The following is a 254,071-nucleotide window of genomic DNA, read 5'->3' as shown; positions in this document are numbered from 1 at the left end:
GCAGACTCTCCACAAGGCGCGACAAGGCGTGAGGCTGCAGAGTAGAGGGAGAAGGGCCTGTGCTGTTCCCCCCTCCCCTTCCCTTCTTGGCTTCCTCCTAATGAAGGGGTAGCTTCTAGGGGTACCTACTGGCCAGCCTCAGTGCCAGTCACCATGGGCATCTGCCTTCTTGACCTTGGCATGGGCATCAAAAGCTCTCATTGGGTTTACCCACCAAGAATGTCATTCAAACTCCAGGGTCCTGGCTAATGGGGGTGGGGAGGAGGAAAGGAGGGAGGAGGGAGGCCCTGCACACTTTTCACAAGGGCCCCTCCAAAGCAATTTTCATCAGAGCTGCTACCAATGTCCCACAAGGTCCTCTGCCCTGCACCAGAGCCAGCTCTCCTTTCCCAGCTCTTTTTCTCCTTGTTTAGGAAAAAGAAAGAAAGGAAGAAAGGGGGGAGAGAGAGAGAGGAAAAAAAAAAAAACCCAACCCAACAACAAAGTCTGTCCCACTCCAGTGAGGTAATTGAAAACAAACTTCTTCCCACCCACCCCCCCACCTCAGTTCTCACAGTGCAGCAAAGGGAAGAGCTGCCCTGGGAACCCAGCACTGGCCATGACCATGATGCCTGCTCTGACCTACAGTCTGGAGGGGCTGTGGCTGGACTGGCAGAGTGCCCTCTTTTCCCAGGAGCACTGAGGCAGGAAGGAGGGACAAAGGCTCCGATGCCACTCCAGGAAGAGGCATCACCTTCCACGTCTGGTCCACCGCTAGGCCTCTCCCCCTCTGGGGAAAAATCATCATTGTCAACAACAAAAGCAACTTAATACCAAATGATTTAATCGGAGGTGTGGTTATAGAGCACCCAAGCCTTGGAGACCGAATGACTGTCCTCCAAGAAAAATCACTATGTGGGGCTGTCTTGCAAGCCCTAGATGAGAGGCAGCCCTTTGGAAAAGGAGGAAGGGGGAGGAATGGAGACCCTGTAGGGAAGATTTAGGCTTATGAGTCCCCTAGGTGTCCCAACCCAGGCCTCAGGGAAGGCAGAGAAGACTCTATAGCGGAACCACTCCTGCCTTACCACCGTAAAAAACCCGACAACTCAAAACCCCAAAGGAAGGAGAATGTCAAATGTCTTTATGGGGAAGCATTTCACAAATGGGGATGCTTGGTCTGTCCATCGCCTTCAATGGGGAGCATTCTCCCTGAGTCACCGCAGAAGCCTCTGGTGTTGAAACTGGTCTGGTGCCTCGTGCTGATTAATGAATTACAAATCCCCCACCCATGTGCATTCTCCCTGGTCACTGAAGAATGATCCGGGCAGTGGGCCTGTGGTGCCCTCTTCCTCCCCCCAGGGGGCATTGTGAGCCGGTTAGTCACCTGCCCCAGCCCCTGGCGCCTCCCTGAGCTCTAGCTTTTGGAAATGGGACAAGCGAAGGGACAATAGGCCAGGGGGGGCGGTCAGCCCAGACAAAGGGCAGCAGGAAAAACACCATCACTTGCTTCCAGGCCAGCTCGCTGGCATTTGGGAGAATGTGTCATTGCATTTATTCAGGGGGAGGTGGGGGGAAGGTTAGAGACAAGGAAGCAGAGGTAGGGTGAGAGCAGGGACCCAGCGCGCAGGGGGCAGGGGGCAGGCGTCCCCAGGCCACGCCGAGGCCGCCTCCCTACGCTGGCTCTCAGGAGTTTGCACGTGGACTGATGCCCTCCCCGCCCCCTCCCCCAGGAGGCCCAGGGTGGTACCACGGCAGCCTCACCTCACCTCACCCCCCCTTGGTGTTGTGGGAGGGAGAGGGAGCCCCAGAAGCCCTCCCTTCCCTCCTCCCCCCTCCTCCCCCCACCCCGGGGAGGGCCGCTACAATTTGTGGTTACAGCTTTACACGTCAGGAAAAAAAAAAAAAAGTTTGCAGAATGTCCCACACCGAAAAAAAAAAAATCCGAAACCGAGCGAAAAAAACCTGCGAGTGGGCCTGGCGGATGGGATTATTAAAGCTTCGCCGGAGCCGTGGCTCGCCCTCCCACTCCGCCAGCCTCCGGGAGAGGAGCCGCCCCGGCCGGCCCGGCCCCCAGCCCCATGGACCTCCGAGCAGGTAGGAGCCCGGCGTCCGGGGCCCGGCCCCCGCCCCCGCCGGACAGCCGCGGAATCCGGTTCCCGTCCTTCCCCGACACCCCGGGGAGCCCTGCGCCGGCTCGAGGCCGGAGGAGGCACGGCCGGGAGCCCTCGAGAGGGGCCGGGCGGGGACGCGGCATTCTTGGAGTCCGCTCGGCGGGGCCAGGAGGTGGCCGGGGGTGCGGCGGGGGAGCCGGGAGACTCGCAGACCTGGGGAGGCGGCAACCTGGAGCCCCAGCGAGGCGGGGTTCCGGGGAACCCGCGGACCGAGAGCCCCACGCAGAGGTCGGGGAAGCGAGTCCGAGGCGGGGAGCCGGGATGCGGGGGGAGGAGGGGGCCGGGGAGAGGAAGCGGGAGGGAGGCGGGGAGCCCGCGGCCGGGCCGGCGGGAGGCGAGGGAGGCCGACACCTCGGGCCGCGCCGCTCTCCCCCCGGCCCGCGGGGAGGGGAAGGCGGGCGGAGAGGAGGGCGGAGGGCAGAGCGAGCCGGGCTGGGCCGGGTCGGACGGGCCGGGGCCGGAGCCCCGCAAGCTGCCCGCGGCCGGGGCGCCGGCGGCAGGTAGGGGCGGCGCAGCGAGACCCCGGCCCGCCGTGGCCTGGGAGTCATTACCGCGGGGGGCGGGGGACCCGGGCGCAGCCCCGGCCGGACCCAGCAGGAAAAAGTCCGTCACCCGCCGGGGAGCGGCGGGAGCCGGCGGCTAGCAGGAGGGAGGGCGGGCTGGGCAGGGAGTGGACGCGCGGGAAAGGGCAGCGCCGAGCCCCGCGCCCGGCGCCCGGGACCCCGCCCCCGCCCCCGCCGCCGGGAAGGGAGCAGAGGGGCGGGAGCGGGCGGGGGCGCCGAGGCCACACAGGGGGAAGGCGCTGCGGCCGGGAGGGGTCCGGGAGCGAGAGGTCGCCGCCGAGGAGGGAGGGCCATCGAGCCGCCGCCGCCGCCGCCACCGCAGCCGCACAGTTCCGAGCTGAGCCCTTCGAGAGGAGCCTCACGTCCCCGGGGTCTCGCCGGAGTCCCTTCGTCACTGCTCTCTCTTCTCCCATTTCCAACGCTACGCTGGGCTCCAGGAGCCCTCCCACAGATCCTCAATCCCAGGGGACCCCAGTGTCCGCCAGGGCCCATCCTGGCCGTGCGGGATGGCCGCAGCAGTCGGACTTGGAGGCAGGCTGGGGATTGGGGGCCGACACGTTCGGTCTGCCTGTCTTTCTCTGACCCCGACCGACGCCCTCTGCGCTTTCACTACCCCGCCAGACCTCCGCCGGCTCCCAGCAGGCTGGCCCTCACGTCGACACAGGTATTTGCTCCCTAACCAGCTAGGACACCCAACACAAAATCAGGGAAGGAAGCAGGCAGGGAGGGGAGCAGCTGTCACCTAGCCGCCCCAGAAGCGACACTCCTGACTGGTGTAATGGCTCCCTCCTCCCTCCCTGCACAGACCCACGCTCCTGTCCCAGTCACACTTCTGCACACCACCTCCTCCACAGCCAGCCACTTGCCTAGGACACTTCACATTCCTCCCCGCAGTCACCGCGGCTCCTGCCCGCTCTCTCCAAGCCCCTCCCTCACCCTCTCCATAACACACTGCCTGCTCACCCACTCACCCCCCACCCCCACCGCGGTCAGCTGGCTGCCCTGTGATGGTCTCCCTTCTCCGGAGCACACCCAGGACCCTCTCAACGCACGATCAGAACCCTTTTCCATAACCAAAGCGCCACTCCTGTCTTGGTTACTGACTTCACAAGGCAGGGGCTGGCCCACCCTCTGCTTCCTTCCCTGGACCTCAGTTTTTCTTCTGTCTTTTAGGCTGGAAGAGAAGGGCAGGGAGGGAGATGCCGGAGAGCACAGCAGAGACAAAGCCTCACAAGTTGGGGGGTGCTTTAGAGTGCATAGTTCAACCTCCTCAGGAAAGCCACAGTCACCAGAGGGGTTGATGGCAAAACTAGCTGTCCTGACATCTAGGCCCAAGTATCCCTACTCACCAAGCCACTTCTCAGTGGTCTGGGAGAAAGGAAACCAAAGAGAGGACAGAAGAGAGAGAATAAGAGAGGGAAGGGCAGCCAGCCCAGAGGATGGAGAAAAGATGGATTTCTGTGTCCTGTCTCTGGGAATGGGGTTGGGAGGCACCCCTAGAGCAGCATCCTCCAGTCACAAAGCCCGGATCTCACATCACAGTGTACAAACCACCCCTTAATCCGGTCCATCCCTTAGTTCCTCTCAACTGATTGCTCCAAGGTTGCCCAGGTATGCAAGGCCTTTCCTTCTGGCTCCCATATTTAGCTCAGTCTGTGGCCACCAGCCACACCTTTGTAATCCTGCAGTGCCTCCCTGGCTCCAACATTTAGGGGTCACAGGCTTCTGCACCAGTCCTAGGTGCAGATTCTCCCTACTGACTCATCCTATCCATTCTAACCATCCTGGCACATCTGTACCAAGAGACCCCCACCTTCCCTAGGAGAGGTCATCGTGGGGGCCACAAGCCAAGGGCTGAGGCAGCTGGCACAAAACATGTCGATACCGGTGTGCCTGCCTGTGCAGCTCTGTCAGGGTGGCCATGTGGGCTAAGAGTATGTGTGTGTGTATGATCATGAGGGGGGTCTTGGTTCCCAGGGCCCAGGGATCTGGATGGAATTAGGTGCTGGCCCGGGCGGGGGCCAGGATGGGGGGGTGGAGGGATGCTGCAGGAAACGTGAGCTGTGCTCATTAGCTCCTCACGTGCTCATCCGGATTTATAAACACAAGAAGACGGGATGTAAACAATCAGCGGGCAGCAGCCAAAGGCAGAGCTGGGGCTGGGGCTGGGCTGGGAGGCCAGGGATGGGGGAGGGGACTAAGGACACCGCCCCCACACTAGGGTCCACCTGCACACCATAAGCCTGGGGCGGAGGTTGGCCAAGGGCTCCGGGAAGCCCACTGCATACTCCTTGCTTGGGAGGCAGGCAAGCTGCGCTACGTTCCAGTGCTCCAGCTAATCCACAGGTGTTCTCTGCTCCAGCAGCTTTCTAACTGAACTCGTTGCCTGAAATAGGGACATGTCTTGCCCGGAGTGGAAGCTGTCACAGCAGAGGGCAGAACCTCATCCCTTTACCTCCCCTCTCTCCTCTCCTAGTCTCTTCTCCCTGTGGATTCTGGACACTGCTTCCCTCTTTCTGGTTCTCTCTGTGGCCCAGCAGCCGGATCCTTCTGCTCTCCCCTGCCCCCGCTGCCCCCCCACCCAGTCTGCAGTGACACAGTTACCTCAGAACTGAAATATTCCTGGAAACACCGGCCTCGTCTGGTTAATTTCATGAGCCGTTTTTCTGCCCAGATGACTTAGCTCTTGTTTATCCAAAGGCTTCTCCCACTGCTGTCCCTGTATAGGGAGCTGGTCCTCCCCCAACCCCCCAGGGGTGTCCCACAGGGCATAGAAGGGGAGGGGAAACAGGCCTCCATCTGGGTCCCTGACCACACTCCCACCCTAGGATAGCCAGAGTCCATATCCCAGAATTCTGGTTAGCAGATCTGTCCAAGGCAGTGTAGGGTAAAGAGATAAGGCCAGTTCCCAATTCCTGCTTCAGCTGGGAGCCTTGGCATTGCCACTAACTTTGAGCAGGCCAGACTCAATCCTGAAAGCCACCTCAAGGCTGGAAGGGCTATTGCCCCCCTCAGCAGGTCTCCAAGTCCCCAAATGCTAGGTTGTACCACTGGGATCCTGGAGGTGACTCAGCTGGATCCCAGACTTTGCACAGAGAAGGGCCTGGAGTTGGCTTGGGATGTGAAGAAGAGAAAGAGGCAAGAGCTAGGAATGGGAAGGAGCATCCAGGAGGGGACCATGGGTTGCAGTGGGGAGCCTATGTCCCTAGAGAGCAGTTAAGTGCCTGACTCTGTTCTCTGTCCTAAAGCACATGTGTGCATGTGGGCACAGCTACACTCACACACTCCCTCAAATGAAGTGCCTTCACCCAAAAGTGCAGGGTCTCCCACTGGCCTCACCTACCACCATGCTCTATAAGTAAAGCCAGACAGACAGACAAGACATCTGTAAGAGTCAAGACTGACCAGTTGGGCCACTACAAAAGTCCTCACCTGACCCGTGTGCTCTATGAGAGACATCTACAACTTGGATCCTGAATCCTTCCTACTTTGTAGCCCTCTCTAACCCCTGCCCCAGCATTATGCCTAACTCTAACCCTAACCTAGTCTTCATTCTTTCTTAAATTCAGACCCAATCATAACTCTAAGTAGAGCCCAATTGTTAAACCTACCCAACTTATTTCTAACTGTCAAAGCAACATGTATCATTATAGAAAAATTTTGAGGCGGCACCTGTGGCTCAGTGAGTAGGGCGCCGGCCCCATATGCCGAGGGTGGCGGGTTCAAACCCAGCCCCGGCCAAACTGTAACCAAAAAATAGCCGGGCGTTGTGGCAGGCGCCTGTAGTCCCAGCTGCTCTGGAGGCTGAGGCAAGAGAATCGCGTAAGCCCAAGAGCTGGAGGTTGCTGTGAGCTGTGTGACGCCACGGCACCCTACCCGAGGGCGGTACAGTGATGTCTGTCTCTACAAAAAAAAAAATAATAATAATAAATAAATAAATAAAAAAGAAAAATTTTGAAAGTAGGAAATATAAGCTAGAGCAGTGATTCTCAACCTGTCTGCCATGGCACATTGATGTGCTGTGAGAGGATCTTAGGTGTGCTGCAAAAATTTTTAAAGATCAGGGGCGATGCCTGTGACTCAAGGGAGTGGGGTATCGGCCCCATGTGCTGGAGGTGGCAGATTCAAACCCAGCCCCGCCAAAAACTGCAAAAAAAAAAAAATTTTTTTTAAAGATCGTTAATTAAATTGTTTTCAAAAGAATTTCAAAACACAGTAAGTATATTCTTTTTTATAGTCTTTTTTTTTAAATCAATGTAATTTAAGTGTGCTGCAGAAGGTTAACTGTAGGTTCAAGTGTGCTGTGAGAAGAAAAGGTTGAGAAACACTGATATAGAGAAAGAAACCACTCATGACCTCCTACCTACCCAAGCTTAAAACCCAAACTAGCCTGGTCCTTTGTGACCTGCCAAACATCATACCATATGACATCTAAATCAACAAATTCACAGGCCTTAGCCCCAGCTAACCCTCTGCCTGCCCAACCCTAACCACATCCCTCTGCTGGACTCAAACCTCAACCACACTAAATCAACCAAATCCCAAATCTAAATGAATCTGAAATTTTAAAAGTAACCCAGTCCTTAAACCTAACCTAGCCCAATGCCAAGTATATTCCTACCCTATCTGCACCTTAATTGCCTCTGCCAATCCCAAATGTCCCCTGAGTCCCAACCTCGGTGCTCATATACACACCTAGAAAAGCATGCTTCCCACAAAATAAAATCCCCCCCCTTTTTTTGACACAGAGTCTCAATTTGGGGGTTCTTTTTGTTTTTATTTTTTTCGAGACAGAGTCTCACTATGTCACCCTGGGTAGAGTGCCGTGGCATCACAGGCTCACAGCAACCTCAAACTCTTGGGCTTAAGCCATTCTCCTGCCTTAGCCTCCCAAGCAGCTAGGACTACAGGCGCTTGCCACAACGCCCGGCTATTTTTTGTTGCAGTTGTCATTGCTGTCCAGCAGGCCAGGCCCAGGTTCAAACGCGCCACCCTATATGGCTGGCGCCGTAAGCACTGTGCTATGGGAGCCAAGCCTAGAGTCTCAATTGGTCACCCCTGGTAGAGTGCCTGTGGTGTCATAGCTCACAGCAACCTCAAGCTCTTGGGCTTAAGCAATTCTCTTGCCTCAGTCTCCCAAGTAGCTGGGACTACAGGCGCCCGCCACACCCCCCAGCCATTTTTAGAGGTGGGGTCTTGCTTTTGCTCAGGCTGGTCTGGAACCTGTAAGCTCAGGCAATCTACCCGCCTTGGCCTCCCAGAGCACAAAATTCCTTATAACACTGGCTCTGGGCACCCTAGTGTGTCCAAACTCTGCTGTGCCAGCAGCCCACAGCCCGACTCATCACATGTGTGTTCCTCTCTGCCCACTCACTCCTTCTGTCCCCTCAACTGGATGCTGAGGAAGGGCCTCACTGAAGTCAAACTTTTCCCCACACAACACCTGAGATGAGAATGGGGTGAATCTTTGAGGGGGGTGCTAAGTCCTTCAATCTCACTCCACCGAGGAACCATATCCTAGAATATGCCCCAGACTGCCTGGTGAGGCAGCCCTGGGTCCTTCAGCCTGCACCTGGCCACAGCCACTCTCCTGCTCCATGCCAGCTGGGGCATGTGATTTCCCACCCCTGGCTCCATTCAAGCTGCAATGGGACTGAGAGACTGGCAGAGAAGACTCGGGTACAACTGGAACCCAGACACACTGATTCCCAGTCCCTAGGCCTGGCCCCATCCCTGTATGTGCACATACATGTTGGCACACATACCGTGGTGCCAAAGACTTTCTCAGCTGACACACAGATATACTCTCAAATAGCTCCTGATAGACACGTGCAAATGCCAAGCCCTCATCCTCAAACACACAGGCCTCTTTTCCCTCTCTCTGGCCAGGAGTGTTCCTCTCCTTCATCCCCCCTGCCTCGCCTCTGGTGTTCCCACCCTCACCCACCCCCTCAACCCAAGGTAGGGACAGACACCTGAGGGGCTGCCAGCTGCTTCCCCGCTTGGGCCTGGGCGCCCCTCATGCTTCTTGCCCATCCTGTCCACAGGAGACTCGTGGGGGATGTTAGCGTGCCTGTGCACAGTGCTCTGGCACCTCCCTGCAGTGCCAGCTCTCAATCGCACAGGGGACCCGGGGCCTGGTCCCTCCATCCAGAAAACCTATGACCTCACCCGCTACCTGGAGCACCAACTCCGCAGCTTGGCTGGGACCTACGTGAGTATCCAGCTTAGGAGTCTTGGAGCTGGCTGCCGAGTGAGGACTTGGGGGAGGACAGACATAATGGGGGAGGGTTCTGGTGAGGGGTGGGGTGATAAAGAGGAGCCCTTTGGCTCCAAGTAGCCTCTCTGTCTGGGCTATCCCTGCCCTTCCCTCTGAGGTGGCCCCTCCTCCCCATCCCTGGCCCCAGGACTAGGCATGTGGGCAGGCCTCGCACCCGCCTTGGCCCACTGCCCCACTGGCTGCCAGCCCAGCCACCCGCCTCCCCCTGGGGGCCGGGAAAGTCTCTGTTTACACCGTGTTGTGGTGTCTCTTGCACGGGTGGGGTTGGGTGGGGATGGAGGGGCCCCACCTCCTATGCCTGTGTTCCAGCTCGTCTCTGCCCCAGACCTGGGGCCCTGCTGCTCTGGACCCATGGACTGCCCTTCTGTCTGCCTCTCCCATTCTAGCTGGGCCTCCTAGGGGAGTCCCGGGGGAAGAGGACTGCAGGGAACCCAAGCCAGTAGTGGCAGGGGTTTGGGGTGGGGATGGAGGTTCCGCTGTAAGGATTTGGGGGCAGTCCAGAGGTGTTCAGAGAGCCCAGGAGAGAAGGAAGGAGGGTCAGAGGAGCTGAGGACCATGGGGAACCGGCCCCTCTTCCCGTGTTCCTCTTCCACATCCCAGACCCTACTCTGGAGCCAGGGAAAGAAGGAGGAGGGTGGTGGGGGAGCTGGCTCCAGCCCCAGGATACACCGAGGAAATTAGTTTGTCTCTGTGCTTGTCAGCGTGTGAACCTCCCCCTGGGCCCTCGCCTATCCCAGGCCTCGCCCCTCTTTTCTCCCTTTCTCTTCCAGTCACACATCTCCCTTGTCCCCCTCCCTGGGCCCCAGCCGCTCCCCCGGGGGTTGGCAAGGGCTTTGCCCTCTTCCCAGTGCTGTTCTGCCTTCCATATCCGTCCTCCTGTCCTGCGCTTCAGACTGCCTCAGTTTCTTCCTTCTGCAGCCCTGCTCCTCCCAGCGGAACCCTTCCTTGGGGATGTGAGTGAGTGGCTTCCCTTCCATCTCCATCCCTTCAGCCGGTGGGATGGGGCACATCACAGAGGCAGAAAGGGCTCTGATGCTATGGGGCCCCTGCCTTTCAGCACCCTACTTTCTCTCATTTTCCTGTGCAGAAAACCTCTGCTTGCCTCTGCCACCCCCTCTAGCTCCTGACCCTTCTTCTCTCCTGGCTCTCCCTGCCAAATTTCTCGAAGGAGTGGTCTACACCCCCTGCCTCCACTTCCTCTCCACCCACTAGCTCCTTAACCCCCTGCGATCTGGCTTCCAGGCCCTAGCGATGGTTCTCTCCAAGGTCGTCCGTCATCTCCTTGCCAGACCCGCCAGGATTTGTGGCTCATTCTCCTGCTCTGTTTTGCAGCCACACTCCTGGCCCTGCTGCCTTCTTGAACTCCTCTTCCTTGGTCTCTGCACTCTCCTGGGTCACCTTCTTCCTCTTCAGCCTGGCCTGCTGGTTCCTCGAGGCTCCTCTTCCTCTCTGCCTTGCTTCCATGGTGGGTGCTCTCCAAGGCCTGCCCACCGCTGCGTGTCTCCTATGAGGGTTTCACTCTTACTGCTTCACCTGTCACCTCCATGCAAATGATATCCTTGTTGAAGAAACTCAGGGGAGGCCTATCATGGTGACAGGGCTGGTATCAGGGGACACAAGATACAGAAGCTCTGGGCCAGGCCTCTCAGCGGTGAGCTGATTGCTCTGTCTGCCTCCTTCCCCATCACCGTCTTTTCACAGCTGAACTACCTAGGACCTCCTTTCAACGAGCCGGACTTCAACCCACCTCGGCTGGGGGCAGAGACTCTGCCCAGGGCCACTGTCAACTTGGAAGTGTGGAGAAGCCTCAATGACAAACTGAGGCTGACCCAGAATTATGAGGCCTACAGCCACCTTCTGTGTTACTTGCGTGGCCTCAACCGGCAGGCTGCCACCGCAGAGCTGCGCCGCAGTCTGGCCCACTTCTGCACCAGCCTCCAGGGCCTACTAGGCAGCATTGCAGGTGTCATGGCAGCTCTGGGCTACCCACTGCCCCAGCCTTTGCCTGGGAATGAGCCCACTTGGACCCCTGACCCTGCCCACAGTGACTTCCTCCAGAAGATGGATGACTTCTGGCTGCTGAAGGAGTTGCAGACCTGGCTGTGGCGCTCAGCCAAGGACTTCAACCGGCTCAAGAAGAAGATGCAGCCTTCGGCAGCCGCAGTCACCCTGCATCTGGAGGCCCACGGTTTCTGATCTCTGACCTTTACCAGCTCCTCTTTCCTCCATTCAAACCCTGTTTCCACTCTAGGAGGAGAACCCTGTATGCCACACTTGTTGAGCCAGGAGACAGAAGCCACGAGCCTCTGACCCTCCCCTGGACTTGGATGGGGGTGTGATGCAATAAGCCCTGTTTCCTCCCCACCTCCCAAAGGCCAACAGATCTGGGGAAGAGCTGTGACAGGCCCCACCCTATTTCCACAGAGAACGATGCTCAAGGGAGTCCAAAGTGGCTCAAGTTGGTGCAAAGGCTATCACAGCCTCCTGCCTGCTGCCTACCACTGGGCCAGTACCCACCCAGTCACACCTGGAGGACAGGGAGGGGGACCCCCATAGCATGTGCCTTTCTGAGTTGAAGCCCTTTGGCTACACCACTCTTCTTGGATGGGGGTTGCTGCTCCGCCCACAAATAACTACACATCCAATTCAGGAAACCAACATGGTGGCAAGTCTAAACAAAGAGAAGGAATTAAAAATAGGAGGGGTGGGGCCTGCATTGGAAGTGGCCTATAGATTGGAAGAGGTAATACGGAAAGCAGAGGGCAGGGACAGACCAGATCCAGGAGTCACCAAATCAGTCAGTGGCATAGAGTGGCAAACAAAAGCCACGTGGAGCACTAGGACCTTGCCTTAGATTCTCTTGCCAGCATCATGGTGCCTCCACTCTGCCCCCTTTCCCAGGGTATCTGTGGGTTGCCCAGGCTGGGGAGGGCAACCATAGCCACAGCCACAGGATTTCCTAAAAGTTTACATTGCAGTAGCATTTTTGGGGTGTGGGATGGCAGCTCCCCCAGGCCCTGCCCCCAACCCCACTCACTCATGACTCTAAGTGTGTTGTATTAATATTTATTTATTTGGAGATGTTATTTATTAGATGATATTTATTGCAGAATTTCTATTCTTGTATTAACAAATAAAATGCTTGCCCCGGAACTCAGTCTCCTTGCCTAGCCTTGCCCCACTCCTGGTGCTCAGGGCTGCTCTCCGGGCCCCGGCTACACCCATCCTAGCTCCCACTCAGTCCCCGCCTCTGGTAGAGGTGCACAGGGCTCACTCAGGAAGAGGCGCTCCTCCCTCTGCCCACCAGGGCCAAGACGTGTGCACCTCAGACTTGTCTGATCCCCACCACCCTGCCGATCCCTCAGTCCTCTCAAGACTCTTCCCTCTGTCTCTGGTTTTCCTTTGTCCCGCCTTTGCTCACTCTTCTGGATTGCTTTAATGGTCTCATAGGTTTGTCTCCCTGCCTTGCATTTCTCCCCTCCAGCCCCCTTCCCTATGGTGAACAAAGCTATCCACCTGGCTATCTGTCCCCCCAGTGGTCAGCAGCTGGGCTTTCAGTCCCCAGCTTCCCCAGGACTACTGGCCCCTCCCATGGCTTCCCACTAGGCCTTGGAGCAGGGACCCTCTCCTCAGTGCCCTCTCTTAGAGAAGGTGACAGACTGCAGCTAAGTCACAGTTCTCAGCTCTGACTGTACTCCTTTCTCTCTAATGTATGACAGCATATTTAGGGAAAAGAAACTCATTGACGGAGAGAGAACGAGATGACCTAGGCTCCCATCCCAGTTTCATGGCCTACAGCTGAATGACCTTAGATGTACCAAAGCTTACTATTCTCACCATTGGTAACATAGAGATACTAAACACTCTTGTAAGATGGTTGGAAAGGCTAAAGGAAACAATGAAAGTGAGATACTTGGCTGTAGCAGTAGCATCTATAGTGACGACACTCACTGGGGATACACCAACATGTCATGACATTTTAGTTAAGAACCGCAGGATAAGGCTGAGCACGGTGGCTCAGGCCTATAATGCCAGCACTCTGGGAGGCCGAGACGGGTGGATCACTTGAGCTTAGGAGTTTGAGACCAGCCCAAGCAAGAGTGAGACCTCGTCTCTAATAAAAATAGAAAAAAATTAGTCAAGTGTTGTAGCAGGTGCCTATAGTCCAGCTACTCAGGAGGTTGAGGCAAGAAGATCTCTTGAACCCAGGGTTGGAGGTTGCTGTGAGCTATGATGCCATTGCACTCTACTCAGGGTGACAGAGTGAGACTCTGTCTCAAAAAAAATAAAAAAACAGAAAAAGAACCACAGTGTAAATTAATGGATTATTGCTCCCAGGTAATGCATGGATATCTTAAAAGGGCCACCTGGAGACAATGCCTCATGCAAAGGAAGTAAGGAATGACAGTAATGTCAATAAACTGACAAACACAGGGAGCCCTAATTACCTGCCCATCACTCACTGGTACCGGAAAGCCAAAAGAAGCCTAAAACCAAATGTGGCTCCTGCCTTATGGAGCTTGCAATCCACTTGGGAAGAAAAGATTAGTTTACTCCAAATAAAAGAGCCAAAAGCAAACACACAGGATACAGGCCAGGAGGTGCCAGCAAGTGCAAGAGCCCCTGGAGGAGGGAGAGGTCAGAGTGTCTGTGCAGGACTTGCCTGTGGGTGGGGCAAGCCGGGCTCCTGTGAATGTCCCTGAGTCATCTGGCCCAAGTTGAAGGGAACATGCCCCACCCTGAGGGGTCCAGGTTCTCCAAGTGGAGACATCTGCCCAGGCACAGTCAGGGGCACCTCCAGGCCCTGCCCTTGCCTAGCAAGACAGAAAGGAGAAGGCATCTGGGCTGTCTCCACACACAGGCAGAATTGTCATGACCTGTGACAACTTCTGCAGAGCATTAGGCAAGGGGTTGTGAGGAGTGCAGAGGTATGTGGGTGTAGGTCCTGTTTGCACAAAGTGCACACAGTCCCACACTGTGAGCTTCTTGGGGGAAGATTCTGAGTCTTCCTCTTCTCTCTATCCCTGCGCGCAGCTCAGACTCCAGCCTAAGGAAGGTGTTCAGTTACTATGTTAAACAAAATCTAGAACCGGGAATAGGAACCCTTTCCCACAAATGCTATAATACAACACAGAATTCTATAAGTGCAGAGAAAAAAAGATGCAGGCAAAATACTAGGGAAGTCTGGGAAGGAGAAGCAGCATGGAGTAGGGTAATAGCCCTCAAGGCTGTGGGCCTTCTGGGGATGAAATGGTATTTGAAGTCGGGGCTGTATTTTCAGTGTGTAGCACACAGTGAGAACTCCATAGGAGGGAGGGTTGGACACTGTTTTTGAAGGATGGGCAGAATTTGCACAGATGGAGATGGGGCAGCATATGGGTTGGTTAACTGTTTGTTGCCTTCGTAAGCAGGTGGCATCCTGAGGGCAGGCTCCAGATTTATTCATCTTTGCCTTCCTACAACATTTTAGCATAATGGCTGGCACAGTAAAGTCCTCAGTAATTTGATTTAAAGGGAAAGAGTGTCAAGACGATAGTGTTTTAGAGGTTGTGAGAACAGAGCTTGAAGGAGGGGGCTGATCAACAGTCTCAGATGCCTCAAAAAAATGAGAAGGAAGTCACGGGTGACCTCTGAAAGAGCAGGTGAGAAGCAGACACCAAATTGTCAGATTATCTTAAATCAGCTATCTCAGATTAAAGAACATGGGAGGCAGAACATAGAAAAGGTAAATAAAGTCTCTCAGAATTTACTAGTAAAGGAAGTATTTAGAGGGGTTAGCAGGATTAAGAAAGGTTTTTGTTTTGTTGTTATTTTTATTTGTTTATTTTTTGAGACAGGGTCTCACTTTGTTGCCCAGGCATCATAGTGTTGTGGCATCATAGCTCACAGAAACCTCAGAGTCCTGGGGTCAGCTGATCCTCCTGCCTCGGCCTCCTGAGTAGCTGGGACTACAGGCATGGGCCATGATGCCTGGCTAATTTTTCTATTTTTTGTATGGATGGAGTCTCGTTCTTGCTCAGACTGGTCACGAACTCCTGAGCTCAAGGGATCCTCCTGCCTTGGCCTCCCAGAGTGCTAGGATTACAGGTGTGGCCCAGAGTTTGAGTCTTTACTTCTGTCCCCAGTTGCTCCTAATGATGGTGTGCATGTGGGAGGGTGAGTCCCTCCTGTAGGTTTTGGTACTATGTGCCACAGGGTTTCTTGTGAAACACAGGCACCACAGGACAGAGACCCCCTGGTAAATAACAGGGCATTAGTATTTTATTTTCTTTCTTTCTTTTGTTTTTGAGACAGAGGCTCACTATGTTGCCCTTGGTAGAGTGCTGTGGTGTTACAGCTCACAGCAACCTCAAATTCTTGGGCTCAAGTGATTCTCTTACCTCAGCCTCCCAAGCAGCTGGGACCACAGGCGTCCGCCACAACGCCCGGCCATCTTTTGTTGCAGTTGTCATTGTTGTTTAGCTTAAACAACAATGGTTTGAACCCACCAACCTCAGTGTATGTGGCTGACACCGTAACCACTGTGCTACAGGCACCGAGCTGGCATTAGTATTTTCTATGAGTTTGTCATTGAGTCTCCATTCACAGCTGCTTCCTTCAATATTATGTGTTTTGTTGATATCTAGAGTCTGCTCTTAAGTATGGCCAAAGAGACCGGGCTTGGTGCTTCACGCCTATAATCCTAGCACTCTGGGAGGCCAAGGCAAGTGGATCCCTTGAGCTCAGGAGCTCCAAACCAGCCTAAACAAGAATGAGACCCTATCTCTACCAAAAATAGAAAAAGTAGCCAGGCATTGTAGCAGGCACCTATAGTTCTGGCTATTCAGGAGGCTGAGGCAGGAGGAGCACACCAGGAGTTGGAGGTTGCTGTGAGCCAGGCTGGCACCACAGCACTCTAGCGTGGTTGGCAGAGTAAGACTCTGTCCCAAAAAAATCAAGTATGGTGGCAGAGTCAGAGGCTCAAGAATCCAGAGCCCTCAGTGTGTGTGTGGGGGCACATTATCTCTAGAAGTCCTTATGTTCTCACAAGGCTACGGTGGGTGGATGAGAGGAAGGGGGAGAAGGCGCTCCTCCCTATCCTCTCCAGAGAGCACGTGGGGATTAGAAATCTCATTGCCATCTTGGGTGCTTGGAAACATACCTGCGTTGTGAGAATGAGCACAAGATGGAGAACTGTCGAATGGGGCAGGAGGCAACTTCTGAGAGAGCAGAGTAGTATAGAGGGGGCTCTGAAGGGGGCAAGCAAACAGTCAGACCTTGCCAACTTCCCAACATCCAGAACTTAGAGGCCTCCTCAGCATGTGAGGACTCATTCGAGCACTCATCTTACACTCTTACACATACACACACACTCACCCAGAAGACAAGGGCCAGTGATTGCGGGCTGGCTGAGCCTTCTGATGGTGGCTCCCTCAGCTTCCCCCTTCTTCTCTAGCACTACAACTGTCCCAGCCTTTGTTCCTTCAATTCTTGCACTCCCTGACTCAGCCTGGTTCCTAAACTTCCCAGCAGGGCACAAAGCCCTTGTCAATGGGGTGGGGTTGGGAGCAGTGAGGGAGTAACAGTGAGAAAGCTTTAGAGCCAAAGTACCAGTACCCTCCCCCACCCCCTCACCCGTTGCAGTCTCAGCCTTCAGGGTCTCTCAGCCCTGCCAGGTCAGAGGTCACCTCTAAGCTCCTCCCAACTTGCTCTGACAGCTAATGCCTGGCTGATGGGGTGGAAACGGTTAACTAAGCCATCTTCCCAGCTGGACAAAGTCTGACACCTGGTGGCCAAGGTGAGGAATGGGCAAAAGGGCCCCATTTAAATCTCCCTAGAATTTCTCCAGGGCCAGGATGGCCCAGGTGAAGGAGAGGTGTGGAGAGGAGGTGTACAGGGTGGTGGGGGCAGGAAAGAAATGACAGCAGTGGCAGAAAAACCCAGAGGCCTCTTCCCCCCCCATCCCCGAAGGCTCCCGCCCCTTAAGCCACTGGCCCAGGGAGGGGAGGGGTGCTGGCAGGGTAGCAAGGGCTAGGAACAGCTCCTGAAAGAATTCTGGCCCCAGGGAGAGGAAGGGGGCCCAGGGTGTGTGAGTGGGGTGGGGGCTGGGGGCTGTTAGTCGGGGTGCCCACAATCTTCTGAGAGCCAGAGGAAGGGGGGGAGCTAGGGAGAGGGATGGGAGCTAGATACGCCCCACAGCCCACTAGGCCCCAGGCAGCTGCTCCCTTCCCACCACCTGCCTCCACCCTCCCAGTGCTACCTGGCTCTCCCCACAAACCCCATTGTGAGCTGGGGTAGGGGGGAAAGGCTTTCTGGGCGCCTGCGCAGTGCTGAGGCCCCCTGTCCTGCCAATTGTCTGAGCTAAGTCATGCCTAATCCCCCTTCCCCTTAAAGCAGTGAGCAGTGGGCCTCAGCCCTCAGGAGGGTGCTGGGCTCCTGTTCTAATTATTTTTTCTCCTGGGATCTCCAGGATGTTGGCCTTGGCCCTGAAGCAAGGGCCTTGAGTCTACCCAGGCAGAGGTGCAAAGGTCATTCTTACCAGTCACATCACCAGCCTCTGGATATCAAAACTGACACAAGGACATTCCCTCAAGGAGAGAAAATTTAGTCCTGAGCTCAGACCTCTGGCCAGGTCCTCCAAACAGTGGTTCTGGGGATGGGCCCAGGAAGCTGCCTGAGGAGGGGAAGGGGTTCTAGACAAGAAAGTGGCAGGAGGTTGGAGATCAAGGAAGGGAAAGACCTGAGAGTGGACTGGCCAAGGTCTGTCTTAGTTGCCAGTATGTGTTAGAGATCCTGAAGGACAGGGATGGTTTAAAATCCCTGGGTGCCAACTCCTCTTTTGGGGCTCTGTCCTACTGCTGTCTGACCAGGAAAGGAGGGCAATGCTGCCTGTGGTGACTTCCCTCATCTCCAGAAAACCAGGCCTATGGCACCTGAACTGACCACTCTGGGCCTGGGAGGAACTGAAGCCCAAGGAAAACATCTTCCAGGCTGGGCAGGAGAGCCCAACAGGGCCTGAGCCAGGCAGAGCCGGGGGAAGTTGGTGGAGACAGCACAGACTGCATCCAAAGATCAAGGCCTAGGAGGCTGCCTAAGTAGGGGAAGGGGCTCTAGGCAAGAAGGTTCCAGAGGTTGCCAAAGGAGATCAGGGAATAGGCCCAGGCAGCAGTAGGAGCTGCTGTGGCCGCTCAGAGGCACACCCCATTTCACGCTCCCTGGGCGGTGGCAGGGCCCCACGGCTATCAGCTTTCAGGGGTGGGAAGGATCAGGAATGAGGAGGGGTCTGCCCCACCCATGGCTGTCTACTCCCTCAGGGATTTGTGGACTCAGGAGGTAGGTGCCACACACCTTTGGGAACAGCTCCTTTTTGAGACCCTCTGGGGAGGGGGTGGTCAATCCCACACAGCCTGGGCACCATCTTCCAGATTTCTGGGTGTCTGACTGGACTCTCCACCTAACCCCTTCCCAGCCCTGGTGGAGATGGCCTCTCTGCTTCTGTCCCCAACTCAGCAGGGCCCCTATTTCTCTGAATGCAGGCCCCACTTTACCCCATGAGGCAGATGGGGTGGGGTGGGGTTAGGCCAGTCCCAGCCCAAACAGCACAGCAGGGAAGGGCCCTCCAGCTCTTTGCAGTGCCTCACCAGGTACCTCCTCCACTCAGCCCTCAAGGAAGCTGAGGGGAGAGCCAGGCTGAAGGCCACCCCTGAACACATGGCCTGCTCCTCCTCCTCCTCCCATTTGGTGGTCTACTCTCCAGAGCAGTTCTCCTCTCTTGTTCCACATGTACCAGGGGCCTAGGCCTCTTCCCAGTGCACAGCACCCAGACCCCAGAGCAGTGGGGAAGGAGACAGGCAGGGACCTCTGAGCAGGCATCAGCCCTGGTGTCTCTGCCCCACCCTCCTGGTACCCGTGGAAGGAAGAACCGGATGGGATCTCTAGAGGGTGATTAGAGCTGGGCTGGTTCCTCTGCTGGTTCCCAGACTCCCACTGGCCAGCACTTTTGCCTGCTGCCAAGAAGTTGGTGAGGGGGAGGCGGCAGTAGGGGTGAGTCAGCGATGACAGGAGCTCAAGGGACAAAGGTTATGGGTGGAGAATTGAGAGACACTGTTTACAGCAGCCCATCTCCTCCAGGAGGCCTTCCAATGTGAATGATCCCCGTGTTCCTAATTCGTCTCTGACCCATCCTTCCCTCTTTCTTCTGGGTTAGGAATTCCAGCCTCTCTCTGACACTGTGCACTGGAGTTCCCTGTAAGACAGTGAGAGCCTGGGGCCCAATGAAGCCTGTGGTTTGACTGGGGTCCCACAGTGCATTTGAGTATTAGCAGTGATGATAATTGATCTATACTTCCTATTTTCAAAAACCTTACTACATCTATTTAATTGAGTTAATATGCAGAGAAGTGTTTAGAACAGTACTTGGCACATGGTGATTGCAATATGAGTGTTAGGTTTGTTGTTCGTATTTTCTGTTCATATTCACATTATCATGATGGATGGGGCAGATTTTGCCAATGAAGAACTGGGGATCCAAACACACAGTGAGGGGGAACAAGATTCCTGCTCTGGCCTCCTGGTCAGTCTTCCTGGCTAGTAGGCTATACAGGGGCAGGATACAGGACCCCAGGAGAGCCAAAAAGGCAAATTCTTGCCTGGACTAAGAGTGGGCAGTGTCTTTGGTGGCAGACTGTGAGAAAGGCTCTTTCAGAACCCATGTACTTCTCCAGCTCGGTCTCCAGGGGCCAATGGGGGTGGGAGCAGGGAAGGGGACTGAATTCGCCCAAAGCCCAAATTCTTTTCGACCTCCGGACCTGCCCCCACAACGCTGGTTGGGCCAAGGGGCCGACAGAAGGCTCCAGCTGGGCTCTGGGGAGTTATAAACTGGCCATGGGGATTAGTGAAGCTGAAAAGAACATTTGCCTAGGAAGGGAAAACGGGAAGTGAGAGCCTGAGGATAACACTCTGCAAGTCCCCCGGGGCCCACTGCAGACCAGTGGGGGGCAGGAGGAGGTGGTGGCTTTGGGGGCACCGTGACAGGTCCCCCGCCCCAGCTAACCCCACCTCTTGTAGAACACAGCTGCAGCAGCTGCCACGCCCCCTCACCCTGTGCTACCTGCTATTGGCTAGAGCCAGGGCCCCGCCCCACAGAAGCGGCCTGCCATTGGTTTAAGTCTTTGATGTTTGCGTGTTTGCGGGGGTGGGAAAGAGGCGTCATTGCCTGGAACCAAGCGACTTCCTTTCTCTCCTGGTCTGGGTCATCTCATCTGCCCCGCGTCGTTGGCCCTGTCTCTCAGACTCTCTCAGCAGCTGTCTCTGTCGCGCCCGCTGGGCTGCGTCTCTTCCCCGCAGTCGCCTCCTTCTTTGCCTGCCTGGGTGGCCGCCATGGGCCGGAAGCGGCTTATCACTGACTCCTACCCTGTTGTGAAGAGGAGGGAGGGGCCCGCTGGGCACTGCGCAGGGGAGCTGGCACCGGAGCTAGGTCTCTGAGGTGTGGGGGAGGCAGGAGGAGTGGACACGGGTGGAGGGAGCAAATGGATGGGGAAGTGTACTATGTATGTCCTCTGCTTCCGACCCACGGTCTTACTGTGAGAGGGCAGAGGCTAAGGGGTGGTGAGGAGGGCTGGGGAACAGTGGCACAGCTGTGAGGTGAGGGCCAGGGACTGAGACCAGCTCCTCAGGGCGAAGGCCTGGGCAAGATTGAGAAGAAGTATGTCATTGCAGGGGAGGAGCCCCAGGCCCCCAACAAGGAGGAAGCAGAGCTGGAGCTGCTGAGGCAGTTTGACTTGGCCTGGCAGTATGGGCCCTGCACAGGTGAGACACCTACTCAGGCTCCACAGAGCATCCACACATCTCTGAAGCAACCCAAGCGTCTGCCTGACTCTGGGGCACTGTCTCCTGGGACTAGGGACTGTGGAGACGCTAAAGATTACCCCAACAACACACACACACGTTTGTAGCCTGGCTTCATCACCCTCCATGAGGCTCCAGGGTCTTCTTCCCACTCTTGCAGGGATCACTAGACTGCAGCGCTGGCATCGGGCAGAGCAGATGGGCTTGGAGCCTCCCCCAGAAGTGTGTCAGGTGCTGAAGACTCACCCTGGAGATCCCCGCTTCCAGTTCAGGTCAGAGACAGGCCAGAACTGCTTTCAGGAGAGCCAGGGCCTTCTCCAGGCAACACTGTCCCACTGGCCTGGGTGGGGTTGCCCTGACTGGAGGGAGAAATGGATACAGACTTGGGGGTCCTTGGTGAGCAGACAAGAAGGTTATGCAAAGTGCAGATTGCTTTAACAATTGTGATCTCTATGAGCTCATGGTGGGGGGAGGCATGGGGCTGGTGAAATCAGATCACAGGATTCAATTGACTCACCCGTCTCTCCCTCTCCTTCCCTCTCTCTCTCTATTGGGTGTCTCTCCCTTCCATCCCATCTCCCACAGCCTCTGGCATCTCTATCCCCTGTAAGGTACCACCTAGGACCTCCAGCCCTTGGCCCTCCTGCTAGCCACCCAAGGACTTCAGGACAGAAGTGAGAGCCAGTTGCTGCTGCTCAGTGTAGCTCTGCTGAGGAGCCTTTGGCAGGCTGAATCTGGAGGTCTCTGCAGCTTGGCTCCTCCCTGTAACCAGCAGGCTCCTGGAGCCCCACCTGAGAGTCTACATAGCCGAAGCTGTGCACCCTCTAAAGAAGAGTGGTCTTGGAGGACAAGGATCTCTCCATGGGCCTTCCAATGCTACATGCCTCCCTGACCTATGGTGTGGCAAATTAGACATAGACTTGAGCAGAGCCAGACACAGGCAGATGATCTAAGAGGCAAAGATGCACTCCCCACCTCAGACTGAAGACAGGGCTGGCTGAGCTCACAGGGCAAGGGCTTCACTAATGCTTATTAATAAAGAACATTGAGCCTGGAATCCTGACCTTCAGTCCCTTCATGTAGCCCTGCTTTGGCTGGCTGACCCCAGGAAGTTAGTAGGTGGGAGAGAGCCAGCTCTGTACCTCCTCTTCTCCTGCAAGGAAGCACCAGGCCTGAGGAGGAAAGACAGATGCCTTAAGACTGCAGTTGGCCCCAGGTGGACTGGTACGGGTCAGTGGCCTGTTAGGAACTGGCATCATCTGTGTTCATAGCCACTCCTCACTGCCCCCCACCACCACCTGAGCTCTGCTCCTGTCAGACAGGCGTCAGATTGTCACAGCAGCAGGACCTGGCTGTAAACTGCCAGTGGAGTGGCAGGGTCTGGGTTGTAGGCTCCACGGGAGAATCTAACTCCTGACGATCTGAGGTGGAACTGAAATGTGCCTGAATCATCCCCAAATCACCCCACACACCCCCGCCCTGTGTCTTCCATGAAACTGGTAGGTCCCTGGTGCCAAAAACATTGGGGACCACTGCAGACAGACCCAGAGTCTGGACAGGACCTGAGTGGCCTCTGGCGCCCCCTGGTAGTCTGAAGGGGAACTACTCATACCCTTGCCTTCACAGAGGAGTCACCTGCCACCTGCTTGCCTGGTGCTGCTTACCTCACAGACATGGGTGCTGTGCCAGAGAGAAGCCCCTGCGTCCCACGGCTCGTGAAGTTGAGACAGACTTACACATTTCCAGCAAGCACCTCTGCTTCCCATATTGGGGGCTACGTGGGCCCAAATCAGGGCTGGGGGCAGGTGTCAATTTGGAGGTCCTGCTCAGACATGGCCATCCTCTAAGGAACTTTAGTTGAGAACTGGCTGGAGCCATAACCAATGCCTAAGACCCAATATATACTGATAGCATTTGTTATATTCTACATTGTATCTTGTACCTCTTCTAATTGCAGAAGTCAAACATAAGTCAAGTAGTACAATTTTAATATAGTTTTTTTTTCTTTCTTAAATGTGTATATATTGGCTCGGCGCCTGTAGCTCAATGGTTACGGCGCTGGCCACATGCACCAAGGCTGGCAGGTTCAAACCCAGCCTGGGCCAGCTAAACAACAATGACAATTGCAACAACAACAACAAAAATAACTGGATGTTGTGGCAGGCGCCTGTAGTCCCAGCTACTTGGGAGGCTGAGGCAAGAGAATCACTTAAGCCCAAGAGTTTGAGGTTGCTATGATCTGTGACGCCACGGCACTCTACTGAGGGTGACATAGTGAGACACTTATCTCAAAAAAAAAAATGTGTATACATTTTTGGGCAATCCTATGTAGTGTTATTTTCATTTGCTTTATCTACCCTGAGGGCAGATAGAGATGACTAACTCCTTGGAAACAGGCCTAGACAGCAGCTCTGTGCCCCCCGTATGCCCTGTCTTACTGAGTACTGGCCACATTTCAGGTACTTTAAGTGTATTTATCTCTCATTCTCCTAAAAACTTCCAGGTGTATTTTACAGAGAGGGAAAATGAAGCTAAGAAAATCTAAATAAAGTTGCCCAAAGGCACACAGCAGGTGAGTTATAGTGCAGAGACAAAGCTTGTGTACATCAGGCTCTTGCAGTCTGCACCATTATCCCTGCCCATCTGTCGACTACCTAGTATGTGCCTGGCACAAAAGGTCCCCTTGGGTGTTATGAACAGTGAAGAGATAGAAAAAAACCAAACATGTATATTAATTATGTCAGGTAGTGGTCAATGGTAAGCAAAATTAGCACTAGGCTTACAGGGGTCAGAGAATGTCAAGTGTGCTATTTTAGAGAGGTTGGTCAGGGAAGGTGCTCTGCTAAGGTGGCATTTGAGCAGAAACCTAAAGGAAGTAAGAGAGTAGGGCCTGCACCCATGTGAGTGTTCCAGGCAGAAGATTCCCCAAGGCAGGGGTGTTTTCAGCCTGTTCAAGGTACTGTATGGAGGCCAGTGTGGCCAGACAGGGGAAATGAGGCCAGAGAGATAGCAGGCTGGTCCCATAGGGCCTTGCAGGCCATGATAATAAATCCAGGTTTTATTCTGAGTGAGAAGGAAAGACACTAGAAGAAGAGAAAGGTAGTAAAACCAACCATTCAGGAGGCTATTGGAGTTGCCTGGTGAGAAGTGATGGAGATGGGGACCAGGCTGAAGTGACGGAGCTGCTAAGAAGTGGCCAAATGCTATGTATTTTCAAGCAAGAACTGACAGGATTTGTTGATCAATTGACTGTGGGATTTAAGTGAGAGGAGCTAAGCATAACTCCTGAGGTTTTGGCTTAAGCAACTGTATGGATGGAATTCTCATTACTTAGATGGGAAAGACTGCGGGAAGGCGAAGCTGGGCTAGGGAATCCAGAGCTCTGCTTTAGACGTGTTGGCTTTAAGTGTCAGTGACACATACAAGTGCACCTGGGATGTGGGTAGTGGGTATGGAAGTCTGAGATTCTGGGGAGGTCTAGACTTGAGATATAAATTTGGCTATCTTCTAGATGGCCTTGAAAGCCATGAGAGTGGGCCAAGATCAGTCCTCAGGCCTCCTATTCTTAGAGGCCAGGGGAGGAGGCACACAGCAAAGGGGACAGAGGAGTGGCCAATGAGACTGGAGGAAAATCAGGAGAGTGGACGGTCTGGGCGGCTAGGCAGAGGGGTCTCAAGGTCTCAGATGCTCTAGAAAGGCCTGAACTCCCACAGGAATTGGCAATAGGGAGAACATTGAGACTTTTATAACAGCAGTTTTGTAGTCTGAAGGGGATAAGAGCCTTCCTGGAGAGGCAGCAGAAGGGAAACAGGGAGTTCAGTGGAAACAGGGTGTGCCAGTGGTTCAGAGTGTGCCAGTTCTTTCGGGGAGCAGAGAAATGGAGTGGTAGCTAGAAAGGATGAGGGATTAGGTTTTATTTGTCATGTGGCTTTTGTTTTAGATAGAGTGTTACTGCAGTGTGATCGCACAGTGAAGACAGAGATCTGATAGGGAGAGAAACTGGCAGATGAGGCGGCAGCTGTGTGAGTGAGGCCTTCTGATGGCAAGGAGGGCTGGGAGCCAGTACACAGCAGACTGTGGCCTTCAAGGGATCCCCCTCTGTGACAGACAGGGAGGCAGAGCATGTGGGAGTAGCTGCAGGTAGAAGGATAAATTTGGGGATGAGAACATTCAAGAATCAGATGTTTACTGAGAGCCCAGCACTGCTGGGAGGGAGCTGATGTTTACTAAGTGCCCATCTGTGCCACACGTCCATGCCATCTGCAGAGCTAAGCACCGCACACGTGTTGTCTGGTTGCATCCTCAGAACAATGTCATTAGGTAAGTATTACCCATGTTTTACAGATAAGGAAACCAAGGCTGAGAGGAAAAGTGCCTTGCTCAATCAGTAAACACCAGGCCCTAAATTCACAGCCAGGTCTGTCTTCCCACTTAATCACTCCACACCTGCACTCCAGATGTTGTAGGATAAGGGCTGTCACAGAGAGGAAGACTACATATGTGGAAAGTTAAAAAACTGTGTAATGGCTCGGCGCCTGTGGCTCAAGCAGCTAAGGCACCAGCCACATACACCTGAGCTGGTAGGTTCAAATCCAGCCCAGGCCTGCCAAACAACAATGAGGGCTGCAATCAAAAAATAGCCAGGCGTTGTGGCAGGCACCTGTAGTCCCAACTACTTGGGAGACGGAGGCAGGAGAATCGCTTGAGCCTAGGAGTTAGAGGTTGCTGTGACCTGTGATGCCATGGTACTCTACCCAGGGGTACAGCTTGAGGCTCTGTCTCAGAAAACAAAACAAAACAACAACAACAAAACCTGTGTAATACAAGTGGTGCTACCCTGAGGCAGTCTGGGAGTGGTACAGACACTGAGTTATCCCCAGTATCAGGAAGGAGAGAGAACCAAAGGTTATAGGGACTATCACCTCCTGCTGTGCTGGTCTCAGCCCTGCCTTACCTCATCTGCACCTCGCCCTGGTACTCATATGTCCCTGCTTCTCAGACCTTCCACTGCAGAATAAATGGACTCCCATCTGGGGCTGGGGGACAGCCCAAGACAGCTCCACTCTGAATAGTCTTAATAGTTTCTTCTACCAATTTTGCATTCTGCTTCCATGATATGTCTGGAGGAATTGTTTTAACATAAAAATAGACTAAATTATTTATTAAGTAAAATAAAGCCTCCAGGAGGATGTGCCATGTGTGGCTGGCTCCATACACCCCGACACACCCACTGCCCCTGGCTCAGTTTGAGCAGCACCACAGAAATACTAAATAAGCATCTATTAGAAGGAAGTGAGAGGCAAGCAACACTTAAAGGGTAAGAATCAGCAAGCCAAGAAGAGCATTCTAGACCGAAGTTATGGGCTGAGCAAAAGCAATGAGAAGGCTGTGTGTGCCCACGGTATGCAGCACTCCCTCCATGAAACCAGCACAGTAAACAACTAGCAGCGTGAGTGCTTTCTGTGTGTCCAGCACTGGTCTAAGTGGATTATCTTCACAGAAACCCTAAAAGTGATGACAAAACTGTTTGTAAAATGATTTTTAAAAGGAAGCTCTGCACAGAGAAGGTAAATAGTTGCCCAGGGTCACATAGCATGTCTCAGGGATGTCTGATCCCAGAGCCTGACTCCAGAGCTTGCACCCCTAATCATGTGGGATGATGCTAGTGACAGAGGCTGGGGTCTCATACAAAAAAGGCTGTTGAGCCTGAGGCTAAGGAGTTTGGGCTCCAGCTACAGTGATGAGAGCACCTGAAGTTTTCTGAACAGGAGGGAAGACAGGATAAAAGTAATCATCCTGGAAAATCTGGCCAGGTAGGAAATAGGGGAAAGAAATTGCAGGCAAGACCAAGTAGGAAGCTATTAAATATTCAAGACGTGTGTGCTGAGACCCTGGGTTAGCAGAATGGAACAGACAAAGAACTAACTCTTCTGCAAAGGAAGTTGGCAAAACTTAGATTTGAGAAAGGAAGGATGGGGAAGAGGTGACAAATATGACTCAGGTTTTGAGCTTCAGTGGATGAGAGCAGCAGATGCCACAAACAGGAACTGGAATCTGGGAAGGGGGAAGCAGGCTTAGTCTTATACATGTTTAACTTGAGATGATAACAGGACACCCAGACAGGAACACCTGGTTAGCAATGGAAACACAGAGTCCAGCGGAGAGGTCAGGGGAGAGGGTCGCATTTGGAGACAGACAGGAATCACCTGCATAGAACTGATCCTGAGCCCAGGAGCATGGATGAGTTCTGTGAGACAGTAAAGAAAGACAGGAAGAGGGTGGTGCAAAGACATCACCAAGGATGGAATTTGGGAAAATTTTAGAAGAAGGTGGAAGATCCAGTAAACCAGAGGTGAGTGTAATCAGAACCAACATGGAGAAGTCATGAAGTGAACCATGCGAGGCTGCCGGGAGGTCAAAGAAAACGCTGACAGAAGAATGGAAAGAGGGCGGCGGGATGGCTTGCCCTAATTCCATCCCTACAGTCCTGCTTCCTTCCACCCATCTGTAATTCTCTCTGGTATCTCCAGCAGTCATCATGACTACCAAACCATGGCCTTCCGTGTGGGCCACCTGACTCATTCTCTATTGACTTAGGTGTGGCAACATCTATCACTAGTAGCTTCAAGGTTTAAGGAGCTAATTTACCAAGAAACTAAAGTAAACAAGGGAAAGGAGCACTACAGAAGTGCTGGCTGGAGGCAGATTGGGGGACCACCACCTCTAGGACTTGAGGGATTATCAAAGTGATTCTATGCAAGTAGGTCTCTTTTTTGTTCACTTGAGTCCTAAACTAAAAATCAACTTTGTGCTAGACATGGCAGATGTAAGGGATTAGAATCCCAGTTCTTAAGCTCCAAGAGCTTCCTGTGAGAGGGAGAGAGAAAAAAGATGGGCAAGCGAACTTCCAGCATTGCTCCAAGACAGGTGTGAGTTGGCCTCTGGGAACTCAGGGGAACTTCCTAAACACACTTCAGCGGGAGACTTAAGAATGAGTAGGGGTTTCACAAGGCAGACAAGTGATGGTGGACCATGTGTTGCAGCTGGTGTCCTTCTTGAGCCTGACTTTGGTCCTCTGTCTCTCGAAGGAAAAGGCGTTTCCTAGACACCAATGCTGGGGTGGGTGCCTCCTTCGCATCACCAGGGGTGCCTGTCCTTGATGGCATGCTGTTTCTCTCTCAAAATGCAGCTTTCCCCAAGAAGAGTTAAGGATTATCCTCTGCTCCCCATGTAACCTGTTTACACTTATTTTAGTATTATTATTATTTTTTTGAGACAGTCTCAAGCTGTCACCCTGGGTAGCGTGCTGTGGCAGTCACAGCTCATAGCAACTTCGAACTCTTGGACTCAAGTGATTCTTTTGCCTCAGCCTCCCAAGTAGCTGGGACTGCAGCCAGCCACCACAATGCCCTGGCTACTTTTTTTGTTGTTGTTGCAGTTGTCATTGTTGTTTTAGCTGGTCCGGGCTGGGTTTGGACCCGCCAGCCTGGGGGTATGTGGCCGGTGCCCTACCCACTGAGCTACAGGCACCGCCCTGTTTACATTTTATTATAGCATGTCACGCTGCTACATTTCACTGTCTCCACCGCTGGGGAGTATTTTATCTTTGCTGGTGAACACTTAGCACGAGGTCAGCTACATAGAAAGCATTCAGGCTGACAGAACCTTCCCACCTCCCTCACATGCACTTCTTGCCCTGTGAATCCTGTCTAGCTTGTGAGAATCATCTGTATGAGAATTGTGACAGCTGGCCCTATACTTCAGTGAATGCAGTGAAATCTATCTGCATTAATTCTCCATGGGGCTCTCAGGAGTCATTTTTTCCTAGGGCCTTCCCAGCAAGGAGGGCATCACAGATATCATTTCCAGGAGGAGGCTCCTTTTCGTCTCCTGTGCTGAAGCCTGTGCCTTCACTGGACCAGCTCACTGAGTGATTATCTGGGGTCCCTTGTGGAGCAGGGTTGAGACAATCAACCTCCAGCCCTTGTCTCTATGTGCTCTTGGGAGGATGGATGGCCCAAATCCTGTGTGCTACTGCAGCCTTGCAGCGCTGGAGTGTATACTCGTACACCTCCAAGGATGTCAAAGTTACATCACAGTCACCAGGCCCATATCCCTGTCAGTCCCTATCTAGAAATTTATCCTACAGATACTTGTATGTGTGAAATGACATACATAAAGTTATTGTAAAACTTTTTGTTGGCTCGGCACCCGTAGCTCAGTGTTTAGGGCGCTGGCCACATACACCGGGGCTGGTGGGTTCCAGCCAGCCCAGGACAGCTAAACAACAATGACTACAACAACAATAAAAAAAAGGCGCTGAGCGGGCACCTGTAGTCCCAGCTACTTGGGAGGCTGAGGCAAGAGAATTGCTTAAGCCCAAGAGTTTGAGGTTGCTGTGAGCTATGATGCCACAGCACTCTACTGAGGGTGACAAAATGAAATTCTGTCTCAAAAAAAAAAAAAAAGCTTGAACTTTACTTAGGTTTGTTGTTGTAGTAATCCTGAAACTGTTTTGCTATTTTTGTATTGAGGATAGAAAAAAATGAATACACACATAGATTCTGGAGAGCAGAGACTGCACTATGAAAAAATAGAGATAGAATCTGCTATCCGGAAAGGTGAGAAGGAATCCTCAAGTGTTAGGTTTGAATTAGAGATGTCAGTATGCAGATTAAAAAAATAAACTTTATTGAGGTACAATTAATAAATTATACAGCAAAATTATAAATTTTAAGTGTATAGTTTTGATAAATGTATACACCAGTGTAGTAAGATCTTCTAGGACATTTCCATAAGTTCAGAAAGATCCCTCACTCTCCTTTGCACCCAATCTTTCTTCTCCCCATCCTGGCAATTTGATTTCTATAATCAAAGACTTTTTTTGCCTGTTCTAGAACGTCATGTAAATGCCACCGTACAGTATAACCAACTTATTTCCCTCAATAAAACGTCTGTGAAATTCATCCATGTTGCTGTGTATCAGCAGTTCATTCATTTTTGTTGCTGAGTAATGTTCCATTGCATGAATCCGTTATCAGTGGATGAACAGTTGGGTTGTTTCTATTTTTGGACTCTGATGAATCAAGATGTTATGAACATTCACGTACAAGTCCTTGTGTGGGTAGGTTTTTCATTTCTTCCTTCAAATTGGATTGGAAACTTTATTCTAAAGTTAAATATACATGTGCTAGCCAAGGAATTGGATTGCTGGGCTAGCACATGTATATTTAACTTTAGAATAAACTGCTCTGTTTTCCAAAGTGGTTCTACCATTTTTTTTTTTTTTACAGTTTTTGGCCAGGGCTGGGTTTGAACCCACCACCTCCGGTATATGGGGCCGGTGCCCTACTCCTTTGAGCCACAGGTGCCGCCCAGTGGTTCTACCGTTTTATATTCCCATCAGCATAGTATGAAAGTTTAGTAGCCCTGTATCCTCACCAAATTTCAGTCTTGAGTATGAAACAGTATCTCATTATGGCTTTAATTTGCATCTTCCTAACATTGACCATTTTTCATGGGTTTATTTGCTACTCATGTATTTTCTTTGGTGAAGTATCTTTCAGATCTTTTGCCCATTTTTTTTTTTTTTTTTTTTTTTTTTTTAGAGACAGAGTCTCACTTTATGGCCCTCGGTAGAGTGCCGTGGCCTCACACAGCTCACAGCAACCTCCAACTCCTGGGCTTAAGCGATTCTCTTGCCTCAGCCTCCCGAGTAGCTGGGACTACAGGCACCCGCCACAACACCTGGCTATTTTTTGGTTGCAGTTTGGCCAGGGCCGGGTTTGAACCCGCCACCCTCGGTATATGGGGCCGGTGCCTTACCGACTGAGCCATAGGCACCGCCCTGCCCATTTTTTTTTTTTAAGAGACAGGGTCTCACTATGTTGCCCAGGCTGTACTTGAACTCCTGGGCTCAAGCAATTCCCTTGCCTCAGCCCCCCAAATATTTAGACTATAGGCATGTACCACCATGCCCATCTCTGCCCATTTTTTGTTGTTGTTGTTGTTGTTGTTATTGTTGTTGGAGCTGGGTTTGAACCTGCCACCTCTGGCATATAGGACCGGCGCCCTGCTCCTTGAGCCACAGGTGCTGCCCTGCCCATTTTTAACCTTTTTTGTTTGTTTGTTTATTATTGAGTGATGAGTTCTTCACATATTCTGGATACATGATGAATTTTGTCACATACGTGTGCTGTGAATACAGTCTTGCACTCTGTAACAATGGTTCAATCAACAGCTGACCATATATATGGTGGTGGTCCCATAAGAAAACAATATATTTTTACTGTGCCTTTTCTATGTTTAGACACACAAATATTTACCACTGTGGTACAACTCCCTATAGTAGTCAGCACAGTAGCCTAGCTGAAAGACGCCATGTCATAGAGCCCAGGTATGAAGCAGGTTGTACCACCGAGGTCTGTGTAAGTGCACTCTACCATGTTCATATGACAACAATCACCTAATCTTCTTGCTCGGGCTGGTCTTGAACTCCTGGACTTAAGCAATCCTTCCTCAGCTTCCCGGAGTGCTAGGATTAAAGGCATGAGCACATTAAGACTGCACGTGGTCTTAATGGTGTTTTTTGAAGAGCCAAGTTTTAAATTTTGATGAAATCCAGTTTATCAATTTTTTCTTTAGGGTGTTTTTTTTTAATGTTCTAAGTAATACTTACCTACTCCAAAGTAACAAACATTTTCTTCTTTTTTTCTAGATATTTTATTGGTTTAGTTTTTACACTTAGGTCTAAGATATATTTTGAATTTTCACTCTTTCCTAAAAATCTTTTTTTTTTTTTTTTTGAGACAGAGCCTCACTTTCTCAACCTCGGTAGAGTGCCGTGGTGTCATGGCTCCCAGCAACCTCACATTCTTGGGCTCAAGCGGTTCTCTTGTCTCAGCCTCCCAAGTATCTGGGACTACAGGCGCCCGCCACAATGCCTGGCTAAAATCTTGTTGTTTTTGAAAAAAGCTGCTTGGGCTTTTATTGGAATTACAATAAGTTGTATAGATCGATGTGGGGAGAAGTGACATATCTTAGTGATACTGACTCTCCCAGACGTGAACACAGCACACTGCTGCATGACTTCGCCTTATTTCCTCAGAATAATTTTTAGTGTAAGTGTAGACATCTTGCCTATCTTGGTTAAATTTATTCCTAGGGCGGCGCCTGTGGCTCAGTCGGTAAGGCGCCGGCCCCATATACTGAGGGTGGCGGGTTCTAAACCCAGCCCCGGCCAAACAGCAACCAAAAAATAGCTGGGCGTTGTGGCGGGCACCTGTAGTCCCAGCTACCCGGGAGGCTGAGGTAAGAGAATCGCTTAAGCCCAGGAGTTGGAGGTTGCTGTGAGCTGTGTGAGGCCACGGCACTCTACCTAGGGCCATAAAGTGAGACTCTGTCTCTACAAAAAAAAAAAAAAAATTTATTCCTAATAATTTTTTATGCTACTGTAAATGGATTTTTAAAAAAATTTTGTTTTCCTATTGTTTGTTGCTAGTACATAGAAATAAAATTTTTTTGTACATTGACCTTGTATCCTGTTACCTTGATAAATCCACTATTCACTCTAGTAGTCTTTAAAAGATTTTTTGCGGGTGGCGCCTGTGGCTCAAGGAGTAGGCTGCTAGCCCCATATACTGGAGGTGGTGGGTTCAAACCCGGCCCCAGCTAAAAACTGCAAAAAAAAAAAAAAAAAAAAAGATTTTTTGCATTTTCTATGTTAATAATCATTCCACCTGAAAATAAAGAATTTTGCTTCTTCCTTTCCAGTCTGTATGCCTCAAGTGTTGAATAGAAGTGCTAAGAACAGAAAGCTTTTCCTTTTCCCTACCTTAGGGGAAAGGCATTCAACATATCATGATTTAGTATAATATAAGCTGTTGTTTCTTAAGTGTTCCCTTATCACATTAAGAACAGTGTCTTTTATTTGTACTTCCTGATAGTTTTTGTTATACGGGGTGGCCATAAAGTCTGTTAAATATTAAATTGCACACAAACTTTATGGATGCCCTATATCAATGAGGAGTATCATTGAATGGTTTTCCTTCACCTATGAGATAATCAAATGTTTTTCCCTTTTATTCTGTTAAAATCATTTATCACATCTGGTGATTTTGCATTGTAAACTAATTTTGTATTACTAAGTTGGTCACTGTCTTTTTTCTGTTGTTAGATTTTATTTGCTAATATTTTGCTGAGGATTTTGCATTTATGTTCATAAGGTATGTACACTTTTTTTTTTGAGACAGAGTCTCACTATGTTGCCCTTGGTAGAGTGCCATGGTGTCACAGCTCACAGCAACCTCAAACTCTTGGGCTCAAGTGATTCTCTTGCCTCAGCTTCCCTAGTAGCTTGGGCTATAGGCACCCACCACAATGCCTGGCTATTTTTTTTTTTTTTAGCAGGCCCAGGCCATGTTCGAACTCACCAGCCCTAGTCCATGTGGCTGGCACCTTAACTACTGAGTTATGGGTGCTGAGCCAAGGTATGCAAATTTTTATTGAAATGTCTTTTTTTTGGTATAGGGAATCTCACTCTATTGCCCTAGGTAGATGCCATGGCATCGTACCTCACAGCAACCTCAAACTCTTGGGCTTAGAAGCTCCTCTTGCCTCAGGCTTCCAAGTAGCTGGGACTACAGGTGCCTGCCATCATGCTCAGTTAGTTTTTGTATTTTTTTTTTTGTGGTTTTTGGCTGGGGCTAGGTTTGAACCCACCACCTCCAGCATATGGGACCGGCGCCCTACTCCTTGAGCCACAGGCACCACCCTAGTTTTTGTATTTTTAATGGGAGCCAGGCACAGGGACTCACATCTTTTTTTTTTTTTTTTTGTAGTTTTTGGCCAGGGCTGGGTTTGAACCCGCCACCTCCGGCATATGGGGCTGACGCCCTACCTCTTGGAGCCACAGGCACCACCCTCAATTAGTTTTTGTATTTTTTTTTTTTGTAGAGACAGAGTCTCACTGTATCGCCCTTGGTAGAGTGTCGTGACATCACAGCTCACAGCAACCTCCAGCTCCTGGGCTTAGGTGATTCTCTTGCCTCAGCCTCCCCAGTAGCTGGAACTACAGGTGCCCGCCACAACACCCGGCTATTTTTTGTTGCAGTTTGGCTGGGGCTGGGTTTGAACCCGCCACCCTCGGTATATGGGGTTGGCCCACTACTCACTGAGCCACAGGTGCCACCCTAGTTTTTGTATTTTTAGTAGAGATCAGGTCTTGCTTTTGGTTAAGCTGGTCTCAAACTCCTGAGCCAAGCAATCCACCCACCTTGGCCTCCCAGAGTACTAGGATATAGGTGTGAGTCACCACGTCCAACTGCATTTTTTATTAAGAGACAAGGTATTTCACTATGTTACCCAAGCTGGACTTAAACTCCTAGGCTCACCCAATCTTCCCATCTCACCTCAGGACTAGAGGTATATGGCACTGTGAGGGGGACTAGAGGTGCAAGGCACTGTGTCTGGCTGATTTTCTTCTTTTTAATTTTTTTTTTTTTTTTTGCAGTTTTTGGCCGGGGTTGGGTTTGAACCCGCCACCTCTGGCATATGGGGCCGGTGCCCTACTCCTTTGAGCTACAGGTGCCACCCTGATTTTCTTCTTTTTAAAAGATGTAATCCATATAACGTAAAATTCAGAATACAATTCAGTGGTTTTTTAGCATATTCACTATATTATGCATTACCATTATCTAATTCAGGCATCCTCAAACTTTTTAAACAGGGGGCCAATTCACTGTCTCTCAGATTGTTGGAAGGCAGGACTATTGTTTAAAAAAAAAAAACTATGAACAAATTCCTATGCACACTGCACATATCTTATTTTGAAGTAAAAAACAAAACGGGAACAAATACAATTCACACCGCCTCATGTGGCCCGTGAGCTGCAGTTTGAGGACCCCTGATCTAATTCTATAACATTTCCATCACTCCATAAAGAAACCCTGTCTATACCTATTAGCAGTCAACCCCAACTCTCCCCGGCAACCACTAATCTACTTTCTGTCTCCATGGATTTGCCTATTCTGAACATTTTATAAAATCTGAGGCCTTTTGTGTCTGTCTTCTTTGACAGAAAACCATAAGGTTTTCAATCTTTCTTCTTTGAAAACCATAAGGTTTTTAATCTTAATCCATTTTGTAGCATATAACTACTTCATTTCTTTTAATAGTTGAATTAAAAGAAATGAAGTATATCCACACTATTCTATTGTGTGGATATACCACATTTGTTTATCCATTCATCTCTTGATGGGCATTTGGATTGTTTCTACTTTTTGATTAATACTGTTATGAACATTCATGTACAAGTTTTGTATGAACATGTTTTCCATTCTCCTGGGTATATACTTAGGAATAGAATTGCTGGGTCAAATGGTTAATTCAGTTTAATTTTTGGAGAAATTGCCAAACTTTTTCTGGCTTATTTTTTATTTATTTATTTTTAATTAAATCACAACTGTGTACATTGATGCATTTATGGGGTTCAGTGTACGGAGTTGATATATAATGTGAAATGTTTACATTGAACTGATTAACACATCCATCACAATTATACTCTTTTCTTAATAGTTTTGAAATGTACCATTGCATCATGCATATGAGGTGAGGTCCTCCCAAAGTGGTAACATGGAATTACAATTTTAAACTATTCTCTTAAAGTTATAAGATTTCTTTTAAGCACTTCTTCAGCTGCATCACACACATTTTGATATGCTTTGCTTTCATTATCCTTCAGTTTGAAATATTTTCTTTCATGTGTGTTTTCTTCTTGGACTCATTAGTTATATAAAAGTATATTCTTCTTCTTCTTTTTTTGTTTTTTGAGACAGAGTCTCAAGCTGTCACCCTGGGTAGAGTGCCGTGGCATCACAGCTCACAGCAACCTCAACCTCTTGTGCTTACGCGATTCTCCTGCCTCAGCCTCCCAAGTAACTGGGACTATACGCAACTCCCACAAAACCTGGCTATTTTTTTGTTGTTGTTGCAGTTGTCATTGTTGTTTCAGCAGGCCCGGGCCAGATTCAAACCTGCCCCACCTCCGTGTATGTGGCTGGCGCCCTACTCACTGAGCTGCGGGTGCCGCCTGCTGACCCTTTTTAAAATCTCTTTATCTCTGCTAGTTCTCTTTGTCTTAGTTTACTTTATTTGACATTAATATAGCCATATCAGCTTTCTACTGATTTCTATTTGCATAGTGTGATTTTTTTTTCAACCTTTTATTTTCTACCTGTGTCTGCATACTAAAAGTTCAGTTGATCCTCGAATAACACCAGGCTTAGGGATGTCAATTCCCCTGCACGGCCAAAAATCCATGTTTAACTATTGGCTCCCCCCCCAAATTAACTACTAATAGTCTACAGTTGACTGGAAACTTTAATAATGAGATAAAAGTTGATATTATGAAACCAACATATAATCACTTACACATTAAACAAATGATAAAACACAAATATAGTCAGTCCAACAAGAAGGAGGGGAGGGCAAGAGGAAGGAGAAGGGTATTTGGTGGGATCTTGCCTAATGTGCACAATGCAAGGGTACATTTCAAAACAACTAAGTAAATTATAGGGGCAGCACCTATGGCTCAAGGAGTAGGGTACCGGCCCCATATACCCATGGTGGCAGGTTCAAACCTGGCTCTGGCCAAAAAAAAGAGTAAATTATACACATCTTACCACAAAAAATAAGTGAAGTGATGATTATAGTAATCAGTTTGATTTAAGCATTCCACATTGTATATCAAATCATCACAATGTACCTTATAAATGTAGTTATGATTTAATAAAAAATTAAATTAAAAAAGATAAAAGTTGATTAACACATATTTTGTATTTATATGTATTATATACTGTATTCTTTTTTTTTAACACAGAGCCTTGGGCGGCGCCTGTGGCTCAGTGAGTAGGGCGCCGGCCCCATATGCCGAGGGTGGCGGGTTCAAACCCAGCCCCGGCCAAACTGTAACAAAAAAAAATAGCCGGGCGTTGTGGCAGGCGCCTGTAGTCCCAACTGCTCAGGAGGCTGAGGCAAGACAATCGCGTAAGCCCAAGAGTTAGAGGTTGCTGTGAGCTGTGTGACGCCACGGTACTCTACCCGAGGGCAGTACAGTGAGACTCTGTCTCTACAAAAAAAAAAAAAAAGACAGAGCCTCAAGCTGTCACCCTGGGTGGAATGCCATAGCATCACAGCTCACAGCAACCTCCAACTCCTTAAGTGATTCTCTTGCCTCAACTTCCCAAGTAGCTGGGACTATAGGCGCCCGCCACAACATCCAGCTACTTTTTGGTTGTAGTTATCATTGTGGCAGGCCTGGGCTGAATTCGAACCCGCCAGCTCTGGTGTATGTAGCTGGCGCCTTAGCTGCTTGAGCTACAAGCACCAAGCCTATATAATGTATTCTTATAATAAAGATGAAGAAAATGTTATTAAGAACATCATAAGAAAGAAAATTATATTTGGTATTCATTAAATGGAAGTGGATCATCATAAAGGTCTTTACCTTCATCACATTCGTGTGAGGAAGAAGAGGAAGAGGAGTGGATGGTCTTTCTGTCTAGGAGTGGCAGGGGTGAAATAGTGGGGAAGGTAAGAGGAAACAGGAGAGGCAGGGACGCGGGGTGTAACTTTACAGAAATACATTGTAACTTGTCTGACACTTTTGTATTCTCATTTCTCTAAAAATGTTTCTATATGGTACCAGATCCTTCTTCCACTGTTATCTTGGGTTTTAGTCCCATACCATACATAGAAGGGTCCATGTTATTAAAGAAGTTAAAAGCAATCCTGAGCTGGGTATTATGGCTTATCTCTGTATTTCTAGCAACTCGAGAGACTGAGGCGGAAGGATTGCTTTAGCCCAGCAGCTCAAGACTCAAGTGAGCTATGATTGCACCACTGCACTCCATGCACTCAGGTCTGGACAGCCCCCCACACCTGGCTAATTTTTCTACTTTTTGTAGAGCTCTGGTCTCACTATGTTGATCAGGCTGGTTTCAAACTCCTGGCCTTCAGTGATCCTGCCAGCTCAGCCTCCCAAAATGCTAGGATTCAAGTTGTCTTCTGTTAATTCCTCTGGTATGGTCTCTGTTAGGCCATTACTTTATCTAAGATCCACATCTTGAAACATTTCATTCCCAATCATTTTTGCCAAATCCACAATCTCTTTCATGATTTCCTTGACTGGCTCTGTTATAAATCCTATGATGTCATGTATAACATCTGGACATAGTTTTCTCCAGCAAGAATTTATTGTTTGGGGCTTCATGGTTTTCATGGCTTTTTCTATAACAATGATGGTATCTTCAATGGTGTAGTACTTCCAGACTTTTGTAATGTTCTATCAGGGTTTTCTTCCATTCTGTTGACAATCCTTTCCATAGAGTCCTGTGTATCATGAGCCTGAAAGGTCCTTAATAAGACTGAATTAAAGATGCTGTGTTTAGGGGCAAGTAGACCATTTTAAAACCTTCAGCATTAAACTCATAGGGTTCTGGGTGGCAAGGAGCACTGTCCAATATCAAGAAAACTTTAACTTGGGAGGCTGAGGCAAGAGAATCACTTAAGTCCAAGAGTTTGAGGTTGCTGTGAGCTGTGATGCCACAGCACTCTACTGAGGGTGACAGAGTGAGACTCTGTCTCAAAAAAAAAAAAAAAAAGAAAGAAAGAAAAGAAAAGAAAAAGAAAACTTTAAAAGGCAGTCCTTTGGCTCGGCGCCTGTGGCTCAAGCAGCTAAGGTGCCAGCCACATACACCTGAGCTGGTGGGTTTGAATCCAGCCTGGGCCCGCCAAACAACAATGATGGCTGCAAACAAAAAACAGCCAAGCATTGTGGTGGGCGCCTGTAGTCCCAGCTACTTGGGAGGTGGAGGCAGGAGAATCACTTGAGCCCAGGAGTTGGAGGTTGCTGTGAGCTGTGATGCCACAGCACTCTACCCAGGGTGACAACTTGAGGCTCTGTCTCAAAAAAAAAGGCAGTCCTTTGTTGTCAAGATTCTTCTGATTTTAGGGAGAAAATATCAATGGAATCAATACAGAAAGGGTTCTTGTGTCCAGGGCTTCCTGTCATATAACCAAAAGACAGGTAGCCATTGTTTATCTTTTCCCTTCAAGCCTCAGGGGTTAGCAGCCTTATACCTACTAGATAAGGGTAGTCCTGATCATAAACCTAACTGCATTTGCACCAAACAGTAGAGTCAGCCTATCTCTTCCAGCCTTAAATCTTGGTGTTCACTTCTCTTCCTTCTATAAATGTCCTCTGTGACATTGTTTTCCAGAAGGGGGCGTTCTCATCTGCATTAAAAACGTGTTCAGGCAGATATTCTTTCTCCTCAAATGATTTTCTTTTTTTGTAGAGACAGAGTCTCACTTTATGGCCCTCGGTAGAGTGCCGTGGCCTCACATAGCTCACAGCAACCTCCAACTCCTGGGCTTAAGCGATTCTCTTGCTTCAGCCTCCAAAGTAGCTGGAACTATAGGCGCCTGCCACAACATCCGGCTTTTTTTTTTTTGTTGTTGTTGTTGTTGTTGTTGTAGTTGTCGTTGTTTGGCAGGCCCGGGCTGGATTCGAACCTGCCAGCTCTAGAGTATGTGGCTGGTGCCTTAGCCGCTTGAGCTACAGGCACTGAGCCGCAATTCAACTTTTTCTTGTAATGTCATGACTTTTCTCCGCTTCTTGGGAGTGTTTCCAGTGCCATTAGTGCCACTTTATGTGGGCCCCATGGTCTTAACCTTGAAAAACATGGTTTGTGGTATTACACTAAACACAATGAAAAATACTTGAGAACTGTGAAAGAGGCCAGGCTCAGTGGCTCACACCTGTAATCCCAGCCTTCTGGGTGGCCGAGGCAGGTGGATTGCCTGAATTTAGGAGTTTGAGACCAGCCTGATCAAGAGCGAGACCCCATCTCTAAAAATAGCCAGGTGTTGTGGTGGGTACCTTTAGTCTCTGCTACTTGGAAGGCTGAGCCCAAAAGTTAGAGGTTGCTGTGAACTTCTTCCGAGGGTGACAAAATGAGACTCTGCCTCAAAAAACAAAAACAAAAACAAAACGGAACTGTGAAAGATCACTTTTATGGTGATACGCAATTTACTAGAGAGATAAACTGCTCATGTGGAGATAATTAGTGTCACACAAAGCTACTCACAACACTTGAGCTCACTGCAATAGCAACAGAAGTGGCTGCCAAATTATTTAGTACGGTATTCTGCAGTTACTTTTACACAGTTATGATTTAATACTGCATCTCTGTTTACAGTTCTCTCTTAATTATGAATGGCGCCACATATAGTATGTGTGTGTGTGTGTGTGTTTGAGTCTTGATAGTTTTGATAAATTTAAACTTTTTTTCTTTTTTTTTTTTTTTTGCAGTTTTTGGCCGGGGCCAGGTTTGAACCCACCACCTCTGGTATATGGGGCCGGCGCCCTACTCCTTTGAGCCACAGGCGCTGCCCAACTTTTTTTTTTTTTTTTTGAGACAGGGTCTTGCTGTGTCACCTGGGTTAGAGTACAGCGGTATCATCAAAGCTCACTGTAGCCTCAAACTCCTGGACTCCAGCCATCCTGCTGCCTCACCCTTCCAAGTAACTGGGACTAGAGGTGCATGCCACCAGCCCTAGCTAATTTTTTCTATTTTAAGTGAAGACGGGGTCTCATTCTTGCTCAGCCTGGTCTTAAATTCCTGACCTTAAGCCATCTTCCTGCCTTGGCCTCCCAGAGTGCTAGGATTACGGGTATAAGCCACTGTATCTGGTCAAATTAATAATATAATTATTAATATAATACATTTATGTATATTTTATGGTAGTTAATGATAAAATAGGCTAGTATCTATATATATTTTATGTGTCATGACATACCTAATTTTTTAAGTTTTTGATATTTCTAGGTTATGCGATTTATGTACAAGTTTTTTCAAATTGTTGCAAATCTCCAAAAAAATTTCCAATACATTTATTGAAAAGAATCTTCATATGAGTTTATCTGCACAGTTCAAACTAGAGTTATTCAAGGGTCAAATGTATATCTCTTTTAGATATTATATATTTGGGTCTTGATTATTTAATCTTGTCTGACATTCTCTTTTACTTGGAATGTTTATATTTAATCGAATTATTAATACGATTGGGTGTAAGTCTGCATTAATTTGCTGGAGTTTTACTATGGTCTGAATGTGTCCCCATCTCCAAAATTCATGTGTTGGAAGCTTAATCCCCAATGTAACAGTGTTGGAAGGTGGGTTCTTTTGGGAGGCATTTAGGTCCTCATGAAGGGATTAATGGCACTACAAAAGGGCTTGCAGGAGTGGACTCACGCTTGCCCTTCTGCTCTTCTGCCACCTGAAGGTGCAATAGGAAGGCTCACACCAGATGCCAGCACTTTGATCTTGGACTCTCCAGCCTCTGGAATCATGAGAGACTAAATTTCTGGTTTTTATAAATTACCCAGTCTCAGGTATTGTTATGGCAGCACAAAGCAGACATAGACTGCCATAATAAAGAACCTCAGATTGAGCTTGGCACCCATCACACAGTTTATGGCGCCGGCCACATGCACCCAGGTTGGTGGGTTCCAACCCTGCCTGGGTCAGCTAAATAACAATGACAACGGCAACAAAAAAAATAGCTGGGTGGGCGTTATGGTGGGCGCCTGCAGTGGCAGCTACTTGAGAGGCTGAGGCAAGAGAATCATCTAACCCCAAGAGCTTGAGGTTGCTGTGAGCTGTGACGCCAGGGCATTCTACTGAGGGCAATGTAGTGAGACTCTGTCTCCAAAAAAGAAAAAAAAAATCCCACCTCAGATTCGGTGGCTTAAACGACAGGAATTTGTTTTCTCACAGTTCTGGAGACTAGAAGTTTGAGATCAAGGTGTTAACAGAGTTGATTACTTTTGAGGGCCATGAGAAAAGGCTCTGTTCTAGGCCTCTCTCCTTGGCTTGTAGATGGCTATATTCACATTGTCTTTCCTCCATACATGTCTGTGTCCAAATTTTCTCCTATGAGGACACCACTCATGTGTTTCATAGTCCACTTTAATAACTCAATTTAACTTAAAATGTGTGTAAAGGCTCTTCTCTCCAAATATAGTCATATTCTGAGGCCCTTGGGGTTAGGATTTCAATATAAAATTTTTTTTTTTTTTTGCAGTTTTTGGCCAGGTCTGGGTTTGAACCCGCCACCTCCAGCATATAGGGCGGGTGCCCTACTCCTTTGAGCCACAGGTGGTGCCTCCCATTTTTTTTTTTTTTTTGAGACAGTCTTACTTGTTGCCCTTGGTAGAGTGCAATGGCTTCTTAGCTCACAGCAACCTTACATTCTTGGACTCAAGCGATTCTCTTGCCTCAGCCTCCTGAGTAGCTGGGACTACAGGCGCCCACCACAAGGCCCGGCTATTTTTTTGGGGGGGGGGGAATGTAGGAGTTGTTGTAGGTGTTGCAGTTGTCATTGTTATTTAGCAGGCCCAGGCCAGGTTTGAATTCGCCAACCTGTGGGTCGCAACCCACAGGAACTGTGTTAAAGGGTCGCAGCATTAGGAAGGTTGAGAACCACTGGTGTATGTGGCTGGCGCCCTACTCACTGAGCTACGTGCGCTGAGCCTTCCCTTCAATTCTTATCTTGGATTTTTAGTTCAGATCATTTCTCTGGACCTATCTTTTAAGTTCATGGCCATTTCTTCTGCCAAGCTTTATTCAACTTTCTATTAGGTATATCCAGTGGATTTTGCATTTCAGATATTACCCTTTTCAATTCTAGAATTTCTCTTTAGTTCTTTTCTAAAGTTTCATTTCTCTGCTTAGATTCCCCACTAAAACTACCATTTTTTTTTCTTTTGAGACCAAGTCTTACTCTTTTATACTAAGTTGAGTGCGGTAGTGTCATAGCCCACAGCAATTTCAAACTCTTGGGTTCAAGCAATTCTCCTGCTTCAGCCTCCTAAGAAGTTGGAACTACAGGCGCTGGCCAGAATACCCACAACTAATTTTTCTTTTTTTCTATTTTTTCTATTTTTAATAGATTTTTTCTATTTTTTCTTTTTTTCTAGTTTTTCTATTTTTAATAGATTCTAATCTCACTCTTGCTCAGGCTGGTCCTGAACTCCTGAGCTTAAGCAATCTACCTAACTCAGCCTCCCAGAGTGCTAGGATTACAGGTGTGAACCACCACACCTGTAAAGATCACCATATTTTTATGGTGATTTTTTTTTTTTTAGAGACAGAGTCTTACTTTATCACCCTCGGCAGAGTGCTGTGGCGTCACAGCTCATAGCAACCTCCAACTCCTGGGTTTTTAGGCGATTCTCTTGCCTCGGCCTCCCAAGTAGCTGGGACTACAGGCACCTGCCACAATGCCCGGCTATTTTTTTGTTGCAGTTTGGCGGGGGCTGGATTTGAACCCACCACCCTTGGTATATGGGGCTGGCTGAGCTACAGGCACCGCCCGGTGATCTTTTTTTTTTTTTGAGACAGAGTCTCACTATGTTGCCCTTGGTAGAGTGCTATGGTGTCACAGCTCACAGCAACCTCAAACTCTTGGGCTTAAGTGCTTCTCTCTTGCCTCAGCCTCCCAAGCAGCTGGGACTACAGGCACCGGCCACAATGACCAGCTATGTTTTTGTTGTAGTTGTTGTTTAGCAGACCCAGACCGGGTTCGAACCTCCCAGCCACAGTGTATGTGGCTGGCGCCCTAACCACTAAGCTCCAGGTGCCGAGCCATATTTTTAGGATTTTAATCATATCTATAGTAGCTACTTTTTCTTTTTCTTTCTTTCTTTTTTTTTTTTTGTAGAGACAGAGTCTCACTGTACCACCCTCGGGTAGAGTGCCATGATGTCACACGGCTCACAGCAACCTCTAACTCTTGGGCATATGCAATTCTCTTGCCTCAGCCTCCCAAGCAGCTGGGACTACAGGCGCCTGCCACAACGCCTGGCTATCCTTTTTTTTTTTTGAGACAGAGCCTCAAGCTGTTGCCCCGGGTTGAGTGCTATGGCATCACAGCTCACAGCAACCTCCAACTCCTGGACTCAAGCAATTCTCCTGCCTCTGCCTCCCAAGTAGCTGGGACTACAGGCGCCTGACACAACACCCGGCTATTTTTTTTTTTTTTTTTGGTTGCAGTCATCATTGTTGTTTGGCTGACCCAGGCTGGATTCCAACCCGTCAGCTCAAGCGTATGTGGCTGGCGCCTTAGCTGCTTGAGCCACAGCCACTGAGCCATATAGCAGCTACTTTAAACACTTCGCCCACTAATTTCAATATCTAGGTTACCTCAGGATATGTTTCACTGACTGCTTTTTTCCTTGATTATGGGTTTCATTTTCCTCCTCCTTTGAATAACTAGTAAATTTTTATTGTATGCTGAACTTGAGTGGATAATAACATTTTCTTTTTTAAAAAGTTGAGTTTTGGCCAGGCGTGGTGGTTCATGCCTATAATCTTAGCACTCTGGGAGGCTGAGGCAGGTGGATTGCTTGAGCTCAGGAGTTTGAGACCAGCCTGAGCAAGTGCAAGACCCCATCTCTAAAAATAGCCAGGGGTTATGTCGGGCGCCTCTAGTCCCAGCTACTTGGGAGGCTAAGGCAAGAGAATCACTTGAGCCCAAGTGTTTGAGGTTGCTGTGAGCTGTGATGCCACAACACTGAACCCCAGGGTGACTTGAGTGAGACTCTGTCTAAATAAATAAATAAAAATAAAAAACTTGAGCTTTGGGCAGTGCCTGTGGCTCGAAGGAGTAGGGCACTGGCCCCATATACCAGAGGTGGTGGGTTCAAACCTGGCCCCAGCCAAAAACTGCAAAAAAAAAAAAAAAAAAAGATACTTGAGCTTTGTTCTGGAGGGTAATTCATTTCTGGCAGTTCTCCTTGATGTTTCTGAGACTTGGTTTTAGGTTTTCTTAAGGCAGATGTAGAGTAGCCCTTACTCTACGGAAGGGGTTAGCAAAGAGCTGATAGCTGATACGAAAAGCCAGATAGTAAATATTTTTGGCTTTTCAGGACATATGGTCTTTGTCATAACTACTCAGTTCTCCTACTGTAGTGTAAAATCAGCCACAGATGATATATAAACAAATGCATGTGGCTGTATTTGGCTTATGGTTGGCAAGATTTGGGCAGGCTATGGTCTGCCTGCTTCTGTTCTAGGTCATGGTACTTATTCTTAAGGCATGCCCTTCTGGTATATCATCTTGAGGCCAAGGATATTAGTTAAATTAAATATTTCCATTCTGGCTAGATCAGAACTAAAAATTCTCCCCACACTGTGTGGCATTTAGCATCTCCATACAATTCCCAACCCCATAGCACCAGCAACTCTTTCGAGGCCTCACAAAGTCTCACCCTGCATATTTGCAGCCTAGCTCTTGGCTAAGGTCATAGAGAACACACATATGAACCTTTGGGCATCCCCTTCTGCACAGCACACCTTGCCCTGCGCCAGCAGCCCTCAACTATGAGGTCTGCATCACTGACTCAGCAGAATGCTGTGCTTTGCGTGGGCTGCATCTCTATTTTCTGGTCATCAAATTGTCAGGCCACCTCTGGCTTATGGGGCCGAGTGCCCTACTCCTTTGAGCCACAGGTGCTGCCCTTACCTCAGTTTTTCTTATTTTTAGTAGAGACGGAGGTGTTGCTTTTTGCTCAGGCTGGTCTCGAACTCATGAGCTCAAGCAATCCACCTGCCTCAGCCTCCCAGAATGCTAGGATTACAGGTGTGAGCCACTGCGCCTGGCCACCCTGATTTGATCTTGATAGAGTTTTTTGCAATGGAAAAATCTAGGGATGTTTAGAGAAATGTAATTATGGTCTATAGTCTAGATAATAATATGGCATTATTATTTCTTGGTTGTTATGGAAAACAGTTTGGCAGTTCCTCAGAAAGTAAAAGGTAGAATTACCATGTAGTCCAGTAATTCCACTCTATAAACTGTAGCAATAACTAACACAGATATTTGCAAACGAGTGTTCATCACAGCATTATTCACACATCCAAAAGTGAAGACAATCCATATATCCATATTATCAACAGATAAATGGATAAATGTAGCATATCTATAGAAGGGAATACTATACAACCTTAGAAAGAAATTAAATTCTGATACATGAAACAACATGGATGAACCCTGAAAACATTATGCTAAGTGGAGGAAGCCACACATAAAAGGACAAATAATGTATATCTCAACTTATAAGGTAACCAGACGAAGCACATTCACAAAGACTGAAAGTAGAATAAAGGCTATCCGAGGGAATGGGGAGTTATCGTTTAATGGGTATAGAGTTTTTGTTTATGATGATGAAAAAGTTCTGGAAATGGATAGTGGTGATGTTTATACAACACTGTGAATGTATTTAATGCCACAATTTTTCACTTTAAAATTGTTAAAATAATAAATTTTATGTATATTTTATCACTTTTTTTTTAATTTTTTTTTTTTTTTCCGGGTGCCAGGACCAATGATCACCAGCTGCCCAGATACCAAAAAATTATGCTTCCGAAATCTCTTGATGTCGATTCCGCACAAAGAGCAATTGAGTTGCCCCACGTGTGCCACTCACGACAGAAGCCCTTTTTTTTATCACTTTTTTTTTAAAAAAGGATATTGTGGTTAGATAGATTAATGTCCTGTTTCTTAGGATATACACATCAAAACATTTAAGGGTGAAATGTCATAATGCCTGCAACTTACTTTCAATGGGTCCAGAAAAAAAAAAGAGAGAGAGAGAAAAGAAAGAAATGTGGCGATAACAACTGTGGATTTAGATGTACGGTACACAGGTATTAACTGTACTATTGTTTCAACTTCTCTGTAGGTCGGAAATTTTTCAAAGTAAAAAGAAAGTGCTCAATAATTTTTAAATGGAGAGGGGGCCCTCCCAGATAGAAAGAATAGCATGAGCAAAGGCAAAGAGGCCGAAGAAGTGTTTGAAGGGAGTCCGTAGTCTAGTTTGATCAGAGTGAACGGTACTAGGATGTTCTGAGAGACAAAGCCAGAAAGGGAGGTTGGTGTCAGATGGGAAAAGGCCCCGAGCAAAAGAACAGAGAGCCTGTACTGAATCTGGAAGGCAATGGACAGCACTACTGATGGCGCTTCATCCAAATATATGAAGTGACGAGATACTTCAATCAATGTAGTCATGATGCTCTGCACAGACTGAAGGGCATGACTAGCTGGGAGGTGATTACAGAAGCTGAAGCATGGAACCAGCTTGGGCTAGGTGGAGGAAGTGGGAACAAAAGGCAATTGCTTTGTGAAAACTATCAGAATTTAATAAATGAGGCCAAGCGCGGTGGCTCACATCTGTAATCCTAGCACTCTGGGAGGCTGAGGCAGGTGGATTGCTTGAGCTCACGAGTTTAAGACCAGCCTGAGAAAGAACAAGACCCCTTTTCTAAAAATAGCTGGTCAGGGGCAGCACCTGTAGTTCAGTGAATGGGGTGCTGGCCCCATGTACAGAGGGTGGAGGGTTCGCACCGGCTCCGGCCAAACTGCAACAAAAAAATAGGCAGGCGTTGTGCCAGGCACCTGTTGTCCCAGCTGCTTGGGAGGCTGAGGCAAGAGAATCACCTAAGCCCAAGAGCCTTGTGGGCTATGATGCCACAGCACTCTGCTGAGGGCAACCAAGTGAGACTTTGTCTCTAAAATAAATAAATAAATAAATAAAAATAGTAGTAGTAGTAGTAGTAGTCCCAGCTACTCAGGGGGCTGAGGCAAGAGGATCACTTAAACCCAAGAGTTTGAGGTTGCTGTTACTTATGACACCACGGCATTCTACTGAGTGTGACAAAGTGAGACTCTGTCTCCAAAAAAAAATAAAGAAAAAAAAAGAATTTAATAGGCTTGGCGCCTGTAGCTCAGTGAGTGGGGCACTGGCCACATGCACTGGGGCTGGCAGGTTCAAGCCCGGCCCCAGGCCTGCTGAACAATGACAACTACAACCAAAACATAGCCAGGCATTGTGGCAGGCACCTGTAGTCCCAGCTACTTGGGAGGCTGAGGCAAGAGAATCGCTTGAGCCCAAGAATTTGAGGTTGCTGTGAGCCATGATGCCACTGCACTCTACCAAGGGCAACATGGTGAGACTTTGTCTCAAAAAAAAAAAAAAAAAAAAGAAAGAAAAGAATTTAATAAATGGTTAAGTGTGGAAAGTAGAGTTATCACCCTGCAGTTCCGCCTGAGTGTAGAAGAGCAGAGGAAATGGAAAAATCAACAGGAGGAGCTAGTTTGGAGCTCAAGACTCAGAAATGAACTGTGAGAAAAGAGAATGAGTTTAGTTTTATCTCATCCTGTCAAATGGACTCTTCACAGTCCTTCAGATGCAAACAGGGGTCTACCCAGAAACAGAATTCTCCCTGTAAGGTCAGCTTCTCCATTAGACCAGCCTTGCCTGGACCCATGACCCATTCCCAGGGACTGTCAGGCCCTAACAGCTACCTCAGGCTCTTGGTGCCTCCAGTTCTTCTAGAGTAGTGCCCTTCAACCTAGTTCTTTCCCATCAAGCATCCACATGGTTCCAAGTCTTCTTGCCCTAACTTTCTCTCTTATCTGAGTCCTTTTTCCTTTCTAAGAGGAGAGCAATCAGAGGTACCTGCCAAGGAGTACAAGTCCTGCAGCAAACAGGTCAAGATGGGCACTCCTAGGAAGCTTAAGGGTGGATGGGCCAGACAAGGGTATTTATTTGTTCTAATGGTCAGCTGCCATTGCTGGCACTGCCTAGAGGGAAGGGAGGAAGCACAAAGGGAAGAGATAAATGAATAGGGCTGAGGTGGAGGGTGAGGCTGGGAAGGAAAACAGGAAAATGGGCAGAAAATTCTGGCTAAATGGGAAAGAAGGAGAGTCTTGGTTACTAGTAGACCAAAGGCATACATGTGTTAACAGACGCAGAGGAAAATCACTGGTTTCAGTGCCATCATTTAGCTCTTTGACGTATAACCTAAGATCCCTAACATGGAAAAGCGAAAGTTGTAATACAAGGCCTTCCAGCCATTAAGATAAAGTGAGGTCATATGTAAATGACAGTGCTTTGTAAAGCATCATAATAAAGAACCCTGAAGTAGGCTGACATAGGCCTTGATAGTAGGCACTAAGCTGTCATACCCTCCTCTCAAGTACCAGGCCTGGAGTTACTAAAGCTTTATACAGGACACAGCTACAAAGAAACCCTGACCACCTGCAGGCACCCACCTGCAGGCAGTGGAGTGGGAGCCAACTGGGGCAGCAGGACAAAGAAGAAGAGGGGCACTCTGGGGAGGGAGCAGGAGCTGCCTGGTTGCATCTCCAGTAGAAGGAGTGTTTGTGGGCCCAGAAGTCCTATATTATTCCATATCTAGGGACAAAAAAGGCAGTCAGTTGTGCCCTATGCCCCCTCTGATTACACCTCTTAAACCTCTCCCAACTTCTTTGTTATGAGGTTGACTGTACTCTCTGAGCAACAGAGGATCCCAGGAGGAATCTAAGACTTCTGATGAGTTACATGGGACTGGGCAGGATTTTCCCTATCCTCAAGCCATTCTCTTTTCAACCTTCTCTACTTGTGCCCTTCTCAAGAGATACTTCCATTCTAGGTCCTGCGGGAGTTCTCCCCTCCATGGATCATTAGACTCCTGTCTCAGGGGTCTACTTCAGAGATTCCTAGCGGAGATTCAGCATTGGGCCGGATTGGAGAAGGGCAGGGCCCAGAAATCAGCTTGAAGATGGTTTCTAAAGCCAGCTTCATTTCCTTGCCACAGATCCGCAGGGCTTGGCAAACCACTGGCATGACAGACATAGTTTCTTACTCCCATGTGGGTCACAGATGGGAAAAAATGTCCCCAGGGACGAGTGGGCCACAGAAAAAGAGGAGCCAAAAATGTACATAACCACCAAAAGAATATCCATTACTGGTCCTCGAGCCTGTCTCACGATCTTATGCTTCTGTTTCCTCACTCATGGTTCTTCACCTCAGTTCCAGGAAAAGAGATTCACAAACCCTCCTATCCATTTATGAGACCTTGTTCACTGGGGTCTCAGATGCCTGGTACCTCATGGCCCTTGCCTCACAATTATCTGCCCATTCACATTCTTCCCCTAGAAGGGACATGCAAGTCCAACAGAAGGGCCTCCTGGTAATACAGAGACCATAGCTCGGTCCCTCTCTGTGGGAAACTCATAGCCCCTCTTCATTCACTAATATTTACCACACTAACCACTTGCCAAGTAAAGGAGGAAAACACCGACCAAAATCCAGTTCCTGTCTTCTAGGATCTCACCACCTAATCAGGACTACAGATGTTTCTCCATGTATTGCAAGGCTGCAGAAAGGGTGCCCAGCTTCTCGCTGCTTCTTGACATACCCATATTTTTGACATGATTTAGGCAGTTCAAATGCTGTCTTCTTCTTGTTTCTCTCATTATATGGTGACTCATTCGTGGTCTTTCCTGCTTTTGAATCTTCCTGGCACAGTCACCTGGACCTCTCCTATGACAAATCACTTTCTACTTGAATTACACGTGTTTCGTATGCATAATAATATTCTCCACTAGTCTCTATATTTCTTGAGGGCAAAGATTGTCTTACACATTTTCATGTCCCTCACAGAAACCCATACGGTTCCATGTACATAACAGGTGCACAAAAACTGCTCATGGAATACAACTTCCACATAAAGATGATTGCTGAGCGAATAAAGGCTTGTTTGTGAAATTATTGGGAGTTCCTAGATTTTTAAAGAAAATAAGAAATACATTCTTGGGGCGGTGCCTGTGGCTCAGTGAGTAGGGCGCCGGCCCCATATGCCGAGGGTGGTGGGTTCAAACCCAGGCTCTGCCAAACTGCAACAACAAAAAATAGCCGGGCGTTGTGGCGGGCGCCTGTAGTCCCAGCTGCTCTGGAGGCTGAGGCAAGAGAATCACATAAGCCCAAGAGCTGGAGGTTGCTGTGAGCCGTGGGACACCACAGCACTCTACCGAGGGCAGTAAAGTGAGACTCTGTCTCTACAAAAAAAAAAAAAAGAAAGAAAGAAATACATTCTTATCACTAATTTAAAACTCTTTGTTAGGATTTTCCCAGTTAACACAAACACAAACTTGATGCAAGCAGCATGGAACTCTTAGGTATTCCTTATAACCATGTGTTCATCTACTCTATGAAAATACATTATTCAACATTAAGCTGTTTTCGCTTACACCATAATGTATAGGTGCTCACCTCCTCTGTGAATCTTTTTTTTTTGTGGTTTTTGGCAGGGGCTGAGTTGGAACCCACGGCCTCCGGCTTATGGGACCGGCGCCCTACTCCTTTGAGCCACAGGCGCTGCCCTCCTTTGTGAATCTTAAGAAAGGGAAAGTGGGCGGCACCTGTCGCTCAGTGAGTAGGGCGCCGGCCCCATATACCGAGGGTGGTGGGTTCAAACCCAGCCCCGGCCAAACTGCAACAAAAAAAATAGCCGGGCGTTGTGGCGGGCACCTGTAGTCCCAGCTGCTTGGGAGGCTGAGGCAAGAGCTGGAGGTTGCTGTGAGCCGTGTGACGCCACGGCACTCTACCGAAGGCGGTAAAGTAAGACTCTGTCTCTACAAAAAAAAAAAAAAAGAAAGGGAAAGTATCTTCCCTACTATGCAGCGTTGGACCTTGGAGCCTCCCTGGATGCTGTGTGGGTGTGTGGTAATGATACAAACCAGATTACAGCTAAAGGAAGGTGATCCGCTGGCCTTATATATATTACCTTGGATTAAGAAGCCTCAGGCTTCCCCATCAAAATCAGTCTATAAAACCATACTGCCTTGGAGAACGGATTTGCCCAGAAACAAAAGAAGTGACTTCAAGTATTAGGAAAAGGTTTTTTTGTTGTTGTTTTGTTGGTTTTTGAGACAGTCTCACGCTGTCACCAGGGGTTGAGTGCCATAGCCTCATCATAGCCCAGAGCAACCTCCAACTCCTGAGCTCAAGCAATCCCCCGGTCTTGGCCTCCCAGAGTGCTAGAATTACAAGCGCGAGCCACCATGCCGAACCTTAGGAAAAGGTCTTACATTGGCTAAGGAATGTTTTTAAAATCATCAGAAATGATAGCTGGGACTTAGGATGGCACTTACTATATACAGGCCCTGGGCTAAAAACTTACATACATTATCTCACTTAATCCTCTAAAACCTGAGACGGTACCATCATTATCCCTAATTTTGCAAATGCTGAAACCGAGGCCCATGAAATGTAATAACTTCGCCTAAAGTCACAAACTCGTTTCTCTGATCCAAGACCCCAGGCTTAGATTCTTGCTCAAACCATCCCAGTTCCTTCTCTTTCTTCTTTCACCTGGTGTGCAATAGGGGCAATGAACCCAGCTGTGCGTAAAATAACCACAGCGCAAGAAGAGACCTTACGGTATCATCTACTCCTACCTTCTTATTTCACAGACAAGAAACTCGGAGAGATAAAAGAACTTGTCCTTTAGGTTACACAGAGCCGGGGGCTGCTCTGCAATGGAACTGCAAAGCCACTAGAATTCCAGTCCCCGCCTCATTTGAGAGAGCGGAGAGCTGAACTGAACCCCACGGGAACTGCGAGCCGCCCTGGGTGCCGAATCAGAAGCAGAGCCCATCCAGCCCCGGTCGGCTCGTTGTCCTGCCGGACGCTCTACCTGCACGTTCACCTGTGGCACAAACCATCCCCGGGACTGCCAGCGCCTGGTCCGCCCATGTGTACCTGTGGGCGGCGCGCGGGCCCTCGGCAAGGCAAGTGGGGCTGCGGGGGCCCCTTTTGCCCTCAGAACGCCGAGGCCTCAGGAGCTCGCGGCCCCCAGGATGACCCGGAGAATTTGGAAATGCAGGTCCCAACAGGCAAGGATGGCCAGGCGTCCTCCCCTCAAGCCCCCTACTTTGTCCGCTCATCCATTTGCAGACCTTGCTCCAGATAGCGCACCTCAGGAAGAAGAAACACCTCGCTCGGCTGAGCCAAGGGTCTGGGACTCTGGAGAGCGATGTTCCCATGGAAACGAGAGGAAGCTCTTTGCGCCTGCGTAGACGCGCGAGGCACGCTGGGAAATGCGGTTTCCACGTTATTGCTGGAGGCCAGCGGAACCGACGCAAGAGGGCGCCCGAAAGTCGCAATCGGTTTAGACAAGCGAGGTTCACCTGCAGGTTCAGGAAAGCCCGCGGAGGCCTGAAAGGGAGCGTCTCTGGACTACGGCTGCGAAGTATCTGGGATGCAGGGTGAGCGTGCGGAAGCGCAGTCTTCTCAGCGCGTTTGATTTTTCTATTCGAAAAATTGGCGTAACAAGGCGCTGTGTTGAATGGGGTCAGGGCGGCCGTGTCCGAGGCCTGGCCCTACCCTGGGTGGGAGAACGTTCTGACGTGGGGGGGAGCTGGCCTAGGATGACCAGAGACTTGGGCTCTTGGACGCAGCTGAAGTTTCAAGTCCGGCAGGTCGACGGCTCCCGCTGCTAAGAGGCTGCTGTATCGGGTGGTAGTTGAATGGGAACTCCCAGAGCAGGGACCATCCTGATTCTCCCTCTCGGAAGTTCCTAGAGCTCTAGCGCTTCTGGACTCAGAGCTCGCCTTGGGCAGAACTGTGAAATCAATGAGTTGACTGCCCAGGAATCACTTTCTCCACTCCTGAGTTGTTTATGGATTGAGAATCTGGAAACCTTGAGATCTAATTCAGGTTTTTAAATTTTTTTTTGTAGAGACAGAGGCTCCTTTTATCGCCCTCGGTAGAGTGCCGTGGCGTCACACAGCTCACAGCAAGCTCCAACTCCTAGGCTTAGGTGATTCTCTTGCCTCAGCCTCCCGAGTAGCTGGTACTACAGGCGCCCACCAGAAGGCCCGGCTATTTTTTTGTTGCAGTTTGGCTGAGGCCGGGTTTGAACCCGCCACCCTCGGTATAGGGGGCCGGCGCCCTACCCACTGAGCCACAGTGCCGCCCTAATTCAAGTTTTGTTATAGACTTACTAGTTACTTCTCTGAGCCTCAGTTTCCTCATTTCTAAAATGGTGGTTATTATAATGTCTGCCCTTTCTCCCTCTGGGACTGTTGCAAGCTGATGACATAGGCTGGACAGGCCTTGAAGAAGATAGGCATTCCTGGCTCGGTGCCCGTAGCTCAGTGGCTAGGGCGCTGGCCACATACACCGGGGCTGGTGGGCTCCAACCCTGCTTGGGCCTGCTAAAAACAACAATGACAACTACAGCCAAAAAATAGGGGGTCATTGTGGCGGGAACCTGTAGTCCCAGCTACTTGGGAGGCTTTGAGGTTGCTGTGAGATGTGATGCCACAGCACTCTACCGAACATAGCCTTTGCTTCAGCAATTCTGGAAATATGTCAGACAGATTTAGTGGTCATGTATGTAAGAGTACTTAATGAATTGTTACTTGGAATGGGGGGAGAAAACTGTAAACAACTTAAATGTTCATCAATTAATGACCAAGTAAATAAATGGTTTCCATGATATGGAACATACGTGGGTTTTATTTATTTACTTCTTTTCTTTCTTTCTTTTTTTTTGTAGAGACAGAGTCCTACTATGTCACCCTCGGTAGAGTGCTGTGGCATCACAGCTCACAGCAACCTCAAACCCTTGGGCTTAAGCAATTCTCTTGCCTCAGTCTCCCAAGTAGCTGGGACTACTGGCACCCATCACAATGCCCGACTATTTTTGTTGTTGTTGTTGCAGTTGTTAAGCTGGCCTGGGCCAGGTTCGGACCTGCCATTCTTGGTTTATGCAGCTGGCGCCACAACCACTGTGCTATGGGCGCCAAGCCTTATTTACTTCTTTTCTTTTCTTTTTTGCAGTTTTTGGCTGGTGCCGGGTTTGAACCTGCCACCCCCAGCATATGGGGCTGGTGCCCTACTCCTTGAGCCACAGGCGCCGCCGCCTTATTTACTTATTTTCATAACAGCCTATCATTGAAGAATGTGTGGTTTTTTAAATGAGGCACACCTTTACTGTTTTATTTTATTTTATGTAACGTTCTGTTATTTTTGTTAAGAGACAAGGTCTCATTGTTGCCCAGGCTAGACTACAGTGGCATGATCCTAGCTCACAGCAACCTCAAACTCATGGGCTCAAGTGATCCTCCTGCCTCAGCCTCCCAACTGGTTGGTACTACAGATGCATGCTATGACTACCAGGCATGGCTGGCCCACCACCATGCCTGGGTAATTTTTCTATATTATTTTTGTAGAGCCAGGGGTCTCACTATGTTGCTCAGGCTGGCCTCAAACTCCTGGTTTCAAGTGATCCTCCTGAAGTGCTAGGATTATTGACATGAGCCACTATACTTGGACTGTCCATATTTTCTAAGCAAATAGTTTTCTCTCCAGTCTTTGTTTTTCTGCTTGCTGAATTCTGACTTCTCAGAGTCCTCAGGGATTCTAGTCAGCCTTAAAGGTTTTAGTTCATGATTGAACCCTGCCTTCTCAGCTGCATGGCCTGCAGGAGTGTAGGGCTTGGCCTTGGCTTCCCTCCTGACACTGTCACCCCCTCCCACTGCAGTCTTAGCCTAGGTCTACTGAAAGGGCAACCTGCGACTCCTAGTTGGCTGTAGAATGAGGTACAGCTTTTAGTGCATGCTCAGCAGGGTGGGTCAGGAATCAGAACTAGATTCCCTGTACCCCACCTTGTGAGCCTAGGCATGCCACTCCAATAGGTGCAAATGATTCCTCTTCTGGAGAATATGAGAGAGACTGAATTCTAGCAATGTAAAGGTGACATATAAAAATATATCAAAGTAGAGAGGAGTACTTAAGGATTTCCTGGTCTAGTGCTTTTTTTTTACAGGAAGATTCAAGATGAAGTAACTTAAAAGTGGTAAAGCCACAGTTAGAACCCAACTCTCCTCCCTTCAGCACCTCATTGTTAGAACAGTGCTGGGAGTCCTTCCAGGGTCTGGCTGAAATTCATTCTTAAAACTGGGTATGAAGGCTGGTGGCCCGTAGCTCAGTGTTAGGGTGCTGGCCACATGCACCAGAGCTGGTGGATTCAAACCTGGCCTGGGCCTGCTAAAATAAACAAACAAAAAAATAGCCAAGTGCTGTAGCAAGTGCCTATAGTCCCAGCTACTTGGGAGGCTGAGGCAAGAGAATTGCTTGAGCCCAAGAGTTTGAGGTTGCTGTGAGCTGTGACACGCTCGGCACTCTACTGAGGGCAACAAAGTGAGACTCTGTTTCAATTAAAAAAAAAAAAACAACTGGATATGAAGTCTCAGTGAGCATGTCTGGTGCCAGCTCCTACCTCTGAGGCCTATTTTGAGGGATGGAGTTGGGTGTCACCCCTTTCCCAAAGCAGTGTGTAATGTGTCCTAGGGTAAAGAGAGGGACTTCAGGAAGAAGGGATCAAAGTGACAACAAAGGAACCACTAACTCTTCTTGAACAATAAAGTTGAGCAGAAGGAAACCCTAGGCAGGAGTGGTCAAAGCACCTTCTTTCTCAGGCAGCAATGGCTGGCTTGGAAAATTGGGCTTTTGGGGGATTTGGATTCTTGGGACACAAAATATGCTCTAGAACAGTGGTTCTCAATCTTCCTAATGCTGCAGCCCTTTAATACAGTTCCTGTGGGTCACGACCCACAGGTTGAGAACTGCTACTCTAGAACTAGCACCAAATGGAATCTGGAACAGGCTTGGTTTTATTCCAGGTGGCAGCAGCTTCCACTTCCTCTTGGGTAACTCCCTTTAGCTGTCCCATCAGAGCCACATGCCTGCTGTCCATTTACCTAGGCCCTGCCCTAGGAGATGAGGGAGATAGCATTGGCTTCTCCTCCTCTTTTCTTATTCTTCCTCCCACCTCGCCCCACCCACAAACAGGTCTGGCAAAGACACCTTGGAATTGTGAAGAAACTGTCAGGAGTGAGGAGAGGCCATACTTCTCATGTAAGCAGAGCAAGATCTGATAAAAAGACAAATGGCTTTTATTGTAAAATTGAAAATAATATGAAAATGTTTATTTCTCAGTACAAAGACAGATCTATTAAGACTATGAAAAGGTGACTGGCCACAGGCCATGAAGGACAGAAAGATGATTCTCTTTGGCCTGGTGCCCTGTGATCCACTGTGGTGCTGTGAGAGGATTGGGGACAGTGGCAGAAGACGAGGGCCAGATGTGAGGTGGGCCAGTGAGGTGGCCTGCAAGCCCCCTCAGGCCTCCCAGGTCTCGGAACTGAGGCTCCTGTCTGCCTCTGGCCTAGCTGGGTCCAGGAATGACATGGGGAGGTGAGAAGAGGCAGGAGCCTTTCCCCACTGTGAAACTGTGTTTATTCCGTGGCTGTGGGTCTTAGGGCAAGAGTTGAGAATGAAACTAGGGCGCTAATAACTCCCAAAGGCACATGCAGTCTCTTTGCCACATCACAGTTATAGAGAAAGCCTGAGCCCTTGGACAGATGGGCATGGGTCTGAGACTTAAGGCTATAGGAGGTGAAGCTGTAGTGGCAGGTCTGGGAACACCTGGGAAGAGCTAAGAGGAGTGGGTACAGGTGTGACAGGGTTCTTTCCAGGAGCTGTGGATCCGCTATTTAGTGTCTAGGGCAGTGGTTCTCAACCTTCCTAACTGCCACGTTGTTACAAATGGAAAAAGGGGTTGCGACCCATAGGTTGAGAACTGCTGGTCTAGGGGAACATGAGCATGTGAGGACTCAGGCCTCACCCTCCTCTCCACTGTCATCCACGCTGGCCTGCCTCACCACCTTTCGGGGCTTGAGCATGCAGGGAATGCCAGCCTCTCCTTGCCTCTGCCCTTGGCCCTGCCCCTGGAAGGCTTGGGCCCGGCTTGCCACCAGCGCGGCACTATGGAGGGCAACCACAGACTGGCGGGACTTCAGGGCAGGCCAAGGCCCCTTGCGGGCCCACTGGCCTCCCTTGGCCCTTGAGAGCTGAGGGAAGGGCCGTGGAGGCTCTTCATCTGAAGACTCATGGGGAGAGAACACCTGCATGGACGAGAGTATCAGGAAGAAGAGCTGTGAAAAGGCTCTCCAGGCAGTGTTGAGCACAGAGCAGGGAAAAGGGCAGGTGCAGCACATTTGCTGAATGCTACAGAAAAACCAGGCCAGGTCCAAGGAGGGAAGGCAACACTTCAGCTCCTCTGCTCCTGGCTCCTTGAGCCCCACCTGCCTGGCTGCCCTCTGGCACCCAGGAGCCCTTCTCAGCCCTCCTGCGCCTCCACTCCTGGCAGGCCTGGGCCTCTCTGGCCCCTTGCTCCTCTTCCCCCCTCTGCCTTTGTGTGGTCCACCGGTGAGCCGCTGAAACACCCTCCGGTGCCAGTCCCTGAGCTGGGCTGTGTAGATGCAGGTGTCCAGTGCTGTGAGGACCCTCTGCCTTTGTCCATACCCACATGCATCCATCAGTGCTCCATGCCCTCCTGACACCCCCCGACCCTCATGTCCTAACCTCTGGCCTGGAGTCTGACTTCCTAAGGCCAGGGCCAGCCCCAGTCTCAACTTTGCACCCTGCAGCACTTAGACAGTGTTCACTTAGCCAGTACTTGGGTGGACTGAATGCTGAGACCCTTCCACCCCTCCATTCCCCACCCTTTGCCTGCCGCCCCTCAGACTGGCTGTGGAGCTTAGCCTGGGTAGGGTGCTGGCTGTGCTGTGGGGAGGCAAGGACAAGCTCCTAGGGGGCCCAACCTCTCAGGAGTCCCTTGCACAGGGGGCCCCTTCCTCAGAGCCTAAAGCCAAGTATTGGTCTGGGTGTTTCCCTCTCCTCTCTCCTTGTGGCCCCCGGCCACTGCAGACTGTGGCCCCCGGCCACTGCAGACTGAATTCTCCCGGCTCAGGCCTCACCTCTGGCAGGTAATTCATCTCTGAAGCACTTTCTAGCTCCAAAGAAGGCTCCAGGAGACTGATGGACCTCATGACCCCGCGGAGGTTGATACGGGGCCGTGGCCCAGACTCTTCTTTTGGGTCTGCCTGGCTCTTCTCCAAGCCCATGGCCTTCACCTCCCCACCGCCCCCCGGTTCTGGCGGAAGAGGTGGGAATGGTGTAGAGACTTCAGGGGTCAGGGGCTCCTCTGGGGAGACCCCACCCACTTTCTGCTCCCAGATGTGGCTCTGACGGCTGTGAGGAGGTAGTCCTGAGTCAGCTTTGAGTGACCCAGCAGTCAACAGCAGCATATACACACCCTCTCCCCACTCTGTACCTGGCAGTCAGGATGCCCTGGTAGGTTTGTAGCTGGCGCAGGAAGCCGGGGTTGGGGCGGGCGATGGGCCGGAGCTCCTGCACGTGCTGCAGTGCCTGCTCCAGGCTCCAGCCGTATTGCTTCATGGCATAGGCCAGCACCGTGGCCGCCGAGCGGCTGACACCCATCTTGCAGTGGACTAGCACCCGGGTGCCCTGCGCCCTGTGGAGGCAGGACATAGTCAGCTGCCTGCCCCCCTCTCTGTGAGGGGCTTATGACTGGGAGCAGAGAATGTAAGGACACTGTGGGCTGGAAGGGTCACAGAGTGGTGGCAGAGTGTGCAGGAGGAAAGTACTGGGGACCAAGTGAAGCTGAGGCACGATTGGGCAGGCAGCAGGAGCTGGGAGGAGCTGACCTTGCAGCCTCAATGAAGCGGTGTGTTTCCTTCCAGTGGGGCAGCAGCTGGGCTGACTCCTCATCCCACAGGCGCACGTTGTAGTAGGTGAAGCGCTCTGGGTAGAAGTTGTCAATCTCCCGGGCCATGTTCAAGATATGGGTGACCCTGTCCCAGAGGGCCCAAGGCTAGGCTGATGTGGGCAGGGGCAGCAGGGCCCATTGGTTGTTGGGCCCAGCAACCCCTGGGTCCCTCTGTTTGGTTCTTAGTTCCCAGGCAGGTAGAGGCAGCAGTTATGGTAGGAAGAGAATTGACCAACTGTCAGATGACTATGATCTTGGGCAAACCGTTTTATCTTGCTAGGCTTGAGTTTCCTCATCTAGCCCAGATAGCTGAAGTTAACTACAACACGACCTTTCTATTACTTTGGGAAAGAGAGAACAGCTTTTGAGCTAAGCTGCAAGTGCGTGGATCTGCAGCAGTGGGAGACGCAGGGGCTACAGCATGCCTCCTAGAGGCCCATGGCAGGCAGATGACACAGCAGACAACCAGGTCCCCACTGAGAGAAAAGGGCCAGGTGGAGAGGAGTCTTTTCCTCCTTGGAAAAGGCAGTCACAGCAAGGGCCCTGCTGCTCCTCCTCTCAGCATGGTTGGGGACTTCTATTTTCACACTTGTGTGGGGAGGGCAGAAGAGTGGGCTGGGGCCTGGCCAGCAGGGCAGCAGGGTTACTGTCCTGGCCTGGCCTGAGAGCCCATGTGAGGGTGACAGAGCTGGTAGCTGCTGAGGGTGGTCTGGGGTTTCTGAAGCTGGCCAAGGTTGCCCTTTGTGAGGTGGCCAAAACGGAAGAGCAGGTGGCAGGCCTGACACTACCTGTTTCTCTGCAGCTCCTCCAGGTTGGCTGCATTCCACTCCGAGCCCTGTGGAGAGGGGAGCAGCACAGTAGTCCTCCCCTAGCCCCTGCCCCTCAGCTCCCCCAATTTCCCCTCAGCTCTCTCCACTTCTCTTCCCTCCCAACCCCCAGCTGTAAGCAGTCCCCTATGCTCCCCTTCTCTCAGCCTGCAGCTCACCAGGTAAAGGTGGGGGAAGATGCGAGAAGCCCGGTCTTGCTGTGCCATGAGCAGCAACATCTGGTTATCAATGAAGTCACGGTACTGCTGCAGGGGACATCCCAGGCGCAGCTCCAGAGCCTGGCGGATCTGTGGGCAGAGCCCAAGGGGAGGAGAGGCTCAGGATACTTTCTGGGTTCCTGACTCCCCACCGTCCCTCTGGGCCTTTGAGGATAGCTCCCTGTCCCATTTAGACAGACTGGGGTGATGCCAAGGCATCCCAGAATGGCTCAAGTCTGGAGAAGGGTCCCTAGTCCTCAGCCTTGTGCCCACCTCTTTGGAAGTGACGCTCTCCAGGTCGCTGGCATCCAGCACTTCCCACAGCTCAGCCCGGATTGCCTGCTCCATCTGCTCCTGTTCTGAAGGCCTGCAGCAGACCCCTTAGTCAGGGCCCCTTCCCTCTCCACCATGGCAACCCTCTGCCTTTCCCTGTCCCCCCACTCCATGCAGGCCCTTCCCTCCCTGCACACTGACCGGCCAGGCTCAGTGGTGGGAGGCCGCAGAGACTCCAAGTCAGCCATTGCCATCCACTCATTGAGGCAGCTCTGGTCCGAGTTCAGTCTCTCCTGGTAGTAGCTGGCCCAGGTGAGGGCACTACCACCGGGCACAAGGCCACTGCCTAGAGCTGCCTCACATGCCTGGTGCAGCACCTGTAGTGTGGCCCTGGGACAGAAGGAGAGGCTGGGTCATGCTGTCCTCCCTGCTGCCCTTACCCAGGCCTTGCAGCCGCCACCTAAGGAGATTCTCAGTCAGCCCTTACCACATGGTCTGGATGGAGATGGGCTTGAAGATTCGGCTCTGACCACCAGATGTTACGCTGAAGCCCCTGCAGGAAACCAGGTCGGGGTGGAATCATACTCAAAGTTCTGGGAGAGAGAGCCTGCCCATTTGCCAGATGTAGGAGGTCCAGGCCCAGAGAAGTTAGGTGACTTACCCAGGCTCACACAGCAGTCTGAGGTGGAGCTGAGAGTAGGCCCCTGGCCTAGAATTGTGTTCCCCAGTGCCCAGCCCCTGCGTCACCTCTGTCACACCTGGTGTTCTACCCTTCTGACCCCTCCTCTGCCCTTCCCTTTTCCAGTTGCCATCTCTTACCCATCTCCATCTAAGTACACCTGGGTGTCACTCCAAAGGGGCAAGACCAGGCCCAGGGTGCAGCTGGGGGAACTGGCAAAGGACAAAGGAAAAGTCATTGTCCCCCAGCACCTCAATTCCTTTCCCCCTCCCCTCCTCTCCCTGCTCCCACCTGCTGTCAGGGAAATCCACCCCCAGGAGGACCGTCTCATCCTTGCTCAGATGCTCTTGTGTGGAAACTACCAGCAGGTAGCGGAGCCGGGGAGGCCGAGCTGCCTCCAGCTGGGCTGCCTGGGGAAGATGTGCCCAGAGTCACAGTGGCCCAAGGACCCTGTGCCCCTGACTCCACCTGGACACCCTCAGGCCAGAACAGCCCTGCCCCCATTTCTCCATTCCCATTCTCCCTCTTTCCAGATCCAGGATCAATGGTTACAATCCCATGGTTCCCAATTTTTGTAATCCAACAAAATATTAAACAAGATCTTTCTTAAGGGGGAAGTCTGTGGCAAAAAGGAGGGAATGGGACTGACACAGGTTGCCTATTTTTTATTTCTGCCTAGGAAGGATGTTTTGTTAAAAACTCTTGTCAATTGGGTGGCGCCTGTGGCTCAAGGAGTAGGGCGCCGGTCCCGTATGCCGGAGGTGGCGGGTTCAAACCCAGCCCCGGCCCAAAAACCATACACACAAAAAAAACTCTTATCAATTACCGTTGCCAGAATTTCACTAGAGTGTTTATCACCAAAGAAATACTAAGAATGTAATCTCACCATAAAGGACAGTGCTTCTGCTGTAAGTTCAGTTTCATGGAGGACTTACTTTATCTTATTTTTCATCTCTGACCGCGGACAGTGAGCTGTCCCCATGGCATTTGGGAACCAGCCCTCCGGTTCCCGCCTGAACTCCCATCCCAGTGGTTGCCGGATTCTTCCTTCCCTTTGAGCCCTGTGGGTGCTCAGCAAGCCCTCCCTGTGCTCTGGTCTAGTCAGGGACAACTCCAGTCAGGAAAGCTTTCAGCTGGTTGAACAGAAACCTGCCTTTGTGTAATTCCCAGCCCTCGGACATAGTTTGGTCCTGCTGGCTCACACAGGACACACCTTCCCAGCCCTTAAGATACCTACAGACATGACCTGGTCCTGTCAAAACTTCTGTACCTGAAACAGCAGGGTCATCAGGGACCCCTACACTCCCCATGGTGCCTGCCCTCACGCCATTCATTGGTCCCCAAACAGGCACACACACTGGCTCCCTTCCCTCCTCTCCTTTACCCGTCAGGGGCTGCTGCCCTCTTAGTGAGCTCTGGATGGTACCCCTTACCAGGAGGATGTCATCCTGCGGCCTCAGCAATTCAACCATGAGATGCAGGTGCTGCCTCTGCTCCTGTTTCCAGGGACTCTGGAGTCCTTGCCCATAGTCTGTCTGGTCTCCATGGGGCTGTTCCTCACCCAAGGGTTCCTCTGCTGGCTCAGGGCTGGCCTCAGCTGCATCACCATTGTCTCCTCCATCTTGCAGTCCCAGGACAGCCCCATGGAGCACTGCAAAGCTCTGCCTGGCAGTGTGGTAGGGAAACCATTATGCCCCTGTGCCCTCAGGGTGGAGAACCTCACACCTCAGTAGCATCAGAGCCGGGAGGTCTAGAGTGGAGGCCTGAGACTGCATTTCTAACCAGTTCTCTGGTGATGGTGCCACCACTCTGGGGAACAGCCTAGGGGCCCCTAAGCCCTGGCCCCTCTGTTCCTGCTCATCTGAGGGGGATGGGACTGCTCCCTATCCCTTCCCACCCCCTAACTCAGGAGATGCTGTAAACTTGGTGAGGACCCAGGAGTCCTCAGGCCCTGTCATCCCATCCTGCCCTTTGGCTCGTGACCACTAACCTGAGCCAGGGTCCAGGGAAGTAGGTGAAAGAGCCCCAAGTGACTGGGGCAGGGGAGGTAAAAGCAAAGGCAGCCAGTCCCGCCTACTAGCTGGCCCCACTGGGAGCGTCTCCCTCTATATTCAGTAGGGCTTCCAGCCCTGAACCTGGGGAGGAAGGGGCTCACCTTCGCTGAAGCCGATTTCTCCGCTTGGCTGCCTGCTCCTGCTGCGAAAGTAGCCCCCAGGGAGAATGAGAGCAGGGTCCCTCCTCTCCTCTGTCAGGGCGCTGGGGTGGGGTGGGGGCGGTGGGTCGCCTTGCCCTTAGTTGGGGTTGGAGGTGGTACAGAAAAGGTGTCAGATGCTAATCCGCTCCCCACCGGGAGGCACTGGAGGATCCCCGGCCCAAGCCCAAGCGTGGCGGGGGGTGGGTGCTGAGGAGGTGCAAGGGTTAGCCTAGATCTGGGTCTCCGCAGAATGGGCTGGCTCCCAGAGCGCCGGATTTTGCCCTAGTCCGAGGTCCTGGGAACCTCCAACCCTTCCCCGAATCCCTCCAGCCAGAGACTTGAGGACCAGGCTTGAAAGGAGCCTGCGGGCGGGCAGGACGCGTTCCCCCAGGCCCAGCTGGCAGCCAACTGCGTGGGCAGGACCACAGCAAAGCCAGACTCACCGTGGGCCCCACAGGCGTGGAGTGGCCGCTGGCCGGGGGTGACCGACTCACTGTGACCAGGGCCATGGGGCCGGACTAGCAGCACCTGGGTGGGCACTAGGCACGGTCCCCCACCACAGCTCCACCAACAGTCCAGCCCCGCAGGACCAGGAAGGAGAGTGGAGCTACCAGGGCCTGGCACCTCCTCGGGGGCGGCCCTTAAAGGGCCAGACACCCGCCCAGCGGGGCCCGTGGAGCCAGCTCACCGAGGCCGGCCCCGCCCCTAGAGGCTCCGCCATTCCGCCCGCCTTGCCCCGCCCCCATGCGCTCAGGGGGAGAGGCCGGGGGCGGGGCGCAGGTGCAGAGCCCACACACCGGAGAGAGGGCGGGGCCGACCGCCGGCAGCGCTTGTTCCTGGGCTGGTCCTTCCTCCTCCCATGAAGCGTCCCAGCCCCTGCCCCTGCCCTCCACACCCCGTTAGACCACCTGAGCTGTTTGCGCTTCAGCAGCAGAGTGGGCCGACAGGAGGCAGGGGCTGGGGACGCAAGTCTTAGGATCATCCACAATGGATATTAAGTCAGGGGTCCCTCATCCCAAGCTTATTTCTCCTTGCTGGTTTGCCATCATGTATTTGCTCTCCGCATGAACCACTGGGAGACATGCAAAGCTTCTGGGAAAATCAGGCTGGGATTCGGAAATAATCCATGAAGTTCACAAGAGATTCTCAGGTCTACTTTGTGGGTGAGCAGGGCAGGGCTGAGCCCGAATCACAGCTGCAGGAGAGGGAAGTGACTTGCTCAAAGTGACTCCGCTAGAACATGCTGGAGTCAGGGCAGGGGCCACAGGGAGTAGGGCTTCTTCCCAGCTGGCTGCGTGTACGGTCCAGAGGCCCAGGCTTTCCCCTTCCCCAACAGGAGCATGGGTCAGGTTCCAGAAAGGCCAGGTGGGGTGGCAGAAAGAACCTGGGTCTCCAGTGGGTGGGACAGGGCTCAGGGGAGAAGCCCTGAAAACACAGATCTGCTCCATGAGGTCGCCTGACTTGAGGCAGCTCCTTCAACCCTCTCAACAGCCCTGCTGGGGCTAAGAGTGGTCTCCTTTTACAGCTGAAGAAATGGAGGCCCAGAGAGGCTCAAGGGGCCACGGGCAGGATTCAAACCCCAGTCTGACGCTGTGTTCCATGGTGTCCCCCTTAGCGCCCACTGGAAAGCGTGCCCCCAGCTCCAGACCATTAAGCACAGCAAGCCTGCTGCCAACTGTGTCTTTATTTCCATCTACACTGTAAACCCACACCGGGCTCCAGGCCCCAGCTCAGCAGCAGCCAGTTTATAAATAAATAAATTACAAAAGCGGAGGAGGACGTGGCCCCGGTCAGCCCTCTTGGGGGCCAGGGGGCTCAGTGCTCTGTGAGTGAGAGCTGCAGTATTCGCTGTAAGTCTTCCTCCTCCTGCTGCCCCCGTCGCGCCTGCTCCTCCTGCTCCCGTGAGGACAACTCCAGGGCCAGGCGAAGCTGCTCCTCAAAGCTTGGGGGGGCCGGGGCTGTCCTTTGAGGGGCTCCCAGGCCCCCGGGCTCTGTGGACAGCTGCAGGCTTTCCTGGAGAGCCCTTGCAGGTAAGGCATGAGAGGGGACAGCAGACCCATTAGCACTAAGGCTGGAGCGAGAAGCCAAGGGACTAGGAATGTGGCTTTGGAGGACAAGGACAGGGTGGAAGAAAAAGAGGCAGAGCCCTGTCTCCCAGTCCCTCATGCCACATTTGGTGGCAGCCAGCACTGCTGATGGAGGTGGCCTGGGATGGGCATGGAGTCCTGGGCCCAGCACCTCCTTGCTACTCATCCCCACCCTCTGGCCAAGGTGAAGTGACAGGGACCCAGTAGGTCCCACGAGGGCCTCACCGCTCTAGCTGAAGCTGCTCCTCGTAAACTGTGGCTTGGGGAGAAGGGTAGGTGCCAGATCGTGTATTGGTCAGAGCTTCCCAGACAGTCACCTACAAAAGCCAGAATGCACAGCTGTCACCTTTGCCCTGCGGCTGCAGAGGTCAGGGCCCAGCCCTGCCTAACTCCCACCTGCTCCGCCTCTGTGCCCGCATCGAGCAGGCTCTGCTGGATGGCGAACTGCAGCAGGTCGTCGTCCTCATCGCGAAGGGGCTCACTGCGCTCTGCACCTAGCACACTGTACCCCTCGGGCACCTCAAACACGGTGGGGTCCACCTCACATGGGAAAGGGCTCCCTAGGCAGATGGCAGAGGGGCTGTGGTCAACCCCAGAGCTCTGCAACCAGATAGCCTGCAGCCTCCCTCTTCCTCCTGTGCGGGTACCTGAAGCTGCCACTGCAGAGCCTGGGCCTGGCGCCCACACCGAGCTCAGGGGCTCGTCGCAGCCACATAGGTTGCTGAAGGTGATGCGGGCATTGAGCACATGGAAAAGGGGAATCTCTGTGAGGAAATAGGAGATAGCCAAGCCTGAACTGCCCTGGTGGGGATGCCTGCCCCTGCCCCTGCATTGTGTCCACCCCTGTCCCTGGGGCCTGTGTCAAGGAGAAGTGACTGTGCTGAAGTCCTCTGCTGCCTGGATCCCACTCTCTCACCAATCTTGACGGGGAAGCCAGGTGGGAGGCGCAGAGTGATGAAGTCACGCAGCTTGGCAAAATGGGCATTGCTGATGGCCATCAGGTCGATAATGGGTGTCACCTGGTCTCCCAGGGAGAGCGGGTGCTCCTCACTCAGCCACAGTGTTGCCTTGAACCTGCCCAGGCGACCACAGGGCATGAGTCAAGGAACTGAGGGTGGCCCTCCTGCTAAGGCCTGTCCTCTCTAGCTCTCTGGTCACCTGCCTTTACTCATCCCTTCCACCCTACCTGGGACACCCTCTTCTGCTCAGCAGCTCCTGCCTGCCTCCCCCAAGAGCCAGTGTCCTCTCCCTACAGCCCAAGGTACCCCCAGACTGGGGATCATTATGTTTTGTGCCAGCTTGTCTGGTCTGGGTAAGGAGGCTAGGGGCCAGGCTGTGGGCATCTTTCTAGGCCCAGTCCACAGACCTGTCCTCCTCCTCAGCCCAGAGCTGAATACCACCTCACATGTAGCTGTGATTTTGTGTCCAGCACAGCCAGAGAAGGACTGGCAGGGTTTGAATCCCAGTCCCATCATTGGGAGGGGTTGCTGGGGAGCACTGGGCCTGTTGAAGGCACTCCATCCACTGTTGCCACTTTCACCAGTTCATCTGGTCCTAATGAGCCAGGTGGGCAGTTTTTTATTTCATAGAGGAGGAAACTAGACTCTCAGAGGGGGAGCCATCTCCTCGGGCCACACAGAAGGGAGGTGGCAGAGCTGTAGGGCTGTGGTATAGGCCCTTTCCACTTTGCCAGGTGCTGGCCCCCAACAGGTGCTCATTAAATTTAATAGAAAACCATATGGGGTGGTGCCACACACTCATTCATTCATTCATTCATCAAAGATTGCGGCTGGTTCTCTGAGCCAAGCCCCTGCTGGGTGCTGAGGACCAGGGATAAGACAGATGTTGCTCCTGCCCTCAAGGAGAACAGTGCAGAGAGCAGACATCTGAGTGAGCAGGACCCTCATATGACGGGCCCGTGTGTGACAGGAATCTACAAGGGTTCAGGCACTGCAGGCAGGGTCCCCATCTCTGAGGAAGACCCCCAGCCAGCCCACTCACCTCTGTACTTTGCTAGACATCTCAATGGGGCGGCCAATGTTCCTCGACTCCAGGCTGAAGTTGGGGTCGAAGTATTCATCAGGGGAGATGGCTGTGGGGTTAGTGGGGCTGGCTGCCTGCTGCACAGGGGCCTGCGTAGGGCCCAGGACCAGACTTAGCACTTGGGACAGACAGACAGTGCCCTACCCCCTCGGGTTCAGCCCTTGCCAGCTCCACCCCACCCCAGCGTTGGCTCACCCCATTGTGGGAGGAGTGCTGCTGGGCCATCCCCAGGAAGGACTGGAACGGAGTCTTCCCCCCTAAGGAGAAGGGGTGGAGCCCATGAGGGGATTTGAGGCCACTGCCCCCAACTGCACCTCTCCCCTGGGAATTTTCCATCAGTTGGGAGAGGGGACAGATAGAAAACCCTGGCCCCTGACCCCAGACCAGGGTGACTGGGCAGCAGGCAGGGAGGCGCACCTGGGTTTACCTTTGCTCCTGGACTTGTCCTGATCAGACAGGTGCTCTGTGCGTGTACGTGTCACTAGCTCCACATTGGTGGCACTGTACACCTGGGGGGTTGGGGAGACAGGCTTAGAGCCTGTTCCCCATGCTCAGTCTCACCAGCACAGGCCCCAAGTCTTCCTGTTCCCAGAAACAGGCGAGATCTTGCTCCCACAGTGGAGGAGGTGGCAAGATCTCCAGTGAGGATATACAGCCCAGGGTGAAGATGAAATTTGGTTCCCTGGGTGGGAACCAAAACTTTAAAGGTGATCCCTATAAACTCAGCAGGGGGTGGGGCACTTGGGTCCCCTTAGTTTCCCTGGCTACTCAGGGTTCTGGGGCCTATGCCATCTCTCCCCTCCATCCTCTGGGGTGGATGTGGAGAAGCAGCTGAGTTAGTGGGCCTCATCTCCTGCCCCCAGCCCCCCGCCACTAGCGTCTCCTGCCTTGGCCTCGTAGCCGCTAACAGTTTCCATCTTCTCAGACCGCCATCCCCAGATACCACATTTGTTCCTGAAACAGACCAAACAGGAGCTCGTGAGGACCTGCGCCCCCACACCCTGGACAAAACCTTCCCTTTCAAAGCTTCCCCCTCCGATTAGCCTGCCCAAGTCCCAGGGTCCCTTCCCACTGTGAAACATGAAGGGGCCTTAAAGAAGGGCATGGATAGAACTGGGGACTAGAAGCTACTGAGGAATTAACTGTTAATTTTGTTAGGTGTGGTAGCAGTGTTGGGGCTGGGTTAAAAAAATCCTTATTTTTTAGAGTTATGTGCAGCAGCAGTTACTGTTGAAACAATATAACATCTGGGATGTGCTTTAAAATACTCTAGGAAAAAAAGGTGAAGAAGGGTAGAGACAATACATTTTTTTTTCTTTTTTTTGAGACAGAATCTTACTTTGCCTCCCTCGGTAGTGCTGTGGTGTCACAGCTCACAGCAACTTCAAACTCTTGGGCTCAAGTGATTCTCTTACCTCTGGAACTATAGGTGCCCATGACAACGCCCAGCTATTTTTTAGAGACAGAGTCTTGCTCTTGCTCAGGCTGGTCACAAACTCCTTAGCTCAGGCGATCCACCTGCCTCAGCCTCCCAGAGTGCTAGGATTACAGGTATGAGCCACTGTGCCTGGTCTTTCAATAAGATTGATATTATAAAATGTTGACAAATGTTAAAGCTGGGTGATGAGTAAGTACATTATCTCTTCTTCCATGTATATTTGAAATTTTCCATCATAAAAAGTTTGAAAGTACATCTGATTCAACAATAACAGCTGGAGACTTCAACAGCCCACTTTCTTTTTTTTTTTTTGAGACAGAGCCTCAAGCTGTCACCTTGGGTAAAGTACCGTGGCATCATAGCTCACAGCAACCACCAGCTCCTGGGCTCAAGTGATTTTCTTGCCTCCGCCTCCCAAGTAGCTGGGACTACAGGCGACAGTCACAACGCCTGGCTATTTTTTGGTGGCTATTTTTTAGTTGCAGCCGTCATTGTTGTTTGGCGGCCTGGGGTGGATTCAAACCCGCCAGCTCAGGTGTATGTGGCTGGCACCTCAGCCGCTTGAGCCACAGGCGCCAAGCCCAATAGCCCACTTTCAATGATAGAAGAAGGACATGCAGATTAACAAAGAAACAGAAGTTGTGAACAACATAATAAGCTAAGTAGATTTATAGGCATTTTTATTCTCAGAGCATTCCCCCCAGTGACAAAAGATAACCTTCTTGGGAATGGGAATATTGGGAATATTCACTTTGACAATATCTTCTGACAAAGGCTAATAACCAGGCTCGGTGCCTGTGGCTCAAGCAGCTAAGGTACCAGCCACATACAGCTGAGCTGGCAGGTTGGTATCCATCCTGGGCCGCCAAACGACGACGGCTGCAACCAAAAAATAGCCCGGCGTTGTGATGGGCACCTGTAGTTCAGCTGCTTGGGAGGTGGAGGCAGGAGAATTGCTTGAGCCCAGGAGTTGGAGGTTGCTGTGAGCTGTGATGCCACGACACTCTACCCAAGGCGAAAGCTTGAGGCTCTGTCTCAAAAAAAAAAAAAAAAGGCCAATAACCAAAATCTAGTGAATTCAAGCAAATCAACAAGAGCAAACAACCCTATTAATAACTGAGCAAGAGACATGAACCTTTTCTCATGAAGACAGACGAATGGCCACCAAACACATGAAAAATTGTTCATTGCCCTAATTATCAGATAAATGCAAATCAAAACCACTTTGAGATATCACCTAACCCCAGTGAGAATGGCCCACATCACAAGGTCCCAAAGCTGCAAATGCTGGCATGGGTGTGGAGAGAAGGGAACACTCACACATTGTTGGTGGGACTGCAAACTAGTATAGCCTCTGGGGAAAGAGGTATGGAGAGTCCTCAAAGAACCAAAAACAGACTTTCCACATTTGACCCAGAAATCCCCTTACTAGATCTCTACCCAAAAGGAAAGAAATCATTTTACCATAAAGACAACTGCACCCACATATTTATTGCAGCTCCATCCACAGTTACAAAGATGTGTAAACAACACAAATTCCCTTCAACTCATGAATGTACTAACTGTGGTATACTTATGCCATAGAATACTATGTAGCCATAAAAAATACAGAGATTTTGCATCTTTTGTAACAACCTGAAAGGACTGGAGCACAATCTACTAAGTATCACAAGGATGGAAAATCAAGCATCCCCTGTACTGAATACTAAATTGAAGTGAGTAGGTTAACAACCACAGGCCCACACAAGAGAAAAACTGAATTAAATTCAAGAAGGGAGAGGGCAGGATTGGGGTTTGGAAGTTCCCACCCAAAGCATAGTGGGAAAGGCACACTTCCCACGTGAAGGACACAAGTACATCTCGGACTTCACCTTATAAACATAAGCAACATAAGCTAATCATATATACCTTCATATTAATCCAAAATAAAACGAAAACAAAAACCCAGAATCTATATTCTTCTCAGGTGTACTTGGAACATTTTTCAAGACAGACCACATGCTAGACCAGAAAAGAAACCTCAATAAAACTGAAATGATAGAAGTCATGAAAAGTATGTTTTCCAGGGCAGTGCCTGTGGCTCAAGGAGTAGGGCGCTGGTCCCATATGCTGGAGGTGGCGGGTTCAAACCCAGCCCCGGCCAAAAACCACCAAAAAAAAAAAAAAAAAAAAAAAAGTATGTTTTCCAACCACAACGGAATAGAATTAGAAAACAATAACAAAAATATTTTTGGAAACTCACAAATAGGTAGAAAGCAAATAACATCCTCCTAAATAACCAATGGCTCAAAGAATATATTAAAAGGGAAATCAGAAAATCCTTTGAGAAGAATAGAAATGAAGACATAACATATCAAAACTTATGAGACACAGCTAAAGAAATGTTTGGAGATGTAAATGTAATACAGGTGTAAATGGCTGTTAAGAAAGAAAAAGAGAGGCTCGGCGCCTGTGGCTCAAGAGGCTAAGGCGCCAGCCACGTACACCTGAGCTGGCGGGTTCGAATCCAGCCCGGGCCCACCAAACAACAATGACGGCTCAACCAAAAAAATAGCCGGGCATTGTGGCGGGTGCCTGTAGTCCCAGCTACTTGGGAGGCAGAGGCAGGAGAATCGCTTGAGCCAGGAGTTGGAGGTTGGAGGTTGCTCTGAGCTGTGATGCCACAGCACTCTACCCAGGGCAAAAGCTTGAGTCTCTGTCTCAAAAAAAAAGATAAAGGGAGTGAAAAACAGGTAAAATGGGTAAATAGGAAAAAAGATCACCAATCAATAACCTAACCTTCCACATTAAAATGCTAGAGAAAGAGCAAACTAAATCCACAATAAGCAGAAAGAAAAAACTAATAAATATCAGAGTGAAAGTTAATAAACTTGGACAACAGAAAAACAATAGGGAAATTACATTCATTAGCCCAATGTAAAAAAAGATAAAAAAAAAAAAAAAAAGAAAAGAAAAAACAATAGAGAAAATTAATGAAATCAAAGCTGGTTCTTTGAAAACCTCAACGAATGTGACAAACATTTAACTAGTTTGACCAAGGGACAAAAAGAAAGAAAAAGACTCAAATTAGTAGAATCATAAATTAAAGGGAGGGACATTACTACTGATCTTTTAGAAATAAAAAATTACTATAAAGGAATATGATAACTGTACCCCAACAAATTTGTTAATTTGGATGAAATGGACAAATTCCTAGTGAGGCACAATCTATCAAAACTAGCTTAAAAAGAAATAGATAATCTGCCTACACCTGGAATTGAAGCAATTGATTGGTAAGTTCCTTGTTTTTTTTTACAGTTTTTGGCTGGGACCAGGTTTGAACCGAAGAGATTGATTGGTAATAAAAATAAGAAGGCCAGGTGTGGTGGTTAATGCCTGTAATCCCAGCACTTTGGAAGGCTGAGGCAGGAGGATCACTTGAGGCCAGGAGTTTGAGACCAGCCTGGGCAACACAGCAACCATCAAAAAACAGAAAAATTAGCTGCACATAGTGGCATATACCTGTCATCCAGTTACTTGGGAGGCTCAGGCAGGAAGGATCATTTGAGGGTGCAGTGAGCTATGACTGTGCCACCGCACTCCAGCCTGGGTGACAGAGTGAGATCCTGTCTTTTAAAAACAAAACAAAACAGCCCTAAAACTACTCACAATAAAAAGCCTAGGTCCAGGCAGCGCCTGTGGCTCAGTGAGTAGGCGCCAGCCCCATATACCAAGGGTGGCGAGTTCAAACCTGACCCCGGCCAAACTGCAACAGAAAATAGCCAGGTGTTGTGGCGGGTGCCTGTAGTTCCAGCTACTCGGAAGGCTGAGGCAGGAGAATCACCTGGGCCCAGGAGTTGGAGGTTGCTGTGAGCTGTGTGACGCCAGGGCACTCTACCCGAGGGCGATAAAGTGAACTCTGTCTCTACAAAAAAAAAAAAAAAAAAAAAAAAAAGCCTAGGTCCAAATGGCTTCACCACTGAGTTCTACCAATCATTTAAATAATGAATACTAATAATTCACAAACTCTTCCAAAAAATAGACCAAGAGATGATACTTTCGAACTTATTCCATGAGGCACCACTCAGATACCAAAACCAGACAAAGCACCAAAAGAAAGCCGAAAACCAATGTTGCTTATGAATAAGGACACAAAGTCTGAATCAAATACTAACCAACTGAATCCATCAACCTATGAAAATACACACGATGACCATGCGGAACTTATCCCAGGAATACAAGGTTGGTTCCATATCCAAAGCTCAACTGATGTAATCATAATAGAATTCTTTAAAAGTCACATGATCATATGAAGAGACACAGAAAAAGCATTTGACAAAACCCAACACCCTTTCCTGATGAAAACGCTCAATAAACTAGGATGAGAAGGGAATTTCTGCAACCTGATAAAGGGTAGCTACAAAACCCCACAACTAACATCATACTTAATGGTAAGACTGTATGCTTTCTCCCCAAGAACAAGATAAAGATATCTGCTCTGACCACTTCTATTCAACATTATACCAAAGTTTCTAGCCAAAGCACTCAGGCGAGAAGACGAAATATGGGACAGGCATGGTTGCTCACACCTGTAATCCTAGCACTCTGGGAGGCCGAGGTGGGTGGATTGCTTGAGCTCATGAGTTTGAGACCAGCCTGAACCAGAGTGAGACATCTCTAAAAATAGCCAGGCGTTATGGCAGTCCCAGCTACTCGGGAGGCTGAGGCAAAGAATCACTTGTGTCTAAGAGTTTGAGGTTGCTGTGAGCTATGATGCCGCAGCACTCTACCAAGGGCAAAAAAATGAGACTCTGTTTCCAGACAAAAAAAAAAAAAAAAACAGAAGAAGAAGAAGAAGACATCTAGATCGGAAAATAAAAGACATCTAGATTGGAAAAGAAGAAGTAAAGTTATACCTATTTACAGGTTTAACAATACTAAGGAATCCACTAAAAATCTATTCAAATGAATAAATGAGTTCAGCAATGTTGTAGGATACATGATCAACATATAAAAATGTATTTTTATACATTTGCAACAAAAAAATCTAAAAAATTAAGAAAATCTGATTCGAGCAGTGCCTGTGGCTCAAGGAGTAGGGCGCCAGCCCCTTATACCAGGGGTGGCGGGTTCAAGCCCAGCCCCGGCCAAAACTGCAAAAAAATAGAATAAAATATTTAGCAATAAACTTAATAAGAGTAGTACAAAACTTGTAATGAAAGTATAAAACATTGTTGAAAGAGATGAAAGAAGATCTAAGTGGAAAAACATCCTGTGTTCATGGAATGGAAGACTTGACATTGTTAAGATGGTGACCAGTTTATAGGTTCAGTGCAATCCCTACCCAGAATCCCATCTGACTTTTTTGTAGGAATGGATAAGTCATATAAAATGCAAGAGACCGAAAATACCTGAACTAATCCTTAAAAAAGAACAAAATAGAAAGACTCAAATTTTCCAATTTCACAACCACTATACAGCAACAATGATCAAGATAGTACGGGCATGGGGCGGTGCCTGTGGCTCAGTGAGTAGGGCACTGGCCCCATTTGCCAAGGGTGGCGAGTTCAAACCCAGCCTCAGCCAAACTGCAACCAAAAAACAGCCAGGCGTTGTGGCGGGCGCCTGTAGTCCCAGCTGCTCGGGAGGCTGAGGCAAGAGAATCGCGTAAGCCCAAGAGTTAGAGGTTGCTGTGAGCAGTGTGACGCCACGGCACTCTACCCGAGGGCGGTACAGTGAGACTCTGTCTCTACAAAATAAAAAAAAAAAAGATAGTACGGGCATGAGGACATATGGACCAACGGACTAGAACTGAGAGCAGCAGTTCTCAACCTGTGGGTCCCGACCCACAGGAACTGTATTAAAGAGCCGTGGCATTAGGAAGGTTGAGAACCACTGCTCTATGGTCAAGTGATTTTTTGACAAGGGTGCCAAGACCATTCATTCAATGGGAAAAGCACATCTTTTCAACAAATGGGGCTGGGACAACTCGATAATCACATGCAAAAGAATGAAGTTGTACCCTTACCTTCCACTATACATAAAAATTAACTCAAAATACCTCAAAGATCTACATGGAAAAGCTAAAACTATAAAATTTTTAGAAGAAAACATAGGGGAAAATCGTTATGACCATATACTTGGTAATATGACACCAAAATAAGGGTCAACAAAAGATAAACAGGTAAACTACGTCATTAAAATTAAAATCTTCTGTGCTTCAAAGGACACGACCAAGGGCTTGTTGACCGTAGCACAGTGGTTACGACGCCAGCCACATATACCAAGACTGGCGGGTTCGAACCCGGCCTAGGCCTGCTAGACAACAATGACAACTGCAACAAAAAATAGCCGGGCTTTGCAGCCGGGGCCTGTAGTCCCAGCTACTTGGGAGGCTGAGGCAAGAAAATTGCGTCAGCCCAGGAGTTTGAGGTTGCTATGAGCTGTGACGCCGCAGCACTCTACTGAGAGTGACATAATGAAACTCTGTCTCAGAAAAAAAAAAAAAAACAAGGACACCATCAAGAAAGTGAATAGACAGCTCACAGAAAAGAAGAAAATATTTGAAAATCATATATATATAATAGGAACTTACATCTCAAATATATAAAGAATTCTTATACCATCAAGAAAGCGAATAGACAGCTCACAGAAAAGAAAAAAATATTTGAAAATCATATATATATAATAGGAACTTACATCTAGAATGTATAAAGAATTCTTATAACTCAATAATAAAAACATAACCCAATTTTAAAAATGTGTAAAGGATCTGAATAGACATTTTTCCCAAAGAAGATATACAAATGACCAATAAAAACACAAAAAGATGCTCAAAATCATTAGGCATTAGGGAAAGGCAGATCAAAGCCACCACGATCCAGGAGGCCAAGGCAGGACGATCACTTGAGGCCAAGAGTTTGAAACTAGCCTAGGCAACAAACACAGCAAGCCTTCCTATGTTTTTCCTCTACAAAAAATTTAAAAATTATCCATGTGTGGTGGCACATGCCTATAGTCCCAGCTAATCAAGAGGCTGAAGCAGGAGGATCACTTGAGCCAGAGTTCAAAGCTGCAGTGAGCTGTGTATGACAGCACCACTGCACTCCAGCCTAGGCAACAGAGCAACACCCTGCCTCTAAAAAAAAAAATTAAACAAGGAAGCATTTATTTTTTATTTTTTATTTTTTGTAGAGACAGAGTCTCACTTTATGGCCCTTGGTAGAGTGCTGTGGCCTCACATGGCTCACAGCAACCTCCAACTCCTGGGCTTAAGTGATTCTCTTGCCTCGGCCTCCCGAGTAGCTGGGACTACAGGCGCCCGCCACAACGCCCGGCTATTTTTTGGTTGCAGTTTGGCCGGGGCCGGGCTTGAACCCGCCACCCTCGGTATATGGGGCAGATGCCCTACCGACTGAGCCACAGGCGCCGCCCAAGGAAGCATTTTTGGATGGCTACAATCCAAAAATGAATGAATGAATAAACAAACAATGACAAGTGTTGATGAGGATGTGGAGAAGCTAGAACTCTCACGCACTGCTAGTGGGAATGTAAAATGGCACAGCCCCTTTGGTAAACAGTCTGGCAGTTCCTCAAGCAATTAAACACTGAGTTACTGGTAACCTAGAAATTCTACTCCTAGATATATACCCAAGAGATTAGGCCATAAAACTGAATGAAGTAGTTATATGCTCAGCACCTGGATGAACCTTGAAAACACTACACTCAGAGAAAGAAACCAGATACAAAAGGCAACATATTATATACGTAAAATTCCATTCATATGAAAGCCCAGAAGAGGGAAATCTATAGAGACAGAAAGTAGACTAGCGGTTACTCAGGGCTTGGGCAGTGAGTGGATGGGGGTTGGGTGGGTGGTAGCTAAAGGATGGAGGTTTTCTTTCCCATGTGATGAAATGTTCTAAAACTGACTGTGGTGATGTACAAATCTGTGTACTAAAAACCATGCAACTCCTAACATAATTAATGCTATTAAAAAATAATAATAATAAAATAAAAACCATGCAATTGTATGATGTACTGGTGATCTACTGGCATATAAAACTATATCGCAACAAAGCTGTTTTTTTAAAAAAGTGTTTCAAACCAGGCACAGTGGCTCACACCTGTAATCTTAACACTCTGGGAGGCTGAGGTGGAGAATCACTTGAGGCCAGGAGTTTGAGACCGGCATGGGCAACATACTGAAACACCATCTCTATAAAAAATTTAAAAATTAGCCAAGTTTGGCGGTACACACTTATACCAGCTTATACTCCTGCTTATTGTACCAGCTTCTCGGGAGACTGAGGCAGGAAGATCACTTGAGCTCAGGTGTTTGAGGCTGTAGGGAGCTATAATCACACCAATGCACTCTAACCTGGGTGACACAGTGAAATCCTCTCTTAAAAAAATTCTTTCCCCCCAAATCTGTTATTGTAACTGAGGGCATATGTTGTCAGAGAAGTAACACTCTTGCCAGAAGGGTCAAGTGCCTAGGTTATCCCCAAAGGCCTCTGACTTAAGACAGCTGTACTAATTAGATGCCAATATTAGTACCAACAGTAGTCCCAAACCACAGCCTAAATCCTTGTCTTTTTTTTTTTTTTTGTCACCCTGGGTAGAGTGCCGTGGCGTCATAGCTCACAGCAAACTCTTAGGCTAAGCAATTCTCTTGCTTCAGCCTCCCAGGTAGCTGGGACTACAGGTGCCCGCCACAATGCCCAGCTATTTTTAGAGATGGGGTCTTACTCTAGCTCAGGCGGGTTTTGAACTTAAGAGCTCAGGCAATCTACCTGTCTTAGCCTCCCAGAGTGCTGGGATTACAGTCATGAGCCAGGCAGCGCCTGTGGCTCAGTGGGTAGGGCACCAGCCCCATATACCGAGGGTGGTGGGTTCAAACCCGGCCCGGCCAAACTGCAACAAAAAATAGCCCTAGCTGCTTGGGAGGCTGAGGCAAGAGAATCACCTAAGCCCAAGAGCTGGAGGTTACTGTGAGCTGTGTGACGCCACGGCACTCTACCAAGGGTAGCAAAGTGAAACTCTGTCTCTAAAAAAACAAAAACAAACAAACAGGGGCGGCGCCTGTGGCTCAGTGAGTAGGGCACCGGCCCCATATGCCGAGGGTGGCGGGTTTGGACCCAGCCCCGGCCAAACTGCAACAGAAAAATAGCCGGGCATTGTGGCGCGCGCCTGTAGTCCCAGCTGCTGGGTAGGCAGAGGCAAGAGAATCGCGTTAGCCCAAGAGTTAGAGGTTGCTGTGAGCCGTGTGACGCCACGGCACTCTACCTGAGGGCGGTATAGTGAGACTCTGTCTCTACAAACAAACAAACAAACAAAAAAACAGGCAGGAGCCACCATGCCTGGCCTTTAAATCCTTGTCTTTATAAAAAAACATGAGATCAGAAGTCAAGAAATTAGGGATACTCTGACCCCCGCCCCGCCCCCTCCCCAGGAAGACAGCTGCTGGTAGAGAGGCAGGCAGTGGCTCAGATGCTGCAGCAGGAGCCTGCCCACCTGCTGGCAGTCTGAGACACTGGATGGTGACATCACACAGTCTGAGCAGCCTCCAGGACAGCCCTGCTCTCACTAACAATGGCTCTTGCCACCTCTCCCTGTCTTACCACTGTGCATCAGGTCCTGACTCACCTCTCAAAGGCCACATTGCGAGTGTCCAGGTGGGTGGAAACAATAGGAGAGGTGAGGCGACTGGCCACGTGTTCCTCGCTGGGCCGCATGGCAGCCAGCAGTGCTTCAGGCTCATGCAGAGTGAGCCCCAGCATCTCCGTGTGCACCACCTGCCGGTCATGGTCCACTTCCATCACCAGGGCTCCTGCCTCTGCCCACCAGTGGGGAATATATCAGGAGGCACAAATTAGTGCCAGGCCTCAGCCAGTGCAGAGAGCATCATCATGCCACTCTCAGCCACCTGCTACTGAGTGGGTCTGCCTCAGTCCCTGGATCCCTCCACCCTAACCTCAGGTTCTACATCTGGAAAGGAGATAAAAAGGACAGGCTTGTCCTTGCAAGCTGCTGGAGAATATGAGGCCTGCAGTGAGCACCCAGAGCTCACCCTGGCCCTTGAAGATGAAGCTCCTCCGGCCACGCTGCCAGGTCATGTGCTCGAAGCCCAGGAGACTGGTGTCAACACGCAAGCTCTCTCCCCGCTTCCACACACGGTACACATCACTTGGGCACATCTTGGACACGAGGGGCACTGCAGCATGCACCCAAGGTCACTGGGAGTCTTCTCCAAAGACCCCACACCAATCCCCTGGAAGCCAAGTGGGTCCCCACTCACCCCAGCTGGTGAACTCCCACTTCATCTCCACGTAGAAATCAGGGGCCTGAGAAAGACCCGAGCTGCCTGTCAGGACCCTCCCTGGTGCTGGGCGGCCAACAGGCGTGGGAGCTCCTTGTCCACAGCCCAGCCACCCTTTAGCAAATCTTAATGCGCTGCCATGGCTCAACTACACCCAGCCACCCCTGCCCTGGAGAGGGTGGGCCAAGCAGGCTCTGAAAACAGTCTGCGTACAAAGAGGCTATAAGCATCTTTAGGCCTGGGGGCCCATCTTAATGCCATTGTGAGCCCACTGCCCCTCAGAGGGAGTGTGGTCAACCAGCCCCACCTCTCTGTGTGCTTACAGAAGGGTGCACAGTCCCTGCCCTTCTAGGGACTCAGGCCACATCTAACAAGTACACCTTAAGTCCTCTCTCTAGGAAATCTGCACTTTCAGGAGGCTCAAAGCCTAAAGCTCTGGTGATTTCTGGCACCAGGGTCCCCAATGCTGGCAAACGCTTCTCTTCCAAAGGGCCCAATCCCATCCCAAACTCATGGGCCTGAACTCCTCTGTCCCCTACATGACCCTGGGCTGGGGTCAAGATAGCCAGTTGATAAAACATTGCACAGACTGGGTACCCCTCCAAGACCAGGACTGGCACAGATGAGGAGGGTAGGACCCTGCTGTGATACTCTGTCCTCCTTACTGGCCACATCTCTGTGCCCTGCTGTACCTGGCGGAGTTTGTTGAGCAATTCTGGAATGCCAGCCAGCCTCTGTGTGGCTCTCTGGTAGTCCCGATACTGAAGCACCAGCTGTACCATCTCAGGGTCTCCAGTGCTGACTGCCTCCTGAAGGACTGGGGGACACCAGGCTGCTGAGGGGTGCCCTCGTGATGGGCTCAGGCCTGGCTGCTGGCTCCCACCCTCTAACCCTGCTGCCAGCCCTGGGGGAGCCTTTCTGCCCTCTGCAGTACCTGCCCAGCCCTGGCGGCTCTCTTTGCCCACATTGGCATTGTGTCGAAGGAGGACTCTCACAGACTCCAGGTTTCCCAGGGACACAGCCAGCTCCAGAGGGGTCCGCCCCCGGGGGTCCTCTTGTTCAATGTCATGCTGAGGGAGATGGTGGGTCACTCAGCAAAGGCCAGGAGGAGAAAGGCCAAGGAGGGAAGCTATGGGGCTGAACAGGGTTGGGAGTCACTGTGAGAAATAAGGGTGGTAGGCAGGGAGATGGCAGAGGGTGGCCTGCATGTCCTGGCGGAGGAAGGGAGGAGGCACGTGGGAGGGGCAGAGGTGCTCCCTGGTCAAGCAGAGGTGCTGGTGCAGGATGTCAAGAGTTTGGATGGGCCTGGGGACCAAGGCCGGGGTTCTTGTCATTCTGGCTCAGGGTGATGCGGCTGTGAGTTTGGGGGCTTGGTGCAGTGCGAGTGGGTAGATGAGTAGGGTAAGGCCAGGGGCTCAGGCGCAAAAGGCAGGTGACCTGGGCTTCGGATCAGCCTGGGGAGGCGGCCGCGATGAGGTTACGGCACTGAGCTGGGAAGGGCAGCCTCCAGGACCGGGAGCACAGCCCCGTGTGTGGGGTTTGGCGGACGGGCCGGGTGCCCCACGGGGCCTCACCTGGCGGCTGTGCAGCGCGGCCTCCAGTTCGCGGTGCCGGTTCGCCCAGACCAGCCGGTGCAGCGGGAAGGTGGGGCCTGAGCCGGCCATGCTGGGCCTCAGAGCCGCATCCCGGCCCCGCCTCGGCTTCGGGCCTGGCGCGGCCCCCTTTCCTCCCCCGAGAGCCGCGCCCCAGCAGTGCCCACCGCAGCTCCCGCGGCCCGGGGCAGGAGCGGCGGCCGCGGCGGCGGGGCGGGGGTCGGGGCGGGGCTCCGCCGTGCCGGGGCGGGGTGTTGGGCCGCGCGCCCCCTCGCCTCCGGCAGCCATGGCAACCGCAGCCGGGCCTGTGCGCGCCGAGGGCAGCTGGGGCACGCGGCCCAGCCGCCGGGGCCGCCACGCGCTCCCGGAGACAAGCCAGACCCAGGCCTCCGTCCCGGGCTTAGCTGGGTAAGGGTCTGCGGGGGGCGGTCTGAAGGGCGGGGCCTGGCTTCTGCTCCGCCGCGGCCTGCAGGGGGAGCCCCAGGCCCTGCGCAGACCCCTGCATGCGGGTCCGGAAGGGGAGGGGGACCCGGGGGCGGGACGGCTCGGCGGGGGGCGGGGACTGGGCCCCGGAGCCGCGAGCGCTCCTGTGCGCGTGCGTGCGCGGCGGGCCGCGGTCGCGCGCCGTTAAGTTCTCTGCGTTTTCCTGACAGAGCCTTGCGCGCATCCCCATGCCCGTCCCCGGTCCCGTGAACACAGGCTGTGCCTGTGAGTGCAGGAAAGGTGCGAGGTGCTGGCTTCCCTTCTGTCACCCTCGAGCGGAGCTCCAAGCGCCTAACGTGGAGATGAACACCCAGCAGGTGCCACTAATGCTCTCAGGCTGAGCACGAAGCGTCTTCTGTGGGGACCCGGGCGGGTGTCTGGGAGGACAGGCGGTCGCCCAGGGCACTGAAGTCAGGGGTGGGAGTACTAGGAGCCAGCGGCACAGGCCAGGGCAACAGCAGAGCTCTCCTGGTGGAGAATCATGCGAGGGGAATGGCTGCCTTTGCCCACAGCATGAGTCCATTTTGCAGAGGCTGCACTTTCCTGCCAGTGTCAGGAGAGGAAGGAGAGTTTCGCAATCAAGACCAGCCTGCCACCCACACCGGAACTAGGGTGCGGGCCTCAGTCAGCTTGGTTCCGGCCTTTGGTTACTGGAGGCGTAGCCTGGGATCTCTCTGATTCCCATTTTTTTGTCCACAGCTGACCCTCTGGCCTGTTTCCCTACTTGTTAAATGACTTGGCATTTAGATCCAGAAGGACCATATAGCTTTAGGGCACCTCCTGCTCAAGGAGTCACTGGGCCAGGAGGGCTGGTTGCCATTTTTACCCCACCTTCTCAGTGTAGTCAGGTGGCTCCTGTGCCATCTGGGATCACTAAAACTCCACCCTGTGGTGTCATCTGGTCGTCTGTGATATCCTGAGGTTGACTGTGGCCCAAAGGCTTCTAATGTCCAGAGCTCTAAGATCGGCTCTGCTGGCAATCACTGTGCACCCCTCTCTGGCCTCAGAGAGGTTTCTCAAACAGGTTGTCCCTTCCCCAAGCCCTCTTCGAGCCTACATCTGACAGGACATTCTGAGACCCAGCCTCTGTTTACTGCAATCTTGAACATGACTCTTCACCATCCTTCAATTCCATAACAGTGCCTTCCAACCCCTTTCCAGGGACCCTTGCTGGCTGAGAGAGGCTGTTTCCACTGTCATCCTAAAGCCTACTCCAGGCCTGCATCTCAGCCTTCTCCAGGGTAGCTCTGTGCCCACGTGCTTCATGCTGTCTGGTGCTGTGTCTGAAGCCAAATCCAGCCACTGTCCTCCCACCAGGCTCAGGGCTTTCCTGGCTCTGTGGATGGCACCAAAGACCTCTGCATGTTCCATCTTGGACTCCCACATCACTCATTCCAGGTCCCCGCTGGGCCAAGTTCTTCCCAACTGACCTGCTTCTTCATCTCTCCCACCAGCACTACCGCCTTTAGTAAAAGGCGAAAGATTTATACAATCTGAAGAGAAGCCAGAGTATAGCACTACTGCCTTTAGGATGCCTCCTCGCCTCCTATTCTTTGCTTCCCTCCATACACCCTGCACACGGGAACCAGCACTCATCACCCCACCTTCACCCTGGGCGAAGTTCAGGCTCCACGTCCACTCATCTTCACCCGGCAGCTGCCAGGCACACACAAGGGTCTGTGCCAGGTTAAGCCTAGCACTCAGGGCCTCTCAGGTCCGGTTCCTTCCTACAGTGTTCTTGCCAACCTGAGCCACCCACAAGTGCCTGGCCCTTCCCTGCATCAGAAATGTCCCCATCCCAATGCTGGAGACCCACTACAAAGGCTACTGCCCCAAGACTCTCTAGTCTCCAGCCTATAGCTTCCTGGTCCAGCAGCCTTCTCTGCCCTGCATGCTGTGGTAGGGCCTCAGCCTACCCAGCTGAGCTCTGCCTGGAGTGGGCAGCTACAAACACCTGCAATCACCTATGAGCCCTGTAGGGAAAGGACATGGGAAAAAGGAAGTTGACCAGAAACCTGTGGGTAGAGGAGAGGCCTGATGTTGGGGAATCCCTTGGACCTCAGGGACCCCTCCTGGGGGACCCCTGGTGAGGCCCAAGGGAGACCAAGGCCAGAGTGGGCCAAGGGTCCAGAGGATGCAGTGTGATGTAGAGGGCAGAGGTGTCTGTTGTGACTGTTGCTGGGCAGGTGGGCCTAGCATGGTGCCTGGCATGTCCCAGTCAGTCCAGACATGACACCAAACATGGAGCTGTTGGTAACTTCTACTGACCTAGGCAGAGGGTAGAAGACTCCTTCTCCTCCACGGAGAAGGGGGCATGGGCACTGTACAGCCACCAAGTGGGGAGGATGAGTAGGGTGGGGGAAGAGGAACCCCCACCCTGCTTGGGGGAGGGCCTGGGCAAGCTGGCCTCAGATGGCTGCCATGGCCAGGGAGGACACCTGCCACAAGACCTTCCCCTCAGGCCCAGCCTAGCTGAGGATGAAGAGGTCAGTAGGCACAAAGAGTCCGAGAAGACCGAGAAGTCAGGCACCATTTTTTATAAAAACGCATAGTCTCATTTTTCACTCTTTAAAATCACATTCAAAAATCGGCAAAGGAACGCCCTGGGGAGGGAGTAGACGGAAGGGGAGGGCGCACCGACCCAGCCCCAGGGGAAAGGGCGCAACACCACACGTGGCAGCGCGACTGGCACAAGGGGGCATGCGGCGGGCGAGGTGGCGCCCTGGGGTGGTGGCACTGACAGGACATGGGCTGTGGGACAGGACAGCCCAGGGGCACACTGACGGGCCTGGGCAGGGAGAGCTGGCCCCCTTGCACTGTGCTGCCCACCCACTTGCTGGCCCCATGTGGTCCCAGGCAGATGAGGTCTCACCCAGCCCAGCAGTGGGGAGACCTTGAGGCCAGGCTAGGCCAGTGTGGCCCAATCCACAGCTGCCTTTCTATGGTCCCTGAGCCCGGGTGCTTGGGGTGGGTGGATAAGGGTGGCATAGGGAGGGCAGCAGCACCCACTGCCGATGCCACCCTCCAGGCTGAGCCCCACAGTGTCCAGGGAAGGTGGGAATGGAGGCAACCAGCAACACAGGGGCTTTCCCTGAACAAGGGCACAGAAGCCCAAGTCACTGTGGCAGGACTTGGTGGCCAGGGAGACGATGGGCCCTCTCCTCTCGCCAATGGCCAGAGGGCAGGACAGTGCAGGGCTCTGTCCCTCTGTTGCAGGAGGGGCAACTGTGGGCAAATTCAAGTAGTATCCCTGTGCTGGGCCCTCCCCTAGAGTGAGAGATGCTGGGCTCCCCAGCAGTGCCTGGGGGCACAGAGCACAGCTCAGAGCCTGAGGTGACACAACCTGATGTGGCACTGACCCCCAGGGGAGGGCGGGAGGGCTGCTGGGGGCTGCTGCTCCCCCCATGGGAAGATACTGGGAGCAGGCGGCCCTGGGTCAGGACAGAGGGTGCTGGACAGTGGCTGGGTTGGTGGCAGCAGGAGCCAAGGCAAGCAGGCCCCTCCCTGGGGGCTGGGCCAGGCTGGGGCCACAGGAAATCACAATAATTACAAAATAAAACCTTTTCCGCTTTGCGGGAAAACAAATAATAAAAATTCGACAAAATAAATTAGAGATTTATAAAAGGCGGGCGGGCAGGTCAGAGGCCATTGGCGCTGCCACGCTGGACCAGCGGCACTTTGCTCAGCTCCACTGCAGGTGAGCGGGGCTTGTTCTTCATCTTGGGCACCCGCTGGACCAGCTGCTGGGCCTCACGGTAGGCATCACGCAGCTCCTTCTTCCACTGCACCAGCTCAGGGTCACTCTGTGCACACCAGGCTCTGTCAGCCAGGGCTCAGCCCCAGCACACCCATCCCACCCCGGCCCCCACTCACATCACACTGCAGGACGAACTGTTTGCCTCCACGGATCTTGAGCAGGAGGCACTTGCGCTCCTTGATTTGCGTCTCCTCCACCGACTGGATCTCCTCCATGGTCAGCAGGCTCTGCTGCAGGGCCGAGGACGGGACAGGTGGGCGGGTGAGGGCCAGGCCCAGCCAGCCTCCTGGACACCCGGTACCCAGCCACAGTTCCCAGTTCTTACCGGGGCCTCACCCTCGCCCCGCCACTCAAGCCGGTTGGGGAACAGGTAGAAGTACCGCCGCTGCCACTGGGTCAGGAAGGGGTTGCCCATCTTGGACATGTAGCCGTGCATGATACAGTCCTTGCCCAGGGCGTAGTCTGATGCGAGAGATGGGAGAGGGGGCTCAGCCTGGCCCAGCCTGGGTTTAAATCCCGGTTTGGCTGCTTTCTGGCTGTGACCTTGGTTGAGTGCCTTAAGCCTGAGCCGGTTCCTCACTTCCATTGTGGGCAGGGGCCCGGTGACCCTCACCTTCCTCATGGCCCAGCTGCTTGTTCTTGGCTTTCTTTCGGGCCTCCAGGCGGTCTGTCTCAGCATTGATGGTGTCGAAGACAGTCTCTGCCACCTCCTGCTGCCACCGCTCCGAGATGGTGAGGGGGAAGTTTCTGTAGAGCTCCTGGTCACTATCCAGTAGCTTCACCAGGTGGACAGGGCAGGGATGCATGGATGGACAGAAGGAGGCAGGACATCCATCAGCCACAGGCCTGCCCAGACAAGGCAGGGGCAGGGATGGTCTGGTCCACCTGCCATCCCCCGGGGATATGTGGGGAGGAGCTGAGGCCCAAAAGCTGGCAGGGCTGGCTTGGGGCTCAAGAGGCCTCGATGAACAAGAGTTCCTCCCAGCCACGATGGGGCTCAAGCCAGCAAGGACCAGTACCTTGATTCCTTTTGTGTCCTCCTCATCAAAGGAGCCAATGTCGAAGGCGTCAGCTGCATTCACCTCTCCTCGAGGGGGGATCAGCGGGGGAGGGTACTGCAGCGGAACGGGAGCCATGGGGCTTTAGCATAGGGGAAGGAATCCGAGGTGTCCCCCCAGCCCCTTGCCACAGGCTATCACCTTCTGCAAGAAGACCATCTGCCAGTCCAGGGAGCGGAAAAAGGGGCTCTCCTTCACCTCCTGAGCCCTATGAGAAGATGCCTGTCATCCAGGTTGCCACCACCGTGAGCCAGGGGCTTGGGCTGGGCCATGTGGTCAGGCTGCCCAGGTTTATTTCCTGGTTTGGTTTTGTGACCTTGGGCAAGTTCCTTAAACCTGAGCCTATTTCCTTCTCTCTAAATGGGAGAACAGTAGTTCCTATATCACAGGGCTGTGGTGAATTTTAACATTGGTAAATTCTACAGTGCTGTGCATGGCTCTTAGTAAAGGTTCAATAAACATAAAATGCTGGTATTTTCACCATCATCTTTGTCACAAGGACCCTTCTGGAAGCAGGATGCTAGTTGGTTCCAGAGCTCCACCCCCAAGCAGCCCCTCTACCCAGTGATCGTAGGACAGGGCAGCTTATGCCCCCTCTTGTGAGCTCTTCAAAGGAGGCTAGGACCCATAGGGGCATCCAAGTGATGGGAAACAGCCTTTGTCCTCACAGGACACAGCAGAGGCTGGGACACACAGCATGCCAAGGGCACTCACCCACGGCCCAGGCAGCCCAGTCTCCGGTTGACGTCTCTCTGCAGCAAGCCCTCCAGCAGGGAGCGGAGTTCAGGGGAGAAGGAGTCGGGCAGCTCCACAGCCTGTAGAGAGGAGGAGGATGTGGGCAGGGGCGGAGGAGAAGCCCTTGGCCCCATCTCAGCTGGGGGCAAGGGTGTCCAGGCCCCTAGCAGAGGGAGAGACAATGGCCCAGCGGCTATGTGTGTTCTGAGGGAGGCCCAGAGCCTGTGGGGAAGGAAGGTCTGTCTCCCTCTGCTGGCTAGTAAGAACCAAGGGTTAAGACTCCGGCACCTACAGGAGACCCCAGCCCTTCCAGGGCCTCACAGAGACCCCACACTCACCATCGTCAATGTCATGCGGTCGATCTCGTGCTTATCTTTGGTCTTGTGCTGCCGGAAGGGGCTATGCCTGGGCAAGAGGGGCCAAAGACCCAGGTCAAAGGACAGGAATGGGGAAACCGAGGCAGGCAGCATAAACAAGCCTTGTCCAGAGCCAGGGATGGCACTACCCCTACCACCAAGGCAGCTGTGGGCTCCCCTCCCCAGCCTCCCACCTGGACTGCAAGACAGCTGCTCTCAGCCCTGTCCCACCTGCCTGCTGGGATGGCCCACTCACCCCCGCAGCAGCTTGAAGAGCATGCAGCCCAGGGAGAACCAGTCAGCACTGCTGTCGTAGGCCACACCCTTCTGCAGGACCTCAGGGGCCATGTACCCATGGGTGCCCCTATGGGAAAAAGAGGGCTGTGAGCTCGAGCAGCTGAGTGGGGGAAAGGGATAGGCAGCGGGGCACTCACACGCTGGCGTGGGGCTTCTTCTTGGAGAAGTCGCAGGCCAGGCCCAGGTCCGAGATCCGCACATGGCCGTGCTCGTCCAGAAGGATGTTGGCCGGCTGTGGGGAAGCACAGTGCGCTGCTACCCCAGAAGAACCGGGGGTCACCGCCTTCACTTGGGACCATTTCGGGTGTCCAGGCAGAGGGCCCAGGTGGGTCTCCTCTCCTTTCCCCAATCACAACTGAACCCAGAGGCCAGCTGGGGTGGGAGGGAAGGGGCCTTGTCCCAGGAGTGGTGCAGCTCCAGGCCTCACCTTCAGGTCTCGGTAGACCACGAAGCGGCTGTGCATGTGCTCCAGGCCCAGGATGATCTCCGCTGCGTAGAAGCGCATGTCAGCCTCGGAGAAGACCCCATGCTGGGACAGGTGGTAGTGCAGGTCCCCACCTGAGGGAGGCAGCCCCGGAGCACGCTCAGCTTCCTGCCAGCCCCAGCCCTGGCCCTTGTCCACCCTGGGCCAGCCTGCACTCACCGTTCATGAGGTCCAGGATGAAGCTTAGCTTGTCTGGCGTGTGGAATGCATACGACATGCAGACGATGAAGGGACAGTCCTAGGAGGGGAGGGGGGGGTCAGCGGAGGGAGGCTGCTGAGCTCCAGGCCGGTGCCACTCTGGGGCAGCCCAGCGCTCACCCCGGTGCTGACGAGGGAGAGCATGATGCGCTCATTCAGGGCCAGCGTCTCCCCCTGCTTCATCTTGATGCGCTTCTTGTCCAAACACTTCATGGCATACCTATGGGGAACGGGGTGGTCAGCACCCCCTGAGGAATGGAACCCAGGGCTACCCTGAGGGATCCGGATGAACATGTGACACAGATCAGGGAGAGAAGGCCACAGGTCAAGGGGCCTGCAGAAGGTGACAGCAGGAACAGGTGGAGGAACAGACCTGCTTGTGAGAGCCCCTTGCTGGGAACACGGATCCCTCAGGTCTCGCTATAAATCGTGAGCCTTCAGGCCACTGGGAGCCCTGCTCCTCCTCCCTCAGGCACCCCCCAAATCCAGCTGAGCAGGTACTCACATCTTGCCCGTGTCGGCTTTCCGGCACCCGTAGACCTCCCCAAAGCCCCCACGCCCAATGATGCGGTGCACACTGAAGTCATTCATGGTCAGCTGTGGGGGTGACAACAGCTGGCGTCACTGCAGGCTGCTTGGGCCTAGCCCTGGGGCAGAGGGGCCAGGCTGCAGAGGCTGGCCCTATGACAGGGTCCCCCACACCTGTGTCCTGGCTGCCCTTGCCTCTGGGGTCCTAGCACTGACCCCCATAACCAACGCCTCAGGGGCTGAAAGACAGATGCCCCGATCTCCCCACCCCAGCCTGACTCCCTGGAGAGGAGCCATAGGGAGCACAGCCCTCCACACCCCACTTGCTCCCACTCACATGGATGTTGAGCTCCACGTTCTTCCACTGGCAAAAGCGTGTGAACTTATCGCTGTGAGAGAAGAGCCCAGGCTCAGAGGTACTCTGAAAGTGATGCTGGCACAGGCTACCCCACCCTGCTGCCATTCCCTGGGGGTCCTATCAGATGTGGAAACACCCTGAGGTGTGGTGTCCTTTTCTGGGATCTTGTGGGAACCATACATGCTGAGCCTGCCCATCCTATGTGCCAGCTGTGTCCAGGTGCCTGGCATGGTGGCAGCCATCTAGTTGTACACTCCCATGAGATCAGATCAGCTAACCCAACTTTCTGCTACCATGTCTCTGATGAAGCGCATGTCAGCCTCAGAGTACCCACCCTGTCCTGCTTGCATATCTCTTGTGACACCGAGCTCACTCCATGGCTGGGCAGTTATGACCCTAAAGAAGCTGCTCTTTATATTTAGCTGAAATCTGCCTATAGCTCTCACCCCCTGGCCAACTCTGGCTGTGAGGGCCACGGGGGTCAGTGCACATAGCTCCCCAAAGAATTGCCTGGGACAGGCTTTGAGCTGCCTGGTGCTGAAAAAGGTGGGGCAGAAGATCAGAAGCCTATGTGACCTCTCCAGAGTCCCTGAATGGAGCTGCTAACAGCCTGTACACACGTCTGCTCAGGGCCTAACATGGGCTGGCTTCTGTCCTCCACATCAAGCACAAACCTTCCCAGGGGAGCCTTTTCCCGCCCTTCCTCTCCCACACCGGCCCCTGCGCTCACCTCTCGATGAATTTCTGGAACACATCCCCTCGAAGGTTCTGACAAATCTCTTCGATGTATGGCTAAGGAAGGAAGCTGGAAGTTGGTGACGGAGCCCCTCAGGCAGGTGTCTGCCAGGCCCTACCCCTAACTGATGAGGCTCCTTGACCTGGGGCTGCCCAGGACTGACCACATCCAGGAGGGGCCAGGAGGCAGCAGAGACATACCTGGAAGAGGTCTGGAGGCACCTGCTTCTTCACCAGGTGGCCTTGGACATGCTCAGTGGCACTCTTGGAGAAGGGCTGGGAAGATGAAGGTGGCTGTGAACTCTCCACAGGGTCCTTTCTTCCCTTCCCAACCCCCTGCTGACTCTGGGCCAGCACATGAGGCCAAGCCTGGGGATGAGTGGCTGGGGACACTCACGTGTGAGCAAGCCAGCAGTTCCTTCATGATGTACGAGTCAAAGATCTCCCGGCTGCAAGCCACACGCTCGTCCTCCGTCTCCAGCTTCTCATATTTTTTGATCTGGAGGACAGAATTCCCACAGGTGACCCTTGGCCCAGAAGGGCCCATGAGCACCAACACCAAGTGTCCTATAGCTTCAACGAAAACTGCCCAGCCTCCTCCCCGCTCTCCTGAGGGCCCCTGCCAGCCCGTCTCACCTCCTCATAGAACTCTACCAAAGGCTTGGCCTCCTCCAGGTGGTTCAGGCAGAAGTCTCGGAAGAGCAAGTACCCTGAAAGTAACCATGGGGGGACGGGGGGGTGTCACATGAGCCACAGCTCCTCTCAGAAGCACTCCTATGATTGTGGGCAGAATGTGATCTCTATCCCAGGCTATTGCCAACCTGGAGATTTCTTAGATTCCTAGTCAGGGCCCCTATGCTTCTACCCACTTCCCGAAATCTCCTTCCTTAGACAGAGGCTAGAAAGTGATGGGCAACATGGATAGCCAGAGAAGGAGGGCTGGCTCTGGCTTTGGGCACCCCCTCAATGCAGCCCAAGGCCTTGCTCCTGCTCCGTGAGGCCCACATCACCCTCAGGTGGGCTGTGCATGTACAACAAGGTCATTTCTGGGAACTCTTTGGATGCCCTAGCTGACTGGGTTAGGTGCAGCTGTAGCATGAGGGAGGAGGGTGGGCCATATCCCTCTCCTGGACCACACCCTGTCCTCCACATCTGGCTTGCCTTCCCAGAGGGTGGGCCCAGATGGGGAAACTGAGGCTCAAGGAGGCCTGGCAGGGTTGTAGTATGGCAGTAGTACTCCTCTGCTCCTCTGCTTGGTGGCTGATCTCAGGAAGGCGGCTGGGGTTGAGCCCTCAGTGCAGGGTCATGGAAGGGGGATGGGCCACAGGAGACCAGGAGAGGTAGGATGGGCAGTGAGAAGGGCTCTTAGGAGACCCTGGATAGGATGTCCTCACCCTTCCCAGGGAGTGGGGGCCTGAGGCCAAATGAGAGCTAAAGCCTGGTCTGTCTTCAGTCCTCCAGTCCGACATAGGTGACCAGGCTCATGTTGTCAGTGACCTGAGGGCTCTGCCTGGGCACTCCATCAGAGTGTATGGCCATCATTTCTGGTAACATTGGCCTGTTTGGTAACTTGTAAACAGGGCTTTGTAGAGGGCAAAATGCTCTTGCTGACACTGCCTCATCCCAACCTGACAGTCCTGGGCAGTGGGGCTCATGAGCCTCATTTCTCAGATGAAGTCACCACCAGGTCCAGAGAGGTGAAGAAACTTGCCCAAGGTCATACAGCACAGGCCTAAGACCACACGGTATGCCTCCTGATATTATCACTCCCCAAGGCTGGCCAACAGTGCCTGATCACACAGGCCAGGCCACTCCTGGCCAGAGCCGAGATCCTGTTTGGAAGGGCACGTCAGAGCCGTGTGCCCTGCTTCCCTGACACCCGTCCCAGCCTGCCCTCTGGGCTGGGCCTGTGGGGCGGATTGCAGGACAACAAGCACCAGATACCAGGAAGAGGCAGAGTGAGGGCCAGCACCAAGCAGCTTGCTCACAGAGGGCCGGGTGGAGTGGGCCAACCACTGTGCAGCAGGCGCCACAGGAAGGGCCCCGCCTCTTCCTGTCAGTCCCACCAACAGCCCAGAGCAGCTGCGGCCTCGCCAAGGGGAAGCTGCAACTCTCAAAAACAAAAACCCCAAAGGAGGAACTTCCCTGGCAGCCCTGGAAGGCTGCTGGGCCCCACCCCCACCACGGGGCTCCCTGGGCTGATGGCTAGGGGCTAGAGGCAGGACAGGTCACACAGCCCAACCTGGAGCAGCCCCTGTGGGCTGCCCTGTCCAGAGTGGATGGGAGGCCAGCCTCCTGGCTGGCAGGGTCTCTGCTGTACTCACCCAGCTTCTGGGAGAAGATCTTCTCAAAGGTCACCTCTCCTCGGTCCTCTAGGTACTTCTGCATGACACTGCGGATGCTGGGTGACAGGGAACATGTGGTGAGCAGGACACACATGTGACCCTCCCCTGGGCCTGCTTCTGAGTTGAGGGCACTGCTGCTGGGGGACACTGCTCCCTCTAGGTAGGAGGCTGTGCCAACTGGCCTACTCCCTTAGCCCCACCATAGCTCAGACCATCAGGGGGCCTCCTGTTCAGACCACTGCTGCAGAAACTTGGTCTGGGTGCTGCTGAATGCTGGCTTTGAGACCTTGGCCAAATCCCAAAAGCCAGGCTTGGTCCATGAGCAAATGAGCAGATAAACAAAATGTGGCCTGTCCACATGGTGGCATGTTATTTGGCCATAAAAAGGAATGAGGCAGAGATACAGCTATAGCATGATGCTGAGCGACAGAGCCAGGCACAGAAGGCCACGTGTCATGTGGTCCTATTTACATGAAATATCCAGAACAGACACAACCACAGAGACAGAAAGCAGATCTGCGGGGCCAGGGCTGCAACTGCTGGTGGCACAGGGCTCCTATATGGGAGATGTTCCGGAATTAGATAGGAGTGAGGGCTGCACAACATAGTGAATGTACTAAAAACCACTGAAGCATACACTTTAAAATCATGGATTTTATGTTCTATAAATTGTATCTCAATGAAAAAAAAAAAAAAAGGCTGGGCAGGGTGCGGTGGCTCACGCCTGTAATCCCAGATCTCTAGGAGGCCGAGGTGGGTAGATAGCCTGAGCTCATGAGTTCAAGACCAGCCTAAGCAAGAGTGAGACCTCATCTCTACTAAAAATACAAAATATTAGCTGGGCATTGTGGTAGGCGCCTGTAGTCCCAGCTACTTGGGAGGCTGAGGCAGGAGGATCGCTTGAGCCCAGGAGTGTGAGGTTGGTATGAGCTAGACTGATGTCACAGCATTCTAGCCTGGGTGACAAAGTAAGACTCTGTCTCAAAAAAAAAAAAAAAATCACCAAGCCTTAGTGTGTCCCTCATACTTAGATAAAAAGCAGAACCTTTGCCTGGGTAGCTTAGTAGAGATACAGGGGAGGGTCTGGCCAATGTGACCACCAACACTCAGCCTGATGCTCCCCACCTGTTTACCCACCCCCATCACTGAGTGCTGTCTGGAAGAGCCATGCCAGGCCACATTCCATGCCTCAGACACCACCTTGCTGTTCCCTAGTCTCCTCTCCTGGGCTACCTCCAGTCCAGCCCTGCCACACCTGAACCCACACCATGCTCACACAGCCCTTAGGTCCCATGTGCCACCAGTGGGCCTGGATGAAGAGATTAGTGAGAATTCAGATCCACACGTCTAGGGTCTCTGGGTTCAGCACAGCCCCAGCCCTATCCCTGGAAGCCCAGTCTGGGCCTGGCTGACCTGGTCACCCAGGCTATAGTGACATTTTCACAGGAGGCCCTGTGTGCATCATGTGAACTCCCCCCGCCATGCCTGCTCCACCCCCAGCACCCTGCCTAGGCTGAGGGTGTAGGATGACATGGCCAGTTAGGAAGCCTCAGTGGGCCCCATGGCCGGTGTGAGGAGACTCAGTAAGGGGAGGGGGCCTCTGGACCATCAGAGACACTATTCAGAGAAGGTGGAACCTCACTAGGCTCAAGTGTGAACAGGATGTTGGCAGGTGGTGAGGCAGGGGCAGGTGGGTGGACGTGGGAACACGCAAAGCAAGAGGCTAGCCAGGCAGGGAGGAGGGCAGAGAGGGGAGGGCAGGGCCTTGCAAGCCAGGAGGCTTCAGAGCTGGCAAGTGGGCAGGAAGCAGGCTTAGTCCCAGGCAGTAGGCAGACCAACTCTGCTGTGAGCACCGAGGGGAGGATGCCCAGGCAGGAAGGAAGGGAAAAGAGTAGGTGGCATGAGAAAGCTCAGGCTGGCCAGTGCAAGGACAGTGCTTACAGGTCACCCTCCAACCTGGGGTCTGGAGTACAGTAGCTCCAGTGAGAAAGGAGATCTGAGAGCCAGCTCCAGGCAGGGCCTGAATGGCCCAGGGACCCTCCCAAGCCTCTGGCCTTAGACTGAAGAGCAAGGGGATTCTTGCCTATTTCTGCTGGGCATTGTCTTTCTAAGGCCTAGGGTGGAACCCCTGGCCCAACCCTGCTTGAGTTTAAGCCTTCTTTATCTTTTATTTTCATTTATTTTTTTGAGACAGAGTCTCACTTTGTTGCCCTGGGTAGAGTGCTGTGACATCATAGCTCACGGCAACATCAAACTCCTGGGCTTTAAGCGATTCCTTTGCCTCACCCTCCCAAGTAGCTGGGACTACAGGTGCCTGCCACAATGCCTGGCTATTTTTAGAGATGAGGTCTCATTCTTGCTCAGGCTGGTCTCAAACCTGTGAGTTCAGGCAATCCACCTGCCTCAGCCTCCCAAGTGCTGAAATTACAGGCGTGAGCCACCTCGTCTGGTGAGTCCAGGCCTTCTTTAGGAAGGGACACACAAGGACAGCATGAGAGCATGTGGGGCTGTCACATGCACAACACCAAAGCCATGATGGCCAGGAGATGTTGTGACTTTCTGAAGCTGCTTCCAACAGGAAGCACAGTGTTGAGGACAAGGATAGACCTTGGTGACCCCATCTTTGCAGCCTGACTCCTTCAGCACAGACCTGCCCAGCTGGGAAAAGGAGCGCCCAGGCCTAGGGACTCCTGTGCGACCACTTCTGAGGCAGTCCTTTCCATCTGGGAAAGTAAGGACACTCTCCTGGAACCAGCAGCGGCTCCAAGGCTGGGACAGGCCCCCTCATCCAGGCCAGCACACCTACCCCTTCTGGACACTACACACTGGCTTACGTCCATCGACCACTGGCAAGGACATGTTTCCTGGCTCATGGCACTCACAGGGGCAAGGGAGACAACAGACAGAAACCAAGTCTCAAGTGCTGCTTCACACATAGCAGGAGCTTGGTAAAAGTCTGTGAAACCAAGGAAGACACAGCTCCTGTGCTCAGGACCAGCAGATCAGAGGCCTGTGCTCCAGGGTGGCCCTCAGGGCATAGTCTGCCCTAAGACCAGGAGAAGGAAACAGGGTGGTGGATCTGGGAACCTGCAAGGTGGCACCTTCACCACCCTGGCTCGGCTCTGAGCACTCTGCCTCTGTACCCAATTCTCATGTTTCAGGACTGGTCCATGGAAGAAATAAGAGGGAAAAAATTTCTAAAATGCCAATCTCCCACGTTATAGGAGGTCAGATGGATGCATCAGGTGCTGGTCAGGTAGAAGTACAGACAGGTAGGTGCAGGTGGCAGCAAAGCAGCTCTGCTGGGCTTGGCACCTGTGGCTCAAGCGGCTAAGGTGCCAGTCACATACACCTGAGTTGGCAGGTTCAAATCCAGCCCCGGCCTGCCAAACAACATGACAGATTGCAACCAAAAAAAATAGCTGGGTGTTGTGGCGGGCGCCTGTAGTCCCAGCTACTTGGGAGGCAGGAGACTCGCTTGAGCCCAGGAGTTGGAGGTTGCTATGAGCTGTGATGCCACGGCACTCTACCCAGGGTGACAGGCTCTGTCTCAAAAAAAAAAAAAAGCAGCTCAGCTGTTTGGAGGACCCCACCAGGAGGGGGGCCTGGCTGTGGGGCCTTACTGGTAAGCCCTCTTGAGCTCTAGACTTGCTTCATGGGAGCAAACTGGCACCAGCTTGGCAGATAGAATGGCCACCTAGCAGCCACTGCCACTTCCTGCCACAGCACTCAGAGCAGCTGATTACCAGACAAGCAAAGATCTCCCCTAGGGAAGTGTGCTCCCTAAGGGACCCTGCCTGCGACAACCAGGGAACCTGCTGTTCACAGGGAACGGCAAGATGCAGGACCCTGGTCTCTGAGCTTGCCCTCCCTGAGAAGCCATACCCGGGCATGGCCACAGCATTCTTCCAGGCCCTCACCACACCACTTCACTTTTTTCCTTAAAAACAAAGAGATTTTCTAAATAAAATAAACACCCCCCCAATACAAGTCAAGCCTGAGCAGAATGCATGAATGGAAGGCCCCCAAAGTAGAAATTTTAGGGTTTCCTGTCTATTCCCATGGGGCCAGTGGCTGAGGGAGCTGGCGGTTAGAAAAACGTGTCAACTGAGAAACTCTGGCCAGGGTGGCAAGCACGGGCGGGCACAGGAGGTGGGGTGGCCTCCTGGGCTGGGTCACCTTCCTCTCCAACTCCCACTCCCTGATACTGGCGGAGTCTAGAGTGGCAACGAGCCCAGAGCAGCGTCCCTGCCCCCACCCAGGCCAATAACCCTGCTATCCAGGGGCAGGTGGCTCCCAAGGCAGTTTGGACTGTCAAGGGAAACAAGTGGCCTGACGGGTCCCAGGCAGAAGGACTCAAGGTTCCCAATCCCTACGGGGAAGAGCCTCCTTTGCTCTGGCAGTTGGAAGGGTGCCTAGGCCTGGGTTCCAAATAGTTTTGCCTACCTACTTCCCTGGAAGGTCAGGACAAATCACAAACTTTAAATGTTTAGTTTCCACATTTGTAAACTGAGGATGTCAACAAAATGCTAAATTGCCACCACCGTGATGGCCATTTATACACCCGAGAGGCCACGGCTTGCTTCCCACACGGTATCCTGGTCTGCTGCACACCCACCATGGCCACCATTTGGCCACTGGAAGGCAGACAGTGCCTGGGGGACAGCAGAGGCTTTGCTGAAGACATGGAAGAACTAGCAGTGGGAACAGCTCTGCAAAAAGTGGGTGCAACGGCCAAACAAGACTGTATCATCTGTGACAACACTGAAAACCTCACCATAAAAACTGAGAGCATTTTGAAAAACAGTTTTTTTGTACAGGAGAGAAGTTTGAAGAAATCACAGCTGATGGCAGAAAAAGACTTGTCGTAGCTTTACAGATAGCACATTGGTTCACATCAGGAATGAGACAAGAAGGAAAGCGCGGTAACTAAATGGGCCCGGCGGTGGCTGGCACTCTGAGAGGACGAGGTGGGAGGGGCATTGACCTCAGGAGTTCGACCAGCCTGAGCAGGAGTGAGACTTGTCTCTACAAAAAATAGAAAAACTGCCAGGTGCTGTGGCTCTCCCACCTGTGATTCCAGCACGTGGGAGTCCTGAGCTGAAGAGTTTGAGACTAGCCTGAGCAAGAGTGAGACCTCATCTCTAAAAACTAGCCGGACGTTGTGGCAGGCACCTGTAGTCCCAGCTACTTGGGAGAATCACTTAAGCCCAAGAGTTTGAGGTTGCTGTGAGCTGTGACGCCATGGCACTCTACCGAGGTTGACATAGTAAGACTCTGTCTCAAAAAAACAAAATAAAACAAACAAAAGAAACTAGCCAGGAGTCATGGTGGTAAGCGCCTATATTCCTAGCTACTCAAGAGGCTAGAACAGGAAGATTGCTTGAGCCCAGGAGTCTGAGGATACAGTGAGCTAGGATCATACCACTGCCTTCATGCCTGGGCAACAAAGCAAGACTCTATCTCCAGAAAAAAAAAAAAAAGAAAATATGTGTATATATATATATATACTGTGCCTGGCCCATTTTGTTACTGTGCTTTCCTTCTTGCCCCATTCCTGATGTTGAACCAATGTGCGTGCTCTTTCTCTCTCTCTGTATATATATCCTGTACACACATATATTGAAAATTGAAAGATGGGAAATTAGTGGTGGACTATGTCATGAACAAGGTAACCTGTACTTAGGTCTATGAAAAAGTAGAATAAAAATTCCATTATTACTTTGGGCAGGAATTAGGAGAATGAACCAGCTCAGTTCAATATGCAAACCTCCATACTGCCTCCCCCCATCACTGTATTATCTTTGTCACAACACTTTATATGTTAACGATTTCAAAGTGTTGGTTAATTAAGTTTGTCTCTTTGATTAATAAATGTGCTTGTGCTAATAGAATAGATAAAGAAAGAAAGAAAATAAATAAGAAGTGGGAGAGGACATGGCAGAAGAGGACTCCCCTAAAACACCAGGTAGCAGCCAGCATACCACCTCCTGGACCTCAGGGGGGAGCTGCTTAGGCCCCATTCCCTGGTACCCTGAAGTTCCTAGAATGGGATCACATGCTAACTGGGCTTGTTCGGGTCTGTGTTCCACACGTGCCATGTCCTTGTAGGATGGGACCTGTGACCAGGTGGCCTCCTGCTGGCTGGGTCCTCAGCTGAGCGAGCTTGTGGCGCTGCCACTCCCCTCTCTCACAGACTAGCCTCAAGCACAGGGTTGCTCCACCTGGGATCCCAGCCGGAAAGTCCAATACCTGCCTGGCTAGACTATCAAGGGGACCTTGGCACAGAGACTCTTAGAGTCCAGCCGTGGGCAGGAGCAGCCTGGCCCTGCTCCCTGGCACCAGCCGCTCTGAGGAGTAAGCCCAGCCTGACACCAGAGGGGAGAGGACACTTCCTCTCCTGGCACAGCGAGCAGCGGTGGCACCAAGAGCTAGGCAGCAGGACAGTCGACGATGAGTGGGTGAGAACTTCCGGTACCTCCTAGTACCTCAAGGTTCAGAAGAAAAGCAAAGTCCCACATCTTGTGGTAAGGCGGTCTGGCCCTTCCCCAGTGGCTCCTGCTCAGAGTCTGAGACAGCAGCTGTATGGCCGGGCAGGGACTGCAGGACTTGGAGGCAAACACACTCATGTTCATGGTGAGGAAACCAGGGCTAGAAGAAGCTGGACAACTTGCCCAGAGACCCACAGTGAGTTAGTTGCAAAGAAAATGTCCAATGGCCTCTCACAGGGCACGCCCCCACAGCCTCTGGGGGAGAGCTAGGTGCAGGGTCCCAGAGAACCCGGTGCCCAGTGTGTGCCCTTGCTACCCTGCTCCCAAGTCCCCACTTCAGGATGTGGGCAGCACCCTCCCAGGAGCCCAGGGTGGGAGGCATCCTTGGATGGCACCTGGCAGGCCAGGAGCTGTGAGCCCTGTGCCCCTCCTGTCACGGTGATGCCAAAGCCTCAACAACCCAGGACACTGCAGGCTGACACAGAGGCTAATGGCCCTGCGGGTCTGGCACAGCCACGTTGGGAACCACCATGTTCTGGAGAGAAGGCCTGTAGCTGCAGCTGAGGCTATCCCTGTGGCATTTCCAGGAAACCTGGCACTGAGGTAGCAGCAGCAGCATGAAGTCCCCTGGGGCTTCTCATTAATATTTCTCAATGACTCTCCCTGAGGCTGACAACATCCTCAGTGCTCAAGGCCAGGGCCACATACCAAATGGGAAACACCAACCTGGACTGCTGAGTCTGGGGTGAGCCCTAAGAAGGGGAAAGGGAAGGATGCAGCCCTGCACGGGAGCCCCCCCAGTTCCACAGCTGCCTAAGAACCCTCGTGGGGATGCTCTGGAATAGGCACTCCAGGGCCCTATTGAATGTCATGGCCTCTTTACAAACATGACGTGAGCACCCACACCCTGCTTCAATCTGCCACTGCAGTAGACGCACCAAGAACTTCCATAACTCCTTCCCCTAGCCCAAGCCTAGACTGGCTTCTGGAGTCAGCGAACAAAGCTGACAACACGTTGATACCAGAAAATTCACATCTGCCTGTGTAAACTCAGTTAAGTGGCAAAGCAGAAAAGGGTGTTATTGTTTTAGAAAAAAAGCTGCAGCCTAGCCCCTAATTTTCAGTGTCTGGTTTGAAGCAGGTTAGAAATAACTAGCGGTAACGTCATCCAGTGGAAGAAACCGACCTGTCCAGGGCCAGCAGGTAAGGGGCCCAGGAAGAAAGGGCAGGTGTGACGGAGGCTGTGTTTGGTCCTCGCAGGACCAGGGTGTCCTAGAGGCAGCAGCCACCTGTGCCCAGCCCCTCTGCCAGCCCACCTGGGCCAGGGAAAAGACCTGATGTTACTAGTAGGGCCTGACTGTGCATTAATAGGACACATCATTTGGGGTGACATATTCCCCCTGCACAGATCCCAATCTGCAGCCCCATAACCCCTTCAGATCCATTTACCCTAGAATGGCTGGCAGTGGCTTAATGCAAATCTGTGAAACCCCATGCTCTGAAAAGGAAAACAGATGGGAAAAGCCATCCAGAGACCCACTACTGGGGAACAGCAGCAGCTTCAAAGGCCCAGAGGGAATGACTGCCGAAAAGATAATCTTGTTTTTAGAGGCAGGACTGGGAGAATGCTGCCACTGGTGCAGAAGGTTCTGGGTTTGGCTGGAAACAGCAGGGCTTCTGCTGGGGCCCCCACAAATCCAAGGCAGGAAGTCCTGGCTTCGAAGAGTTAACAGCAATGGCCAAGCTGCAGCAGAGGAACAGCGGCAGGGTCTGGGGAGCTGGAAACCAGAAAGGGCAGGAAGGAGGAAACTCAAGGTGGGGGGAGGGACCAGGAAATAGTCAAGAAGACGGAAGGCTACAAGAGGCAACTGGCTCCCACAATCTGCTGCCAGGGCTGCCACTGTCACTGGGGATGGCAGGGTCCCTCCTGGGGGACCTCAGTCAGAGCCCCAGACAGGGCTCCTCAGTCAGGAGCCCAGAGATTAATTACGCAAGGCCTCCACGGTCATATTAAGCAAATGACAGTAATTACAAGGCTGCTGCTCCTGCTGCAGGGAAAGGAAGACAGCAGCCCCTTCACGGAGGCTCAGACTGCACACCCCAGAACAAGGGGACAGCCCCCTCATTTGGTGGAAACTGAGGCAGGCCCAGTCCCAGGTGAGCTGGCATTGCAAGGGAAGAGAAGCTAGTTGTCCTGTCTCCCAGCTACAAAACACTCCCTCCTATGAGAAGGTCAGGAAATGGTCTGTTTCCTTGGATTTTATAGGGTGACAGAAGGGGAGGCCCCAGTGCCAACTCATGGTGGCACTGTGCCCGCTGTTCCATTCCCCAGTCCTGGGAAGTCAGAGCTGAGAGGCCAGCCCCAGCTCCCAGCCAGGCTGGACCATCCCAAGGTGGGAACAACTCCCAATAGCACCTTTTCCTGGGGACAAATCATGGCTTCTCTCCCTGACCCTGGCCTGGTGCGTGTGGGCAAGACAGGACCCTGTGTCTGAGGGACCCTAGAGTGGAGCTGCCCCTCTGTGCACTGGGGCTACCCTGCTGTTCTGTAGATGAGGGGCGCCAGCAGTCCATGCCACAAAATGAGGACAGGGCCAGAGCAGAGATGTACAGGGTGGGCACAGATAGAGCACAGCAGGGGAGCACACTGGGGCCAGGAAGCTGAGGTCTGCTTCCAGGTGTGCCTGTGACCCGGCAAGTCTTCTCCCCTCCACGAGCTTTAGCCATTCAATGGGGAGGACATGGCCTCCTGGCCCTCTGCCCACAGTTGGGAAGAGGATAAAATGGAGTAAGAGCACTTTGCAAACTGGGAAGTACCACACAAACATGAAATATGGTCATAGTCACCATCAAGGGCAGGAGGCATCTGACCTGCTGGGAATGCAAAGCATAAAGCAAAGGGTGGCCTGGCACTGAGGTCTGTTTCACAGGCAAGAGCAACTGCGACCCTACACGGAAACCGTGAAGCCTGGCTCTCAGCCTCCTGCTAACACTCACAGCCCGCCAGCTCCTCACGTGGGACCACACGAGCCTTAGCACAGCCCTGAATTTCTTGAGCAACTACTACATGTCTCCCAGCTACAAAGGCATGGCCTTCCCAATTTCAAGCCTGGGTTTTGGTTGAACTGAGATGACCAATGTCAAAGTAAACAATCAGTTATTATAACTTCCATCATTGTTTCTATTACGCACCACAAGTGGTAAGGGGACAGGAAAAGAACAGCTTGTTTCTCAGGGTTTACACCTGCAGAGCCAACCCATCAGAAGCAGTGCATTTGGGGAAGATTACCCAAACGCCACTTCCAGAAAGGCTCCCGCCTCACACTTCACAGGCTCCTGCAGAAGGGCCTCAAGGTTTTGGCCACCAAGGAGAGCTGTTCTGAACCCTACAGGTTGACTCCCCCGTTTCCTCTCTCGTGGCTTTATCATTTATGAACTCATTGTTGCTCTAACTGTCGCTGCTCCCCGTACAGCTCCAGTTGACAGTCAGTCTGGTTCCTGTTTTGAGAAATCTGATTGCAAATGTCTAAGCAAAAAGGGGCCCCTCACAACCTTCTCAAAATGCAGGCCAATTTCCCTGTCCCAGGCCTGGGGTTCAGTCAGTCTGAAACCCAGTAAGCAGGACCAGCAGAGGAGGGGGCCAGTGACACCTCTGCAGCTTCAGCCCACTTGGAAGGCTGAGAACACGGCAGAGTCACAGCTCTTATTTCACAGATGAGAAAACTGAGTCCCAGAAGAGGAAGAGACTTGCCTGAAGTCTCCTGAAAAGACCAGGCCCACTGGGGCATCAGCAGACCTCCTCTCAGGTGTGTGTGAGGAGGTGCTGGGACTTGCTTTGCCACACGACACAAAGAATTGTGCTGGGTACCTCTGCTGTCACAGATGCTGGACATCTCCAGCTCAGCCCCGTAGTGAACAAAATGTAGAAGGTGTTGAGTCTGAAGCCCTGATCTGGTGGCCAGGTGCCGCCTGTGTGACACTCACTTCTGGTGCTTCAGCTTCCCCACCTGTTCCACGGGAACAAAACCACACCTACCCACCCCCATGGGCTGCTAAGAGGCTCAGACAATAGGAAAATACCCTTATCAGCCATAAAGTGTTGGACAGGCCACAGCTAGAATTCACATCCTGCAAACGTCTGCACCTACACGCTGAACAGTTTAAACTTTGATACCAGGTGTGATGACATCAGTTGTCATACACACAGGTGGCAACCGTGGTCCAGCTGCTGCAGGTGTGCTGGGAGAGATGGTGCACCCACACTAGGGTCCTCCTCAGCACCAGCCCCAGAGCACTCTCCAGCCCAACTCAGGACAGTGACCCCACAGGAGTGGGGAAGAGTCCCCTCAAGCCTCACACACGTGTAGACTGGAAGGGGGTGAGGCGGGGGTAGCGGAAACCCCAGGGGGGGTGCTGGGAGCGGGGGCTGCCGAGGGATGGGTGAGATGGTCAGGCAGGGTTAAATGCGGCGCGCAGAGTGGAGGAGCCCCCCGGGGACCAAGGGCTGCTCGGAGGAGAAGGATGAAGGGGCGCGCCGGGCCCCTGTGGGAGACGGCAGCAGCCCGGGACAGTCAGCCGGGGAGCCGGCCGAGCGTGAGGAAGGGAGAGAGGAGGGATCTGGGGGCCGGCAGCGCCCGGGGTCAGGTGCACAGGGCCTGGGACTCGGGGCTCCGGACCCGTGGGCATCAGCGGCGGGCGTCGCGAGGGCCAGCCCCGGGCGCTCAGGGGCTGCGGGGTCGAGTGTGGGGCCAAGGTCTCGGGGCGCGGGCTGCGCGGAGGAGCCGGCGGGGCGCCCGGCCGGGGACCGGGGCCGCGCGGCAGGGCGCGAACCGGCGCCCCCTCACCTGGGCTCCGGCAGCAGGATCTTCTTGCTGGCGCGCGCGGCCGGCGTGGCCTTGCTCTTCTCCATGGCCATCAGGTAGCTCACGTCGGCCAGCACCGCCTCCAGGTCCGCCATCTTGGCGGCGGCGCTGCCTCTTCCCGCCGCGGCCGCTCCCGCTCCCGCTTGCTCGGCGCGCTCGGCCCGGCCCGGCCGCGGCCCGCTCGGCCTGGGGCGCCGCCGCCGCCCGCCTGGCCCCGCTGGGCGCCCGCGGCTCCGCTCCAGCCGCTCACAGGCGGCGCCGCCCCATGGCGCCGGCTTGGGCCCGGCCCCGGCTCGCGCTCCGCTCCCGCCGGGACTGCAGTCGGGGCGCCGCCGCCGCCCGCGCCCGGGAGCCGCCGCCTCCGGCCCCGCCTGCCGCGCACAGCGCCAGCGAGCCCGCGAGGGGCCGAGCCGGGCGGGCGGCGGCGCCCCCTGGAGGCCGTGTGGGCCCGGGGCTGAGACCCCAAAGCAGACCAGAGACCGCGCGACCTCAGCCCCTGGCCGTGACCTCCCTCGATGCTGGACCCGGACCCCGCTCGAAGATGACCCTAGACCCAGACCTTGGCCGCAACCTTGGATCGCATCTCTGGATCCTGCCCTCCACGATCAGACCGTGGCTCTGACCCCAGCTGTGGACAACGGCAAGGATCCCGGACATTAACCATGACACAGATTCAGATTTCAGAGCACGATCCTGGGACTTCTGTGTCAGACCCTTACTGTGATCTCAGATCACGGCCCTGGGTTCCTAACTCCATACCAAGATTGTGACAAACCCCAGACCTGGGTTACAACCTCTAGACCCCCAACAGGAGCCCAGATCCAGATTTGGGACCATGGCCTCCATCCCATCCTGGTTACTAACCACAACCTGGATTCTAGATCACTACCATGATCTACACTTGAACCTCAGCTCCAGACCAGAGCCCTAGGACCAATACCCTGAACTTTGGAACCAGCCTCAAGACCAGGACATCTAACCTGAGTCCCAGACTGAACCCATAATCCTAATAGGTCACCCAGAATCTGGAACAATTGCAGTCGGGCTCCAGCCTTACTCCAGCCTCTAACCTAATCCCTCCTGCTCTAGACCTAATCCTGGCCCCACAACTCAGGATCAAGGACCCTGCACACAACCCCACTCCCACTGACCAGCTTGTAGACCAAGGTCCCTGGGCCAGCACACTAGGCTCAGCCTCCTTCCCTGCACCCCACCTCATCCAGGGGCTCATTTATGATGACTCCACAATGTGGGGTCAGACCTCCCAGTGCAGAGTTCTCAGTGCTTCCTGGCAGGGGAAACCCACTCTGCTGAGGGCCCACCCACAGGGGAATGCAAGTATTACCAGGCAGCACTCCTATCACAACGAGCCCTTCTCTAGGACCCTCCTTCCAGACTGGGCACAAGGAGTTCAATTTTCATGACAGTTTGTGGGCAGCCAGTACCCTTTTGCAAAGCGAGGAACCCTGTCTGTCCATTTCTAGGCTATCTTCTTGAATCAGCCCCAGCAAAGCCTGGTAGCAGAGCTCATCAGAAAAGATTCCCTTCTCAGTGGGTGACTCCCCCCACCCAGATACCCAAGTCAGACCTCAGTTTTATTTTCCTTGATTCCTTCTTCTGTCCCTTCCCTCATCTCATTTATCACCATTCCCTCCTGTCTGGCCTCCCAAGAATGTTCTTGAACCTGCCCACTATCACCCAACCTCCCTGTAGCCATTGCCCTGATGCAGGCTCTGCCCAGAGACACCTTCCCCAAATCCAGATATGATGGAGTTACTGCTACTTAGCACCAAGAGGCAGCTCTGCAGTCTTCTGGGGCTACTAAGATTGAAGGACCTACATGGGGGCTCCAGGCCCTCTGCCCACACCATATTAGGTGAACAAACTCCTTAACCTGCAAGTCAGGTGTTGGACGACTGGGCCCTACTCCCCTCTCCAGTTTGGTTTGCCACCACCCCCTGCACCTGCAGTCCCCCTACCGGCCCACCCATCCAGTCTCACCTCTGTAACTTTGTTGTTCCCTGGGCCTGGAAGCCCTTCTGTGTGCCTTCTTCCCTGGTCAACTCCTGCTTGTGCTTTAAGACTCACCTGCTCCAGGTGGCCTTCCCTGACCCCAACCAACTATGTACATCTCAGATTTTACACTTCCCACCTACTAGGTCCTATTTCCTTGATTTGAACACATCCTCCACTGTCAGATGCATCACTGCAAGTTTTGACAGTGAGGAGTGAAGCTTTGCTGCATGTTTGCATCAGTTGGAAAATGCGTCCTGGTGTTGGACATGCTGATGTATAAGAAGGTGCCTACTGTCTCCCACTGTGACTGAGGCTCCTGTGTCATCTCTTGCTTCCAGTACCCACCACAGGACTGGACTCAGAAAGGCATCAATTTTGGATGAATGAATAAATGAATGGGTGGATGACAAGGTACACAGGGCGTAAGGGCCAGATACTGCAACAGGAGGCCTCCAGGTTCCTCTCCCTAGTGCCCTGCCTGATTCTCTTGGACCGTGAGGCCAGCCACATGCTGGCTTACATTTTCTGGAACAGCCCCTATTGTTAAAATTCTGGTTGGCGAACTTGTCAGACCAGAGTCTATAAGTTTGTTCTGAAATGCCAGCCATCCTGCACACCAAGAGGTGGCCCTCCCACCCATGGCTCAATCTGCAGCCCCCAGCCAGGCCTGAAGCCAGGGGGCCTTGGAGGGAGCTGGTATCCTTGAGCCCCGGAAAGCGGCTCCAGGCAGTCCCGGTTCAGCAGAGGAGGGTAAGTCCCTGGCCTGGGTGAGGCCATTTTTTGAGGTGGTGCTGCCCTCCGGTGGTTGATGCTGGGACGCCCCACTGTAAACCTGCCTTCTCAGGGCCGCTTCTTGTAATAAACATTTGTTGGGTGCCCAGACAGCTCTGGGTCTCGCCACCATGCTAGGAGTGCAAGAAAGTGGAACCCTGTCTCTGCCCAGCTGGCAGATCCATAGACACATCATAAGTTGGCATCTCCACTGGATGACTAATAGATGCTGCAAACTTAGCACGTCCCACACTGAGCTCTTGCTGGCACCACCCAGCCCCTGTCCAACCTGCTCCTTTTCTGCCTCCCCACCTTAGTTGTGGATCCTCCATTTTCCAGAAACCTAGGAGTCATCCTTGATTTCTCTCTCTCCTCACCTGTCCCCTGCCCCTCCTTCCTGAGAGTGAAGGACCTAGATAGAGTGGGGGTTCTTCACCCACCCCTGCCCAAAGCAGATTAGGTGAACGAACTCCCTTAAACTGCCACCAGCCAGCTTGACTTGGTGTATCTGTCTCCAGAGGATACCCTGACCCACTATGCCCTTCTACAGCCCAGGCTGAATTCCAGTCATTTCTGACCTGGATTTTTACCCCTCTCAGGGGTGCCTGCCTCTCCTGCAGCCAGAGCTTTTACAGGCTCAAATCAGAACTCCCTCCAATGACTGACCCTGCACTTAGGAAAAACCTGCCCTCTTCCCATGGCTTAATCTCTGCCCACTTCTCAACAACTTCCACCTTCCCCTTCCTGTGGGTCCTCAGCCTCTCTTGTCTTCCTCTGCCACTAGAACGTGCAGGGTCCACTTCCATCTCTAGGGTTTTTTTTTTTATTTTTAATTTCAGTTTGCTTGTTCATTCTTCTTTATTTGAAGTACTCCTTTTTTGTTGATTTTCTTCTTCCTCTGGCGGTGCCGGCTGTTTTTGATGTTGTTAGTAGAGACGGGGTCTTACTCTGGCTCACTGCTGCTCATACAGGTCTTGAACCTCTGAGCTCAGACAATCCACCCGCCTCGGCCTCCCACAGCGCTGGGACTATAGGTGTGAGCCACCACACCCAGTCTTTTTTTTTATTTTTTTGAGATGGAGTCTCACTATGTTGCCCTTGGTAGAGTGCCATGGCGTCACAGCTCACAGCGACCTCAAACTTTTGGGCTGAAGTGATTGTCTTGCCTCAGCCTCCGGAGTAGCTGGGACTACAAGCGCCCACCACAACGCCTGGCTATTTTTTTGTTGCAGTTGTCATTGCTGATCTAGCAGGCCCAGGCTGAGTTCAAACCTGCCAGCCTGGGTGTATGTGGCCAGTGCCCTACTCACTGAGCTACAGGTGCCGCCCCGTCTCTGGGGTTTTGACTGTACAGTTCCCTTGCCCTTCCCCTGCTCTTCCTGATATCTCATGGTCTGAAAGCTCAAAGAGCTCTCCCTTGGGGTCCCTATTGCACTCCTCTCCCCAGAGTGATGACTGGCACAAAGTTAGGGCTGCAAAAAAGAAACAAGACTCAGTCAGTGTTGGCTCATCTGGAAAGAAAAACTCCTAAAGGCATACCTCTCTGATGTACCTGGCAAAAGCTATAATGGTAGGAGGTGGGGCAAGAGGAGGTCAGTGGACAGGCAGGAGGACTGGGGAAAAATCTCGAACATGGCATGTGTGCATGAACCTGAGTGAGCGCTGCCATGTGCCAAGGCCCAGGAGCGTGAGTTCTCTCCTGCTGAGGCCTCTCCTCTCCACCTCTTGAGTTTTGAAGGGCAGGAGGATGAGCTTGAGGGCTTCCCTGACTTCAGCAAGTGTGTGCCCCATTGACCTGGACCAACTTCTGCCCAGCCTAGACAGTGCCTCTCTGATATCAGGTGCCCAGGCAGTACCAGGCCCTGGCTGGGGCTCTTGGAATTCACATAATTCATTCACTTATCCCTTTGACCATGTTTACTGAGCTCCTGCTACATGACAGGCACTTGTGCTTGGCCTTGGGGATTTAGCACAAGAAGACAGACGTGAGCTTAGGGACAAACTACACACGGTGACAGCCACGAACAGTCACTGACTTATTATGTGCAGGGCCCCATTCCTAGAGCCCAGATGACCTCATGGGATGTTTGAGCCATCACTATGAGACATGAGACAAGTATCAACAGAGCCAGGAGCCTCCTCAGGTGAAGTCAGGGCAAACTCAGGAAGAGGGTTTTTTGCCAGAACCAGGGAATGGGAGAGAAGCCGCTGTGTTAAGGGCAGGGAAAGGGGATTTCTAGGTATATGGAACAGCAAATGGGGAGACCCTGAGGAAAACAGATCCCTGTTCACTAGGTTTCCACGTCACCAGCACTGTGTAAGGACCTTTGGCCATCAGTCCACAGGCACCACCCCACAACCCTTGGAAGGCCCTTGCTGGCTGGCTTCCCAGGAGCAGCGCCTCTCCCAGAAATCCTCCAGAAGGTCACATGGCCTCTGGCTCCAGGCTTCTCTCCCTGCGGTAAGCTTTGCCCAGACGTGGCCCCCGCTGCTGACGGTCCCCGCCCTGCACAGTCTTTACCCCTCTCCATGCCCAGGACGCAGCACCCTCTACTCAGCTTGGCCCCAGAACCTGTGGCTTCACAGCTGGTATCTTTGTCCCTTGTGGCTCCAAACTGACTCACGCTCTCATAGCCCCCACCGGGCCCACACCGTGGCTGCTGATAATTGTTGGGGTTGGGGATCGGGGGAAGACCAAGTGTTGATCCCACTGCCACCTCCACCAACCTGGCTGGGTGCCCTGGGCAAGTTACTTAACCTCTCTGAACCTCACTTTTTCCTTTGGGACACCCATGGCTTCACTGGATTGTTTTGAGAATTAAGTGAGATAAAGTGTGTGAAGTGTTGGCCCTACTGAGTGGCCAGTGTCACTCTGGAGTATCTTGGGACTTGCTGTGTCTCCCCCATATGTGTTCCATGGTCTCTTTTTCTCTCATTTCTCTTCTCTCTCTTTACCTCTTTGTCTTTCCCCTTCTGGGTCTTTCAGGGTATGTTTCTTTCTCTCCACACCCCTGCTCTCTCACTGTTCTCATGGCACCCTCTGGGGAGGTGGAGGCTGGAACTCCCTGCCCCTTGTGCCCTGGAGTGGGGCTGGTGAGAGACAAGGCGGCAGAGGCCGCTGACAGCACTGCCAGAGGGTAAGGCCAGGTGCTCCCTGGCCTCTGCTGCCTGCTCTCGCTGTTTCTTGCCCACATGTGGGTGTCAGTGCTGAGGTTTCCTGTCAGGTCTGCACTCAAGAGCTGGGACCTGGAAACTAAGAACTGGACTCCCCAGCCAGCAGGTGCCAGGTCTGTTCTGCCACTGGCCACCCAAACCACATATGGAACAGAGCCGGCCTGCGGGGGGAGCTGGGATTGACTCTCTTCCCAGGGCCAGATAGCTACATCATTTACAGGACCTGGTGCAAAAAATGCAGAGCCCCTTCAAAAATCGTTAAAAAAGTCTTGTCTCCCATAGTACAGCGGTTACGGTGCTGGCCACATGCACCAAGGCTGGTGGGTTCGAACCCAGCCTGGGCCAGCTAAACAACAATGACAACTGCAAATACCTTCATTGTTTGGACCTGCATATTTAGCTGTTTGGAACGCAGTCAATTCCTTCTTGAGTTTCAAATATAAGACTGCTACAGTCACATCATCACATCACAATATCCAGTGGTGAAATCTTGTTTGTCATTGTCATTCCCATTCCTTTTCGTTTAGAATCAGAATAAAACTGTATTTCAAATTAAAAAAAAAAAATGACATTGCAACAAAAAATAGCAGGGTGTTGTGGCGGACGCCTGTAGTTCCAGCTACTTGGGAGGCTGAGACAAGAAAATTGCTTAAGCCCAAGAGTTTGAGGTTGCTGTGAGCTGTGATGTCATATCACTCTACTGAGGGCAACATAGTGAGACTCTGTCTCAAAAAAAAAAAAATCGTTAAAAAAGTTCAGGTGGGGAACGGTGGCTCACTCCTAGCACTTTGGGAGGATGAGGACAGAGGATCACTTCAGATCAGTTCAAGACCAGCCTATGCAACATACCAATATTCCATCTCTTCCAAAAATTAAAAAATTAGCTGGGTGTAGTGGTACATGCCTGTAGTCCCAGCTACTTGGGATGCTGGGACAGGAGGATTGCCTGTGCCCAGGAGTTTGATGTTGCAGTGAAGTATGATAATGCCATGGCGCTCTAGTCTAGGCAACAGAGGGAGACCCTACCTCAGGAAAAACAAGTTCAGGATGGTGACAATAGAGCATAAAATTAAGCTGGGGCCCTTTGGAGGACAGGTTCCTGTGTTTCCTGTGTTGACTATATGGATTACGTGCCCACAAAGCTGGCCCTGCTCCCACTCCCCATACAGCCACCATTCATTATAAGCAGTAAATTTCCTCATCCCCCACTCCTGGTTAACATGGGAGATAGCACTAGCTAAGGCTAGCCCCAGCTTCCAGAAGTTGGAAATGCCATGGAGGAGGATACTGAGTAGGGCATAGGAAAACTGGGGCAGAGGCTCCAGATCGCAGCTGTCACTGACCCTTGGGACTGGCACTTCACCTCTCTTGACCTTGGCTTTGTTATCCATGTAATGAAGACAGCTGCCTGTTGGGTGGGAGATCGAGTGTGAGGTACGCTCACATGCATACAGGTTGGCCAGCAGGCTGGGCTGGCTGACCCTGGAGCTTGTCTCTGAATTTCACTAGCTATGTCACTTGGGCAAATTTACATAACTCGGTTGCTCCACTTTACAGTGGGGAGAACAGGAAGGTTGTAAGAATACATGAGTTACTACGTGTAAAGTGCTTAAAACAGTGGCCAACACTCAGGGCCATTAGATGTCAGCTGTTAATTATGATGAGATGATGTCACTGCCTGTGAGGGCCACACAGAATATCCAGGTTAACCCTTTCTGATTGGAGGACAAACAGAAAAGCCTTCTGGAAGAGGGCTTTAATGGTTGTGTCGTCAGTGGCATAGCCTTAACAGAGGATATGCTTGGGAACCACAGAAGTATCCAGTTTGAGGCCCCTTAGAAGAACCTACTACATGCCAACTACTATACATAGGGCAGTGGTAGAAAGAGTTTACAGAGTTTATTATTATTTGTTGTTTTCCAGAGATAGAATCTTGCTCTGTTGCCCAGGCTGGGGTACAGGGGTGTGATCATAACTCATCACAACTCCTGGGCTCAAGGGATCCTCCTATCTCAGCCTCCTGAGTAGCTGGGACTGTAGGCACACACCATCACACCCAGCTAACTTTTTTTCAATTTTTTGTAGAGATGGGAGTCTCACTGTCTTGGCCCGGCTGTTCTGAACTTCTAGGCCACCTCAGCCTCCCAAAAGTATTGGGATTACAGACATGAACCACCATGCCCAACCTGTTTAAGAATTTAAATATGACCTCAGAGGATTACTGAAGATTTTTGTCTATGTGACAGATTAAATTCAGAAGTTTAACGAATAGGCAAAAAAAAAAGGCTGGTAGTATTAACGTAAGGGAGGGAAAGATGTATTGAGAAAGGTGAATTTGGAAAATGTGGCAATACTGACTGTTTCAGGAAGAGGCTTCTGGGAATCCAAGCTGCTGGGAACACTCACTTATTTTCCCTGGGCATCTGTTATGTGCCAAGCATGGTGCCAGCTGCTGGGCTTGACATGGTAACACATACTTACTCTCTTCTCGTGAAGTTTCCAGGCTAAGTGGAGAGACTGACTTTAAAGGAGTTATTGTGGGAACATATGCCCCCCAGAAGTAACATGGAAACTGAGGAAGGTGTACAAAGTGGAGGGTACAGCATGAGCAGAGGCCCAGAGATGGCGGAACCGAGCAGCTGGCGACGGGTAGAGTAGTAGGGGAGCAAACGGTGAGTGGTGATGCTTGAGAACTTGGCAGTCTCGTTGGTCACATTACAGGAGACATTCATACTTTATCCTGAGCTGAACACACTGAAGGGTTTTTAGAAAGGGAGAATAGCCATCAAACCTGTATTTTTAACAGGTATGTTCTGGCTACCAACAAGGAGGACTGGAGGCTGGGAGGCCACTCAGGGCTGTTGCTGTGGTTGAGCTTCTAGACAATGGTGGCTTCCACTAGCATGGCAGGGATGAAGGTACTAAGAGACTGATAGGATTCTGAGATATTTAGGACCCAAAATTAAGTCTTTCCTGGTAATACCTAAACATAGTTGCATCCATCCTCAGGAAAGTAGCATTAAATCAGTCCCTAGTCAAAGGCCCTGTTTCTAGGCCATATAGAACAGCAAACGATCTTTATCAGTTCAGGGAGCATGATAGGCAGGGACCTCCCAGCTCCTCTGAAGGGACCTCAGCCCTCTTGAGACATGTGGTTCTCAGCAGACCCTGACACATGCTGAAAGGCTGAAAGCTCATACTCAACGTGCTGTGTGATGAGCAGCAGTGGGAAGAGGGGACAAATGCTCTCAGAGCCCATCTGGCCCAGACCCTTCTTGGTAACTTTTTTGCAGCATTAGTGGGTGAAGGCTGGTTGTGGCAAATGGCCTGGCAGTGGGTGGGGGAGGGAGATGAGAAATCCCCACCTGTCCTCAGAGGCCCACCCTGGGACACCTCTGCAGGGCTACTCCAAGCACTGACTTTATTTGGCAAGGAGGGATCAGGTAATCTCACACCTAAATTTTTCATATCCATTAGAAAATTTATCTTGATGAAACAAATGTTATTTCTAGAAGCAAGTGTTGCTTTTTAATGTTAAAAAAAAAACGTTAAGGAAATCCAAATAATAAGACATCCCACAGTTGTGTTGCTCCTGCTCATAGGGGCAAAGCAGGCAGTCCCTGGTCTAGGCCTTGGCCATGACCTCTGACTCATTTGCGCACCTCGCGCGCGCACACACACAGCAAGGGAGAAAAAGTATCATTTTTTGTGTTAAAGCCTTTTTATTAAAAAAAAAAAAAAAAAAAAGACCCCCCCACCCCTCATAAAAACCAAAACCAAAAAAACCCAAATCAAAATACTTCCCATTAGAGGCTACTTGTTTTTTGTCTTTTCAGAATTTTATTACACAAATATCTCAGATTCCCATGTGTCAGAGGAAAGATGTCCTTGCTCTCTCTAAAACCAATAATGGAGAACTTGTAGAAAAACGAAACAAAGTCCAACAAGCTTCCCTCCTTCCCTGGCCCAAAATAACCCCAATGTGTCAACTGAGATAGCATAAGACTTACCCCCTTAATGCTTACATTTAATTTAAATTTTTTTAGCACAACATTGGAGATTGACTCTAAATCAGCAACAAAAAATATATATTTACAATATTTCTCCGAAAAACAAAAAACACAACCAAACCCTTTAAACATAGTGACTTTAGGAGTTTTATTTATGGAGCAGTTATTTTTTTAATCACCAAGTGATTTTATATTTATATATATATATATATATATACACACACATACATACATATATATATATATATATATAAATTTTCTTCCTTTCCTTTGTGGTTTTTCGCCCCCGGTGCTTGGGAAGATGGAGGCAGGGTCTGGTCCTGCAGTCTGAGGAGGGCGGCTCTCCCGGCAAGGCCGTATCTAAGAGCAGACGTAGGAAATGTGATGGACTCCCCAGGTTACTCTGTTCCCCAACAGAGATACTTCTTTCTTCCACATGGACCAACCCTTACCTCTAAAAATCATTTCCCCCTCATAGTCCCAAAGAAAAGTAAGACCCAGCAAGGGCATCGTCCATCCGCTGCCACTCCTGGGCTCCCTTTTCTGCTGATCAATTTTCGTGCACGGTAAAAATGCTTGTTTTTCCAAACCAAAAAACAAACATACATAAAAACCAAAACCCAAAACAAACCATCAGCTTGGAAATTTCTGTGGATGAAATGTCCCAAAGTCAGAGGCACTCTCCCGGCACAATCCCTGCTCTGAAGGGGTCTCTCCACCTCCCCTTTTATAAAACGGAACTAAGTAATCTTTTCAGTATTTTCCACAGGAGCAACCAAAAAAAGGCAGGAAGCTTCCAATTATAGGTCATTAACAATAATATTAATAAGGTTTTTGCTCATACCCAGGGTTCTTTACAGAGAAGTCCCCTAACTGAGGCACTCTGGAATAAGTCACTGGCATTTCCTCAAAGTTGCAGCCCCAGGTTACTGGGGCCTGGAGACCAATGGAAGGGGCAGAGGGTCATGGGAGCAGACTGCTATTTTTAAGGTACAGCCAAGACAATCAGCAGATTGGAAGAAACAGACAAAATGCCACCCCTTACCAAGACCCAGTTTCCTCTAAGGCGGCCAGTTAATGCCAAGGTCAAAGCTGGGCTGGGTGACAAAGAGGGGACCCCTCTGCTTCTATTGCTCTGGAAGTGGCAGGGTGCAGCTGGCATCTCTCCTCTGGGTGACTCACACTTCAGACCCCTGGTGCCTGGGCTGTCCTCTCACCCCGTAGGGCTGCAGGAGGAAAGCCTACGAATGGGCTACAGGAAAGGGGCCAGGAAGGAATGGAATTAGAGGACAAGAAGGCGGGGGCGAGGCTGTGCTATCAACATCCTTACAGACGGGGAGCAGAGTGCAAATTTGCATCTATCACATATAAGCTCTTGCCACAGGCTGCTGCCATTGAGCATCTCCTCACACACTTAAATATTGACCCAGAAGAAATTCCGACCTTTCTTCCTTTTTCTTTTCTTTTTTTTTTTTTTAAAGTGCAAAAAGCTCTCTGCTGCCCTAGAGAGAGGATCTTTGGACAGGCCGTTCAATGCAAAGTAAAAGGGGGCAGCTGATGGGGCTTAACAAAGGGCGGTGGAGTAGGAGACACCATGCTCCCTCCCAACCTCCCACCTCACACACGCAGAACACACTCAGCCACACATACAGAGGCACGTGCACACCCCCTTCCATGGCTGCAGGCAGAGGGCAGGTGACTGGCTTTTAAGCATGACCCCTTGCCCACCCACCCACCTCCCAAAGGTGCCAGATCAGTGAGCTGCTGGGTCTATTCACAGGCCTGGGCTCTGAGGCCTACTCTAAACCAGAGGCCTGGAGGAACCTGCTGGGAGACAGGTAGAGATTTGCCCAGTCCTCTGCTCCCTCTGAGGACATGCATCCTGGGAAAACCCTATTCAGGCAGGAATGAGGACATATGGAAAAGGGCAGCCAATGGGAAGCAAAAGAGAAGGGGAAAAACAAGGAGGTGGTGCCTGTCTCAGAATCCACCTGGGCAGCCGTGGAATGAGTGTGTCCCTGGGGCAGACAGTTCTAGCTCCTTTGGAGAGCTTCACCCCAATAAGTGCAATAAGGACCTCAAAGAGACTAGAGGGCAGTCTGGGGCAGGGCTGAGTGGGAAACCTTATTATGTGAAGGAACACGAGATGGACAGAAGCAAGCTAAAGGGGGAGGACAGGAGGGAGAGAGTAGACACGGATGCGAGGCTGGGGACACCTCAACAGCACCAGAGTGATCTGCATGGGTCTGGAATTCCTGGGGCTGCCAGCCCCTCCTGCATTAAGCCGGGAGAGTGATGGAGGAGAGACACGCACTGGACACCACAAGGAGAACCTGACCCTGGAGACAGGGCTGCTTTCTTCCCTAGGAGCTGCTCAGAACCAGGCACTGCTAGGGACCATGGGCAGGGAGGATTGGCCTGGGGCCCAGGGCCCAGTGCAGATGAAGGTTGCACAAACACCCCAAACTGAGAGCCCAGCCTCCTAACAGGTGAGCAGGCACCACAACAGCACAGCCTGTGCTTTCCCCTCAGATCAATTTGCAACTCCCTTTCCTTAGAGGGAGAGGAGCAGGCAGGTAAGCCTGGGGTCCACCACCCTCTCTACCCTGCCTGTAGCGGAAGGGCTCAAGGGACAGGAGAGCAGAGAGGGAGTGTGACACTGGCCTCAGAGCCCGTGCAGGGTCGGGGAGAGAGGCTCTCCTTGGTGGGGAGTCAGGGGAAGATCGGTTTCCTTTTCAGTCTGGCTGGGGTATGTCTTAGCTGATCTTCTGTATCAGTTTCTCATCAGACAGGCAGTAGAGGCTGTTGATGGACAAGTCTGAGATGAAGTGCTCGCAGGCTTTCCGAGTGATCTGCTTGCATCCTCGAAGGTCGATCAAGGTGACATTGGCGATGCGCCGTAAGTATATCAGGGTCTGGTCTGTCAACTTATTGCAACCTATAGGGAAAGCAGCCACAAGGATAATGCTCATATACACACAACCACAGAAACTTTTTTTTTTTTGTAGAGACAGAGTCTCACTTTATGGCCCTAGGTAGAGTTCCGTGGCATCACATAGCTCACAGCAGCCTCCAACTCCTGGGCTTAAATGATTCTCTTGCCTCAGCCTCCCGAGTAGCTGGGACTACAGGCGCCCGCCACAATGCCCAGCTATTTTTTGGTTGCAGTTCAGCCGGGGCCGGGTTTGAACCTGCCACCCTCGGTATATGGGGCCAGCGCCCCACCGACTGAGCCACAGGCGCGGCCCCACAGAAGCTTTTATTTCCTATGCCATTCAATTCCCCTAGCTCTCCTCCCCTCCAACTGCTAAACAAAAGCCTTCTTTGTCCCATAACTACCTGGCACAGAGACCAGAAGTGCCATCAGTAATGTGGCCTCTACAGGGCTCCGACTGTCTCATTTCCATCACCATGTAACATCAAGTATAAGGGCTACAAGGCTGACCAGACTGCAGCTGGATGATGGATGTCCACGTAAGCAACTGACTTAACTGAGGCCTCAGTCCCCTAAAAGGGACTGGGGCCAGGCGCAGTGGCTCATGGTTGTAATCTCCACACTTTGGGAAGCCAAGGCAGGAGGACTGCTTGAGTTTAGGAGTTTGAACCCAGCCTGGGCAACACAGCAAGATTCTGTCTCCACAAAAAATTAAAAATAAAATCAGCAAGGCACAGTGGCATATACCTGTAGTCCTAACTACTCAGAAACTGAGGTATGAGGATCACTTGAGCTCAGGATTTTGTGGCTGCAATGAGCTATGATCACAACAGTGTGCTTTAGCCTGAGCAAAGAATAGGACCCTGTCTCTTCAAAAAAGAAAGAGGCCAAGACATGGTGACTCACGCCTGTAATCATAGCACTCTGGGAGGCAGAAGCAGGTAGACTGCTTGACCTTAGGAGTTCGAGACCAACCTAACCAAGAATGAGACCCAGTTGCTACTAAAAATAGAAAAACTAGCTGGACATTGTGGTGGGCACCTGTAGTCCCAGCTACTTGGGAGGCTGAGGCAAGAGGATCGCTTTGATCTAAGAGTTTGAGGTTGCTGTGAGCTATGACACCATAGTACTATCCCAGGGTACTGAGTTAAGACTCTGTCTCAAAAAAAAAAAAAAAGAGGTATGAGGGAAGAGAAATCCCTATCTTTGTCCAGATGTGAAGAAAAAGTTATTATGGTTTGATCAACAGACCCAGGGTCACTCTGGTTTTCTGGTCAAGTTCTAGGAAGGGCTGGAATCTGCAGGAGGCAGGGGCACTGTTCATCACAGAAGGCCACACAGCCTACCTGCCATGTTAAGCTCTGTGAGGGAGTAACGAGTGGAAGACCCAACAGCGGTGAGTAGGTTGGAGGACTGATCTGTAAGGTGGCTGCAGTGACTGAGGTCGAGTCGAGACAGAAGGGGCATGTGGCGAATGATGAGGCGAAGCGTGGCATCTGTGATGTCAAGCCCTGCCAGCCGGAAGTCAGTCATGTTCCGGAGCTTGCTGCGATTGTCCTGACCTGCACAGGTAAGAAAAGAGCCTACATCAAAACTCTTAAGTCTCTAATCCAGCTCCAAAGCCCAAGGGAGCATCAGCTACTTGCTGGCCAGGGCCCCTTGCAGGGGTAAAGCAGAACTGTTCACACCCAACCCTACCGTGAGGAAGCGAGCAGTGTATGAGGGTTAGTTTCTAGGAAACCGGATAAGTTTTCTTTTTTCCCCAGCTGCTAGATCATGCCTCATGTACACAGCAAAGTCTGTGGAAACGGCTCCTCCCCTTCCCACCCTCAACACTCTTCTAGGCCAACAGGTGATTGGCATCTGATGTTCCACCTCAACGATGGAGCCTTCCCTGCCTTCCTCAGGCTTCTATTCTCTGTTCCCTGCTCTACCGACCTACAGATCAACTTGTCTGTAGGGTAGTTACCTCTCTGACATGGTTAACCTGTGACTGCACACAGTCCCCCACTGTCCTCATTTGGTGCTCCTTCAACAGCACCATTTCTGAGACTACCTTAGCTTCTGAAGACAAATGAGGTCTGTCGAAAGACAAAGATGAGCACAGAAAGACCCAAGATGAGCACAGAAATTAGGCCTACAGTATACCCGGTTTATCAGCTGGTGGAGTTAGCAAGTCTCGAATTTGAGGGTCCTTGATTCCTACTGCCCACCGAAGATCAAGGGTCCTGAGAAGGGGGCAGCTGGAGGTGCTGAGGGCAGAGACTGCGGACCAGGAACAGCCTGCCAGGAGGAGGTCTTTCAGTCCTGCAATGGATAGAATGAGACAAGCACTAAAATACTCTGATTACCAGCATATTCTGAACCACAGTTTCTGGCTGATTTGAGCAAGGTGAACAGACTTCCACTCTAATGGGAGACAGGGGCTACGTCCTAACCTAGTAATACAGCTCAAAGATTTCCACAATATCCTGTGCCGCATCTTTTAGCTTTGGTGTTAAAACTGACTGCTTAGCTTCTACCAGGACAATGTAAGAGCAACTTCCTGCCTTCATAAGAGTTCAAAATGCTGAAGGGAACAGGGGCTCACAAGGGTCAAGGCAGTATCTGACTCAAGTTTCCTCCTCAGTGGGTATGCTGAGGAGACCTGCATGGCTGGCAGCAACACTTGACCCCATACTCTTTGTTGTCCAGCACAGTGATTGTTGTACCAGTCCAGACTGACACCTTGGAGACTGGCATTAGGGTGGTCCTGGTATACCTCTTGCTAAGCAGAAGGCAATGACAGCATGCCTTAAAGCAACACCAAGAAGCACGCAGCAGCCTTGTCAGCAGCAGGCTGGCTCACCTACCTGGCAGCCTATTAACAAGCCATGTTAGTTGCTTTTTGGAGATGTTGGTCCAACTGAGGTCAAGGCTAACTGGTTGCCTCTTGATGATACCACTAAGAGCCTGGGGTACAATGGCCTTACACCTACTCAAGTCAATTTTTGTCCAAAGTCTCTTGTCGCAGCACCTGTGATGCAAGAGAAAGAAAGTAGCTGTCACTAACTTGATAGCCTATCAATGAAGCTTCTATCACAGGCTGCTGGAGGCTTTTGGGAAAATCAGAGCACCTACACAGGTTCTTCTACAAGTGTACAAGGATCACACCCTAACATTTTTGCCTCAGAGAATAGGCAAAAAATTGCCTCGATCTCTACAGCAACTAGACTCTTTGCAAACCTATATGCCACATAGTGTATATAACTTGATTAGTGCTCCCAATTTATTTTGGAGGGTTTGAGAAAACAACACAGTTGTTAGGGACACGGCAAACATTATACCATAACTCCTTCATCTGCATTACAATGGCACGCCCCCATGCTGAAGTGTATATAAGGGAGCATTTAAAAATTTCTTGACTTTTTACTGCCTGAAGCTACCAGGCTTGCTCCATTCTTTCCCCTGCCAGTCATTTGCAGCTGCCTGAGATGCACAGTGCTAGTCAGCACATCTACAATTCACCATTAAGTGCATTATTGTATCAGGCTGAAAGAGGCTCCTTATCAGGCCTGGGGAATCCTCTCCCACCCTCAGCTTTCTGCCTCTGCACTATCTTGACATTTTCTAGCTAGTCTAGACCAGAACTGAAAGGCAGAGACCTGCTTTTCCAATGCAGTCTACAAATCTATAGGCCACAAACAGCACTTCACCAAGCAGGCATCTGATTACTATTTTATAGCCTTTGCCCCCTTGCCAGACTCAGAGTCTGCGTGGCAGGGGAAGGGGAAATAGCACATAATGGGATTCTGATGTACCTTGGACTAGAAACCCAGGGGTAGAGCCAGGCAGGCCCACTAACCCTAAAAAAAGAAATATTAAGAGAATTTGGATAGATTACATATGAATTTGGATTTGGGAAATAATTTATGTTTGTAAAGAATAGGGCCTTAATGTCAAGGCTGAAAATAGTCTACTAATGGCACGTGAAACTTCTATGGTGAAGCAAGTTACTGACAATAGAGGTCTCCAAACCTCTCCCAGTGTGCATCAGATCCCCTGGAGGAGGACCTGTTAGAGCAACTGCCAACCCATCTAAAGGGTCTGATTCAGGCAGCCAGGGATAGACCCTGAGAATCTGCTTTCCTTTTCCTTTTTTTTTTCAAGAATCAGTGCCACAGTAAGAGAACCTGTATTTCTAACAAGTTCCCGGGTGATGCCACTGGTCAGTACACCATACTAGGAGAGTGACCCAGATATAAAGCGTACATTTGCAGGGTCCTCAAACTTTTTAAACAGGGGGTCAGTTCACTGTCCCTCAGACCGTTGGAGGGCCGGACTATAGTTTAAAAAAAAAAAAAATTATGAACACATTCCTATGCACACTGCACATATCTTATTTTGAAGTAAAAAAATACAACGGGAACAAATACAATCACACCACCTCATGTGGCCCGTGGGCCGTAGTTTGAGGACCCCTGTTAGTGGCTGGGAAGCTCTTTTTTTCATCATCACTAGGGAATTTTTTCCTAAGTATCTCTTGAGAAAAAATGCCAGGTCTCATTAAGTAAACTTCAAAACTGGACCCTGCTTGCCAGAGAAAGGAATTGTGATCCAGAATTGGGAAATGAGAAAAAGGTAAGTACCTTCAAATTCATTTTGAAAAGCATCCCCACTTCTCTCATTGAATGGAGGGGTAACTGAGACAGGGGCTTAAGTGTAGTCATCTGTGTCATTAGCGTCAGAACAGCAATTGAACATCATAGGCTCTTAACCAATACGTGAAGAGCCCAGATGACTTAGGGGGAAATTTTCAGCCCCTAAGACTCTGAAGTTTTAGTACAAACAGATCTCCCCTAATTAGTCCCCCCCCCAACCAAAGAGAGATGGAACGTATAGAGCAGGGGGAGGAAACAAAAAGCCAAATTTCCATAATGATATCTGTAGGCACAACTGACCACGTTGTTAAACAGGGTCTATAGTCTGGGAAACAGACTGGGTCAATTTACTCATCACAGGACCCCCGCAAGTCTTCAGATGGCAAAGTGCCTGCCATTTCGTTTGGAAAACCTGCCACCTGCTCCCATGCCCCTGGCTCCTGACCCCTGTACCCTGCTCACCATTTATACCACGTCTTGCACACTCGCATACATTCACAAAGTTCTCTGCGGCTGAGGTAGCGGAAGACAGACATCCAGACCTCCCGCTGCATCCAGCTTTCGTCTCCATCCTGAGCCCAACTGCCCCGGCCATTCAGCCTGGCTGCACCCCCCTCCTCTGCACTGTCATCTTCCTCCTCCTCCTCCTCTTCCTCCTCCTCTCCCCCCAGCCCCTCCTCATCCCCACGCTGGGGGGTTCGGGCTGGGCAGTGCTGCACTAGCACACGGGGGGAATGGCGAAGGTTGGCAGAGGAGGCCGTGATGGCCTGCAGCTTGGGCACAATGGATGTCCCGTGGAGCTCTTTGGTGGGCCTCTGTAGCGTGACAGTGAGGTACGATCCCCGGATCTTGGCTTTCTCAACTTCAGACAGCTCCTTTTTGCCGCTGGGATTGTTCTCCTTTTCCCGTACCATGGTGCGCTCTGTGGCCTGCAGCCGCAGCAACTGCCGCCGTTTGAAGCGTTCATCACGGCTGGCACTGTGGTGGTCGCTGGGGCCAGCCCCAGGAGATGACCGAGTCACCATACCCCGGGGGGAAACCGGGTCGTGGATGAGCTGCAGCATGGAGGTGGGCGAGTGAGGTGGGGGTGTGAGGGGCTCATCGCAGCTCCGCAGGGGCCGCAGGACTTTGGCTTGCACAGCTTCATCGTCATTCTCTTCCATTTTCCGCTTCTGCAAAGCAATCCCCAAAAAGCAATGTCAGTGCCTCTTTTCTTCCAAATCCTCCAAGGAGCCTCACTGTTGCTCTCAAGAGAATCTAGAGCAGCGGTTCTCAATCTATGGGTCGCGACCCCTTTTTAACAATGAAAATACATTGCGGCAGTAGGAAGGTTGAGAACCACTGAACTAGAGAAGACAGGTCACTGCTACTAGAGGGGCCATCCCCTCACAGTCTGCAATCCAGACTGCAAAGATCAGCACCTGAGCTCATGCCCATGCCAGAGAACACAGATTACAGAACAAAAACCTCCATACCGGTCACTTGGGATAACTACCTGTGACAAAAGGTTTGTGTTCAAGTACATAGGAATGGAGCCAAATTTGGGCTGCACGAATCCATACCCCATCTTATGCATCTCTTGTCCCAATTTCTGGAATATAATTCCCTGGGTGAAAATATTCTTTAAAGAGGCCACAAGTCTATCCCTATGTAATTTTTAATCCTATTTCTAATATACCTCTTTCACCCAAGAGACGTGTCTCATTTCAGTGGTAGGTGGAAGAAAAAGTCCACATATACCATTTGAACCAGGATGCCAAATTTGACAGCAGTAAACACCACTCACTTCTAGCTCTACCAGTATCTGAGCTTGGCTCTAACAGGCTGCTTCTTCAACTCCATCCCCCACACAAGTAATAGAGCAGAGAATGGGAACCTCCACAAGACAATGGGCTGCTACAGGAAGATATGCTCAGGACTGCAGTGAGGAATCCCACAGGAGCCCACAACCTCATTCTGCAGCACTTTTACTTTCCAGACACTTGTCCTTTCCTGAAATCCACCCTTGGCTATCCTGCGACAAAGCCCAGTCCACATGTTCCACTAGCAACCCTATCAGTAGGGTTTTCCTTAAGGAGACATTTTGTTCCTTTTTCAACTTACATTCTTTGAAAACCATGGTTGGAAGAGAATGACCATTTTGGATGCTTGTTTTTACAATGTATTGTAAGGAAACACTAAAGCAACGCATCTGCTGACCCACCTGCCACAACAGAGACACAAACACTCAACACCACTAATGAAGACAAATGTAAAAGCTACTAGACCAAGAACTTGGGAGAACCTTGGCACTGGTCAACTCTGGAGGTCCTTGCTCTCAAAGACAGACTGCAAAAATTCAACCACCTTAGTGTCTAAGTGGTTGGAAATAAAAAGACGAGAAGAAAATTTTGTTCTGCCCTCTTCCCCACTTCTGTGTAGGTGCCCTGGAGGAGGATCAACACTAGGCCAGCCCCCCACTCCTGAACATGTCCTCAGCAGAGTCTGATACTACTGGCAACCACTGGACCAGGAACCTCAGCTCCTCTGGCCAAGGTCATGGTGCTGGCCCCTTCTAGAGGAGGAGGTGCCTCTGTACAGTGGGCAGGGCTTTCAGCTTTCTGTGAGGCCACAAAGGTGAACATGACAAAAATGTGAACCTGTTTAACCGGAAACTCAAGTACACCACTGTATTTACTGTCTGCCTCAGGCCATTGCCTCCCTCTAGTTACATTCCTCAGGAGATACCCCGCTGGCCTCATTTCCCTCCTGAATGGCCCAGCTGTGGTTCCTGTCCTTCTTGGACCCCAGAGTATAAAAGGACCTCAAGAATTTGTAGATCCCAAGTGGAACAATATTTAGTAAGACAAAACAAACAAACAAACCCATCCACCACTGTCTAAACACCAAAAACTCTAACAAAGAAAATATAATTTACCAAAGGAAAAAGAATAACGAACACACCAAACAAAAATAACTGCCCAGGTCAGAGAGACCTGTGAATGTGTGGCAATCTCCCAAACTCGATGCTTCCTCTTGTCACAGTGCAAGTCTGAAGAGATTTTTTTACCTGGGTTTTCTCTGAGCTGTCCTCTTGGTAGCACTTTGGACATTCCCAGCAATTTGGCAACTCTTCGTTAAGCAGCCCTTCTCCATCCATCTATAGGCAGAGAGAGATGTTGGAAAAAAGGTCTGTCTCTTAAGCTCCTTGATCAAACAATAACACAGCCAGGAAGAGTTACCCATTTCTTTTTTTTTTGAGACAGAGCCTCAAGCTGTCGCCCTGGGTAGAGTGCCGTGCCATCACAGCTCACAGCAACCTCCAACTCCTGGGCTCAAGCGATTCTCTTGCCTCTGCCTCCCAAGTAGCTGGGACTACAGGCGCCCGCCACAACGCCCAGCTAGTTTTTGGTTGTAGTTGTCATAGTTGTTTGGCGGGCCTGGGCTGGATTCAAACCCGCCAGCTCAGGTGTATGTGGCTGGCGCCTTAGCCGCTTGAGCCATAGGCGCCAAGCCGAGTTACCCTAGAAATTTCTAAACACACTGGTCCACAGGGAAGAAAAAAAGGGTTACTTAGCCCCAAATGGCACGAATACCCATTCCCAGCCACTGGGAAGCTGGCTACCCTCACTCTTGGTTACTTGAGTTAGGCTCCATGAGACTTCTGAGAGTCAGGGTCAATTTGCGTCTCTTCTCCTGACACTATGCTCTCCAGGTAGTCTCAGATCAATGGCACCAGACCTAATCTTAACAACGAGGTCTAGTGGGTTTAGAAACTAACGATCTAGTCTCTGTGACTCAGTGTTCTCACTGTCCAGTGGGCATATATACAACTGTCAGGGATACAATAACATCTACCTTATAGGGTTGTGGTGAAGATGAAATTAACTATGCATTATAGGGGCAGTGCCTGTGGTTCAGTGGGTAGGGTGCCGGCCCCATATACCAAGGGTGGCGGGTTCAAACCCGGCCCTGGCCAAACTGCAACAACAAAAGAAATAGCCCAGTTTTGTGGTGGGTGCCTGTTAGCCCCAGCTACTCAGGAGGCTGAGGCAAGAGAATCGCCTAAGCCCAAGAGCTGGAGATTGCTGTGAGCTGTGTGATACCTCTCCTCACCTGGAGGCAGCCAGGATGAACTATCTACCGAGGGCGATAAAGTGAGACTCTGTCTCTACAAAAAGTAAATAAAGAAATAAATAATTAAAAAAAATATGCATTGGGCGGCACCCATGGCTCAAAGGAGTAGGGCACTGGCCCCATTTGTCAGAGGTGGTGGGTTCAAACCCAGCCCCGCCCAAAAACTGCAAAATAAAAAAAGCATTATATAAACTATTTAGTAAAGTATCTGGCATGGAGCTTAAATTAACCAGTAAATTAACCAGTCATCATGTAGTTAATACGGCATTTTGTCAATTCTCAGATGCCTATTTTTCACATTTAATCTTTCTGAAATTGGGTTGTTTCTCACAATTGACAGTGTCACGTAAGTAATCATCATCAGCCAGGTGATAAGTCATGATATAAATGACACTTTCTGGAAAGGCCAAGAAAGTACCAGCACCCATACACACTTTAAGAAATATGAAAAAATAAGGCAGATGAAACTTCACAGGGCTGCCTTAAAGATTAAAGAGAGAATGCAGGGCGCCAGCCCCATATACTGTGGGTGGCGGGTTCAAACCCAGCCCCGGCCAAACTGCAACAACAACAGAAAAAAAAATAAAGAGAGAATGCATGTATAACAGCGTTTCTCCACTGGGCCACACATTAGGGCCACCCGTGGAGCTTTAGGAATGTAAGGCTCATCCTGGGTCAGCTGACTCAATCTCTGAGGCTGAGGTCTGAACTTCCTTACTACTTTTTTTGAGCTCCTGAGCTCTGCACTGAGCATGATGCAGACTGAGCACTCATTAAATGGTAGCTGATAATATTACTCTTACTGCCCCTAGGAGACTGACATGAAGCATCAAGAGATACACTGAGGTAACGTAGCAGAGATGCCTTTAGGCTTAAGGTATCCAAAACACACACTGTCCTTTACGATGGCTCAGGGACTCCAAACACACTGTGCAGAGAGAACAGAACATAAGCTCCAAGGGTAGGAACCAGGTCTCTTTTATGTACTTTTCTATTTCCAGAGTCTAACACAGTGCCTGGGACACGGCAGATATCTGAAATAGGGCTGATGTGAGCCCACTCCACTGCATGACCACAGAGCTGATGACCCCCACCAGGGATGCTGGTAGCCTCCCACAATGAGTGTTCTGCTCTATTACTCCACTCAGTACCTTTAAACACTCTATCAGCTGTGACTTCAGGGACCCCTCAGGCCTCTCCTCACCTGGAGGCAGCCAGGATGAACAATCTCATTGCAGATACAGCATTCCATGAGTTTCTTCTCAAAGTCCTGTGTCTCCTCATTCTGATCCACCTCTCCACAGAGGGAACATGTGACTGAGTGAGGCAGTCTGGGCTACAAGAGGACAAAGATAGAAACCAAGAGGGCAGGCTTATTTCAATTTCCTTAAACTGTAGACAGAGTTTGGTTTATATAAATTCTCTAGTAAACACTTAGAAAACCTCGAGGCAGGGTGGAAAGGAGAGAGGGCTTTGGTGGGGAAAATGACTGGGAAGACGACTGTGGACTTAACTGCCTTACCACCAGAGACCAAAGGAGACTTGTTTTTTCAGTCTGCCTGTCCTTGTTCTCACAGGTCCTTTCTAAACTACTCAAAGAGGGGGCAGAAGGTAGTGATTTGCCCTTCAAATTCTGCTCTATTGTTTGAAAATTAGACAAGTAAGGCCAAAAGACTGTATTAGACCATTTTTAGTACTACTTTCCTTCCTTACCCAGAGAGAAAAGGAATGAAATGAAATGAAGAAAGCTAAAAAAGAAGAGCGTAATTTTTTCTTTCTGAAACCTCTTTAACTCTACCCTATGGGTATTTCAGTCTCTTTGGCACTACAGCTCCTCCCTGAAATGCTTTACCCAGTAGATCACTCACTGCCAAGCACTGTCGGAGCACACAGGACTGCTTCATGCGTCCAGGCCCCCCGAACTTCTTCATGTCCCTGCAGTAGTGGCAGACACCACACTCTCCTTGCACACAGGCTTTGCATTTTCGACATCGCACCCGTCTTCGCCTGGCTCCTGACACAATGGGGGAGGCAGCAGCTGGCCTCACAGGTGTTAACCGTGGAGCTGGTTTCATAGTGTGAGGCTTTGTGATGGGGATGGTAGGAACCCGTACCTTTGGCCTGGTTGGGAATTTAAGCTGGAAAGAGAAAGCAGTGAGGTCAAACATATCAGGTTGTTCGAGGCTGGAGAGGGTAGAAGATTACATGCTAGTGTACCTAGCCCAGGGTACAGCAAACTAAGGCCTGGGCAAATAAATGTGCTCATTCCTTGTTTTTTTTTTTTTTTTGTGGTTTTTGGGCGGGGCTGGGTTTGAACCCGCCACCTCCGGCATATGGGACCCCTACTCCTTGAGCCACAGGCGCCGCCCTCATTCCTTGTTTTTATAAATAAATTTTACTGGCATAAACTTAAAAAAAAAGTACTGTCTATGGCTGTTTTCATGCTGTAATGGTAGAATTGAGAAGCTATGACTGACTGTATGGCATACAAACCTAAAATATTTACTACCTTGACCTTTACAAAAAAGTGTGCCAACCCTTGTGCTAGACCTTTGGCCTATTACTTTAGCTGCATCTCTTTCATTTTCAAGAGCTGTCAGATTCACCCCTCCTTGAAGTTCTCTGTATAACTGCCATGCACTGAAATCACCCCAGTGGCCCTCCAGTATTTTCTTATACGGACTACTCAGAACATACTCTAAACAAGACAGTAAACAATCCAGGGGTGAAAGTGGTCTTGCTCATTTCTTTAGTCCTCCATATCCAAGCATACGACCTGGTGCATAGCAGATACTCCAGTTTCTAAGTATGGAATAAATCTCTCAGTTACATGTTTGTCATTTTAGCATTGGTATTTACCCTGCTGGTGACATTTTCAAGGACAAGGATAATGTCTTCTACTTCGATTTCCCACCATGTCATAGGCACTTTTCTGACACAAAATATTCAACAGCCAGAAATGAATGAATTGTTTTGAGGCCTTCCCCTATCGCCAAGCAGAAGTCAAATGGGACTCCTCTCCCTAGGAAGGAGAAGGTAGTCCTTTAAAGATTTAATTATTCAACTCCATACCTTTACATTCTGCCTAAACACCACTGGAATGTGATGGCTTTGCAAGTTTCAGCTACTGAACAACAAAGACGGGCCTAATTTATTTGCTAAACTCATGGCCAGGATCAAAATGCTATCATTTATTTTAATGCATAGTCTTGCAGAGGATGCATGGGAAAAAATTACATAGAACCTAAATGAAGAAATGAAATAAATATTAAAAACTGACAATTTACTAGCTGACCATAGTAATTCCTATCTTCTCTTTGCAATTCCATATGGAAAAGAGGAATTTTGAGAGCATAATCTCATTATGACCAAGAAAAACTATGATTTTTGGGGTATATGTGTAATTATTTTAACTAGTTTTAAATCATATCTATGAAGATTATTGAGTCACTGGGTTAGAAGGATAGGAGCTGATCCATTCTGGTGAAAAATGGACAATTCGGCAACTGACTCAGTGGAGGGAGGCCTCCCAATTTGATAGTTCTATTAAGAGAGTCACCTCCAAAGATAGCCAATTATCCTGACCTAAGAGTCAAAATAGAACTGAGTAATGATTTTCTGTCAGTTTGTATTAATGCACCAAACGCTGTCTGCCTCTAGTTCTTTTTCTTCCCGGGATAGTAATGACCAACCAGCAAAAGGCTTAAGGAGCCTGAAGATCGAGCAGAACTTTCTTACCTTATCCCTTTTTGGCCACTGTACAATAGGGACTCCAGTGAGGGCTAACTTGGGATCACTGTTGGCAAGCTCCTCCAGCAAAATCTAAAGGTAGGAGAGGAAAGACAGAAAACGCAGGGCACAGTGAACAAAAACCCTGCTACTCTCAACAGTGTCCAGACTCTCAGCCTCAGTTCCCTGAAACACCAAGGGAAGCAGGCTTACAACTGGCAACTGTCTGTGTTTTCCCTTCATATATACTCACCACAAAACAAGTACATCAGAGATGAAAAAGAAAACTCAAACTTAAGACTGCAGTACTATCAAGACTTCAAATTTACCTTTGCTCCCAACCCATTACTTGTACTTTACACGGAAGCAACCAGCTATTGGGGCAACAAGTTTTACTTACCATACAGCTCTCTATATGACAATAAGACTTTATATTGCCCCTTCATTTTTCTACACCAATTAGTGAATATTACCAGGTAAGTATTGCATTTGTTTTGCAGATGTGAGCAAAGTGGCACAAAAATGATTGGCTAATGTGGAATTAATGAGAACAGCAGAGCCTTAATGTCCTGATTCAACCCAGGACTCCGTTGTGCTATGGCTGATTACAGAAATCTCAATCTCAAATCTGTCTCTCACTTGCTCACACACGCACATACATACGTGCATGCACACTCTGCTATTTGCCTTTATTTCTATAAATGGGGAAAAAACAATCTTGGAGCAATAGTTCTCATGGCTTTAATCAATCAAGACTGAATGACTAAGGAACAGTGCTACAGTAAGAAACTGCCACTTAAGTGAATCACACTGGCTGACTGTTAATCTGAAACAAGCCTTTTATGTTTTAGACAGAAATTTCTGAACCCAAACCTTCAAGCATAATAAAATCCCTCTTCCTCTGACCTCACAAGCCCTAAAGCAACATCAACAGCAAAAGAACTTAAATCTGGGAGCCAAGTCACACTCCTGGTTGCCTTCTGTATGTATAGGATAGTAATTGTTTCCACAAAAACTAAACTTTGATCCTGGAAAGGTTAACAAGTCTGGGCTACCTTTAATAATCATTCTCATAATCCTCTGTGCTGTGCCTGAAGAATAGGACTTTTAAGTATTTTCATGCTCCAAATTCCTGAGTTGGGACTTAGAAAGACCCTTCAACTCATACCCAAGAAGCTCCGCTATGGAGATCCCTTCTTGCCAAGTCTCCAGATGCCTTTCACCTTCCCCCAAACAGATTTCATTTGCAGACGTTTTATTTACTTCAAGTTGCTATGGTATCCTTTTCTGGAGCCTCCTGTTAGCACCATACTGCGTGGGGGTGAAGAGGCGGGGTGCGGTACCACAGGGGACAAGGCTCTGCTATGGGCTCCTAATCTCCCTAGGGTGAAAAATTCAAGTCCATTCAAAATGTGTGCTAGGAAGTGCAGGGCTCCCCTCCCCCACATCACACTGCCGAGGAAGAGGACTCTGCCCATTTCCTCTGCCGAGGAGAACTGAACTGTGCACAAACAGGGACTTTCCACTTTCAGCAAAACAAGACTGCACAGCAAAACCCAAGACTGTTTAATAGAGTAGAAAAGGAACTTAACTATTCACCAAAGCAGTCTAATTCTACCTGTAAGATTTTTGTGGGGAGGATAGGCAAGGGTAGGTGGAAAACCTGTGGGATGTGTGTGGGCAGCTGTTCACACATAACACGACTCAGTTACTGGGGTATGTGTGGGTGTGGAGGGAAATGCAGATTTCCTTCCAAGCCTTATTTTGCTGGGGCCATTCAACCAAGCACACTTTGCTTTCATCAAAAAAGGCAGACTCCAGCAGAGGCCCTAACAAGAAACCATATAAAGAAGCCACCACCCTTCACCAGAGGGGGTTTGGGATGGGGAAGCGGGGGTGGAGTGTGGGAAAGGCTGACGCCTATCTAGGCTCCAGGCATTCAGGAGAACATTCAAACACAGGCCCACACCCTACAGATCACAGGAAGGGAAGGAAAACAGAGGGCGCCTGGACAGAGGGGGAAAAGGATTCCAAAGAAAAGCCAAGCAACCCGATTCAAAGCATATCCCAGGTGAGGGAACAAGTGCAATGACGCCTCAAAGCAGCATAAAGTAACATAAGCATTGTCCTGACTCGCCTGGTAGCCAGTTGTTCTGCCTCTTTGCTGAGACAAAAGTCCCTGCAGTTACACACACCCCAAACCAGAAAGGGTTTGCCAACAACCGCCTGACCTTTCGTTTCTTGTCGCTCTGGAGCTGCTGAGGCTCTTGGGTGAAGTTTTCCCAGCGTCTTTGTTTTGTTTTCTGTATTGGAAGTTGTCCTGAAGGAGTTAGGTTTTCTGCCTCTAAGAAAATCCCAATTTACTTGAAAATTCTGGAATCTCCCAGGGCACATAAGGCAGGGCTGTGCGGCTCTAACCCAGGGGGAGCAGCTGCAGCACTCTGGGCTCCTTCTCGAGCCCTTCAGCTCAGCCGCGGTTTCCTGTGCCTGCGAACAATGCTGCTGCGTCACCCACATGCAGCTCCCAGAAATGCTTTGCAACGGAAGATGGCAGGAGGGGGAGCCGAGCTCCAGTGAGCCACCAGGCAGAGGGCCCAGCCGTTCTGCTGCAGAGCTGGGAGGGGGTGTGTCCAGCCACTGCTCTCTCCTCCGCGATTGGCAGAGGCCCTGCCGGGGAGGGAGCTTGGTCACAGCTCCCGCCCCATCATCCTCCCACTGCCTCTGCAATAGGAGAAGCCAGGGCCGGCCCCCAGAGGGCTCCGGTGGCAGACTCCGAAGGCGCCAGCAAAAAGGAAGGCTTTAACTCATTGGGCAGGCTACACTTAGGCACCCTGTCCCACATTTGTCCTTGTCTCAGTGTACACCCTTCCCTTCAGGGTCACCTCTTATTGTTACAGCCAGAGCACTCTCACCGACAGCACACACACATTTCTCTCTCTCCTCTTGGCAAACACAGGCGTCACCCAGCGTCCAGCCTCTCTGGGTGAAGCAGGCGCCCAGCTGAGCTCTTCCTGAGTTACCATGTCCCCCAGCACACTCCTAGTCTGCCATCCAAAACCAGCCTGTGTGTTCCTAAAAGACCTTCAGAATTGGCACATTTCAGCTAATATTAAGATATTCAGTAAAATACGGCGATCTCATATTAGTTACGTCTAGAACGGCTGCCTGCCTTTGGCTCCGAGGAGGAACTTTACACAGCACAGTGCTAGAAATGTCTCTGCTGCAGTCCTTGAGCAGTGCCAGCGTGGCCAAGGCTAACAGCTGAAGCACAACCTAAGGTCGGAAGCCAGGGGGCACATTTTCTCTCAACTCCAGTGTCTCCCTAAGGATGACGATGCCCTCACGGTACCTATACTATACTCTCCAATTTCCTTTTCTTTTCTTTTCTTTTTTTTTTTTGGAGACAGTCTCACCATGTCACCTTCAGTGGAGTGCAGTGGCATCACAGCTTACAGCAACTCAAACTCCTGGGCTCAGGCGATTGTCTTGCTTAAGCCTCCCTAGTAGCTGGGACTACAGGCACTGCCACAACAACTGGCTATTTTTGTTTGTTTAGCAGACTTGGGCCAGGTTCAAATCCACCAGCACCTGTGCATGTATGTGGTCGGCACCCTAACCGCTGAGCTATGTGCGCCGAGCTTCCGATTTCCTTCTCCACTCATCTGTTTTGCCTGCCTCATTCTTGATATTCTCTAGATGCAACAGCCAGTCGTGCATCCTGCCAGACATCTTGCTGCCACTTTCTGACAGCCACTTAATGGACACATGTTGCTCACACCTCCATGTACCCACCCTGGCCAGGCTGAAGCCTCTGGCTGAATTTCCAGCCATCTATAGGGTACCAAATGACAGAGTACCAAATATGAGGATGGGGAAGCTCAGTAGGAACAGAAACCTAAGCAGTAACAGTCTGGGTCTGAATTTATATAACTTTTATTTTATTTTATTTTGAGACAGAGTCTCACTATGTCACCCTCAGTAGAGTGCTATAGCATCACAGCTCACAGCAACCTCAAATTCTTGGGCTTAAGCAATTCTCTTGCCTCAGCCTCCCAAGTAGCTGGGACTACAGGCGCCTACCACAATGCCTGGCTAGTTTTTGTTACTGTTGTAGCTGTCATTGTTATTTAGTTGGCCAGGGCAGGGTTTGAACCCACCAGCCTGGATGTATGTGGCCGGCCGGCACTGTAACCACTGTGCTACAGGCTCCAAGCCTTATGTAACTTTTAGATCCTCACACACGTATCTTGCCTTTTTTGCAGTTGCTGCTTTCACATAAACGTCTAGCTCTCACCACTGGATGAGTTCTCATATATTTCTAGGACAGCTGTTTCAGTGAGTTTCTGGTACAGAAACTGGCCTAATGGGCTTTCTGGGATCTGGGGCTTTACTGCCAAGTACAGCACATTAATTTTTACGGTAGTTTACCAATGGAAGGAGGGACTTTACGGCTCTTGGTTAAAGTCTTCTTGGAAATGCTTATATTGCTATCCTAATCCTAAACCTCTCCCGTGCACACTAAGACTCAAAGACCCAGTGCAATCAGCTTATTTTGTTAGAAAAGCTTTCCTTAACAGTGATCTATCTAGCTATTGAGAGGTCTTCTTGGAAAATGCTTATTTTTGTCTTCAGTGCTATCTTACCAGGAAGGATAATAAAGAACAAATACTTAAGAGAAACATGTTATCCAAAACAAATACAAGTTTCAAGTTGTAGAGAGTACAAATTGTAGAGCTGCCAGAAAAGGACAAATACCAGATAGGGTACTAAGAAAATCACTCCTACTAAGTTTCCAAATCACAAATCAAATAAGCTCTAATTTACCCCCTTCTATTAATTCAGAATAAAAGAAGATCGTTAACAAAGATGCACCAAGGCTGGTGGGTTTGGACCAGGCCTGGGCCTGTTAAATAACCATGACAACTGCAACAAACTAGCCAGGTGTTGTGATAGTCCCAGCTACTTGGGAGACTGAGGCAAGAAAATTGCTTAAACCCAAGAGTTTGAGGTTGCTTTGAGCTCATGCCATGACACTCTACTGAGGGTGACATAGTAAGACTGTCTCAAAAAAAAAAAAAAAAAAAAAAAAAGGGCGGCGCCTGTGGCTCAGTGAGAAGGGCGCCGGCCCCATATTCCGAGGGTGGCGGGTTCAAACCCAGCCCCGGCCAAATTGCAATAAAAAAAAAATACCCGACATGATTGCAAGAGGGACTTTACCTAACAATTGCAATCAGTGTAACTGGCTTATTGTACCCTCAATGAATCCCCAACAATAAAAAAAAAAAAAAAATACCTGGGCATTGTGGCGGGCACCTGTAGTCCCAGCTGCTCGGGAGGCTGAGGCAAGAGAATCGCGTAAGCCCAAGAGTTAGAGGTTGCTGTGAGCCGTGTGACGCCACAGCACTCTACCCAAGGGCGGTACAGTGAGACTCTGTCTCTACAAAAAAAAAACTATTAGTAAGACCATGACATTACATAATACAGGAATATAAAAAAAAGAGTCTCTCACTATGTCGCCCTTGGTAGAGGAGTGCTGTCATGTCACAGCTCGCAGCAACCTCAAGCTCTTTGGCCTAAGTGATTCTCTTGCCTCAGCCTCCCACCACAACGCCTGGCTATTTTCTTTTGTTGCAGTTTCCACTGTTGTTTACCTGGCCTGGGGCATGTTCGAACCTGCCCCCTCAGTGCATGTGGCTGGTGCCATAACCACTGTGCTACAGGTGCCGAGCCAAGAAAATATTTTAAAGAATTACATATATTTTAACTTAACCATATATGCCTCATAACTAAGTTAGATTACTTAGAACTTTCTATTCAGTAGCAATGTGTGAATTATTAACTAATATCTTGTTAGCAAAAACTGCAAATGAAGTTTTTATTTGTATAGGTTGCTTTCTTGAAAAATAAACAAAAAAGAAACCTGGCTTACTAGAATAAGAGGTAATTATTACTAGGTCTTTTACTAGTTCTTTCAGTGTCAGAATCACCCCTAAAATGTCAGATGAAGAAAATTCCCAATTCGTATTTCTAGAGTTATTTACAACCATAACTCTTTCTGCTTCAGTCCCATCAAATGCCTGGGATGGAACCTAATATAAATTTTTAGATCTAACTTACAAAACTGTTAGAATCTCATACAAGAGTAGCAGTAGCCTACTGCACCACAAAGAACAATTTCCAAGTATAAATCGAAAAGCTTTTAATGTTGTAATAAATTTGTATCATATACCGACAAAAATTTATTAGCTGGTAAATTAAGAAGACTGGCACCTCTCTTCCTCAGGACAGACTCTGCCATCCTCCCTCAGTGTTTTCTCTGTGCCCTGTGTCATGTGGCACCTGCAAACCTCCACTGCACTCAGTTCTTAGCCTCCTTATCATGTTTGCTCCACCAAGAGACAGTAAGGTCTTTGAGGGGTGGGACCACAGCATGTCTGCATGGTTTCCTCGACAATGCCTGGTTCTTGGCAGAGAGTAGGCAGGCATTATTCACAAAACTGAAATAAATGATTTCATACACTTGTAATGTCTAATTTTTTTCTTGCTCATTAGGTACTTTACTAGCATTAATTCTTACAATACCATGGAGACATTTTATAGAGGAGAAAACAGGCTTTCATAAATTCAGCAAATTTACTCTTGCCCAAAAGCCACAGAATATGATTAGCAGGCTTATCAAAACATTTTAGAGAAAATGGGAAAGTATAAAAAATATTCAACAATACTGAATTTGTTTCATTAAGCTGGGCAGCCAGATATATTGGTATATTAAAAGCTTGTATGTATAAAGATTAAGAACTCCTTTATTACCAAAATAAATAAACACAAACAAAATAACAGAGTCTGATTAAAAATTCAAATTCTTCCAGCTGACTTCCATACCCTGCTTTGCCCTACCATCAGCTGCTTGGGGTATAACTTTCTAGGTCCCCTGCAATGCACAAACACAGATTTTTTTTCTTACATTATTGGGAATGTACTATGAATTCTGCTCCATGTCCTGCCTTTTTATTAGATCTATCAAGCACACAACTTTTCAATTTTAGAAATGTGAGAATATTTCACAGTAGGAGCAAACCCCATTCAACAGGACATTATCATGAGTCAAGGTTACCTATGCACTTCCCAAACACAGCTTTATACATGCTGATTAACTTTACCAGTAAGTCAACACTTTTAAAAATGTCCCATTTTTTATTTAATGCCCTTCTAACTCTATATTCTATGATTCTTTCTTCAACATTATAGAACTTAATCTCTTAGAGCTTCAAAGCCCTTTATCACAACACTAAATGAGCTTTCCCCCCAGAAATATGTAATTATGAGTATCTCATCTCACCACTTTTCCTCTTACCTCTTTTACAAGTTATTTCTGAGATCCAATAGGAAACAACTCTTCTCTTTCTGCAGGAAGGGTGAACTTTGCATGCTGTGTCCCCACTGCAGTGTAACCATCAGTGCTGTAAGCGCCAGGTTCTCTAGCACTGCAGAGTCCTTAACTGTGTAGTGATTCAGCATCTATACAACCTAATACTTTTTTTTTTAGAGACAGAGTCTCACTGTACCGCCCTCGGGTAGAGTGCCGTGGTGTCACACGGCTCACAGCAACCTCTAACTCTTGGGCTTACGGGATTCTCTTGCCTCAGCCTCCCAAGCAGCTGGGACTACAGGCGCCCGCCACAACGCCCGGCTATTTTTTTTTTTGTTGTTGTTGTTGTTGCAGTTTGGCCGGGGCTGGGTTTGAACCGGCCACCCTCGGCATATGGGGCCAGCGCCCTACTCACTGAGCCACAGGCGCCGCCCACAACCTAATACTTTTTTTTTCTTTTGGAGTGATGCTCAGATTCTCAAGGTAGTCAGCTCTAAGCTCGTTACATCTGAACTTAGGGTTAAATATAACTGGCCAAATATGGCAATAATTAATCTAACTTGCTGTTAAGTGAAACTACCTGCAGAGCTAGGATCTAAATCTGTTGTCTTCTGATGTTGGCCGCATTCTGACTATAGTTTTAGGTAAATGAGAAGCTGTGGACAAGTCTCCAGAGGGAGAATTCAAATGAACAACACTGTCAGCCTCTGCAGTCATCCTACTGGCCACTCACTCTTCATGGTCTGGCCTCTCCCACTAAATCTCAGCCAGTTATGGCAGCCATATTTTCCATCAATCCCTGATAAACACAAGGAAGCTCTCTCTGGACACTCTGATAAGGCTAGAAGGCCTCTTAAGATGTCTCTTAACTTATTACTCTTTGTGCTTACTATGCTTAATATCTGACCTAAATCTTTCTACGTTTTTCCTGGCATACCATTGTACCACTACTCAAACCTCTTTATTTAGCTACTGTAGTTAAACCACTCTAATAGTTTTACTTAATTAAGGAAGGGAGTTTGTGTATTTCTAACAAAATTTACCTTGTACTATTGATTACTGAATTATAATATGGCTTTCTACAAGTGAATTCAATGGAGTCAAATCTAACTACAGACATACCCTAGGGCTACAAAGACATTTTTCTTTTCATGAATCAGAAATAGATACACAAGCCAAAAGAATTACTATGAGAGACAATTTGGAAATCTTTCTTCTTAGTATTAATGACAATTACTCAAGTTAACAAGTATTGAAAGTCACAATTTAAAGTTTCCCACATGTATCCATGAGGAATTATCTATATAAATAAGAGAATTCTGTAGGAAAGTACATGTTATATGCCATCAAATTCATACAATTTTACAGTTAGATAAATACTACCACATGGAAAAGAAAAATTTAAATGTCCTTTGCTCATTCAAGGTATGAAATGAGTTTGGGATCTAATTAGTAAGTGTGGAAAAGCATGACTGAATTTGTTTTGTTTCACATTTATCATTACAGAAACTGGGTTGGACCACACCAACCTGAAACTTTCGTCATTTCCTCTTCTGAATACAAGCGAGGATTACATCATCTGCCTTTTCCACAGCAAATTTTGTGAAAACAAACCATAATATCAACAATCCATCTTCTCTCAATACCAAAGAGGACCAATCTCATCAGGTTATCAATCCCTTTTTGCCTCTGTTACTTTTTTCACTGATCCATAAATAATATCAGATATAATCAAAATATCAGTTGTAAAAGAACAAAGAAGATGAGTCCCATCCAGTCCCTGGAATTCTTTCCTGAGGTGGCTGGAGAAGCCAAGGAAAATGTGAAACAGGAATCAGGGATAGAGAAGACCTACCATGAGACATTCAGTCTATTTTCAGTGAGGCCCCAAATTTATGCCCTAAAAATTCTTCAAATGGCATAATATAATCTATGTCACAGATTTTTAAAATAACACTACTTGTGGACTTTTTTTCCTATGTTTTTTAATTGTGGTAATTACTTTATTGAGATGTAATTTACATACTGTATAATTCACTCATTTAATGTGTACAATATAAGGCAGATGTACTTTTATTTATTTATTTGTTTTTTGTTGTTGCATTTTGGCCAGGGCCGGGTTTGAACCTACCACCCTCGGTATATGGGACCAGCACCCTACTCACTGAGCCACAGGCACTGCCCGTGTTTTTTTTTTTTTTTTTAATTAAGTTTATTTATTTTTGTATTTTTTTGTTGTTGCAATTTGGCCAGGGCTGGGTTTGAACCCACGATCCTCGGTATATGGGGCTGGCACCCTACTCTCTGAGCCACAGGCACCACCCGTGGACTAACTTTCTAATACACACACCATGCCCTGCAACCAAGACACAATTCCAAAACTGTTTGAAAAAGAAAATTTTTATTCCCAGCTATAAATCCTTTGGTGCTCACATTAATAGTTATTTACGAAGAAAGACTTAAAAGAATTCCCTCTAGTTTAGATAGTTCAAATCTGGATTCCTTAAAAATAAGCTCATTTCTTTGAGGCTAATACATGAAGGGTAGGCTAGGCTTTGAAGAACATTAATACTGGAGACCTCTTGAAAAAGAAAACAATATATATATCACATGAAGAAACTTGACAAAGCAGTAACAGTTTTCTCATAAACGGTCCCCAATATATTTAAATTTTAATCTCCATAAATTTGAAACTATAGATGCGAAAGCTATTCAACGTAACCCAGCAAAAAACAGTTTTTTTTCCCTCTCAATCTGTTTGGGAGAGACAGCTTTTACCCACTTTGTTCCATAGCAGTCTCTTTATCTGAGAGCAACCAAAGTTTAAAGTAACAAACACTCTTTCAGGCCTTCCTTTACTTTTGGGGTCAGTCTGCAACCTGTGCGTTTAGAACTAAATTTAAGTCTTCAATGAACACATAAATGTTAATATTTTCCAAACCCAGGGTCTTACTCTCACTCTAGGAATCGAAACATTGAGCAGGACTAACACACACATGAAAATATTAACTTCTCAGGCAGCGCCTGTGGCTCAGTTGGTTAGGCGCCAGCCCCATATACCGAGGGTGGCGGGTTCAAACCCAGCCCCAGCTGAACTGAATCAAAAAAAAAAAAAAAAAAATAGCCGGGCCTTGTGGCGGGCGCCTGTAGTCCCAGCTACTCGGGAGGCTGAGGCAAGAGAATTGCTTAAGCCCAGGAGTTGGAGGTTGCTGTGAGCTGTGTGATGCCATGGCACTCTACTGAGGGCCATAAAGTGAGACTCTGTCTCAAAAAAAAAAAAGAAAATATTAACTTCTCTCTGGTCAAACCAGAGATTGCTCAAAATTCTCCTTCTGAATCCAGGAACTGATTGCCCCAGCCAGATTAATAGCTGTCATGCAACATAACAAACTCTTACCTTTACATCAGCAATGAGAGCGTCTTCATCTTCTATCCCTGTGGGGACACATTTCTTGTGCAGTGGCAGAGATTCCAACTTATCTACAAGGCAGCGAAGGCCTTCAAGTTCAAAATGTGTCAGATGCACTTGTCTGTCCTTTCGAGGGCTACACTGGGGATCCCACAACTGGCCATTGTGGGAGCCCCGGCTCGAGTCAGAGGATGAGTCTCCAGACAAAGTTTTCTTCAGACTTGGAAGACTGCGGCATGTTTTGCCCAGGCCATCATAATCCAGGTTGACCCCATTTGCTACAGGACTAGTGAGGACAGAACGCCTACTGCTCAAGCGTCGGGGTTCTCGATCCACTGCTTCCTCATCCCCATTTCCAGACTCCAACCCATTTAACTCCATATCTACCAATATGAAGAAGAATTGCAGTGAGAACATGACACTTGGCCATATGATCAACAAGAGATCATTGGTGGCATGGTAGGGGTCTTGAGATTATATAAATGACAAAGTTATGATGTTTAAAAAATGCTCTCTTAGCTTGGCGCCCGTAGCATGGTGGTTACGCTGTTGGCCACATACACCAAGGCTGGTGATTTTGGACCCAGCCCGGGCCAGCTAAACACCAGTGATAACTGCCAACAACAACAACAACAACAAAAAGAAATAGCTGGGCGTTGTGGTGGGTGCCTGTAGTCCCAGCTACTTGGGAGGCTGAGGCAAGAGAATCACTTAAGCCTAGGAGATTGAGGTTGCTGTGAAATTTGACACCACAGCACTCTACCAAGGGTGACATAGTGGGACTCCGGCTCAAAAAAAAAAAAAAAAAAAAGTTCTCTCATTGCAAACCCATTTTGTCCAGTGTTGAAAATCACAGTTAAAGGCAGAAATAGGATCCTGACCTAGTAGGACAAGTGAGGTAATGGGCAACCGGATTTTTAAGTTTGGAAAGGACTTAGCTTTTGTGTACTAGAAATCAGTTACTTAAGAAAGTGGCTGTAGGGCAGCATCTGTGGCTCAGTGAGTAGGGCGCTGGCCTCATATACTGAGAGTGGTGGGTTTGAACCTGGTCCCGGCCAAACTGCAACAAAAAACAGCTGGGCGCTGTGGCAGGCGTCTGTAATCCCAGCTACTCAGGAGGCTGAGGCAAGAGAATCACCTATGCCCAAGAGCTGGAGGTTGCTGTGAGCTGTGATGCCACAGCACTCTACCAAGGGTGACAAAGTGAGTCTCTATCGCTAAAAAAAAAAAAAAGAAAGTGGCTATAAATTGGTCGCAAATTTAAGGTGGAATATGGGATTATGATTTCATTATCTTTTAAAAGAGTAGACAGTATAAAGCAGGTATATTCAAAAGGTAGTTCTGTCCAAAGTTTTGATCATAAAATTAAGCTTGGTGTTGAAATCCTAGCAATACACACAATAAAACAAAGTGAATATTTTTGAAAAGCAAGATTTTGTAATAAAAAATAGTGACTTTTTTTTTTTTTGAGACAGAGTCTATTTTACCCTTCATTGAGTGCCATGGCGTCACAGCTCACAGCAACCTCAAACTCTTGGGCTTAAGTGATTCTCTTGCCTCAGCCTCCCAAGTAGCGGGGACTACAGGTGCCTGCCACAACACACAGCTATTTTTTGTTGTTGTTATACTTGTCATTGTTGTTTAGCAAATCTGGGCCAGGTTTGAACCTGCCAGCCCCAGTGTATATGACTGGCGCCCTAACCACTGAGCTACAGGCGCCTAGCCAAAGTGACTATTTTTGAAAAGGAAGATTTTGTCAGTCTTACCACAGAGGTAATACTCACTGGCCTTTTTTTTTTTTGGAGATAGGGTCTCACTCTGTTCCCTGGGATAAGGTGCAGTGGCACAATTGTAGCTCACTGCAAGCTCACACTCTTGGGTTCAAGTGATCCTCCTGCCTCAGTCTCCCGTACCTGGGACAACAGGTGCACAACACTGCACCTAGCTAATTTTTCTATTTTTTGTAGAGATGGGGTCCTGCTCTTGCTCAGGCTGGTCTCGAACACCTGAGTTCAAGGGATCTTACTGCCTCAGCCTAGTACCCAGAGTGCTAGGAATATATGTATTGGCCATCATACCTGGTTCCAGGTCTTTTTTTTTTTGGAGACAAGAGTTTTACTATGTCGCCCTCAGTAGAGTGTTGTGGTGTCACAGCTCACAGCAACCTCAAACTCTTGGGTTTAAGCAATTCTCTTGCTTCAGCCTCCCAAGTAGCTGGGACTATAGGTTACAGGCAAGTGAGGTAATGGGCAACTGGATTTTTAAAAGTTTGGAAAGGACTCAGCTTTGTGTACTAGAAATCAGTAACTTAAGAAACTGGCCCGCCACAATACCAAACTATTTTTTGGTTGCAGTTGTCACTGTTGGTTAGCCGGCCCAGGCCCAGACCGGGCTCAAACCTGGTGGCCTCAGTGTATGTGGCCGGAGCCCTACTCACTGAGCTATGGGCACCGGGCCCCCAGGTCTCTCTTTTATTATTATGAAATTGATACATTGATAATGTATTACTACTACATTTGATAAGTTTACTGTTGATAATTTTAAAAAAATGCAAGAAGGTGCAAAAGAAGTAAATTAAGTAACCCCTATCCCTCTACCCAGGGGTAAACCATAAATAATGCAATGTATTTTATTTATTTTTTAAGCCATGTTTTTTTTTTTGTAGAGACAGAGTTTCACTTTATCGCCCTCAGTAGAGTGCCGTGGTGTCACACAGCTCACAGCAACCTCCAACTCCTGGGCCTAGGAGATTCTCCTTCCTCAGCCTCCCGAGTAGCTGGGACTACAGGCGCCTGCCACAAACAATGCAATGTATTTTCTTTCCACTTTTTTCTCTGTATATGTACATGACTTTGATTAGATATTTGTGTGTGTGGTTTTTTTTTTTTTTTTTTTTGAGACAGAGTCTCGCTTTGTTGCCCTCAGTAGAGTGCCCTGGTGTCACAGCAACCTCAAACTCTTGGCTTAAGTGATTCTCCTGCCTCAGACTCCCCAAGTGACTGGGACTATAGGCGCCACAATGCCCTGTTATTATTTTATTTTAGAGATTGGGGTCTCGCTCTTGCTCAGTCTTGTCTTGAACCTGTGAGCTCAGGTAATCCACCTACTTCAGCCTCCCAAAGTGCTAGGATTAAAGGCATGAGCCACCGTGCCTGGCCTGTTTGTGTTTTTTTGAGACAGGATATTGTTTAGGCTGCTCTTAAACTCCCAGGCTCGTGTGATCCTCTGACCTCAGCCTCCCAAGTGGCTGGGTTTATAGACGTGTATCACCACCATGCCTGACTTGATCAGATGTGTTTTTTTTTTTTTTTTGGCCGGGGCTGGGTTTGAACCCGCCACCTCTGGCATATGGGACCGGCGCCCTACTCCTTGAGCCACAGGCGCCGCCCAGATCAGATGTATTTTTAAATAAGATTGAGATCATGCTGTATATATAATTCTGTATCTTATTTTTACACCTGAGTGAGCATTTTTTATTTTCAGGTGAGAATATGAACTATGGGTAAAGTTACGCAGTAAAAGGAAAATGCTAAAGCACAAAGTGTCTTGCTTGAAAATTCTCTAGATACATGTGATTCCAGGATATTATAGTGTTGGCTCCTCTCTAGTTTAAAACATGGAATAGTCTAAAAATGTGTACTAAAATTATTCTGTCGTCTAATGAAATATTTCTCTGATAGATGTTGGGGAAAACATTAAAACACGGGTTAATGCATAGGTTTTAGAGTCTGACCAACCCTGTTTAAGATGTGGCCTTGCCACTTTTTAACTGTTTAAGATCATGAACAAGTTTTTTAATCTCCTGGAACCTTAATGTCCCCTTTTATAAAATGAGGATAATAATTCCTACCACAAAGGTAATGTAAGAATTCAATGTAAGTAAACTGCTTAGTATAGTGCTTGAAATATCAGGGCGGTGCCTGTGGCTCAAGGAGTAGGGCGCTGGCCCCATATACCTGAGGTGGTGGGTTTAAACCCATCCCCGGCCAAAATAAAAAAACTGCAAAAAAAAAAAAAAAAAAAGAAATATCATAGGTTATTTTAATGATACATTCTTAGTTTTTACTGTGCTAAAGACCATTTTTTATCCAAAAAGCATATTAGACAACTGATCATTTTTCATGAGAAACTAAGTATAGCCACTCAAAGATCTCCCTCAGTCTTTTTCTTTTCTTTTTTTTTTTTGAATTTTGCTTTCAACTGTCTTTCACTCATCTTAATTTGAAGCTTTTTATTTTTTATTTTTCTTTTCTTCCTTTAGTAGATTCTTTTGCCCTTAGCCTCCTAAGTAGCTGGGACTGCAGGTGCCCACCACAACGCCTGTTTTTGTTTTGTAGAGATGAGGTCTCACTCTGGCTCAGGATGGTCTCGAACCTCTGAGCTCAGGCAATCCACCCTCTTCAGCCTCCCACAGCGCTAGGACTATAGCCATGATCCACCATGCCCAGCCCTCACCCTCAGTCTTAAGGGGTGTCTTGAAAGTTCACATAGGCCAGGTATGGCAGCTCAAGCCTATAATCCTAGCACCATGGGAGGCCAAAACAGGAAGGTAGCTTGAGCTCAAAAGTTTGAGACCAACCTTGCCAACACAGTGAGACCCCATCTCTATAAAAATTAGAAAAATTAACCAGGCATGGTAGGGTAGGAAGGGGGAGGGGAGGAGAAGGGAGAGTTCATACAGGCAGAAAACTTACCCATGCTGAGGGATTCTTTCTGAAACTCCTTAGTTAAGTGGGAGCGGTTGGTTATGCAGTACACATAGCGCTCCAACACATACCAGCACATCTCATAGTAGAATGGATAACGAAACTTATTTGGAACCTACATGGGAAAACAATAATGAGAAAAGCAAAGTAGTGACAATGTTTAAGGACAGAGTATAAAAACTCAATTATTGCCATGATTAACCCAGGAAAAAACTCTCACCAGTCAACCTGCAAACACAGGTTGGCATCTGAAGTAAGCACTTAAGTTGATCTGTCAATTTAGAAAATGTGGATGTTGGGGCATTAAAGACAATAAGTACCTGGAAAGACCATTTAGAGCCACCAATAATAACCTGTCTTGGTAGAGTGGGAAAGCATCAAAAAATTGTGTGGGAGTTTTGGGACAGAGAGTAAAATGTTAAGAGAAAGACAAACTACTTGAGAAAATTATTTTAGGGTTCTTGGAACACAAAGGCATGCCAACCTTATTTTATTATAGTTTTATTCTGAATCAGAAGGCTATGGAATAAAGAAGCTATTGGAAAAACAGGACATGAGATGAAGTTACATGTTCATCTTAGGTCATTACATGTATTAAAGTATGATTAGAGACTCATTTTCAAACTGTGACTAGTTTAGGACACAAGACTGGACACTTTCTCCACTATCAATTCTCAGATTGCCTGCCTCACACTTTATAGTTTGCCAAGATAGTATGTCCACAAATCCGACTAACGTTCCATATGAACTAATTTGCCACTGTCTTTGGTTTTCTTTCCATTCTCTCCCAAAAGTAGTTTGAGTTTTCTTTCCATTGTCCCATAAAGAGCACTTTTATTATTATTTCAGCTGGATAGTAATAAAAAGATGTATCCTTTAGATCTGTCACACTCAAGAAATCCTAGCATTCTGGGAAGCCGAGGTGGGTGCATTGCTTGAGCTTAGTAGTTCGAGATCATCTGGACCAAGAGTGAGACCCCACCTCTAAAAAAATAACCAGGTGTTATGGCAGGCACCTGTAGTCCCAGCTATACGGGAGACTGAGGCAAGAGGATCACTTGAGCCCAAGAGTTTGAGGTTGCTGTGAGCTATGACGCCATGGCACTTTACCAGGGCAATCATAATGGATTAATCTATTACTAAGCTCAAGAAAAAGGCCAATCAGCATGGATTAATCAGTGATAGAAGCAATGACATAGTTTTTTTTTTTTTTTGAGACAGAGCCTCAAGCTGTTGCCCTGGGTAGAGTGCCGCAACATCACAGCTCATAGAAACCTCCAACTCTTGGGCTTGAGCAATTCTCTTGCCTCAGCCTCCCAAGTAGCTGGGACTATAGGCGCCCACAATGCCCAGCCATGTTTTGGTTGCAGTTGTCATTGTTGTTTGGCAGGCCGAAGCTAGATTCAAACCCACCAGCTCTGGTATATGTGGTTGGAGCCTTAGCCACTTGAGCTACAGGTGCCATACCAAGGAGATTTTTTGAGAGAAAGTCTCACTTTGTTGCCCTGGTAAAGTGCCATGGCGTCATAGCTCACAGCAACCTCAAACTCTTGGGCTCAAGTGATCCTCTTGCCTCAGTCTCCCGAGTAGCTGGGACTACAGGTGCCTGCCATAACACCTGGTTATTTTTTTAGAGGTGGGGTCTCACTCTTGGTCCAGATGATCTCAAACTACTAAGCTCAAGCAATGCACCCACCTCGGCTTCCCAGAATGCTAAGATTACAGGAATGAGCCACCATGCCCAGCAAAACTATTCTTTCTTTCTTTTTTTTTTTTTGAGACAGAGTCTCAAGCTGTTGCCCTGGGTAGAGTGCCTTGGCGTTACAGCTCACAGCAACCTCAAACTCTTGGGCTTAAGTGATTCTCTTGCCTCAACCTCTCGAGACTATTCTAAATATACATTTTGCCCCCTTAATTTTAGAGAGGCCATCTTTCAAGATTATTTTGAATATGCAACTTCTGAGAATGTCCCCAAGCTACTGAAGAGATGACCTCATCTACCCCTTTTAAAAGCATCACCTCAGGTTGTCTTCTGGAATCAAGTCACTTTTCAAAAGCCTTCATCAGGTCATAGGGCATCACTAAGAAATGAGGTGCTCACTTCCACACTGCAAGGCTGGAGTGGTATATATTTTTCATAGTCAGCAACAATTTGTTTTCCAATGTAGATTAGCTAGACCCTGAATCTGGGTCTCTTACACAGCTACCGCTTTAACATCTAGAAGGGTTATTCCTCTAGTAAAAAGTCAAGTAAGGCTGGCATGGTGTCTCCGGCCTATAATCCCATCCCAGCATTTTGGCAGACTAAGGTGGGAAGATCACTTGAGCCCAGGAATTCAAGACCAGCCTGGGCAACATAGCGAGATTCCCATCTGTCCAAGAAAGAAAAAAAATAAAATAAAAATTAGCTGGTTAAGATGGCGGGCACTTGTAGTCCCAGCTATTCTAGAGGCTGGTGCAAGAGAACAGATTGAGCCCAAGATTTCAAGGTTACAGTTGAACTATGATCAGGCCACCACACTCACTCCACCTAGTCTCTAATTAATTAATAAAAAGGTAAAAAAAGAAGGAAACAAAATGGGATGAAAATATAAAACAATGGTATTCAAATTTTGAATTTTTACTCGTAACTCATGAGACCTGTACCAATAATAGCCAAGATACCACATACCCACCCACCCTCATTACGTTTTACCTGTGCTGCCAAATACCACAGAACAAATCAACTTCTAAGACTAAATTATGATTTTTTGGGAAAGATTTTTAATAAATCCTCATTATAAAATTAGTGTGCTTTAAGTTCTATCAGAAAAATTACCAATACTCAAATTTATTTATTATTTTATTTTTTAGACAGAGTCTTGCTTTGTTGCCCTGAGGCGTCATAGCTCACAGCAACCTCACACTCTTGAGCTCAAATCATCCTCCTGCCTCAGCCTCCCGGAGTAGCTGGGACTACAGGCACCTGTCACAACAGGTTTTTCTATTTTTAGTAGAGACAAGGTCTCACTTTTGTTCAGCTGGTCTTGAACTCCTAAACTCAGGCAATCCATCCACCTTGGCCTCCCAGAATGCTAGGATTATAGGCATTAGCCACCCCACCCAGGCTCAAACTTAAAAGTTTAAATAATAAATTTCTACACTGGTATAGCAAAAGTAACCAAAACATTACCTTATTCACAACATACTTTGTATTTCTTTTTGCAAAGCATTCTTTCTTGAGATAGAGTGTGTTTTTTTTTTTAGACAGAGCCTCAAGCTGTCGCTCTGGGTAGAGTGCCATGGCATTACAGCTCTCAGCAATCTCCAACTCTTGGGCTTAAACGATTCTCTGCAAGCCTCAGCCTCCCAAGTAGCTGGGACCACAGGCACCCGCCACAATGCCCAGCTATTTTTTTGTTGTAGCTGTCATTATTGTTTGGCAGGCCTGGGCTGCATTCAAAGCTGCCAGCTCTGGTGTATGTGGCTGGCGCCTTAACTGCTTGAGCTACAGGCACCGAGCCGAGATAGAGACTTATTATGTTGCCCTCAGTAGAGTGCCGTGGAATCACAGATCACAGCAACCTCCAACTCTTGGGCTTAAGTAATTCTCTTGCCTCAGCCTCCCAAGTAGCTGGGACTATAGGTGCCCAACACAACACCTGGTTATTTTTTTGTTGTACCTGTAATTGTTGTTTAGCTGGCTCAGGCTGGGTTCGAACCCACCAGCCTGGGTGTATATGGTTTGCGCTGTAACCACTGTGCTACGGGCGCTGAGCCTGCAAAGCATTCCTTGTAAGTTTATAGAAATTAGTGCAGATGGACGTCAGGTTGGTACTGGCACATAAAATGTTGTTATGGAAAGCAACAAATAATTGCTATGTACACGTATATAGGAGACCCAATGAAATTTTACAGTGACACAGAAGTATTCCTTATTTGAAAAGCAATAATTAAAAATAATGAAAAAGGGAAGGAATGAAAAATAAATACGACTGTTTAGACACCAAAATTTGACATTTTCTAATAAACAAAGGAATTAAATATAGCAAGATCAGTTTTGCCAGTTTGTTGAAAACTTTTCAGAGATAAGGTAAGGTACTTATTTTACTTATGCTACTGAATATAATATATATTAATATTTACACTTTCTTCTATGAAACTGAACTAATTAAGCCCCAGCTATCTTTGGCCACAAAGAGGGAATATACAAGAAAAACTAATTTTCAGACTGAATTTTATAACAGGTGGGCATACTTCCCAGGATAAGTTAACAAGAATATTTTACTATAAAATGTATTTTTCTTTTAAAAGTTTACCTGGTTTTGCATGTATATGACTTTATCATAACTTCAAACTTACTAATCTATTATCTTTTGTAATTTTGTTACTCTTAACAAAAAAGCAGAAATTTACTTTTATAAAATACAGTAAAAGGCACTGCTTCTTCTCTTCTACTAATAAAGCAATTCTTACAGCTCCAACAATATTAGTCTTAAGTATTGGGTGATATATAGTTCCTAAACCAAAATAAATGTTTCAAAATAGGCACCATAATGGTTAACTGACCACAATCAGTGTAAAAAAAAAGTACACAAATTTAAACCTGTTAACCTGAGTTGATAAACTCCACTATACCAAATTATTCCATGAGAACAAAAATGAAAAATGTGGCTCCAAAAATTACCAGATGTCCATCTTAAAAATCCAAGATACCAAGAACCTTAAAGAATTAGAGTCTCTAAAACCAAGCACATAGATCCTTTTAATAAAAATAAAAATTTTTTTTCTCTGTGTTCCCAAAGGAGGGGGAATATATATATATATATATATATATATATTTTTTTTTTTTTTTTGTAGAGACAGAGTCTCACTTTATGGCCCTCAGTAGAGTGCCATGGCATCACACAGCTCACAGCAACCTCCAGCTCCTAGGCTTAAGCGATTCTCTTGCCTCAGCCTCCCGAGTAGCTGGGACTACAGGCGCCTGCCACAACGCCCTGCTATTTTTTGGTTGCAATTTGGCCGGGGCCGGGTTTGAACCCGCCACCCTCGGTATATGGGGCCGCCCTATATATATATTTTTTTTAGAGACAGAGTCTCACTACATCATCCTCAGTAGAGTGCTGTGGTATCACACTCACAGCAACCTCAAACTCCTGGCCTTCGGCAATTCTCTTGCCTCAGCCTCCTGAGTAGCTAGGACTACAGGTGCCCGCCACAACGCCTGGCTATTTTTTTGTTGCAGTTTGGCCGGGGCCGGGTTTGAACCCGCCACCCTCAGGATATGGGGCTACCACCCTACCCACTGAGACATAGGCACTACCCTTCCCAAAATATTAACACTGCATTTTAACCTAAAGAAAAACTTTCGCAAAATATCAATGAATCTCTTATGACATGTCTTACCTGGAATAAACCTCTTCACATTCCATTGTTACATAAAATTACTTACCCGTGTCCGATCTTCGATGTTGTATATTTTTAATTGCATGGGGATGTTGAAGCTATGCAAAAAATTGCCTCCAAACACTAAGGTGTCTGTAGGAGTATACACAGCATGAATCCAGCCTAGAAGAAAGGGAATGGAGGGCAGTGGCTGAAAGCACATGTTTTAATAAGGCTCTCTCAGTATAAGACCTGTTTGATTCTGTTACTTACTGGTTGGTCAAATTACTTAATCTCTCGAAGCCTCAATTTCCTTTATAAAACCAGGATAAATTATACTTCATAAGGTTGTTGGTGGTCATTAAATGAAAGACACATGTGAAGTGTTCACATTCATAAATGTTTTTCTTAGAGACAGAGTCTCACTCTGTCACTCTGTATAGAGTGCCCTGATGTCACTGTAGCTCACAGCAATCTCAAACTCTTGGGCTCAAGCAATCCTCTTGCCTTAGGCTTGCAAGGAGCTGGGACTACAGGCACCCATCACAATACCTAGCTCGTTTTTCTATTTTTAGTAGAGATAGGGTCTAACTCTTGCTCAAGTCTCAAACTCCTTAGCTCAAGCAATACTCCCACGTCAGCCTTCCAGAGTGCTAGGATTATAGGTGTGAGCTACTACGCCCACATAATAAAATTTTAATAAATGCTACCATTTACTAGAGTACCAACCATGAACCAGGCTCTGTATAATAAGATAGTTTACGGTAATGTATCCTCATTTACTCCTTACAACAAATTAAGACACCAACTTAAATATTTGACCAAAGTGGTATCTAGCAGGTAAATGCACAGTGAGAATTCTAATACTGTTCTATGGCTCCAAAACCTGGTTTTTTTTTTTTTCTCCAGACAGGGTCTGTTCCCCTGTCTAGAATGCAGTGGTGTCACCGCAGCTCACAACAACCTTAAACTCCTGAACTTAAGCAATCCTCCCACCTCAGCCTTCAGAGTAGCTAGGACTACCAGCACATGTCACCATGCCCAGCTAACTTTTCTTGTATATTTTTTTGCAGTTTCTGGCCGGGCTGTGTTTGAACCCACCACCTCCGTCATATGGGGCTGGGGCCCTACTCCTTTGAACCACAGGCACCGCCCCTATTTTTCTATTTTTTTGTAGAGCTGGAGTTTCACTATGTTGCTCAGGCTGGTCTTGAACTCCTGGACCTAAGGCTTCCTTTGTAGCTCCCACTGTAGCTTCCCAAAATGCCGGGATGATAGCCCTGTGCCACTGTGCCTGGCCAGTACTTTTTATAACCACTTATTTTTGAACTAGTGATTTGACCAAAAATATTTCTTATTCAGTATTCTAGCCTTCACAGTCGTTCCCTAGAAGAGCTCTTCCCCTCTGCAGGTTGTCTATTACCTGCAGAATAGGTCCTAGTCATAAAGATTCTGAATTACTAAAGCTAATGCGGGGCACAAATGTGTAGATCTGAAAAGCTTTGCTGGCAATTCAAATGCACCTATATTGGAAAATGCCTCTAAAAATAAAAAATTCTCAACATCTACTTCATATTGATAGGAAGACACCACTGTTTTCTATCCACCCCAGCATCATAACCATTCTTGGTGGTAAGCCATTATTTTCTTTTTAAGAAATGAAATGGCTAGAGCAAACAACCCAGTTTTTCCCCCATTTTGCTTACCCGAGGGAATGACGAAGGTATAGCCCTGCTTGAGCTCAATGCGCTGGCAATCTGACACCCGGTCACCCAGAAAGATGTCTCCCTGTTTCCCTGACAGCAGCCAATTCTCGTACAGCTCCAGGTTGTGGGCTGTAGGGGGGATGAGCCAGAAGACCTGTGAGTTAAAAAACTTCAGTCTGTTAACAGCCATTGACATGACCCAGTCGTCTTTCCTCAACTGATAAATAGGTACAAAGTTAAGACCACCAGGTAGAAGAAAAGCAAGCAATTCTCCCAGCTTACAGAACTTGACTATTTGGGAAACTCTAGAAGTCCCAAGGACGGAGATTTCTCTTCTTCTCTGCTTGATCAAACAATAGTAGGACTTCCCTGGGGTCTGACTGCAGACTAGAACCCATCCAGGACTCAGAAAGAGGGGCATTTGGCATACCTAGCCAGTCCTTTAGAAGCCCCTGGCTGTCTGACCTCTAGAGTCCTAAACAGCATAGTCAGTTGGGTATAGTATCTTCAAGAGACTAGTTCAGGTTGCTTTGTTCCCAAGGTAGTAATTAATTAAGACCAATAGGACTTCAACATATCTAAACAACATGACTTTTGGATTTTGGAGGTATACTTATTCTAGAGCAAGACCTCACATTTTATACAGCATTATCTGTTTTCATTCTAGTTCTACCTTTCACTCACAAATGCATTCCACTTCTATAAATCTCAGTCTTTTGACTAAGATCAAGTACAGTATCTGTTCTGACCAGTTTAATAAATGCATTCACTTCTAGTAAAATTAAAAGGGTAACAAAAGAGAGTAATACTATACACCTGTGATATTAGTTCTAGATTTCCATTCTTACATAGCATTCAGGAACATTCTGACAAGGTGGAATGTACTTTTTGTGAATACGAATAATCTTCAAAACTTATTTACATCCTCAAAAAGGACCTAAGGCTCCCTTTGGTCAAAATTCAGACCCGTGCCTCTATATAGGAGAAGTTGGTTTGGATCTTTATATATAGTCACTGAAGACATAATCAAGTAATGCTAATCTCTGGAGAGAAGTAAGAAATCTTAAAGCCATTACTTCAGTGCATTCTATTTTTCATGTTAGGGTTATGTCAACTGGTTTTTAACAAGATAAGCATCATATCTACACTCTAGGTGCTTAAGGATTATTCTGTTTATTTAATTTTTTTATTAGATCATAACTTTATACATTATTGCATTTATAGGGTACAATGTGATTTTATATATCATTTGGAGTGTTTACATCAAACTGGTTAACATAGCCTTCACCTCATCTAATTGTTGTGTTTAGACATTTATACTCTACTCTTTTTTTTTTGTGTGTGTGGTTTTTTGGCCAGGGCTGGGTTTGAACCCGCCACCTCCGGCATATGGGACCGGCACCCTACTCCTTGAGCCACAGGCGCCGCCCTATACTCTACTCTTTATTTGACATGTACCCCTGCAATAGGTTTGGATCTTTAATTTATCTAAATTTTGTGTTCTTTTCCACTATGTTACTATTAATACATTTCCAGTATAGAAATTGTCTTGCCCTCCTAAAATCGCTTTCTTGGCTTCATTTGGAAAAACCTGTTTTGGGAATCTAGAAACAGAACTGTTGAGATTTACTAAGTACTCTGCCAATATTAGTGTAATGACAGTGGAGTAAATGAATACTAATTCCTATAGAACACTAGCCACGAAGGTCAACTTAATATATATTTATTCCCAGATAAGAACGGGGACAATTTCCTAACAGAAAATTGTCATTTTCCTTCATTTCCAGGGTATACTCAAAATCATATAACCATAAATCATATAACTTCATATTCTAACCCCTATTACAACTATGACCGTACCTTTCCCCCTTGATGAATGTGATACCAAACAGAGGTACCACCAAAGTCCACGTGGAAGTCAGTATAGCAGCCTCGAACACTCATTAGACAGTACCTGACCCCCCAAAAAAACAGCAGCATTAGTGTACTGATAGAAAAAAGAGGATCTGCCCCACCAAAATGCTATTCTCTCCCCTCATGTACTTCTACCTAATGAACTCCTAATAGGTGGAAGAATGCAATTTCAGGTCATCATATTATATTTTCTCTCTAATCATGGGATTATATGCTACATTCACACACATTCTTCCTTTTTGAATTGTAAAGTTTTCCCTGTAAACAATCTTTAAATAATCTTTTTGATCATTTAGCACATAACCATTCCTTGCTATCCCTTTGGTCTCTCACAGCACACTGAGGAAAGGTGGGGTGCACCGCTTACTTCTGCACTTTAGGGTACTGCATCTCCAAGATGGCATTTGTTGACTCAGTCTGACTCTCCTTTAAGTGCCTTGGCCACATGTTGTCCACCCAGTCAATGAAATCCACCTTTAAAAAGGAGAAAACAATTAGGATCCAAAGGAAGGGTTGGGATTAAAGAGAAGTATAAAGCTAAGAAAAATAGAATTTGGTGAAATATACATTAAAAGACTACAATGTAATTATAATCTGTATTTTTTTAAGTCTGATGAAAGTTGCTTTCTGTAAGGTACCTGTAAACTCACCAAACATACCATTTTTAGAGCAGCTAAGATGCCAAAAGTAAAATAAAAAAAGAAGAAAAAGAAAAAAGTTGTATATGGATTTGTAGTCCCACATGGGCTATGAGCTACAGGAACCAGCAGGTTGGAAATCAGAAACTCCAAGTCTGTCATGTTTCATAAGATTATGTAAAGCCCTGAAACTCATCTATAAAACTAAGATAATTACCTTGAAGGTATGTTGTATGGATTAAATGTAAATACATTTTAACCTTTTTGAAATAAAGTCATCAAATTTCAGAAATCTGTGTTAAATAATGTTTTCTGAAAAAAATGAGAAGTGAAAGCAGTATGAAACTGTATCAACATTTTACACTAAATCATAACATGTCCTGCATGTCAGGTGTCTGCACCCAACCACTCAACTCCAGGTAGGTGAAAAAAACAGCTCCAGGTAGATAAAAGTGTTAACAGCAAAACAACATGAATTCGGCATTGTGCTGATGTTCTAAGTACCTGACTTACAGTTACAAAAATCATGTATCTGGGGCAGCGCCTGTGGCTCAATGAGTAGGGCACGGGCCCCATATGCCGAGGGTGGCAGGTTCAAACCCAGCCCCGACCAAACTGCAACAAAAAAATAGCTGGGAGTTGTGGCGGGCGCCTGTAGTCCCAGCTGCTCGGGAGGCAGAGGCAAGAGAATCGCGTAAGCCCAAGAGTTAGAGGTTGCTGTGAGCCGTGTGGCACTCTAGGCGAGGGCGGTACAGTGAGACTCTGTATCTACAAAAAATAAATAAATAAATAAATAAATCACGTATCTGGTAAGCTTTGTAACAATATCTATCCATTACAATGTATATTGAGACAAATCCATACACTCTGTGTATTAAATGAGACAGTGGACGCCCAGATGTTTACTGCAAGAGTGTATTTGGAAAGGATCACCAATGACATGTAAAAAAAAAAAAAAAGCAAAACGAGGAGCAACTATTAAGGTTAACTTGTACTATCTCAAAAAATTTCTACTGAGTGGTGGGGGAGGGGTGGTGGACAACAGGGTGGTGGACAAGCCTAAGCCAAAACACTGAGTGAGCCTCAGATGACCTTCCTTCCTTCAAATGAATTCTACTTTCTATTTCTAAATGAAGAGGCCAGCATCTCCCATCTCCTTGTGTAGTCTCCTGGAGCACCTTTAACAGAGGAATGAATAATGTACTTACTTAATACATGTATACTATAAGTGCTCATGCTTGGACAGGGAGAAGAAAGGTTGGGAACTCAAGAGCATTTATTTTTTTTAATTTTTTTTTGTGTTTTGTTTTGCTTTGTTTTTTAGACAGAACCTCAAGCTGTTGCCCTGGGTAGAGTACTGTGGCATCACAGTTCACAGCAACCTCCAACTCCTGGGTTCAAGTGATTCTCCTGCCTCCGCCTCCCAAGTATCTGGGACTACAGGGGCCTGCCACAATGCCTGGCTATTTTTTGGTTGTAGCCATCACTGTTGTTTGGTGGATTCAGGCTGGATTCGAACCCACCAGCTCAGGTGTTTGTGGCTGGCGCCTTAGCCGCTTGAGCCACAGGCACCGAGCTCAAGAGCATTTTTTACCAAGTGTTCACTCATAGAAAGCAGAACTTCTCTGGCCAGAATTTCTCACCTGCAGCAACAAAGTCAGTCCTTCATGCCTTTTCCCTTCTTTGGTAGTATTAGGTACCTTCTGACTACAGAAAGAATTTGTGGTAACATACTTTTCTTAGATTAATCTTTTGTATAAGCCCTTTGCTAAATACTCTGATCACTAGTTATGATCTGTTCTACACAAAAACTAGGGCTAAACTGGCAAGATGGTCAAATCATGTACCTAATCTATTTATATGCTGTGCAAAAACTCATGGCCTTCCACGAACTAATTTCCCAATCATCAAACAAATGTGCACTTTGCCTATTTTTTTAATCTACCTCTCAGTTACTGTTGGAATGATAGCAAGGTATGATCTCTCTCCTCACCACAGAATTCTATTTTATGTTAGTTCCCATAATGACACATAGAAAGTTGTCCACCTTATCTCTCTGCACCTACTTTTATACATGCTATTCCTTCTAACTAACTGCAATTCTAGTCTTTCTTCTTGCCTCATTATTTCCTTTATGTCAAGCTTAGATATCACTTCCTCCAAAGAGCTTCCCCTAATTCTTCCCCAGTTTAGGTCAGATGAGTCCTTCCTACATGCTCCTACAATATTCTGTATTTATTCACCTTAAAAAAATTATTTTTTTTCTCACTATGTTGCCCTGGCTGTACTCAAACTGCTGGGCTGTAGCAATTTCTCTGCCTCAACCTCCTGAGTAGATGGGACTTTAGATGTGCACCAGCACACTCAGCTATTATATTTATTTACTTTTGAAACATTTACCATTTACCATAATGTAGTTTTTAAAAATGCCTATTATCTTTCTTCCTTATGGGTCTTTTAAGCATTTTGAGGAAAAGAATGATATTACTTTCCACTGTTAGCACCTAGCATAATGCTTAGTAAGGATCACAGGGAACAAGAGATCATGTAGCTCTAGCTTTAAGAAATATTAATATATTCTTTAACTTGATTACGATGGTACTTCCATGAATGAACATCATTGAAATGTACACTTAACACTTTGTTGACTGGCAATTTTACGCAGAAGTTATCTCATGCCACCGGCTATTACTGAATGTGTCATTGAATACGAAAGTGAAAGGAAGCTGATACACCTCTATCAGGTACCACTGCTTCCTCTAGGAATAACTCCTCTTCAGGTATATAAAATGACTAGAATTTTGCAATAAAGTAATCCAAAAGAGGCCTAATGTTATAAAGTCTGTCTTTACTAGATGTAGCTTGAAAATCATCACTAAGATGATATAAGGATTTATGTGAACCTTATTCTGATCACAGTTTTAAGAAATATGGTGTTTTGGGCGGAACCTGTGGCTCAGTGAGTAGGGTGCCAGCCCCATATACTGAGGGTGGCAGGTTCAAACCCAGCCCCAGTCAAACTGCAACAAAAAAATAGCTGGGCGTTGTGGCAGGCGCCTGTAGTCCCAGCTACTGGGGAGGCTGAGGCAAAAGAATCGCCTAAGCCGGGCGGCGCCTGTGGCTCAGTGAGCAGGGCGCCGCCTCATATACCGAGGGTGGCAGGTTCAAACCCAGCCCTGGCAAAACTGCAACAACAACAACAAAAAAATAGCCGGGCGTTGTGGCGGGCGCCTGTAGTCCCAGCTACTCGGGAGGATGAGGCAGGAGAATCGCCTAAGCCCAGGAGTTGGAGGTTGCTGTGAGCTGTGTGATGCCACAGCACTCTACCGAGGGCAATAAAGTGAAACTCTGTCTCTACAAAAAAAAAAAAAAAAAAAGAATCTCCTAAGCCCAGGAGTTGGAGGTTGCTGTGAAATGTGATACCACAGCACTCTACCCAGGGTGATAGGGTAAGACTCTGTCTCTAAAAAAAAAATAATAAAAATAAATAAATAAAATAAAAAAGAAATACTGGTGTTTCAAGCGAAGTGTATGTTGACCAGTAATCTCTCCAATGTGATTTTTTTTTGTTTGTTTCTTCCATCAATACCAATAAACCAAGAAACTACTGGAAACTTCCATCCATGGTAAAATTTTAGCAGAATTTTTATGAAATGGTCCCATTTGGCAGTGGTATAAATTGGTTTCAGAAGCAAATTTTTAAAAAATTATCAAAAAGTAAATCCATCACTTCACTGATAACTCTGTGGATCACTAAGTTCAGGAGTTGCACCCAAAATATTTGTATAATCCTCCACAGTTGGTGTAATATTTCAATCCACTCTTCTTCAAAATCACTTTCACTATCAGATTCTATTACATTTCTTTTTTGTGGTTTTGGTGGTCTAATATCAGATTCACAACTGTCTTCTGTTTGATAAACTATCATTTTCCAGATTCCTACAAAATATTTCAAAATCGCTGGGGTACTCAGATAAAGCATCTGCATATAACTCATTGAAAAATTCTTCACTGCCATGATCCATCATGGTTGAAATTTCTGTAACCCCAAAACTGTTGATTAAAAACCAGAATATCAAAAAAAAAAAAAACAGAATATCGGGCAGCGTCTATGGCTCAAAGGAGTAGGGCGCCGGCCCCATATGCCGGAGGTAGCTGGCCAAAAACTGCAAAAAAAAAAAAAAACACAGAATATCTAGAAAAATAATTTTTTTAATAATAATGTGAACACGACTGAACATGATCAAGAAAGCTTTTACAATATCCTACATTACTCTGTGTTCTAAAATTTGCAATAGCTAATCGAAATGCAAACACGAGTTAACTTGTGATTGGTAAAGAACTTCTGAGCATGAAAACACAAATTGGCTTGTTTTTTGTTTTTTTTTGTAGAGACAGAGTCTCACTTTATGGCCCTCGGTAGAGTGCCATGGCATCACACAGCTCACAGCAACCTCCAACTCCTGGGCTTAAGCGATTCTCTTGCCTCAGCCTCCCGAGTAGCTGGGACTACAGGTGCCCGCCACAACGCCCAGCTATTTCTTTTTTGGTTGCAGTTCAGCCGGGGCTGGGTTTGAACCCACCACCCTCGGTATATGGGGCTGGCGCCCTACCAACTGAGCCACAGGTGCCGCCCCCACAAATTGGCTTGTTATCAGTCAACAATATGTTAAAATGGGTATGTATTGGGCGGCGCCTGTGGCTCAGCCGGTAGGGCGCCGGTCCCACATGCCGGAGGTGGCGGGTTCAAACCCAGCCCTGGCCAAATTAAAAAAAAAAATAAAATAAAATAAAATAAAATAAAATGGGTATGTATTTTATTACATGTCAATTTTACCTCAATAATATTGGTTCTGTAAAGAGCACTATTAAATATATTAGAAAAGAATTACATAAATGAAGGGATATTCTATGGGGAGAAATATCTGTAGAATAAGTGTGTTACTATTTATGAGCAAGGTCAGAAAAACCTTGCTTGGTTTTAGGAAAATGACTTTGCTAGTAGTTCACTAAATTTTTCTGGACATGTTTTAAGTTCCTGGAAGATACTGGTACGTTGTGGCTTCTGCCCTCTCGATAATTTTGTATTTCCTCTCACAGGTTTTACTCCTCCATTTGATGGTATAGCATTTCTCAAATTTCTATAAAATGATGTACCATTTTTACCATTAAAATTGACAAAATGGGCTCGGTGTGTGTAGCACAGTGGTTATGGCACCAGCCGCATACACCAAGGGTGGTGGGTTTGAACCCGGCCCAGGCCAGCTAAACAACAATGACAACTGCCAACAAAAAAATGGCTGGGCGTTATGGCAGGTGCCTTTAGTCCCAGCTACTTGGGAAGCTGAGGCAAAAGAATAGCTGGAGCCCAGGAGTTTGAGGTTGCCGTGAGCTGTGATGCCACAGCACTCATCAAGGTCGACATGGTGAGACTGCCTCAAAAAAAAAAAAAAAAAAACAGACACAAGTGGCTAAGGCACCTGTGGCTCAAGTGGCTAAGGCACCAGCCACATACACCTGAGCTGGCGGGTTCAAATCCAGCCCCAGCCCGCCAAGCAACAATGACGGCTGCAACCAAAAATAGCCAGGCGTTGTGGCGGGCGCCTATAGACCCAGATACTTGAGAGGTGGAGATAGGAGACTCACTTGAGCCCAGGAGTTGGAGGTTGCTGTGAGCTGTGATGCCATGGCACTCTACCCAGGGCGACAGCTTGAGGCTCTGTCTAAAAAACAAAGCAAAACAAAACAAAAAAACAAAGGGCAGCTCAAGGAGTATGGTGCCAGCCCCATATACTGGGGGTGGCAGGTTTGAGCCCAGCCCCGGCCAAAACTGCAAAAACAAAAACAACTGACAAAATGGGCTCAGCACCCATAGCCACATACACCTAGGGTGGCAGGTTTGAACCCGACCCAGGCTGAATAAACAACAATGACAACTGTAAAAAAAAAAAAAAAATAGCCGGGCGTTGTGGTGGGCACCTGTAGTCCCTGCTACTTGGGAGGCTGAGGCAAGAGAATTGCTTAAGCCCAAAAGTTAGAGGTTGTTGTGAGCTGTGACACCACAGCACTCTACCGAGGGCGACATAGTGAGACTCTTGTCTAAAAAAAAACAAAAAACAAAAAATTGACAAAATGAATACATTCAGGATGCTATAAAAGAAGATTTCATGTATTAATTATCATACATTTCTAAATCTTAATGGATAAGTATGATCCAGGTCAAGTTTTATATTTATAGCTACAACAGTATTATTTTTTAAATTAAAATTCTAGAAATAGTAAGGAAATACAATTATAAACAATGTTATTCTGTGTTCTTATATTGTCTTTTTTTTTTTTTTTTGAGACAGAGCCTCAAGCTGTTGCCCTGGGTAGAGTGCTGTGACATCACAGGTCACAGCAACCTCCAACTCCTGGCCTTAAGCAATTCTCTTGTCTCAGCCTCCCAAATAGCTGGGACTACAGGCGCGTACCACACCTGGCTATTTTTTGGTTGTAGTTGTCACTGTTGTTTGGCAGGCCTGGGCTGCATTCAAACCTGCCAGATCTGGTGTATGTGGCTGGCACCTCAGCTGCTTAGCCTTATATCATCTTTTAACTACATTCTTTATTTAATAAGCAAACCATGTTTGGCTAATAAGAAAACTAAATTCTAACCACCTGTCTTCCTGTACTTCCACATGACCAAACAATAACTAATATCAAAAGGATTCTTTTTATACTAGGAAGAAAAAAGTTTTCCTTAACGAGAAATTCTGCTTTTAGTTGTGCATCTCTAGTAACAAAAAAATGATAAGAAATTAGTGTCTCTTTAGACAACAGCAAAATACTGACAATGTTCTCTCCCTTTGTCTACACATATCAATATATTGGCGATAACAATGCCCTAGTAGAAGGCTGAAGGTATGCATATATTAAGTAAAGGTGTTAAAAGCAATTACTCTTTGAAAGTCAAAGAGTACAATTAGGATAATTTCAAAGAATACTGAGGCCATGACTTTTTTTTTTGAGACAGTCTCACTGTGTCGCCCTTGGTAGAGTGCCGTGACGGCACAACTAATAGCAACCTCAAACTCTTGGGCTTAAGCGATTCTCTTGCCTCAGCCTCCCAAGTAGCTGGGACTATATAGGTGCCTGCCACAACGACCAGCTAGTTTTTTGTTGTAGTTGTCATTGTTGTTTAGCTGGCCTGGGCCGGGTTCAAACCCGCCAGCCTTGGTGTATGTGGCTGACGCTGTAAGGGCACTGAGCCTATGGCCTTGACTTTAATAAAATGACTAAAACATTCCAAGCTATCCTGTACTAGGCCAAATAGTTTACTTAAGCCATGTTCTGACTCAGGAATAAAATGAATAGAAATGGCCCCAAAATGATTAGGTATGTTTCAAAATGAAACAAGCCGTCAGGAAAGTAAGTGTTCCTAACATTCTACAAACAAGAGACAGGTTAAATCAAAATCTGCATTCCAGATAGCTAAAGATCAAACGCAAATTAAATTAGATTTTCCCTTAAGAGTGGTTGCCAATCTCTTATTCCTACAGTTACCTACTGGATCGTACTCAAGCAATCATCTCATAAAATGCTCACCTGGTTCTAAACTAGTCATCTCCTAAGCTTCCGAGCAAGTATAAATCTATAGGATAGAAATTTCTTTCTTTCTTTTTTTGTTTGAGACAGGGCCTCAAGCTGTTGCCCTGAGTAGAGTGCTATGGCATCACAGCTCATAGCAACCTCCAATTCCTGGGCTCAAATGATTCTCTGCCTCCACCTCCCAAGTAGCTGGGACTACAGGTGCCTGACACAACGCCTGGCTATTTTTTTGGTTGTAGCTGTCATTGTTTGGCGGGCCTGGGCTGGATTTGAACCTGCCAGCTCAGATATATGTGGCTGGCGCCTTAGCCGCTTGAGCCACAGGCGCCGAGCCTGGATAGAAATTTCTTAAGCAAACTTTCCACCAACCATTATCTTATGAAAGAGTGAATTTTAAGACTCCTCACCATCACACACAAAGGTCAATGTTCTTCATTGATATTTGTTACTTGATACAAATCAGAGGAACCCTGCCCTATATAATAAAGTGATTTTGGAAAACACTGAGTCTCCTAAAAATACAGATTATTATTAGTCTTCAGCTTAATTTTGGTATGTGCAAAAAGCTATACATTCTCCCACTATAGGTCATTTTTTTGTAAGGTAGTTGGCAATTTTAAGTCTTTTCTTTGGTTAACATTTTTTTTTTAATGTGAAAGGTTAAGTAAAAAGCTTTTTTACTGCTTTTATGTTTTTCTGTTTTGTTTTGAAACCATGATGGTTACACTTCTGGTTTCTAAATAAAACATTGAAAAAAAACTTAACAGCCAAACAAAGATAATGGATTGCACATAGACTAAGGAATAAACTTCAGATCTGTCATTTTTGTTTCTAATCTTGATGTAAATTTACACTACTTATAAATACATATTTATTGCTTGAAAATATTTGTGAATGGAATGCTGTTACTTTTTCCAGATTTATTGAAATTTTAAGGAGTTCCGTAATTTCAAACACTACTCCTACTACATTTTCTATGTGTGAACAGAACTGCTTAGCATTGTACAGAAAATTCTATTAAAATTGTTTAATATTTATGGTTTGGTGCCCACAACACAGTGGTGCTGGCCACGTAACACAGAGGCTGGCAGGTTAGAACCCAGAGTGGGCCAGCTAAACAATAATGACAACTGTGACAAAAAACTAGCCGGGCATTGTGGCAGGTGCCTGTAGTGGCAGCTACTTGGGAGGCTGAGGCAAGAGAACTGCTTAAGCCCACGAGTTTGAGGTTGCTGTGACCTGTGATGCCACAGCACTCTACCAAAAGCAACATAGTGAGACTCTGTCTCAAAAAAATAAAAATAGGTGACGCCTGTGGTTCAGTGAGTAGGGCACCAGCCCCATATATCAAGGGTGGCGGCTTTGAACTCAGCCCTGGCCAAACTGCAACAAAAATATAGCCGGGTGTTGTGGCAGGCACCTGTAGTCCTAGCTACTTGAGAGGCTGAGGCAAGAGAATTGCCTAAACTCAAGAGCTGGAGATTGCTATGAGTTGTGACACCATAGCACTCTACAAAGGGCGACAAAGTGAGACTCTGTCTCTAAAAAAAAATAAAAAATAGAAATAAAAATAAATAAAAATTTAAAAAATAGAATAGCTTAATGTTAAAAAAATTCTCCCAGTATAAAAATAGCTCTTTGGTGACAATGACAATATGCAGAACACAATTAGACTAACCGTGGAGGGCCTCTGCACCATGTTCTCCAGCCTGGTGTGGCTAAATTCTAGGCTGATGACATTATAGAGTTTCTCCCGCTCCTCCTCTGGGGTCTCATAGTAGCGTGTCCACTGAGCCATGGTCATTTCGATGCCTTTCTGTGTGTTCACATCCATGACATCCACCATGCGACGACTCCCTGCCATGAAAGATGCATTGATCACATCTAGTGAGCTACTAAATCCTTAAGCATATTAAAAAACAGGGAAAGAAACCACCCTTTCCTATTTTCAGTAATAGACACAAAGAAAGTTTTTAGTTAACATGGATAATCATAAGAAAGTCACAAAAAATGGGAAAGACAACAGGCAATGTGAAAAATAACAATCCTTCCCTATGGCTTGTTTACTATACTGTCAGTTGTTGACTCTTTTAACATCTCACTTAATCTTAACAATTCTAAATACTAAGTACTAATCTCGACTTCATACATAAGAAAATACGTGTTTGGCAACTTGCAGGACAAAGCAGAAGAACCCAGGAAGTCAAATTCTAGAGCTGAATCCACTGAGTTATACTGCTTTGATGAAGGTTTATGATTGCCCTAATTTCTTAATTTAAATAAAAGATCTACTTTTTAATGGGTAATGGACATAATGTGAATTTATCCATTCTTGATTCACAGGGTTATTTATTTAGGTTATTTAGGTTGATACAAATCAGAGGAACTCTGCTCTGATATAATGAAGTGATTCTGAAAAACACCGAGTCTCCTAAAAATATAACTTATTTTCATTAAATAGTCTTATCAAGTAAATTATTCCTTAACCCACAGGGTTACTTCCCAAACCTGGGAATAATTCATTCTTTCTTTTTTTTTATTTTGGGGATTCATTGAGGGTACAAGAAATCAGGTTACATTGATTGCATTTGTTAAAGTCCCTCTTACAATTGTGTCTTGCCCCCAAAACGTGTGTTACACACTGAAACTGCACCCCTCTCCCACCTTCCCTCTCTCTGCTCTTCCTTCCCCCTTCTCCCTCCTTCTCTCTCTCTCTCTCTCTGCTCTCCCCTTCCCCTACTGTGTACTAGATCATTAACTGTCCTCATATCAGCATTGAATACACACGATTCTTGCTTCTCCATTCTTGTGATGCTTTACTAAGAATAATGTGTTCCACGTCCATCCAGGTTAATACAAAGGATGTAAAGTCTCCATTTTTTTCAATGGCTGAATAGTATTCCATGGTATACGTACACCACAGCTTGTTAATCCATTCCTAGGTTGGTGGGCATTTAGGCTATTTCCACATTTTGGCAATTGTAAATTGAGCTGCAATAAACAGTCTAGTGCAAGTGTCCTTACGATAAAAGGATGAGATTGCAGGATCAAATGGGAGGTCTAGCTTGAGTTCTTTGCGGGTTCTCCGTACTTCCTTCCAAAAAGGTTGTATTAGTTTGCAGTCCCATCAGCAGTGTAAAAGTGTTCCTTCCTCTCCACATCCACAGCAGCATCTGCAGTTTTTGGCCAGGGCTGGGTTTGAAACTGCCACCTTGGTATATGGGGCCGGTGCCCTACTCCTTTGAGCCACAGGTGCTGCCCCCAGCATCTGCAGTTTTGAGATTTTGTGATGTGGGCCATTCTCGCTGGGATTAGCTGGTATCTCAGGGTGGTTTTATTTATTTATTTATTTTTCTTAAATCATAGCTGTGTACATTAATGCAATCATGGGGTACCATGTGCTGGTTTTATATACAATTTGAAATACTTTCATCAAACTGGTTAACATAGCTTTCGTGGTATTTTCTTAGTTACTGTGTTATTTATTTTATTTTATTTTTTTTGTAGAGAAAGTCTCACTGTACCGCCCTCGGGTAGAGTGCCATGACGTCACATGGCTCATAGCAACCTCTAACTCTTGGGCTTACGCGATTCTCTTGCCTCAGCCTCCCAAGCAGCTGGGACTACAGGCAAGTTACTGTGTTAAGACATTTATATTCTACATTCAGTAAATGTCACATGTCCCCTCAGGGTGGTTTTCATTTGCATTTCTGTAATAATTAGGGATGATGAGCATTTCTTCATGTTTGCTAGCCATTCATCTATCTTTTTTTTTTTTTTTTTGACAGAGTCTCACTTTGTTGCCCTCAGTAGAGTGCCATAGCGTCACAGCTCACAGCAACCTCCAACTCTTGGGCTTAGGCGATTCTCTTGCCTCAGCCTCACAAGTAGCTGGGACTCATTCGTCTATCTTCTTTAGAGAAGGTTCTATTTATCTCTCTTGCCCATTGATACATGGGATTGTTGGCTTTTTTCACGTAGATTGAGTTCTCTATAGATCCTAGTTATCAAGCTTTTGTCTGATTCAAAATATGCAAATATCCTTTCTCATTGTGTAGGTTGTCGATTTGCTTTGGTTGTTGTCTCCTTAGCTGTACAGAAGGTTTTCAGTTTAATTCCCATTAGTTTATTTTTGTTGTTGCAATTGCCGCAGAAGTCTTCTTCATAAAGTCTTTCCCCAGGGTGATAACTTCCAGTATTTTCCTCTGCTTTGAGGATTTTTATCATTTCATACCTTAAATTTAAGTCCTTTATACATCTTGAATCAATTTTTGTGAATGGAGAAAGGTGCGGGACCAGTTTGTCTTTTACATGTGGATATCCAGTTCTCCCAGCACCATTAATTGGATAGGGTGTCTCTCCCCCAGTGTATATTTTTATTTGGTTTACCGAAGATTAGGTGGTTGTAAGATGTTAGTTTCATTTCCTGGTTTTCAATTTGATTCCAAATGTCAATGTCTCTATTTTTGTGCCAGTACCATGCTGTCTTGACCACTATGGGCTTGTAGTACAGCCTAAAATCTGGTAGGCTGATCCCCTGGCTTTGTTTTTATTACTAAGAATTGCCTTAGCTATCCAGGATTTTTTCCGGTTCCATACAAAACAACGAATCATTTTTTCCAAGTCTTGAATGTACGATGTTGGTATTTTAATAGGGATGGCATTGACTCTGTAGATTGTTTTCAGAAGTACTGACATTTTAACAATGTTGATTCTTCCCAGCCATGAGCATGGTGTCCTTCCATTTGTTAATATCTTCTGCTATTTCCTTTCTTAGGGTTACATAATTTTTTTTATAGAGGTCCTTCACCTCTTTTGTTAGGTATATTCCTAGGGATTTCATTTTCTTTGAAGCTATGGTAAAGGGAATTGTGTCCTTAATTAGCCTCTCACCTTGGCTGTTATTGGCATATACAAAAGCTACTGACTTGTGGACAGCTAACCTTATATCCTGAGACATTACTGTATTATTTGATGACTTCCAGGAGTCTTGTGGTTGAGTCTTGGGGTTCTCTAAATATAAGATCATATAGAGTTTGACCTCCTCTGCTCCCATTTGGATGCCCTTTATTTCCTTCTCTTGCCTACTTGTACTGGCTAGAACTTCCAGCACTATGTTGAATAGTAATGGCGACAGAAGACAACCTTGTCTGGTTCTAGTTCTAAGTGGAAAAGCTTTCAGTTTTACTCCATTCAGTAAAATATTAACTGTGGAGTTTGTCATAAATAGCTTCCATCAGCTTAAGAAATGTGTCACCTATGCCTATACTCCTCAGTGTTCTAATTCGAAAAGGATGCTAGATTTTAGCGAATGATTTTTCTCTATCTATTGAGAGGAACATACGGTTTTTGTTTTTGTTTCTGTTGATATGGTCAATAATGTTTATGGACTCGCAGGTTAAACCAGCCTTGCATCCTTGGGATGAAACCTACCTGATCATGATGTATGACTTTTTTGATGGTAAGCTATAATCTATTGGCTAGGATTTTGATGAGAATTTTTGCATCTATATTCATTAGTGAAACTGGTCTGAAGTTCTCCCTTTTAGTTGGGTCTTTTTCTGGTTTTAATATCAGGGTGATGTTTGCTTTGTAGAACGTGTTGGGGAATTCCTTCCTTCTAAACTTTTGGAGTAATTTCTGTAGTATTGGAATAAGCTCTTCTTTCAAGGTTTGAAAGAATTCTGGTGTGAAGCCATCCAGACCAGGGCATTTTTTTGTTGGAAGACTTTTTATTGTTTCTTTGATCTCGATGCTTGAAATTGGTCTGTTCAGGAGATCTATTTCTTCCTGGCTAAGTCTAGGGAGAGGGTGTGATTCCAAATAATGATACATTTCTTTCACGTTGTCAAAATTTCTGGGCACAGAGTTTCTGGTAGTATTCAGAGATAATCTCTTGTATCTCTGTGGCATCAGCTGTTATTTCCCCTTTATCATTTCTGATTGAGCAGATTTTACTTTTCTATTTCTAGTTAGTCTGGCCAAAGGTTTATCTATTTTATTTATTTTTTCAAAAAACTAACTCCTTGTTTTGTTAATTTTCTGAATGATTCTTTTGTTTTCAATTTCATTAATCTCTGATTTAATTTTGGATATTTCTTTTCTTCTGCTGGGTTTAGGCTTAGATTGTTCTTCTTTTTCCAATTCTGTAAGATGGCTTGTGAGTTTGTTGATGCGCTCTCTTTCTCTTTTTCGAATATAGGCATCTGAAGAGATGAATTTTCCTCTCAGGACTGCTTTTGCTGTATCCCACAGGTTTTGGTAGCTTGTGTCTTCATTGTTGTTATACTCAAGGAAGTTAATGATTTCCTTTTCTATCTCTTCCTGCACCCAACTGTCATTCAAAAGAAGGTTGTTTAATTTCCATGCCTTTGTGTGGGGTTGAACGTTTTTGTTGGAGTTGAGTTCCACCTTTAATGTCTTATCGTCTGAGAAGATACAAGGTAAAACTTCAATTCTTTTGATTCTGTTGAGGTTTGTTTTGTGTCCTAGGATATGATCAATTTTGGAAAATGTTCCATGGGGTGATGAGAAGAATGTATATTCTTTAGCTTTGGGATGGAGTGTTCTATATACGTCTATCAAGCACAGTTGTTCTAGGGTCTCCTTTAAGTCCCTTATATCTTTAATTTCTGTTTAGAGGATCTATCCAGCTCTGTAAGAGGAGTGTTAAAGTCCCCTATTATTATGGTGTTGTATGTTGCTCAGACTCATTAAAGGTCTGTTTCAAGAATCTGGGAGCATTTAAATTGGGTGCATAAATATTTAGAGTTGTAATGTTTTCTTGTTGTATTTTTCCCTTGACCAATATGAAGTGACCATCTTTGCCTTTTTTGTCTTTAGTTGCTTTAAATCCACATGTATCTGAAAATAAGATTGCAATCCCACTTTTCTTCTGAATTCCATTTGCCTGAAAAATTGTCTTCCAACCCTTAACACTGAGTTTCAATTTGTCTTTTGAGGTTAGGTGTGTCTCCTGCAGACAGCAAATGCATGGCTTGTATTTTTAAATCCAATCAGTTGATCAATGTCTCTTCAGTCAGGAATTCAAGCCATTAACATTTATTGGTAAGTGTGGTAGTGTTCTACTCATCTTGTTTTGTGAAAAGTCCACTGCTTAGTTTTGTCTTTTGCATCATTGTGGACGCTAGGTTCTGTCCTTTAATTTCTGGTTGCTTACTTTGCTGGTGGTCCACTGTGATGGTCTGTGTGTAGAATAGGTTGAAGTATTTCCTATAGAGCTGGTCTTGTTGTGGCAAATTTCCTCAATGTTTGCACATCAGTAAAAGATTTGATTTCTCTGTTAATTTTAAAACTTAGCAGGATATAAAATTCTGCACTGAAAATTGTTCTGTTTTTAAGTAGATTACAGGTATATGATCATTGTCTTCTTGCTTGAAAAGTTTCATTAGAGAAGTCTGCAGTCACCCTGATGGATTTGCCCTTGTAGGTCAATTGGCACTTAACTCTTGCCTTGCAAAATCTTTTCTTTTGTCTTGACTTTGGATAGGTTCATCACAATATGTCTTGGAGAAGCTCTATTAGAGCTGAGATGACCTGGGGTCCAATATCCCTCTGAAAGGAGTGGGTCAGAATCTTTGGTGATATTTGAGAAATTTTCATTTATAATATTCTTTACTATGGCTTCCATTCCTTTGGGGCATTCTTCTTCCCTTTCTGGGATACCTATAACTCCTATGTTTGAACGCTTCATAAAGACCCATAATTCTGTCAGTGAATGTTCTGCTTTGTCTCTCTTCTTTTCTGCCTCTTTAACTATCTGAGTTATCTGAAGAAATAATTATTTCTAATATAAAGACCTCATTTTCATTCCTTCCAAAAATATTTATAGAATGATAAACATACCATGATAGACACAAATATAACACGTTCTTTTTTTTTTTTTTTTTTTGAGATAGAGTCTCACTGTTGCCCTTGGTAGAGTGCTGTGGCATCACAGCTCACAGCAACCTCAAACTCTTGGGCTTAAGTGATTCTCTTGTCTCAGCCTCCCAAGTAGCTGGGACTATAGACATCTGCCACAACGCCTGGCTATTTTCTTGTTGTAGTTGTCATTGTTGTTTAGCTGGCCCAGGCCTGGTTTGAACCCACTAGCCTTGGTGTATGAGGCTACCACCGTAACTACTGTGCTATGAGTGCCGAGCCAACACAATCCTTTTTTTACATGAAGGATTTTCAATCAACTATAACAACTACAACAAAATGCAGAAAGCCGCAAGAGTTAGTATAAAACAGGAGGAGGAGAAAACAATAGCGTTGGCATCGAAAGAGACCTAAGTTTAAATCTTAGCTCCAGTACTACTTGGGCAGTTATGTAACTTCTCCGAATCTTAATATCTTCTAGAGGATTAATATTACTTTGTGGACTGCTAGGAAGATTTAAAGTCAATGAATTAAAATCTTTAGCACAAAACTGGTGCTCAAGTAAACACAATGAAAACCAACGGAGACTAGTATATTTTTATTAGACTGATCAGAAAAGACTTTAGAAAAAAGAGAAATAAATAGAACTCTAAAGAGATGATTCAACAGGGATGATTCTAAGCACAGGCAACAACATAAGCTAAAAGATTCAGAAAACGAAGGTCAAAAAAGGTGAGAGAATAAAAAAGCTGCCAATATTGTCTGACTTATAAGTCTAATAAACACCTACTGGATGTAACAGATAGTATTAGAACCTAATCCTTTGCCTTCAAGAAGTTTACTGCCTAGAGATAGGATATAACAAAGAGAAAAATATTGTTACAGTGAAGACAGGGCAGAATATACATAAAAACATAACTGATAATACAAGGTCATGGACCAAAACTATCCTGCATCATTTACAAAGAAAAAATGAATGCCAACTCAACACTGCCATGAGGTACCACTTCATACCCACCAGGATGGCCATCATTTAAAAATTAAGAAAATAACAAGTGCTGGTCAAGGATACAGAGAAATTAGGACCCTCATCCGTTACTGATGGGAACATAAAATAGCACAGATGCTATGAAAATCAGGTTGGTAGTTCCTCAATAAACAAAAGAGAAGAACCATACGACTCAGCATTCTAATCCAAGGTATGTATTCAAAACAGGGATTCCAACAAAAGCCTGTACATGAATATTTACAGCAGTACTATTTATAACTGCCCACGGCAGTAATAACTTAAAGTATATCATTAAATGAACAGATAAACAAAATGTGTTCTATCCATACAATGAAATATTATTAGCCATTAAAAGGAATGCAGTCTTAACACATGCCGTAACATGGGTAAATCTTGAAAACATGCTATATGGAAGAAACCATACGCAAAAGAGTACATGTTTATAATTAGATATACATGAAATACACACATTAGACAAATCCACAAACAGAAAGTAGATTAGTTGTTGCCAGGGAGAAAAGGGGAGGGAACAGCAATGACTGCATAATGGGTATCGAGTTTACCTAATGCCACTGAACTGGATAATTAAAAAAAGTAAACTAGGGCGGCACCTGTGGCTCAGTCGGTAAGGCGCCAGCCCCATATGCCGAGGGTGGCGGGTTCAAACCCCGCCCCGGCCAAACTGCAACAAAAAAAATAGCCGGGCGTTGTGGCGGGCGCCTGCAGTCCCAGCTGCTCGGGAGGCTGAGGCAAGAGAATTGCTTAAGCCCAGGAGTTGGAGGTTGCTGTGAGCTGTGTGAGGCCACGGCACTCTACCGAGGGCCATAAAGTGAGACTCTGTCTCTACAAAAAAAAAAAAAAAAAGTAAACTATACGTATATTATCTGTATTTAACCACAATTTTAAAAGCTAAAAATAAAAGTGAATGCTTTCCTTCGAGAATGTAGAATAAAGGCCAGGTGTGGTGGCACATGCCTATAATCCTAGCACTCTGGGAGGGTGAGGTGGGTGGACTGCTTGAGCTCATGCGTTTGAGACCAGCCTAAGCAAGAGCAAGACCCCATCTCCACTAAAATTAGGAAAATTGAGGCAAGAGGATCGCTTGAGCCCAAGAGTTGGAGCTATGATGCCACAGCACTCCACCTAGGATGACAGCTTCTGACTCTACCTCAAAAAAAAAAAAAAGAAAAAAGGGTGGCACCTGTGGCTCAAAGGAGTAGGGCACTGGCCCCATACGCCGGAGGTGGTGGGTTCAAAACCAGCCCCAGCCAAAAACTGCAAAAAAAAAAAAAAAAAGAAAAAGACAGGGTCCCCAACTCAGCTCTGTCACCCAGGCTGGAAGGCAGTGGCATCATCATAGATCACAGCAACCTCAAACTCCTGGGCTCAAGTAATCCTCCCACCTCAGCCTCCCAAGTAGATGGGGTAGAGGCAGGCACTATCATGCTCAGCTAATTTTTTAATTTTTTAAAGAGATGGGGTCTTGTTAGACTGCTCAAGGCTAGTCTCAAACTCCTAGGTTCAAGTGATCCTCTCATCTCAGTCTCCCAAATTACTGGAATCAAAGGCATGAACCACCACATCAACCTCAAAGTTTCATTCTTCTAATGCTCACCAAACACTTAGTACAGGCACACTTTGGAAATATCGTGGGTTTAGTTCCAGAATATTGCAATAAAGCAAACGCTGCAATAACGTTACATTAATTTTTTGGTTTCCCAGTGCATAAAGAAATTACATTTGCACTATACTATTATGTATAGTAGTAACAGACTATATTGTAGTCTGTTATGTGTATATTAAGCATTATGTCTTTAAAAAATGCACATACCTTTACCACTAAAATATGCTAACAATTATCTGACCCTTTAGCAAGTTGTAATATTTTTCTAGTAGAAAGGGTCTTGCCTTGATGTTAATGGCTGCTGATTAGAGTGGCAGTTGCTGAAGGCTGGGGTAGCTGTGATAATTTCTTAAAATAAGACAATTAAGTCCACCACAGTATTTGACTCTTCCTTTCATGAAAGAGTTCTTTGTAGCACACGATGCTATTTGCCAGCATCTTATCCACGTAGAACTTCTTTCAATCCCACTACCTTATCAGTTTATGTAATGAGGCCTAACAATTAAATTTGCAAACTGGCCACTGTGCCCTTACATTGTCAGCAGCATACAAACAGCTCAGTAAGGTTTCATAACCTTAGTATATCAGTGTCTCACAGTTGTGGTCACGTTGACGTGCGGCATGTCTTGCTGAGTGGCGTTCATTATTGTGTCTTTGTGTGCTGTTGTGAGAATGTCAGAGCTTGAATCAAAGTAGTGTTTTTCAACCATTTTTATCTCACAGCACACTTGAACCTATAGTTATACTTCTGTGGCAGCCTTCAATTATGTTATCAATAGAAAAAGTAAAAAATAGAATATACTTACAGTGCTCTGAACTTCGTTCAAAAATAATGATTTAAAAAAATTTCTGCAGTACACCTAAGATCTTTTTAGGGCACACCAGTGTGCTGCAGCATACCGGTTGAAAATCACTGAATTTGAGCAACAAATGAACATTAAATTTCTTGTTAAACTTGGCAAAATTGTAAGTAAAATTGAAGATAAGTTTATGGGGATAATGACATGACGAGAATACCAGTGTACAAGTGTATTAAATGTTTTCCTGAGAGGAGGGAAATCGTCACTGATGAAGAGAAGTCAGGGCAAATAGTAACAAGCAGAACTGATAAAAAAAACATTGCAAAAATTCGTCAAATTGTGCATCAAAATCATTGGCTGACTGTGAAAAGCATAGCAGACCAAGTAAATATTGATAGAGAAACAGGAAAATCTTAACTAAAAATCTTGACTTGTGAAAGGTGTATGCAAAAATAGTCCTAAAGGAGTTCACTGATAAACAAAAGCAAAGGATTTGAGTCGAAGTTTGGCAAGATTTTTTTGAAAGGTGAGATGATGTTTTAGATCCTGTTATCGCTGATAATTAAACATGGGTGTACCCGGACAACCCTGAAACAAGGTGACCAAGTGCACAGTGGAAGTCAGCCAATTCTCCACAACCAAAAAAGTTCCGTCAGTCCAAATCAAGTGTTCCTAACCTTTTTTGATATCTGAGAGATTATTCATTATAAATTTGTACCAACTGGATACTTAACCAAATTTACTATTTCGAAGTGCTAAAAAGGCTGTGTGGGAAAGTTAGATGAAAATAATTGAACTTTTTACCAACTACTCATGGCTCTTGCATCATGACAATGCACCACCTCACATGGCACTGTCTGCAAGGGAGTTTTTAGTCAATGAAAAAATAACTATATTGGATACCCTCCCTAGACACCTGATCTGGCCCCCAGGAATGCTTGAGTTTACCCAAAGATAAAGGAAACATAGAAAGGAAGATATTTTGATGACATTCAGGACACTGAGGATAATACAACAACAGCTCTGATAGCCATTTCAGAAAGTTACAAAATTGTGTTGAAGATGATCCAGGTGCTGGTGTTGGCGCACAGCTTCTCAGGGGGTGTACTTCAAAGTTGACTGTAGTGATATTCAGTAATGAGGTATACAGTACTTTTTCTAGGAAGAATTCACGAATTTAATAACTGTCAAACCTTGTAGTCTAAATACTTTGTTGTCAGTTTAACAATGTTCACAGTATCTTCACCAGGAATAGTTTCCACCTCGAGAGACCTTTTTTTTTTTAATTTTCAAGAAATCTAATTTATCTATTTTACGTTCGTCTCTGTTGGGTGTAATATATAAGAAATCACTGCAAAACTTGATGTCATGAAAGCTTTGCTCTGTGTTTTCTCACAAGAGCTTTATAGTTTTACACTGTAGATCCATTTTGAGTTAAATATGTGTATCACGTAGGGTAAAGGTCCCACTTCATGCTTTTCCACATGGATATCTTATTTTCCCAGTACCATTTGTTGCAAAGACAGTCCCTCCTCCAATACATGGTCTTCGTACTTGTGTCCAAAATCACTTAACCATGTATGTGAGATTTTACTTTGGGGCCCTACTCTATTTCACCAGTCTACATGTCTATCTTTATGGTATTACCACACTATATTGATTACCATAGCTGTGTAATAAGTTTTGAACATAGGAAGTGTGAGTCCTCCAGTTTCGTTCTTCTTTTAAAAGAATATTTTGGTTTTTCAGGGTCCCATCAGATTCCATATGAATTTTAGGATAGGTTTATCTATTTCTGCAAAAAACATCATTGGGGTTTTGATAGACTGCACTTGAATCTGTACACTGCTTTCAGGAGTAAGCGGTCCGTCTTCTTTAATTTCTTTCAGCAATGTTTTATAGTTTTCATTATATAAGTATTTTACATCCTTTGGTTAAGTTAATTCCTAAGTATTTAACACTATCTTTTTTTTTTTGAGACAGAGTCTCACTTAGTCAATTTTGGTAGAGTGCTGGGGCATCATAGCTCACAGCAACCTCACTCTTGGGCTCAAGTGATTCTCTTGCCTCAGCCTCCTGACTAGCTGGGACTACAGGTGCTTGTCACAACGCCTGGCTATGTTTAGATAGGAGGTCTCTCGCTCTGGCTCAGGCTGGTATTGAACCTGGGAGCTCAGGCAATCCACCCACCTTGGCCTCCCAGAGTGCTAGGACTATAGGCATTAGCCACCGTGCCTTACCTTCTTGACACTATCATAAAGAAAATTGTTTTTAAAATTTCTTTCTCAGATTGTTCATTCATTATACAGAAATGCAAATAATTTCTTTTTTTTTTTTTTGGTTTTTGGCCAGGGCTGGGTTTGAACCCACCACCTCCGGCATATGGGACCGGCGCCCTACTCCTTGAGCCACAGGCGCCGCCCGCAAATAATTTCTGGTTGCTAACTTGTATCTTGTGTTTTGCTGAATTCTGAATTCATCTATTGTTTCTATCATGCTCTTGATGGATTCCTTAGGTTTTCTATATATATCATATCATACCTCCTCAAGCCCAGTGTGGTGGTGCATGCACTATAGTCCCAGCTCCTCCAGAGTCTGAAGTAGTAGGATTATATGAGCCCAGGAGTTTGAGGCCATCCTGGGCAATTAAATTTTTCTTTTAAATTAGAATTTTGTCTTTATTATTTTTTTTTTTGGAGACAGAGTCTCACTTTTTTGCCCTGGGTAGAGTGCCCTGGCATCATCATTATAAACTCTTGGGCTTAAGAGATCCTCTTGCCTCAGCCTCCCCAGTAGCTGGGACTATAGGCGCATGTCATCATGTCCAGCTAGTTTTTCTATTTTTAGTAGAGATGTGGTCTTGGTCTTGCTCAGGTTGGTCTCGAACTCCTGAGCTCAAGCAGTCCATCTGCCTCAGCCTCCTAGAGTGTTAGGATTACAGACATGAACCAACCACACCTGGCCAGCAATTAGATTTTTAAAAAAATTAGTAAAAACAGGTATCCTTACCTTGTTCTTGATCTTAGAGGAAAAGCTTTCAGTCTTTTGACATTCACTGTGGATTTCTCCTAACTTTTATGTTGAGATAGCTCGCCCAGCTGATTTTAGTAATCTGATCTTTTTTCCTTAGTCCATCTTGCTAACAATTTGTTAATTTTGTTCATTTTTTCAAAGAGCCAACTTTTGGTTTCTTCAATTTGCTCTACTGTTTTTCTATTCTATTTCATTTCTCTCTCCTCTAATCATTATCATTTCCTTCTTTCTGTTACCTTTAGGTTTAGTTTGTTCTTTTTCTATTTCCTTAAGTTGTAAAGTTCGATTGGTGACTTAAGATTTTTTTTTTCTTTCTTCTTTTTATTATTTTAGAGATGAGAATCTTGCTATGCTAGCCAGGCTGGCCCTGAATGACTAAATTCAGTCAAACCACCTACCCCTCAGCCTCCTGAATAGCTAGAACTCAAGGCATGTGCCACTGTGACTTACGATTTTCTTATTTTGTAATGTAAGCATTTATAGCTAAAAATTTCCCCCTGCACTGCTTTTGCTGTTTCCAGTTAGTTTTGGTACACCATGTTGTGCCTATTCATCTGTATTTTCCCATTTGCCATGTGATTTCTTGCTTGGTTCCCTGGTTAAAAGTATTCTGTTTAATTTCTATAATTTTGTGAACTTTCCAGTTTTACTTTTATTATTGACTTCTGACTTCATCCCACTATGGTTGAGGAAAAGACTGTAATGTCTATTTTTAAAAATCTACTGAGATTTAATGTGTGGTCTAACATATGTTCTAACCTGGAACATGTCTCATATGTACCGGAGAAGAATGCACGTGTTGTTGTTGGGTACAGTATTCTGTATATGTCTATGAGATCGAGTTCGTATACTGTGTTATTGTGCTTCTTTAACTTCTGTCAGGTTCTAGTCATTATGGAGAGGGAGGTAAAAGTCTCCAACTCTTACAGTATGGAACTATCTATTTCTCCCTTGAGTTCTATCAGTTTTTGTTTTATGATTTTTGATGCCTGTACTTAAGTGCTTAATAAATGTTGATAACTATTACATCTTTTTGCAGTATTGTGCCTTTTATTAAAAATGTCTTTGTCGGGGCGGCGCCTGTGGCTCAGTCAGTAAGGCGCCGGCCCCATATACCGAGGGTGGCAGGTTCAAACCCGGCCCCGGCCAAACTGCAACCAAAAAATAGCCGGGCGTTGTGGCGAGTGCCTGTAGTCCCAGCTACTCGGGAGGCTGAGGCAAGAGAATCGCTTAAGCCCAGAAGTTGGAGGTTGCTGTGAGCTGTGTGAGGCCACGGCACTCTACCAAGGGCCATAAAGTGAGACTCTGTCTCTATGAAAAAAAAAAAAAAAAAATGTCTTTGTCTATTGTAACTTTTTTTTTTTTAAGTCTCAAGCTGTCGCCCTGGGTAGAGTACCATGGTATCACACCTCACAGCATCCTCAAACTCCTGGGCTCAAGCAATTCTCTTGCCTCAGCCTTTCAAGTAGCCCCACCACAAGGTCTGGCTATTTTTTGGTTGCAGTTGTCATTGCTGCTTAGCAGGCTGGGGCCAGGTTGGAACCTGCCATCCTAGGTGTATGTGCTGGCGCCCTGCCAACTGAGCTACAGGTGCCACCCATAACTTTTTTTTTTTTGAGATAAGGTCTTGCTGTCAACCAGGCTGGAGTTCAGTGGCATCAACATAGTTCACCGCAGCCTCAGACTCCCAGGCTCAAGTCATCCTCCTGCCTCAGTCATCTAAAATGCTGAGATTATGTGTGAGCTACCCACACTGGTCCTCTTATAATCATTTTTGATTTAAAGTCTATTTTATCTGATACTAGTATGGCCACCCCTCTCCTTTTGGTTATTATTTGCTAGGAATATCTTTTTTGTTTTTTTCTTGAGACAGAGTCTCACTATGTCGCCCTGGGTAGAGTGCCGCAGCATCACAGCTCACAGCAACCTCAAACTCTTGGGCTTAAGTGATTCTCTTGCCTCAGCCTCCCAAGTAGCTGGGACTACAGGCACCCGCCACAATACCCGGCTATTTTTTTGTTATAGTTGTCACTGTCGTTGAGCAGGCCTGGGCTGGGTCTGAACCTGCCAGTCTCGATGCATGTGGCCAGTGCCCTAACAACTGAGCTATCAGCACCAAGCCTCATTTTGCTATTTGATTTCTATAAGGCTTTTAGTTTTATTGCCTCTCCTTTCCTGAATTACTGTCTTCTCTTATATTTAGATTATTTTTTATAGCGAAATATATAATTTCTTTCTGACAGCCTTCTGTGTATGGCTATTTTCATTTCGGTTATCATGGGAATTACATCTAATATCCTAAGTTAAATACTTTATTTTGAATTAATATCAGTTTGACATCAATAATATATAAAACAATCTACTTCTTGTTTTGTTTTTTTTTTTTTGTAGAGACAGAGTCTTACTTTATGGCCCTGGGTAGAGTCCCATGGCATCACACAGCTCACAGCAACCTCCAACTCCTGGGCTTAAACAATTCTCTTGCCTCAGCCTCCCGAGTAGCTGGGACTACAGGCGCCTGCCACAATGCCCAGCTATTTTTTGGTTGCAGTTTGGCAGGGGCCGGGTTTGAACCTGCCACCCTCGGCATATGGGGCCGGCGCCCTACGGACTGAGCCACAGGCGCCACCCACAATCTACTTCTTTACAATCCCTTTGGATTGCTGATGTTACAAAATCACTTTCTTATATACTGTGTGCCCCTAAACATAAACTAATAATTTGTTTAAACCTATTAGTCTGTTAAATTATATAGAAAATAAAATGTGAAATTATACTCAAAGTTCCCATAATACCAGTGTTTTTAGACTAATTATCTTCAAAAAAAGTTATATCTCTTAAATCCTGTAGAAAACAAATTATCAAAAAATATTAGCTTTTGAGAATGGAGAAGCATGAATCCTATGTACTCAATTTTGATATGAGGACAACTAATGACAATTAAGGTCATGGAGGGGAAGGAAAAGCAGAGAGAGGGAAGGAGGGAGAGGGGTGGGGCCTTGGTGTGTGCCACACCTTCTGGGGGCAAGACATTATTGCAAGAGGGACTTTACCTAACAAATGCAATCAGTATAACCTGGCTTATTGTACCCTCAATGAATCCCCAACAATAAAAAAAAAAAAGATATTAGCTTTTGGCTCGGTGCCTATAGCACAGTAGTTACAGTGCTGGGCCACATGCACTGAGGCTGGCAGGTTCAAACCGGGCCTGGCCCAGCTTAACAACTATAACTGCAAAAAGAAAAAAGAAAAAAAAAATAGCTGGGTGTTGCAGCCAGCGCCTGCAGTCCCAACTACTCGGGAGGCTAAGGCAAGAGAATGGCTTAAGCCCAGGATTTTGAAGTTGCTGTGAGCTGTGACGCCACAGAACTCTACGCAGGGCAACATAGTGAGACTCCATCCCAAAAAAAAAAAAAAATTAGCTTTCATAACTGCATGTATTTATCTTTATTGAGATCTATATGGCTTCAACAGAGGGCCAGTTCACTATAGTTGGAGGGCCAGACTATAGTTAAAAAAAAAAAAATTATAAACAAATTCCTATGCACACTGCACATATCTTATTTTGAAGTAAAAAAACAAAACGGGAACAAATACAATCATACCGCCTCATGTGGCCCGCGGGCTGTAGTTTGAGGATCCCTGATTCTAGTGTCTTTTCATTTCACTTTGCGGGATTCCCTTGAACATTTCTTGTAGAGGAGGTCTAGTGGTAATAAACTCCTTTAGCATTTGTTTTTTTGAGAATGTATTAATTCATCCCTCTCTTTTGAATGACAGTTTTCCCAAGTATAAGATTCTTGATGACAAGAATTATTTTTTTCTTTTTTGAATATATTGGCCCACTGCCTCCTGGCCTCCAAAGTTTCTGATGAGAAATCTGCTCATTATCTTATTAAAGATTACTTTATGCAATAAGTCACTTCTTGATGCTTTCCAGAGTTAATCTTTGGGCAGCACCTATAGCTCAGTGGATAGGGCACCAGCCACATACAACAAGGCTGGCGGATTCGAACGCAGCCCGGGCCAGCTAAACGACGACAACTGCCAACAAAAAAATAGCCGGGCGTTGTGGTGGGCATCTGTAATCCCAGCTAATTGGGAGGCTGAGGCAAGAGAATCACTTGAGCCCAAGAGTTTGAGGTTGCTGTGAGCTGTGACACCACAGCACTCTACCAAGGGCGACATAGAAAGCCTCTGTCTCAAAAAAAAAAAAAAAAAAGTTTATCTTTGGCTTTCAAAAGTTTGATTATAATGTATCTTGATGAAGGGGGTCTCTTAAAGTTAATCTTACTTTTTGAGTTTGCTAAGCTACTTGGATGTTTATATTCATGTCTTTCATCAATTTGGGAAAATTTAAACTATTATTTGATCAAATATCCTCTCTATTCTCCTTCTAGTAATTCCATAGTGTCCCACAAGTCCTTTTGGTTCTATTTTAGTCCACTTCATGTTGCTATAATGGAACACTCAAGAGTGGACAATTTATAACAAACAGACATTTATTGGTTCACATTTGTAGAACCTGGGAAATCTACTATCAAGGTGCCAGTATCTGGCAAGAGCCTTTCTGCTGCATTATCAAATGGCATAAGGTTCTAATCCAGTGGTTCTCAACCTGTGGGTCATGACCCACAGGAACTGTATTAAAAGGGCTGTGGCATTAGGAAGGTTGAGAACCGCTGTTCTAATCTTACCCTTTTATAATAGCACTAGTCCCATCCATAAGCATGGAACTCTCAAGACCTAATCACCTCTTAAAGGTCCCACCACCTCTTAATACTATTAGAATGGGACTTAATTTCATTATGAGTTTTGGAGGGGACAACATTCAAAGCACAGCAGGCTCTGTTCACTTTTCTTTAATCTTCTGTCATTCTGTTTCTCAGACCCAGTAACTTCTACTATCCTATCGATAGGTTCACGATTCCTTCTTTGGCTTGCTCAAATCTGCCTTTGAATCCCTCTGATCAATATTTTATTTCAGTTCTTGTACTTTTCACTTCCAGATTTCTCTTTGGTTTCTTTTAAGATTTTTGTCCATTTACTGACATTTTTTGTTCATATAATTTTTTCCACATGTTCCTTTAGTTCCTTGAGCATCTTTAGGACAGTTGTTTTGAAATCCTTGTCTATTAGATCCACAATCAGGTTTTTCAAAGATAGTTCTTGATTTATTTTTTTTCCTTTGAATGGGCCATTTCCTGTTCCTTCGTATTCCTTGTAATACTATTTTATTGTTGGTGAAAACCAGACATTTGAATTTAATAATGTAGTAACTCTCAAAATCAGATTTTCTCTCTCTTCCCTAGGGTTTCCTGTTTTATTGGGGTTGTTTTTGGGTTTTTTTGAGACAGAGTCTCAAGCTATTGCCCTGGGTAGAGTGCCATGGCATCACAGCTCATAGCAACCTCCAACTCCTGGGCTCAAGCAATTCTCCTGCCTCTGCCTCCCAAGTAGCTGGGACTACAGGTGCCAGCCACAACGCCCGGCTATATTTTGGTTGCAGCCATCATTGCTGTTTTGTGGGCCTGGGCTGGATTCAAATCCATTAGCTCAGGTGTATGTGGATGGAGTCTTAGCCACTTAAGCCATAGGCGCTGAGCCTTGTTTTGTTTTTTTGAGACAGAGTCTTGCTTTGTTACCTTCACTCGAGTGCTATGACATCACAGCTCACAGCAACCTCCAACTCTTGGGCTTAAGTGATTTCTTGCCTCAGCTTCCTAAATAACTGGGACTACAGGCACCCACCACAACACCCAGCTATTTTTTGTTGCAGTTGTCATTGTTGTTCTAGCTGGCCCGGGCCAGGTTTGAACCCGCCAGCCTCGGTCAATGTGGCTGGCGCCGTAACCACTGTGCTACGGGCACCAAGCCTGTTTTTGTTTTTTTGATTATTGTAGACTGTTGCTGTGCCAAAGATCAACCTGAAGGTATAAACGTAAGGTCTTCTCAGGCATTTTCAGAGCGTGCACCTGTCCTTGGGCACGCATAGTCACTTGCTAATTTCCCCATATATGTTATGCTTCTGAATGCCCTGCTCTTTCAAGGCACTCAAAAGGAAAAGGAAAACAGTGAAAGGGGAGAGTTATGTAAGTACAATAGCTCTTTAAATCTCCTGGAAGCCATTTCAGCTGGAGAGAAGAGGCTTGCAACAATTGGGGGAAAATACAACAACAAAGTCTCCCTGCCTCTTTGTACCCTGTGATCAGAAGGAGCAATTAATGACCACTGCACAGATACTCAATATTTGGAGAACAGGGTCCTTTTTGCTTACCCTGACTCCCATAAGCTGTGTATAGCCTGTTCTGGAAAACACAGGCACCACTGCTTGCTATGGGGCCTGACTGGCAGGGGAGAATGGGCAGCTGCTACCACGCTGAGATCGGAAATTGATTAAAAATAACTGCATTTTTACCATCCAAGTCTTTCCCTAGAAATTGCAAGCTTTCAAAAGACTTCAGAGTTCTAAAATAGTTGTATCAGATAGACTCTGCCAGTGAAATTATTGTCTAGGTAGGGAGACAGATTCCTGGTGCTATCTTCCCAGAATACATTTTTAACAAGTATGACTCTGGTGCAGGTCATTTGTGGCCCACAAACCATAAGAATGTCTAACCAGGTAGCATCTGTAGCTCAGTGAGTAGGGTGCTAGCCATGTACACTGAGGCTGACCGGTTCAAACCCAGCCAGACCAGCTAAAACGACAGCTGCAAAAACAACAAAAATAGCCGGGCATTGTGGCGGATGCCTATAGTCTCAGTTTGAGGTTGCTGTGAGCTGTGACGCCACAGCACTCTACCCAGGGCACAGCTTGAAACTGTCTCAAAAAAAAAAAAAGTGTCTAACCAACAGAAAAGCTATAATGGTCTATTACCTTTGTATCTAGAGAATTACTGTCCTGGAGGACATTAAGAAAGGAGGTCAAATGATGGACTGCTAAGTATTCAAGTAGGTTTTCTGGGGCCTCCTAAGAAATTCTGCCTTGTGGGCGGCGCCTGTGGCTCAGTCAGTAAGGCGCCAGCCCCATATACCGAGGGTGGCGGGTTCAAACCCGGTCCCGGCTGAACTGCAACCAAAAAATAGCCGGGCGTTGTGGCGGGTGCCTGTAGTCCCAGCTGCTCGGGAGGCTGAGGCAAGAGAATCGCTTAAGCCCAGGAGTTGGAGGTTGCTGTGAGCTGTGTGATGCCATGGCACTCTACCAAGGGCCATAAAGTGAAACTCTGTCTCTACAAAAAAAAAAAAAGAAATTCTGACTTGTGAAGAGTCAGAGAACATTTTAATTATTCAATAGATTCACTGAATACCTACTATAATTCAGGGGCTTTGACTGTGCTAGGTACTAGGAATACACTGCAACATAAAATGGCCAGAATCTAACATAGAAATAGTGAGAAGAAGAATAATGTAGGTATTAAAGAACTTTCCTCAACCTGGGCTATATGTGGTTCACAGAGACAGTACTGCGATACTTAATATCCAAAGCTAAGGAATGCCATGGAGCTTTGGTAAAGAGTAAAAAACATATGAGAAGTTCTAATATTAGTAGGAAAGAGTTAAAAAACTCTTTTAGTTTCATGTCCCATTGGAAACATTTCAAAAATATTTTATTCCGGGCGGCGCCTGTGGCTCAAGGAGTAGGGCGCCGGTCCCATATGCTGGAGGTGGCGGGTTCAAACCTAGCCCCGGCCAAAAGCCAAAAAAAAAAAAAAATACTTTATTCCACTTTACTGCCATATCTTGTACAGAAAAGCAACTATCCCTGGGTTCCTAAGGATCTAGGGGTGTCTCAAGCCATAATAAACACCAACTGTCTGTAGAAAACTAAGCTGAACCTTTACTGACCCCAGAAAGTTTTCTTCTTTAATTAGACTGCTCCACTTTGCTCTTTCCTAAATTTTGAATATAATAAAATATAAATCAGATTACAACACTCAATTTAACTCATCACTAATGAAGAGAAATTTTAATATATCTACTTCTCAGCTTACAAAGTTTCAAGTCTTAGACAAGTTACCAAATGTACTATTGGTGAGAATTTCTGGAAATTCCTGGAAATTTCTCTACTGCTTATAGGAAAAGGAAGAGAATCACAGATATTGCTGAAACTTCATTCTTGGCTCACTCAGAGATAAACATTTTCAGCTTCCTAAGGTAGGTTGCCCAGGAAGGCAGGCATGTCTTGCAAGGAAGTACACACACTGCTAAAAATGTTAAGTAGGAAAACGGTAGCAGTGCAAATGTTTTGTCTTACTAGTATTAAATAAGGCAACTTTTGTAAATCCCTTTCAGAAAATTCTCAGTTGCTAATGAAAGAGTAGTTTCTAATCAAATATAGTATATTTGTCAATGTTCCCTGAGCCTTAAATCTCAGCCGGAGATTTAGGACTGGTTCCTAAATCTTCAGTCTTTACCTCAAAGAAAAGGTCGAAAGCTTGATACTTACCCACACACATTTTGACATCATTCACAGTGAAGTCTGGATCTGGCATCCTATGAAACAAATATCAGTAAGTATAAACAGCATAACTTTTCTAGTAAGTTTCTTTTCTGGAGACAGAGTTTTTCACTCTGTGCCTGGGTAGAGTGCTACAGTGACACAGCTCACAACAACCTCAAACTCTTTTGCTCAAGTGATTCCCTTGCCTCAACCTCCCAAATAGTTGGACTACAGGCACCCACCACTATGCCTGGCTGTTTTTCTGTTTCTGATAGAGACAAGGTCTCACTCTTGCTCAGGCTGGTCTAGGACTCATGAGCTCAAGTATTCTGCCTGCCTTGGCCTTCCAGAGTGCTAGGATTACAGGTATGAGCCATCATGCCCAGCCTTGAGTTCTTTCTTAAAGTACCAATAATGCCCTAGTTAGACACATCAAACTTTACATTTAGGTTTAAAATTATTATTATTATTATTTTAATTATTTTTTTTGTAGAGACAGAGTCTCACTTTACTGCCTTCGGTAGAGTGCCATGATGTCACAGGACTCACAGCAACCTCTAGCTCTTGGGCTTAAATGATTATATACTTATTATCTACCACTCTTAGATAAGTCATTAACATTTTTTTATGTATTCTTTTCATATATATATGTATATATATACACACACACACATACTTATCTAAGAGTGGTAGATTTTAGGAGATTAAAATTTATTTTCTTTTTACCTCATCTATACTTTCTCATTTATCTGTAATATGAATCATTTGTGTAACAAAAGAAGAAAAATAAAACACTTTTTAAAATAAGAGAGAAATTATTTTTAGTTACCTACAGCTTTGGGTTATCAATATTGCCACTGTTTATAGTCCTAGTTATGATACTTACTTTATTCCAAGTCCATCAGAATTCTTGAAAATCAGAGGGTCTCTCAAGCCACCCCGCTGGATATACTCTACATTAAAATCTGTCACCAAAGGAAAACAATTATTAGAAAGACAAGGTAGTGTGTGGGGCAGGGAGAATGAGACCATAAAACAGACCCTAAGTAATAAGGTATAGTTGGTGTTTGCTGCTCTGTATATACAGTTATGCTGTCAGACAATAAAATATATGCTTATTAAGTGGAAACTCCTAGGAAATAGGGAGAGCACATTGAGAAGCAGGCCTTGACGGGTTTCCATAGGAAACTCAGAACTTAACACAACAGGGTGTAGTACTATTTTTTTTTTTTGTGGTTTTTTGGCCGGGGCTGGGTTTGAACCCGCCACCTCCAGCATATGGGACCAGCGCCCTATCCTTGAGCCACAGGCGCTGCCCGGGGCGGGGGAGGGGGGGTTAGTACTATTAATGAATCATCTCATAAATACTATAACTAGACATTAGAAATTATGACCACCCTTTCTCTTATTAACCAAAAAAGTTAATTTTGCCAAGGATCAAAGACGCATGGTACACATGGAATCCCACCTTTAGTTTTGGTAGGGTAGGTATAAGCATAAAAGGGTTTTCATTGTACTGTTTTAATTAAACTCAAACCAAGAGATGGGAGAAAAAGGAACAAACTTCGATACTCCTGCCCTAATAAAAAATTACTTCCATCTAATACAGCAGAGAATGATTCACAGGGCAGGAGGATGAGGGGAGGAGTGTGTACAAATGGCACTGTGTACTAAGAGAAAATAGTTAAATAACATCAACAAGCAATATTTTAACTATGTAAATGGTAAATCCACAGTTCTCAGAGTCTATGAATTCCTACATCAAGGGTCTGCAGGCCTAAACCAAAATGATACTGACCTTTTCCTTCCATAAAAGTAACAAAATTGGCATTATATTTGTTGGTGTGGAGTTTCTCTTCCAAGTCAAAAGTTCTTTTCCCTTCAATTTCATCATCAGAAATGCCATCATCTTCATAGCGTCGCCGCATGGTACCACGCTGGGAGAGAGGGACATGAAGATGAAATCATGCACTTTTTTATGCCTATCTTATCTGTAAGTGGTCAAAGATTTTTCTAATGTGCCAAGTGCTACTTTCAACTTCAGTTGCTTTTTTAACTATCAATTTTCCTTGCCTATAGATCTTTTTTTCCTCTCACCCAAGATCAGTTAATGTTCTCAGAATGCACAGAATACGACAAAGTTGTTTTTTTCCCCCACAGACAGCTGTAAAGAAAACTTTATTGTGGCTTTACTTTTATAAAATTTTTATTTATTATGGGTACATAATAGTACATTTTTATAGGGTACATGTGATGTTTTGATACAGGCATACAATGTGAATCAATCAAATCACAATAATTGGGAGTATCCATCACCTCAGGTCTTTAACATTTCTTTGTTTTAGGAACATTCCAATTCCATTCTTAATGGTACACAACTGTAGTCCCAGCTACTCAGAAGGCTAAGGTAGGAGGGCAAATTGAGGCTGGGAGTTCAAGGTCAGCTTGGGCAACATAGTAAAGCCTTGTCTCAAAAAAAGAAAAAAAAGAAAAGACTATAACAAAGTTTTAATGAGTCATTGGGTCCTTACCTATGAAATTTTACCTTTGCTAGTTCTTTGAGCCTGGAGATACCTATTTGCAATAAAAACATAACCTTTAAATAGGGTCTACTAAGTATTTTGTCTGTCCATTATTTATCATACTGGTGAAAAACTAGATTATTTCATGACAAAATATGAAATATAACGTTTTCATAGGAGAGAGCTATATTTTAAAATTAGCTTTTAACCAGGAGTGCCACAGTGCACACCTGCATTCCCAGCTACTGCAAGGGTGAAGCAGGAGGATCACATGAACGCAAGAGTTCAAGGATACAGTGAGCTATGATCGTACCACTGGACACCAGCCTGGCCAACAGAGCAAGATCCTGTCTCCATTAAAAAAAAAAAAAAAAAAAAATTAGCTTTGTAAAATCTCTACATAAAAACTCCTTTTTCTGGGGCTGAGCTTGATGGCTCATGCCTGTAATCCTAGCACTCTGAGAGGCCAAGACGATCTCAGGAGTTCAAGACAAGCCTGAGCAAGAGCGAGACTCCATCTCTGCTAAAAATAAAAAAAAATAAAAAAAAAAAAAGAAAGAAAGAAAGGCAAGGCTCTGCCTCAAAAAAATAAAAACTCTTATCTTACATAAAGGAAAAAAACCTAGCCTAAACAACCTTTCCAATAGTGTTATCAATATTTAGCTTTAAAGATAATACCTCTCTCCAAAGGAGACACATAAATGGCCAATAAGCAAATTAAGAGATGCTTAATACACACCATTAGTTGTTAGGGAAACACAAATCAAAACCACAACAAGACAGGTACCACTTCACATCCACAAAGGATGGCTATCATCAGAAAGATGAATAGTAACAAGTGTTGGTGTGAATCTGAAAAAACTGGAAGCCTCACACATTGCTGGTAGGAATATAAAATGGCACAGCCACTTTGGCAGTTTGAAAGTTCCTCAAAATGTCAAACATAATCATGATCCAGCAATTCCCCTCACGTATATATCCAAAAGAATTGAAACACATGTCCTTATTTTCAAAACAACAACTTGGGCCAGGTGCTGTGGCTCACATCTGTAATCCTAGCACTCTGAGAGGCCAAGGTGTGTGGATTCCTTGAGTTGAGAGCAGCCCGAGCAAGACTGAGACCCCCATCTCTAAAAAATAGCTGGGAGTTAAAAAAAAAAAAAAATAGCTGGGAGTTGTGGTGGGAACTTATAGTCCCAGTTAGTCGGGAGGCTAAGGCAAGAGGATCTCTTGAGCCCAAGAGTTTGTGGTTGCTATGAGCTATGACGCCGGGGTGCTCTTTTACCCAGGGTGACAAGGTGAGACTGTCTCAAAAACAAAACAAACAAACAAAAAAAAAAAATCTTTGTACACAGATTTTCATACCAGCATTATTTATAATAATCAAAGGGTACAAACCCAAATGTCAATAAATTGACAAATGGATTAACAAGTATTTGGCCATAAAAAGGAATGAAATTGATGTGAACTGCAATGTGGATAAACCCTGACAACATTATGCTAATTTTTTTTTTTTTTTGGTAGAGAGTTTCACTTTATTGCCCTCGGTAGAGTGCAGTGGCGTCACACAGCTCACAGCAACCTCCAACTCCTGGGCTTAGGCGATTCTCCTGCCTCAGCCTTCCGAGTAGCTGGGACTACAGGTGCCCGCCACAATGCCCGGCTATTTTTTGTTGTTGTTGCAGTTTGGCCAGGGCTGGGTTTGAACCCGCCACCCTCGGTATATGGGGCCGGTGCCCTGCTCACTGAGCCACAGGCACCGCCACATTATGCTAATTTTAAAAAGGCCAGACTGGCTAGATGCCTTACCTCAGTGGTTAGGGTGCTGGCCATAAGCACCAGGGCTGGCAGGGTTGAACCCAGCCCAGGCCTGCTAAATAACAATAACAACTAGAACAAAAAAATAGCCAGGTGCTGTGGCAGGTGCCTGTAGTCGCAGCTACTTGGGAGGCTGAGGCAAGAGAATTGGTTGAACCCATGAGTTTGAGGTTGATGTGAATTGTGTTGCACTCTACCAAGGGTGACATAGTGAGACTCTGTCTCCAAAAAAAGACCATATATTGTATGTATAATTTCATTTATATGAAATGTCTAGAATATGCAAATCCATAGAAATAAAAAATAGATTAGCAGTTGCCAGGAGCTGGGAAAAGGGAAGAATGGGAAGTGATTGCTAATGGTACAGGTTTCTTTCAGGAGCAACGAAAATATTCTGAAATTAGATAGGGGTGGTATTTATATAACTCTGTGAATATACTAAAAACGACTGACTTAGTGATTAGGGTGCCAGCCACACACACCAAGGCAGGCAGGTTCAAACACAGCCCAGGCCTGTTAAACAACAATGCCAACTGCAACAAAACAGTTGGCCCAGGAGTTTGAGGTTGCTGTGAGCTATGATGCCATAGTACTCTACTGAGGACAACAAAGTGAGTCAGGCATTGTGACGGGCGCCTGTAGTCCCAGCTACTTGGGAGGCGAGAGCAAGAGAATCACTTAAAACCAAGAGTTTGAGGTTGCTGTGAGCAATGATGCCACGGTACTCTACCGAGGACAACATAATAAGACTCCATGAGACTCTGTCTCAAAATAATAAAATAAAAAAATAATATACAAACCACTGACTTGTATAACTTGAGTGAATGGTAAGGATGGTATGTGAACTCTATCTCATAAGCTGTTAATTTTAAAATGTTGCTTATATTGCAACTTTACATTTTAATACATAATCACATGCCACATAATGACATTTTAATCAATGATAAACTTTAAATACAATGGTAGTCCCATGAGATTATAATAGTGCCTAAAATATTCCTATCACCTAGTGAGACACCATAGCCATCTGAACATCATAATGTAACACATTATAGGTGGTCCCTGGGTTAGAGGATACACCTTCCAGAGAAGGTTTTTTTTTTTTGAGACAGAGTCTCACTTTGTCATCCTCGGTAGAGTACCATGGCATCATAGCTCACAGCAACCTCAAACTCCCGGGCTCAAGTGGTCCTCTTGCCTCAGTTTTTTTATTTTTGGTAGAGATGTGGTCTTGGTCTCACTCTTGCTCAGGCTGGTCTTGAACTCCTGAGCTCAAGCAATCTACTTGCCTTGGCCTCCCAGAGTGCTAGGATTATAAGTGTGAGCCACTGTGCCGGGCCCCTGAGAAGGTCCCTTTACGTTGGATTTTTATATAACTTGGATCCCTGATGAACAGCACTTACCCAGTAATAACAACAACAATACTATAATGGTTCATATGTAACACATACAATAATGCAGTGTAATACTAGTAATAAGAAGTTTTTTGTTTTTTTTTGTAGAGACAGAGTCTCACGGTACCGCCCTCCGGTAGAGTGCCGTGGCGTCGCACGGCTCACAGCAACCTCTAACTCTTGGGCTTACGCGATTCTCCTGCCTCAGCCTCCCGAGCAGCTGGGACTACAGGTGCCCGCCACAACACCCGGCTATTTTTCTGTTGCAGTTTGGCCAGGGCTGGGTTTGAACCCACCACCCTTGGCATATGGGGCCGGCGCCCTACTCACTGAGCCACAGGCGCCGCCCCAGTAATAAGAAGTTTTAGAAACTATTGTGATCTTTCTTTTTAACATTTTTTATTATTTCTTTAAATTTCAGATTAATATGAGGGTACAAATGATTAGGTTACAAAGTTTGTATTTGTAAGGTCTCTGTTGTAGATGTGTCCTGCAATCAGGAGGTGTGCCATGTACCCATACATTGTGCCATTAGGTGAGAGTATACCAATCCTCCCTCCCACCAAGATCATTCTTTTAATTCAAACAAAAAGAACACAAAAACAAACTTACACAAAAAGCTTAGACAGGAAATAGAAGAAATTTCAAATACTAATGTTGCACCAATACTAGGCTAATACTCAGAAGATCAGTTATTCTGATCTTCTAACCAAACTGATAATAACCATTCAATTTCAATAATTACACTACACGCTGCTGCTTAGTAATACTGATGGTTTCTTAGAGCACTGCCTTTCACATGTTCCATTATCCTTTATCACCGTTCCAATAGTTGAGTGACTGAAGCCTAATGCTTTCCCAATAAACAATGGTGTCTGGCCTTTCTCCCAACGCTTAATTATTTCTACTTTCATTTCCATTGTAATCACCTTTTTCTCTTCACTGCAAGCTCACCTGGACCTGCAGTGGACTTTCTGCTTTGAAGGCATGGTCATAAGAGTAAACACAGACTTACAAAATCAAATTAAAAACTTAAGAAGAAAAGGATGCTGTGCATAAGTCACCATATAAACAATGAGACTAGCTGCTACTATAAGGATGCTGCTCCAACTGACCACCTACACCACATAGTTTTGTTTACATGCATGAAAGAAACTAGCTCCTGAATTATTAATTTAATTATAAATCATCTGTATGGGGAGTCTTGGAAGCCTGTTACTAAGTATGAAATGCTGTAAGCTGAGTCATTTGTAACCCAGTATATAATACTTAATAATGATAATCAACGACTATATTACTTTTTTATGTGTTTACTATTCTATACTTACCTTTTTTTTTTTTTTAAGGAGACATGGTCTGGGCCAGGCACAGTGGCTCACACATGTAATCCCAGCACTCTGGGAGGCCAAGGCAGGAGGATCGCTTGAGCCCAGGAGTTTGAGGCTGCTGTGAGCTAGGCTGACGGCCATGACACTATAGTCTGGGCAACAGAGTGAGACTCTATCTCCACCAAAAAAAAAAAAAAAGGTATCATCCAGTTTTCTCCATTTTCTCTATTATTTCGTGTCTCTCAAGAACTTCAAAAGACGAGTGCCAAGTACAGCACTGAACAGGCCAATCCCACTAGAATAACTGTGGTTTCCCACTTATTGGCGCTATGAAGTTCAAATACCCTTATTATTATATAAAAAAAAAAATCCTTCATGCTTTCAAACCTCAACCTTTTTTAGGTCTACCATTACTAAGTCTTCTTCAGTTAGGAGGAAATAATTTCCTTAATTATCCCATATTTCTAATATGGTAACGAGAAGTTTCTCTGACTTTAATTACCTTAATTATCCCAACATTTCTAATATGGTAACAAGAAGTTTCTCTGACTTTTCTGTCTTTGTATATGTTTTTCTTCTCCCTAAATTCAAGAAAAATCCTTCCTCCATTTGTACTTTCAATATGGAGGATGTAGGAATACAAGGAAGGCTCCTGCCTCTAAATAATACCCATTTCTTAAAGACAACAGAAAAATGAATTTGAATTCTTTATCTCTTTTTGATTACTGCAACAGGGAAGTTAGTACTAATGCAAAAATTACTTGTGTCAGTTTGACCACTGCCAAGGATGTTCTTCTGCTCTAACCCCCGTCTTAATGTAAACACCTAGTCAAAGTAAACTTCCACAACCTATCTCCTGAGCACTTTAAAACAAATTTACTCCTGGCTCAGCGCCCGTAGCACAGTGGTTATGGTGCCAGCCACATACACCAAGGCTGGCGGGTTTGAACCCAGCCTGGGGCAGCTAAACAACGATGACAACTGCAACCAAAAATAGCCAGGTGTTGTGGCGGGTGCCTGTAGTCCCATCTACTTGGGAGGCTGAGGCAAGAGGATTGCTTGTGCTCAAGAGTTTAAGGTTGCTGTGAGCTGTGATGCCATAGCACCAAAGGGCAAGGAAGCCTACTTTAACACTAACAAAATCACCCACCAATCTCCACCAACATTACCAAACAATTCAAACTGGTTTGGTAGTAATACTATGCTTCTATTAGAATAAAAGTGCTTTACATACAGTTAATTTTAGGCGGGCTAAAGAAAGTTACCAGATCTCATGGGCCCAGTGTCACAGTAAGTAACATGCACAAACTGAATACTAAAATCTATTACAACCACATTTTCCCTCAAAAGTTATTTGCATTTATAGTGAATTTTATATCTGAATAATCAATAATGAATTGCTTTATTCTATTTAGATTACCAGATATATGGCAAACTTTGTTTTCCAGAATCTAGAAGAATTTTAAAACTGCCTTAAAAAAATTCACCACCTCCAGTTAAGTGGTCATTAACTATAGAAATGGTTAGAATGGCTATATAAGTGTAGCACTCTCTTAACTGTTAGCAGAAGATGATGAAGCAACTCTAGATGCAAACAGTTCTTAATCATGTCAAAGAAATTTCTGATAGTCTCTTTTCTAAAGCTGTGGTAAAACAGAATAGTAGAAAGGGTACTTTCTCAAAACATCTTTAAGTAATATTATCTAAAATGTAAAAGAGCAAATAAGAGTCAGGAAATCAGGACTTTTGAGCAGGGAGTATTTATGTGAAATAAATACTGATGTGAATAACCATCTGCCTTTCTTAGATATTTGAGGGGAGTGGAACAAGCTGAAAACTGTTTTTTAGATTTCTAAAAGCAGACTTGTCCTATAGGAAAATGGCTCCAGTGAATAGAATGTGACCATTAACATGCTTATTACAACCTAGTAACACTGAAAAGTACTTAGGAAATACAGGGTGGATATAAAGTTCGTGTACAATTTACTATGTCAAACTATTTTAAATTTCACACAAAATTTATGTCCATCCTGGATTAAGTTTAAAAACCAGCATGTGACATTATGACTTTAATATCACAATATTGTTTTCAAAAAAGAATGCATCAAAAAGAAACACTCAGCTCAGCACCTGTAGCACAAGTGGTTATGGCACCGGCCACATGAATCAAGGCTGGTGGGTTCAAATCCTGCCTGGGACTGCTAAACAACGATAACTGCAACCAAAAAAAAAAAAAAAAAGAAAAAAAAATAGTCAGGCGTTGTGGCAGGCATCTGTAGTCCCAGCTACTTGGGAGGCTGAGGCAAGAGAATCACTTACGCCCAAGAGTTTGAGGTTGCTGTGAGCTGTGACGCCACCGCACTCTACCACAGGTGACAGTGAGACTCTATCTCAAAAAAAAAAAAAAAAAAGAAAAAGAAAAAGAAACACTGAAGACAACAGAATACATTTGTAAAACTTTTAGTGTTGAATAGCAGGACTTCAGGTTTCCCTAAAATAATTTTTCTTTCAATTCCTAACGGTTTATTTATTTAAAAAAAAATTTTATTTGAGACAGAGTCTGGCTCTGTTGTCTGGGCTACAGTGCTATGGTAGGCTATGCTATTAGCCCTACCTCATAGCAACCTCAATTCCTGGGTTCATGCGATCCTCCTGCCTCAGCCTCCCAAGTAGCTGGACTACATACAGGCACCCACTACAATGTCCGATTAATTTTTCTATTTTTTTTTTTTATTTTTAGTAGAGACAGGGTCTTGCTCTCGCTCAAGCTGCTCTCAAACTCCTGAGCTCAAGTGATTACTCTTCCACTTCAGCCTCCCACAGGGCTAGGATTACAGGTGTGAGCCATTGCACCTAGCCACTTTAGTATTTTTATTATAGACATAATATAATGAACAACTAAAACCAAATGATCATCTCAATAGATGCAGAAAAAGCATTTAACAAAAATTCAGCACCCTGTTATGATTAAAGATACTCAACAAATTAAGAATAGAAAGGAACTTCCTCCACTGATAAAGGATGTCTACGCAAGCCCAAGCTAACATCATATTTAATGATGAGAGACTAAAAGTTCTACCCCTAAGATCAGGAACAATACAAAAATGTCTGCACTTCTCATTTCTTTTTTTTTTTTTTTTAACAGTGTAATTTAATATTACTATATATACCTGGGTGTTTGGTTGATGGATTGTTGATGTTTTGTTTGTTTGTTTTGGCAGTTTCTGGCCGGGGCTGGGTTTGAATCTGCCACCTCCGGCATATGGGTCCGGCGCCCTACCTCTTTGAGCCACAGGTGCCACCCTGCACTTCTCATTTCTATCAACACTGTACTGACAGTTCCAGCCAGGACAATTAGGTAAGAAAAACAAATGAAAGTTTAGAAGGGAAGGAATGAAACTATCTCTACTCAAAAAATGACAACACCTGATGCACCAGCAGCTCAAGATGCTGAAAGGCGGCCCAGGGGAAGAAGATGGCCCTGGCCCCTGCCATCGCGAAGAAGGAGGCCAAGAAAATGGTGAACCCCCGTTTGAGAAAAGGGTGAAGAACGTTGGCCTCAGACAGGCCATCCAGCCCAAAAGAGACCTCACTGCTTTGTCAAACAGCCCCAGTACATCCAGTTACAGCGGCAAAAAGCCATCTACTACAAGAGGCTGAAAGTGCCTCTCACCATTAACCAGTTCATCAAAGCCTTGGACTGCCAAACAGCTACTCAACTGCCTAAATTGGTACAGACCAAGGACAAAGTCAGTGAAAGAGTAACTGTTGGCCCAGGCTGAGAAGAAAGCTGCCAGCAAAGGGAATGTCCCCACTAAGAGACCATCTGTCCTTTGAGCAACACTGTTACCACCTTGGTAGAGAACAAGAAGGCTTAGCTGATGGTGACTACAGATGATGTGGATCCCACCGAGCTGACTGTCTTCCTGCCTGCCCTGTGTCGAAAGATGGGAGTCTCTTACAGCATCACCAAGGGAAGGCCAGGCTAGGGCACCTAGTCCACAGGAAGATGTGTACCACTGTTGCCTTCATGCAGGGAAGGGAAGACAAAGGAGCTCTGGCTAAGCTGGTGGAAGCTACCAGGACCAACTACAATGACAGACACTAGAAGTTCAGTTGTCACGGAGGAGGCAACATCCTAGGTCCAAAATCTATGGCTCGCCTTGCCAAGCTGCAAAAGACAAAAGCTGAAGAACTTGCCACTAAACTGAGCTAAATGTACACTGTTGAGTTTTCTATACATAAAAATAACAAAAATTATCCTTCAAAAAATGACAATATCTTCTACCAAGAAAATTATAATAAACACACACCTGTTACAGCTAATAAAGTCAGTTGTCCTATGCACTAGAAATGAAAATTCTAAAATTCTACATGAAAATTAAAATTCTAAAACTGAAATCAAGAAAACAATTCCATTTACAATAGCATCAAAAAAATAAAATAATAAGGAATAAATTTAACACAAGTAGTGCAGAATTTGCATGCTGGAAAACCATAAAACACTATGGAAAGACATACCACATTCCTGAACTGTAAGGAGATATTATTAAGATGGCGGGGCAGCACCTGTGGCTCAAAGGAGTAAGGCGCCGGCCCCATATGCCGGAGGTGGTGAGTTCAAACCCAGCCCCGGCCAAAAACTGCAAAACACAAAACAAAACAAAAAAAGATGGCAATACTCCCCCTGCAAAGTGATCCACAAATTCAATGCAATCTCTATCAAATGCACAGCTTTCTTTTTTTTTTTGGCAGAAATTAGCAAGATTATCTTAAAATTCTGATGAAAACACAAGGGAACCAAAATAGCCAAAACAATATTTAAAAATAACAAAAAAGTTGAACATACTTCCTAATTTCAAAACTTCCTATAAAAGCTGTAATAATCAAGATTGCATAGGACTGGCATAAAGATAGTCATATGGATCAATGGAACAGACCTGAGATTCCAAAAACAAACCCTTACATTCATGATCAACAAGCATGCCAGGACGACTCAATGGGAAACATCTTTTCTTGAAATAGTACAGGAACAAGGTATCAACACCCAAAAGAATGAAGTTAGACCTCTACCTCATACCACATACAAAAAAATTAAAATGGCTCAAAAGTTTGTATGTAGGATCTAAAACCATAAAATTCTTAGAAGAAATCATACTGTAAATATTCACAACTTCATATTAGGCAATGATTTCTTAGATATGACAGCAAGAGCATAAATCACAACAAGTTAATAAATTAACCCTGGATTTCCTCAAAATTGAAGCTATGCTTCAAAAAAGCACTATCAAGAAACTGAAAAGATAATCTGCAGAATAGTATTTTCTCCCATTTGCAAATCAATATAGTAGCACCTCCATAGAGTCCTATGTCCCTACACTGGCCATCTCCTTAAGGTGACCTAATTTTCATAGACCAAGCATGCACCACTTGTACCTATCAGCATAGCAGGCCTATTTCCTTATGGTGACAACCTCTGTATGTTGACCAGTTTGTTACAGTCCCTTGGGTGGTCAACTTGCAAAAGTACTACTGTAACTAATAAGCACCTAGAATCCAGAATATTTTAAGAACTCCTACAACTCAATAAAACAGGAAGAAAAAAAAACAATTAAAAAATAGGCATACTACACAATGAAGATAAGAAAAAAAAAGAGCAAAGGATTTGATAGCTGTTTCTCAAAGATATACAACAAGCCAATAAGTACACAAAACATCATTAGCTCAGTATCATTAGCCATTAAGGATATGCAAATCAAAACCACAATGAGATACTGCCACTTCATACCTGCTGGTCAGATAATATATGGTGGTGAAGATGTGGAGAAAATGGAATCTTTACATGCTTCTGGTGAGAATGTAAACAGAACAGTAGGCCCTTTGAAAAAAGTTTTCAAATGGCTAAACATAAAAGTTGCCATACAGCCCAGCAATTCCATTCCCAGGTATCTACTCAAAAAAATGAAACATACATCCACACAAGACCTTGTACAGGAACATTCATAGCAAAATTATTCATAACAGCCAAATGGTAAAAATCACCCATTCACAGCCAGAAGGGACTGCAGAAACACATTCAAGAAGAGGTAATTCAGACTTGAATTGGAGACAAGGGAAGTACCAACAGGTTATGTTTAAGAATATTAAAACCACTCTTTGGAACTGATGAATTTGCCTCCAAATCCTGTCAAACCACCACACATTTTTTAAGTGACCAATAAAATAAAATAAAATGAAAACAAACAAACAAACAAAAACACCCGAAGATCATCAACTGATGAATGGATAAATAAAATGTAGCTCATCCATGATAACAGAGCAAAGATTTTCAACTGGTGTACAGTGAGAGGATCTTAGGTATGCTATGAAAATTTTTAAAGATCATTAATTATTTCAAAAGAAGTTCAAAGCACAGTAAGTATATTCATTGTTTTTAATTTATTTTTTAAAACAGAGTCTCACTTTATCACCCTTGATAGTGTGCTGCTATGGCATCATAGCTCACAGCAACTTCAAACTCTTGGGTTCAAGCAATTCTCTTGCCTCAGCCTCCCAAGTAGCTGGGACTACAAGTGCCTCCCACAACACCCAGCTATTTTTTAGAGACGGGGTCTTGCACTTGCTCAGGCTGGTCTTGAACTCCTGAGCTCTGGCAATCCAACCACCTTGGCCTCCTAGGGTGCTAGGACTGATTGACGTAATTTAAGTGTGCCACAGAAGGTTAACTATAGGTTCAACTGTGCTGTGAAAAGGTTGAAAAACACGGTAATAGAGGTGGCACCCAAAGCTCAGGGGGTAGGGCGCCGGCCACATACACTCAGGCTGGCAGGTTTGCACCCAGTCTGGGCCAGCTAAACAACAACAACTGCAACAAAAAATGACCGGGCATTGTGGGAGGTGCCTATAGTCCCAGCTACTTGGGAGGCTGAGGCAAGAGACGTATAAGAGAGATTCAGAGAGGCCAAGTGATTTGCTTAAGGTCACACAGCTAGTAAGTTAAAGAGCTAGGACCTCAACCCTTTATGAGATCCTCAGCACATTTTTCACCATATCCTTCAGGATGCTTTTGTTTAAGCAAAAGGCATATTATTATTCCATTCATAGGATAACTGAAAAATTGCTAGTCTAGTAATACATCCTGAAACCCGATGAAGTAGGCTTTCTTAAGGGGGTGCAGAATTTTAGCTTCCAGAGATCATCCGGCTGCATCCACTTCACGGAGGTCTCAGGCCAAGGTGGAATCGAGGAGACGCAGTCTGCTCATCATCCTTCCTCTTAGAGGGATGGCAGTGCCAAAATGAAGTTGCAAATGGAAAACAAAACATCAGCTTGCATCTCACTGTGATGCTACGCAGAGCTTTGTACGACACCGAGGGTGTCTCAAAAACAAAACAAAACACTGTAATAGAGTATTGTTTTGTAATAAAAGAGAATTACTAATAAATGCTACAAATAAAGACATGCTAAGTGTAAAAAGCCAGTAACAAAAGACCACATGTACAGAGGATGCCAAAAAGAATAAAAGAAAAAAATATATACATATATACACACACACACAAACACACATTTTAAGAAAGGAAGAAACTGGATTAAAATCACAGTACTCAATACATACCAATAACAGAAAGTGAATACAAGTCAAGTTTGAGCACCTCTTGTAACTGTAGAAGGCAAGCATGACTTGAGTATTACAATTTTAATACAGTTTTTTCCTTTCTTAAAATGTGTATACATTTTTTGGCACTCTCTCTATGTTTCTATTTATATGAAATGCCCAGAATAAGTAAACCCATAAAGACAGAAAATACATTAGTAGTTGCCAGGGGCTGGGAGGAAAGGAGATGGTTTGCAACTGTACCATGTTTCTTTGGGGGTAATGAAAGTGTTCTGGAATTACATAGTGGTGACCCATGTTTGTACAACTTTATGAATATACTAGAAACCACTGAGTTATACATTTTAAAAGTGTAAATCATATGGCACATAAATTTTGTCTCAATAAAAAATAACTGGTGCAGTGGCTCAAGTCTGTAATCCTAACAATCAGGGAGGCTGATGCAGGTGGACTGCTTGAGCTCAAGAGTTAAAGAACAGGCTAAATAAGCAAGTGTCAGACCCTATCTCTACTAGAAATAGAAAAAACTAGCTGAGCATTGTGGCAGGCGCTTGTCGTTCCAGCTATGAGGGAGTCTGAGACAAGATTGCCTAAGCCCAAGAGTTTGAGACTGCTGTGAGCTATGACACCAGGGGACTCTATACAGAATAGCAGAGTTAAGACTCTGTCTCCAAAAATACATAAGTAACTGGCAAGTTGGGCATGATGGCACACACCTATAGTCTCAGCTACTCCTGAGGCTGAGGTAGAAAGACTGGTTGAGCCTAGGAGTTCAAGGCTATTGTGCACTATGATCATACCTGTGAACAGCCACTACAATCTAGCCTGGGGAACTTAGTGAGACTCTGCCACTAAAAAAACAATAACTGGCAATCTGTAAAAGAATACAGGTAATACAATGTGTGTGTATGTATATACCTATTTTTTCTTTTATTTTTTTTTAGAGACAAAGTCTTGCTCTGTCACCCCAGGTAGAATGCACAGATGTCAGTATAGCTCACTGCAACCTCAAACTCCTAAGCCCTAGCAATCCAATATTAAGAGTTACATGCCTCAGCCCACTCTGGGAGGCTGAGGCAGGCGGAATGCTCGAGTTCATGAGTTTGAGACTAGCATGAGGAACAACAGACCCCATCTCTAAAAAATACCTGGGCATTGTTGTGGGCACCTATAGTCCCAGCTACTCAGGAGGCTGAGGCAAGAGGATCACTTGAGCCCAAGAGTTTGAGGTTGCTGTGAGCTGTGACACCACAGCACTCTACCAATGGTGATTAAGACTTTGTCTCAAAAAAAAAAGAAAGAAAAAAAGAGTTTATATGCCTCAGCCTCTCCATTAGCTGGGACTACAGGCACCCACCATAATACCTGGTTAATTTTTCTATTTTTTAGTAGAAAAAGGGTCTCATTCTTGCTCAAACTGGTCTCAAACTGATAAGCTCAAGTAATCCTCATGCCTCTTGGCCTCCCAGAGTGCTAGCATTGCAGGTGTGAGCCACTGTGCCTAACCAGGCACATGGTTTAAGAATATATTTTGAGAAAGCAGATTTTTTTCTAAACAATTTCCACAGCGATTTTAGTTGACATGAAAGGGAATATGGAAGAAGGGGAGAGGGACATGGAAAAAAAGGTGGGGAAGAATATGGGCAACTGACATTAAACAAAAAAAGAGGCATCCATCCTGAGCAAGAGTGAGACCCCGTCTCCAAAAAATAGCGTGGGCAGTACCTGTGGCCCAAAGGAATAGGGCACTGGCCCCATATGCCAGAGGTAGCGGGTTCAAACCCAGTCCCAGCCAAAAAAAAAAAAAAGCCAGGCGCTGTGGCGGGCATCTGTAGTCCCAGCTACTTGCGAGGCTGAGGCAACAGGATCACTTGAGCCCAAGAGTTTGAGGTTGCTGTGAGCTATGACACCACAGCACTCAACCAAGGCTGACAAAGTAAGACTGTCTCGGGGGGAAAAAAAAAATCACTAATCGTTAGGGAAATCAAAACCACAATCAAAATCATATCCACTAAGAAAATGGTTATTATCAAAAATAGTATTAGCAAGAAGAGAAGAAACTGGAACTCTTGGTACAGCCTATGTAGAAAACAGCATGGTAGTTCCTCAAAAAATTAAATATATAGAATTACCATATGATGGATCCAGTAATTCCATTTCTACGTATACATGTATACTCAAAAGAACTGAAAGCAGGTTCTAAAACAATGATCCACCAATGATCTTAACTACATCATCCAAAATAATCAAAAGGCAGAAATAACCCAAATGTCCTTCATCAGATGAATGGATTAACAAATGATCTTGTTTATATTCCTTTATCCTTTTCATTGTTGTGATTTATCAGGATAAAGGAATTAAGTTCTGGTACATTCATGGTACAACATGGATGAACCCTGTAGATATTGTGCTAAATGAGACAAGCCAAACAAAAGGACAAATATTATGTGATTTCACTTATATGAGGTACCTAGAATAGGCAATTTCAGAGAAACAGAAAGTAAATATTACCAGGTGCTGGGAAGAGGAATGGGAGTTACTGCTTTATGATTATAGTTTCTACTTAGGGTAATGAAAGTTTTGGAACTATATAGTGGTAATGGTTGCACAACATTGTGAATGTAATTAATAACACCAAATGTACACTTAGAAGTGTTTAAAGTGGAAGCTGGGCGTGATGGTGCGCGCCTATAGTCCCAGCTGCTTAGGAGGCCAGACAGAGGTGGAGGTTGCTATGAGCTGGGGTGATGCCGCTGCACTCTAGCCTGGGCAACAGAGCGAGGCCCTGTCTCCAACAAAACAAAACCCAAAGTACCCCTTAAAGAACCACTGTATAATTCTATCACTTTATATCAAATAATTTCTCTTCCCTAAGATAGTCACCCTGTGAGAATTAGAACAAATTACCGATTTATTTTATAAATGAAGAAACAGAAAGGTAAAACTGACCCAAGTTAACCTTTTTAGGTAACAGCAGAAAACTACAACAAAACATAAGTGTCTAAAGGCATACCTATTCTACTATTACTGTCTTGCTATTTAGTAAATCATTTAACTGCTCTAGATTCTACTTGCCCCTTGGAAGTGTACAATTTAAGACCCCTTTGTGTTCTAAGGTCCTCTGTAATCTGATTCCAACTCAGATCTTTTTGGCCTTGTTCCTATTTACATTATCCCTTGGTTATCTTGTATTCAAATAATATCTCATTTCAGGCCCAGCCTACTGGATCCCAACTAGAACTCTGAGGGAGACTTGGTGGTAAGGTTGGCAGGTAACCCACCTAGGGCCTTCCACATCTTCCTCTGTCCTCCCACAAACCACCCCCCACCCCACTCCTACCACCAAAAAAGGTAAACAAAGCTCTATGTATCTAAAATCTCAATCAACTAAATCAGCAGTTCTCAACCTGTGGATCACAACCCCTTTGTAACAATGAAAATACATCCTACATATCAGGTATTTACATTACGATTCATAACAGTATGAAGTTATAACATAACAAAATTACATTTATGAAGTAGCAATGAAAATAATTTTATGGTTGGGGGTCACCACAACATGAGGAACTGTATTAAAGGGTTGTGGCATTAGGAAGGTTGAAAACCAGTGAACTAGATGTTAAAGGCTAAGTTTAGGCAATTCCCACTCCCAAGAAGCACAAAGAAGTGAGTATGAAAAAGGTGGTTGCTCTTTATTAATGACAGCTCAAAAGGCTACTCTGAAGGGGAACTATACGGTGGCCATAAAGTTTGCATGCAATAAGTATAATGACTGGGCAGTGCCTGTGGCTCAGAGGGGTGGGGCACCAGCCCCACATGCCGGAGGTGGTGGGTTCAAACCCAGCCCCGGCCAGAAACTGCAAAAAAAAAATAATAATAAATAAGTATTATAATGACACGGCAAAATAATAGTACTAACAAAAACTATGTTTTTATAAGTGGTCCCCATGTACCAAATACTCTAATAACTACTGTGCACAAATTAACATTCAAATCCAACATCTCTATGAGATATTATTATTCTCTCTACAAACAAGGACAATGAAGGACAAAAACAAGTAACTTGCCCAAGTTACAAAGCTAGTAATTACTGGAGCTAGGATTTGAACCCAGGCATGTTGGTTCTAGAGCCAGTAGTCCTAACCACTACCCTATACTACTACATTCATTCTGCTTGGAATGAAACTTGAGCCAGACCAAGTATTTTGAGCCAGTTATCTTGAGACAGCTGGAAGAAACTGTCAAAGGGGACCCAGACAGCTAAAATGGTTCTGGCAGAGAGGAAGGGGAAGTGGTGGGACCAGCTAGCAACTAAAAATCTGTATATCAGAAAACCACGCTTAGTAGATAGACGATTAGCCAAGGATCTTCCGAGGGTGAGAGGCTTCTGACATTTGCTAAGGGACACTATATTTCTAGCTATTCCACTGTTTATTTAATATTCCACCATCCCTAAATTCTAGTTTGTTTGTTTTTTTTGAGACAGAGTCTCACTTTGTTGCCCTGGGTACAGGGCCATGACGTCACAGCTCACAGCAACCTCAAACTCTTCAGCTTAAGTGTTTCTCTTGCCCCGGCCTCCCAAGTAGCTGGGACTACAAGCACCCACCAAAACGCCCGACTATTTTTAGGAGGAGGTCTCGCTCTGGCTCAGGCTGGTCTCAAGATCTGTGAGCTCAGGCAATCCTCCCGCCTTGGCCTTGCACAGGGCTAAAATTACAGGCGTCGCCCACTCTAGCTCTTATTTATTTATTTTTTGAGAATACAGTCTCACTCTGTTACCTGGGCCAGACTACAGCGGCACCGTAACAATGCCCAGGAACCTCAATTTCCTAGGGCTCAAGTGATTGTCCTGCCTCAGTCTCCCCAGTAGCTAGGACTATAGGTATATACTACCACGTCCAGTTAATTTTTCTTTCTTTCTTTTTTTGGTAGAGATGGGGTCTCATTCTTGCTTAGGATGGTCTCAAACTCCTACCTTCAAGTAATCTTCCTGCCTTAACCTCCCTGAGTGCAAGGATTACAGATATGAGCCACTGTACCTAGCCCTAAGTCTAGCTTTTACTTGACAAATTATTTTATTGGTCATTCAGCTATTTGGGCTGAAATAAAACTATTGGTATTTCTAACCAGAGACCATTTTATACCACAAAGTACTCTGAACTCAGTGTATTTATTATGTGTATGGCTTGAGAATTTTATTCATTCTCTGTATTTGTAGTCAGAGCTACATTAAACAAACTTCTACAAAGATGTAATTGCCAATATTTTTATTAACATTGATTTCTTCATCTCCCGATGTTCTCTAAGAAATTAAAGATTCTGATCTATTTTACTCCACTGCTTGGGAGCAATGTTTTAAATACAGTGCCTGTTGCTGGTGATGGTACAGCAAGCCAAATAACAACCAGATTTTCATGTCTCCCATTGAGATTCCCCTTAAAAAAATTGTGGGTTATCTTTTTGTAAAATCATAGATAGCTATATGTATTAAATCTGAATCTTTGTAATATACATCAAATCACCTCTTCAAGGCCATAATGTGCATCTAAACACACACTGAAGGAAGCAGGCTCAGACTCTGGCTCTGCTGCCCCCTAAACACAGTAATGCATACATATCCCCCCAAATCAATTGAACTTTAACATGTTATTGTTCTCATTTTCTTTCTTTGCAAGTTTTTGAAACTCTAACATAACTATAAGGTCACTCTTACGGGCAGATACATAGGGATCACTGTTTATCTCTCCCTACCCCTGAATAAAAAGGCACAGTCTTAGCATGAGGAGATTGCTGGCCAGTAGGGGGCGACAGACATGTAAATAAATTATAGCATTCCAATTCAAAGTGATATGCATTAAGATAGGTAGATACGAATGTTACTGAAGACCAAGAGGAAGAAAAACCAACACAGAGGGATCAGGGAAAGTCCCACATAAGAAGCCACACAGTAGACAATGTTTATTCATTCCGTACAATTTTACTAAACACATATCAAATTCCAAGGACTATGGACGCTCCTCTACAGCAGTGACCTCTTCAGACTTTCTTTGGGTTTCCCCTCACCTAACTGAATTTCTCAGTATCTCTATATTAATAAAATACATATTAAAAACACTCTTCTGAGACAAAGCTTACAAACTTTAGAAAGTTTAATAACTTTATTATACTTCATGAAGGATTTTAATGGGAATACCCACAGCAGTACAAAAACACACACTGTGACTAAACCTTGAGGCCAGATTTTACCTTGTGATCTATGTAAAACTTTTTGCCCCTAAACAGAGCCTGAGTCCAGAGACAAAGGGGAATACGTTTAGTTTTAACATAACTGTTTTAGCCCAGCATGGTGTCTCATATGTATAATCCCAACTCAGTTTCTACAGAGATCAACAGTTTATATACAGAACAGTTCCTGGTTTTTCATTTTTTTTGTTTTTGTAGACATGAGGTCTTATCATCCTACACTCAAGCAATCCTCCCATTTGGCCTCCCAAAATTCTGGGATTACACGCATGAGCCATTGTCCTCAGGAAACAGTTTCCATATATGAAAAACTTAAGCAGAACATGGCAATGCCAATAAGATAATATAAGTCATAAAAGAAATGCACCATCTGGGTGGCGCCTGTGGCTCAGTGAGTAGGGCGCCGGCCCCATATGCCGAGGGTGGTGGGTTCGGACCCAGCCCTGGCCAAACTGCAACAGAAAAATAGCCCGGTGTTGTGGCGGGCGCCTGTAGTCCCAGCTGCTCGGGAGGCTGAGGCAAGAGAATCGCGTAAGCCCAAGAGTTAGAGGCTGCTGTGAGCCGTGTGATGCCACGGCACTCTACTCGAGGGTGGTACAGTGAAACTCTGTCTCTACAAAAAAAAAGAAAAAGAAAAAAAAGAAATGCATCATCTATAGAATTTGGGAATAAGTTTATGCACATTTAAGTTTCTTTTGATTTAAAAATAAATAAGCAGGCTGGGCTCAGTGGCTCATACCTATAATCCTAGCATTCTAGGAGGCCAAGGGGGGTGGATTGCCTGAGCTCACAGGTTCAAGACCAGCCTGAGCCAGAGCAAGACCTCCTCTCTAAAAATAGCTGGGCGTTGTGACGGGCGCCTGTAGTCCCAACTTACTCGGGAGGCTGAGGCAAAAGGATCACTTAAACCCAAGAGTTTGAGAGTTTGAGGTTGCTGTGAGCTGTGACACCATGGCACTCTACCCAGAGCAACAAAGTGAGACTCTTGTCTCAAAAACAAAAAAATAAATAAGAATAAATGAGCATATGGCAAGTCCTGAAAAAAAAAAAAAATTATTATTATTATTTTTTTTTTTCAAAAAGAACGGCCAGGCTGGGCAGCGCCTGTGGCTCAGTGAGTAGGGCGCCGGCCCCATATGCCGAGGGTGGTGGGTTCAAACCCAGCCCCGGCCAAACTGCAACAAAAAAATAGCCAGGCGTTGTGGCGGGCGCCTGTAGTCCCTAGCTGCTCGGGAGGCTGAGGCAAGAGAATCGCGTAAGCCCAAGTGTTAGAGGTTGCTGTGAGCCGTGTGACGCCACGGCACTCTACCCGAGGGCGGTACAGTGAGATTCTGTCTCTAAAAAAAAAAAAAAAAAAAAAGAACGGCCAGGCTTGGCACCTATAGCTCAGTGTCTAGGCACCAGCCACATACATTGAGGGTGGTGGGTTCAAACCCGGCCCAAGACTGCCAAACAATGACAACTACAACAAAAAACCACCCGGGTGTTGTGGCGGGTGCATGCAGTCCCAGCTACTTGGAAGGCTGATGCAAGAGAACCGCTTAAGCCCAAGAGTATGAGGTTGCTGTGAGCTGTGATGCTACTGCACTCTACCCAGGGTGACAAAGTGAGACTCTGTCTCAAAAACATAAATAAATAAAAATAAAAAGAAGGGCTAGGCATAGTAGCAAACACCTACAATCCCAGCATTTTGGGAAGTCAATGTTGGAGAACTGTTTCAGTCCAGGAGTTTGAGATCAATCTAGGCAATACAGCAAGGTCTCATCTCTACAAAAAGTGTTTAAAAATCAGCTGGGCATAGTGGTGTTCACCTGTAATCACAGTTACTTGGGAGGCTGAGACAGAAGGATCACTTGAAACCAGTAGTTCAGGGTTTACAGCTAGCTATGATCATGCCACTATACTCTAGCCTGGGCAACAGAGCAAGACACTATCTTGAAAAATAAATAAAAATAAAAAGACAGGTATGAAAGCAGAATGCTCAAGAGAAGAGGAATATGCAAAACAAAGTGAACTTTCCCCTAAGAGTTGCCCTCAGCACTAGTGCCAAATAGCTACTATATCCAAAATGATTCTAAAATCCCCTAAAAGAGCCAGGATATATTCACCCTGACCACAAATATACCCTTCACAAAACCAACTGGCCAAAAAATGAGTTAAAGTGCTAAAATCTCTCCCACCACACCATTGCCTGGTGTTTTTTTTGTTGTTGTTTGTTTTTTTGAGACAGAGTCTCACTTTATTGCTCTGGGTAGAGTGCTGTGGCTCTACAGCCACAGCAACCTCAAACTCTTGGGCTTACTCGATTTTCCTGCCTCACCCTCCTGAGTAGCTGGGACTACAGATGCCCACCACAACGCCCGGGTATTTTTTTGCTGTATTGTCATTGTTATTTAGCAGGCCTGGGCTGGGTTTGAAACTGCTAGCCCCAGTGTATTTGGCTGGCGCCCTAACCACTGAGCATGGGCACCAAGCCCATTGTCTGATTTTCTATGTACCATTTGGTAAGAACAACTGGTCAGTGTGCTTGCTGCACATTTAACCAAGATACACCACAATTCTCAAAAAAAGAAAAAAATTGCCCTCTGAAATTCAAGACGAGGATAAGGCATCTCAACACCAGCTTGAAGTGACGTAATTCAAGTGTAGATGTTTTACCTACAGGACATTCTGTTACCTCAAAGATTTTTACTAGAATACACTCTTCTCGTTGGGTAACTACAAGACAATAGTTCATAATATTAAACCTTCTATCAACATGCAATGTTCTTATCAATTAAACCATCAGAGAAATTGGAAGTAAGTAGCAGTATTTGTCAATGTCCAGGCCATACATTGGGGTTATATTTTCTGAGTAACTGTGAAGTAAAATGTGTAATTCTTCACTCTTTCATCTCACTCTTTCAAATCTTCGCTTCCTTTTTGTAGCCCCAGAACTTTATGAAGACTTAACACTCTTATACAGTAGGACCTCTGTAAGTTGACCATCCGAAGGATAATACAAACTGGTCAAACGTGGTCAAAATAAGGAAGTAGGCCTGCTGTACTGATATGTCCATGTGGTGCATGTCTGCTCTATGAAAATCAGGTCAACTTAAGGAGGTGGTCAATGTAGTCAACTATAGAGGTTCTACTGTATTTGAAATTTAAAAATTAGTTTGAACTAAATGAAATCATAACTCAAAAGGAAAGTAACCTGTTTGCTTTTTCTAATTATGTAACTTCTAGAGCAGAAAAGGAGATTTTAGAAGGCCTAGTCACTAAGAAATCATCTTTAAAGCATCCCACAACACACAAACATCATCTACCAAAAATGGAAACCATAATGATAACTCAGAAATATTCGGTTTCTCCCTCACGTCAGCCAATTTCTTTCTTTCTTTTTTTTTTTTTATTTTTAATTTTTTTTTTTGTAGAGACAGAGTCTCACTTTATGGCCCTCTGTAGAGTGCCGTGGCCTCACACAGCTCACAGCAACCTCCAACTCCTGGGCCTAAGCAACTCTCCTGCCTCAGCCTCCCATGCAGCTGGGACTACAGGCACCCGCCACAACGCCCGGCTATTTTTTGGTTGCAGTTTGGCCGGGGCCGGGTTTGAACCCGCCACCCTCGATATATGGGGCCGGCGCCTTACCAACTGAGCCACAGGCGCCGCCCCACGTCAGCCAATTTCTTAACTTTATTTTCATTAGCTAATCAAACAATCACTGAGAATCAAATGCTCCCTGAACACTTTTGTTTACTGCCTTATTTGTTTCTATAGCAACAGACACCCAGAACACAGAAACAAAGATAACGCCTAGTTTTTCCACCATCATCTGTAACTGACGCAATGGTAAGTCATTAGTACGATACATGGCACAGGCCATGCCAATTTAGATCCTAGAAGGTAAGGATTAATTATTTGTTACATAAGGACAATATACAGAAAAACAGCCCCATAAGTTTACTTTGAATCTAAAGGGGAAATATGAATGACCTTTCTTTTTGCCAGATGAGAAAGGTATCATGAACCTGAAAGGACAGCTTGTCCTGAAAAACACTAACTCTAGACATTTGCTCAGTAAATGATATAAACCATGAAATGGTGTCACGCATGCTATTTCTCCCGAGTCTTTAAGTGAGTTTAGGTAGACACAAGCAGACACTCAAAACCAGAAGATATTATATATAAATGCACCTATTTCCAGTGTTGATATACTGCTCTTATAATTTCCTCCATGGTACTTCTCTCTGGAGCTATGATTAATGTTCTGATTCACAAAGGTCAACCTCTTCATCAACATGTGACCTCTTTTACAAACTACCACACTTGAGATTTATGAAACTTTACATTCAATGGTAGAAGTTTTAGGGAACTGGCCTAAGACCAAGAGCTTGTGCTCTAAATTACTCCCCACAAACACATACACTCCTCCTCCCACCATCACCACTACATTTCTGTCCTGGCAAGACTGCTTGCCTTCTAACTCTGCAGTCACCCCATCTGTGCCAACTGAAGTTAAATCATAGAAAACCATGTCTTTATAAGAATGTAACTCTAAGAGTGTGGTAAGCTGACTCACATCATTAAAAAGTCCAATAGATTGGTGAGTTCTCACATAACAGGTACAATGTAGGGGCATATGGGATGAGGGTGAGGGGCACAACTACAACAGGGACCTCACCTAACAAATGCAAATGTTATAACCTAATCATTTCTACCCTCATATTGATCTGAAAAAAATAAAAAGCCCAATAGGAAAGCAATACTTAATAGTTACCTTAAGCCACCCGAGAAACTAAAAATTGAAGTTAATGATCACATATTTGCTAAATTTCTTTAGACTTAAGTATCACACCTAAAATCACCTTCAATCAAGCTAAAATTCCTATATCTGTAATAAAAAATTCACTTTTAGTGATGACCCTTTTTATTATGTTTAACTACATAATGAGAAGATAAAAGGATTAAAGTAAGAAGTAGGGCTGGGCCAGATGCAGTGGCTCATGCCTGTAATCCTAGCACTCTGGGAGGCTGAGGTGGGAAGAACGTTTGAGGTCAGGGTTGAGAGACCAGCCTGAGCAAGAGTGAGACCCAGTATCTACAAAAAAATAGAAAAATTAGCCAGGCACAGCTACTTGGAAGTCTCAGGCAGGATGATCACTTGACTCCAGGAGTTTGAGGTGACCTATGATAATGCCAATGCACCCTAGCCTGGGCAACAGAGAAGAGACTGTCTTAAAAAAAAAAAAAAAAGAAAGAAAAAGAAAAAGAAAAGTGGGTCTGGGTGTAGGTACAGCCACTTTGAGCTTTAAATTCCCTAAACTTTCATTCTTTCATGTGAAGAGGTTTAAATGAGGTGCAATGAGAGAAACTTTGGTAAGAAGTAAGCCAATTATGTTAGAATTTCTTTTTTTTTTTTTTTTTGTAGAGACAGAGTCTCACTTTATGGTCCTCGGTAGAGTGCCATGGCATCACACAGCTCATAGCAACCTCCAACTCCTGGGCTTAAGCGATTCTCTTGCCTCAGCCTCCCAAGTAGCTGGGACTACAGGCACCCGCCACAACACCTGGCTATTTTTTTATTGCAGTTTGGCCGGGGCCGGGTTTGAACCCGTCACCCTCCGTATATGGGGCCGGTGCCCTACAGACTGAGCCACAGGTGCCGCCCTATGTTAGAATTTCATACAGCTAAGAGAAACAGACTTACCAAAGAAACTGAAATGATTTAATAAATTTTAGTTTATCCACCATCATATTTCTTAGGGAGCCTGTTCAGTAGTGGAAGGAAGTTCCTAAGAGAGGCAAAGTAAAGAATCAGAACAGGGACATAAACAGCTCTTTCCCCACCATCTTCTTCATGGGGAGTCTAAGCCTCTGTGTCCCCTGGCCTCTGTACTAGGACACACATGTCTTGAGTACTTATAACAGCCTGACTACCATCCAAAACAGAACAGAAAAAATAGAAAAGAGATGTTATTTTCAAGAACCTCCTTATTTGTTTGAAAAATAAAACACACTTAACTAAGAAAAGTTCTAGGGGCATGGGCAAGGGCAGAATGAAAACAAGAACTTAATCCACTTTTATACAGGTTAATGCTGCTCAGAAATGTTACAGCTAGATGTTACCACATCTACTATTACAACAGTTAACATGAATCCTATGCACTAGTCTTTTCAAGCCCATTTACTACAACAACCTTATGTGGTAAAATTGTAAAACAATTTTAGTTATAAAGAAAAAATCAAAAACATTAAGTGACTTGAGCCAAAATGACTTAACAAGTAGCCAAAGTGGGGTTCAAACTCTAGTCTAGCTTAAGAAGTCTACATTCTTTTTTTTTGTTTTTCTTTGTTTTTTTTGGAAGAAGTCTACATTCTTAACCTCTACACCAGAAGTTCTCAAAGTTTTTGGTTTTCTTATACACTTCACATTTACTGAGGATCTCAAAGCTTTTATTTATATGGGTTGTATGTATCAGTATTTGATGAACTCAAATTAAAACTGGGAAATTCTCTAAATATTTGTGAAAAGGCAACAAATTGTACTTCTTGTATTTTCACAGAAGCTCAAAGAAAACTTCAGAATTTCAAAATAATGAATACTGGAGTATAGTGAGGTTACAGATTACAGGAGGTATAACCAAACATAGCTACTAAAAACATATTGAGTACCAAAAACTGAGTTAATCTCTGAAAAAGTACACATTTATACACTAAATCTACCACCTTAGGAAATTCTAGAAAATACAGAACACCACAAACACATTCCATTGTGTCTGAGAGTATTATCATCACACATCATATAGTTAACTCTGTAAAGTTCCACTAAACTTCTGGAAAGTCTCCACTTATTAAAGAATGAGAGGGAAAAAGCCAAATAACAGTATTACTATGAAAACAGTTTTGACCTCACAGACCCCCTTATAAAAGACTCTTTGGGTATAACCGTGGATCATATGCTGAGAACCATTGTTCTAGATCAGATCTTATTTAAAACATGGCTTATAAAAGTCAATTACATCATAATAGTATGTACTTTTCAAATGATAATAGGGGCTGGGTACAGTGGCTCATGTATATAATCCTAGTACTCTGAGAGGCTGAGGTGGGTGGATCAACTGAGTTCACTGGGTACAAGACCAGCCTGAGCCTTGTTTTAGAGCCTTGTCTCTAAAAACAGCCAGGTGCTGTGGCTAAATGAGTAGTGCAACGGCCCCATGTACCGAGGGTGGTGGGTTCAAACCCGGCCCCGGAAAAATTGCAATGAAAAAAATAGCCAGACACTGTGGCAGGTGCCTGTAGTCCCAGCTGCTCGGGAGGCTGAGGCAAGAGAATCATCTAAGCCCAAGAACTGGGTGTTGCTGTGACCTGTGACACCACAGCATTCTACCAAGGGCAACATAGTGAGAATATGTCCCCAAAGAAAAAAGAAAATGAAATAAGTCACGGACTCAGAAAAAGTATTTGCAGCACATAAATCTAATGAACTCATATCCAGAATATGAACAGAACTACAAATCAACAATGTAAAAGATGAACAGATAAACAAACAAAAAAAAAAAAAAGGGAAGGGAAAGGCTTGAACACATACTTTATTAAAGAAGATCTACAAATGACCTAATAAGAAGGTGAAAAGGGGCTTAATTTAACAACATATCTCAGCCATCAGAGAGAATACAAATTAAAATCATGAGATACCACTTTACACTAACTAGAGGGCTAATATCAAGGCAAGGAACAAAGAGCAAGTGCAACTCTCATCTTAAACTGCTGAAGGAGTGTAAGATGGTTAAATACTTTGGCAATTTCTTTAAAAATTATGCATGCATTTACCTTATAATTTAACAATTACTTCTTTGCATTTTCTCAAGATGAATAAAAATATGTCCACATCAAGACCTGTGCAGGAATATTTATTACAGCCCATATGCACAACGGAATATATCCAGCAATAAAAATGAACTATGGAAAATACTTCAATGCATAAAAAAAAACTGGAATGAATATGCTAAAACAGTAACAATTAGCCCAGGCATGGTGACTCACACCTGTAAACCTACCACTCTGGATTGCTTGAGCTCAGGAGTTCAAGACCAGCCTTAGCAAAAGTGAGACCCCCCTGTCTAAAAATAGCGAAGTGTTGTGGCAAGCACCTGTAGTCCCAGCTACTTGGGAGAATCTCTTGAGCCCAACAGTTTGAGGTTGCTGTGAGCTATGATGACACAGCACTCTACAGAGGGCAACCAAGTAAGACTCTGCCTCAAAAAAAGAAAAGAAATTTCTTGTTTTTAGAAACTATACAGAGACTATTTCACACCTAATCCAGTGCTCCTAATTTAAAGTCTTGTGGCAAAGATCTATCAGATGCTTGTGAAATGAACAGATTTCACTTTGAATGGACATATGCCAGCTTGCTATTCTATTCCTACTAGAGCTTTAGCAGAAACCAATGAACTTGATTAATATGGGTAAGCATTCATACATCCTTCAAATGATTATCACAACAGAACAAGATTGAGAAATTTTAGCCAATAGTTCTGCTTTAATATAGGTCTTAAAATGAAGTCTTCCCAAGTTAAGATGATGTAGCTAGGTGGTTAGAAAATTCTTTTTGAGACAGAGTCTTACTTTGTTGCCCTTGGTAGAGTACCATGGCATCACAGCTCATAGCAACCTCAAACTCTTGGGCTTAAGTCATTCTCTTGCCTCAGCCTCCCCAGTAGCTAGGACTACAGGCACCCACCACAACACCCAGCTATTTTTTTGTTGTAGTTATTGTTCTTTAGCAGGACGGGCTGGATTTGAACCCACCAGCTCCATTATATGTGCCCTAGCTGATGAGCCACAGGCGCCGAGCCAGAAAATTCCTTATCTATAAAAAATGAGAAAAGGCTATTTTTACAGAAGACAGGCTAAGAAGCTGAGACCACCAATCACTTGACAGCCAACCGTGGTGCTTGAAACTCCTTTTCTACTTTTACCTAGTGAGGTTCCTTGGTTCATTGTTGCTGAGAGCCCCTCAAAATTCCAATTTGACTTAGGATGGCACAAATTTTAACAGAGGCTTTCCTGAATGTGCTGTTCCAATGGCTACATAGATTCCATACAAGAGAAAGTCAAGAGATACAATTTATTTAGAATTGTAAAAACTTTTTTTTTTTTGGTTTTTGGCCGGGGCTGGGTTTGAACCCGCCACCTCCGGCATATGGGACCGGCGCCCTACTCCTTGAGCCTCAGGCGCCGCCTGAACTATAAAAACTTTTAACAAAGCTTCTCTACAGAATTTTTAAAATAGGGCGGTGCCTGTGGCTCAAGGAGTAGGGCGCCGGTCCCATATGCCGGAGGTGGCGGGTTCAAACCCAGCCCCAGCCAAAAACCACAAAAAAAAAACAAAACAGAATTTTTAAAATACAGAATCTGGTGCTCACTTTGGCAGCACATATGCTAAAATTAGAACAATATATGGAAATTAGTATGGCCCCTGCACAAGGATGACATGCAAATTTGTAAAGTGTTTCATAATTTTCAACACTATTCACAACAGCAAAAATACTGTCCCCATCATAGATGAATGGATAAAGAAAATTTGGTATATATACACAATGGAACACTATTTGGCCACATAAAAGAATGAAATCATGTCATTTGCAGCAAAATGGAAGGAACTACAGATCATTATGTTAAGTGAAGTAAGTCGGGCACAGAAAGAAAAATATCACACATTCTCACTCATGAAGTAGGAGTTAAAAGAGTGGTTTTCATAGAAGTATAGAGTAGAATGATAGAGTTGGGGTGAAGTAAACACAGGTTGGTTAATGAGTACAAACATACAGTTCGATAGAAAGAATAAATTCTGCCTCAGCTCAAGTGCCTAAGGCGCCAGCCACATACACCTAGGCTGGCAGGTTCAAATCCAGCCCGGGCCTGCCAAACAACAATGACAGCTGCAACCAAAAAATAGCCGGGCATTGTGACAGGCGCCTGTAATCCCAGCTACTTGGGAGGCAGAGGCAGGAGAATTGCTTGAGCCCAAGAATTAGAGGTTGCTGTGAGCTGTGATGCCATAGTACTCTACCCAAGGTGACAGCTTGAGGCTCTGTCTCAAAAAAAAAAAAAAAAAGAAAGAAAGAAAGAAAAAAATCTAACATTCAATAGCAGAGTAGGGTGGCCAGGTATTCTGGTTCACACCTGTAATCCTAGTACTCTGGGAGGCTGAGGCGGGTGGATTGCCTAAGCTCACGAGTTTGAGACTAGCCAGAGTAAAAGTGACACCCCCGTCTCTACCAAAAATAGAAAAACTGGGGCGGCGCCTGTGGCTCAAGGAGTACAGCGCCAGCCCCATATGCCGGAGGTAGCGGGTTCAAACCCAGCCCTGGCCAAAAACTGCAAAAAAAAAAAAAAAAAAATATATATATATATATATATATATACATATTTATTTTATTTTATTTTTTCTACAAATTAAAAAAAAAAAGAAAGAAAGAAAAGCTGACTGTAGCTCAAGCAGCTAGGGCACAGCCATATACACCAGAGCTGGAGGATTCGATCCAGTCCAGACCTGCCAAACAACAATGACAACTGCAACAATCAAAAAATAGCCAGGCATTGTGGCAGGCACCTAAAGTCCAGCTACTTGGGAGGCTGAGGCAAGAGAATTGCTTAAACCCAAAAGTTTGAGCTTGCTGTGAGCTGTGATGCCACAGCTCTCTACCCACCCAGGGCGACAGCTTAAGACTGTCTCAAAAAATAAAAATAGAAAAACTGAAGCAAGAGGATCACTTGAGTAGGAGGTTGCTGTGAGCTATGATGTCACTGCACTCTACCCAGGGCAACAGCTTGAGACTCCATCTCAAAAAAATAAACAAATTAGTAACAATAAAAAATAGCCAGGCATTGTGGCAGGCACCTGTAGTCCCAGCTACTTGGGAGGAGGATGAGGTAAGAGGATCACCTAAGAGTTTGAGATTGCTGTGAACTATGATGCCACTGCACTTTACACAGGGCAACAGCTTGAGACTCTGTCTCAAAAAATAAGTAAGTAAAAGTAAAAATAGCTGGGCAGTGTGGCAGATGCCTGTAGTCCCAGCTACTTGGAAGGCTGAGGCAAGAGGATCACCCAAGAGTCTGAGATTGCTGTGAGCTATGACGCTATAGCACTCTACCGAGGATGACCAAGTGAAACTGTCTCAAAAAAAAAAAAAAAAAAAGAAAGAAATAGAGTAGGGTGACTGTCGTTGTTAACAAAAATGTACTGTAGATGATAGTACAAGGTCCAGTAAAGGGGGGGAAATGTGTATTTCAAAATTGCTCTAAGAGGATTTGAAATATTTCTCACACAGAGAAATGATAAATACTCAAAGTAATCGACACCCCCAAATACCGACTTGATCATTATTACAGTTTATACATGTAACAAAATATCACATGTACCCCATAAATATGTACCAATGCTATATATTAAAAATAAGATAAACCAGGTAAGGTGGTTTACACCTGTAATCCTAACATTCTGGGAGGCCAAGGCACGTGTAGATTGCTTAAGCTCCGCAGTTCAAAACCAGCCTGAGCAAAAATGAAACCTCGTCCCTCCTAAAAATAGAAAAACTAGCTGGGCACTGTGGCAGGCACCTGAAGTCCCAATTACTCAGGAGGCTGCGGCAAAAGGAACTCTTGAGCCCAAGAGTTGCTGTGAGCTATGATGCCACAGCACTCTACCCAGGGCGACAGAGAAAATAAGATAAAAATATATCTTATATATCCCCACAAAAATACGATAAAATAATCTGAAAGAATTTTAGAACATAAGAAGAAATGGTTAAAAATAAGGGCAGAAATAAATAGATTTATTCAGATGCCTGTGTTTCCCGCAGTACAATGTTTGGGACAGTTCCTGGTATTTTCATAAATGATATAGAAAACATGGAGTGACATTCTGAACAGAGGAGTTTAAACTGAGAAAGAGCTCACAAAGCCAAGTAAATAAGTAGTATACTATTAGCCATTGACCTGAGCAAACGTGTACAGAAAGGCCTAGAAAAAATTAAGAAATCGGGTGGCGCCTGTGGCTCAAAGGGGTAGGGTGCCAGCCCCATATATGTCGGAGGTGGTGGGTTCAAACCCAGCCCCGGCCCAAAAAATAAATAAATAAATAAATAAGAAATCCATATAAGTAATTAAAATATAATGATTTCTAAACTAGTTCTATCTAATAAAAAGTGATCCAAATCTTTACTGACACCTCATCACATTAACCGAGAAATTTGGTAGGGTTCTTCATAAAGTAGACTCAATAAATAACTGGTAAGGCTGGGCACGGTGGCTCATGCCAATAATCCTAACACTCTGGGAGGCTGACGCTGATGGATAGCTTGAGCTCACGAGTTCAAGACCAGCCTCAGCGAAAAGCAAGACCCCCCCCCACCTCTACTAAAAATAGAAAAATTGAGGCAAGAGGATCGCTTGAGCCCAGGTGTTGGAGGTTGCTGTGAGCTATGATGCCATGGCACTCTACCCAGGGCAACAGCTTGAGACTGTCTCAAAAATAAATAAATAGGCTCGGCATCCGTAGCACAGTGATTAGGCGCTAGCCACATACACCAAGGCTGGCAGGTTAGAAACTGGCCCGGGCCAGCTAAACAACGATAACTGCAACAAAAAATAGTCGAGCATTCTGGCAGGGGCCTGCTGTCCCAGCTACTTGGGAGGCTGAGGCAAGAGAATCGCTTAAGCCCAAGAGTTTGAGGTTGCTGTAGGCTGTGATGCCATGGCACTTTACGAAGGGTGACAGAGTGAGAATCTGTCTCAAAATAAATAAATAAAGTGAATTAAATGTTACTAGAAACATAAAGGTTAATATAAGTAAATCAAAAGCTGCCAAGTATACTGGCTCATGCTTGTATACTGGCTCATGCTTATATTACCAGCACCTTGGGAAGCCAAGGTAGGAGGATCTCTTGAGGCCAGGAATTTAAGACTAGCCTGGGCAACATAGTGAGACCTCATCTTTACAAAAAATAAAAAAATTAGCTGTGTATGTAGGCTGATCACCGTGGCTCATGGCTATAGTCCTAGCACTATGGGAGGCCAAGGTAAGGGGACTGCTTGAGTCCAGAAGTCCAAGACCACTCTGAACAAGAACAAGACCAAGACCCTGGCTCTACCAAGAAAAGGAAAAGTAGCTGGGCACAGAGGTAAATGTCTGTTACCCCAGCTGAGGAGGCTGAGCCAGGAGGATCGCTTAAGCCTGGGAACTTGAGGTTGCAGTGAGCTATGACAACACCACTGCACTCTAATCCAGGCAATAAGTTAAGACCCTGTATCTGTAGAAAAATAAATAAATAAGTACATGTAAATAAAAAAAATTAGCTGGGTATGGTAGCATGCACCTGTAGTCCCAGCTACTTGGGAGGCTTGTGGCAGCCAAGGAGTTTGAGGTTGCAATGAGCCATGACCATACCATTGTATTCTATCCTGGGTGACAAAGCAAGACTGCCTGAAAAAAATATATAATACTCAATATATATTGGTAATATACAAATATATAATGTTCAACATATATTGGTAACAAAAGATGAATACATGTCACGGTAGGCATCTCTTGTAATTAAAGAGGTCAAACATGACTGGAGTATCACAATTTTAATAGTTTTTTCCTTTCCTAAAACTGATAGGAAACCAGTATCAGGGACAATGTCTCCCCATCACCAACTGCATCAGGTACAAACAACTCAACATGACTCACGCCCTTCAGAGTGCTTCTCAGATCCACTCCTCTTATTATGTTCCAATAACACTGAACTATACAGGCAATGCTGTTTTGAACTTGTGGTGCTGTTTCATACTTCTTTGCCTTTGAACATGCTAATTCCTTTGCTTAGAATTTCCATCCTCATCCCCTAGCCTGCTTGGGCAATCATTAATGTTCAATACCCAACTCAGCAGTTACCTCCTCATAGAAGACTTTCTGCACTTCTCAGTCACTCTCCTTTTTCTTGCCTCTTTACTTACTAAATTTCATTCATCACAATATAGCAAAATTAGTTGATTATATGACTATGAGGATAAAAGGTAAGACATTCATTTTATTATACCCAGCACATTCATTAAACACCAAGAGTATACCCAAGTGTGTTTGGTGAATAAATGAATGAATGAGCAAAAGATAAAAAAGAACAAAGCTTCTGAACCTATAACAATTCTTATAATTTTGGTAACCACATTAAGAAATAGTTGGCTCGGTGCCATAGCTCAGTGGTTAGGGCACCAACCACATACACCAGGGCTGGGGGGTTCAAACCCAGCCAGGGCCTGATGAACAAGAATAACAACTAGAACAAAAAAAATAGCCAGCATTGTGGTAGGCGCCACAGCACTCTACCAAGGGCAACACAGTGAAACTCTGTCTCAAAAACTAAAACAAATAAAAAAAAAAAGAAATAGTTAATAGCCAGAAAAGGCTCGGAGAGAAAGGCAATCATAATAATTAAAGAAAAAAAAAAAAAGAGAGAAGAGAGAGAGAGAAGCAACTTACATGTAAGACTAAAGAAAATGGGGCAGCGCCTGTGGCTCAGTGAGTAGGGCGCCGGCTCCATATACTGAGGGTGGAGGGTGGCAGGTTCAAACCCAGCCCCAGCCAAACTGCAACAAAAAAATAGCCGGGCGTTGTGGCAGGTGCCTGTAGTTCCAGCTGCTCGGGAGGCTGAGGCAGGAGAATCGCATAAGCCCAAGAGCTGGAGGTTGCTGTGAGTCCTGTGATGTCATGGCACTCTACTGAGGGCGGTAAAGTGAGACTCTGTCTCTCCAAAAAAAAAAAAAAGGACTAAAGAAAATAGGCTTCTTCAATTTACAAAGGCCGATACTGGTTATAATTAAAGGCATAGGAAGCAAAAAGTAAATACAATATAGTTTACTAAATCCTGAAAGCGTTCAACCAGGCAATAACACTACATCTTAGGGGTTCTTTCTTATGAATTGTTCAAAAGATTCCCTTTATTTAACAATAAATAGTTTTTCTTTTATTTATATTTTGTGTATGCTGGAAAAAAGGGAATCCCCAAATTTATTCTATCCAAACACTACAGAAGAGACGATCCACAGGACTGCCAAACACTCACTGCCAACAGAGAGTAAATTTAAACTCAAGGTATCAAGTCAAAACAACAATGATGGATGTAGGCCACATACAAAGCACTTAGCATAATGCTAAGCATAAAATATGCATTTGACATATGTTATTACTAAGGTTTCTATCAGTGAAGTGTGCAATTCCCTCTACAGGAAATACTTATGAGTAAATGCCAGTAGTAATAAGCACGTTTCAGTCCACAAAGATACCTGTAAACAAGGTTGAGGCAAATATCTATTGCTAGGAAAGCTCTGTGGTATAGGGTCAGGCGCGGTGGCTCATGCCTGTAATCCTAGCACTTTGGGAGGCTGAGGCAGGTGGATCACCTGAGCTCACAAGTTCGAGATCAGCCTCAGCAAAAGCAAGACCTCGTCCCTAAAAAAAAAAAACAAAAGCCAGGTGTTGTGGCAGGCACCTACTGAGTCCCAGGTACTCGGCAGACTGAGGCAAGAGAATCACTTAACCCCAAGAGTTTAGGGTTGCTACGAGTGATGCCATGGCACTCTACAAAGGGCAACGTAGTGAGACTGTCTAAAAAAAAAAAAAAAAAAAAAAATCCGTGGTATGAGTATTTTTTGCTGTAAAAAGAAACCACCCCTCTACTTTTTATTCTTCTGTATCACTCATTAAACTGCATAACAAAGGCATGTGTTTTACCTTTATCTTCCCTTAACCACTCATCATGGAGAAGTTTCCATTCATCAAGAGAAAAGCATGTTATGTGTGCTAGATATGTGCATATAAATATAAACAAACACAATTTTGCTTTGTGTAAGCAGCATTAAGCAGTCTTCAGACACTTATAAATTTAGTGCCTCTGATTCAAAGATACTGTGCCTACAGAGCTATCATCAGTTTAGAAAAATGTCAGCAAATTCAACTGGTAGGAAACAGATATATGAAGAAAAGATTTTTTTTTAGACACAGAGTCTTACTTTGTTGCCCTCCATAGACTGCTGTGGCGTCACAGCTCACAGCAACCTCCAGCTCTTGGGCTTAGGCGATTCTCTTGCCCCAGTCTCCCGAGTAGTTGGGACTACAGGCACCCGCCACAACACCTGGCTATTTTTTTGTTGCAGTTTGGCCAGGGCCAGGTTCGAACCCACCACCCTCAGGTATATGGGGCTGGCGCCCTACCCACTGAGCCATAGGCGCCTGAAAAGATTTTCAGGCTGGACACGGTGGCTCTGGCACATGTAATCCTAGCACTCCATGCGGCCAAGGCAGGTGGACTGCTTGAGCTCAGGAGTTCAAGACCAGCCTGAGCAAGAGTGAGACCCTCCTCTCTAAAAGTGACAACCGGGCATTGATTGTGGCGAGTGTCTGTAGTCCCAGCTACTTGGGAGGTTGAGGCAAGAGGATTGCTTGAGCCTAAGAGTGAGGTTGCTGTGAGCTATGTTGCCAGGGCACTCTACTGAGGGCAACAAAGTGAGACTGTCTCAAAAAAAAAAAAAAAAAAAAAGAAGAAGAAGAAGAGATTTTTTTTTTTTCATGAGACAGAGCCTCAAGCTGTTGCCCTGGGTAGAGTGCCATGGCATCACAGCTCACAGCAACCTCCAACTCCTGGGCTCAAGCAAGTCTCCTGTCTCCTCCCAAGTAGCTGGGACTACAGGCCTCTGCCACAACACCCAGCTATTTTTTGGTTGCAGCCATCATTGTTGTTTGGCAGGCCCAGGCTGGATTTAAACCCACCAGCTCAGGTGTATGTGGCTGGCACCTTAGCCGCTGGAGCCACAGGCACCGAGCCAGAAGAAAAAGATTTTTAAATAACTGTAAGCTGTAAAGTTTAAAATTAAGATAGCTTATTTTTTTTTCTTTTGGAACAGAAAAACATACTGCTAAAATACTAGGTGATAAAATAAATAATAAAATAATAAATAAAATGCTGGGTATACCAAAAACTGCCATACCTGGGGAAAATGGGGAGTTCAAGCTAAACGTACCTTTATTTACAAAATAACCACAGAATAATTTCCTCTAGGTATGGTAACTTCTGAGATATCCTGTAATTCCAGTGGTTCTCAAATCTTAACATCTATACGTATCAGAATAACCTGGAATGCTTAATTGAAACATAAGTCACTGAGTCCCCAATCCTCAGAGTTTCTGAATCACAAAGTTTGGAGTAGGACCCAAGAATTCCATTTCTAACTAGTTCTCAAACAATGTGGTCTAGAGCCCACACTTTGTAGACAACTGGTTTAAGTTATAAGAACTAAGAATGATGTTGGAGGTGAATAAAATTAGACACCTATACCAAGCTTACTAATTAGCAATCTGAGGTTCTTTCCATTGTTAGAATTCAGGTATTATGTTATATATATTCTATATAGTTTGAGGGAGTACAAATCACATTTTTGTTCAATTCAATAGACTTGTTTTGAGCATCTGAATAAGACATGGTCCTTGCCTAAAGGAATTCCACCCTGGGGCTGGGCTCAGTGGTTCATATCTGTAATCCTAGCATTCTGGGAGGCCAAGGTAGGAGGATCCCTTAACCTCAGGAGTTCCAGATTAGACTGAGAGTGAGACTGCTATATCTACTAAAAACAAAATAAAATAGCCAAGAATTGGGGAGACACCTATAGTCCCAGCTACTTGGGAGTCTGAGGCAGGAGGATGGCTCGAACCCAGTTGTTTAAGGTTGCTGTGAGCCAGGCTGATGTCATAGATTCTCAAAACAACAACAACAACAAAAAACAACAACAAGAATTCTATGCTAACTAAACACAGACTCATATACAGTCATAAACAAACTTTTAGTCACAATAGACTGCATAGATGACAGTGCTCCTATAAGATTATAACAGATTATAATACTAGCTGGTTACAGCTGCTCATGCCTATAAACCCTGCTTGAATCCAGAAGTTGAAGACCAGCTTGAGCAAGAGCAAGATCCCTGTCTCTACCAAAAACAGGAAAAAAGCCTGGTGTGGTAACATATATCTGTAGTCCCAAGCTACTGGAGAGGCTGGGGAAGGTGGATCACTTGAGCCCATAAGTCTAGGCTTAAGTTGTAGTGAGCTATGACACTATTGCACTCTACCCAGGGTGACAGAATAAGACTTTATCTTGGCTTGGTGCCTGTAGCTAAGCGGCTAGGGACCCAGCCACATACACCAGAGCTGGTGGGTTCAAATCCAGCCCAGGCCTGCCAAACAATAATGACAACTACAAGAACAACAACAACAACAACAAAAATAGCTGGGCATTGTGGCAGGCGCCTGTAGTCCCAGCTACTTGGGAGGCAGTGGCAAGAGAATAGCTTAAGCCCAAGAGTTTGAGGTTGCTGTGAGCTGTAACGCCATAGCACTCTATGGTGACAGCTTGAGACTGTCTCAAAAAAAAAAAAAAACAAAACCTTGTCTCTAAAACAAACAAAAAACTATTTAACTATGTCTTTTCTACATTTAGATATGTATGGATATATAAATGTTTACCATTCTGTTATAACTATAACTGTCTCTAATATTCAGTACAGTAAAATGCTATCAAGGTTTGGGCAGCGCCCGTAGCTCAGTGTGTAGGGTGCCAGCCACATACACTGAGGCTACCGGGATCGAACTCAGCCTGAGCCAGCTAAAACAACGATAACTGCAACAAAAAAATAGCCAGGCATTGTGTCAGGCACCTGTAGTCCCAGCTACTTGAGAGGCTGAATCAAGAGAATCACTTAACTGCTCGGGAGGCTGAGGCAAGAGAATCACATAAGCCCAAGAGCTGGAGGTTGCTGTGAGCCGTGTGACGCCACAGCACTCTACCAAGGGCAGTAAAGTTAGACTCTGTCTCTACAAAAAAAAAAAAAAAAGAGAGAGAGAATCACTTAAGCCCAAGAACTGGAGGTTGCTGAGAGTTGTGATGCTACAGCACTCCACTGACGGTAATGTAGTGAGACTCTGTCTCAAAAAAAAATGATATCAAAGTTTGTATTATAGGACCAATAGGCTATATAGGTGTGTAGCAGGCTAAACCCACCTAGGTTTATATAATTACATCCTATTACATTCACACAAAGACAAAATTGCCTAACAACACATTTCTCAGAACACATCCTTGTGGTTAAGTGACATATCTGACTGTAATCACAACACAAAATGACTGACCCCACATCAGAAATACACATCAACTACCTTGGGAATGTAACTGAGAAGAGTTCAAGAGAAGGTTAGTATCTGGGGGCCTTGGACGGTACTTAGGGGCTTACCAAGAAGAAAGAATGGGATGGGAGAAAAAGCATTTTAGATCCCCACATTCACAGGAAAAAAAAAAAATCCATTAAATACCCACCATGGATTAGGCACTATACCAATACAGAGATAAAACAGTGAGAAAAGACATGGTAGCAGCCTTTTATAATGCTTACACCAAGGGAAAAAACATCAAATAATAAGCCAAGGAAATATAAAATGGCAACTGTGATAAGTGATATCCTATACTGTAAGAAGTATCCTGTACTATGAAAACTTGTAATAGATCTGACCTAGCAAAGAAATGCTTCCCTGAGAAAAGAGTCTGAGCCAAGGTATAGAAAATGATATCTCAGTATTCCATATACCATGTTCAAATACCCTTCACAGAAGCAGGAGAACCTCTGCACATAGGAAAAGTGTTTATATTACTATTTTCACTGTTAATTAGGTATTTTTGTCTCCTTTAAAATTCAAAGGAGAGATTGTGGTAGACCAGTACTCAGCGCTGCAAGGCAAAAGGACTGTCATTCAACTTCTTTTACAATGCCTTGTATTGACTATGAATACTCATGCCAGTTATCCAGGGAACCCATTTCCCAAAAATCACAGAAGCAGGGGAACCACACTAATCATGAAAGTAGCCTGGTAAGCCAGATATAAAACAAAAGTAACCAGACTGTCTCAAGGGACATAAACAGTCTGTTCCTCCTTTCTCTAAAGACCAGAACACGTAGGGCTATTAGGTATGGTAAATTCTTATTCCTTGGCTCACCTTCTCTTTGTTATAACCACCATCCTCCTGACAATTAGTGTTACCATAGGTATTTAACCATAGAATAAATTAACTACATTATACTCTGTCTTCATGAAACCATGCATTCAGTTAACCAACCAGTAAGATGAGATACTCAATGATGTACTTGGCTACCTAGGCACCATGGAAGAAGAGTCATGTCCTGTCCTCAAGGAGCATAGTCTAGACATTAACTTTCCATCTTGTATCCAGTTAGATATCATGAGAGGTAGAGAGAAAAAATTATGAGGATTCAGGAAAAGGGGGTTTCTTCAATATGGTAAATGGAGTTTAATGAATGGGAACTAGAAAAAAAAAATAGGAACTAGGGTAAGGATTAAGATACAGAAAATCAAATGTGTATGGGAAAAAACAAGCAGGTAGCTTGGTTTTGTTGGAACACGCACGCGCTAACAATAGAAAATAAGACTGTAGGCTCGTCGCCTGTGGCTCAAGTGGCTAAGGCGCCAGCCACATACACCTGAGCTGGCAGGTTCAAATCCAGCCCGACCCGCCAAACGATGACTGCTGCAACCAAAAAATAGCTGGGCATTGTGGAGGGTGCCTGTAGTCCCAGCTACTTGGGAGGTGGAGGCAGGAGACACGCTTGAGCCCAGGAGTTGGAGGTTGAGATACCATGACACTCTACCCAGGACAATAGCTTGAGACTCTGTCTCAAAAAAAAGACTGTAACAGTCAACTGGGACCTGAATACCAGGCTAAGGAGTTTGTGTCCACAAGGGCAAAACCTTTAAAGTTAAACAAACTCCTATAAACTATTTCCAAAAGTTGAGTATTTTCATTTTGTTTTGTTTTTGTTTTTGGAGTCGAACTCATCCTAATTTGGGACTACAGACACGAACCATGATGCCTGGCTAAATTTTTTTTTTTTTTTTTTTAAACAGAGTCTTGGGCGGTGCCTGTGGTTCAAAGGGGTAGGGCGCCGGCCCCATATGCCGGAGGCTGTGGGTTCAAAACCCAGCCCCGGCCAAAAACTGCAAAAAAAAAACAAAGAAAACAGAGTCTCACTTTGTTCCCTTGGTGGAATGCCATGGCATCTCAGCTCACAGCAACCTCAAGTTCTTGGGCTCAAGCAATTCTTCTGCCTCAGCCTGCCAAGTAGCTGGGACTACAGGCACCTGCTACAATACCTGTTTATTTGTAGAGATGGGCTGGTCTCAAACCCGTGATCTCAGGCAATCCACCTGCCTCAGCCTCCTAGAGTGTTAGGATTACAGGTGTGAGCCACTCACTGTGCCTGACCCTAATTTTTTGGTTTTTTTCTATTTTTAGTAGAGACACTCTCTGGCTCTTGTTCAGGCTGGTCTTGACCTCCTTATCTCAAGAGATCCTCCAGCCTTGGCCTACCTGAGTGCTAGGATTACAGATATGACCCAACATACCTGTCCTCAAAAGTTGAGTTTTATTTTCACTATTCCACAGATGAAAAAGTAAAATTCATTAAGGTTACATAACTTGCCCACTATTAGAGTTTATATGCTGAAATTCAAAAACAGGTCTCATGAATTGAAGTCCAGTATCCATCCGACATCACCAGTGACTACAGAATGGGAAAGTAATAGAGGAGGGAAACAACAGGAGCAGAACCTTGAAAGCACAAAGTAAGAAATAATGGAAAGATGTTTGGAAAAAAACTCTAGGAAGCAGAATACTACAAAAGTCCAAACCAAAGGTTGGAACTAGGAGTGGCTATGGAAATGACAAAGGGTATTAGAAATTCATTAGAGCTTGGCCCAGTGGCTCACACTTGTAATCCCAGCACTTTGGGAAGCTGAGGTGGAAGAAATGCTTCAGACCAGGAGATGCAGTCAGCCTGAGCAACATAGCAAAACCTTGGCCATGTGCAGGGGCTCCAGACTATAATGCCAGCACTCTGCGAGGCCAAGGTGGAAGGATCCCTTGAGCTCAGGAGTTCTAGACCAGCCTGAACAAAAGCAAGAACCCCCATCTTCACTAAAAATAAAAAAATTAACCAGGAATGGTGGTGGGTACCTGTAGTCTAGCTACTCAGGAGGCTGAGGAAGATCACTTGAACCTAGGAATGTGAGGTTGCTATAAGCTAGGGTGACACCACCCCACTCTAGCCTAGGCAACGGAACCAGACTGTCTCAACAACAACAAAAAAAATACGTAGCAAAACATTGTTTCCAAAAAATTTACACACATGATACAGTCCCTGCTACTTGGGATGCTGGGGCAGGAGGATCACCTGAGTCTAGGAGTTTGAGGACAGTGAGCTACAAGGATGCCACTGCACCAGCTCAAGCAACAGAGCAAGACTGTGTCTCCAAGAAAAAAATCAGCTCTGGGGTAGCACCTGTGGCTCAGTGGGTAGGGCGCCGGCGGGTGGCGGGTTCAGACCTGGCCCCAGCTGAACTGCAACCAAAAACAGCCGGGCGTTGTGACGGGCACCTGTAGTCCCAGCTACTCGGGAGACTGAGGCAAGAGAATCGCCTAAGCCCAGGAAATGGAGGTTGCTATGAGTTGTGTGACACCATGCACTCTACCAAGGGCAATAAAGCGAAATTCTGTCTCTACAAAAAGAACAAACAAACAAAAAAATCAGCTCTTAGGCTAGGTGCGGTGGCTCACACCTATAATCCTACCACTCTGGGAGGCCAGCCAAGGAGGGTGGATTGCCTGAGTAAGACCAAGATCCCCACCTCTAAAAATAGCCAAGCATTGTGGTGAGAGCCTGCAGTCCCAGCTACTCAGGAGCCTGAGACAAGAGAATCACTTGAGCCCAAGAATCTTAGGTTGGTGTGAGCTATGACGGCACGGCATTCTACCAGGGGTGACAGGGAGAAGCTGTCTCAAAAAAACAAAACAAAACAAAAAAAAAACATCAGCTCTTAGCCACAAATTGAATATGGGTGATTAACAGAGAAGAGTATACTTGACAATGCCTTTACAAAAAATGAAGAAGTCTGGCTGGCGCCTGTGGCTCAATAGATAGGGCACCGACCCCATATACTGGGGTTGGCAGGTTCAGACCCAGCCCCGGCCAAACTGCAACAAAAAATAGCTGGGCGTTGTAGCGGGCACCTGTAGTCCCAGCTTCTCGGGAGGCTGAGGCAGAGAATCACCTAAGCCCAGAGTTGGAGGTTGCTGTGAGCTGTGACGCTATAGCACTCTACTGAGGGCAATAAAGTGAGACTCTAAAAAAAAGAAAAAAAAAAAGGTCTCTTTCATCTTAGTACAAGAGAAACATAAAAAGAGACTTCTCTAGATCCTACACTCTTTTTTAGCTACAACTTGCTACCCTTCTCCCTTCACAGTCAAACTTCAAACATCTCTCAGTGTCCATGTTTAATCTCATATTTATTTTGAAGAATGTCTTCTGGCTTAGCACCAGTAGCACAGTGGTTACCACGCCAGCCACATATACCGAGGGAGCCAGGTTTGAACCTGGGCCAGGCCAGCTAAACAACGACAACTGTAACAAAAAATAGCCAAACACTGTGGCAGGCACCTGTAGTCCCAGCTACCTGGGAGGCTGAGGCAAGAGAATCGCTGAAGCCCAAGAGTTTGAGGTTGCTGTGAGCTGTGATGCGACAGCACTCTACCGAGGGAGACATTGTAAAACTCTGTCTCAAAAAAAAAAAACAACAAAGAAAAAGGGCAGCACCTGTGCTCAAGGAGTAGGGCATTGGCCCTATATACCAGAGGTGGTGGGTTCAAGCCCAGCCCTGGCCAAAAACTGCAAAAAAAAAAAAAAAAAAAAAGAAGAAGAAGAATGTCTTCTGCTTCAAATGCCACTGAAATTCCTGTTTTAGAGCAGGAACAACCTGTATGTCACCAAATCCAATGGAAATGTCAATCCTTGATACACGCTCAGCCTTTACTTTTTTTTTTTTTTTTTAGAGATAGAGTCTCACTTTTTCAACCTTGGTAGAGTGCTGCGGCCTCACAGCTCACAGCAACCTCCAACTCCTGGGCTTAGGTGATTCTCTTGCCTCAGCCTCCTGAGTAGCTGGGATTACAGGTGCCCACCACAACGCCTATTTTTGTTGTTGTTGCAGTTTAGCTGAGGCCAGGTTTGACCCCGCTACCCTCAGTATGTGGGGCTGGCGCCCTACCCACTGAGCCACAGGCGCTACCCCAGCCTTTTTACTTTTTTCATTTTTTTGCAGGGATAGGGTCTGGCTATGTTGCCCAGGTTGGTCTTAAACTCCTGGCCCCAAATGATCTTCTTGCCATGGCATCCTAAAGTGCTGGGATTACAGATGGCAAGAGTGAGACACTTTTTCTACAAAAAACAGAAAAATTAACTGGGTATGGTTACATACCCCTGTGGTCCCAGTCACTTGAGGGGCTGAGGCAGGAGGATCATTTGAGCCCACCTAGAAGTTTGAGGTTGCAGTGAGTTATGATGATGCCACTGTACTCTAGGTGGGGCAGTAGAGTAAGACACTATCTCAGGATTGGGGGTGGGGAGAGGGCAGGAATGGATTGGGGAAGATCAAGTAGGAGGCTACTGCAGTGATTCAGATAAGATATATAGTATGATTGAAAGTGCTGATAATATAATTAGGGAGGGGACAGATTGAGAAGTATTCATGCAATAGAATCATAGGACTTTAGTTCATTGAATGTGTTGAGGGTTAGTGTAGAGGAGATAAATGGCCAGATGTGGTGGCTTATGCTTGTAATCCTAGCACTTTGTGGGGCTGACATGGGAAGATAATTTGAGCCCAAGAGTTAGAGACCCCATCTCTACAAAAAATTTAAAAAAAAATTAGCTGGGCATAATAATGCACATGTCTATTTTCCCAGTTTCTTGGGAGACTGAGGCAGGAGGACTGCTTAAGCCCAGGAGTTGGAGGCTGTGATAAACTGTGATCATGCCACTGCAGTCTAGCTTGGGTGACAGAGGGAGACCCCCATCTCTTAAAAAGAAAAGAAAAAGAATAGAGATACATATAAAGCACGATTCCCATGCCTTCCTTGTGTGTGGCTCATCATAAGCTCATTTTATTGAGATGGAGAAAGGACACATTGAAGGAAGTGTGGAGTTGGGGATTAAGCAGAGGAATGTAATTTCAGTTTGAGTGATTTTAAGAAGGTCGAATGTGAGGTACCTGTGAAACATCACAGTAGAAGCGTTTAACCTCAGGAGGGGCTGACTATGGCATATGTCTAGGTCTCATTATGGTCATTGAAGCTGAGTGTATATGGAGTGGCCTGCAAAGAGAGTGAGAAAGAGAGGCCAAGGAGGAAGGGGGAAAATTCAGGCAAGTAATGTTATAGAAGCCAAGAAACTGTGTGACACTTAATATATATCAGGCAGTATTCTAAGTATTTGTATATTCTTACTCATTTAATGCTCATAATCCTGTTACGTAGGTGCTTTTATTATTTTTCTTTCTTTTTTTTTTGAGACATAGTCTCACTTTGTCACCCTTGGTCGAGTGCCAGGGCGTCACAGCTCACAGCAACCTCAAACTCTTGGGCTCAAGCAATTCTCTTGCCTCAGCCTCCCGAGTAGCTACACTCAACACCCAGTAGAGACGGGGTCTTCCTCTGGCTCAGGCTGTCCTCAAACTCCTGAGCTCAAGCAATCTACCCGCTTTGGCTTCCCAAGTGCTGGGATTACAGGTGTGAGCTACTGCGCCTGGCCCCTATTATTTCTTTCTTTCTTTTCTTTTCTTTTTTTTTTTTTTTTGTAGAGACAGATTTTATTGCCCTCAGTAGAGTCACACAGCTCACAGCAACCTCCAACTTCTGGGCTTAGGTGATTCCCTTGCATCAGCTTCCCAAGTAGCTGGGACCACAGGCATCTGCCACAACGCCCGGCTATTTTTGTTGTTGTTGCAGTTTGGCTGGGGCTGGGTTTGAACCCGCCATCCCTGGTATATGGGGCCAGCGCCCTACCCACTGAGCCACAGGCACCACCCTATTATTTCTATTTTATAGATGAGGAAAATGACACAAGAAGCCACTATATAACTTGCCCTAGGTCAGCAAGTAGTAACTGGAGAAGTTGGTTTTTGAACCTGTCTTGCTTCAGTCTGTATTCTTAACCTCCACTTTATACTGATACTGTTTCAAAGAGGAGGGAACGGTAGGTTGAGGCAGATGCTGCTCAAAGGCTGAGTATAATCGGTGTGGTGGCTCCAGGCTGATCTTAAAATCCAGAGCTCAGATGATCCTACCTCCTCAGCCACGCGAAAGTCCTAGGATTACCTGGCCCTGACCCTTTCTCTATACTACAGCCATTAATACTAGTCTAAACATACTTCTCCTCTGATGAACTTGCCTTTCCAATGCCTTCAGGATAACATCCTATTTGACCTGACCTCTCACTACTTTGTCATTGTTCCATGCAACCAACTGTTGTTTCTGACAGTGACCTCAAAAGAATATATATTCATACAAGTAGCCTGTCTCAGCAAGAGTGAGACCCCGACTCACGAAAAAAAATTGAAAAACCCAGCCAGGTGCTGCAGTGAACACCTGTAATCCCAGTGGCTTCAGAGGCTCAGGCAGTAGAATGTCCACAGCCTGAGTCTGAGGTTGCAATGAGCTACGATGCCACTGTACTCTGCTCAGGGCATAGGGTAGAACTCTGTCTTGACAAAAAAAAAAAAAAAAAGTAGTGACATCACTCACATCTATCCAGTTACACTAGCCTTTTTGGTGTTTTTGTTGGTTGGTATGTTTCTCAAAAATGTTCTTTCTAGCCTTGGGGGTTTTGCATATACTGATCACTCCTCTTTGCCTAGTTACCTCTTACTCACTTCAGGTCTCAAATTTTCTTTTGAGACAGAGTCTGACTCTAGAGTGCCAGGATATCATCATAGCTCACAGCAACCTCAAACTCAAGTCATCCTTTTACCTCAATCTCCTAGTAGCTGGGACTACAGGAATATTACCACAACACCCAGCTAGTTTTTTCTATTTTTTAGTAGAAAAAGCTCTAGGTGCTATTTTATTTTACTATTTTTTTAGGTCTCACTCTTGCTCAGGCTGGTCTCTAACTCCTAAGCTCAAGTGATCCACCAACCTAGGCTTCCCAGAGTGCTAGGATTACCAGTGTGAGCCACCACATCCAGCCCAGGTCTCAGTTTTAAAGGCTTTCTCAGAAAAGTTTTCTGGGGTCTCTACCCACTACTGAAGTTTAGATTAGATCACCCTATTACACACTCTCAATGTATCCCGTATTTAACCTTGTAGCCCTTTTCATAAATGTAATTAACACTACTAATGTATTTGTTTTTTTAGAGAGAGTCTCACTTTGTCACCCTCTGTAAAGTGATGTACCATCACAGCTCACAGCAACCTCCAAATCCTGGGCTTAGGTGATTGATTCTCTTGCCTCAGCATCCCGAGCAGCTAGGACCACAGGTGCCCACCACAACACCCAGCTATTTTTTGTTGTTGTTGTTGTTGTTGTTGTTGCAGTTTGGCTGGGGCCGAGTTTGAACCCGCTACCCTTGGTATATGGGGCCGGTGCCCTACTCACTGAGCCACAGGCACCACCCTAATGTATCTGTTTAGTGCCTGACTTTCTCACCAGACTGGAAGCTCTATGACAGAAAGACCATGCCTATCATATTCATTACTATATCCCAATAGCCTTACATGGTATCTAGCACATGGTTAAATGCTTAGTAATATAGCCTTATTCCTACCTTAGGGCTATGCATTAGCTGGGTCCCTTCGCCTAGAGCTTTTTTGACCCAGAGCTGGTACCCTGAGCCTTTGAATGTCACAAAAATTAGCTGTTCATCACTCAGGTCTCAGTACAAAATGCCATATTCTCATGAAGTCCCCAATGATCACTAATCTCAAAAGAGTGATTCCCCACCCTACAAGTAGCTCATCACCTTCATTATTTCTTCAAAGTACTCAGCAGTATCAAAAACCAAAATATTTGAAAGTTCTAAAATAATAAGACCCAAGTAAATTGCTCAGCACAATGTAAGCACTCAACAAACATTTGTTTAAGTGAATGAATCTCCTGAATGAGAAAAGATGACTTGGCTAACAGGCTAAATCCATCTGCAAAACATTTAAAAACTCTACCCCAAAAACATCAAAAAAGAGGCAATATAGCTTACTACACTCTGAAACCAGATTGTCTACTTTGAATCCTGGCTCTATCCCTTCTCAGCCAGATAACCTGGGACAAGTTACTTAACTGCATCATGTGTCTATTTGCAAACCTATAAAACGGGGATCACAGAACCCATCTCAAAGGGTTGTGAAGAACTAAATTAGTAAATACATGAGAAGTGCCAGTACCAAACACGGAGTATATATTTAATTAATGTGTGCTAATGACCAGGTACAGTAGCTCAGACCTATAAATCCTAAAACCTTGGGAGGATGAGACAGGAGGATCCACTGAGTTCAGGAATTCAACACCAGCCTTAGCAACAGAGCAAGATGTGGTCAAAAAAAAAAAAAAAAAAAAAGTGCTAGGCGGCACCTGTGGCTCAGTGAGTAGGGCACTAGCCCCATATACCAAGGGTGGCAAGTTCAAGCCCGACCTGGCCAAACTACAACAAAAAATAGTTAGGCATTGTGGCAGGCACCTATAGTCCCAGCTACTGGGAGGCTGAGGCAAGAGAATCGCCTAAGCCCAAGAGCTGGAGGTTGTTGTGAGCTGTGACGCCACAGCACACTACCGAGGGCGACAAAGTGAGACTCTGTCTCTTAAAAAAAAAAAGGGCTATTATCCATCAGATTGGGCTTTCTTCTTCCCAGTTTCAAATATACAGGCTAACCTTTTCTTTACTTTCTTCCCCTGACAAAAGTCCACCAAGTACAGTAACACAGGGTGTGTACTTCAGAACTCTAAGGACATCTTTCACATAAATTATGTGAATGACAGCTCAGTGCCCATAGCACAGTGGTTACAGTGCCAGCCACATACATCAGGGCTGGCGGGTTCAAACCCAGCCAGGGCCTGCTAAAGAACCACAACTACAACAAAAAAATAGCTGAGCATTGTGGCAGGCACCTGTAGTCCCTACCTACTACCTGGGAGGCTGAGGCAAGAGAATCACTTAAGCCCAGCAGTTTGAGGTTGCTGTGAGCTGTGACGCCACAGCACTCTACTGAGGGTAACATGGTGAGACTGTCTCAAAAAAAAAAAAAAGTTTGAGACCAGTCTGAGCAAGACTGTCTCTCTACTAAAAATATAAAAAAAAAAAAAATTAGCTGGGCATTGTGATGGGCACCTGTAGTCCAAGCCACTCAGGAGACTAAGGCAAGAAGATCACTAGAGCCTATGAGTTTGAAGTTGCTGTGAGCTACGATACCACAGCGCTCTACCCAGGGTGACAGAGTGAGACTGTCTCAAAAAAATAAAAATAAAAATAGGCCTCAGTGTGCCTCATGCCTATAACCCTAGCATTCTGAGAAGCCGAGGCAGATGGACTGTCTGAGTTCCGGAATTCAAGAATAGCCTGAGCAAAAGCGAGATCTTGCCTCTAAAAATAGCCAGGCATTGTGGTGGGCACCTGCAGTCCCAGCTACTCAGGAGGCTGAGGCAATAGAATCACTTGAGCCCAAGAGTTTGAGGTTGCTAGGAGCTATGACACCATGGCATTCAACTAAGCATGACAAAGTGAGACTGCCTCCAAAGAAAAAAAAAAAATTAATTAATTAAATTAAAATAAAACAAAAAACGTAAATGGTACGTTTGGGGTTATGTAACATGGTAGCACCATACACAATTTCTGGCAACCCCAAGAACTATGATGATCAAAAGATTAAGGTGATAAAAAGACACAAGAGACAGAGAACTGGCTCAGCACCTATAGCTCAGCAGCTAGGGCACGGGCTACACACACCAGGGCTGATTGGTTCGAACGCCGCCCGGACCCGCCAAACAACGACAACTGCAATAACAACAAAAAAAAAATAGCTGGGCACTGTGGCAGGTGCCTGTAGTTCCAGTTACTCGGGAGGCTGAGGCAAGAGAGTCCCTTAACCTAAGAGTTTGAAGTTGCTGTGAGCTGGGATGCCACAGCACTCTACCAAGGGCAACATAGTGAGACTCTTGTTTCAAAAAAAAAAACAAAACAACAGAAATGAAAAGAAAAAGAGAACTACTATGGAAACTATAAAAGTATTATAAAATGATTACTACATCTACAAACATACATTCTCTTGAAGTCAGAAACAACAGGTAGTTAGCCAGAGTACTGGACACATAAAAAGTTCCTAACCTCCGAGATCCGGAGATACAAAGAGACAGATTAAGCGTGGGAGCCATGATCAACTCAAAAAAGATCAACTCATGATCATGAGCTTACAGGGCAATTCAGAATTAACTTCAAATTTGCTCAAATGGGCTCAGTGTCTGTGGCTCAAGTGGCTAAGGTGCCAGTCACATACACCAGAGCTGGCAAGTTCGAACCCAATCTGGGCTCGACGCCAAATAACAATGATGGTTGCAACAAAAAATAGCCGGGCATTGTGGCAGGTGCCTGTAGTCCCAGCTACTTGGGAGGCAGAGGCAGAAGAATCGCTTGAGCCCAGGAGTTGGAGGTTGCTGTGAGCTGTGACAGCATAGCACTCGACCCAGGACGACAGCTTGAGGCTCTGTCTCAAAAAATAAATAAATTTGCTCAAATGCCAGGTACGGTGGCTCACACCTGTAATCCTAACACTCTGAGAAGCCAAGGTGGGTAGGTTGCCTGAGCTCAGGAGTTCAAGACCAGCCTGAGCCAGAGCAAGACCTCATCTCTAAAACTAGTCAGGCATTGTGGCAGGCGCCTATAGTTCTAGCTACTTGGGAGGCGGAGGCAAGAGAATCCCTTGAGCCCCAGAGTCTGAGGTTGCTGTGAGCTACGACGCCAGGACACTCTATCAAGGGTGATAAAGTGAGACTCTGTCTCAAAAAAAAAAATAACAAACTTTAGCTCGGCGCCTATGGCTCAAGCGGCTAAGGCACCAGCCACATATACCTAAGCTGGCGGGTTCGAATCCTGCCTGGGCCCGCCAAACAACACTGATGGCTGCAACCAAAAAAATAGCCGGGCATTATAGCGGATGCCTGTAGTCCCAGCTACTTGGGAGGTGGAGGCAGGAGAATCCCTTGAGCCCAGGAATTGGAGGTGTCACAGCACTCTACCCAGGACGACAGCTTGAAGTTCTGTCTCAAAAAAAAAAACTTTGCTCATATCAGCACCACAGCTTTTATCTCATTTCTCTATCCTTCAAAGAATATCAAAAGGAAATCTTTTGCTAAAACTTAATTATTGATTCTCAAGACAGTGAATGCTTACTTAGGTTACCAATATAAATTGATCTTAGGATATGTTAAAAGAAGTATTAAGAAAATCTGTGGTTTGGACACAGTGGCTCATGCCTGTAATACTAGGACTGTGTGAGCCCAAGCTGGAAGGATAACCTGAAGCCAGGAGTTCAAGGCTAGCTTGAGGAATCCAAGAGCCTATCTCTACAAAATTAAAATAACGTTTAGCTAGGCACACTCAGCTACTCAAAAGGCTGAGACTAGTTAAGCCTAGGAGACTGAGGTCTCTGTGAGCTATGATGACACCTCTGCACTTTAGCCTGGGCAAAAGAACAAGACCCTGCTTCAAAAATAAATAAATAAATAAATAAAATAAAAAAAGAATAAAAATCTGCAACTGGATTGGTCATAACTATGAAGTTTGTTTTGTAAAAATTCAACCAAAAATTTTTTTCATACTACTTTTGGGCAAAGCCCAGGGAAATACAATCTGAGACCGCTTTTTTTTTAATTTTTCTTTTTTTTTTTTTTGTAGAGACAGAGTCTCATTTTATGGCCCTCGGTAGAGTGCCGTGGCCTCACACAGCTCACAGCAACCTCCAACTCCTGGGCTTAAGCGATTCTCTTGCCTCAGCCTCCCGAGTAGCTGGGACTACAGGCACTCGCCACAACGCCCAGCTATTTTTTGGTTGCAGTTCAGCTGGGGCCGGGTTTGAATCCGCCACCCTCGGTATATGGGGCCGGTTTTGAGATGTTTTGGACCAAGCGCGGTGGCTCACGCCTGTAATCCTAACACTCTGGGAGGCAAAGGTGGGTAGATTGGCTGAGCTCACCGTTTTGAGATCAGCCTGAGCAAATGTGAGACCTGTCTCTAAAAATGGCCAGGCGTTGTGGCAGGCACCAATAGTTCCAGCTATTCAGGAACCTGAGGCAAGAAGATCACTTGAGCCCAAAAGATTTTAGGTTCCTGTGAGCTATGATGCCACGGCACTCTACCAAGGGTGACAAAGTGAGACTGACTCAAACAAAAAAAGAATGTTTTGTGTTTTGTGTTAGACTTAGAAGATGAATAGCAGATAATCAGGATAAAACACAGAACTTACCTACTAGATACCTCTCTTTATAACAGGGTTTGCCAATCGTACACACTGACACTTTGGACCAGTTAATTCTTTGTTGTGGAGGGCTGTCCTAAGCATCACCGGATGTTTTAGCAGCATCCCTAGCCTCTACCCATTAAATACAAGAACCGAGAAACACTCCCCACTACAACCATCAGAAATGTCTCCAGATATTACCAAATGTCCCCTAGAGGCAAAACCACTCCCAGCTGGGAATCCCTGCTTTAAATCAATCTGTTAACATATCCAATTGTCTAAAACATGACCCATAGTCTCTCTTCCTACCTTCACAAATCCTTCCCTTTGGTCTTCCTGGTAACTCAGACTTAATTCAAGAGTTTACCTTAATTCTTCATTTGCCTTTGCCTCTAAAATCCTCAGAAAGCACTTAGTACAACTTCCTCAAAAACAGATCAGTTGGCTTGGCACCTGTACCACAGTGGTTACAGCGCCAGCCACATACACCAAGGTTGACAGGTTCGATCCCGGCCCGGGCCAGCTAAACAACAATGACAACTGTAACAAAAAAAAGCCGGGCATTGTGGAGGGCACCTCTAGTCCTAGCTACTCGAGAGGCTGAGGCAAAAGAATCACTTCAGCCCAAGAGTTTGAGGTTGCTGTGAGTTATGGCACCACGGCATTCTACTGAGGGCAACATAGTGAGACCCTGTCTCAAATTAAAAAAAAAAAAAAAAAAACAGATTAGTTCTTTTGTTTACAATGCAGTTGGGGGCTGTGCTTAGTACAGTAGCTCATGCCTATAATCCCTAAGACTTTGGGAGGCTGAGGTGGGTGGACTGCTTGAGTTCAAGAGTTTAAGACTAGTCTGAGCAAGACTAAGACCCTGTTTCTACAAAAAGATAGAAAAATTAGCCAGGTATAGCCGACACACACCCATAAGTCCAGACACTTGGGAAGCTGAGGCAAGAGGATCATTTGAGCCTACTTCGAAGTTCAAAATTGCAGTGAGCTTAATGAAGCACTCCAGCCTGGGTAACACAAGACCTTGTCTCAAACACAAAAACAAGCTCCACGCGGTGGTTCACACCTATAATCCTAGCACTCTGGGATACTGAGGCTGAGGACTGCTTGAGCTCAGGAGCTTAAGACCAGACTGAGAAAGAGTAAGACCTCATTTCTAATAAAAATAGAAAAATTAGCTGAATGTTGTGGCAGGCACCTGTAGTAGTCCTAGTTACTTAGGAGGCTAAGGCAGGAGGCTCTATTGAACTCAGGACTTTAAAGTTGCTGTGAGCTAGGCTGATGCCATGGCACTCTAGCCTGGGCAACAAAATGAGACTCTGTCTCAAAAAATAAACAAAACACAAAAACAAACCAAAAACTACACTTGGTAATAAAGTCAATACTACAAGTCAGGGCACATAATAACCCTAATAAAGCATACTTTTCTTTTTTTTTTTTTTTTTTTTGGCCAGGACAGGGTTTGAACCCGCCACCTTCTGTATATGGGGCCAGTGCCCTACTCCTTGAGCCACAGGCATCGCTCTAGAGCATACTTTTCTACCATAACATGTTATTATCCAACAGTCCATCACGCTGTATCTGTCAGTCCTTCACTGCCAGTGTGTCTTACTTCTAACTCGTCCTTTCCATTTTTACTATCTATACCCCAGAGCAGTGGTTCTCAAACTTTCCCCTATGTCGGTACCACCTGGTTTGTTAAAACACAGACTGCTTAGCTCCACTCCCAGAGTTTCTAATTCAGTTAAGTTTGGAGTGGGCCAAAAATTTCAAACATGTCGGGCGGCGCCTGTGGCTCAGTCGGTAAGGCGCCGGCCCCATATACCGAGGGTGGCGGGTTCAAACCTGGCCCCGGCCAAACTGCAACCAAAAAATAGCCAGGCGTTGTGGCGGGCGCCTGTAGTCCCAGCTACTCAGGAGGCTGAGGCAAGAGAATCGCTTAAGCCCAGGAGTTGGAGGTTGCTGTGAGCTGTGTGATGCCACGGCACTCTACCGAGGGCCATAAAGTGAGACTCTGTCTCTACAAAAAAAAAAAAAAAAAATTTCAAACATGTTCCCATATACCCAGATAATAGTGCTGCTGCTACTAAAAAAAACACACTTTGAGAACCACTGCCTTGAGCTCAGGGTACCTAGCACCTCAAAAGATAACCAATTTCAATACTCTTCTAGATATCCCCCTAACCTAAAACAACAGAAATACTACTCCTAAAACACCACTTTGACCAAATCATTGTTCTATCAAAAACAAACCACATGCTACCCTGGGAGGCTGAGACTAGAGGATCACTTAAGCCCAGGAGTGCCAGTACAGCCTGGGCAACACAGCAAGATCACCATCTCTCTCTTTTTTTGGAGGGGAGACAGAGTCTCACTTTGTTGCCCTTGGAAGAATGCTGTGGTATCACAGCTCACAGCAACCTCAAACTCTTGGGTTCAAGCAATTCTCTTGTCTCAGTGTCCTGAGTAGCTAGGACTACAGGCACCTACCACAACATCCGGCTATTTTTAGAGACAAGGTCTCACTCTGGCTCAGGTTGGTCTCCAACCTGTGAGCTCAGGCAATCCACCCACCTCGGCCTTCCAAAGTGCTAGGATTACAGGCGTGAGCCACTGCACCCAACCTTCTCTTTTTTTTTTTTCTGAGACATAGTCTCGCTCTGTTGCCAAGGCTAGGGATAGCCGTGGCATCATCACAGCTCACTGTAGCCTCAAAGTCCTGGGTTCAAGTGAGCCTCCTGCCTCAGCCTCCCAAGTAGCTAGGACTACAGACACCTACCATAAGACCTGGCTAATTTTTCTACTTTTAGTGGAGATGAGGTCTCACTTCTTTTTTTTGAGACAGAGTCTCAGGTTGTCGCTGTGGTGTCATAGCTCACAGCAACCTCAAACTCTTGGGCTCAAAGAGATCCTCTGCCTCAGTTTTTCATTTTTAGTAGAGACAGGTCTCACTCTTCCTCAAGCTGGTCTAAACCTCTTGAGTTCAAGCAATCCATCTACCTCGGCCCCCCAGAGTGCTAGGGTTATAGGTGTGAGCCACCACACCTGGCTATGAGACCTCCATCTCTTAAAAACACACACACATGCGCACACACACACACAACCTTTAATGGCTCTCATATTGTCCATATTTGGCTTTCAAAGTTGTTTAAAATTTCTTCCCAACTTTATCAACAGTGCCTCCCCCCAAAAAAACACTTACTTTAGTCCTACTAATCTATCACATATCAACAAAGTAGGCCTTATAGTAGTATAAAGCTTACACTGTCTATACCAACTGAAAGGCCACCCTCTTCCCTCCTCCTCTCTACCTACCTGAAGGAGGCCTTCACCACTGTATTTGCCAAAACAATTCGTTTGGTCACTATTTGCTGCCTTTTACCTTTAGGGTTTAAGTTTTTAGCAAGTACTCACAGACAGAGAAAACCCCCAAGAACCTAAAATTTAAAACAGAAAACAAGGAAATAAGTGACATGCATAAATAAAAGGCTTGACATACACACAAACTGCATAATACAACTGTTTTAATAGATCAAGTATACTAAGTTCAAAGTTCACAAAAAGAATGAATGTGCCGATTTTTTTAAACATGATCAGACAGGCTAGCAAATATTTGTAACTATCTCATTTATGATGTTAAGCAAACAGCTGGTACAGGGAAGTGAATTTTATTTTATTTTTTCTTGAGATAGTCTCAAGCTGTTGCCCTGGGTAGAGTGCTGTGGCATCGTAACTCACAGCAACCTCCAACTCTTGGCAACCTCCAACTCTTGGGCTCAAGCTATCCTCCTGCCTTAGTTTTCTATTTTTAGTAGAGATGAGGTCATGCTTTTGCTCAGGCTGGTCTCAAAACTTATGAGCTCAAGCCATCCACCCACCTTGGCCTCCCAGAGTGCAAGGATTACAGGCATGAGCACCTCGCCAGGCGATGGAAGTGAATTCTAAAGTAGCCTCAAAAAAAAGAAAGTACTAGGTCTACAACTTATTACATAAGAGCAGGTATCATTTGGTTTCTTCTTTATTTTTTTGAGACAGTCTCATGCTGTCATCCTGGGTTGAGAGCCATGATGTCGGCCTAGCTTACAGCAATCTCAAAAGGATCCTCTTGGGCTTGGGCTTAAGAGATCCTCTTGCCTCAGCCTACCCAGTAGCTGGGATTACAGACGCCCACCATCATGCCCTGCTAGTTTTTTCTATTTAGTAGAGATGGGGTCTTGCTCTTGCTCAGGCTGGTCTTGAACACCTAAGCTCAAGCAATGTACCCACCTCAGACTCCCAGAGTGCTAGGATTCTAGGCATGAGCCACAGTGACTGGCCATCATTTTTTTTCTGTATGAAATAAACAAGAGAGGATGGTGTGCAAGAAGAAACACAGGGTTTAAAGTCAGACCTAAGTTCAAGGTCTGGTTCTACCCCTAACCAATACTGTGACCTTAGCAATGGCATAGCCTCTCCCTGAGCCTCCATTTCTATAATAAAAAAACTTAAGGTTTAAACTACACCACCTCCCTTACAGGGTTGTTTTGAGGATTAAATAAGGCCATATATATACATACATATACATAGACACACACACACGAAAGAACCTAGCCTACTACCTGGCACGTAATAAATGTTTATCTAATTTTAACAATGCAAAAATAATTATTCCAAAAATATGATAAACAGAAAATCAACAAAACCTGATTAAAGATATCTATTTCCCTGGTTCGGCGCCTGTGGCTCAAGTAGCTAAGGCGCCAGCCACATACACCTGAGCTGGCAGGTTTGAATCCAGCCCGGCCCGCCAAACAACAATGATGGCTGCAACCAAAAAATAGCCAGGCCTTGTGGCAGGCACCTGTAGTCTCAGCTACTTGGGAGGCGGAGGCAGAAGAATCACTTGAACCCAGGAGTTGGAGGTTGCTGTGAGCTGTGATGCCACAGCATTCTACCCAGGGCAATAGCTTGAGGCTCTGTCTCATTAAAAAAAAAAAGTGGTATCTATTTCCCAAGAAGAAAATAATGAAGCATGCAAAGGATTCATGTCCTTCTGCATGATATACTGTAAAAGTATCACCCTGATTTAATGGCCAAAACCGAAGACCTGAAAATAATATAATCACCATCATTTGTACCTTGCCAGCTTTAATACTGTCTAAAGGTCAGCAAAAATGTTATGTAGAGAGTTTAGGAGAATTTAAAATTCAGACCAAACTAGACACTGTCTTATTTGTTCTAATGACCCGAATATCACAAACGGCCTCAATATCACAAATGTATTCATGTGTAATATGTGCTAAGCATAGATTTTTTACTTGTTACAGCTTGGACCTTTTGGTTCTTATCTACAGCGTGAGACCCAATAACCAGATATCTTATCTCATTCCTATATACCAAACTCTCCGGCACTCTAGTGGCCTATTCCTAGCACTCAAGAAAACTGGACAAATAAAAGTATACGTCAGGGTTATCAATAATATCAACAAAATTGGGTGATACCTGTGGCTCAGTGAGTAGGGTGCCAGCCCCATATATCGAGGGTGGTGGGTTCAAACCTGGCCCCCTGCCAAACTGCAAACAAAAAATAGCCAGGCATTGTGGTGGGTGACAAAGTGAGACTCTGTCTCTAAAAAAATAAAAATAATATCAACAAATACTTATTGAGTACTTGCTATGTGCCAGGCCCTATCTGAAGCATCTAGTATACAACAAAGTCCAAACTCTAGGAGGTTACACTCTAGTGAAAAGCTACATACAAACAAACACAAGGATAGCAGTGTTGAGTGCTCAGCAAAATCAAACAAGGAAAAGTGACAGGGCTTAAATATAGCTTACTGTGGAAGACTGATACATAAGAGTAAAAAATTAGTTCCCTCATTATATGTATTTTGAATCACCCAAAAAGGGGCAACAAGGTTTTTCCTGTATCATCAGGAAGGAGGCTGCAACAATCAGAACAGTGTACTTCTCTGAAGGCTAAATCTCATGGAACCATTATAAATAAGCTAATTGAACAAGTTAATTTAAACCACCTAAAATTCCTTCCAGTTGTTAACAATGATACTTTCATTCTAGGAAAAAAAAAATAAGACTTAAAATATGTATTTTATTTTGTCTAGTCTATTCCTTGTCAGAAAGACTTTAGAGTGGGATCATTCCAACTGGGGATGTTTGTAAAAGGAATACTCTGGTAACTGCTGCTGAATTTGGGGAGACAATTTCAAGGATAACCAAAAAAAAGGTAGAAATACTACCAGAGCTTCAGTGTCCCCAATTCCTTGCAACAAATGACTTGCTATTTCAGAGAGAATTACATGTAAGGCATGTTAACAGGACTGAAGGACAGTATAACCACATCCTTCAGAAAATCTCTTAATCTCATTAACAACATTGACACACAAGCCAGGTGCAGTGGCTTATGCCTGTAACCCTAGCACTCTGGGAGGCTGTGGACTGCCCTGAGCTCACGAGTTCAAGACCAACCTGAGCAAAAGCAAGACCTCATCTTTACTAAAAAGAGAAAGAAACTGCAATGCAAGAGGATTGTTCAAACCCAAGTTTGAGGTTGCTGTGAGCTATGACACTGTGGCACTCTACCCAGGGTGACAGCTTGAGACTCTGTCTTAAAAAAAAAAAGAAAAGATTGACACACAAACAAAATTCTGAAGCAAATCAACATCTCATCCTTCAGATACCACCACCAGGCTTAGGTGGATTTGACAGAAAAAATATTCAGGTTACAAGGTTACATACATGTAACTCCTTTTACTCTGCAGCATACTGTCTGTACTCTCTTTTACACTGATTTGAGTGTTCATTTGGCAGGGGCTAATGAATTTTTTCCACACTAAAAGTAACTAACTATATATGCAATAAACCATACAGGTTGGAGGAAATCCTATAATCCAGTATATTAAAATATGTAACAAAGATAATCTTTTCCAATAAAATGAAAAAGTTCCAAATTAACATTGAAGGTCATCACACTACATAGCATAGAAATCTTAACTTAGGCCAGGTGCAGTGCACTCCTCCTATAATCCTAACATTTTGGGAGACCAAGGTGGAAGGATTGCTTGAGGCCAGGAATTTTGAGACCAATCTGAACAAAAGCAAGACCCCATTTTGTGGGGGGAGGACAGAGTCTCACTTTGTCACCCCCAATAGAGTGCTGTGGTGTCATAGCTCATAGCAACTTCAAACTCCTGGGCTCTAGCGATTCTCTTGTCTCAGCCTCCCAGGTATCTGGGACCACAGACGCCAGCCACAACACCCAGCTATTTTTAGAGATGAGGTCTCGCTCGAGTTCAGGCTGGTCTTGAACCCATGAGCTCAGGCGATCCACCTGCCCCAGCCTCCCAGAGTGTTAGGATTACAGGCCTAAGACCCCATTTCTACAAAAAAAAACAGAAAAATTAAGCCAGGTATGGTGGTGCACACCTGTAGCCCCAGCTACTCAGGAGGCTAAGGCACAAGGATGGTTTGACCCTAGGAGTTGGAGGCTGCAGTGTGCTATAATCTTTTTTTTTTGTAGAGACAGAGTCTCACTTTATCGCCCTCAGTAGAGTGCCATGTGGTCACACAGTTCACAGCAACCTCCAACGCCTGGGCTTAGGTGATTCTCTTGCCTCAGCCTCCCGAGTGCCTGGGCCTACAGGAGCCCGCCACAATGCTGGCTATTTTTTTGTTGCAATTTGGCCAGGGCCGGGTTTGAACCCGCCACACTTGGATATGGGGCCAGCGCCCTACCCACTGAGCCACAGGTGCCACCCAAGTGTGATATAATCTTAACACTCCAGCCTGGATGACAGAGCAATACCTTATCAGAAGAGATGAGAAGAAAAGAGAAGTGGGGCAGGGAAGGAGAGAAGAGGGCAGGGGAGAGAACTATAAGACATTATGCCAAGCATCCCTATAAGTGAATACTTAAATATACACAGACAGTGATAAAAACCCAAAACTACTAACACTTTGGCTCTTGAAACCAAATGTAGAAAAAAGGTTCCATCCTTAGTACCTGTCAATGTTTTACAATAAAATGCTACATCTAAATTCATTAGAAATACAGAAATCCAAAAAAAAAAAAAGAAATACAGAAATCCTCTCTACTTCAGGACAGCCACATTCCCACCCCATCACCAAGAGGAAGCTTCTATCCCTCCCCAACTTGAGCACCTCCTCAGGTATATAAACCTAGCCTTGGAGATCTGGCTTTGTTCTAGGAATCTATACACAAAAGTACTAGTATTTTCATTAAAAAAGAAATTAAGTCTTGCTTAAGAAGAGCCAAACATTATTTATCCACCATTGTCATTTCCTAGCTGTTCAACTACAACACTACAAACTAAATATTCTAGATCCAGTAAGTAGAGGTATGCCCTAAATCTACATATACACACTACCTTCAAAGGTGTATTTCTTTTCTACATGTAATAGGTAAAAAAAGTCTGGCAAAAAAATTTTTTTAAACTAGGTATTTCTGACTTTTTAAAAATGATTTGTCATAAAGATGACATAAACATATCAAAATCTGGGCCGGGCACAGTTGCTCATGTCTGTAAATCCCAGCACTTTGGGAGGCCGACAAGAGCGAATTGCCTGAGCTCAAAGGTTCGAGACCAACCTGAGCTACAGTAAGACCCCATCTCTAATAATAGCCAGGTATTGTAGCAGGCGCCTATAGTCCCAGCTACTCGGGAGGCTGAGGACAGATAATCACTTGAGCCCAAGAGTAAGAGGTTGCTGTAGGCTATGATGCCACAGGACTCTACCGAGGGTGAGAAAGTAAGACTCTGTCTCAAAAAAAAAAAAAAATCTGCTTTACCAAATTCAGCTGTGTTTGAAATAGCTACATTAATAAAAGGCATGAAGTTCTTATTTAGTAAAAATACAACTTTTTTTTTTAAATATAGGTAAAGGGTCCTAAATATAAAAAAGTCACTCTTGTCTCAAGATGAATTCAGACTCAGACTTTTAATACTGGTACTGTTTTCTCCCCCAAGAGGCTATTTTGAAGGTATGTCACAGAGGGACGATCACATAGGTTTTGTCTCCAATACAACACAGAAGTAACAGTAACACTATAATGCAATGTTCTGAGTGATTCAACTCAATTTCACAAACATATTGCAAAGGAACACAAATTTGATACACTAAGCCAAATTAATTAACTCTTCATTTTCTCTTTTACTTTTATGGTTCATACCCAATAACCGCAAAATAAAAGTCTATAAAGACACAGAGTTAAAATACATGTGTGTATATACGTATGTACACACACACACTAGTTTGCTATTAAAATGAGATAACTCAGGCAGCACCTGTGGCTCAAGGAGTAGGGCGCTGGTCCCATAAACCAGAGGTGGCGGGTTCAAACCTGGCCCTAGACAAAAACTGCAAATAAAATAAAATAAAACCACACAAATACTGGAGAAAACATCAGTGGTGTGTAATTTAGAAAAAAGATTTATTAAAAAAAAAAATGAGATAACTCTTTAAGGATAAGGAAAAATCCTTCTCAGTACTTTCACTTCATGTGAGGTCCTCATTCTGCCTTTATGTTAAATCTAAAACTCCTCAAATAAGATCTAAGTTAATCAATAAGGATTCTATACTATGAGCACTCACCACAAAGACACAGACATTGAAAGCTTGATAGGAGTTGGACACAGTGGCTCACGCCTATAATCCTACCAATCAGGGAGACCAAGGCAGGTGGACTGCCCGAGCTCACAGGTTTAAGCCCAGCGTGAGCAAGAGTAAGACCCTGTCTCTAAAAATAGCTGGGCATTGTGGAAGGTGCCTGTAGCCCCAGCTACTCAGGAGGCTGAGACAAGAGAATCTCTTGAGTCCAAGAGTTTGACGTTGCTGTGAGCTATGACACCACACAGCACTCTACTGAGGGCAACAAACTGAGACTGTGTCTCAAAAAAAATTAAAATAAAATAAAATAATAATAATAAAAAAAAGTTTGATAGGAAGACTGCCACTCAAATGATACACCAATATGCTCTCCAATCAAAAGTTATAGAATAGACTGAGATATAATTTTGTCTCAAGATTAATTCTGTCATGTAATCTTTTTTTTTTTTTTTTTTTTTTTTTTTGTTGTTGTTGTTTTTGGCCGGGGCTGGGTTTGAACCCGTCACCTCCGGCATATGGGATCAGCACCCTACTCCTTGAGCCACAGGCACCGCCCCTGTCATGTAATCTTAAAAAGGAAAACAAACATCAGTTTTCCAAACTTCTAAATCATTACTCAAAATTCTAAGTGAGAAAAGATCTCCCCAAATATATTAACCTCTCGCACAACACTGCTACATTAGCACATTAACAAAAAGAAAAATATATCCTATATAAACAAAGGGTAAATGTGTGCAATCAGGGCAGCGCCTGTGGCTCAGTGAGTAAGGCACTGGTCCTATATACTGAGGGTGAAGGGTTCAAACCCGACCCCGGCCAAACTGCAACAAAAAAATAGCTGGGTGTTGTGGCGGGCGCCTGTAGTCCCAGGTACTCGGGAGGCTGAGGCAAAAGAATCTCCTAAGCCGGAGAGCTGGAGGTTGCTGTGAGCTATAACGTCACAGCACTCTACTGAGAGTGAAAAAGTGAGACTCTGTCTCTGAAAAAAAAAAAAAGTATGCAATCACCTTACAATTAAACAAAAAAATAAAAATCTTACCAATACAAAAGTCACAGAGTCCCTGGATCTTACCACTGCACTTCCCTATGTTGTGAAAAATGTGAAAACTTTTGTTCACTAAAAGGCTCTTCCTTTAAAGTGGCTGCATGATCACTTAGATATCTACCTAACAGAACAGCTTGACATGATAAAAATAAATTCCATGTAGCAATAACTACCTGGGAAGGAGTTCTGCAGCATCCTCTCTTTTTCTGTTCCCAACGAAAAGTTTGATTTGAGAAATGTCAAAACAAAAATAAATCCTAAACATACAAAGTTCCATTGATACACTTAATTTCTAAAGGTTAGAGACAAAGAATTATAATCTGAACACATGAATTGGGAACAAGGCAACTATAAAATAAGGCTCACTAGAATACATGCATGGTGCATGTACTTGCCAACATACACAAAACCTTTCTAGCAGTCACATTACAAAAAACAAAAAAGGAATCTTTTCTCAAAAAGAGTAGGGATCATCAGAAAATGGATTAGAGAATCATTCTTTTTTTCTTTCCAACTCAGTCTAAAACAGCCAAATAAAACCATCATAAATTCCTTTAGTAATCTTGTAAGCCTTCCACTTCAGCAAATTTCACATACTACATACTGTGGCTTTCCTCATACTCCACTCTACAAACAAAAATTCAAATTTTTGAAATGAATATTTGGTAAGAATATTAATAAAGCTCTCTTTGACTAAGGAAAACAAAAATCAAATTCTTAAACTCCAATAAGGAAACCTTAAGAGGAAAGTAGGGCTTACAGGAGCCAAATATTCATGCAAATACAGGCCAATTCTCTTGGTATCATGACTAAAATTTCTTTCAACAATATCTCATACATTCCTCCCCAAATACAAAACTTTTATCAGCATCCACTATTCTACCTACATTTCCTCAATCAATTGCCCCTAACAACTTTTCAAAGCTACCAAAGTGTTAATTTATTAAATAGAAGAAAATAATTCATATTTCTACTCCCCAGCTCAAAGTCACAAATGTTGGCACAACATAATCTAAAAGAATTATATAAAACTATCCTTCCTCAAAACAGCCCCTAAAATTTACCTTCTGGTCTAACTTGAGTGATTAGATTACAATGTGAGCATTGTAAAATTAAAAATCCTTGTCCCACTTTAATCTACAAAAACATTTGATTTACAATGGTTTCTACAAAAGCTAAAGGCTACCTATAACTCCGTTTCCTAACAGAATGAATACTAAGGCTCCAACTATTTGGCCAAAACCCAAAAAAGATATTAATATACCTTTCCCCCACCTCCTCTGGTGCACAGAAAAGTCACCTGAAAAGTTTCATGCACAATATGTTCACAAATGGAAACAAAATAATTATTAATATTTTACTTCAAAATTGAGGTAAAGATAAGGAAGATGGTGAGAAAAAAATACTAACCAATCTCTGGCTGTATCGAATCCTTTCTTCTTCAGGTTCCATCTCTCACTCTTCTGTTGAAATTACTGTAAAGAAACCACTCCAGGGCTGCCTTCCTCTTCCTTCTTAGGAACCAGATTGCAACACTAAAGAATAATGATACAAGCAGAAATGAAAACTCATTCTCAAACTTATGCTTTCTGTTCACAGAAAGGGATATTTACAATACGTGATGAGTTAAAGGCTCTCTGAGAAATCAGGTTCCTCTTCATGACTTCAGAACCTTTCTGCTCTTGGACAAGTGGTTCCCTGTCAAGTTCAACATTAATCACATCACAACTATCCCAGGCCTAGACAAAATGAGATATTGGTTTCAGTTCCTTGTGGATGGGTCGCACCACTTGTTTCTCCCCCACTGGATTACAATTACCAAGGCCCCCCCTTCCTGGCACCACCAAAGTCCTGGGGGGGAGCCCAGGACTTTGACTTTTATCTCTAGAGAGCTGACCAGGTGAAGCAGCACTGTACTAAGCCAGATCCTATCCAAATTAGTTCTCTCTCATAGGTAATTAGAAATTAAAGGAAAGAAGGCAAACCACATACATAAAAAGACAAGAAATTAAAATTTAAAGAAAAGACTCCAAAACAATTTTCCATATCCCTCCAGAAAGGCCTTCCTTTCCTAGACTCCTGGGACTTTTTCATTCCAAAATCTACTCTCCACCCCATCGCAAGATGTGCACAACTCTGAAACAAATTGAGAGCTGCAAGTCAGGGACAAAAATTCCATCTGATCTTTTTGGATTAAGCGATAAACGTCTCGGTCCACGGATACGATTACAAGACATCTTTTTCAAAATTAAATAAAGACTGGTTGAGCGACGGTCAATCCATAATACCAAGAAAGGGTTTTCTTTTTCCTAAATATTCTCATAGATAATGGCTTCCATTGGGAATGCAGATATTCTTCTGTTTTTGTAACTACACTACAGCCACGTTAACTAAAGCATCCTCTAAAAACTGCTACGAGGAGACCAGAGGACCCGATGACATAGTTTGCCACAGCAGTTCGTGGCAGAGCCTTCCAGGAGAAGCCCAAGCCCGAAGTCGGGAGGGAAACCGCGTTTGCACCCCCGGACTAGGACCGCCCGGGCTTGGAGCAGCCAAGGCCGGAGAGAAAAAACCGCAAATCTCACCGGGGTCCCCCAGGAAAAGGTGTTTCAATGATTCACCCAACAGAAAAAGAAATAGAAACTTTACATTAAGTCTTTAGATAACACAGTGAACCAAACTTCCAAATGAGGGGGGGAGGGGGAATCTCACCGGGGATTTGGTTCTTGAGTTCTTGTCCAAGTGAGAAGTAAAAGATTCCAAAAGCTGAGAGAAAAAATTAAATCCCAAACGTCGTCTTCGGTTTTTCCGTGGATCAACCCAATATCCACAGAGGGTCAGAGCGACCCGGAAAAGAAGAAAACAGTTGCTAAATCAAACCTCCTCTTCTAGCTCCGGTGACCGGGAGTCGGAGGCGTCAGGAGAGGGGAGCACGACCCCTCGGCGCCAAGCCCGGGGCGCCCCCGCCTCCCCCGGGCCGGCGGTCAGCAGCCCCAGCCCGAACCCGAGCCCGAGCCCCGGGCCAGCACGGGCCGCGGGGAGCGCCCTCCTCGCCGTGCCCTCGGCGAGCAGCCGCTGGCCGCCTTCGGGAGCGGCGGCTGATCAGCTGAGACCGGCCGGCCCGAGGCTCCCCGCGCCGCCCCGGCCCCCCGGAACGCGGGCCCCGGCCCCGGGGGGCGGAGAGGGCGGGAGCGGCGCGGCGCGCCGGGATGGGGGCCCGGGGTCTTCTAGCGTCTTCCCCTAGCCCCGGCGCCGCTCTGCGGGACGAGCCCCCCGGCTACTCCCCAGTCGCAGAGGAGGGATTTCGGGGGATGGGCCCCCTGGCGTTGCCCCTCCTCCCGGAGCGCCCCCTGCCCAGAACAGACAGATCAGCGACAGGCCCAAGCCGCTGGGAAGGTGCTCTGCAAGCCGCCGCCGCCGCCGCTGCCGGGGAGGGGTGTTGTTTCCCTCACACAGGAGGAGCCGCTGAAGCAGCCGCCGCCATTTTGAACCCGTCAGACTCTCACATACACACAGCTCCTCCGCGGCGCACTGCGCAGGCGCCGGCTCCCCACCCCCTCCTCCAGCAAGCCTCTCCACTCCCCACCCCCTTCAGGCCTGCCTGCGCTTCTTACCGCTCTCCTGGGCGCTCGTGAACGCGCACGCGTCACTCCCATCTAACGCGCACACACCCCGGCGCGCGCACGCGCGGATGCGTCGGCCTCGAATCGCCCGCGCCCCGCGACGCCGACGCGGCTCCCCGCCCCACTGCGCGTCAGCCTGTCCGCCCTCCCGTCGGCCTACCGCCCCCGCTCCCCGTCGGCCTCCTTCCACCGCCTGGGCCCTGCCGCTCCTCGCGCCTGCGCGCAGGGCGCCGATCCTCCTCCGCGCGCCCTCCCCCAACACACCCCCGCTCGCTCACACTTCGCCTCTGTGACCCCGCCCCTCGCGGCCAGCTGAGCCGGCCGCCCTCCCCCACCTCTCCTGGGAGGGTGGTGACCCCCGACCCCCCACAAAGCACAACCCCCCAGCAGTGGGGAGAAGCGCCCCCTTACCCTTCAACCGCTCTCTGCCCTAAGCGGGCCGTCACAGTCACACAACCAGAGGGCCGGGAGGCCTGGGCCAGGGCAGCCGTTGCCCGCCTCAAAGCGGGGTCTCCCGGGGTCAGGCCGGTGTGCAGGGCCCGCCGGACCTAGGCGCCCCGCTCAGGCCTGCCCAGGGAGAGAGGGTGCAGGAAAGGGGCGCATTCCCGCCGGCTGCCCTCCCCTCGCACGCCGGCCAGTGGGCCGAGGCCAGCCTGCCCGCCATCCCTCGGCAGGCCCCGGTGCCCCCGCCGCAAGGCCCGTCCGCCCTGGGCTCGGGGGGCTCCTCGGTGCAGCGGCCTGGCCCCGCCTCACCCACTCCTTGCCGCTCCGAAGGGGCAGGAAACGGGAATAGCATGTCTGTCCTGGGCTCGGCTCCCCCGGGGGAGCTCCAGGCACTTGACACGAGCGTCCACAGGTTAACAGGAGCAGAAGTGGTCTCTGCGACGGCCAGGGGGCGGCGGCGGCCGGCGCATCCACCGCGGGCCGGAGGCGCCCAGGGAGGTGGCCCAGGAAGCCCCCGCTCCTCGGCCACGCTCAGGTTTCCGCAGCTCCGGTGCCCCCGGCGGCCCGGGTGGGACGTGACCCCGCCCCCGGCGAGTCGGGGTGCCCCCAACGGAGGGGTGCGCGGGCCGCCCCAGCCCCCGGGCCGACCCCGCCGCCCTGGGCTGCGACGGGCGCGGGAGGCCCTGCCGGGAAGATGTCTCCTCTCGGTGCGCGCAGCTTCGCGCGAGGGTCAGCGACGGGGCAGCGGCCGCCTGAGCTACGCCGGGCCTGCCCACGAACGGGCTCCTGCGGCTCGACAGCTGCCCGACGGGCAGGCAGGCTCCGGACGTCGACGGAGCCCGGCCAGAGGTATCCCAGCAATGCCATGACAGCAGCCCAACCACGATCCAGGCATTTCCCCAGCCAATCTCTTGCTTTGGGGCCTGTTTAAATTATAAATCCCCCAAAGGACCGTGGCTTGGGCGTTACACATCGGAGTGGCACCTTTGGCTTCACTCTGCCTTTGCTGGGTGGTGTCATACAAATCTTTTTCTCTCTGTCTTGGTTTCCCACCCTCTAAGCTATGATTCTTGGGAGCCAGGAATGAAGAAGAGAAGAAAGGCATGGAGTGGATCAAATAAATGCGTAAGCAGCCTTGGACTCTCTTGGAAGACGTTACCGAGAGACAGTTGAAGTAATGACACCTTCTGTTTCTGTCAAGGTTTGAAGTCTACGGTAAAGGCGCTACATCAACAAACGCAACATATTATTACCGTACAAGGCTTTTCTACATTCAAACTTAGGGAGTTTTTACAGGCTTTCTCTGCTTTGTTTCACAGCATCCTTAGAAGACAAGCTAACTAACGTGGCAGGTAGCGTTATGTTTATTTTAAAGGCTGACAGTTGAAGTATAGAAAGGTTAAACAACTTGCATA

General features: G+C 46.5%; 6 protein-coding genes, 1 long non-coding RNA gene, 2 other non-coding genes and 2 pseudogenes across 21 annotated transcripts; 6 read left to right on the top strand and 5 right to left on the bottom strand.

Moving 5' to 3' along the window:
• The first annotated feature begins 1,599 nt into the window (after positions 1-1,599).
• Positions 1,600-12,142, top strand: CLCF1 (cardiotrophin like cytokine factor 1). 5 transcript variants are annotated; one of them, XM_053562084.1, is made up of 4 exons: positions 1,600-2,073; positions 8,761-8,927; positions 9,764-9,946; positions 10,695-12,142. In XM_053562084.1, exons 1-4 carry the CDS (start codon positions 2,058-2,060, stop codon positions 11,187-11,189), a joined length of 861 nt encoding a protein of 286 aa, XP_053418059.1. In that variant the 5' UTR covers positions 1,600-2,057; the 3' UTR covers positions 11,190-12,142. The 5 variants fall into 5 exon arrangements, with proteins under 5 accessions (XP_053418059.1, XP_053418063.1, XP_053418062.1 ...); XM_053562087.1 differs by lacking the exon at positions 1,600-2,073 and adding an exon at positions 2,087-2,378; XM_053562086.1 differs by lacking the exon at positions 1,600-2,073 and adding an exon at positions 2,409-2,650.
• Positions 12,143-20,179: 8,037 nt separating this feature from the next.
• Positions 20,180-21,876, top strand: POLD4 (DNA polymerase delta 4, accessory subunit). The gene is made up of 4 exons (XM_053561142.1): positions 20,180-20,448; positions 20,691-20,780; positions 20,980-21,091; positions 21,405-21,876. Exons 1-4 carry the CDS (start codon positions 20,352-20,354, stop codon positions 21,427-21,429), a joined length of 324 nt encoding a protein of 107 aa, XP_053417117.1. The 5' UTR covers positions 20,180-20,351; the 3' UTR covers positions 21,430-21,876.
• A 24,377-nt stretch (positions 21,877-46,253) lies between these two features.
• On the bottom strand, positions 46,254-46,387 carry LOC128566234 (U11 spliceosomal RNA). The gene has a single exon (XR_008374519.1). It is a non-coding gene; the product is annotated as a U11 spliceosomal RNA (small nuclear RNA).
• A 10,294-nt stretch (positions 46,388-56,681) lies between these two features.
• SSH3 (slingshot protein phosphatase 3) lies at positions 56,682-64,253 on the bottom strand. Of its 4 annotated transcripts, XM_053562005.1 has the most exons (15): positions 63,985-64,253; positions 63,503-63,543; positions 62,781-63,012; positions 61,639-61,757; positions 61,488-61,559; positions 61,156-61,221; positions 60,870-61,058; positions 60,669-60,762; positions 60,357-60,485; positions 60,160-60,206; positions 59,310-59,456; positions 58,916-59,116; positions 58,560-58,833; positions 57,889-58,051; positions 57,570-57,704 (listed from the first exon to the last, which is right to left on the bottom strand). In XM_053562005.1, exons 1-14 carry the CDS (start codon positions 64,048-64,050, stop codon positions 57,920-57,922), a joined length of 1,809 nt encoding a protein of 602 aa, XP_053417980.1. In that variant the 5' UTR covers positions 64,051-64,253; the 3' UTR covers positions 57,570-57,704; positions 57,889-57,919. The 4 variants fall into 4 exon arrangements, with proteins under 4 accessions (XP_053417978.1, XP_053417981.1, XP_053417979.1 ...); XM_053562003.1 differs by lacking the exon at positions 57,889-58,051 and having other exon boundaries at positions 56,682-57,704; positions 63,985-64,247; XM_053562006.1 differs by lacking the exon at positions 57,889-58,051 and having other exon boundaries at positions 56,682-57,704; positions 63,503-63,637; positions 63,985-64,246.
• Positions 64,254-65,189: 936 nt separating this feature from the next.
• ANKRD13D (ankyrin repeat domain 13D) lies at positions 65,190-81,533 on the bottom strand. Of its 3 annotated transcripts, none has more exons than XM_053560468.1 (15): positions 80,984-81,533; positions 80,344-80,479; positions 80,102-80,241; positions 79,389-79,434; positions 79,161-79,304; positions 78,737-78,926; positions 68,559-68,625; positions 68,099-68,180; positions 67,867-67,928; positions 67,630-67,760; positions 66,545-66,702; positions 66,276-66,392; positions 66,025-66,188; positions 65,854-65,945; positions 65,190-65,564 (listed from the first exon to the last, which is right to left on the bottom strand). In XM_053560468.1, exons 1-15 carry the CDS (start codon positions 81,287-81,289, stop codon positions 65,357-65,359), a joined length of 2,043 nt encoding a protein of 680 aa, XP_053416443.1. In that variant the 5' UTR covers positions 81,290-81,533; the 3' UTR covers positions 65,190-65,356. The 3 variants fall into 3 exon arrangements, with proteins under 3 accessions (XP_053416443.1, XP_053416444.1, XP_053416445.1); XM_053560469.1 differs by having other exon boundaries at positions 80,102-80,226; positions 80,984-81,530; XM_053560470.1 differs by having other exon boundaries at positions 80,102-80,226; positions 80,344-80,546; positions 80,984-81,120.
• LOC128564730 (uncharacterized) lies at positions 81,271-83,912 on the top strand. Its single transcript, XR_008374146.1, has 3 exons — positions 81,271-81,409; positions 81,655-81,801; positions 82,646-83,912. It is a non-coding gene; the product is annotated as an uncharacterized LOC128564730 (long non-coding RNA).
• A 94-nt stretch (positions 83,913-84,006) lies between these two features.
• Positions 84,007-104,053, bottom strand: GRK2 (G protein-coupled receptor kinase 2). Its single transcript, XM_053560467.1, has 21 exons — positions 103,671-104,053; positions 92,315-92,391; positions 90,627-90,700; positions 90,388-90,489; positions 90,192-90,266; positions 89,986-90,047; positions 89,235-89,286; positions 88,875-88,966; positions 88,490-88,589; positions 88,331-88,409; positions 88,115-88,245; positions 87,825-87,919; positions 87,647-87,754; positions 87,373-87,439; positions 87,014-87,114; positions 86,441-86,507; positions 86,261-86,356; positions 85,855-86,017; positions 85,567-85,703; positions 85,358-85,471; positions 84,007-85,287 (listed from the first exon to the last, which is right to left on the bottom strand). The coding sequence occupies exons 1-21, from the start codon at positions 103,781-103,783 to the stop codon at positions 85,123-85,125; spliced, it is 2,070 nt and encodes a 689-aa protein (XP_053416442.1). The 5' UTR covers positions 103,784-104,053; the 3' UTR covers positions 84,007-85,122.
• A 9,735-nt stretch (positions 104,054-113,788) lies between these two features.
• Positions 113,789-252,760, bottom strand: KDM2A (lysine demethylase 2A). Of its 4 annotated transcripts, none has more exons than XR_008374185.1 (22): positions 251,302-252,477; positions 250,000-250,124; positions 186,367-186,505; positions 185,455-185,533; positions 184,575-184,621; positions 163,457-163,635; positions 153,918-154,024; positions 153,497-153,590; positions 151,637-151,790; positions 149,998-150,113; positions 144,552-144,678; positions 139,846-140,240; positions 129,089-129,172; positions 127,219-127,488; positions 126,555-126,686; positions 124,284-124,373; positions 121,697-122,406; positions 119,447-119,610; positions 118,743-118,901; positions 117,941-118,156; positions 114,705-116,597; positions 113,789-114,019 (listed from the first exon to the last, which is right to left on the bottom strand). XR_008374185.1 is itself a non-coding variant. In XM_053561104.1 (22 exons), the coding sequence occupies exons 4-22, from the start codon at positions 186,494-186,496 to the stop codon at positions 116,416-116,418; spliced, it is 3,435 nt and encodes a 1,144-aa protein (XP_053417079.1). In that variant the 5' UTR covers positions 186,497-186,505; positions 241,236-241,357; positions 250,000-250,124; positions 251,302-252,477; the 3' UTR covers positions 113,789-116,415. The 4 variants fall into 4 exon arrangements, 3 of the variants coding, with proteins under 3 accessions (XP_053417079.1, XP_053417078.1, XP_053417077.1); XM_053561104.1 differs by adding an exon at positions 241,236-241,357 and having other exon boundaries at positions 113,789-116,597; XM_053561103.1 differs by lacking the exon at positions 251,302-252,477 and adding an exon at positions 252,624-252,760 and having other exon boundaries at positions 113,789-116,597.
• LOC128566279 (uncharacterized) lies at positions 152,340-152,448 on the top strand (annotated as a pseudogene).
• On the top strand, positions 188,353-195,882 carry LOC128564697 (60S ribosomal protein L7a-like; annotated as a pseudogene).
• LOC128566149 (U6 spliceosomal RNA) lies at positions 214,897-215,002 on the top strand. The gene has a single exon (XR_008374445.1). It is a non-coding gene; the product is annotated as a U6 spliceosomal RNA (small nuclear RNA).
• Positions 252,761-254,071: the final 1,311 nt, after the last annotated feature.

The sequence above is a fragment of the Nycticebus coucang genome, chromosome 14 (assembly GCF_027406575.1).
Source record: "Nycticebus coucang isolate mNycCou1 chromosome 14, mNycCou1.pri, whole genome shotgun sequence".
NCBI lineage: Eukaryota > Metazoa > Chordata > Mammalia > Primates > Lorisidae > Nycticebus > Nycticebus coucang.
Note: the sequence above shows the minus strand (reverse complement) of the source record. Positions and strands in the feature narration are given on the sequence as shown.

Bases quoted from the DNA above. Each gene is read 5' to 3' on its own strand.
- CLCF1 (XM_053562084.1), top strand. The intron at 8,928-9,763 runs GTGAGTATCCAG...TTTCTCTTCCAG, and splicing joins GCAGCTTGGCTGGGACCTAC to TCACACATCTCCCTTGTCCC. The intron at 9,947-10,694 runs GTGAGTGAGTGG...GTCTTTTCACAG, and splicing joins CGGAACCCTTCCTTGGGGAT to CTGAACTACCTAGGACCTCC.
- POLD4 (XM_053561142.1), top strand. From the start codon at position 20,352: ATGGGCCGGAAGCGGCTTATCACTGACTCCTACCCTGTTGTGAAGAGG. The intron at 20,449-20,690 runs GTCTCTGAGGTG...ATGTCATTGCAG, and splicing joins GGAGCTGGCACCGGAGCTAG to GGGAGGAGCCCCAGGCCCCC. The intron at 21,092-21,404 runs GTCAGAGACAGG...CATCTCCCACAG, and splicing joins GATCCCCGCTTCCAGTTCAG to CCTCTGGCATCTCTATCCCC.
- SSH3 (XM_053562003.1), bottom strand. From the start codon at position 64,050: ATGGCCCTGGTCACAGTGAGTCGGTCACCCCCGGCCAGCGGCCACTCC. The intron at 59,117-59,309 runs GTCAGCTCCTCC...CTGCCTCCACAG, and splicing joins CGCTTCATTGAGGCTGCAAG to GGCGCAGGGCACCCGGGTGC. The intron at 58,834-58,915 runs GTACAGAGTGGG...ACCTCCTCACAG, and splicing joins CAGGGCATCCTGACTGCCAG to CCGTCAGAGCCACATCTGGG.
- ANKRD13D (XM_053560468.1), bottom strand. From the start codon at position 81,289: ATGGCTGCCGGAGGCGAGGGGGCGCGCGGCCCAACACCCCGCCCCGGC. The intron at 79,435-80,101 runs GTACAGCAGGGC...GGTCTTTCTCAG, and splicing joins TGCTCAACAAACTCCGCCAG to GCCCCTGATTTCTACGTGGA. The intron at 65,946-66,024 runs GTGGGAGTTAGG...TGGCTTTTGTAG, and splicing joins CGGGCACAGAGGCGGAGCAG to GTGACTGTCTGGGAAGCTCT.
- GRK2 (XM_053560467.1), bottom strand. From the start codon at position 103,783: ATGGCGGACCTGGAGGCGGTGCTGGCCGACGTGAGCTACCTGATGGCC. The intron at 89,287-89,985 runs GTGAGCGCAGGG...CTTCTCTCACAG, and splicing joins TTCCAGAAATTCATCGAGAG to CGATAAGTTCACACGCTTTT. The intron at 87,115-87,372 runs GTGAGTGTGGGG...TCCTCTCTACAG, and splicing joins ACCGCATGACATTGACGATG to GCTGTGGAGCTGCCCGACTC.
- KDM2A (XM_053561103.1), bottom strand. From the start codon at position 250,041: ATGGAACCTGAAGAAGAAAGGATTCGATACAGCCAGAGATTG. The intron at 126,687-127,218 runs GTGAGTGATCTA...GTCCTCTTGTAG, and splicing joins TGCTCCGACAGTGCTTGGCA to CCCAGACTGCCTCACTCAGT. The intron at 124,374-126,554 runs GTGAGGAGAGGC...CTCTGCCTATAG, and splicing joins TTCATCCTGGCTGCCTCCAG to ATGGATGGAGAAGGGCTGCT.